General features: G+C 42.9%; 2 protein-coding genes across 2 annotated transcripts; both read left to right on the top strand.

Annotated features, from left to right (window-relative positions):
• Positions 1–79,855: 79,855 nt before the first annotated feature.
• Positions 79,856–83,250, top strand: GPR20 (G protein-coupled receptor 20). The gene has a single exon (XM_070749290.1). The coding sequence runs from the start codon at positions 79,871–79,873 to the stop codon at positions 80,900–80,902; it is 1,032 nt and encodes a 343-aa protein (XP_070605391.1). The 5' UTR covers positions 79,856–79,870; the 3' UTR covers positions 80,903–83,250.
• Positions 83,251–140,109: 56,859 nt separating this feature from the next.
• Positions 140,110–261,586, top strand: SLC45A4 (solute carrier family 45 member 4). The gene is made up of 8 exons (XM_070748366.1): positions 140,110–140,325; positions 221,564–222,343; positions 242,733–242,921; positions 249,119–249,298; positions 252,479–253,554; positions 255,096–255,195; positions 257,848–258,059; positions 259,690–261,586. Exons 2-8 carry the CDS (start codon positions 222,103–222,105, stop codon positions 260,053–260,055), a joined length of 2,364 nt encoding a protein of 787 aa, XP_070604467.1. The 5' UTR covers positions 140,110–140,325; positions 221,564–222,102; the 3' UTR covers positions 260,056–261,586.
• Positions 261,587–278,719: the final 17,133 nt, after the last annotated feature.

Genomic DNA, 278,719 nt, shown 5'->3' with positions numbered 1-278,719 from the left:
AACAATTAACCAGTGAACAGCCTGCCTCCAGAAGTTGTGGATGCTCCAACACTGGAAGTTTGGAAAAAGAGATTGGACAGCCATTTGTCTGAAATGATCTAGTCTAGGGTTTCCTGCCTATGCAAGGGGTGGACTAGAAGACCTCCAAGGTCCCTTCCAACACTGTTATTCTATTCTATTCTAAATCACATCTTAAAATTTACGATGCTTGTGTTTCGAACTGCAGTTTGAGTTTATGAGCATAAAATAAGCATTACATTTACGATAGGGTTTGGGAGGTTTTTTTTTACTGTGTTTATAGCAAAGAATAACGGTATGGGATGTGCAGCCCTTTTTTATATGGCATCTGTATGAATAAGACCCGCTCAAAAAAATGTTATATTTAAAACATTCGACATACACAGAAGGTTTTCAGTGTTCTCCATCCGAAAGCTGGCCTAAAATGGTATAAATACGGGAGAATTTATACATCTTGTTCTCATCCTGACACCCCATCCTGTTTTGAACATTGCCCACTTCGAATTGCTTTCGAAATCCCTAGAAATCTCAAGAAATATAGGTTAATCCTTATCTTATGACCATAATTGGACCCAACGTTTCTGTTGCTAAGGGAGATAGTTGTTAAATCCTCCATTTTATGACCTCTCTTGCTTTCCTGTTGTTAAGCGAATCACTGCAGTTGTTAAGTTAATAACGGTCATAAGTGTGAAAAAGGTCATGTCACTTTTCTTCAGTGCTACTGTAACTTCGAACAGTCACTAAACAGACTCTCGTAAATCAAGGATTGTCTGTATAGGTAGTTCTCGATGTATGACTGGTCATTTAGTCATCAACCCAAAAGATGTACAGTGGTACCTCTACCTACAAACGCCTCTACTTACAAACTTTTCTAGATAAGAACAAGAGTTCAAGATTTTTTTTTGCCTCTTCTCAAGAACCATTTTCCCAAGCCTCCAAAACTGTAACCGGAAAAGGCAGGGAGAGGCCTCCGGGGGGTCTCTCTAGAATCTCCTGGAGGAAACAGGGCTGGAAAAGGTGGGGAGAAGCCTCTGTGGGTTCTCTCTAGGAATCTCCTGGGAGGAAAAAAGGGCTGGAAAAGGTGGGGAGAAGCCTCCGTGGGGCCCTCTCTAGGAATCTCCTGGGAGGAAACAGGGCTGGAAAAGGTGGGGAGAAGCCTCCGTGGGGCCTCTCTAGCAATCTCCTGGGAGGAAATAGGGCTGGAAAAGGTGGGGAGAAGCCTCCGTGGGCCTCTCTAGCAATCTCCTGGGAGGAAACAGGGCCGGAAAAGGTGGGGAGAAACCTCCGTGGGGCCTCTCTAGGAATCTCCTGGGAGAGGAAACAGGGCTGGAAAAGGTGGGGAGAAGCCTCCATGGGGCCTCTCTAGGAATCTCCTGGGAGGAAACAGGGCCGGAAAAGGTGGGGAGAAACCTCCATGGGGCCTCTCTAGCAATCTCCTGGGAGGAAACAGGGCTGGAAAAGGTGGGGAGAAGCCTCCATGGGGCCTCTCTAGCAATCTCCTGGGAGGAAACAGGGCTGGAAAAGGTGGGGAGAAGCCTCCATGGGGCCTCTCTAGCAATCTCCTGGGAGGAAACAGGGCTGGAAAAGGTGGGGAGAAGCCTCCATGGGGCCTCTCTAGCAATCTCCTGGGAGGAAACAGGGCTGGAAAAGGTGGGGAGAAGCCTCCATGGGGCCTCTCTAGCAATCTCCTGGGAGGAAATAGGGCCGGAAAAGGTGGGAGAAGCTGTTGGATTTCTATGTTATTTATGGTTATTAGTGATGTTCCTCACTTCATACAGAAGAGACTCTTCATAGCAGAACCTTGATTCTATGTATATTGCAGTACAGATACAAGGACTCCAATATAAATCTTATGCTTTTATTTCTTCTTTTCTCTTTGAACTGGTTTCATATTTACACAAATAAACAACTTGACAGTATAACTATATTTCTGTATTCATCTGCTCTCTATGATGCCAGTTGGAAGAATTCTATCTTCCAACTGGCAAAAACCGATTTACATACCAATATGCAAATTCACTCTCTCTCAACATTCCATCCCCCTTTTCCATGCTATATGCTGACAGAAGCATCTGTGGGGCCTCTTTAGGAATCTTCTGGGAGGAAACAGGGCCAAAAAAATTGGGGAGAAGCCTCTGTGGGCCCCTTTAGGAATCTCTTGGGAGAAACAAGGCCGGAAAAGTTGGGGAGAAGCCTCTGTGGGCCCTCTCTAGGAATCTTCTGGGAGGAAACAGGGCCAGAAAAGGCAGGAGAAGCCTCTGTGGGGCCTCTCTAGGAATCTGGGAGGAAACAGGGCCTCCACGCTCCCTGTGGTTTCCCCAGTCGCACACATTCTTTGCTTTTACATTGATTCCTATGGGAAAAATTGCTTCTTCTTACAAACTTTTCTACGTAAGAACCTGGTCACGGAACGAATTAAGTTGGTAAGTAGAGGTACCACTGTATTTACGTACATAGTCCAAACTTCTCTTCCTCCTCCTCCTCCTCCCTTTTCCTTCTCTTTCTCCTTCTCCTCCTCCCTTTTCCTCCTCCTTCCTTCTCCTTCTTCTTGTCCTTCTCCTTCCTTTTCCTTCTCTTCCTCCTCCTCACCACTTCTTTCTCCTTCTCCCCTTCTCCTTCTTCTCCTGCTTTCCTAGAAAAAACTTTCTTTGGTAAATATAGCTTCAAGATTCATTGAGGAAAGGGAAAATTACCTAAGCAAATTATATAAATGAACAGGTCCTATCTGACACAGTGCATATCATCAAAATCTTGCACCAAAATTTTACATTAAGCCTTATTGCTTTTTTTTAACTTTTTGCCCAGAATCCAGAAAATCTTATTTTCATTTAAGGTTGTTGTTGTTTCCCCCCCCCCCCCCCCCCAAATTAGGATTCCTTAGCTTTGCTACAATGCAGCTTTCCTGCTACTCGATATACTGTAAATGGAATGCTAATTATTTTTCCACATGAAATTTAACGAAGAGCCGAGGTGTCTGCTAGGTCCTTTTTCATAGCCCGAATATTTCTAGTGTGTTTACAAAAGCATGTTCCATGCAGGAAAAAATGCTTGCAACTATAACTGGAAACGTCTGGGCTGCTATCTTAGCTGACACTGCTGCCTCTTTTGAATTTATAAGGGTATAGGTGTCAAGTCAGAAATCTCATAATTGAGATGGCATTAACTAATATCATTTTTTTATTTATTATTAGAGTTGAAAGGGACCTTACAGGTCATCAAGTTCAACCCCCTGCTTGAGCAGGAAATCCTGCAGCACTCCAGCCAAATGGCAGTCCAATCTCCTCTTGAAAGTGTCCAAAGTTGGGGAGTTCACAACCTCCGGTGGCAGGCCGTTCCACTGGTTGATCGCTCTCACCGTCAGAAATCTTCCTTATCTTTCCTTGGTCAGCTTCCAACCGTTGTTCCTCGTCCGGCCCTCTGGTGCCCTGGAAAATAGTGTGTCCCCCTCCTCTCCGTGGCAACCCCTTAAGTACCCGTATACAGCTATCATGTCCCCCCTGCCCTTCTTTTTACTAGACTATCCATGCCCAGTTCCAGCAACCTTTCCTCGTATGGCCTGGTCTCTAGTCCCTTTATCATTTTAGTTGCTCTTTTCTGCACCCTTTCCAGAGTCTCTATATCTCTTTTGAAGTGTGCTGACCAGAACTGGATGTACTACTCCAGGTGTGGTCTGACCAGGGCACGAATCCCAGTGACCGGTCAGGTCCCACAGAGTTGGCCTTCTCCAGATCCCGTCGACTAAACAATGTCGTCTGGCGGGACCCAGGGGAAGAGCCTTCTCTGTGGCGGCTCCGACCCTCTGGAATCAGCTCCCTCCAGAAATTAGAACTGCCCCTACCCTCCTTGCCTTTCGTAAACTCCTCAAAACCCACCTCTGTCGTCAAGCGTGGGGGAACTGAGACATCTCCCCCTGCCTATGTAGTTTTAGTGCATGATATGACTGTATGTATGTTTTTTATATTGGGGTTCCTTGTTTTTAGATTTTTTAAATGTACAATTGCTATTTTAGATTTTAAATTATTAGATTTGTCAATACATATTGTTCTTTATCACTGTTGTGAGCCGCCCCGAGTCTACGGAGAGGGACGGCATACAAATCTAATAAATAAATAATAAATAAATTGTAGAGTGGTATTATTACCTCTCTGGTCTTGGAGTGTATCCCCCTGTTCATGCAGCTTAGGATTGTGTTGGCTTTTTTAGCCACTGCTGCACATTGCTGGCCCATGTTTAGCTGGTTATCCACCAAGACTCCAAGATCCCTTTCACAGTCATTTATGGTGAGTGTGGTTTCGCTTAATTTGTATGCATGTTTTGGGGGTTTTTTGCCTAGGTGCAGGATTTTACTTTTCTCTACATTGAACTTTATTTTGTTCGTTTCGGCCCACTGTACAAGTCTGTCTAGATCTTTCTGTATCCTGTGCCTATCCTCTGAGTGTTGGCCATTCCTGCCAGCTTGGTGTCATCTGCGAATTTAATTAATTCCCCCTCTATTCCCATTGTGCGGTGCTATTTTTTAAAAAAAAGAATATTTCTGATGGGTGCTCGCCGGACACCCATGCACCTGTGACAGCTTGGTAGGGCGCACTGGTAGCGCTGAAGACAACAAGCAGTGGAAGTGATGTGCCGGTGCCTGGAGGCTGTTGTGGCCTGGATGGGTGTCAACAAACTCAAACTCAACCCAGACAAGACGGAGTGGCTGTGGGTCCTGCCTCCCAAGGACAATTCCATCTGTCCGTCCATTACCCTGGGGGGAGAATCATTGACCCCCTCAGAGAGGGTTCGCAACTTGGGCGTCCTCCTCGATCCACAGCTCACATTAGAGAAACACCTTTCAGCTATGGTGAGGGGGGCATTTGCCCAGGTTCACCTGGTGCACCAGTTGCAGCCCTACCTGGACCGGGAGTCACTGCTCACAGTCACTCATGCCCTCATTACCTCGAGGCTTGACTACTGTAACGCTCTCTACATGGGGCTACCTTTGAAAAGTGTTCGGAAACTTTAGATCGTGCAGAATGCAGCTGCGAGAGCAATCATGGGCTTTCCCAAATATGCCCATGTTTCTCCAACACTCCGCAGTCTGCATTGGTTGCCGATCAGTTTCCGGTCACAATTCAAAGTGTTGGTTATGACCTATAAAGCCCTTCATGGCACCGGGCCAGAATATCTCAGGGACCGCCTTCTGCCGCACGAATCCCAGCGACCAGTTAGGTCCCACAGAGTGGGTCTTCTCCGGGTCCCGTCAACCAAACAATGTCGCTTGGCGGGACCCAGAGGAAGAGCCTTCTCTGTGGCGGCCCAAACCCTCTGGAACCAACTCCCCCCAGAGATTAGAATTGCCCCCACCCTCCTTGCCTTTCGTAAGCTGCTTAAAACCCACCTCTGTCACCAGGCATGGGGGGACTAAGATACACTTTCCCCCTAGACCTTTACAATTTTATGCATGGTATGTTTGTATGTATGTTTGGTCTTTATATAATGGATTTTTAACTGCTTTTTTAGTATTGGATTTTGTTGTACTATTTTACTGCTGTTGTTAGCCGCCCCGAGTCTGCGGAGTGGGGTGGCATACAAATCCAGTAAATAATAATAATAATAATAATAATAATAATAATAATAATAATAATAATAATAATAAAATAATAACAATCCTTTGCTGCACCCCACTAAACTGTACCCAAGTGTTCTGTTTCTTCCAGAGATCCTGCTATTTATCCTTCTTTCCTCGTCCCATCGCATCCTGTTTTCCCGTGCAGGAACGTGTTCTCTTCAACCCTGTTTATTTAACACGAGATGAAACCTGTCTGAACCGAGATTTAGTCCAAGCAAAGCCGGAACGTTTGACAGAGAAGCAAAAACGAGCTGCCTCTCTATCTTTCTTGCGGTTGACGCTGTGTAAACCTTGTCATCCTTTGTACAAATTCCCTTTTCAAAAACAAAATAAACTTTCATTTATCTGAGAGGCGAGAAAAATCACATTTCAGGCCTCACGTTTTTCTGCCCCTCGCCAGAAAATAACCGAGGCGAGACGCTCTTGATACGACCAGCGATTTTTTCCATGTTTATATTTGCCAGAGATTTTCCACTTCAGGTTTTATTTAGGGAAAAAAAATACATCCTTGATGTTCCTGCTTCCCTGCTCCCTGGGTAGCATTTTGAAAGCCTGGAATAAACAGAGGGGGAAACCCGCAAGCCGAGGTGAATTTGCAACCGTGTGCTGGAATTTTGTCAATTTTTAAAAAAATGATACCTGTGGTTTTTGCAAAACGGACAGTGCTTCTGGTTTTCACGTTGCAAAAAGCTTCATGCGCACATTTCTGCAAATTGTGTGATTCGATTTACAGCCGTTCATGTCTGTTTGAAGTTACAACGGCACTAAAAAAAAGTGACAATGTATTTTTCAGAGTACCTAAGAACGCCTCTACTTACAGACTTTTCTGGATAAGAACCGGGTGTTCAAGATTTTTTTGCCTCTTCTCAAGAACCATTTTTCACTTACAAACCTGAGCCTCCGAAACTGTAACCGGAAAAGGCAGGGAGAAGCCTCCGTGGGGCCTCTCTAGGAATCTCCTGGGAGGAAACAGGGCCAGAAAAGGCAGGGAGAAGCCTCCGTGGGGCCTCTCTAGGAATCTTCTGGGAAGAAACAGAGCCGGAAAAGGTGGAAAGAAGCCTCCGTGGAGCCTTTCTAGGAATCTCCTTGGAGGAAACAGGGCCTCCCTGTGATTTCCCCAATCGCACGCATTATTTGCTTTTACATTGATTCCTATGCGAAAAATTGCTTCTTCTTACAAACTTTTCTACTTAAGAACCTGGTCACGGAACGAATTAAGTTTGTAAGTAAAGGTACCACTGTATAAGACGCACCTTAGTTTTGGGGAAGGAAAACAAGGGGGGAAAGTCTGCTTCTTCTTCTTCTTCTTCTTACAAACTTTTCTACTTAAGAACCTGGTCACGGAACGAATTAAGTTCGTAACTAAAGGAACCACTGTATAAGACGCACCTTAGTTTTGGGGAAGGAAAACAAGGGAGGAAAGTCTGCTTCTGCCTCCCAGCAATTTCCCTCCCTGCAAACTGCAAAGATGATATACACTGTTTGCTATGTATTTCTGTGCATGTGTCCCTGACCCATATAAATCGCAAAGAATTGGAGAAATATACGAGAGTCCCCCAGAAAGCAATGCACCACATTTTTTTTCTTCAACAATTATTTATTGAACACAATGAAACTTACACACAAGAAAGAATGATGTTTCTCTCTCCCATTCTATGACCTTCCTCTAGCGAGACACAAGGGCGTGTGTGCCTTGTTGGTACCACTCCTTGTTCTGGTCACGAAGCCATTTCTGCACTGGGCGAATCACTTCTTCGTCATCCTCACAATGTCTTCCGCGACTAACCGTACTTCTGTCGACTGCAGTTTCTCCATAAACTGTACAGAAACGTTTGTGAATGTTCCCAACAGTTTCTTTCTCCACAGTGAGAAATCCATTGACAACACACTGCGTGTAACGTACAACGCTTACAGGCGCCATTTCAAAACACTTTCTGAAGAAATGCAAAATTTACATACGTGCTCCTGACAATTCAAATAATGTATATCTGAAGTTTTGCATTCATACCATTACTGTAGGCTGAGAAAAAAATGTGGTGGATTACTTTCTGGGCGACCTCATAATTTCGGAGAGTCTTCGGAGAGGGGCAGCATACAAATCTAATAAAGTATAACTATATATTATGGCAGTATATTAATGCCCGAAAGTTTTCTTAAATGTGATCATAATTATTTAAATAGATCTACTCCAAACATGACTAACCATGACTGCTACTGTGCCAATGTGGTTTATTCAGTTAAAGTTTTATAAAAACAATATCCCAGGAATTCCCTTTTATGGATTTGCCAACTGGACATTTGACAGGACCCTTCCAGTCCTAGGATTCTAGGTTCCCAGCTGGATCCGACCAAGGGACAAAAGAAGGAAGCAATGATTGCTCTTCATTAGGAGCTGATATCATTCCATATCATATCATTCAAGCTTTGCCTTCAGGGCAATTTTGTTGCTGAAGTCAAAAGTCCAACTTTAAGGGGAGGGATATTGTTGTGGTTAGCTCTGGCCCAGCTCCTGCCCCAAGGACTGTGGATGTGGGGGAAACATCCACATGCTGCAGGCCTGTTTTGCCCCCGGTGGAATCTGATGATGAAGGCTCCTCTGACCAAGAAGACATGAGTGACAGGGAGGAGGAGAGTGTGGCAGACAGCTCAGAAGGAGATCAATTATCTAGCTCCTCCTTGGATTCAGAACAAGAGTTAATGATACAGCCACGCATGCGGAGAGCGATGCATAGGCAACAACAACTGAGAGATTATTATCAAAGAAAATGAGGCCACCTGTGGTTGGGTGGGGCTATGGTCATTAGTGAGGCTGCTATAAAGAGCAGCCTGTGGATTTGGCCATTGTGGAGGATTATCTGATCGTTGTGTTTCGTGACTGCTTTACTGACTTTGACCTTTTGTGTGCTGATTTTTCCCTGCTTTGAAACTAAACCAGAGCAAAGTGTATGTCACTTTGTGAAAGAAGAAGGACTGTGAATTGCCTCACAGCTGCAAGCTAAGTATCACAGAACTGATAAGGGACTTGTACAAATTACCAGTTTGTTTGGAGACCAGTGCTCTTTGCTATACCAAAAGAGGGCTTGGTTTAAGTGAGTTTTCATTATAAAGAACATTGTTTTGAAATTTCAAACGTGTGTGTGTCTGAAATTTGTACCTGTGAATTTTTGGGAGGAGTCTACCAGAGAGCCCGACAGAACAGATATAGCCCCTTTTCCAGTAAAAAAGAAGAAGAAGAAGAAGATTTGAGAGAAATTCCCAAGTTTTCAAACCCAGCTCCCTTTGCCGTCACTCATCTCTATTGGGACCGATTGGGAAACTCCAGGGCAGAACAGAACGGGGAAAATTATAAGGCCTGCTAGATGTACATTATGTCCCGGAGAATTTGTACTCGTATTCCACAGCTAAATACTTAATTTGTTTACCTGGAAGCTGAGTTTAGAATAGAAGAGAATGTGAAAGTTCTTCTCTTCTGCTATACATTTCCACATCTGTTTACAGTTGTGACCTCTTCTTTTTTTTTGAGTTTTTGTGTCTTCTCACAGCCTTTTTCTTCCGCCCTGCCATAAAAGAGCCACAATTCATTTCTTTTTCCTGACAGTCCCAATTAATTTGTCTTCTCCTTCCTTTCCCCGAACCGCAATCAAGATGAATTCTTTTTTGCTTTCTCCTAAACAGCTGTGTGCATGCGATGCTAAACTTGGGAAACACATGCAAACAAACACACGCACACAGTGATAAAACCATATCATTCTCTCACAATTACATCACAGTTTGTGCGATGCTGTTTATTCCTGGCATCTGTTGTTGTTTTCATTAGAATCTATGGTGGGGATAGAATAGAATAGAATAGATCAGAATAGAATAGATCAGAATAGAATAGAATAGATCAGAATAGAATAGATCAGAATAGAATAGAATAGCAAATCTTCCCAATAGCAAATCTTCCCAAGGCATGCCCATGTTACACCAACACTCCGCAGTCTGCATTGGCTGCCGATCAGTTTCCGGTCACAATTCAAAGTGTTATGACCTACAAAGCCCTTCATGGCACCGGACCAGAATATCTCCGGGACCGCCTTCTGCCGCACGAATCCCAGCGACCGGTTAGGTCCCCCAGAGTTGGCCTTCTCCGGGTCCCGTCGACTAAACAATGTCATTTGGCGGGACCCAGGAGAAGAGCCTTCTCTGTGGCGGCCCCGACCCTCTGGAACCAACTCCCCCCAGATATCAGAGTTGCCCCCACCCTCCTTGCCTTTCGCAAGCTCCTTAAAACCCACCTCTGTTGTCAGGCATGGGGGAATTGAACATTTTTACTCCCTTCCCCCTAGGCTTATAGAATTTATACATGGTATGTTTGTTGGTATGATTGGTCTCTTAAATTGGGGTTTTTTAGATTACTTTTTAATATTAGATTCGTTACATTGTTTTTTATTGTTGTTAGCCGCCCCGAGTCTTCGGAGAGGGGCGGCATACAAATCTAAATAAACTAAACTAAACTAAACTAAATCTATGTGCATATATAGAACACCACTGAAACTGAATATGTTGAAAAATCAAGAAGAATCAGAATTTTAGGAGGTTTGGCAGAAGGTATATATCTGGTGGGATACAAAGAAACAGAGATAACCTTATTTTTACACTATTTTAAATATATTTGTACCTAGTAGTTATATTGTATTAGACAGTGCTTATTTACAATATAAAGATAAACTCCTTCTTTCCTCTTCTACCATTTCTTTCTTTTTTTCTTCATAGTTCATTTCAAGTTATAATTTTAAAATTTCTATATATTTTTAAATGTTTTAGATGTGTTTTTACTTATTATCTTACAATTGATATATCTAAGTATTTTATAAACAATGATAAAGCTAGGGTTTTTTTCTTTTTTACTTATTATAAATATAAAGATGACTTCTACTTTGAGAGGAGCGATTGTTGCTCCACTAAAGGTTACATGTAATGTATGTTTTGTCTGTCTTTGCAATTTAATAAAAAATATTTTTTTAAAAAAGAAACTGAATATGTTTTATAAGTTTTTCTTTTTCTTTCTTTCTTTCTTTTTCTTCTTTGTATGTTCTGTTTGTTTAAATTGTTTTTCTTTTCTATCTGTTTTTATATGTAGAAACTTAATGAAGATTTTTAAAAAATAGAATAGAACAGAACAGAATAGAAAAGAATAGAATAGAATAGAAAACAGACTTAGAAGGGACCTTGGAGGTCTTCTAGTCCAATCCCCTGCTCAAGCAGGAGACCCTACACTATTACTGACAGATAGTTATCCAGTCTCTTCTTGAAAACTTCCAGTGTTGGAGCATCCACCACTTCTGGAGGCAGGCTGTTCCACTGGCTAATTGTTCTAATTGTCAGATAATTTCTCCTTAGTTCCAAGTTGCTTCTCTTCCTGTTTAGTTTCCACCCATTACTTCTTGTTCTATCCTCAGGTGCTTTGGAGAATAGGTTGACTCCTTCTTCTTTGTGGCAACCCCTGAGATATTGGAACACTGCTATGATGTCTCCCCTGGTCCTTCTTTTCCTTAAACCAGCCATGCCCAGTTCCTGCAACTGTTCTTCATGTGTCTTCGCCTCCAGTCCCCTAATCATCTTGGTTGCATCTTTGTTGAAATACTGGAATATCACAGTTATTTTCGGCCTCTCTCCGATTCCTTCATACGGGAGGCTGGGATAATTTAATATAACCATCTAAAAGAATCAGATCTGGAAGCACAACGGAATGGTCAAAGATTGATTGTGGAACAGGAAGCAGGATCTGGCCTTTGTTTTCCAGACACCTGCTGGAGTGACGGAGATAAACTGATGCACATATTTTCTTGATGGCTCTGGATTTATCAAGTTCCTCTCTGAAATTTTCAGGCAGGGCAGTGATCAAAGATGCTGGCACCTTCTGAATCCAGGCATAGTGGTTTCCCAATTGACCCAGCCCAACGGCTTACCCAAATCACTCCTGCCAGAAGGCTCCTAACAAATTAACTCTCTCTCTCTCTCTCTCTCTCTCTCTCTCTCTCTCCCTCCCTCCCTCCCTCCCTCCCTCCCTCTCTCTCTCTCTCTCTCTTGGAGAGGACTACAAAACCCGGTCTGTTCTGTGTCTTCCTGACAACCTGTCTAAGCAGGAAACCAGCAAAATCACAAACTCTTGCCTTTCTCCACCCAGTAAAAGATCACAGGCTACGAGAAATAAAACATATCACATGCAGATGCCAAGGAAGACAGAGAAGAATCGGCAGTGACAGAATCAGATGGTTCAAACAATGACTTTTTGCCCCCAAATTCCCTCTCTCTCTCTCTCCTTCTCTCTTTCCCCTTCTCCTTCTCTCTCTCTCTCTCTTCTTTGTGGCAACCCCTGAGATATTGGAAGACTGTTATCATGTCTCCTCTGATCCTTCTTTTCATTAAACTAAACATGCCCAGTTCCTGCAACCGCTCTTCATGTGTCTTAGCTTCCAGTCCCTTAATCATCTTGGTTGCATCTTTGTTGAAATACTGGAGTTCCACAGTTATTTTCAGCCACTCTATGATTCCTTCAAATGGGATAATTTTAATGTAATCATCTAAAAGGTATGCAGAACGAGTAGAAAAACTTTGGTCAGCTATGCAGAACCGGTAAAAAAAAAATGATTTTTTTTTTCTTTCCCTTCTGGGCTCTGTGTATGTTTTTCCTATTGCAGTAAATGAGGTTGAATGTGTATAATTTTAAAAGAGCTGTGCGGGCCTGTGTGTGTGTGTACATACACAGTTTATATAGTAAATGAAGTATATTTTTGTGTCACTGTGTGTAACGTGTATGTACACATATGGCATAGACTCAACAGACTCAAACTCAACCCTGATAAGACGGAGTGGCTGTGGGTTTTGCCTCCCAAGGACAATTCCATCTGTCCGTCCATCACCCAGGGGGTGGAATTATTGACCCCCTCGGAGAGGGTCCGCAACTTGGCCGTCCTCCTCGATCCACAGCTCACATTAGAGAAACATCTTTCAGCTGTGGCGAGGGGGGCGTTTGCCCAGGTTCGCCTGGTGCACCAGTTGCGGCCCTATCTGGACCGGGACTCACTGCTCACAGTCACTCATGCCCTCATCAACTCAAGGCTCGACTACTGTAACACTCTCTACATGGGGCTGCCTTTGAAAAGTGTTCGGAAACTTCAGATCGTGAAGAATGCAGCTGCGAGAGCAGTCATGGGCTTCCCCCAGGTATGCCCATGGTACACCAACACTCCGCAGTCTGCACTGGTTGCCGATCAATTTCCGGTCACAATTCAAAGTGTTGGTTATGACCTATAAAGCCCTTCATGGCATCGGACCAGAATTTATTTATTTATTTATTACTTAGATTTGTATGCCGCCCCTCTCCGAAGACTCGGGGCGGCTCACAACATGTAAAAACAAATCATAAGCAATCAGACAGATTTAAAATATTTAAATATTTAAAAAACCCATATACTAACAGTCATACACACAGACATACCATGCATAAATTAAACGTGCCCAGGGGGAGATGTTTCAGTTCCCCCATGCCTGACGGCAAAGGTGGGTTTTAAGGAGTTTACGGAAGGCAGGAAGAGTAGGGGCAGTTCTAATCTCCGGGGGGAGTTGGTTCCAGAGGGCCGGGGCCGCCACAGAGAAGGCTCTTCCCCTGGGGCCCGCCAACCGACATTGTTTAGTTGACGGGACCCGGAGAAGGCCCACTCTGTGGGACCTAATCGGTCGCTGGGGATTCGTGCGGCAGGAGGCGGTCTCGGAGATATTCTGGTCCAATGCCATGAAGGGCTTTAAAGGTCATAACCAACACTTTGAATTGTGACCGGAAATTGATCGGCAGCCAATGCAGACTGCGGAGTGATGGTGAAACATGGGCATACCTAGGTAGGCCCATGACTGCTCTCGCAGCTGCATTTTGCACGATCTGAAGTTTCCGAACACTTTTCAAAGGTAGCCCCATGTAGAGAGCATTACAGTAGTCGAACCTCGAGGTGATGAGGGCATGAGTGACTGTGAGCAATGAGTCCCGGTCCAGATAGGGCCGCAACTGGTGCACCAGGCGAACCTGGGCAAACGCCCCCCTCGCCACAGCTGAAAGATGTTGTTCTAATGTGTAGAGCTGTGGATCGAGGAGGACGCCCAAGTTGCGGACCCTCTCTGAGGGGGTCAACAATTCCCCCCCCAGGGTGATGGACGGACAGATGGGATTGTCCTTGGGAGGCAGAACCCACAGCCACTCCGTCTTATCCGGGTTGAGCTTGAGTCTGTTGACACCCATCCAGGCCCCAACAGCCTCCAGGCACCGGCACATCACTTCCACCGCTTCGTTGACTGGGCATGGGGTGGAGATGTAAAGCTGGGTATCATCCGCATATTGATGATACCTCACCCCATGTCCTTGGATGATCTCGCCCAGCGGTTTCATGTAGATGTTGAATAGCAGGGGGGAGAGGACCGACCCCTGAGGCACCCCACAAGGGAGAAACCTAGGAGTCGACCTCTGGCCCCCCACTAACACCGACTGCGACCGGCCAGAGAGGTAGGAGGAGAACCACTGAAGAAACAGTGCCTCCCACCCCCAGCTCCTCCAGCCGGTGCAGAAGGATACCATGGTCGATGGTATCGAAAGCCGCTGAGAGGTCAAGGAGCACCAGGACAGAGGATAAACCCCCGTCCCGGGCCCGCCAGAGATCATCCATCAACGCGACCAAAGCGGTTTCCGTGCTGTAACCGGGCCTGAAACCCGACTGCCGGGGACCTAGATAATCAGAATATCTCCGAGACCGCCTTCTGCTGCACAAATCCCAGCGACCGATTAGGTCCCACAGAGTGGGCCTTCTCCGGGTCCCCTCAACTAAACAATGTCGGTTGGCGGGCCCCAGGGGAAGAGCCTTCTCTGTGGCGGCCCCGACTCTCTGGAAACAGCTCCCCCCAGAGATTAGAACTGCCCTACCCTCCTTGCCTTTCGCAAACTCCTCAAAACCCACCTTTGTCGTCAGGCATGGGGGAACTGAGATATCTCCCCCGGGCCTATACAATTTATGTATGGTATGTTTGCATGTATGTCTGCTTAATAATGGTTTTTTTAAAATATATATATATATATATTAAATGGTAAATTATTAGATTTGTCCTGAACTGTTTTATTGTGTTTTGAGCCGCCCCGAGTCTACGGAGAGGGGCGGCATACAAATCAAATAAATAGATAGATAGATAGATAGATAGATAGATAGATAGATAGATAGATAGATAGATAGATAGATAGATAGAATAGACAGATAAGAATTAAATAGTATATTTTGGATGTTCAGTAATAGTAAATAGAGAGGAAAATTGGATCTCTTTGAGGCGAGGAGAGGCCAGGCACCCTAACTCTAACGTCAAGTTGGCCACCTTTAAGCCAGTCACATGACCTTTAAGCCACCTGGTCACATGGCCGGCAAGCCACACCCACAAAATAGGCCACACCCACCATGTGGTAGAACAAATATTTGCAGCCCTTCACTGCCCACGACGCTGAAAAAAGTGACTTATCGCCATTTTTTTCACACTTATTTCCACTTCTGATCAAAATTCAGATGCTGAGCAACTGACATGTACTTATGCCTATTGTAGTGTCCCGGGGTTACGTGATTCCTTTTTGCGGCCTGCTGACAAGCAAAGTCAATGGGGAAGCCAGTTTTACTTAATAACCACTCTGTTACTCTCTTAACAACGTCTATGATTCACTCAGCAACATTGACGAGAAATATCATAAACTGGGGCAAAGTTCTTGCTTAGTGACAGAAATTTGGGGTTCAGTTGCAGCTTTAAATCAAGGGGGGCTTATATTGGTGTAACTTTCTCTGTTAACGTTGCAAGAACTTTGCTTTTTCAACCTTTTTACGTCTTCCTCCTTCCACTTTTGCACCCTTCAAGCTAGGACATTTTTGGAACAAAACATCAAAAGCCAGCATCTTCTAACCAACCCAATTTTTGGCCAGCCGCCTGTTTATTTTCTCCAGGAAAAAAAAAAATATCGCAGGGAAAACAGTGGAGATTTATACACTGCAAATTTTAGAAAGAGGACAAGACGAAGGGGCGGACTTACAAAACAGAAATCGGCCCCCTTAAGCCCAAAATATCTTGGACTTTAAATCAATAAACTGAAAAGTCCCACGGCACAAAAGGAAAGAAAAAAATATCTTTGCTCTAAGGTTGGAAGAGCGATAATTATTTTAGGATAGAATAGAATAGAATTTTATTGGCCAAGTGTGATTGGATGCCCAAGGAATTTGTCTTGGGGCATATGCTTTATTTATTTTATTTTATTTATTTATTTGTCCAATACACAAAACATATTGAAGAGAATAGACATGTAGTTATATATATAAAGAAAAGGATAGAAGAAAAGATATAAAAATAGAGGAGAAGATATATGAAAGGAAGATAAGATATCTGAGATAAAGGAGAGACAATTAGACAGGGGACGAAAGGCACACTGGTGCACTTATGCACGCCCCTTACTGACCTCTTAGGAACCTGGAGAGATCAATCATGGATAGTCTAAGGGGAAAATGTTGGGGGTTAGGGGTTGACACTTCTGAGTCCACGCTTCGACTACTCGATTGTTAAAGTCATATTTTTTACAGTCAAGTTTGGAGCAGTTAATGTCTTATTTTATTTTATTTATTTATTTTGTCCAATACACAATGAGGGTTTTAGTGGGTATATATCTATATCTATATACACATAGTAAAATAGATGAAGGCTATAGAGCAGGGGTCGGGAACCTATGGCTCGCGAGCCAGATATGGCTCTTTTGATGGCCGTATCTGGCTCGCAGAGCGGCTCCTTGCACTGAGCTCCCGCTTGCAGCTGTCCCCCGGCTCCTGCTCGATGCCGCGGTTTTCGGCGCTGTTCTGCTGTGCCCCAAAGAAGGAAGGCAGGAAGAAGGAGAGCTCCATTCTTCGCGCCTTTTTCCCGCCTTCCTTCTTTGGGGCACAGCAGGACAGCGCCGAAAACCGCGGCATCGAGCAGGAGGCGGGGCACAGCTGCGAGCGGGGGCCCAAGACGGAAGTACCGGCAGCGCCCCGCCCAGCTGAAGTTTCACCGGCGTCGGCGGCAAGTGTCCTTTGTGGCCCGGTGGGAGGGGGGGCTGGGAGGGGGGAGTGGCTGCAGCGGCCGCAGGCAGTCGCGGGGAGATGGCGGCGGCGAGAGGAAGCTCCAGGCGGCGGCGAGAGGGAGCGCTCTCTCTCTCTCTCAGCTGACTGCAAGCGGGAGCCCTGACGTGGCGGTCAGTTGAGAGAGAGAGAGAAAGAAAGAAAGAAAGAGAGACATATAAGAGAGGCAGAGAGAGAGAGAGAAAGAGAGACATAGCAAGAGAGGCAGAGAGAGAGAAAAAGAAAGAGAGACATAGCAAGAGAAAAAGAGAGACTTAGCAAGAGAGGCAGAGAGAGAGAGAAAGAAAGAGAGACATAGCAAGAGAGACAGAGAGAGAAAGAGAGACATAGCAAGAGAGGCAGAGAAAGAGAGACAGAGCAAGAAAGAGAGACAGCAAGAGAGGCAGAGAAAGAGAGATAGAGAAAGAGAGAGAGAGAAAGAGAGACATAGCAAGAGAAGCAGAGAGAGAGAAAAAGAAAGAGAGACATAGCAAGAGAAAAAGAGAGACTTAGCAAGAGAGGCAGAGAGAGAGAGACAGAGCAAGAAAGAAAGACAGCAAGAGAGGCAGAGAAAGAGAGATAGAGAAAGAGAGACATAGCAAGAGAGGCAGAGAGAGAGAAAAAGAAAGAGAGACATAGCAAGAGAGGCAGAGAGAGAGAAAAAGAAAGAGAGACATAGCAAGAGAAAGAGAGACTTAGCAAGAGAGGCAGAGAGAGAGAGAAAGAAAGAGAGACAGAGAGAGAGAGAGAAAGAAAGAGAGATAGCAAGAGAGGCAAAGAGAAAGAAAGAGACATATAGCAAGACAGTGAAAGAGAGAGAGAAAAAAGCAAGAAAGAGATAGCAAGGGAGACAGAGAGAGAGAGAGCAAGGGAGAGAGAAAGACAGAGGAAGGGAAGGAGGGAGAGAGAAAGAGAGCAAAAAAGAGAGGAAGAAAGAAAGAAAGAGGGATGGAGAGAGAGAAAGAAGGGAAGGAAGGAAAAGAGAGAAAGAGGGAGAAATAGAGTGAAAGGGAGGAAGAGAGAGGGGTTTTTTGTCCAAACTTTTCTTTAGCGGCCTTTAAGACTTGCGGACTTCAACTCCCAGAGTTCCCCAGGCAGCTTCGCTGGCTGAGGAACTCTAGGAGTTGAAGTCTGCAAGTCTTAAAATCGCCAAGATTGGAGACCTCCTGCTCTATCTACACTGCTCAAAAAAATAAAGGAAACACTTAAACAACACAATATAACTCCAAGTAAATCAAACTTCTGTGAAATCAAACTGTCCACTTAGGAAGCAACGCTGATTGACAACTTGGAGTTTATATTGTGTTGTTTAAGTGTTCCCTTCACTTTTTTTTGAGCAGTGTACTTTGAAATTAACTTGGATACCACGGGCTCGTTCAGACCTGCGTTCACCGATGGGCGTAAAAACTAGATCGAAAAGGATATTGAGATGTGAAGCAATATTGTACGGCTCTCGCGGAATTATATTTCAAAATATGTGGCGTTTACGGCTCTCTTAGCCAAAAAGGTTCCTGACCCCTGCTATAGAGGATATACTCATAGTAAAATATATCTAAGAAATAATAGAAAAGAAGATAAAGTAATAGAACATATCAATGAAAGAAAAGAAGAAGAGATATAGGAATAGAAGAAAGGTATAGGAGATATAGGAGAGCAATAGGACAGGGGATGGAAGGCACTCTAGTGCACTTGTACTCGCCCCTTACTGACCTCTTAGGAATCTGGATAGGTCAACCATAGATAATCTAAGGGTAAAGTGTTGGGGGTTTGGGGATGACACTATGGAGTCCGGTAATGAGTTCCACGCTTCGACAACTCGGTTACTGAAGTCATATTTTTTATAGTCAAGTTTGGAGCGGTTAATATTAAGTTTAAATCTGTTGTGTGCTCTTGTGTTGTTGTGGTTGAAGCTGAAGTAGTCGCCGACAGGCAGGACGTTGCAGCATATGATCTTGTGGGCAATACTTAGATCTTGTTTAAGGCGTCTTAGTTCTAAACTTTCTAGGCCCAGGATTGAAAGTCTAGTCTCGTAGGGTATTCTGTTTCGAGTGGAGGAGTGAAGGGCTCTTCTGGTGAAGTATCTTTGGACATTTTCAAGGGTGCTGATGTCTGAGATGCGATATGGGTTCCAAACGGATGAGCTGTATTTGAGGATGGGTCTGGCAAAAGTTTTGTAAGCCCTGGTAAGTAGTGTGAGATTGCCAGAGCAGAAGCTACGTAGGATTAGGTTTACAACTCTTGAAGCCTTCTTGGCTATGTTGTTGCAGTGGGTGTTGGCACTTAAATCTTTTGTTGTTTAAGTGTTCTTGTGTACATAAATAACTAGAAATTAGAAATTAGTAGTTATAAGAGTTCCATGTAAATATTGTGTAAAGATCAATACATAAATAAACTAGTGATAAGATGGTTGGATAACAATGTATTGAAGTGGTTGTGCTGATGCTACAGAAACTCAAGTGAACAGTTGTTTGAGTGATTTGTTGACATCTTTCATATGTTGTGTTTGCACTGATTGTATTGTTTGTTATTGTTTTAAAAAATTAATAAAAATACGATTAAAACAAAAAAAGTGAGAGCGATCCACCAGTGGAACGGCTTGCCCACAGAGGTGGTGAACGCTCCAACACTGGAGACCTTCAAGACTGCTATTTGACTAGTGTGATGTAAGGTCTCCTGCACCAGGAGAGGGTTGGACTAGATGACCTGCAAGGTCCCTTCCAACTCTAATAATAAAATAAATAAACAAACCCAGGGGTTAATTCAGGAAAACAACATGGTTCCTTCAAACCATGAGGAAGAGAGGGTCGTGTGAATGTAGCCGATTGTAGTATGTGGCTGTTAAAGGCCCCGGGTTGTTTTTTTTTTAAACTATGTTGACAAATCTAATCTGGGTTCTCTTCTCAAGCTTGAACAAACTTGAAAGCAAGAAAAGATCGTATCTTCCCTTCTGCCTTTCCGTTCGGCTGTTTTAACTTCAGATGAAGCAGTTGCTCTTGTAAATATTACATTCCCGCCGGCGGAGAACGATGGGAAACTTTCTATCTTGGGCGATGTAGGAATGTGGCTGGATTTTGCCCTCTGGCTGAGCTGAGGAGAAGTTGGCAGTTAGTATCAAACCTGTCCCAGACCAGACCGGGCGGTGGATTATTTAAGCAAGTGAGGGAAAGGTGGCCTCTCCAGGGAGAAGCAGGCTGGACGTTGGCCATCTGACCTTTTGGACTCTCGGGTTCAAGAGAGTCCAAAAACAATGTTTGGAGACCTGAGAAACGGACCCATCAAAGCTTAGAGCATCCTTTGACTTTTGGCTCAGACCAGCGAAGAGCTGCAAAAACTTTTAATAACACACTGTGGGCGTGGCTTATTTTGTGGGTGTGCCTTGCCGGCCATGTGACCAGGTGGGAGTGGCTTGACGATCATGTGAATCGGGGTGACATAGAAACATAGAAGATTGACGGCAGAAAAAGACCTCATGGTCCATCGAGTCTGCCCTTATACTATTTTCTGTATTTTATCTTACAATGGATATATGTTTATCTCAGGCATGTTTAAATTCAGTTACTGTGGATTTACCAACCACGTCTGCTGGAAGTTTGTTCCAAGCATCTACTACTCTTTCAGTAAAATAATATTTTCTCATGTTGCTTTTGATCTTTTCCCCAACTAACCTCAGATTGTATCCCCTTGTTCTTGTGTTCACTTTCTTATTAAAAATACTCCCCTCTTGAACCTTATTTAACCCTTTAACATGACTTAAAAGTGGCCAACTTAATGTCACTCACGTCAAGGGTTTGTGTTTGTGTTAGGCTGCCTGGCCTCTCCTCGCATCAAAGAGATACGATTTCCCTATCTATTTGCTATTATTACTGAACATCCAAAATATACTATTTAATTCTATGAATATATAGAAACATAGAAACATAGAAGATTGACGGCAGAAAAAGACCACATGGTCCATCTAGTCTGCCCTTATACTATTTTCTGTATTTTATCTTAGGATGGATATATGTTTATCCCAGGCATGTTTAAATTCAGTTACTGTGGATTTACCGACCACGTCTGCTGAAAGTTTGTTCCAAGGATCTACTACTCTTTCAGTGAAATAATATTTCCTGACGTTGCTTTTGATCTTTCCCCCAACTAACTTCAGATTGTGTCCCCTTGTTCTTGTGTTCACTTTCTTATTAAAAACACTTCCCTCCTGGACCTTATTTAACCCTTTAACATGACTTAAAGGTGGCCAACTTGATGTCACTCACGTCAAGGGTTTGTGTTTGTGTTAGGGTGCCTGGCCTCTCCTCGCATCAAAGAGATACAATTTCCCTATCTATTTGCTATTATTACTGAACATCCAAAATATACTATTTAATTCTATGTATATATGCCATATGCGTACATACATATTACATACAGGTGCACAAAAATATACATTATCTACTATATAAACTGAATGTGTATGTACACACACTCACACAGCTCTTCTAAAATTATGCACATTGAACCTCATTTATTGCAAAAGGAAAAACATACCCAGAGCCCAGAAGGGGAAAAAAACAGAAAAAATTCTCAAATTTTCTATAAGTTCTGTGTACCTGACCAAATTTTTTCTACCGATACCCGTAGGAGCCCATCACTGACTCAAACATCTCAGGTGGCTTAATCAAGGATTGTGGTGGCTCATCCTCCTGAGATGTAATAGGTTATTACATCTCAGGAGGATGTACTGGGTTATTACATCTCAGGAGGATGCACTCTACTACACCCTGGTCCAACCACACCTGGAGTACTGTATTCAGTTCTGGTCACCACACTTCAAAAGAGACATTGAAACTCTGGAGAAGATGCAGAAAAGAGCAACCAAGATGATTAAGGGACTGGAAACCAAGACTTACGAAGAGAGACTGCGGGAACTGGGCATGGATAGCCTAGAGAAAAGGAGGGCAGAGCGGACATGATAGCAGTCTACAAGTATATGAGGGGATGTCACAGAGAGGAGGGGATCACTTTATTCTCCAGGGCACCAGAGGGCCGGATGAGGAACAACGGCTGGAAGCTGACCAAGGAGAGAATCAACATGGAGATAAGGAGGAACTTCCTGACGGTCAGAGCGATCAACCAATGGAACAACCTACCAGCGGACGTTGTGAACTCCAACACTCTGGACATTTTTAAGAGAAGATTGAACTGCCACTTGACTGGTGTGCTATAGGGTTCCTGCTTGGGCAGTGGGTTGAACTCGATGGCCTCCATGGTCCCTTTCAAATCTAACAATAAACAAAATAAACAAATAAACAGATAGACAGATAGACAGACAGACAGACAGACAGACAGACAGACAGACAGACAGACAGACAGATAGACAGATAGACAGATACAGTGATCCCCCGTTTATTGCGTCCCCAACCATTGCGAACAGGGTACTTCGCGATTTTTCAACCCGGAAGTCAAAATACCATCTACGCATGCGTGCGTTTTTTCTATGGGCACGCATGCGTAGATGGCAACCAGGAGATCAGCTGCTGGGTGGCTTTCCTGGGTCTTCCCCCTCTTGCTGGCGTCAGCGAGGAGTTTCCCCACCGCCCACGCAAACTCCTTGCTGCCGCCCGCCCTTCGCCCGCCCACGCCGTTCATTCTCGCCGCTTTCGAGCTGAGTCCTGAAGCGAATTCGCTCCCGGACTCAGCTCGAAAGCGCCGAGAGACAGCGCCAAGGAACGGCCTGTCCACGCTGTCTCTCGGCGCTTTCGAGCTGAGTCCGGGAGCGAATTCGCTCCCGGACTCAGCTCGAAAGCGCCGAGAGACAGCGCCCCCCGGACCCCCAACCCGGGTTTGGGGGGCTGCTAGGAAGCCCCCCATGCCGGCGGCAAACAGCCGCGCCGCCCCCAATCTTTGGCTCCTCGCTAGCGCTGTGGGAGTAAAAACACCATCTGCACATGCGCAGATGGTGTTTTTACTTCCGCAGCGCTACTTCGCGAAAACCCGCTCGTTGCGGGGGCTCCTGGAACGGAACCCTTGCAACGAGCGGGGGATCACTGACAGATAGACAGACAGACAGACAGACAGACAGACAGACAAATAAATAAATGTTGTGGCTACCTTGCTCAGAATTTCTAGCTTTCCAAGACTAGGAGCTACCTACTTAGGCAGGAAACCCTACATCACTTCAGACAAATGGTCATCCAACATCTTCTTTAAAACGTCCAGTGTTGGAGCATTCACAACTTCTGGAGGCAAGCTGTTCCATTGATCTCCGTATTTTTCAGAGTATAAGATGCACTGGAGTATAAGACGCACCTTAGTTTTTGGGGAGGAAAATAGGGAAAAGAATCTACTTACCAGGTATTCATCTGGCTAGCATCCTTAGTCTGGTGAGCTTCACCACATTATTTTATCCCCTGGTTGGGGCTTTAAAAAAACTTTATTTGGAGAGAGTAACAATGAAAGAGCTTGCAAGCCAGTAAGAGCTGGGAACATTGTTAGCAGCTGGAAAGAAACATTCGGAGCAAGTAGGGCAATGGAAAAAAAACCCTGCAAAGACTTAGGGCTTGGAAAACATTCTTTGCAGAGAGTAACAATGAAACAGCTTGCAAGCCAGTAAGAGCTGAGAAGATCGTTAGCAGCTAGTTAGGGCTGGGGGTGGGGGAAGCTACATTCAAAGTATAGAGCCGAGGTGGCACAGCAGGTAGAGTGCAGTACTGCTGACCACTAAAGCTGACTGCTAGATCTGTAAGTCAGCGGTTCAAATCTCATCACCGGCTCAAGGTTGACTCAGCCTTCCATCCTTCCGAGGTGGGTAAAATGAGGACCCAGATTGTGGGGGCAATAGCCTAGCTCTGTGAAAAAGTGCTATTGGTAACATGTTGTAAGCCGCCCTGACTCTAAGGAGAAGGGCGGCATAAAAATTGAATGAATGAATGAATGAATGAATGAATGAATGAGTTAATGAGTTAATGAGTTAATTGGTTAATTAGATTTGTATGCCACCCCTCTCCAAAGACTCGGGGCGGCTCACAACAATAATAAAACAGTGTGACAATGTAAACAAATCTAATATTTTAGCATCTAAAAAACCCATCATTTAAAAACCATGCAACACACGCATACCATACATAAAACTATAAAAGCCTGGGGGAGATGTTTCAATTCCCCCATGCCTGGCAATATAGATGGGTCTTAAGTAATTGCGAAAGACAAGGAGGGTGGGGGCAGTTCTGATCTCTGGGGGGAGTTGATTGCAGAGGGCCGGGGCTTCCACAGAGAAGGCTCTTCCCCTGGGGCCCGCCAGATGAAATTGTTTAGTCGACGGGACCCGGAGAAGGCCAACTCTGTGGGACCTTATCGGCGACTGGGATTCATGAGGCAGAAGACGGTTCCGGAGGTATTCTGGTCCGATGCCATGTAGGGCCAAATTATCAACCTCTTTTAGGGAGGAAAAAGTTGTGTCTTATACTCCAAAAACCGGTAACTGTTTTAACTGCTACGGGGGCAGCGCGGAGCAGGATGCGCATGGGTAGGGGGAGAGGGAATGGGTATGGGCGCATCCATGCATGCTAGCACACCCCCAAGCACATCCTTTTGGCACATGAACTAAAAAAGGTTTTCCATGACTGCCATGGGACGTGATGGCAAACCTTTTTGGCACTGAGAGGCCAAACCAGAACATGTGTGCATGGGTGAAGGAGAAACAATGCCGCTTGGCGGGACCCAGGGGAAGAGCCTTCTCTGTGGCGGCCCCGGCCCTCTGGAACCAACTCCCTCCAGAAATTAGAATTGCCCCCACCCCCCTTGCCTTTCCTAAGCTACTTAAAACCCACCTCTGCCGCCAGGCATGGGGGAATTGAGATACTCTTTCCCCCTAGGCCTTTACAATTTTATGCATGGTATGTCTGTATGTATGTTTGGTTTTTTTTTATATTAATGGGTTTTTAATTGTTTTTATTATTGGATTATTATTGTATGCTGTCTTATTGTTGTTGTTAGCCGCTCCGAATCTCCGGAGAGGGGCAGCATACAAATCAAATCAAATCAATCAATCAATCAATCAATCAACAAACAAACAAACAAACAAACAAACAAACAAACAAACAAACAAACAAACTGTTCTCACCCTCCCCAGGCATTGAATTATGGGTGTGGGCACTCACACATGCTCTTTTAGCACTCAAGGGAAAAAAGGTTCGCCACCACTGGCATAGACAATAGTCTTTCTGTTCAGCAGTCCATTACCCTGGGGGGGGATTATTGACCCCCTCGGAGAGGGTCCACAGCTTGGGCGTCCTCCTCGATCCACAGCTAGCATTAGAGCACCATCTTTCAGCTGTGGTGAGGGGGGCGTTCACCCAAGTCCGCCTGGTGCACCAGTTGCGGCCCTATCTGGACCGGGAGTCACTGCTCACAGTCCCTCATGCCCTCATCACCTCGAGGTTCGACTACTGCAATGCTCTCTACATGGGGCTACCTTTGTAAAGTGTTCGGAAACTCCAGATCGTGCAGAATGCAGCCGTGAGAGCTATTGTGGGGCTTCCAAGATCTGCCCACGTTTCATCAACACTCCGCGGCCTGCACTGGTTGCTGATCAGTTTCTGGTCACAATTCAAAGTGCTGGTAGTGACCTATAAAGCCCTACATGGCATCGGACCAGAATACTTCCAGGACCGCCTTCTGCCGCACGAATCCCAGCGGCCAATCAGGTCCCACAGAGTTGGCCTCCTCCAGGTCCTGTCGACTAAACAATGCCGTCTGGTGGGACCCAGGGGAAGGGCCTTCAATGTGGCGGCCCCGGCCCTCTGGAACCAACTCACCCCGGAGATTCAAATTGTTCCTACTCTCCCCGCCTTCCGCAAGATGTTGAAGACCTATCTATGTCACCAGGCATGGGGGGAATAATTATCTCTTCCCCCCACTACCACCTTTTTTCCTGACTGTAATACACGAGAATGGTATGCTTGTGCAGTAATGATAGTTTTTAATATTTATGGGTTTTAAATTTCATTTTTAATTTATATTGGATTTGTACTCTGTATATTGTGTTGTTGTTGTTGTGAGCTGCCCCGAGTCTTCAGAGAGGGGCGGCATACAAATCTAATAAATCTAATATAAATATATATTTATTTTATTTATTTAATTTATTTTGTCCAATGCACAATGAGGGTTTTAGTGGGTATTTATCTATATACACATAGTAAAATACATGATAAAGGTTATAGAGGAGATACTCATAGTAAAATATATCTAAGAAATAATAGAAAAGAAGGTATAGTAATAGAACATATCAATGAAAGAATAGAAGAAGAGATATAGGAATAGAAGAAAGGTATAGGAGATATAGGAGAGCAATAGGACAGGGGATGGAAGGCACTCTAGTGCACTTGTACTCGCCCCTTACTGACCTCTTAGGAATCTGGATAGATCAACCGTAGATAATCTAAGGGTAAAGTGTTGGGGGTTTGGGGATGACACTATGGAGTCCGATAATGAGTTCCACGCTTTGACAATTCGGTTACTGAAGTCATATTTTTTACAGTTAAGTTTGGAGCGGTTAATATTAAGTTTAAATCTGTTGTGTGCTCTTGTGTTGTTGTGGTTGAAGCTGAAGTAGTCGCCGACAAGCAGGACGTTGCAGCATATGATCTTGTGGGCAATACTTAGATCTTGTTTAAGGCGTCTTAGTTCTAAACTTTCTAGGCCCAGGATTGAAAGTCTAGTCTCGTAGGGTATTCTATTTCGAGTGGTGGAGTGAAGGGCTCTTCTGGTGAAGTATCTTTGGACATTTTCAAGGGTGTTAATGTCTGAGATGAGATATGGGTTCCAAACAGATGAGCTGTATTCGAGGATGGGTCTGGCAAAAGTTTTGTAAGCTCTGGTGAGTAATGAGAAATTGCCAGAGCAGAAACTACATAGGATTAGGTTTACAACTCTTGAAGCCTTCTTGGCTATACTGTTGCAGTGGGCTTTGGCACTTAAATCTTTTGTTATTATTGTTATATATATATAATAATTTTAATTGGGTGGGAAAATGCAAAGCAGTCCATAAATTCTCCTGTTTATGGGGCCTTTGAATCGATCCTTCAACCACCCAGCCCTTGGTCTCATTGGGAATCAGAGTTTCATAATTTTTGCATCTAACATCCACCCTTTTCTTCTTGTTCTCAGAAGTTAAATCGTGGTTTAGTATTCTGTCTCAACCTATTTAACGGATTAAAATCATCGGATGACCCCTGTTGAGTTTGATTTGAGAATATCAGCCTTTTGAGCGGAACAAATTGCTCCCAGATCATGTTTAAAAATTTCAGTGAGAAAAGGAGATTTGATTAATGCCTCGTTAAATGCCCAGAATCCCATTTGTAGACATGACCGCGGCAGCTGGTAATATTTAGTTCTGCCAAAATTTGAGCAGATGCCAGTTCTTAAATATCTGGAACGATTCATCCAGAGGAAATGATATTCGCCCTTATCCAGTTTAAGGCAAAGGGGAAGGATGTGTTTTAACTCTTTCCCGCTAAAATTAGCTGAACAAAAACTGGGTGATTTTATTTATTTATTTTAATTTTTTTTAAAATAATCCACCTTTAAAAAAGAGGGCGGGGAAAATATTTACTGACCCCTCGCATCCTGGACATAAACTGTTTTAACTCCTACCCTCAAAACTTCGCTACAAAGCACTGCACACCAAAACAACTAGACACAAAACAGTTTTTCCCCGAATGCCATCACTCTACTAAATAAATAATTCACTGTCAGACTTTTTACTAAATCTGCACTTCTATTTCTACTATTTTTTCTCATCATTCCTATCATCCTTTTCCTCCCAGTTAGGACTGTATGGCTGTAACTTGTTGCTTGTATCCTAAGATTTTTATTAATATTGTTTTTTCATTGCTTATTTGACCCCTATGACAATCATTACGTGTTGTACCACACGATTCTTGACAAATGTATCTTTTCTTTTATGTACACTGAGAGCATATGCACCAAAGACAAATTCCTTGTATGTCCAATCACACTTGGCCAATAAAATTCTATTCTTTTCTATTCTGTTCTGTTCTATTCTATTTATTGTTTTTATAAATAGCTCAAGGCGACCAGCTTACCTAATTCAGGGATGGGCTGCTGTCCGGACGGGGTGGGTGAGGGAACGTAGTAGGGTAGCAAAACTGGAGCTCCACCCCAGAGCATCCAATTTGCACCGAAAGATGTTGAAAGAAAATGCAGGGCGTCCTCTTTGGGCAGCCTCTGCGTTCGTCCCGAAAGCATTTAGAAACCCCAAAGCCGGCAATTCTGCAAAGTGTCTAGGCAAAGTAGAAGGAGATAAGATCTGGAATTAATTCTATGTGATCTGGGTTTTTGCCTCCTCTTCCTTTCTGAATGGCTATACAGTGTTCCCTTGATTTCCGCGGGGGATGCGTTCTGAGACCGCCCGCGAAAGTCGAATTTCCGCGAAGTAGAGATGCGGAAGTAAATACACCATTTTTGGCTATGGACAGTATCGCAAGCCTTCCCTTAACACTTTAAACCCTTAAAATACCATTTCCCATTCCCTTAACAACCATTTACTCGCCATTATTACAGGTACTCACCATTGAATAAGACACTTAGTGATCCTGATATTTATAAACATAATTATTTATTAACAATAATTATTTTTTTTGTTATTTATTTGCAAAAATTATTAGTTTGACGATGACATATGACGTCATTGGGTGGGAAAAACCATGGTATAGGGAAAAAAAACACAAAGTATTTTTTAATTAATTTTTTTTTTTAAACCGTGGTATAGGCTATTCGCGAAGTTCAAACCCGCGAAAATCGAGGGAACACTGTAGTATTCTCTAGAACAGTGTTTCCCAACCTTGGCAACTTGGAGATATCTGAACTTCAACTCCCAGAATTCTGGGAGTTGAAGTCCAGGTATCTTCAAGTTGTCAAGGTTGGGAAACACTGCTCTAGAACAGAGGTCTTCATAGCTGGCTAGAGAATTCTGGGAGTTGAAGTCCAGGTATCTTCAAGTTGTCAAGGTTGGGAAACACTGCTCTAGAACAGAGGTCTTCATAGCTGGCTAGAGAATTCTGGGAGTTGAAGTCCAGGTATCTTCAAGTTGTCAAGGTTGGGAAACACTGCTCTAGAACAGAGGTCTTCATAGCTGGCTAGAGAATTCTGGGAGTTGAAGTCCAGGTATCTTCAAGTTGTCAAGGTTGGGAAACACTGCTCTAGAACAGAGGTCTTCATAGCTGGCTAGAGAATTCTGGGAGTTGAAGTCCAGGTATCTTCAAGTTGTCAAGGTTGGGAAACACTGCTCTAGAACAGAGGTCTTCATAGCTGGCTAGAGAATTCTGGGAGTTGAAGTCCAGGTATCTTCAAGTTGTCAAGGTTGGGAAACACTGCTCTAGAACAGAGGTCTTCATAGCTGGCTAGAGAATTCTGGGAGTTGAAGTCCAGGTATCTTCAAGTTGTCAAGGTTGGGAAACACTGCTCTAGAACAGAGGTCTTCATAGCTGGCTAGAGAATTCTGGGAGTTGAAGTCCAGGTATCTTCAAGTTGTCAAGGTTGGGAAACACTGCTCTAGAACAGAGGTCTTCATAGCTGGCTAGAGAATTCTGGGAGTTGAAGTCCAGGTATCTTCAAGTTGTCAAGGTTGGGAAACACTGCTCTAGAACAGAGGTCTTCATAGCTGGCTAGAGAATTCTGGGAATTGAAATTCACAAGTCTTAAAGTTGCCAAGTTTGGGGACCCCTGCTCTAGAAAAACAAAATGAATGATGCTTGAAACCTAATGTTTTGCCAGAAACCTTGATTTTGTTTGGTAGTCGGCAGGAAGGAGGGTTAAGACTATTATGCGGAATGGAGCCTTATGGGATGTTCACTTAGGCTGTGAAAGTAGCAAGGAACACTTTAGATTGTTGCCTTTGAGTAAGTGATTATTTTGTGAGTGGCCATTTTAATCACAAAGGCCACCTTTAGGACAATGCTCAAAAATGTGGCTTTCATAATTCTAAGTAAGATGTTTCTATCATTTCACTGTTCTATAGTTGCTCACTTTTAGGATGGGGGTGAATTCGATGACCTGCTTGTTTTGAGTCCATTGATATGGGCATTGTTTTGAGGTCCTTGGAAAATCCTTGGTCAAGTCACATGATTGTCAAGCCACTCCCACCTGGTAACATGGCCAGAAAGCCACACCCACAAAATAAGCCACAGCGGGTAGAAAATTTTTTGGTAGCCCTTCACTGCTAATACCCCTTCTTCCTCTTGTTTTCCCTATCACGATAACCTTGTGACTAGAACTCACAGTCTCCTGGCAATTGACCCAAAGTCATCCAGTCAGCTTTTGTGTCTAAGGTTGGACTAGAAGTCACCATCACCTGGTGAGGAATGGGATAACTTGCTGCAGCCAACTCACAACTGCCAAGTGGCCATGGCCAACTGGTCAATTTGCTGTAGGACAATTCAACAATTCAGTGTCTGTTCTGCGGGCTCTCTGATAGGAGCCTCCTAAAAATTCAATGGTACAAATTTCAGACACACACACGTTAGAAAATTCAAAACGATGTTCTTTAACACAAAATTCAAAATAAACTAAGCACTCTTTTTGTATTGCAAAGAGCACTCGTCCCAAAACAACCAGGTAGTCTGTACAATTTCTCTTAAGCAGTCATTGAGTACTTAGCCAGCAGCTGTGAAGAAACTTCACACCCCTTCTTCTTCCAATGAAGTGAGACACACACACACACACGTTGCTCTGCTTTGGTTTCAAAGGCGTGAAAAAGCAACAAAATCCAGAAAACACAGGATTCCTGACGAACTCCGATCAGATATTCTTCCACAACGGCCAAACCCACATGCTGCTATTTATAGCAGCAGCCCTAATTACTGGAGCCCCACCCAAACACAGGTGGCCTCCCTTATTTCCTGTAATATGTCCTTACTTGGTCTCTTCTACGCATAATTCTGTGCTTGCGTGGGTCCTCATCTGTCATCATCTGAATCAATGGAAGATAAGGAAGATTGGCTGCCTTGGCTGTGTGCCAAGCCCTCCTCTGCCGAGTCACTCCCACCTTCTTCTTCGTCCAAGGAAACTAAACTCTGAACTGATTCAGTCAGCAATAACACAGGCCTGTGACATGTTGAATTTTCCCCTGCATCCACCTCCACATTCCCTGGGGCAGGAGCTGGGCCAGAGCCAACCACAACAGTGTCATTGTTTAAAATAATTTTAAAAATATTTGAATTTTAGTTCAGTCTCATTTGATTTTATCCCTTCTTTGGCATCCTTTCATTAATGATTCTATTAGCCTATTTCTTTGTGAGTAGAGTAGAACAGAATAGAACAGAACAGAACAATGGAGTTGGAAGGGACCTTGGAGGTCTTCTAGTCCAACCTCCTGCTTAGGCAGGAAACCCTACAACACTTCAGACAAATGTGTAGGAGCATTCACAACTATTGGAGACAAGTTGTTTCACACATTAATTGTTCTAACTGCCAGGAAATTTCTCCTTAGTTCCAAGTTGCTTCTCTCCTTGTTTAGTTTCCACCCACTGCTTCTTGTTCTACCCTCAGGTGCTTTGGAGAATAGCTTCACTCCCTCTTTTTTATGGCAACCCCTGAAATGTTGGAACATTCTTGTCCCAGAGTAAGTTGTTCCATGGCAAGTTGGCTGTGGAAATTCAAATCAATAAAGGACAAATTTGGCCTCCTTATTTCTTCCCTTCTCTGTGGCGGCCCCGGCCCTCTGGAACCAACTCCCCCCAGAGATTAGAATTGCCCCCACCCTCCTCGCCTTTTGTGAGCTCCTTAAAACCCACCTCTGCCGCCAGGCATGGGGGAACTGAGATATTCTTTCCCCCTAGGCCTTTACAATTTATGCATGGTATGTCTGTATGTATGTTTGGTTTTATAATAAAGGGTTTTTAGTTGTTTTAGTATTGGATTGTTACATGCTGTTTTTATCACTGTTGTCAGCCGCCCTGAGTCCACGGCATACAAATCCAATAAATAAATAAATAAATAAATAAATAAATAGAAATCATTGATTCTTCCTGTGTAATTTCAAAGCCCCAATTTCCCAAAAATCAGTCTGGCACCCTTGTAAAAATCTTGAATTTCCACTGAAGCTTTCACCCTGGGCAGCAAAGGTTCGAGGTAAGAATTGGTCTGTAATCTTGGTGGTTCACTTAGGGCCATCGCCAAGAAGCCGGGGTGGCGCAGCAGGTAGAGTGCTGTACTGCAGGCCACTGAAGCTGACTGTAGATCTGAAGGTCAGCGGTTCAAATCTCATCACAGACTCAAGGTTGACTCAGCCTTCCATCCTTCCGAGGGGGGTCAAATGAGGACCCAGATTGTGGGGGCAATAGGCTGCCTCTGTTAAAAAGTGCTATTGCTAACATGTTGTAAGCTGCCCTTAGTCTAAGGAGAAGGGTGGCATAAAAATCAAATAAACAAACAAATAAACAAACAAGTAAGTAAGTAAGTACGTAAGTACGTAAGTATGTAAGTAAATATATATATCAATAAAATTAACTGCCTTGGAAGTGGCCCTGGGTTGGGCTGAGAGGCAAAAAAGGAGCTGTGATGTTCCTTCAATACACCAGGATGATTCGACACAAAAATATGTAACTCTTCCCTGGTGCAGAGCTGAAGGGATTGGATACTGTAGCCTAGAAGATAATTCTCCGCCTTACAAGGCAAAGGTTGCAGGTTCAAGTCCCAGTGGGTATGGCTAGCTGATGAGGCCAAAATAAGGCCGAAATAGATCTATCCTAGTCTCTCTTAATTTTCAAATTCAGCAAAAAAAACATGTGACATATATATATGTATATATATATATATATATATATATATATATATATATATACAGCGATCCCTCGATTTTCGCGATCTCGATCTTCGCGAAACGCTATATCGCGATTTTTCCACCCGATGACGTCACTCTCTTCCTTCCTTTCTCATCTTTCTTTCTCTCTATCTTTCTCTATCTTGCTTCTTCCTCTCTCACACTCTCTTCCTCCCTCTCTCATCTCTTTCTTTCCTTCTCTCTCTTTCTCTATCTCTCCCCCTCTTGCTGGCGGGCGGCGGGCGGCGGGCGGGCGGGCGAGCGGGGGCATCAGCGAGGAGCCGGGGTTTCCCCTTTGCGTGGGCGGCGGGGAAACCCCGATCTTCATCTGCTCGCTGCTGCTGCCGCCGAGCAGATCAGCTGCTGGGCGGCCACAGCAGCAACGAGCAGACGAAGATCGGGGTTTCCCCGCCGCCCATGCAAACTCCACCATCTGCACATGTGCGGCCATGGAAAAAAGGGTGCACATGCGCAGATGGTGTTTTTACTTCCGCAACCCTACATCGCGAAAAATCGATTATCGCGAGGGGTCTTGGAACGGAACCCTCACGATAATCGAGAGATCACTGTATATATATATGCAGATTGTTCTGAGTTCGGGTTTTGCCCCGTGCAATATTTTGAGTGTCTATGCGACGTTTCGGTGAAATCACATTCACCATCATCAGGCTGAAGTTGTAAGCTTCGTGCTGCTGTAGATATAGTTATGTGTGTGTGTGTGTGAGAGAGAGAGAGAGAGAGAGAGCTATACCAGGACTACCTCTGGTTTTCAAAAATTGGAGTGGATAATCAGCGCACTGAGGTCCTGTGGGCAGAGCTGCTTTGATCCGTTGCCTTTGCGACATCTTTCTACTTTTTTCCCCATCTGTACCCAAATGGGAACGCATTGCTAGCCTCCTCCTGACAAATAATCAATTTAAAAATAGCAAATCTATCTGCTATATATAGCCAAAGGCCAGAACTGTCTCAGCACATCTGCATTTTTCCTGCCTTAACCAGCTAGAGAACTTAACCAAGGGACCTCGTTCTTGGCCCGGGGCCCAAGTGAAAATTCACACCCCAACGGGTGTGTCCAGTGAGACACACCAAGCAGCACTGACTCCACACAACTCTCAATGGTTGTGAGAAACAGAACATCTGGATGGTGGACGTGAGAATCACACTCACCACGTCATAAAAGATTTTTCTTTGAGGGGGTGGGAGAAGGAAGGATTAGCTGTGACAGTTATTGGACCAGTTATTCCAGTAAGTGTCTTTTGCAAGAATCAAACTTTGGAGATTCGTGAGGTTATTTTCATTTGACCGGTTACCGAATGTGCAAAAGAGCCTAACATGCAATAAAGTATTTTTAAAAAAATCTCAATTATATATTTATGCTTGCCACAGTGGAAAATATCTATTTACAGTATTTATTTTGTCGAGTACAAATTGGTAATATACATGAGATTTTTTTATTTATTTGTTTGTTTTGTCAAGTATGTATTGGTGGTATACAAAGATATAACAATATTTATTTATTTATTCATTCATTCATTCGTTCGTTCGTTCGTTCGTTCATTCATTCATTCATTCACTCACTCACTCACTCACTCACTCACTTACTTACTTACTTACTTACTTACTTATTTATTTATTAGATTTTTATGCTGCCCCTCTCCGTAGATTTATAGAAGTGATACTAGTAAAAGAGAAACTCAACTAAACTCAACTGCAGGAAATACGACTTGAGTAACCGAGTAGTTGATGCATGAAACTCACTACCTGTAGTATCATCACTTAACCCCCAAAACTTTACCCTTAGACTATCTACTGTTGACCTCTCCCAATTCCTAAGAGGTCAGTAAGGGGCGTGTACGGAGGTGGGCAGCAGGCAGGATGGGGTGGAACACAGTTCCACCGGCAGAAATGAAGATGTGTGCACAGCTCCAGCTGATCGGCGGCTGTCACTTCCTGGATTACTGGTCTCGGCTCGGCTCTCCTTTTTCCCCCTGCTGCTGCGTCTGTGCTCCTTGCTTTTTTTCTCTTTCCTCCTTCCTGGCCTCGGACAAGCTTCCCTCTCTCCTGCCCAGCTCCCCTCCAGCCTCACACGGCCACCTCCCGAGTGAGGTGCAAGCAGAAGGCGTGGGTGGAAGCGGTGCTGGCAGCATTTATGCTTCTGGCAACACCTGTTCACCTAGCTACCCAGCCTGAGGAAGGGGGACGACCCAGGAAGGAGAGCGCGGGAAACATGAAGCAAATTGTCACCCCAGCGAGCGACACTGGTAAGGTTGTAAGTCGAGGACTTAACAGTTCACTTGAACGATGATGATTGTTCAAGCCACTCCCACCTGGTCACAGGGTCGGCAAGCCACTCCTACCCAGTCACATGACCATCAAAACACACCCACAAAATAAGCTACACCCACAGTGTGGCAGTAAAAGTTATGGCTGCCCATTACTGAGCGTGCATAAGTGCACCAGTGTGCCTTCCCGCCCCTGTCCTAATGTATATAAATATTATATCTTTGTATCCAACCAATACGTACTTGACAAAACAAACCAATAAAATAAAATAAATAAAATTTTTGAGAAGGACAACTTTTTTGTCTCATGGTGGTCCGAAATGAATGCCATATTTATTCTAATGGCAGCCAAATCAAAATAAAATTAACTAGAAATATTTGCATAGATTAAGATCAATATATCCTGTTTCCTCTTAACCGAGTGAAGATTGTTAATGCTTTTCTATGAATTCATGAAGAGGTTTCCCTCCGAGAACCCTTCCAATTCTCTTATTCTGTTTGTTGCCTGGTGAATTGTGTTAGCCTTCTTTATCAGGCTGAAAATACATTGGAAACCCCTGGTACCCAAAGTGATCCTTTTGTGGGCCGGGTTATTTGAAGAACTGTCGGTAGCAGGTGATTTCTGCCCATCCAGACAGATCAGACAGAGGAGGAGGTACCAGGTCCTCTGCCATCTAGACGGACCCCCAAAATGCATCTTTTCAGTCTCAGGTCCACTGCTGAAACAGCTTCCCCCTCCCCCCATTCTACCGGGATTCTGCAAGTCTTTAAAATTTGGCTTTGCTCCCAGACCTGAAGTTTGTTAGGCTCTTGCTATAATAGGGCAGGTAGACTGTATGATGTTTAGTAGGAGGAGGAGGAAGAAGAAGAGGAGGAGGAGGAGGAGGATAGTAGTAGTAGTAGTAGGAGGAGGAGGAGGAGGAGGAGAAGGAGGAGGAGGAGGAGGAGGAGGAGGAAGGGATGATCTCCAGAGAGAATTAATAACTCAGAAGTTCCTGTAATACTCTTAACCTTCACAGATTAAAAAATTTGCAGAAACATACTTACTGAAGAAGGAGGAGGAGAAGCAGAAGAAGGAGAAGGCGAGGAGGAGGAGGAGGAGGAGGAGCAGGAGGAGGAAGAGGAGGAGGAGGAGAAGGGATGATCTCCAGAGGAAATTAATAACTCAGAAGTAACTTTAATACTCTTAACTTTCACAGAAAAAAATGTGCAGAAACATTCACCCAACATACTTACTGTGATTGGGTTTAACCTGTTTTCATTCTTGATACGTTATATAAACCCAAACTATTAGTTGGGGTTGGGGGAGATAATTCCATGTAATCCAAATAAATATATGTGTGAATTAAGTCTCTAGGAAGACTTATTCTGGGCTCCTTTATTATCAAGATTGCTCCGTTAATTATCAAGGTTGAGAAATTGTGGGGGCTGTGGTAACATGTGAATAGAATGGAATAGAATAGAATAGAATTTTATTGGCCAAGTGTGATTGGACACACAAGGAATTTGTCTTGGTGCATATGTTTCTTTCCTCCCTTTCTTTCTTTCTTTCTTTCTTTCTTTCTTTTTTCCTTCCTTCCTTCCTTCTTTCCTTCTTTGCTTCCTCCCTCCCTTCCTTCCTTATTTCTTTCCATTCTTCTTTCTTTGCTTCCTTCCTTCCTCACTCACTCCACCCTCTTCTCTCCTTTCCTCTCTCCCTTTTCCTCTCATTCCTTTCTTTTCTTCATTCCTTCTTACCTCCCTCTCTCCCTCCACTTATTTTTCTCCCTTCCTCACTCCCTTCTCTTTTCCTTTCTTCATTCCTTTTTTCATTCCACCCTCTCTCCTGCCCATTTCCTCCTTCCTTCTTTACTTCCTTCCTTCCTTCCGTCTCCTTTTTCTCCTTGCAGTCTAATTTTATAAGCTTTACTACGTTCCTTCTGAGAAATCCCTTTTTTCCTAATCTAAAAAAAGATCCACTTGCTTTAAATTCTCTCCAGGAAACCAAGACATAAATCCTTTGGATGGCTCAGGGCTGCGCTACTCTGACCCATGCCTCCGCCGGATTTTTTTATTTTTTCTTCTTCTGAGAGAGTTTACAAAACGTCCTGAAAAGCTACACAATGATTTCCTAGTTAAACTCATCCTTGTAAAAACCAGCGGGCCGTAAACCTGCCTGAATTCTCCCCAATGAAGGGCGCAAGAGGCGCAATTGGAAATATCAGGGTGGATATAAATGGGCAATTACAGCCACTGTTTACTGGAGCCACACTCTGGCCGCCCAATCGTTTCCCAGTCGTAAGGACGGTTTTAAAGCCGGGCATGAATCTACTTCCCTTCCTGCCTTTTGCCAAAAAATGTTTTGGATGCTGGAAAAAGAACGCTGACGTCAATCTCAAAGTAAACCCCAAAGCTTCGCTGCTCCAAGATTGATTTAGCCCTCCGGAGTTACGAGAACAGCCGGTTGCATCTTCAACCTGGAAAGAGGCGATCTGCATCGGAGCTTCTTCAGCCCCGGTGGGGGAACAGGCAGGTAAGGATTTGGAGGGTGATGGGGAGACACCATTGGCACCAGAGTAACTGGAGCTCAGTGTAAAAAAGGAGAGAGAGAGAGAGAGAGAGAGAGAGAGAGAGAGAGAGAGAGAGAGAGAGAAAGAGAGAGAGGAGGGAGGGAGAGGGGGAGAGAGAATAAGAGGAAAATAGAGATAGATAGAAAGAGGGGGGAATGGGAGAAAGAAGAGAGAAAGGGAGAAAGGGAGAGAGAAGAAAGAAAGAGAGAGAGAGAATGACAAAGAAAGAATGAAATATGAGAGAGAGAGAGAGAGAGAAAGGAAGGGAGGGAGGGAGGATGAGGGAGGAAGGAAGACAGGAAGAATAACAGGAAAATAGCTAGAAAAGGGAGAAAGAGAGAAGGACGAGAGAAAGTGAGAAAGGGAGAGAAGAAAGCAAGAGAAAGAAAGAGAAAGAAAGAAAGAAAAAGAAAAAGAACGAAAGAAAGAAAAAGTAAGATAGATAGACAGACAAAGTGAGAAAGACAAAAAGAAAGAGAAAGGGAGAGAGAAAAGGAAGGAAGAAGGAAGGGAGGGAAAAAAGAAAAAAGAAAGAAAGCTAGAAAGAAAGAAAAAGGAAGGAAGGAAGGAAGGAAGGAAAGAAAGAAAGAAAAAGAAAGAGAAAGGGGAAAAATCTCTGCAGTCTTTTCATCATGTTAACCATCAGGTCCAGCAAGTTGTAAGAAGGTACCTGAATCTGGGATGTGGTAGGGACTTCAGGACACCTACTGAATGTCTTTTAGATGCAGTGGATGGAAAAGGTTGCAGCAAAAAGCCATAAAGTCTCCATGAAGGGACACCTCGGAAAATGCAAAATGCAGAAATTAGCATCATCCCTGAAGTGCTAGCTGCCCTGCCAGTAAATTTCCTGACAATCGACTTTTGCAGATCCCAAGAAAAGTTGCTTCATTTGCCTTGCATGGCAAAGTCACTCAGATTGGGGAGCAAACCCAAAAATTCACAGGCAGTGGGATCTGGAGATGAGGCTGCTTCTTTTTGTAAGATAAAACTGGAACCTGGGTGATTGTTGAAGGAGAGGAAACAGGATCTTATGGACGAAATGGACTTTATTTCTGGAATGCGGTTACAACTCAATAGAATAGAATAGAATAGAATAGAATTTTATTGGCCAAGTGTGATTGGACACACAAGGAATTAGTCTTGGTGCATATGCTCTCAGTGTACATAAAAGAAAAAGATACATTTGTCAAGAATCATGTGGTACAACACTTAATGATTGTCATAGGGTTCAAATAAGCAATGAAGAAGCAATATTAATAAAAATCTTAGGATATAAGCAACAAGTTACAGTCATACAATCAACATGGGAGGAAATGGGTGAAAGGAATGATGAGAAAAACTATTAGAATAGAAGTGCAGATTTAGTAGAAAGTCTGACAGTGTTGAGGGAATTATTTGTTTAGTAGAGTGATGGCGTTTGGAAAAAAACTGTTCTTGTGTCTAGTTGTCTTGGTGTGCAGTGCTCTGTAGCAACCTTTTGAGGGTAGGAGTTGAAACAATTTGTGTCCAGGATGTGAGGGGTCAGTAAATATTTTACCCGCCCTCTTTTTGACTCGTGCAGTATACAGGTCCTCAATGGAAGGCAGGTTGGCAGCAATTGTTTTTTCTGCAGTTCTGATTCTCCTTTGAGGTCTGTGTCGGTCCTGTTGGGTTGCAGCACCAAACCAGACAGTTATAGAGGTGCAGATGACAGACTCAATGATTCCTCTGTAGAACTGTATTAGCAGCTCGCTGGACAGTTTGAGCTTCCTGAGCTGGCGCAGAAAGAATATTCTTTGTTGTGCTTTTTTGAGTTGAAAATATGCAGGCATGAAGATTGACCATGAAGCGTCTTCATCTCTTCATCTCTGGGTCTTAGGCTATCAAAACAAGGTGATCGAGTAAATCAATAACTAATTCATTTATCTAGGACATTAAACAGTCCAAATGGCAAGTATGAGTAAAACAACAACAGACTAATAATAATAATAATAATAATAATAATAATAATAATAATAACAATAAATAATTTATTAGATTTGTATGCCTCCCCTATCATATAACATACTGTCTAGAAATTATCCGTCAACAATATGTCCAAATAGCACAGGTCTACAAAAAAAATTTTTTTTTGCAATCATCGTAGTTGACCTTGTACTTTTCTGAATCATTTTTTTGTTCTGGTTTGAAAAATGTATATAGTTTTTTTTCTGTAAATGTATCGTTTTCATGGAGCAGCATCATTATTATAAGGTATAGGAAATATACTGGCGACATTAAGAAAACAGTAATCCACATATCAGAAATAACATAATAACAAAAATGCTTCTATGTCAGACACTTTATGTGATAAAGCAAAACTAAGCATATTTTTTTGAATCAGAACATCAAACTCCATAAAACAGACATATTACTTTTGCTGATGATTTTTGTGTGTGTGTTGACCAGTGTTATCAGTCAACAAGTACTGGAAATATTGCGTTGAAAAGGTTTCAATGAAGAGAAATGTTATGGAAGAACAGAGTTGGAGAGGGACCTTGGAGGTCTTCTAGTCCAACCCCTGCTCAGACAGGAAACCCTATACCAATCTCTTCTTAATAACCTCCAGTGATGAAGCATCTACAACTTCTGGAGGCAAATCGTCCCACACTGGTCCATTCCAGAACCGCCTGCTACCGCACGAATCCCAGCGACCGATAAGGTCCCACAGAGTTGGCCTTCTCCGGGTCCCGTCGACTAAACAATGTCGTTTGGCGGGCCCCAGGGGAAGAGCCTTCTCTGTGGTGGCCCCAGCCCTCTGGAATCAACTCCCCCTGGAGATTAGAACTGCCCCCACCCTCCTTGTTTTTCGTAAACTACTCAAGACCCATCTATACCACCAGGCATGGGGGAGTTGAGACACCTTTCCCCCAGGCTCTTTATATTTTATGTTTGGTATATATGTTTTGTTTGGTTTTTAAATATGATAGGGTTTTATATGCTTCTTTTTTAATATTAGATTTGTTTTTTATTATTGTTGTGAGCCACCCCGAGTCTTCGGAGAGGGGCGGCATACAAATCTAATATATTATTATTATTATTATTATTATTCTGTTAGAAAGTTTCTCCTTAATTCTAGGTTGAATCTCTCTTTGATAAGCTTTCATCCGTGACTTCTTGTCCTATCTTCGGGTGCTTTGGAGAATAGCTTGACCCCTTTCTCTCTGTGACAGCTCCTCTAGAATTGGAAGGCTGTTATCATGTCATCTCTAGTCCTTCTCTTGATTAAACTAGACGTATCCAGTCTGGGATACAAATATGGAATATAGATAGGGAGACTTCTAATTAAATGTTGGTTAAAATTTTGTTGTAATTTGGTTCCATCATTCCATATATAAGCATGCCAACCCACCTGGAGGTCATGGCCTTCTAATGACAGTATTCTTTTATTTCTTAAGTTAATCCATTTGTTTATTTGTATATATCTGCTTTTTGATAGAGTTTCCAAACAGGCAGTCCGAGGCCATCTCTGCTCTAATTGTCCTGTAATTTAATTTGATTCTCAGTTTTTAATTTTGCCATCTATATTTAGATACAATTTTATTCAATTCTGTAAAAAAATTCATCTTTAATTTGGTAGGAATCGTTTGAAACAAATATAAGAATTTTGGCAAGATGCTCATTTTAATTGCTGCAATACGTCCTAATAGTAATGGTTGTAACTTCTTCCATTTCTCTAGTTCTGATTTTGTTTGATGTACTAATTTATCATAATTATATTTTTTTGATAGATGAGCATCTGTTTGTTAAGATTATACCCAGATATTTAATCTTTTTGGTTGTTTGCAGTCCTAATGTTTTTTCCAATTCGTCTTTTTGTTTAGTTGTCATATTTTTCACTAGGAGTTTGGTTTTTTGTTTTATTTATTTTATTTATTTATTTTATTTATTTATTTATTTTGTCCAATACACAATGAGGGTTTCGGTGAGTATATATCAATATACACATAGTAAAATACATGATGAAGGTTATAGAGGAGATACTCATAGTAAAATATATCTAAGAAATAATAGAAAAGAAGATATAGGAATAGAACATATCAATGAAAGAATAGAAGAAGAGATATAGGAATAGAGGAAAGGTATAGGAGATATAGGAGAGCAGTAGGACAGGGGACGGAAGGCACTCTAGTGCACTTGTACTCGCCCCTTACTGACCTCTTAGGAATCTGGATAGGTCAACCGTAGATAATCTAAGGGTAAAGTGTTGGGGGTTTGGGGATGACCCTATGGAGTCCGGTAATGAGTTCCACGCTTCGACAACTCGGTTACTGAAGTCATATTTTTTACAGTCAAGTTTGGAGCGGTTAATATTAAGTTTAAATCTGTTGTGTGCTCTTGTGTTGTTGTGGTTGAAGCTGAAGTAGTCGCCGACAGGCAGGACGTTGCAGCATATGATCTTGTGGGCAATACTTAGATCTTAGATCTTAGTTCTAAGGCGTCTTAGTTCTAAGCTTTTTAATCCCACCGACTCTCCATACTCCTCAATGTCTTTAATTAGATTTTGTCCTGATTCAATAGGCTCTTCTAAGAAAAATACTAAGTCATCATGTATTTCTCTTTCCTGACTTTAGTTCCTTTAATCTCCAGATTATTTCAAATTTTGTTAGTAGTGTTTCTAGTGTTAAAATAATAGAACAGAGGTGACATCAGACATCACTGACAGACTCCTTTAAATATCTGGAATATTTATAATAATCATGACGGTCTGGAAGTTATAAATTGTCTCTATATATTTTTTCAAATTTTTCAACACATTTCATTTTTTTTAATCAATCCTATCACATATTGCCAATTTACATTGTTGAACGTTTTCTGCGCATCCAGAGAAACAATCGCACCCTGCCTTTCTGAATACGCATAATAATATTCCAAAATATTTAAAATTATTCTTGTATTATTTTTTATCTGCCACTTTGGTAAGAATCCATTTTGGTCCAAATGAATGATTTTATTTAGTTGTTTTATTTTAGTTATTTCTGCCATAATTGTCATAAAATTTTGTAGTCTGTGTTTAACAACAAAGTTGGCTTATAATTTTGAATTTGGTTTTTCTCAGTACCTACTTTCATAATCAAGGTAGTATACATCTCCCTCCATGTATTTGGTATCTTGGCTCCTATAAGTGCATCATTGTATAATTCTAACAAAGTGTTCTCCAGTCTATTTCCTAATTCTTTGTAGCATTCCCCAGGGAAACCATCGGGGCCTGGTGATTTATTATTGCTTTGTTTTTTAATTGGAGAGAGATTGAGAGATTGAGAGAGAGACAGAGAGAGATTGAGAGAGAGAGAGAGAGAGAGAGAGAGAGAGAGAGAGAGAGAGAGAGAGAGAGAGAGAGAGAGAGAATCTTTCAACCCAAGTAGAAGGTTGTCTGAGCCTTTTCATTTGTCCCAGTCTTGTCTCTGTATTCATTCCAATGTGGAAGAATGCCTGTAGGACCATGTTATCCTCTAAATATGCTTCTATGTCCCCGGTCTTGAAACAGAAGACCGAATAGAAGAATAGAGTTGCAAGGGACTTTGGAGGTCTTCTAGTCCAACCCCCCGCCTCAAGCAGAAGACTCTGTACCATTCTGAACAAAAGGCTGTCCGGTCTCTTTTTGAAAACCTCCAGTGATGAAACACCCACAACTTCTGGAGGCAAGCAGTTCCACTGATTAATGGTTCTCAGGAAATTCCTCCTTAGTTCTAAGTTGCTTCTCTCCTTGTTTAGTTTCCACCCATTGCTTCTTGTTCTACCCTCAAGATGCTTTGAAGAATAGGTTGACTCCCTCTTCTTTGTGGCAACAACTGAGATACTGGAAGACTGCTATCATGTCTCCCCTGGTCCTTCTTTTCATTAAACTAGCCATGCCCAGTTCCTGCAACAGTTCTTCATATGTTTTAGCCTCCAGTCCCCTAATCATCTTTGTCGTTCTTCTCTGTACTTTTTCTTTTTTGTTAAGTGTTTCCTGATCAGTTTAATGCTTAAGACCTTCTACCATTTTTGTAGCCCATCTGTGGATCTGTTCAATTTTATCAATATCTTTTTGTAGGTGAGGTCTCCAGAACTGAACACAGAATTCCAAATGGGGTCTCACCAGCGCTCTATACAGCAGGATCACAATCTCCCTCTTCCTACTTTTTAACAATAGTGATTTTTAACTATAATTTACATGGTTACATATTTTTGCTGATAAGTGAAAAAGAAGGGAGCCTAGTATATATCTATTTCAACCTTGCTATGGTCTCATCAGGCAGCCATAACCTTACCAGGATTTGAACCTGTAGCGTGCTGCATGCAAGGCAGGATATTAGCCTTTATGCTACAGGCTCGCCTCTGAATCAGCTTTTACCAGGGAAGATCCATATGGTTAATTTTCTTCTCAAAATCACCCTGGTATTCCCAATTGCCTGGTATTCCCAAATATAGTTTGGCGAGAGGCAAAAGGAAAGCAAATTTGCTTTCTCCCATGTTTGGGAATATCGGGCAATTGGGAATACCAGGGTGATTTCCCAAAAAATAGCTGGCTCATATTTAACGACTGTCCACTAGAACTTCCAAAATCTCTTTCATAGTTACTACTATTGAGCAGACTACCACCTATTGTATATCTGTGCATTTGTCAAAATTGCGGTACTAAATTTCCACAATATCATTTGGATTATCCATCGGCTATATTTGGGGCTAATGTTACAAAGACTAATATCCAAATGACTGCGAAGGTCTTAATAGATTGTTAAAAATCACTTTAAAGTTAAGACAGTTGAGTACCCGCTGTTTGAAAATATGAAGACCAGTGATGCGAACCTATGACACAGGTGCCACAGGTGGCACACGGAGCCATATCTGCTGGCACATGAGCCATTGGCCTAGCTCAGTTCCAATGTGCATGTGTGTGCCGGCCAGCTGATATTTGGCTCGTACAGAGGCTCTGGGAGGGCATTTTTTGCTTCCAGAGAGCCTCCACAGTGATGGGGGAAGCGTTTTTACCCTCCCCTGGCTCCAGGGAAGCCTTTAGAGCCCGGGGAGGGCAAAACATGAGCCTACTGGTGTTCTATCGGGCTCTCTGGTAGACTCCTCCCAAAAATTCGCAGGTACAAATTTCAGACACACACACGTTTGAAAATTCAAAACAATGTTCTTTATAATGAAAATTCACTTAACCTAAGCCCTCTTTTGGTATAGCCAAGAGCACTCGTCTCCAAACAAACTGGTAATTTGTACAAGTCCCTTATCAGTTCTGTGATACTTAGCTTGCAGCTGTGAGGCAATTCACAGTCCTTCTTTCACTAAGTGAAACACACTTTGCTCTGGTTTAGTTTTAAAGTGGGGAAAAATCAGCACACAAAAGGTCAAAGTCAGTAAAGCAGTCACGAAACACAACGATCAGATAATCCTCCACAATGGCCAAACCCACAGGCTGCTCTTTATAGCAGCCTCCCTAATGACCACAGCCCCACCCAACCACAGGTGGCCTCATTTTCTTTGATAATAATCTCTCAGTTGTTGTTGCCTATGCATCGCTCTCCGCATGCGTGGCTGTATCATTAACTCTTGTTCTGAATCCAAGGAGGAGCTAGATAATTGATCTTCTTCTGAGCTGTCTGCCACACTCTCCTCCTCCCTGTCACTCATGTCTTCTTGGTCAGAGGAGCCTTCATCATCAGATTCCACCGGGGGCAAAACAGGCCTGCAGCATGTGGATGTCTCCCCCACATCCACAGTCCTTGGGGCAGGAGCTGGGCCAGAGCTAAGCACAACAACTGGGCCCACCAGGAGTTGGCCTACATTTCTGGCTTTCAGAGGGCCTCCGGGGGGCGTGGAAGCTGTTTTTGCCCTCCCGAGACGTTGATTTATGGGTGTGGGCACTCAGACATCCACAATAACACATGTCCACCCTCTTTCAGCACCCAAGGAAAAAAAGATTTGCCATCACTGAACTACCCAGTTCCTGCAACCGTTCTTCATATGTTTTAGCCTTCGGTCCCCTAATCCTATTTCTTGCTCTTCTCTGCAGTCTTTCTAGAGTCTCAACATCCGTTTTGCATTGTAGCAAGCAAAACTGAGAGAGAGAGAGAGATTGAGAGAGAGAGAGAGAGATTGAGAGAGAGAGAGAGAGAGAGAGAGAGATTGAGAGAGAGAGAGAGAGATTGAGAGAGAGAGAGAGAGAGAGAGAGATTGAGAGAGAGAGAGAGAGATTGAGAGAGAGAGAGAGAGATTGAGAGAGAGAGAGAGAGAGAGAGAGAGATTGAGAGAGAGAGAGAGAGACCAGCTAAATTTATAATTTATAAACTCATGCCTTTGTAGTCATGACTTCTAAGTTCCATGGACAGGCATGTCTTCTCTTGCGAAGCTCAGAGCAACCGTGGCCATCGGTCACCAAAAAAATGTGATTTCTCAAAAGTCTGGCACAGCCTGCCTTCCAATGGTAGTTCCTTGGTGACCCTCCTTGGCCCGTTCTCTTCTCATTCTGGATGCCGCCAACTGATAGGGTTGTCGTCTCTTCTTGCTCTGCTATCCATCACTCAGCCTGGGAAACCTGTCTTCCCTCCTGGGCAGCGTCTCAACAGCCATCTGGAAAGCGTTGCAGCTGTTGACCGAGGATGGCCGTCCTGCAAAGCAGAAGTTGCAGAGGGCGGTGGAATTTTGTGTATGTGTGTATGTTTGTGAAGGTTGTTGTCTGAATGCCTTGATCTTATCAACTCAGGGATCTACAGGTATCCAAAGGTGCAACTGTCTGTCTGTCTGTCTGTCTGTCTGTCTGTCTGTCTGTCTGTCTGTCTGTCTATCTATCTATCTATCTATCTATCTATCTATCTATCATCTATCTATCTATTTAGTCCAATATACAATAATACAAAATGAAGGTTATAGAGGTTATAGTAGATAAGAAATACGAGATATAGGACAGACTATAGGACAGGGGACGGAAGGCACTCTAGTGCGCTTATATACGCCCCTTACTGACCTCTTAGGAATCTGGAGAGGTCTACCGTGGATAGTCTAAGGGTAAAATGTCGGAGGTTAAGGGATGATACTATAAAGTCCGGTAATGAGTTACACGCTTCGACAACCCGATTACTAAAGTCATATTTTTTACAGTCAAGTTTGGAGCGGTTAATATTAAGCTTGAATCTGTTGTGTGCTCTTGTGTTGTTGTGGTTGAAGCTGAAGTTGAAGACATTGCAGCATATGATCTTGTGGGCAATACTTAGATCATGTTTAAGGCGTCGTAGTTCTAAGCTTTCAAGACCCAGGATTGTAAGTCTAGTTTTGTAGGGTATTCTGTTTCGAATGGGGGAGTGAAGGGCTCTTCTGGTGAAGTATCTTTAAACATTTTCAAGGGTGTTGATGTCTGAGATTTGATATGGGTTCCAAACAAATGAGCTGTATTTGAGGATGGGTCTGGCAAAAGTTTTGTAAGCTCTGGTAAGTAGTGTGAGATTTCCAGAGCAGAAGCTACGTAGGATTAGATTAACAAATCTTGAGGCCTTCTTAGCGATGTTGTTGCAGTGGGCTTTGGCTATCTGGTTTTTCTTTGAAGATGTTTCGCTTCTCATCTAAGGAGCTTCTTCAGTTCTGACTGGATGGTGGGGAATGGAAAGATTGATATCCCTTGCAGACAAATCTGGTCATTTGAATCCTTTCAATGAGTCGTTGAGGCCACTTGGAGGTTTATCTGTGTCCTCAGGATCTCCTGAGTGGTTCTCCCGATTCCTGTAATCTGTAGTTTTACGTCTGGAAATCCATTCCTAATCCCACACCGTTCAAATTCATCCCAAATTGTGTAGCTAAACATCTGTCAAGATTGTCCATCATCTGGGCCCTAGTTGTCCCAAAGGTGCTTTTTCAGGAAGCAACTGGACTTTCTCGTGTTTTAATTTTTTGTTTTGAAGATGTTTCGCTTCTCCTCCAAGAAGCTTCCTCAGCTCTGCCGGGATGCATTTAGACAAAAAAAACAAAATGCACAGATACAGTATATGTGGTTCCTTGCTCAACAGTAGTAACTGTGAGAGGGATCTTGGAGTCCTTGTGGACAACCATTGAAATAGGAGCCAGCCGTGTGTAGCAGCTACCAAAAAAGCCAACACAGTTCTAGGCTGCATTAACAGAGGGATAGAATCAAGTTCACATAAAGGGTTAATACCACTTTATAATGCTTTGGTAAGGCCACACTTGGAATATGGAATCCAGTTTTGGTCGCCACAATGCAAAAAGGATGTTGAGACTCTAGAAAGAGTGCAGAGAAGAGCAACAAAGACGATTAGGGGACTGGAGGCTAAAACATAGGAAGAACTGGGCATGGCCAGTTTAATGAAAAGAAGGACCAGGGGAGACATGATAGCAGTGTTCCAATATTTCAGGAGCTGCCACAAAGAAGAGGGAATCAACCTATTCTCCAAAGCACCAAGAACAAGAAGCAATGGGTGGAAACTAAACAAGGAGAGAAGCAACTTAGAGCTAAGGAAAAATTTCCTGACAGTTAGAACAATTAACCAGTGGAACAACTTGACACCAGAAGTTATGAATGCCGCAACACTGAAAGTTTTAAGCAGATGTTGGATAACCATCTGTCTGAAGTAGTGTAGGGTTTCCTGCCTAATCAGGGGGTTGGTCTAGACTCTAGAAGACCTCCAAGGTCCCTTCCAACTCTCTTGTTATTGTTTTATTGTTGGATGGTGGAGAAGGTTGTCCCAGAAGTTAAGGTGGTGGCCACCTCCCCTATGATTGAAGCCCTGACTCTTTCTAGCTGGATGATGGAAAGCCCACTCCTGTGTACAATCCTCGTACAACAAGGCAGAGCTTCAATCAGGAAGTGTCAACCCTCATTTGGAATCTCAACTGCAATTGACACATCTGAGGTCAATTCCAGGTCTACGTTAGTTTCAGTGATGGGCTCCTACGGGTATGGTCAGGTACACAGAACTGGTAGAAAAAAATTGATCCCCCCCCCCCCCCTTCTGGGTTCTGGATATGTTTTCCCCATCATAGTAAATGAGGTAAAACACGACTTGAGTATTGCCCACAAGATCATATGCTGCAACGTCCTACCGGTCAATGACTAATTCAGCTTCAACCGCAACAACACAAGAGCACGCAACAGATTCAAACTTAATACAAACTGCTCCAAACTTGACTGTAAAAAATATGATTTCAACAATCAAGTTATTGATGCGTGGAACTCATTACCGGACTCAATTGTGTCAACCCCTAACCCCCAACATTTCTCCCTTAGACTCTCCACGATTGACCTCTTCAGGTTCCTAAGAGGCCAGTAAGGGGCGTACATAAGTGCACTGGTGTGCCTTTCGTCCCCTGTCCAATTGTCTTCCTTTCCCTCACTTTTCATATATATTTTCTTCCTTTCATATATCCTCTCCTATAAGTTCACTTTTACCCTTATATATATTACTACATGTCTATTTTTCTTCCTATGTATTTATGTATTGGACAAATGAATAAATAAATAAAAAATATAAATAAATAAATAAATAAATAAATAAATAAATAAAATTTTAGAAGAGCTGTGCGTGTGTGTGTGTACATACACATACAGTTTATATCGTAGATAATGTATATTTTTGTGTGCCTGTGTGTATTATGTATGTACACAGATGGCATATATACATAGAATTTAATAGTATATTTTGGATGTTCAGTAATAGTTAATAAATAGGGAAATTGGAGCTCTTTGAGGCGTGGAGAAGCCAGGCACCCTAACCCTAACCCTTGATGTGAGTGACATCAAGTTGGCCACCTTTAAGCCAGTCACATGACCTTTAAGCCACCCCCGGTCACATGATCATCAAGTCACTCCCACCTGGTCACATGGTCAGCAAGCCACACCCACAAAATAAGCCACGCCCATAGTATGGTAGTAAAAGAAATTGCAGCCCTTCACTGGTTAGTTCTAGCCACAGTTGGAATTAGTTTCCTAAATCATTGTGCCAATACTAAATTCTGCATGAATTGCAGCTTATTCTACACATTTAGGTCACTGTTTCTCATACGGGTGACTTTAAGATCAGAGGTGGGATTCACATCCTTTACCTAACAGTTCCCCAAGCACCAAAAATGCAAGCGAGTGCTTCGGTTCATGTGCTTTGCTCACTCGTGTGGGCTTGCACTCATGTGCGCAGCTTCAAAGCATCTCAAAACAATATTATGATTAAAAAAAATATTTTATTTATTTATTTTGTCCAATACACAATGAGGGTTTTAGTGGGTATGTATCTATACACACATAGTAAAATACATGATGAAGGTTATAGAGGAGATATTCATAGTAAAATATATCTAAGAAATAATAGAAAAGAAGGTATAGTAATAGAACGTATCAATGAAAGAATAGAAGAAGAGATATAGGAATAGAAGAAAGGGATAGGAGATATAGGAGAGCAATAGGACAGGGGACGGAAGGCACTCTAGTGCACTTGTACTCGCCCCTTACTGACCTCTTAGGAATCTGGATAGGTCAACCGTAGATAATCTAAGGGTAAAGTGTTGGGGGTTTGGGGATGACACTACTGAATCAGGTAATGAGTTCCACGCTTTGACAACTTGGTTACTGAAGTCATATTTTTTACAGTCAAGTTTGGAGCGGTTAATATTAAGTTTAAATCTGTTGTGTGCTCTTGTGTTGTTGTGGCTGAAGCTGAAGTAGTCTTTGACAGGCAGGACGTTGCAGCATATGATCTTGTGGGCAATGCTTAGATCTTGTTTAAGGCATCTTATTTCTAAACTTTCTAGGCCCAGGATTGAAAATCTAGGCATTTTAGGGCATTCTGTTTCGAGTGGTGGAGTGAAGTGTTTAAGCATTGAAGATTTAAAATTAACTTTTACCTTGTTATACTAATAGAGTTTGGTTTTTCTTTCTTCTTATTCTTTCCTCTCTTTTTTTTTTGGTCTATAATTTTTTTTTTCTTTTATTTCTTTTAATAAAAGAAAAAGTCTTCTCTTTTTTTGTAAGGGTTTGGGAGAATACATAAGAAGGAGGAGTAGGCACCATAGCATGCCTGAATTAGTAAAAGGATAATTATTAATCCAATAAGGTTTAAAAGACATTAAGGTTGAATTCAATTAGAAGAAATTAGAGATCTAGATGACAAAATTAGAGGTCAAGGTTGGTGGGTTCGATGAATACCAAAAGTAATTAATTGTCAGCTAATATTTTTTGGGGGGGACAATTATAATTGACTTACTAACTCAATACTGTTTTTATTGTATTATGAAGGTATTTTTGAAATGTATTGAAAAAGTTTGTATGGAGAATTTTTTTTAAGAAATACCCAAAACATCCCTAAATAGAATGGCATGATGCTGGGGCCCACTGGTCACTATTGCCAGTTTGTCCAAACCAGAATGGACCAGCTGATACCACCTCTGCTTTAAGAAATGTGGACCTCAGCTCTCAGAATTCCTTAAGGCAAAGCTGTTGTTTTCAAAGTTGACCCCTTTAAGATGCATGGACTTCAACCTTTTGAATCCCCCAGCCATCATGGCTGGCTAGATAATTCTAGGAGTTGAAGTCCATCCATCATAAAGTGGTCAAGTTTGGAAAAACAGGGGTTCGTGGGAGCCTTAGATCTCTTGACACGGTCTCCTTCCGAGAATTTATAGCTGAGAATGTCTCTCGTCCCAGAAAAATCTCCATCGCCTGGATGCCAATAAACACAACTTGTCCTACTTCTGAGAAAGCCAAAGCATGGGATGGACTTAGATCCAAATCAAATTTCCAGCTGTTGGTGCCTGGGAGATCAAAGCGGTTAATGGCCTTGGGAATGGCGCCCCTGAAGTTCTTCAGAAAAGATGTCCACAATGACTCCATGGCACATAACCAGCAGCTGGGTATCTGCAGGGGATAGTCCTAAAATGTCAAGATATTGATAATGTATTTTACTGATAAAGAAATAAAGGGAGATTGGTATAGATCTATTTCGAGCTATTTAGCTCTCATCAGCTAGTCATACCTTTCTGGGATTCGAACTTTTGTCAGGCAGTTGCTTTAACCTCCAAGCCACAAGTTCTCCTCCCTGTATCAGCTGAACTAGGGTATACCAGATGATTTGACCAAAAAACCCACACCCATATCTATATATGTCTCTGTTTCTATCTGTCTGTCTGTCTGTCTGTCTGTCTGTCTGTCTGTCTACCTTACTTTCATCCATCTGTCTGTCTGTCTGTCTGTCTGTCTGTCTGTCTGTCTATCTATCTATCATCTATCTCTGTTTCTATGTATCTATCTCTATCTCTTTATCTATCTCTCTGAAAACATTTTAACACATACAGAATATAGTTGTCGGCTATAAATATATTAACTGCCTTGTAGTGGTCCTGGGTTGGGCCTAGAGGCAAAAAGGAGCTGTGACGTTCCTTAAATATACCAGGGTGATCCGACATAAGAAAATATATATATATATATATATATATATATATATATATATATATATATATATATATATATAAACATGTGACATATATATATATATATATATATCTGTCTGTCTTTCTGTGTCTGTCTGTCTGTCTGTCTATCTCTATTTCTATGTATCTCTCTCTGTCTCTCTCTCTGTCTCTCTCTCTCTCTATCTATATCTCTTTATATATATCTATATATCTATATATATCTACAGTATATCTATCCATCTATATCATTAAGTGTTGTACCACATGATTCTTGACAAATGTATCTTTTTCTTTTATGTATATTGAGAGCATAGGCAACAGAGACAAATTCCTTGTGTGTCCAATCACAGTTGGCCAATAAAATGCTATTCTATTCTATTCTATTCTATATCTATATTATCTCTATATATCTCTGTCTGTCTGTCTGTCTGTCTGTCTGTCTGTCTGTCTGTCTGTCTGTCTGTCTGTCTGTCTGTCTATCGACCCAGCTATGCAGCTATGATCTACAGCTAGGTCCTTTCTCAAATCTTGGGTGAACAGTCAGACCTTTGCTGGGTGTGTGGAAGTAGCCATGCTTCAACAGGGAATGTCGAGTTGATCTCCCCCTAGAAATCCAGCAGCACGTCTGCCTCTCAATTGGTGTCTTGTAAGCAATCTCAAGTAGTTAAGGGCAGAAGTTGTGGAGTGCACTTAACCAGGGCAGTTCTATTTATCAAATGTCTCCGCTTCTGGGACCAACTCTGTCTGTCTTGTTTGGGCCCTGCTGCTAAGGCCAGAGCATTTCTCCATGCGTGATCATTCTCTCACTCGCTACTCTCCAGAAACTCTTTTGAGTTGAGTCCCACATCTGATGTTTCTAGTCCCAGGTAGGTTCCTTAGCCATAATACAGAATGCCATTGTCTTCTTCTACTTCAGTGGTTGTTCAACTTCCCAACCTGTTTCTAACCCTATTTATTTTATTTATTTTTTATTTATTTTGGTTTGACAAATATGTATTGTGATATACAAAGATATAACAAAGTTTATATACATGATACTAAAGTGAAAAAAACATTAGGACAGGGGATGGAAGGCATGCTGGTGCACTTATGCACGCCCCTTACTGACCTCTTAGGAATCGGGAGAGGTCAACAGTGGAGAGTCTAAGGGTAAAGTTTTGAGGGTTAGGTGATGATACTACAGAGTCTGGTAATGAGTTCCATGCATCAACTACTCAGTTATTAAAGTTGTATTTCCTGCAGTCGAGCTTGGAGCAGTTTACTTTAAGCTTGTATCTGTTGGGTGCTCTTGTGTTGCTGTGGTTGAAGCTGAAGTAGTTGTGGACAGAAAGGATGTTGTAGCAGATGATTTTATGGGCTATGCTTAGGTCGTGTTTAAGGCGATGTAGTTCTAAGCTTTCTAAACCTAGGATGGTAAGTCTAGTTGGTTAGGATATTCTGTTGCGAGTGGAGGAGTTGAGGACTCTTATAGTAAAGTATCTCTGGATGTTTTCTAGACCTAGAGAGTTTATGTCTGAAATGTGGTGTGGGTTTCAGACAGATGAACTGTATTTGAGGATTGGTCTGGTAAAAGTTTTGTATGCTCTGGTTAGTAACGTGAGACCCTATTGCACCTGGTGGCCTTCCAACCATGGACTAACTGGTTTTGGCCTTCCTAAACATTGTTTGAGCTCAGCCAAGACCAGGGTTCTTCAAACTTGGCAAGTTTAAGGCACACGGACTTCAACTCCCAGAGTTCCTCAACCAGACATGCTGGGAATTGAAGTCTACAACTCTTAATATTATTTTTTTGTTTTAATAATTTTTTTTAAATGTTTTTGCTCCACCATAAAACCCTACATATATAACAGCACGTGTATCTTCAATGAATAATAATATACTTATAATGTCTCTTTCATTTAAAATAATAAAAAAATTAAATCTCAATTATTCATCCTATCTAAAGAAGAAAAGTTATATCTAATTTTATCTTAAGAAACAATAGTCTAAACAGTTTTCTTCCTTATCCAATTCTAGTACTCTACTTTTCAACTCTTCAATTCCATTTTGAATCTATTTTTAATTTAGTTTTAAAAATATTTTAAGTTAATCCTGCCTCCTTTTCTCTTTCTGTCAACCACGTTCTGCCAATTCTGTTTCTTATTTCTTTATTACTCTTACATTAAATTTACCTTACATTAACTATTTTATTTATTCATTATTTTTACTTTCAACACATTCATAAAATTTCCCCCAGATTTTGTAAAACTCTGAGTCTTTTTCATTGTAAGTCTCCGTGGAGTCCATAATAATAATAATAATAATAATAATAATAATAATAATAATAATAATAATAATAATAAGTAGTAGTAGTAGTAGTAGTAGTAGTAGTAGTAGAAGTAGTAGTAGTAGTACTTAGATTTGTATGCCGCCCCTCTCCAAGGACTCGGAGCGGCTCACAACAAAAACAATAATACAATGTATTAAAAGAAAACTAAATTAAAACCAATTTCCACTAAAAAGGAATCAATTCTACACAATCACACCACTCTCAGATGCTAAGTCAGAAGGTGGGGGAGAGAGTTAGTCCCCCCATGCCTGGCGGCATAAGTGGGTCTTCAACATCTTGTGGAAAGCAAGGAGGGTGGGGGCAATCCGAATCTCTGGGGGGAGTTGATTCCAGAGGGCCGGGGCCACCACAGAGAAGGCTCTTCCCCTAGGTCCTGCCAGACGACATTGTTTTGTCGATGGGACCCGGAGAAGGCCAACTCTGTGGGACCTGATTGGCCGCTGGGATTTGTGCAGCAAAAGGCAGTCCCATAGGTATACTAATCTTCCTTAGTACCTCTTTTTCTGTTGGTATTCTATTCAACTTCCAATTTTGTGCATATACCATCCTAGCAGCATACGTCTCATATGACTCCATGTGCCATCTGTGGCATATGTGCCATTGGTTCATCATCACTGGTATAAGATCTCCTACCATGGGCAGAGAGTTGGATAAGAAAATCTCCGAGGTCCCTTCCAGCCCTGTGATTTATCAATCTGCTGCAGAATAGGCCAAACCATGGTTGGTAAATTAATGGTTAAGTGTGCCAAATAGCCACAGGATCATTAGGGACTGGGGACTAAAACATATGTAGAACGGTTGCAGGAACTGGGCATAGATAGTCTAGGGAAGAGAAGGACCAGGAGTGACATGATAGTAGCCTTCCAAAATTTGAGGGGCTGCCACACAGAGGAGGAGGGGGGTCTAACTATTTATTTATTTATTAGCATTGGAAGGGACCCTGTAGGTCATCTAGCCCAACCCCCTGCTCAAGCGGGAGTCCCAACATTATTTCGGACAAATGGCAGTCCATTACCTGACTCAGTAGTGTCAACCCCTAACCCCCAACATTTAGACTATCCACGATTGACCTCTCCAGTTTCCTTAGAGGTCGGTAAGGGGCGTGCATAAGTGCACCAGTGTGCCTTCCGTCCCCTGTCCAATTTGTCTCCCCTTATCTCATTTATCTTTTCTTCCTTTCAAATATGTTCACCTATACTTTTATATCTTTTCTTCTATTCTTTTCTTTATTTATATTATTACATATCTATTCTCTTCAATGTGTATTATGTATTGGACTAAATAAACAAACAAATAAACAAATAAACAAATAAACAAATACAGTAAACAAATAAACAAATAAACAAACAAACAAACAAACAAATAAACAAAAAATCTCCCTTTGAACATCTCAAGTGTTGGTACCCATACAACCTCCACAGGCAGGCTGTTCCACTGGTTGATCGCTCTCACTGTCAGAAAGTTCCTCCTTATTTCCAGGTTGAATCTCTCCTTGGGCAGCTTCCATCCATTGCTCTTCATCTGGCCTTCTGGTGCTTTGGAAACCAGCTTGAGCCCTTCCTCTCTGTGGTAGCACCTCAGGTATTAGAACCCTGCTACCATGTCTCCCCCTGGTCCTTCTCTTTGCTAGACTATCTATGCCCAGTTCCTACAACCTCTCTTCATATGTTTTAGTTTCCAGTCCCCTTATCATCCTGGTTGCTCTCTTCTGCACTTTCTCCAGAGTTTCAATGTCTGTTTTGTAGTGTGGTGACCAAAACTGGACATCTCAGACATCAACACCCTTGAAAATGTCCAAAGATATTTCACCAGAAGAGCCCTTCACTCCTCCACTCGCAACAGAATATCCTACGAAAATAGACTAATAATCGTGGGCCTAGAAAGCCTAGAACTATGGCGCCTAAAACACGATTTGAGTATTGCCCACAAAATCATATGCTGCAACGTCTTACCAGTCAATGACTACTTCAGCTTCAACCGCAACAACACAAGACCAAGCAACAGATTCAAACTTAATACGAACCGCTCCAAACTTGACAGTAAAAAATATGATTTCAACAATCGAGTTATCGAAGCGTGGAACTCATTACCGGACTCAATTGTGTCAACCCCTAATCCCCAACATTTCTCCCTTAGACTCTCCACGATTGACCTCTCCAGGTTCCTAAGAGGCCAGTAAGGGGCGTACATAACTGCACTGGAGTGCCTTTCATCCCCTGTCCAATTGTCTTTCCTTTCTCTCACTTATCATATATATTTTCTTTCTTTCATATATCCTCTCCTCCAAGTTCACTTTACCCTTATATATATTACTACATGTCTATTTTTCTTCCTATGTATTTGTGTATTGGAGAAATGAATAAATAAATAAATAAATGTGGTCTAACTAAAGCTTTATAGAGTGGTATTAGTACTGCCCTACTCCTTGATTGTATCCCTCTGTTAATGCAACTCAGGGTTGTGTTGGCCTTTTTGGCTGTAGATGCACATTGCTGGCTCATATTTAGTTGGTTGTCCACCCAGGGAAGAACGCTTCACCATCAGTGGTGTAGGGTTTCCTGTTTGGATGGGGTGGGGTTGGACTGGATGACCTCCAAAGTCCGTTCTGACTCTGTTAATTTGTTAAAGTTGCCAAGTTTGAAGAGCCTTGCTATATCTTTGGGACCGCCTTCTGCCGCACGAATCCCAGCGACTGGTTCGGTCCCACAGAGTTGGCCTTCTCCAGGTCCCGTCGACTAAACAATGTCGTCTGGCGGGACCCAGGGGAAGAGCCTTCTCTGTGGCGGCTCCGACCCTCTGGAACCAGCTCCCCCCTGAGATTAGGATTGCCCCCACCCTCCTTACCTTTCGCAAACTCCTTAAAACCCACCTCTGCCATCAGGCATGGGGGAACTGAAACATCTCCCCCTTGCCCATGTTGTTTTGGTGTTAGATTGATTGTGTGCTTGTTTTTAATATTCTGGGGTTGTCTTTTATGAATTTGTTTAGCTTAAAATTGTAATTGGATTGGTGGGTATTGGATTTGTTATTATGTATTGTTTTTACCTTGTTGTGAGCTGCCCCGAGTTTGCGGAGAGGGGCGGCATATAAATCCAATAAATCTAAATCTAATCTAATCTATAGAAGGCGAGTCTAGAAAAATCACAGAGCATTCTCCCAACAGATCCAGAAGATATCCTTCCCTTGGCGTACAGGATGAACTGCTAGAAACCATTATTGCTTTTTTAAAAATTGTTTAGAATTTGTCAGTCTTTTTGCACGTCTTATGTTGTGCTTCGGAATTAATATGTATTTGTTCTTTTTTTCCCCTCTTATCTTTTAAGCACTTTGGGTAAATCTGCTTAAAAAGCGAAGGGACACCCATTTGCAGATAAGACCCTAATTGCAAGCACGTTGCAAGGGCTTTAAATATTCTGCAACTTTTCTATCACTTCATAAATTTTCCAGCCAAGCCAGGGGGCACCGGGCCAACAGTTTGCAGAGACATTTAGACAAGTGAAGAAAGACGAGGAGTTTGGGATCTGATTTATTTTTCATTACTTGGTTCCGTGATTGTGCTCTTCCCAGCAACTATCTTTGCTCTCGGGGCGAGACTTAGGAGAGGGAGAGAAACAGGGCTGATCTCTCTGTCCCACGCCTGCCTGGCTCTCTGCTCTGCGTGTCTTTCGGGGAACGGAGATCCAAAGTTCTCTCAGATCTAAGGAGGGATTTTATCCTTGATTTTAAGCATTTGTTCGTTTTGGGAGACTCCGAATGGTAAGAGCTTTTCGTGTCTTCTGCTGTCCCGTGTCTAGCTTCACTTTACCCTTAGACTATCCACGGTTGACCTCACCAAGTTCCTAAGAGGTCAGTAAGGGGTGTACGTAAGTGCACCAGAGAGCGTACCGTCCCCTGTCCTATTGTCTCTCCTATATTTCACCTATCTTCTCTTTTATACCTATATCTTTTTCTGCTATTCTCTCATAGTTATATTTCACTCCTTTATTTTCTCCTCTATTCCCCCTTTAATACATTCTACCTGATTATATCCTTTATAACTCTCATTGTGTATTATTGTGTATTGGACAAAACAAATAAATAAAATAAATAAATAAAAAGAAGGTGAGGGTAAAGGGGAAGGAAGGGAGGGAGGAAGAAAGGAAGGGAGGGAGGGAGGAAGGAAAGAAGGAAAAGGAGAGGGAGGGAAGCAGGAAGGTAGGTAGACAGGCAGGCTTGCAGGAAGGAAGGCAGGAGGGAGGGAGGGAAAGAGAGAGAGAAAGGATGGAAGGAAGGAAAGAAGGGAAGGAAAGAAGGAAAAAGTGAAAGAGGGAAGCAGGAAGGTTGGCAGGCAGGCTTGCAGGAAGGAAGACAGGAGGGAGGGGAGGGAGGGAAAGAGAGAAAGGAGTGAAGGAAGGAAGGGAAGATGAAAAGGAAAGAAGGAAGGAAGGAGAGAAGAAGGGAGGGAAAGAAAGAAAGAAAGGATGAGGGAGGGGAGCAGGAAGATAGGCAAAAGAGTGAGAGAGACAGGAGAGAGAGAGGAAGGAAGGAAGGAAGGAAGGAAGGAAAAGGAGAGAGGGAAGCAAGAGGGTAGGCTGGCAGGCTTGCAGGAAGGAAGGAGGCAAAAGGGAGGGAAGGAGGGAGGGAAAGGAAGGGAGGGAAAGAGAGAGAGAGAGAAAGGAGGGAAGGAAGGAAAGTTGAAAAGAAAAGAAGGGAGGGAGGAAAGAGGGAGGGTATAGGAAGATATGCAGGCAGGCTTGCAGGAAGGAAGGATGCAAAAGGGAGGGAGGGAAGGGAGAGAGAGAGAGAGAGAGAAAGGAGGGAAATAAGAAAAGGAAAGGAGGGAGGGAGGGAGGAATCTAATTGCATCCACAACCTCTATAAAACATTGCAGCCCAACAGGCTGAATTGCACTGGTTTCTCAGCTAAACCATGAAAGACGTCAAGGATGTATAGTAGATAGAAGACGGGGCAAAACTGGGACTTATTTGCAAAAATTAAGGAGTTCTTTGCTTCCACTCCATCGGCTCCTTCCTGCTTCTCCAACATGGGATCCTCCAGCGAGTTCGAGGTTATGGCTCCCAGAAGTTTCAGTTGGCAGAGGTTGAAACAGGCTGAACCGAGCCCCTCGATAGAACCCGGACAGCTTCCTCTGGGAATGTCACAAACCTGAATTGCAAACCCCTGATGTGGTATTAAAAATAGGTTTTATTGCTCTGAGTTTTAAAAAGAAATGCGAGTTTGGGTGAGTCAGGAGCAAATCTCCCAGCTAAGTTTGAGAGAGGAGCTCATTAAAATATATATATATATTCTTTTGACCCTAATTTTTCTTTGGTGTGCATGTGTGTTTGGGTATGTTTGTGTGAATTGTTTATCCTTTTGTCTGTTGCAGGAAGGAGGGTTTTGTTATTCCAACATGACATTGACTTCACAACTTTTTGTATCCTACGGGCTTATTTTTAATCTATATTTATGTTCTTGAAAAAGTTGCTGCTTGATGTTTCTCCAGAATTCCTTATTGGTGTCCTGCAGTGATCGAAACCCCAAACATCTAAGGAATAATGGCATGGACAAGTCAACATTCTAATTTATTGTGCCTTGGCAAGATTCTAGTCCTCATGAATCTCGGAGATGTGCTCATTGTCTACTGAAGTTGGAAGTATTTGTAATGATAATGGCTGCTGTCCAGGCCTTATATAGAAACGATATCAATCACATTGTACATAGGCTTTCTTTCTTTCTTTCTTTCTTTCTTTCTTTCCTTCCTTCCTTCCTTCCTTCCTTCTTCTTTCTTTCTTTCCTAAGATTTTTATTATTTTATTTTATTTATTTATTTTGTCCAATACACAATGCAAATTGAAGAGAATAGACATGTAGTAACATATATAAAGAAAGGGATAGAAGAAAAGCTATAAAAATAGAGGAGAAGATATATGAAAGGAAGAAAAGATAAATGAGATAAGGAGAGACAATTGGACAGGGGACGGAAGGCACACTGATGCACTTATGCACGCCCCTTACTGACCTCTTAGGAACCTGGATAGGTCAATCGTGGATAGTCTAAGGGAAAACTGTTGGGGGTTAGGGGTTGTTACTACTGAGTGCATTCCTGAAGTTTCCAAATTGCTATAGAGTTAACAATCTAGAGATGTGGTCATTGCAATTTGCTTGTTACTGCAATTTATTTTCAATAATCTCAAGAATCCATCTGCATTGTTATTTCTCATGTATTCCTGAGAATGCTTTTTCTAGAGCTTGAATCATCTCCTTGGATGTCTTTGAATGCTCAACTATAATCATTTGCTTACTGGTTAATATTTATTGTTTCTTCATTGCTTATTTGACCCGTATGACAATCATTGTGTTGTACCACATGATTCTTGACAAATGTATCTTTTTCTTTTATGTATGCTGAGAACATATGAACCAAGACAAATTCCTTGTGTGTCCAATCACACTTGGCCAATAAAGAATTCTATTCTATTCTATTCTATTTCTTTCTTTCTTCATTGCTTAGCAAAAACTTCAGAAGAGAAGGATTTAGGGGTAGTGATTTCTGACAGTCTCAAAATGGGAGAACAGTGCTGTAGGGAAAGCAGGTAGAATGCTTGGCTGCATAGCTAGAGGTATAATAAGCAGGAAGAGGGAGATTGTGATCCCGCTGTATAGAGTGCTGGTGAATACTCGCCATTAACAATAACTCTCTGATATCTACGCTTCAGCCAGCTGCAAATCCATTGAACTATCCAGGGATTAAGTCCAATCTTCACTAATTTATCTATCAACTCTTTATGTGGAACCGTATCAAAGGCTTTAACATATATCCATCCTAAAATAAAATACAGGATATAGGATAAGGGCAGACTCGATGCACCAGGAGGTCTTTTTCTGCCGTCAATCTTCTAAGTCGAACATCAACAGTAGATTAAAACCCCATTATAACCCTAACAAACCCATTATAAAAACCCAGAAAATATATCTAAGAAACATACACACCAGCCAAACATAATTCGGGCACGTCTAATGTTAGGGTTCACGGCCCCCAGTAATTACAGTAATTCATTTAACATGATCAAAACATTTAAATATGTTAAAGGGTTAAGTAAGGTTAATGAGGGAAGTGTTTTTAATAAGAAAGTGAACACAAGAACAAGGGGACACAATCTGAGGCTAGCTGAAGGAAAGATCAGAAGCAATGTGAGAAAATATTATTTGACTGAAAGAGTAGTAGATGCTTGAAACAAACTTCCAGCAGATGTGGTTGGTAAATCCACAGTAACTGAATTTAGACATGCCTGGGATAAACATCCTAAGATAAAATACAGGAAATAGTATAAAGGCAGACTAGATGGACCATGAGGTCTTTTTCTGCCGTCAATCATCTATGGTTCTAACCGTGGCAAGAAAGGTCCTACAGTGAAGCAAAATTCACCGAACAACTGTCTCGCTTAGCAATAAAAATTTGGGGCTGAGTTGGTGGTCATTAAGTCGTGGGCTCCCTCTATTACCACTGTCCCTTATATGCACTTCAAAACTGTTTTTCAAGTTTTTTTTCACCGTCACATCTCTTGCCTTGCAGGCCGGCGACAAATTTTCTTGGCAAGAAGTCCTCGATCGTTCAGGCACCGTGGTTTTGGGGTTCTTCTGCACCGCTACCAGCTCTCCAAAACCTTGTCGGAATTTGCACACGTGCCTTGGGGACCGTCCGTCTTTCCTGGTGTCGTTTCACCCTTATTAGGCGCTTCAACAGTTTTATGTAAGTATCACAGCTGTCGCAGAGCTTAGTTTAACAAGAGGATGTTTACAATCCATGTGTCAACAAAGCGCCTTTGGACCCAAATGGCTTTTATTTCATGGGAGGTGTCAAGAAATGCATTTTTGTGGCTTTTGTTGTTGTTTTGATTTGGTTTTCCTCCAGCTGGGACTTTGGATCTTTTTAAAGGCTCAGCCGAAAGCTGTTTACATGCTGTACATCTAGTTTAATCTTGTTGTGTGTTAAGGAGTGTACAGAGTTAGATTAGATTAGATTTTTTGGATTTATATGCCGCCCCTCTCCGCAAACTCGGGGCGGCTCACAACAGGGGTTTCTCTGAATGGTTTCTCTGAATGGTCAAAGATATACGTACACAACCACTCTGCGGACTGCATTGGTTGCCAACAGAGATAGTGAGTCAAATGTAAGTCTCCCAAAAACTAAGCCAAATTACGAACTGTATGTAGAACAATAGAAAAGAATAGTAGGACAGGGACGGTAGGCACAATGGTACACTTATGCCCGCCCCTTACAGACCTCTTAGAAAGAGGGAGAGGTCAATTGTAGATAATCTAAGGTTAAAGGTTTTGGGGTTAGGAATAGAAACCACATTCCAGGTGTTGATTACTCTATTGCTGAAGTCGTATTTTTTGCAGTTTAGCTTGGAGCGGTTGACATTTAGTTTAAATCTATTACATGCTGATGTGTTGTTGCGGTTGAAGGTGAAGTAGTCACTAACAGGAAGGACATTTTGGTATATGATTTTGTGGACTGTGCTTATAATGTCATAACGGAGGTGTCGAAGTTGTAAATTATCTATCTAATGATTAAGGGATTGGAAACCAAGACTTATGAAGAGAGACTGAGGGAACTGGGCATGGATAGCCTAGAGAAAAGGAGGGCCAGAGCGGACATGATAGCAGTCTACAAGTATACGAGGGGATCTCACAGAGAGGAGGGGGTCACTTTATTCTCCAGGGCACTAGAGGGCCAGACGAGGAACAACGGCTGGAAACTGACCAAGGAGAGATTCAACATGGAGATAAGGAGAAACTTCCTGACGGTCAGAACGATCAACCAATGGAACAACCTACCAGCGGACGTTGTGAACTCCAACACTGGACATTTTTAAGAGAAGATTGAACTGCCACTTGACTGGTGTGCTATAGGGTTCCTGCTTGGGCAGGAGGTTTAACTTGATGGCCTTCGTGGTCCCTTTCAACTCTAACAATCAATCAATCAAAAAATAAAATAAAATAAAATAAAATAAAATAAAATAAAATAAAATAAAATAAAATAAAATAAAATAAAATAAAATAAAATAAAATAAAATAAAATAAAATAAAATAAAATAATAAAATAAAATAAAATAAAATAAAATAAAATAAAATAATAAAATAAAATAAAATAAAATAATAAAATAAAATAAAATAAAATAAAATAAAATAAAATAAAATAAAATAAAATAAATAGAAGAATTGACTTTTTTGGCTGTTGCTCTCTCATTTTTTAACCAGAGAAGAAAGGTTTCCCTTATGCCAAACGTCTCCTCGGAAAATCCATAAATCCAAATATAATCCATTAAACTAATAAATAAAAAGTGTGGCTCCCTAGAGACTGGTGTGCTATAGCAGGGGTCTCCAACCGCCGGTCCGCGGACCGGGACCGGGCCGTTGGGGGTTTTCAGCCGGTCCGCGGCGCCAGGGCCCCCTCGGCCTTTCCGCGCTGCCCACCGCCCGCCCGATTTGCCCCCTCTGCTCCTCTGCCACCTCCTGCCTTTCACCGCAGCTCCTCCCGCACCCGGAACGCACGCCCTGCCCGCCTCACATTTGCCGAGAGGACTTTCGCCCCGGGCTCTCAGCAAGGGGGCTGCATGAGAGGCGGGGCCGGCGGAAGGTGATATTCAATGTCGGGGGCGCACGGGCGGTTTTGCGCGCGCTCCCTATCTCCCTGCTAGCCCACTCGGAATACTGTATTCAAAATAAGAAAAGCCTTCGCCGGCAAAGGCTTTTCTTATTTTGAATACAGTATTCCGAGTGGGCTAGCAGGGAGATAGGGAGCGCGCGCAAAACCGCCCGTGCGCCCCCGACATTGAATATCACCTTCTGCCGGCCCCGCCTCTCATGCAAACCCCCTTGCTGAGAGCCCGGGGCGAAAGTCCTCTCGGCAAATGTGAGGCGGGCAGGGCGTGCGCGCGTCACCGCTGAGAAGAACGGAGAGAGAACGAGAGTGAGTGAAAGCAACAGACAGCAAGATAGAGAGAAAGTGAGAAAGAGAGAGTGAGAGAAAGGGGGGGAGAGAAAGAGATAGCAAGAGAGAGAGAACAAGAGAGAGAAAGAGTGTGAGAAACAAAACAAGAGAGAAAGAGTGAGAGAGAGAGAAAGCAAAAGAGACAGAAAGAAAACAAGAGAGAGAAAGTGAGAAGAAGAGAGAGAAAGAGGGGGAGAGAGAGAGAAAGAGAGAGGGGGGAGAGAGAGAAAGAGAGGGAGAAAGAGAGGGAAAGGGGGGAGAGATAGCAAGAGAGGGAGAGAGAAAGAGAGAGGGAAAGGGGGAGAGAGGGGGGAGAGAAAGAGGAGATAAAGGAAGAGGAGAGAGAGAAAGGAAGAGAAAGAAAGAAAGAGGGATAGAAAGAGAGAGAGAGTGAGAGATGCTCAGTGAGCCTTTCTTTGAAGTTGCCTTTCTTTCTTTCTTTCTTTCTTTCTTTCTCTTTCTTTCTTTCTTTCTTTCTTGCTCTTTTTCTTTCTCTCTTTTACCTTTCCTTCCTCTATTTCTTTTCTTTCTCCTTCCTACCTTCTTCCCTCCCTCCCTCCAGTCCTTCCTCTCTTACTCTCCCCTTTCATAAGTTTCCTTGCTTCCTTCCTCTGTTCCTGTCCCTTCCCTCTTTCCTTCTTTCTTCCTTCCTTCCTTCCTTTCCTCCCTTCCTTTCCTCCCTCCATTTCTTGCTTTCCTTTTCCTTCCTCCCTTCTTTCCTCCCTTTTTCCCTTCTTTCACTCCTTCCTCTCTTACTCTCCCCTTTCACACCTTTCTTTGCTTCTTTGCACCCTTCTTCTGTTCCTGTACCTTCCCTCTTTCCTTCCTTCCTTCCCACCCTCCGTCCATTCATTCACCCATTCCTCTCTTGATCGCCCCTTTTACGGCGCCGCTGACAGCTAGCTCCCCCCCCCCCCCACCGGGCCATGGAAAACTGGTCTAGCTGAAAGCCGGTCCCTGGTGCAAAAAATGTTGGGGACCTCTGTGCTATAGGGTTCCTGCTTGGGCAGGAGGTTGAACTCGATGGCCTTCATGGTCCCTTTCAACTCTATAAATAAATAAATAAATAAATAAATAAATGAGTGGGTGAGTGGGTGGGTGGGTGGGTGGGTGGGTGGGTGGGTGGATGGATGGATGATCAAAGAATTTCAAGTCTGGTGGAGTAAGGTAATTTGTTGTGGTAAGAGGAGTGAAGGACTCTTCTTGTGAAATATTTTTGGACTCTCTTGATTGTGTTGATGTCAGATATGCAATGTGGGTTCCATACAGGTGAGCTATACTGTATTCTAGGACTGGTCTGACCAATGTTTTGTATCCTCTGGTTAGCAGATCAATGTTACCAGAGTAGAAGCTGTGTAGGATTAGGTTAATAAATCTTAAAGCCTTTTTGGCAATGTTGTTACAGTGGGCTCTGGGACTTAGGTCATTGGAAATAAGTGCTCCTAGGTCTTTGACAGAGTAAGTTCAATTCCTCCAAGTTTATATTTAGAATTCTGATTCTTTTTACTAATGTGTAAGACAGAGCATTGAGTGGTAGAAATTTGAAGTTGCAAAGTTTTTGACCACTCTGCTACATGGTCAAGGTCTTTTTGAAAGGTAGCAGTGTTGCTGGTGGTATTAAATAGTTTGACATCATCAGCAAAGAGAAGCACTTGGCTTCAATGTGATTACGGTGGGAGATGAGGAAAACCCATATGTTTACTATGTCTAAAAATGTTGGCAGTGGGCAGCATGAAGCCAAATAAATTAGAGTATAGAATAGAATAGAATAGAATTGTATTGGCCAAGTTGTAATTGGACACACAAGAAATTTGTCTTGGTGCAGATGCTCTCAGCGTACATAAAAGAAAAAGAGACATTTGTCAAGAATTGTGTGGTACAACACTTAATGATTGTCATAGGGGTCAAATAAGCAATGATGAAACTATATTAATAAAAATCTTAGGATACAAGCAACAAGTTACAGTCATACAGTCCTAAATGGGAGGAAAAGGATGATAGGAATAATGAGAAAAAACTAGTAGAAATAGAAGTGCAGACTTAGTAAAAAGTCTGACAGTGTTGAGGGATTGATTGATTGATTGATTGATTGATTGATTGATTGAGTTGAAAGGGACCATGAAGGCCATCTAGTCCAACCCCCTGCCCAAACAGGAACCCTATAGTACACCAGTCAAGTGGCAGTTCAATCTTCTCTTTAAAATGTCCAGAGTGTTGGAGTTCACAACGTCCGCTGGTAGGTTGTTCCATTGGTTGATTGCTCTGACCGTCAGGAAGTTCCTCCTTATCTCCATGTTGAATCTCTCCTTGGTCAGCTTCCAGCCGTTATTCCTCGTCCGGCCCTCTGATGCCCTGAAGAATAAAGTGACCCCCTCCTCTCTGTGACATCCCCTCGTATACTTGTAGACTGCTAACATGTCCGCTCTGCCCTCCTTTCCTCTAGGCTATCCATGCCCAGTTCCCTCAGTCTCTCTTTGTAAGTCTTGGTTTCCAATCCCTTAATCATCTTGGTTGCTCTTTTCTGCCCCTTCTCCAGAGTTTCAATGTCTCTTTTGAAGTGTGGTGACCAGAACTGAATACAGTACTCCAGGTGTGGTCGGACCAGGGCGTAGTAGAGTGGTATTAAGACTTCCCTGGTCTTGGAGTGTATTCCCCTGTTGATGCAGCTTAGGATTGTGTTGGCTTTTTTAGCTGCTGCTGCACATTGTTGGCTCATGTTTAGTTGATTGTCCACCAAGACTCCAAGGTCTCTTTCGCAGTTGCTACTGCTAAGAGGGGTTTCTCCCAGGTTGTATGTGTGTCCAGGGTTTTTTCTGCCTAGGTGAAGGACTTTGCTCTTGTCGATATTAATTTGTTTAGTAGAGTGCTGGCGTTCGGGGGGGGGGGGCTGTGCTTGTGTCTAGTGACATTAAGGTGTAACTTAAATGACACTTTAATGTTGAGAAAAGTAAAGTCCTTAATCTAGGTAAAGAAAAAACCCTAAACATGCATACAGACTGGGAGGAACTCACTTAGCAGTAGTGACTGTGAAAGAGATCTGAGTATTGGTGGATAATCAACTAAATATGAGCCAACAATGTGCAGCAGCAGCTAAAAAGGCCAAAACAATCCTAAGCTGTATCAACAGGGGGATACACTACAAGACTAGGTAGGTATTAATACCACTCTATAATGCCCTGGTCAGACCACACTTGGTGTATTGCATTCAGTTCTGGTCTCCATACTTCAAAAGAGACATAGAAACTCTGGAAAGGGTGCAGAAAAGAGCAACCAAAATGATAAGGGGACTAGAAACCAAAACATATGAAGAGAGATTGCGGGAACTGGTCATGGATAGCCTAGAGAAAAGGAGGGCCAGCGGGGACATGATAGCAGTATACAGGTACTTGAGGGGTTGCCACAGAGAGGAGGGGGTCACACTATTTTCCAGGGCACCAGAGGGCCAGACAAGGAACAAGGGACAAAGATTCAACCTGGAAATAAGGAAGAGCTTTCTGACGGTGAGAGCGATCAACCAGTGCAACGGCCTGCCAGCAGAGGTTGTGATCTCCCCAACTTTGGACATTTTCAAGAGGAGATTGGACTGCCATTTGGCTGGGGTGCTGTAGGATTTCCTGCTTAAGCAGGGGGTTGGACTAGAGGACCTGCAAGGGCCCTTTCAACTGAAATAAATAAATACATACCTGCATACATGTTTATGATTATGATTATGATTGTGATTGTGATTGTGATTGTGATTGTGATTATGATTATGATTATGATTATGATTATGATTATGATTATGATTATGATTATGATTATGATTATGATTATGATTATGATTATGATTATGATTATGATTATGTCAATACAACAGAGCAAACGAGATCACTATGCTGGATTTCATATTTCATCACCAGTCGGGCGCTTCCCAAGCACCTAAGACTGAGTGATGTAGCGGCGAATTATGTTTGCCGATCCCAGTAAAGCAGCCTGTTGCAATTGACAGATGAAGATTTTGTCAATTCCAATGGTTTTCAAATGTCTGCTGAGATCTTTTGGTACTGCGCCCAGCATGCCAAGTACCACTGGGACCACTTTCACTGCCTTATGCCAAAGTCGTTGCAGCTCGATTTTTAGATCTTCGTATTTCACTAATTTCTCTAGCTGCTTCTCCTCAATTCTGCTGTCCCCTGGGATTGCGATGTCGATGATCCATACTTTCTTTTTCTCCACAATCAGGGTATCTGGTGTGTTATGCTTCAGAATTCAGTCAGTCTGAAGCCGGAAGTCCCACAGTAGTTTTGCTTGCTCATTTTCGACCACTTTTTCGGGCTTATAATCCCACCAGTTCTTTGCCACTGGGAAATGGTAGTTCTGACAAAGGTTCCAGTGGATCATCTGTGCCACAGCATCGTGTCTATGCTTGTAGTCAGTCTGTGCGATCTTTTTGCGGCAGCTGAGCATGTGATCGATTGTTTCATCTGTTTCTTTACAGAGTCTGCACTTTGGATCGTCTGTTGATTTTTCAATTCTGGCTTTGACAGCATTTGTTCTAATGGCCTGTTCTTGTGCCACCAGTATTAGTCCTTCTGTCTCCTTTTTGAGTGTTCCACTTGTAAGCCATGACCAGGTCTTTTCTTTATCCACTTTGCCTTCAATCTTCTCCAAAAACTGTCCATGCAATGCTTTGTTCTGCCAATTGTCCATACGACATTGAGTTACATTTTTTCTGTACTGGTCCTTAGTTTTCTTCACCTTGAGAATTAATAATAATAATAATAATAATAATAATAATAATAATAATAATAATAATATTTCCTTGCCGCTCCTCTCCGAGGACTCGGAGAGTCTTACATGCATACATGCATAACACTCCAATTGTGCTAATAAGCTGCTTGAGTGTTATCAGCGAAAACGTGCTACATATTGCAAACAATCGTCCCGGTGGAGAGTTGGGGGGGCAGAAAATGTTTACTTCTTCCCGGGGGGGGCATAATAGAATATAATTGAGAAGCATTGCTCTAAGGATAAGTTGAAACGAAGCTGAATGTGGCTGCTAATGTTTCACTCTTGACACCCATAAAATCTCCAAGAGTTGGAGAAGATTGAACAGTTCCCATCCTCGTGGTGACGTTGGGCTCCTATCTTAAGTAGCTTCTGCCAAGACTGGACTTTTAATTTAAATAAGCATTCATTATCCCTACTTTGAGGGCTGTGAAGTATTTACAAGCACAGGACAAGACGACGTGAACCGTTTAAACCCTCCGAGTCTAACCCTAATAAAATGTATTTATAAGATTTGTAGTGTGTGCACTCTGATAAATACCGGCTCACCCAGCCAAATTGACTTCGTCATCTCAGAGGTTTTTCCCCCTAAAAGCTCTTCCGGTTGTTATGTTGTGAGGGAACGTCACAGGGTGGACAAAGGCAGGAGAAACTACGAAGGCAGATCTCATGGTAATGATGAGGAGTACCGTTTGACAATACAAGACCAGAGTGACCTTGATTCTCCGAGAAAGGAATGTTATTTTGATTACATATATCCCCAGATCCCAGAATGGGGTGGGAATGAGGATTGACTCAGCCTTCCATCCTTCTGAGGTGGGTAAAATGAGGACCCAGATTGTTGGGGGCAAGAGGCTAACCCTGTAAACAGCTTAGAGCGGGCTGTAAAAGCACTATGAAACATTTTTTATTTATTTATTTATTTTGTCCAATACAAATTGAAAGTTAAGGAGAGCTAGAGGTATAACAAGCAGGAAGAGGGAGATTGTGACCCCTTATATAGAGCGCTGGTGAGACCACATTTGGAATACTGTGTTCAGTTCTGGAGACCTCACCTACAAAAAGATATGGCTGAAATTGAACGGGTCCAAAGACGGGCTACAAGAATGGTGGAAGGAAGGTCTTAAGCATAAAACGTATAAGGAAAGACTTCATGAACTCAATCTATATAGTCTGGAGGACAGAAGGAAAAGGGGGGACATGATCAAAACATTTAAATATGTTAAAGGGTTAAATAAGGTTCAGGAGGGAAGTGTTTTTAATAGGAAAGTGAACACAAGAACAAGGGGACACAATCTGAAGTTAGTTGGGGGAAAGATCAAAAGCAACATGAGAAAGTATTACTTTACTGAAAGAGTAGTAGATCCTTGGAACAAACTTCCAGTAGACGTGGTTGGTAAATCCACAGTAACTGAATTTAAACATGCCTGGGATAAACATATATCCATTGTAAGATAGAATACAGGAAATAGTATAAGGGCAGACTAGATGGACCATGAGGTCTTTTTCTGCCGTCAGTCTTCTATGTTTCTATGAGAATAAAAATGTATACAGTGGTACCTCGAGATACGAGTTTAATTCGTTCCGGACCTGGGCTCTTAAGTCGAGCAGCTCTTATCTCGAACGACTTTTCCCCATAGGAATTAATGTAAATAATTTTAATTGGTTCCAGCCCTCAAAAAACTCACAAAGTTAGTCTAAATTATGCAGAAAGACATGTTTTTAATGAAGAAATGTACATGTACATATAAATGAATAATGAAGTTTCTTTCACTTAACTTGTAAACTTTCTTAAACTTTTAAATTTACATATGTTCAACTTCTCTGCCACCCAATCCTGTAGGACAGAGGTCCCCAACCCTTTTTGCACCAGGGACCGGCTTTAAGCGATCAAGAGAGGAATGGGTGAATGAATGGACGGAGGGTGGGAAGGAAGGAAGGAAAGAGGGAAGGGACAGGAACAGAGGAAGGAAGCAAGGAAACTTATGAAAGGGGAGAGTAAGAGAGGAATGAGTGAAGGGAGGGAGGGAGGGAAGAAGGTGGGAAGGAGAAAGAAAAGAAGAAATAGAGGAAGGGAAGGTAAAAGAGAGAAAGAAAAAGAGCAAGAAAGAAAGCAAGAAAGAGAGAAAGAAAGAAAGAAAGAAAGAAAGAAAGAAAGGGGGAAGGGACAGGAACAGAGGAAGGAAGCAAGGAAACTTATGAAAGGGGAGAGTAAGAGAGGAATGAGTGAAAGGAGGGAGGGAGGGAAGAAGGTGGGAAGGAGAAAGAAAAGAAGAAATAGAGGAAGGGAAGGTAAAAGAGAGAAAGAAAAAGAGCAAGAAAGAAAGCTGCAAGCACCCCCCCCCCCCGAGCCCACCAGGCCGGCTGCAACCTTTTAAAACACGCGCGCCGCTTCGCAGCTGTCTCCTGAAGCCGAACGCGGAAGTTAGCGTTTGGCTTCAGGAGACAGCTCCTTGGCGCTTGTATCTCGAATTTGGGCTTGTAAGTAGAACAAAAATATTTCTCCCCTCCCAGCTCTTATCTCGAGTTGCTCTTAAGTAGAGCAGCTCTTATGTCGGGGTTCCACTGTAATAGTAAATATCAGGGAAGGGATAGAAGAAGAGATATGAGAATAGAATACATCAATGAAGAGTAGAGGAAGGATATGTGGATGGGAGAAAAGATATATAAATATAGGAGAGACAATTGGACAGGGGACGGAAGGCGCACTAGTGCACTTATGCTCGCCCCTTATTGACCTCTAAGGAATCTGGAGAAGTCAACCATGGAAAGTCTAAGGGAAAAAGGTTGGGGGTTGACACCACGGAGTCTGGTAATGAGTTCCACGTTTCAACAACTCAATTGCTAAAGTCATATTTTTTACAGTCAAGTTTGGAGCGGTTGATATTAAGTTTGAACCTGTTGCGTCCTCTTGTGTTGTTGTGGTTGAAGCTGAAGTAGTTGTTGACAGGCAGGATGTTGCAGCATATGATCTTGTGGGCAATACTTAGATCATGTTTAAGGCGTCGCAGTTCTAAGCTTTCTAGACCCAGGATTATAAGTCTATTTTCGTAGGGTATTCTGTTTCGAGTGGTGGAGTGAAGGGCTCTTCTGGTGAGGTATCGTTGGACCTTTTCTAGGGTGTTGATGTCCGAAATTCGGTGTGGGTTCCAGACAGGTGAGCTGTATTCGAGGATAGGTCTGGCGAAAGTTTTGTAAGCTCTGGTGAGTAGTGTGAGATTGCCGGAGCAGAAGCTACGTAGGATCATGTTGACAATTTTAGAAGCCTTTTTGGCGATATTGTTGCAGTGGGCTTTGGCACTTAGATCATTTGATATTAGTATTCCAAGGTGTTTTACTGCCTCTGGGGATATATGTAATCAAAATAACATTCCTTTCCTGGAGAATCAAGGTCACTCTGCCCTTGGATAGGTGTGGATGGAAGGCATCTCCGATTGGGATGCGGCATTGATTGAAAAATGTGCTGGGACTTGGACTGACCTTTGGGTGAGGAGAACCAGGAAGATTCGGGTTTTCCCCGATGTGCCAATATGACATCTCTAATAAAATGGAACTTTGAGAAAACTCAATTCGCAGAGTTTTCTTTTACTGGGGGTGTTTCTTGGAAGTCTGACACTCCCGATCTACAAATACTGCAGAAGTTTTGTTTTCATTTCTCCACTGGCGGCCCACTTTAAATAAGTAAATGTTTGCAGAATCAACGTCCTCTTTTAACCTTGCTCAGAAATGCCATTCCAAAGAGGTTTTTTGTAGGCTGCTACTGGGAAAGTTTACAGCTCTTCCAATGAAGTGAGAAACGTCAAGCCAATGGGGAAGTTGTGAGACTGTGCAGTACACATCGAGGGAGATTGAAGGCTTAACACTGAAGTTTACAGAAAACGCATTCGTCCAGATCAATGTTTACCGTATTTTTCGGCATATAAGATGCACTTTTTTCCTCCCTAAAAGAGGCTTTCAAGTGCATCTTGTACTCTGAATGTAGCTTTTTCAAAGCTATTTTCCCCCAGTCCTAACTAGTTGCTAACGATCTTCCCAGCTTTTACCTTGCAAGTTCTTTCGTTGTTACTCTTTGCAAAGAATGTTTTCCAAGCCCTAATTCTTTACAGGGTTTTTTCATTGCTCCAACTTGCTCCAAATGTTTCTTTCCAGCCCTAATCCTAGCGCTAACGATGTTCCCAAGTCTTACTCACTTGCAAGCTCTTTCATTGTTACTCTCTGTCAAGAATGTTTTCCAAACCCTGTCTCTGTAGGGTTTTTTATTGCTCCACCTGCTCCAAATTTTTCTTTCCAGTCCGAACCAGGTGCTAACAATGTTCCCAGCTCTTATCGGCTTGCAAGCTCTTTCATTGTTACTCTTTGCCAAGAATGTTTTCCAAGCCCTAAGTCTTTGCAGGGATTTTTTTTTCATTGCTCTAACTTGCACCAAATGTTTCTTCCCAGCCCTAACCAGGTGCTAACAATTTTCCCAGCTCTTACTGGTTTGCAAGCTCTTTCATTGTTATTCTCTCCGAATAAGGTTTTTTAAAAAGCCCTAACAAGGAACTAAAATAACGTGTTAACGCTGACCAGACTAAGGACGCTACCCAGATGAATATCTGGTACGCAGATTCTTTTCCCTATTTTCCTCCCCCAAAACTAAGGTGTGTCTTATACTCCGGTGCATCTTATATGCCAAAAATTACGGTACATTTTGATTCCCACCACCCATTGGTGCACAAAATGGCAGTGATTAGAACCTTACACCACCAAGTAAAAATGGGAAAGAAAGAAAGAACGAAAACACAAGGAAGAAGAAGAATTGAGTCGGAAGGTATCTTGGAGGTCTTCGAGTCCAGACAAATGGTTGTTCCACATCTTTTTAAAAACATCAAGTGTTGGTGCATTCACAACTATAACCAGAACAGAATATCTCTGGGACCGCCTTCTACCGCACGAATCCCAGAGACCAGTTAGGTCCCACAGAGTGGGCCTTCTCCAGGTCCCATCGACTAAACAATGTCGTCTGGCGAAACCCAGGGGAAGAGCCTTCTCTGTGATGGCCCCGACCCTCTGGAATCAGCTCCCCCTGGAGATTAGGACTGCCCCCACCCTCCATGCCTTTTACAAACTCCTTAAAACCCACCTCTGCCGCCAGGCATGGGGGATTTGAGATATCTCCCTCAGGCCTATATAATTTATGTATGGTATGTTGTGTGTATGTCTTGTTTTTTAATAAGGGGGTTTTAGATATTTTTAAATATTAGATTTGTCATTATACATTGTTCTATTATTGCTGTGAGCCGCCCCGAATCTACGGAGAGGGGCGGCATACAAATCTAATAAATAAAAATAAAAATAAAATAAAAATAATTCTATACTTGTTCAAAAAATAAATAAATAAATAAAGTTGTTCCAGAGATTAATTATTCTGACTGTCAGAAAATGTTGTTGAGAACACAGTGCAGTGAGGGATAGGTTGCCAGAACCTATCCTCTTCACCTTCTTCTTTACATCTCTCTAAATACAGTGGTACCTCTACCTAAGAACGCTTCTACTTATGAACTTTTCTAGATAAGAACCGGATGTCCAAGATTTTTTTGCCTCTTGTCAAGAATCATTTTCCATTACAAACCCGACCCTCCAAAACTGTAATTGGAAAAGGCAGGGAGAAGCCTCCGTGGGGCCTCTCTAGAAATCTCCTGGGAGGAAACAGGGCCAGTAAAGGTGGGGAGAAGCCTCCGTGGGGCCTCTCTAGGAATCTCCTTGGAGGAAACAGGGTCTCCACCCTCCCTGTGGTTTCTCCAATCGCACGCATTATTTGCTTTTAAATTGATTCCTATGGGAAAAATTGCTTCTTCTTACAAACTTTTCTACTTAAGAACCTGGTCACGGAACATAGAAGTCTGACGGCAGAAAAAGACCTGTTCCTGAGGATTGGAGAATGGCCAGTGTTGTGCCTATCCACAAGAAGGGCAGTAGAGAAGAAGCTGGTAACTACAGGCCAGTTATACTATTTTCTGTATTTTATCTTAGGATGGATATATGTTTATCCCAGGCATGTTTAAATTCAGTTACTGTGGATTTATCTACCACGTCTGCTGGAAGTTTGTTCCAAGGATCTACTACTCTTTCAGTAAAATAATATTTTCTCATGTTGCTTTTGATCTTTCCCCCAACTAACTTCAGATTGTGTCCCCTTGTTCTTGTGTTCACTTTCCTATTAAAAACACTTCCCTCCTGGACCTTATTTAACCCTTTAATATATTTAAATGTTTCAATCATGTCCCCCCTTTTCCTTCTGTCCTCCAGACTATACAGATTGAGTTCATGAAGTCTTTCCTGATATGTTTTATGCTTAAGACCTTCCACCATTCTTGTAGCCCGTCTTTGGACCCGTTCAATTTTGTCAATATCTTTTTGTAGGTGAGGTCTCCAGAACTGAACACAGTATTCCAAATGTGGTCTCACCAGCGCTCTATATAAGGGGATCACAATCTCCCTCTTCCTGCTTGTTACACCTCTAGCTATGCAGCCAAGCATCCTACTTGCTTTCCCTACCGCCTGACTGCACTGTTAACGAGTTAAGTTTGTAAGTAGAGGTACCACTCTATCTCTGTCTTCGTTATTTATCTACATTGGTTCCTAGGAGTTCCTTGCTGAGCATTCTGGCATATATCCACTCGCTTTCAAACACAAATTTTCTGGACAAGATATCCCCCTTCAACCTTGATGCTACTGGTTCTTTCTATTCCTCCCGGCTAAAGCAGACCGCAGCTTTACGCATTACCCAAAAGCAGAATACCATATTTGGCTAATCTCTGCCCCAACGAAGCGAAAACTAGCCAAGAGTTTCCTGCAAGGAAAGACAATGTTTAACCCTTCGCTTATAAATAATGTGACAAATTACTTGAGGAACATTTAAACACCAAGCTGTTGTAAATTTAAAGCAGGGTGAACCAGAAGATTCGATTCACCTATTAAGAGTAGGGCAGGACTAAATGAATACTTTTTTTTAGAAAAAAATGATTCGTTTCGAGCCACGAGAGATGTAGAAACCTGAGATTGCAGAGTTACCGGTAAATATTTGTTGCAATTATATTCCTGAAAGTTTTTTTTAAAAAATCTTTAATTTTACCCCTTTTGCTCCGATGATGTGTTTCTACACTGCATTTACACGGTTAAATTAGATTCTTATAACTTTGGATGGGGAGTATTTGTTTGCTTGTGTGTGTTTGTTTGTTTTCACTTGTCAAACAGAAACAAAACCAGGAATAATTTAAAAGTACAATGACAGGGACAAAAGGCACATTAGTGTGCTTATGCGCACTCTGCTGAAATATGTCAGAGGTGGCATTCTGCCTGTTTATACCAGTTCAGACAAACTGGTATCCTGTTTCCCCGAAAATAAGTCATCCCCAAAAATAAGACATAGGAGAGGTTTCGTAGAATTGCGTAATATAAAGTAAGACGTAAAACAAGTTTCGTTTTGCAGTATTCTCGAACAGAACATATATATTTGAAGAAAGTATAATTGTTGTACATGGAAACAATGGTATGGTAGTAGTAAGAAGTTCTTGATTGGATTCACAGTTTGTCTGGTTATGCTGGTTTGTGATGACAACTACTGTACAGCATATAATAAATGATCGGTTTTTTTGTTCAGCAATAAATGTGAATTCTTCTTCATTGAAAAAAAATAAGACATAGCACATCTCTGGGAGCAAAAATTAATATAAGTAGAACGCTTGGCTGCATAGCTAGAGGTATAACAAGCAGGAAGAGGAAATTGTGATCCTGCTGTAGAGAGCGCTGATGAGACCACATTTGGAATACCGTGTCCAGTTCCGGAGACCTCACCTACAAAAAGATATTGATAAAATTGAACGGGTCCAAAGACGGGCTACAAAAATGGTGGAAGGTCTTAAGCATAAAACGTATCAGGAAAGACTTAATGAACTCAATCTGTATAGTCTGGAGGACAGAAGGAAAAGGGGGGACAGGATCGAAACATTTAAATATGTTAAAGAGTTAAATAAGGTTCGGGAGGGAAGCGTTTTGAATAGGAAAGTGAACCCAAGAACAAGGAGGCACAATCTGAAGTTAGTTGGAGGAAAGATCAGAAACAGTGTGGAAAAATATTTTATTTATTTATTTTTTATTTATTATTTAGATTTGTATGCCGCCCCTCTCCGCAGACTTATTTTACTGAAAGAGTGGTAGACTCTTGGAACAAACCTCCATCAGACGTGGTTGGTAAATCCACAGTAACTGAATTTAAACATGCCTGGGATAAACATATATCCATCCTAAGATAAAATACAGGAAATAGTATAAGGGCAGACTAGATGGACCAGGAGGTCTTTTTCTGCCCTCAGTCTTCTATGTTTCTATGTTTCTAACTGCAGCAAGAAATGTCCTACATTTGATGGTGGTGGTGGTGGTGGGATTGTCAGTTGGGTGATGGGCACATGCATTGTGCACTGTTTTATGTTTGTTTATGTAACTTTATGTGCAAAACCAATAAAAAATATATTTTTTTAAAAAATCTTCTATGTTTCTATCACCAAGGTTAAATAACCCATACCGGTAGGAACCCAATACTGATAGCGACCTCCGTGCGTTCGCATTTGTGAACTGGTAAGGAAAATAAGTGAATACTACCTCTGAGTGAGGTCCAAGGAAGTCAATTTATGACCGAAACTATGAAAAGCTCTGGGTGTTATGCAAATCCAGCTGTTTGTCAAATTTGTGTCAAAAGTGATCCGTGAGCCTAGGTAGAAATGGGTTAATGTATTAACCAGGTTAATCGCTAGGCATACAAACAACTATCCTCACCCCTTCTCCATTCACTCGGCTTGGGGTTTTCTCCTCCCCGGTAGCCAAAAATGGTTAGCAAGGCCTTTGTAACAGTTTGAAAAGCTGTGCTTTTTTTACTACAAGTTGACTGCAAGGGAATTGCCTGAATCCATATTAGGCAATACATGACAGCCCATCGGAGATCCAAAAGTTCAGGAAAGATTTCCTTTTTAAAGTGGGCTCGTGTGCAGCTTTTAAAAAAACTTTTTAACAACTGTTGTAAATCACTTGAGCTTTGTTTAAAAAAAGAGTTAAGGTCGGCTCTTCTACTATAAAACATAGACAAGTGCAACTTTAAAACACCGTATTTTTCAGACACACGAAAAACACACCTAGATTTTAGAGGTGGAAAACAAGGAAAAAAGTATTCTGTTGTAGTAATATATTATGTAATAAAATACCAGTGTAGCAGAATACTTTTTACAATCATGTACATTTTTTATAAACTTCAAACTTAACAGCTTTAAGAGTTGTGGACTTCAACTCGCAGAATCCCTCCTCCAGTCATGCTAGATGGGGTAATGAGAAGGCAAAAACAGCCCCATTTTTGCAAAAAAATGGCCATTTTTCACCCATTTTTCCCCAAAATTGGATGGGCAAAGTAATAATAATAATTTAATAATTAATAATAATAATTTATTAGATTTGTATGCCGCCCCTCTCCGAAGACTCGGGGCGGCTCACAACAACGATAAAAACAATATTATACTGGCACAAATCTAATATTAAAAAAAAAAAACTAAAAACCCTATCATAATTAAAAACCAAACAGCACATACATACCAAACATAAATTATAATAAGCCTGGGGGAAAGGTGTCTCAAATCCCCCATGCCTGATGGTATAGGTGGGTCTTAAGTAGTTTACGGAAGACAAGGAGGGTGGGAGCAGTTCTAATCTCCGGGGGGAGTTGATTCCAGAGGGCTGGGGCCGCCACAGAGAAGGCTCTTCCCCTGGGGCCCGCCAGACGACATTGTTTAGTCGACAGGACCCGGAAAAGGCCAACTCTGTGGGAGCTAGTCGGTCGCTGGGATTCGTGCGGTAGCAGGCGGTTCCGATGTTTAGGAAGGTGTTTAGGGAGCCTACAGACAGCTCTTGGGTGTTGGGGGATGGCAAAATGGTCTCATTTTGTGAAAAACGTGCCATTTTTCACCCATTTTTCCCTTTCCCCACTACATTTTGGTGAAGAAATGGGGGGGAACAGCCAATTTTTTGCAAAAACAAGGTCATTTTTGCTATTCCCCAGCACCCAAAAACATTCTACATGTGGGAGGCGAGGGTTTTGGGACAGCAAAAATGGCTGCATTCAGTGTATAAGACACACAAAAATTTCGACCCTTTTTTGGGGGAGGGGTTAGTCCAAAAAATACAGTATACAGTATTGATGGGTTGATTAAGATTTAGAGAAAGTCGTGGACTTAAGACCCCACCTCAGCTATTGTATTGGCAGTTCTATGTTAGCAAAAACTTCACAAGAGAAGGATTTAGGGGTAGTGATTTCTGACAGTCTCAAAATGGGTGAACAGTGCAGTCAGGCAGTAGGAAAAGCAAGTAGGATGCTTGGCTGCATAGCTAGAGGTATAACAAGCAGGAAGAGGGAGATTGTGAACCCGCTGTATAGAGCGCTGGTGAGACCACATTTGGAATATTGCGTTCAGTTCTGGAGACCTCGCCTACAAAAAGATATTGATCAAATTGAATGGGTCCAAAGACGGGCTACAAGAATGGTGGAAGGTCTTAAGCATAAAACATATCAGGAAAGACTTCATGAACTCAATCTGCATAGTCTGGAGGACGGAAGGGAAAGGGGGGACATGATCGAAACATTTAAATATGTTAAAGGGTTAAATAAGCTTCAGGAGGGAAGTGTTTTTAATAGGAAAGTGAACCCACGAACAAGGAGGCAAAATCTGATGTGAGTTGGGGGAAACATCAGAAGCAACATGAGAAAATATTATTTGACTGAAAGAGTAGTAGATGCTTGGAACAAACTTCCAGCAGACGTGGTTGGTAAATCCCTTCCAACTCTGTTGTTGTTGTTGTTGTTGTTGTTAATAATAATAATAATCATCATCATTTAGATTAAATATATCTTTGTTTGTTGTCTTGTAGGTTCCATTAACGGCGCTGACCATGGAGCTTTCCAACAACTCTACGGTGTCCTCCAACAACAGCAATATGTTCAACAAGTTTGTCCACCTGGACGGAGAGCTCTCAGAGAGATTTCACACCTTGTGGATTGTCCTGGTGGTGATCAATACCATCATCTTCCTGATGGGCGTGGTGTTGAACTCTGTAGCTCTCTACGTCTTCTGCTTCCGCACCAAAACAAAAACCACCTCGGTCATCTACACCATCAATCTCATCGTCACCGATCTGCTGGTGGGCTTCTCTTTACCCGTCCGGATCATTGTCCACTATAGTGCCAAGGACTGCCGTAGCTGCGCCCTCATCCACATCTTCACCTACTTCGTCAACATGTATTGTAGCATCCTCTTCTTGACTTGTATCTGCATTGACCGGTATTTGGCTATTGTCCAGGTGGAAGCGTCGCGCAAGTGGAGGAACCCCAACTACGCCAAAGGAATCTGTGCGTTCATCTGGACTTTTGCCACCGTCATCACCTTCTCCATTCTCACCCTGGCCATAAAGTTCTCCCACTGCTGCATTGCACAGATCCTGCCCCTGATGGTCTGCGAGTACTTCTTCCCTCTCATTGTCCTCACCTTCTTCACCACAAGGATCATGTGTGCCCTTTCCAAGCCCACCCTCATGCACCAGAGTCGGGAGAGGAGGATGCGAGCCGTCCAGCTCCTCATCACGGTCCTCGTCATCTTCATGATCTGCTTCACCCCTTTCCATGTGCGCCAGCTGGCCATCGCTATCAACCCCGCCATGTCCTATGACCTCAGCTTGGTGGTTTACCACGTGACGGTCACTTTAAGCAGTCTCAACAGTTGCATGGATCCCATTGTCTACTGCTTTGTCACCAATAACTTCCAGTCGACCGTGAAAAACATCTTCAGGAAGTCGGAGTTCGAGCAAGCCAGCGCGGAGATCATCAGCGTCAACAAAGGATCTGGTTCCAATGCCCTCATGGTCTTTGCAAACGTGATGGGGAACCCCATGGGGTTGCCTTTGCCGAACAGCACCCCAAACTCCTAGACCTGAGTGACCTACCAGGACAGAGAGGATGTCTGCTCTTCCTTTCATCTAAAAACAATTTTTCTTCCCCTAAACGGCATTAGCTGGGTTCCAGAATTTTTCAGAAGCTCTCTGATGACACACTCAAGTTTATTTATGGCAGCTGGTTTTGTCATCTGGGAAATTAACTTGGGTTGCATTTGGATTTTCCAAATTCCTAAGAGTTTCCCCAATTCAGGAATTTGCAGAGAGAGAGGGACATTCCCAACGCCGTATTTTGCTATTGTAGAAAGCATAGAATCACAGAGTTGGATGGGACTTTGAGGTCATCCAATCTCCTGCAGAAGTACCATTTCAGACACGTGAGTGTCCAGTATCCTCTGCTGATGAAGCACCCACAACTTCTGAAAGCCAACTTCTGTTCCATTGTAGGAAAATTTTCCTTGGTTCTAGGTTGCTTCTCTCCATGTTTAGTGTCCATCCACACTGCTGTTCCTTTTGGTGCTTTGGAAAATAGTTTGACCCATATTGAAGCATTGCTATGCTAAAAACTTGTTTACACTAGAATAGACATACTCAATTCCTGCAACCATTCTTGATATGTTTTAGCCTCCAGCTCCATAATCATATAATAACAACAACAGAGTTGGAAGGGACCTTGGAGTTCTTCTTAATGATGTAAGGGCTATAGTCAATGAAAAAAAGGCTGCCTATAGGAGGTATAAAGAGTCTGGAAGTACAGCTGGCAGAGAGATGTATAATATGAGAGAGACAGAAGGAGGCGAAACAGATAACACATGCTGCTAAAGCCTCAAAAGAGGAAGAAATTGCCAAATCTGTAAAGAAGGGGGATAAAACCTTCTTCAGATATATTAGTCATAGGAAGAAGAAAAACTGCAGCCTCACAAAGCTTAGTACTGGGGATAATACATACATTGATGGGAATAAGGAGATCGCTAACCATTTCAATAGCTACTTCTGTTCAGTTTTCTCAGAAGGCAGCTTATAATATAATACTACGGATGGATATAGCATTGCTTCCAGCTGTAGGGATTCAGCTCCAGTGATCTTAGAAGCCGATGTCTTAGCAGAACTTGAACGATTAAAGATAAATAAGGCAATGGGTCCAGATGGCATCCACCCCAGAGTTCTTAAATAACTCAGATTTGTCATTGCTACCCCCCTGACTGATTTGTTTAACCAATCCCTGTTAACAGGAGATGTTCCTGAGGATTGGAGAATGGCCAGTGTTGTGCCTATCCACAAGAAGGGCAGTAGAGAAGAAGCTGGTAACTACAGGCCAGTTAGCTTGACATCAGTTGTCATTAAAATGATGGAGACTCTATTCAAAAAGAGGATAAATCCAACTAAAAAACAATAACTTATTGGACCCAAATCAGCATGGCTTTACTGAAGGCAAATCATGTCAGACTAATCTCATTGATTTCTTTGACTATGTCACAAAGGTGTTGGATGAAGGTGGTGCTGTGGATATTGCCTATCTGGACTTCAGCAAAGCCTTTGATATGGTTCCACATAAAGAGCTGATAAATTAGTGAAGATTGGATTTAATCCCTGGATAGTTCAGTGGATTTGCAGCTGGCTGAAGCGTAGACATCAGAGAGTTATCGTTAATGGCGAGTATTCTGAGCAGAGACAGGTTACAAGCGGTGTGCCACAAGGGTCTGTTCTGGGTCCTATTCTTTTTAATATGTTTGTGAGTGACATAGGGGAAGGTTTGGTAGGGAAGGTTTACCTATTTCCAATCCCTGTTAACAGGAGATGTTCCTGAGGATTGGAGAATGGCCAGTGTTGTGCCTATCCACAAGAAGGGCAATAGAGAAGAAGCTGGTAACTACAGGCCATTTAGCTTGACATCAGTTATAGTTAAAAATTTTCTGCCGTCAATCTTCTATGTTTCTAATCCAACCCCCTGGTTAGGCAGGAAACCCTACACTACTTCTGATAGATGGTTATCCAACATCTTGGTTGCTCTTTTCTGCACTCTTTCCAGAGTCTCAAGATATATATATATATTTAATATTGTGGTGACCAAAAGCGAATGCAGTATTCCACATGTGGTCTTACTAAGGCTTTGTAAAGTGGTACTAATATTTCACGTGCTCTTGTATCTATTTATGATGATCTGCAGGACCAGGGCAGGGAGGAAATGGATTTTATAGTGCCTTTTCTTATACTTTGGACAAAAAAACTATGTAACCATGGTTGCCTTTTGAAATTCAGGATCACCAGCAAACGGGGGGGGGGGGCGTTGTTTGAAAAGACTTAACGCCTGACACCCCCCCCCCCCCCCCGAATGCCAAAACCATGACAGTAATAAAAGAAACATCTACAGTTGTGATACACGATACTTTGTGCTGTGAGATAAATTTATTTCTCAGGAATGTTTTTGATTCTTGCAAAAGGGGAGTCGGGATGATCCGAGCAAAATTAAATCCTGCATGGAATTGAAAGCAAAATCCCAGCGGGCCGTTTCAATGCTTAAAAAAACACAGTGCCAACAAGCGAAGAGTAATTTTCAGTAAATCTGTTTTTAACTTCCCTTCCCTTCACAGGCCTTAGCTGCAATTACCGTTATAGGCCTAATGAAAGAGAGTTTGATCTAGTGGAAGTTATTGTTAGAAAAATAATGAATGGAATGGAACGGAACAGAACAGAACAGACTAGCATAGAATAGAGAATATATTACAAAATAGAATAGAACAGAATAGAATAGAGAATATATGGTGTGATTGAATTGGTTGACTGATTTTAATGTATTGGGTTTTTAGCTGTGGTTTTTTAACTTATTAGATTTGTTTTGTACGCTTCGTTTTACATTGTATCCTGGGAGCCGCCCTGAGATTTCCGAGAAGGGCAGCATACAAATCTAATAAATAAACAAATAAATAAATTACAGAATAGAATAGAATAGAATGGAATGGAACGGAATTCATTCATTCATTCATTCATTCATTCATTTATTTGATTTTTATGACGCCCCTCTCCGTAGACTCGGGTTGTTCACAACAACAATAAAACAATTCAAGACAAATCTAATAATTTAAAAACATTTTTAAAAACCCATTAGGGAGGGGAGGGGAAGGGAAGGGAAGGGGAGGGAAGGGGAGGGGATTAGAAGGGAATGGGGAATAGAGCATGGAAATAGGGTAGGGTAGGGTAGGATAGAACTAGGAGGGACCTTGGGGGGGGTCTTCTAGTCCAACCCCCTGTTCATGCAGGAGACCGTACACCATTTCAAGGAAGTGACTGCCCAATGTCTTCTTAAAAACCTCCAGTGATGAAGCACCCACAAAGTTTGAAAGTGTATGGGCCTTCCACAAGCTGGGATGGTGCAAAAACCAATATTTTTTTTAAAAAAATCAAGACATATTGTGAAAAAGGAGATCAATTAATTCCCAAGAACAAAGAGATTTTTGGGGGGGTTGGGTACACAATAAAGCAAACGGGGTCCATAGGCTTGGTTTTATAGGGGGGCTGGTCCCTTGGTGTGGACTTAGAAGGTGTGGTTTGTGTCTGTGGTGGCTCTTCTTCCTTTTAGATGTGCAGGTTGAGGTGCTCCAATCCTGAGCTTTGATCCTGAAGTGCCTATAAAATCCAGAAAGGAGGATCATCCTTAAATACATAAAGCACATCACGACCATCAAGCAATGCCCACCAAGCCACGCGCACAGAACTGATATTTTAAAAAAAGCACACACATGCACATCGAACGGCAAGGTTTTGGCAATAAACAACCCGAGTGGCGGTTTCCTGGAGTAGTTTCCAAGTCTAAAGCCATTCTCAGCGTTGTATCTGCAGCACGCAACCGCCGACACGCTAAACTTGGAATATATTATATCATGAAAATATGTTCTCATCGTGTGAAAACGATTCCCCAAGCCCTTTTCTTCTTCTTCTTCCCCCTTGAAGCAGAGCTGGGAAATAAGATTTGCATAAATAAGATTCTCCTCAGTTTAGACAAGGGCCTGCAGTTGCTAAAATAAGATTACATCCCCAGGGAGAGAGGAAAAAAGGGATTTTTAAAAAACAGATTTTTCAAAAAAAGACTTGATGGCAATTCCGAAGTGTGGACACACGAAGAACAGAGAGGAAAATAAATATTCTTGTTATTTAACATTGTTGACAAGAGGAGTGATTAAGGGCTGAAAATATTCCTGCAAACTTATAGGCTGCTCTTGCCATTTAAAGATGGCCGAAATGGAAGGTTCCAGAATCTGATGTGTCCAAGCACTTAAAGTCATTTAAATATGTTAAAGGGTTAAATAAGGTTCAGGAGGGAAGTGTTTTTAATAGGAAAGTGAGCACAAGAACAAGGGGGCACAATCTGAAGTTAGTTGGGGGAAAGATCAAAGGCAACATGAGAAAATATTATTTTACTGAAAGAGTAGTAGATCCTTGGAACAAACTTCCAGCAGACGTGGTTGGTAAATCCACAGTAACCGAATTTAAACATGCCTGGGATAAACATAGATCCATTGTAAGATAAAATACAGGAAATAGTATAAGGGCAGACTAGATGGACCATGAGGTCTTTTTCTGCCGTCAGTCTTCCCTGTTTCTATGTTTCTAAGTCCACTTAGATTTTAAGCTTCGGGAGGATATGTGGATAACAGTCCATTGACCTATCTTCTACTATAGAATGTACCGGTACTCCTAAAGTTTATGGACCACAATCGCGCCTAAAATGTCTGTTTCTAAGTGAGACAGTCATTAAGTGAGTTTTGCCCCATTTTATGACTCTTGCCACCGTTGTTAAATGAAACGTGCAGTTTTTAAGTTAGTAACAAGGTTGTTAGGCAGTAATGGGCTGCTGCACCCATGGGGGGAGGAGTGAAAATGCAGTGGGGGTTAATAAGTTTATACACTATTTATTGAATACTTAATAGTTTTTTTATTGTCCTTCCTTCTCTTTTTTTTAAAATAATATTTTTATTAGTTTTTTAAATGTTACGCACACAGACTACACATCATACAACATAAAACTCAAACTCAACCCAGACAAGACGGAGTGGCTGTGGATTTTGCCTCCTAAGGACAATTCCATCTGTCCGTCCATTACCCTGGGGGGGGGAATCACTGACCCCCTAAGAGAGGGTCCGCAACTTGGGCGTCCTCCTCGATCCACAGCTCACATTAGAGAAACATCTTTCAGCTGTGGCGAGGGGGGCGTTTGCCCAGGTTCGCCTGGTGTACCAGTTGTGGCCCTATTTGGACCGGGAGTCACTGCTCACAGTCACTCATGGCCTCATCACCTCGAGGCTCGACTACTGTAATGCTCTCTACATGGGGCTACCTTTGAAGAGTGTTCGGAAACTTCAGATCGTGTAGAATGCAGCTGCGAGAGCTATCATGGGCTTTCCTAAATACGCCCATGTCACACCAACACTCCGCAGTCTGCATTGGTTGCCGATCAGTTTCCGGTCACAATTCAAAGTGTTGGTTATGACCTATAAAGCCCTTCATGGCACCAGACCAGAATATCTACGGGACCGCCTTCTGCCGCACGAATCCCAGCAACCAGTTAGGTCCCACAGAGTTGGCTTTCTCCGGGTCCCATCAACTAAACAATGTTGTTTGGCGGGACCCAGGGGAAGAGCCTTCTCTGTGGCGGCCCCGACCCTTTGGAACCAACGCCCCTCAGATATCAGAGTTGCCCCCACCCTCCTTGCCTTTCGTAAGCTCCTTAAAACCCACCTCTGTTGTCAGGCATTGGGGAATTGAGACTTTCCCTCCCCCTAGGCTTATAAAATTTATGCATGGTATGTTAGTATGTATGATTGGTTTCTAAATTGGGGTTTTAAATTAACTTAAATATTAGATTTGTTTACATTGTATTATTATTGCTGTGAGCCGCCCCGATTCTGCGGAGAGGGGCGGCATACAAATCTGATTAATAAATAAAACAGTGCCCTGTGAGGGTGCACCCACCACCTAACAACATACATATCCCACCACCAATTGGAGGGTCTGTACAAACATCTTTAACAGTCTTCTAAGCTAGGATCTGCATTTTATTTACATATCAAAGAGTGATTCTATTTTATTCTTTATGGCTTTATGGCTTTTAAAAGAAAAAAGGAATGATATAAAGGCCCAAGCAAGTAATATATATAGAATGTTATCACAGGCGGAAGAGGATGTGATAAAAGGATTAACCAGATGGTGGCAAAATGAATTACAAATTGACGAAAGAGAGATGAAGGATATAGTTGAAAATACAGTGATACCTCGTCTTACAAACGCCTCATCATACAAACTTTTTGAGATACAAACCCGGGGTTTAAGATTTTTTTGCCTCTTCTTACAAACTATTTCACCTTACAAACTCACCGCCACTGCTGGGATGCCCCGCCTTCGGACTTTTGTTGCCAGCGAAGCACCCGTTTTTGCGCTGCTGGGATTCCCCTGAGGCTCCTTTCCATGGGAAACCCCACCTCCGGACTTCCATGTTTTTGTGATGCTGCAGGGGAATCACAGCAGGGGAATCACAGCAGCGCAAAAACAGGTGCTTCGCTGGCAACGGAAGTCTTGAGGTGGGGTTTCGAGGACTTTGGTGGTTTTGTGATGCTGCAATTTCACTAATGCTCCCTTTGCTGGGAAACCCCACTTCCGGACTTCCGTTGCCAGGGAAGCGCTCGTTTTTGCGCTGCTGGGATTCCCCTGCAGCATCACAAAAACACAGAAGTCCAGAGGTGGGGTTTCCCATGGAGGGGAGCCTCAGGGGAATCCCAGCAGTGCAAAAACAGGCGCTTCAGCTGGCAAAATGGGTGAGTTTGGGGCTTGCACGCATTAATCGCTTTTCCATTGACTCCTATGGGAAACATTGTTTCATCTTACAAACTTTTCACTTTAAGAACCTCGTCCCGGAACCAATTAAGTTTGTAAGACAAGGTATCACTGTATACAGAAAATAAAGAGTACAAGAGTTAGAGAAATGAGAAGGAAAATTTGACATAAGTGGTACTATACACCAATACAACTTGCATATTTTCAGAAGAAGGGGAAGGGCCCCTGTTGGCATGGAGGCCAAGAGAGAGGAGTTTTTATGCATATGTTCTGGTAGTGTTCAGTAGTACAGAAATTTTGGAAAGAAGTGCAAGATGAAATGAACAGAATGTTAAATATTAACTGGACAATCACAAAAGAAATGGCAGTACTAGTAAAAAAAGGGAGACTTAAGAGAATTTAGAGAAATAAAAGTAGCAGCATTGGAAAGCGCTCAAGCAGTAATTGTATTGGGTTGGAAAGAAGCAGCAAAATGGACAATACAGAATTGGTATCGGTACATGGTGGACCACATTCACTTTGAAATTATGGAGGTAAGGATGAATATGTACAATGAAAATAAGTTGAAGAAACTGATGGAACGATGGGACATGGTAGAATTTGTGATCTATTGTCCTTCCTTCTCTAATACCATACTATGATCCTTAATTACTTTTAAAATAGGAAATAATTAAATAGTATGCTTTTACCCATAAACGCTTTAATCATTTTTAATCATTATCTAGAACTGAACTTTTATAGCAATTCAAGAAAATTGAGCTACTTGCCTAATCTGTTATCCTACTGAAACATGTGGGTTCAGTACAAAACTTTCAAATGTTCCTCTGCTCCTCAACCAATAAGGCTGTCTATCATTTGCCACTTTTTGTGGGTGTTCAAATAATGTGACTTAGTCAATTGAAAAAGAGTCCAGGCACCTATTTGAAAATTTATCTTGGATGATAAGCCACTGCCCACCCAGTCACATGACCTTTAAGCCACCCCTGTCACATGGTTGTCAAGCTACCCCCACCTGGTCACATGGCCAGCAAGCCACTCCTGCCCGGTCATATGACCATCAAGCCACACCCACAAAATAAGCCACGCCCACAGTGCGACAGTAAAAAATTTGGCAGCCTATTACTTAGATGAATCTTATCAAAAGGTAGCCAAAAAGATGATTACATGATCCCTCTGCGACGCGGCATAAATACAGGCCAAGCATCGTAATTTTGATCATGTGACCACGGCGATACTGCAACGGTTGTAAGTATGAAAAAATATCCCAGAATATTTTTTTTCAGGAGGCAACGGGGTTTTCTCGTTTTCCTTTTGAAGACCTTTTGCTACTCATCCAAAAAGCTTCTTCAGCTCTGACATGGGGAACGGAAGGATTGATACTCCTTAGACAGCTGGTCATTTGCATTTTTAACACAACACAACATACGTACACACTTCAAACCCCAGATTCACTTTACCCTTAGATTATCCACGGTTGACCTCTCCAGATTCCTAAGAGGTCAGTAAGGGGCGAGTACAAGTGCACTAGAGTGCCTTCCGTCCCCTGTCCTATTGCTCTCCTATATCTCCTATTCCTTTCTTCTATTCCTATATCTCTTCTTCTGTTCTTTCATTGATATGTTCTATTACTATATCTTCTTTTCTATTATTTCTTAGATATATTTTACTATGAGTATATTCTCTATAACCTTCATCATGTATTTTATTCTGGGTATAACCACTAAAACCCTCATTGTGTATTGGACAAAATCAATCAATCAATAAAATAAATAAACTTCCACTCCGTAAAAGATCTTGGAATACTCATATCAAATGACCTAAGTGCCAAGGCCCATTGCAACATCTCTATCTCTATCTCAATCTCAATCTCTATCTCTATCTCTATCTCTATCTCTATCTCTATCTCCATCTCCATCTCCATCTCCATCTCTATCCCTATCTCTATCTATCTATCTTTCTATCTATCTATCTATCTATCTATCTATCTTTCTATCTTTCTATCTATCTTTCTATCTATCTTTCTATCTATCTTTCTATCTATCTTTCTATCTATCTATCTATCTTTCTATCTATCTATCTTTCTATCTATCTATCTATCTTTCTATCTATCTTTCTATCTATCTATCTTTCTATCTTTCTATCTATCTTTTTATCTATCTATCTATCTATCTATCTATCTTTCTTTCTATCTATCTATCTATCTATCTAATCTATTCTATCTATCTATCTATCTTTCTATCTTTCTATCTATCTATCTATCTATCTATCTATCTATCTTTCTATCTTTCTATCTATCTTTCTATCTATCTTTCTATCTATCTTTCTATCTATCTTTCTATCTATCTATCTATCTATCTTTCTATCTATCTATCTTTCTATCTATCTATCTATCTATCTTTCTATCTATCTTTCTATCTATCTATCTTTCTATCTTTCTATCTATCTTTTTATCTATCTATCTATCTATCTATCTATCTTTCTTTCTATCTATCTATCTATCTAATCTATTCTATCTATCTATCTATCTATCTTTCTATCTTTCTATCTATCTATCTTTCTATCTATCTAATCTATTCTATCTATCTATCTATCTTTCTATCTTTCTATCTATCTATCTATCTATCTATCTATCTATCTATCTATCTATCTATCTATCTATTGGGTTGTCATTATCCTGTGTCATTTAAACTTTGGGCCAGACCTTCTTTCTCAGTCTTGCTAACTTCCAAGGTTCTCACAATTGGGGAAAATTGGAGGAATTTATCCTTGGTAGCAATCTAAGAAACTAAAAATTGTAATTTTGAATGTAGTCACAATTCCAAAGCAAGGTCTTTGAACTGGACAACACCTGACTGGTTTAGAGCAAATATCTGGGATCAGAGAATAAAGGACTGATAGTTTTTGTCCAACCTTTATTTTGTTCTTATAGTATGCTTCATGGGAAGGGTGAGCCATAATCTTTTTTTTCATCATAATCTCATTTTATCTTTGTTCCAGATTCTCAAAATGGCATGCCTAATAAAGTAAAGATTTCTAAACTCAACTTTAATCCTGACCTCATTGTACCATTGATATGCATGCCATCCAAATCTCAAGTCGTGACCCCCTAAATCTAATAATCGTGTATCCCTCAACATCACCCATTATTTTTAACCAAACAAGGAAAGAGGCTGAAAAATACAATTTAAAATCTGGCAGGGCTAAACATCCTTTCTCCCTCTTTAGCATCACACAAAATCTTATATTTAACTTTGGTTGCCAGATAAACTTAAATATCTTTTTCTGCCATTGTTTAAAGGATATTGTTTGGAATAAATAACATTCTTGGGAATCTGTTCATTTTTATTATGGAAATTCTTCCCAATAGAAACAATTGTAATTTATCTCATGTAGAGAGACCTTGTTTTAACTTGCATGTAGTGATGGGCGAACCCAACGCTGTTCGGGTTCGGCGAATTCAGACGAACTTTACACAAAATTCGGTCGAACCCGAACCTGAACTTCGAACGGTCCGTGGCGTCAAAGCTCCGGCCCCCGGAATCCCATCGTGTTTTATTTTTACAGATTTTTTATTTTTTTTATTTTTACAAAAAAGGATGCTGCAGCAGCGCCGCAAGCAAAGGGAAGTCCTTTCACGTAAAAATAAAATTAAAAAAAATTACATAAAAAGACCTCCCATTGCTTGCGGCGCCGCAAGCAAAAGGAGCTAGGGAATCCCACAAAGAGATTCCAGGGGCGGAGCTTTGACGTCATGTATACCGGCAGTTTGCTAAGCACGCCAAGGTGATCACTTCCTGGATTTCGGGGGCAGCACTAGAATAATGGTGTGAGGATGGAATCCAGGAAGTGATCACCTTGGCGTGCTTAGCAAACTGCCGGTGTACGTGATGTCAAAGCTCCGCCCCCAGAATCCCATCGTGTTTTATTTTTACGGATTTTTTATTTTTATTTATTTTTATTTTGACGAAAAAGGATGCCGCAGCGGCGCCGCAAGCAAAGGGAGGTTCTTTCATGTAAAAATAATTTTTTATATTTTTACGTGAAAGGACCTCCCTTTGCTTGTGGAAGGAAAGAAAAAAGAAAAAAAGAAAGAAAGAGTAAAGATGTGCAACCAAGAAATGCAACAAACACAAAAAGAAAAAGGAAGGAAGGAAGATAGGAAGGAAGCTCGAAAGATGGCAGACAGATAAAAAAGAACTTTGAGATGATAGACAGATTGACAAACAGATGATGGATGGATGGATGATAGGGAGAGAAAGAGAGTTAAAAAAAGTAGAGGAGGGAGGGAGGAAAGGAAGGAAGGAAGGAAAGAAAGAAAGAGTAAGGATGAGCAACAAAGAAATTCAACAAACACAAAAAGGGAAAGGAAGAAGGAAGGAAGGAAGTAGAGGAGGGAGGGAGGAAAGGAAAGAAAAAAGAAAGAAAGAAAGAAAGAGTAAAGATGTGCAACCAAGAAATGCAACCAACACAAGAAGGAAAAGGAAGGAAGGAAGATAGGAAAGAAGATAGAAAGATGGCAGACAGATAAAAAAGAACTTTGAGATGATAGACTGACAAACAAGTGATGGATGGATGGATGATAGGGAGAGAAAGAGAGTTAAGAAAAGTAGAGGAGGGAGGGAGGAAAAGAAGGAAGGAAGGAAAGGGAACTAAGAAATACAACAAACAAAAAGAAAAAGAAAAGAAAGAAAGAAAGAAAGAAAGAAAAAGAAAGAAAGACTAAAGCTAAAGAATATATAAATGTGCTGGATCTTCCTTTCAACAGATAATTGCAGTCTTATTGTCTCTCCTTCCTCTTAAAGGTCACATGTGCCCCTTCAGCACTTCAATTCATCCCCCTTGTTCTTAATCTTCAAATCCATAAATCATTCATTCATTTCTTTCTTCTTTCAGCGAAAAGTCCCTTTAAGGTTGCCTGTGTTTCAGGGGACGGAGGAATGTTGATTTCCGCAAATGGTCAGTTTTGCCATTTCTGAGAATTTGGAGGGGTTCACAACCCATTTCTCCCCTGTGGGGGATTGCAGGGCTCTTCTATCATGGTTCCAAGAGTCACCTTGCCACAATTGCCATACACACAATCACACACACCCTGAGTCCTTTCTAATTCAATATTCACAATGCTCAATAAAAAGGCTTCTGGTTATTTTGCAGAATTCATCTTTAAAACGCTTTGCATTATTGTGGCAGCAGGTGTAATCTCCTTTTGAGTGTATTGTTTTGGTTAAGACTTTTAACCCAAATTAAACAAAGTGGTGGTGCAAGGTAAAAGAAAGGAGCGGGAGATAGAGGAGGAGAAAGAGGACAAGGAGAAAGAGGAGGAGGAAGGAGAAGGAAGAGGAGGAGGAGGAAGAGGAGATGGAGGAAGAGAAGAAAGGAGATGGAGAAGGAAGAAGAGGAGAAGGAGATGGAGGAGGAAGAGGAGATGGAGGAAGAGAAGAAAGGAGATGGAGAAGGAAGAAGAGGAGGAGAAGATGGAGGAGGAGGAAGAGGAGGAGGAGGAGGAAGAGGAGGAGGAGGAAGAGGAGATGGAGGAGGAGGAGAAAGGAGATGGAGAAGGAAGAAGAGGAGAAGAAGATGGAGGAGGAGGAAGAGGAGATGGAGGAAGAGAAGGAAGGAGACGGAGAAGGAAGAAGAGAAGAAGATGGAGGAGGAGGAAGAAGAGGGGAGGAGGAAGAGTAGATGGAGGAGGAGGAGAAAGAAGAGGGGAGGCAAAAGAGATAGAGGAAGAGGAGGAGGAGGGGAGAAAAAGAAAGAAGAGATGGGTAGGAGGAGAAAGAGGAGGGGAGGGGCAAGAGATGGAGGAAGAGGAGGAGAATTTGGAGAAGAAAGAAGAGATGGAGGAAAAGAAAGAGGAGGAGGAGGAGGAGGAGGGGGAGGAGGTTCTGTGGGACCTAACCAGTCACTGGGACTCATATGGCAGAAGGCATTCCCACATTTAATCTGGCCTGATACCATGTAGGTCTTTATAGGTCATTACCAACACTTTGAATTGCGCCCGGAAACCAATTGACAGCCAGTGCAGTCCACGGAGTGTTGGAGAAACATGAGCATGCTGAATGTTGAATGTCCCTTTTTTTTCAGGTACGTTACAGTTGGGCTTGGACGCATCATCCAGATTTGGTGTTTTGAAGACCTTCAACGCCTGCAGTGGAGAATTGGTACCCATGTGCTATTCCTTATTTGGCCACACGATGGCGCCCACCTACAGAGAAAGCTTTGCCCTTGAGTCTCCTTCAATTTCTCCTCTGTTCCTCCATCAATTGCTATTTATCGAGATCACTGGTTCACAACCTTCCTAATGCCGCGACCCATTATTTAATTTATTTTTTAAATTTTGTTTATTTATTTTGTGGTTGGTAAATCCACAGTAACTGAATTTAAACATGCCTGGGATAAACATAGATCCATCCTAAAATAAAATACAGGAAATAGTATAAGGGCAGGCTAGAATCACTAAATGCACCATGAGGTCTTTTTCTGCCATCAATCTTCTATGTTTCTATGTTTCCTCATTGTTTATTTGACCCCTATGACAATCGTTAAGTTTTGTACCCCATAATTCTTGACAGCAAAGATGTGATATTTTCTGGAATGAATATTTTAGGGTAATCCTAAAATTAAAACTCACTGTTTACTAAGTCTGCACTAATATTACTACATCCTTCCTATCACCCATTTCCTCCCACTTATGACTGTATGACTGTAACTGATTGCTTGTATCCTTAGGATTTTTATTAATATTGATTGTTTCCTCATTGCTTATTTGAACCCTATGACAATCATTAAGTGTTGTACCTCATGATTCTTGACAAATGTATCTTTTTCTTTTATGTACACTGAGAGCATATGCACCAAAGACAAATTACTTGTGTGTCCAATCAGACTATTCTATTCTATTCTATTCTATTCCATTCCATTCCATTCCATTCTATTCAGAGGGATAAAATCTAGGGTGTTCTGCCAGACTCTCTGGTAGGAGCCTCCCGAAAATTCAAGGGTACAAATTTCAGACACACACATGTTTGAAAATTCAAAACAATGTTCTTTATCACAAAATTCAAAATAAGCTAAGCACTTTTTTGTATTGCAAAGAGCACTCGTCCCAAAACAACTGGGTCTGTACAATTAACCTTAAGCAGTCATTAAGTACTTAGCTAGCAGCTGTGAAGAAACTTCACACCCCTTCTTCTTCCAACGAAGTGAGACACACACACACACACACACACACACACACACACACACTTTGCTCTGCTTTGTTTTCAAAGGTGTGAAAAATCAACAAGCAAAGTCCAGAAACCAGCAACCCAGGATTCCTGACGAACTGGGATCAGATACTCTTTCACAACAGCCAAACCCACACGCTGCTATTTATAGCAGCAGCCCTAATTACCGGAGCCCCACCCAACCACGGGTGGCCTCATTTTCTTTTGTAATAATGCTTCAGTTGTTGTCTCCTATGCATCACTCTACGCATGTGTGGATGTGTCATGAATTCTTGTTCAGAATCCAAGGATGATACAGATGATTGATCTCCTCCTGGGCTGTCTGCCAAACTCCCCTCTTCCCTGTCACTCATGCTGCCTTGGTCAGAGGAGGCTTCATTGGCAGATTACATTGGGAGCAAAACAGTCATGTGGCATGTGGATGTCTCCCCCACATCCACCTGCACATTCCTTGGGGCAGGAGCTGGGCCAGAGCTAACCACAACACTAGGGTAGGGAGGTATGAATACCACTCCATAAAGCCTTAGTTAGACCACACCTAGAGTACTGGATTCCAGGTTTGGTCACCACACTAGGAAAAAACACATTGAAACTCTGGACAAAATGCAGAAGAGAGCAACCAGGATGATAAGAGGATTGGAAACTAAAACATACGAAGAGCGCTTGCAGGAACTGGGCATGGCCAGTCTGGCGAAGAGAAAGATCAGGGGAGACATGACACTTGAGGGGCTGCCACAGAGAGGAGGGGGTCAGGCTGTTTTCCAAAGCACCAGAGGGAGGAGGAGGAAGAGGAGATGGAGGAAGAGAAGAAAGGAGATGGACAAGGAATAATGGATGGAAATTAATCAAGGAGACATTCAACCTGAAAATAACCTGGAGGAACTTTCTGATGGCCTCATCACCTCGAGGTTCGATTACTGCAACGCTCTCTACATGGGGCTACCTTTGAAAAGTGTTCAGAAACTTCAGATCGTGCAGAATGCAGCTGCGAGAGCAATCATGGGCTTTCCTAAATATGCCCATGTTACTCCAACACTCCGCAGTCTGCATTGGTTGCCGATCAGTTTCTGGCCACAATTCAAAGTGTTGGTTATGACCTATAAAGCCCTACATGGCATTGGACCAGAATACCTCCGGAACTGCCTTCTACCGCACAAATCTCAACGGCCAATAAGGTCCCACAGAGTTGGCTTTCTCCGGGTCCCATCGACCAAACAATGTCGTTTGGCGGGCCCCAGGGGAAGAGCCTTCTCTGTGGCGGCCCCGGCCCTCTTGAATCAACTCCCCCCAGAGATTAGAACGACCCCCACCCTCCTTGTCTTTTGCAAATTACTCAAGACCCACCTTTATCGCCAGGCATGGGGGAAGTGAGACACCTCCCCCCAGGCTTTTATATTTTATGTTTGGTATGTATGTGTTGTATGGTTTTAATTCCTGGGGTTTTATATATGTTTTATTTTTAATATTAGATTTGTTTCACTATTATATTGTTTATATTATTGCTGTGAGCTGCCCCGAGTCTTCGGAGAGGGGCGGCATACAAATATTAATAATAATAATAATAATAATAATAATAATAATAATAATAATAATAATAATGGTGACAGTGATCAACCAGTGCAACAACCTGTGGAGGTTGTGAGAGCTCCAACACTTGAGACTTTCAAAGGGAGAATGGACTACCATTTGTCCGAAATAATGTAGGGGCTCCTGCTTGAGCGGAGGGTTGGACTAGATGACCTACAAGGTCCCTTCCAAATCTAATAATAATCTGTAATCTGATTACAATTAGACGTACATCATGGGAAGCTCCCACATGTGAATCATGTGTAGCTGCAGACCAAATGCTAAAAACAATGAAAAGAAGAGTGAAATTCCTCCTGGGTCAACATCATGTGCTTCGGTCATAAAGCTGCAGGTCTTCTGCACCCTTTCTTAAGGACATGATGTTGCAATCAACTCAATGGGCTTCAAAGGTGCTTTTCATGATGTTGCAATTTGCATTCTTTAAGAGAGTCAGCTGAGGCCACGTGGAGGTTTATCAGTGTCTTCAGGATCACCTAAGTCAGAACAGAATAGAACAGAACAGAATGTAGAACAGAGACTAGAATAGTATGTTCGGGCGGTAGGAAAAGCAAGTAATAATAATTATTATTATTATTATTATTATTATTATTATTATTATTATTAATTGGATTTGTATGCCGCCCCTCTCCATAGACTCGGGGCGGCTAACAACAATAATAAACACAACATGTACAATCCAATAATAAAAAAACAACTAAAAACCCCTATTATAAAACCAAACATACACACAAACATACCATGCATAACTTGTAATGGCCTAGGGGGAAGAGCTATCTCAACTCCCCCATGCCTGGCAGTATAAATGAGTCTTGAGTAGTTTATGAAAGACAGGGAGGGTGGGGGCAATTCTAATCTCCGGGGGGAGTTGGTTCCAGAGGGCCGGGGCCACCACAGAGAAGGCTCTTCCCCTGGGGCCCACCAAACGACATTGTTTAGTCGACGGGACCCGGAGAAGGCCAACTCTGTGGGACCTTATCAGTCGCTGGGATTCGTGCGCTAGCAGGCGGTTCCGGAGGTAATCTGGTCCATTGCCATGTAGGGCTTTAAAGGTCATGACCAACACTTTGAATTGTGACCGGAAACTGATCGGCAGCCAATGCAAGCCACAGAGTGTTGAAGAAACGTGGGCGAATCTGGGAAGCCCCACGACGACTCTCGCGGCTGCGTTCTGCATGATCTGAAGTTTCTGAACACTTTTCAAAGGTAGCTCCATGTAGAGAGCGTTGCAGTAATCGAACCTCGAGGTGATGAGGGCATGAGTGACTGTGAGCAATGACTCCCTGTCCAAATAGGGCCGCAACTGGTGCACCAGGCGAACCTGGGCAAACGCCCCCCTCGCCACTGCCGAAAGATGATGTTCCAATGTCGGCTGTGGATCAAGGAGGACGCCCAAGTTGCGAACCCTCTCTGAGGGGGTCAGTAGTTCCCCCCCCCAGGGTAATGGATGGACAGATGGAATTGTCCTTGGGAGGCAAGACCCACAGCCACTCCGTCTTGTCTGGGTTGAGTTTGAGTTTGTTGAAACCCATCCAGGCCCCAACAGCCTCCAGGCACCAGCACATCACTTCCACTGCTTCGCTTGGCTGCATAGCTAGAGGTATAACAAGCAGGAAGAGGGAGATTGTGATCCCGCTATATAGAGCGCTGGTGAGACCCCATTTGGAATACTGTGTTCAGTTCTGGAGACCTCACCTACAAAAAGATATTGACAAAATTGAACGGGTCCAAAGACGGGCTACAAGAATGGTGGAAGGTCTTAAGCATAAAACATATCAGGAAAGAAGGGAGGGAGGGAGGGCACTGGGATGGAATAATGGTTAGAATGCAGTATTGCAACTTAATTCTGCCTATTGCCAGCAGTTCGATCTTGACTGGCTCAAGGTCAACTCAGCCTTCCATCCTTCCGAGGTCAGTAAAAGGAGGACCCAAATTGTTTGGGAGCAAGAGGCTGACTCTGTAAACAGCTTGGAGAGGGTTATAAACAGTGGTGGGTTCCTACAACAGGTATGGTCAAGTATGCAGTATCGGTAGCAAAATTTTGATATTTTGTTTTCCTTTTTTTCCCTTCTGAGCTTTGTGTATGTTTTTCCTATCACAGTAAATGAGGTTGAATGTGTGTAATTTTAGAAGAGCTGTGTGTGTGTGTGTACATACACATACACTTTATATAGTAGATAATCGGGGGGGGGGGGCTACTGTCCGGACAGGGAGGAGTGCAGTGGGGTGGCGAAAATGGAGCTCCACCCCAGAACAAGCAATTTGCCCTGAAAGATGTTGAAGCATAGAAACATAGAAGACTGACGGCAGAAAAAGACCTCATGGTCCATCTAGTCTGCCCTTATACTATTTCCTGTGTTTTGTCTTAGGATGGATATATGTTTATCCCAGGCATGTTTAAATTCAGTTACTGTGGATTTACCAACCACGTCTGCTGGAAGTTTGTTCCAAGCATCTACTACTCTTTCAGTAAAATAATATTTTCTCACGTTGCTTTTGATCTTCCCCCCTACTAACTTCAGATTGTGTCCCCTTGTTCTTGTGTTCACTTTCCTATTAAAAACACCTCCCTCCTGAACCTTACTTAACCCTTTAACATATTTAAATGCTTCGATCATGTCCCCCCTTTTCCTTCTGTCCTCCAGACTATACAGATTGAGTTCATGAAGTCTTTCCTGATACGTTTTATGCTTCAGACCTTCCACCATTCTTGTAGCCCGTCTTTGGACCCGTTCAATTTTGTCAATATCTTTTTGTAGGTGAGGTCTCCAGAACTGGACACAGTATTCCAAATGTGGCCTCACCAGCGCTCTATATAAGGGGATCACAATTTCCCTCTTCCTGCTTGTTATACCTCTAGCTATGCAGCCAAGCATCCTACTTGCTTTTTCTACTGCCCGACCACACTGCTCACCCATTTTGAGACTGTCAGAAATCACTTCCCCTAAGCAAAATGCATAAACCACGGCCACAGTGTGGTAGTAAAAATTTTGGTAGCCCATCACTAGTTATAAAGTACTATGAAGCCGTATATAAGTCTAAGTGCTATTGTTATTTGAAACATCTTTAGTTGGGTAAAGAATGCAATTATTTTATTCTCCCCTAATGCACTTTGGGTGGCTTCTTGGAAATGCAGCAACACAAGCTTCTTAATTGCAAACCTGCCTCCCCCACCATGACCCTCCAGTTTTATTTCCCACTTTGCTTGTGGAGAGCTTATCAACATTCAATGTACTCACACCCATCCATTTAGGGGAGGGGGCGTAGCTCCTAGAGGCTGCTTCAAAGGGATGCATGTCAACATTTGGCTGATTGCTGAGCACTTCCAGCCAATCGATTTCACACTTTCCTTCTCACCCGATTGCATAAATAATCATTCCAAATTAGAGCTTGCGAGTTGGCTTGGAAGGAGAGAAGCCTGCTTGGAAATATCTCAAGAGCTGGTGTAGCAACAGCGACAGTATTGGTAAATGCAGCCATGCAAGCTGTTATGGGTGTACAGTGCTACCTCTACCTAAGAACGCCTCCACGTACAAACTTTTCTAAATAAGAACAAGCTATTCAATATTTTTTTGCCTCTTCTCAAGAACCATTTTCTACTTACAAACCCGAGCCTCCAAAACTGTAACCGGAAAAGGCGGGGAGAAGCCTCCATAGGAATCTCCTGGGAGGAAACAGAGTCGGAAAAGGTGGGGAGAAGCCTCCGTGGGGCCTCTCTAGGAATCTCTGAATCTAAATCTAAATCTAAGTCTCTAAATCTAAATCTAAATCTATAAATCTAAATCTAAATCTAAATCTATAAATCTATAAATCTATAAATGTAAATGTAAATGTAAATGTAAATCTACATCTACATCTCTACGTCTCTACGTCCCTACGTCTCTACATCTCTACATCTCTACATCTCTACATCTCTACATCTCTACATCTCTACATCTTTAAATCTCTAGATCTAAATCTAAACTTAAATCTCTAAATGTAAACCTAAATCTATAAATCTATAAATCTATAAATCTATAAATCTATAAATCTATAAATCTATAAATCTATAAATCTATAAATCTATAAATCTATAAATCTATAAATCTATAAATCTATAAATCTATAAATCTATAAATCTATAAATCTATAAATCTATAAATCTATAAATCTATAAATATATAAATATATAAATATATAAATATATAAATATATAAATATATAAATATATAAATATATAAATATATAAATATATAAATATATAAATATATAAATATATAAATATATAAATCAATCAATAGAAACAGCTCAGCTAACATGCAAACCCCAGGACACAACAACCTGTCTCCAGCCTTTTCAGTCCCAGTATCTGTCTGTCTGTCTGTCTGTCTGTCTGTCTGTCTGTCTGTCTGTCTGTCAATCTCTCTCTCTCTCTCTATCTCTCTCTCTCTCACTCTCTCTCTCTCTATCTATCTATCTATCTATCTCTCTAAGAACCTGATTGATTTGCAATCCATTGCATGGTGTGATGAGGAGCGTTGGACTGGAAAATTAATATATCAAAGACCAAGATTGTTAGTTGTGTATGACAGGAGGAAAATGGAGTGAATGATTGCAAATTATGAATAAATGGGAAAAGCCAAATAGATGCATTTGTCTTCCTTGGTAGTGTGTTGAATAAAGATGGGGAAATTTCAAGGTGTAGTAGTCAGAGAGAAGGGATGGATCGATGTTGAGGGAAAAAACACCTGCAAAATGGTTGTGTATTACAATGTGACTCTGCCCATTTTTTTAATATAGAGCGATTTTATAGATGGATGGATGGATGGATGGATGGATGGATGGATGGATGGATGGGTGGGTGGGTGGGTGGGTGGGTGGGTGGGTGGGTGGATGGGTGGATGGATGGATGGAAGGACAGACCGGAGATTTTTATATAAACAGAGTTGAAATCAGATACGCCAGGACAAAACATGCAATAAGTTGAATGCAGTGGGAAGGAGAGGTTTAAGGGCCTTTAGTAAAATAAGAACAAAATTAAGAGGAGGCTGAATGACTGTGGATTGACTGCTACAATGAGAAATCAATACAAGTAAAATATAGATAGTGCTTTACTTACAACAATAAAACAGCCGAGGTGGTGCATCAGGTAGAGTGCTGTACTGAAGGCCACTGAAGCTGACTGTAGATCTGTAGGTCAGCAGTTCAAATCTCATCACCGGCTCAAAGTTGACTCAGCCTTCCATCCTTCCAGGGTGGGTAAAATGAGGACCCAGATTGTGTGGGGGCAATAAGCGGCCAAAAAAGCCAACGCCATCCTAAGCTACATCAACAGAGGGATACACTCCAAGACCAGGGAAGTATTAATACCACTCTACTACGCCCTGGTCAGACCACATCTGGAGTACTGCATCCAGTTCTGGTCACCACACTTCAAAAGAGACATTGAAACTCTGGAGAAGGTGCAGAAAAGAGCAACCAAAATGATTAGGGGACTTGAAACCAAGACTTACAAAGAGAGATTGCAGGAACTGGGCATGGACAGCCTAGAGAAAAGGAGGGCCAGAGCGGACATGATAGTTGTATACAGGTATATGAGGGGTTGCCACAGAGAGGAGGTGGTCACTCTATTCTCCAGAGCACCAGAGGGCCGGACGAGGAACAATGGCTGGAAGCTGACCAAGGAGAGATTCAACCTAGAAGTAAGGAAGAACTTCCTGACGGTCAGAGCGATCAACCAGTGGAACAACCTGCCTGCAGAGGTTGTGAACTCCCCAACTCTGGACACTTTCAAGAGGAGATTGGACTGCCATTTGGCTGGGGTGCTTTAGGATTCCTTCTCAGGCAGGGGGTTGGACTTGATAACCTGCATGGTCCCTTTCAACTCTAACAATAAATAAATAAATGTTGTAAGCCGCCCAGAGTTTAAGGAGAAGGGCGGCATAAAAATCGAATCAATAAATTTGCTTAGGACAACAGTGCTGACAACGGCGCTGACGTATGATCATTTTTCACACTTATGACCATTGTAGCATCCTTGTGGTTGTGTGGCTTATGGTCATGGCTGGCTCAGGAATTCTGAGAGTTGAAGTCCACAAGCCATAACAAACCCCATCGTTTCCCTTCTCTACACCACCATTTCCCAACCTCAACAACTTTAAAGACACGTGGATTTCTGGGAGTTGAAGTCCACACGTTTTAAAAGAAGAATTCTGGGAATTGAAGTCCGCACATTTTAAATAGGGGAATTCTGGGAGTTGAAATCCGCATGTTTTCAAAGGGTTGAAGTTGAGATACGTTGCTCTCAATGACAGCTTTTGAGATGCACGAACAATCTGAATACACATTCCTGAATCTCAAACAGAATCGAGCCTTGGGAAAAACCTTTTTGGCACATCTCATTTTGACATTTCTTGCTGCCTCGGCAGACTTGGACAAGATGGGTCAGAATTTTCAACACTTGGGTTTGACAGCCGAATAACAGGGAGGTGTGCATTGAAATGATTTTTTTAAAAGGGAAAAAAATGCACTAGAAATATACAACCCGAAGTCTAAAATCATGACAATACATGACAATTAGATTCTAAGGAGGCAAAGACTTCAGATGACAAAAAAAAAGGAATGGTGGCAGGGCTAGATAACAATGTAACACAGATTTGAAAAGGTTAAATAGATTATTATTATTATTATTATTATTATTATTATTATTATTATTATTATGGCTCTCTGGAACCAACTCCCCCCGGAGATCAGAACTGCCCCTACTCTTCCTGCCTTCCGTAAACTCCTTAAAACCCACCTTTGCCGTCAGGCATGGGGGAACTAAACATCTCCCCCTGGGCACATTTAATTTATACATGGTATGCCTGTGTGTGTGTCTGTTAGTGTATGGTTTTTTTAAAAAAATCTTTAAATATTTTAATTAACTGAATTATTTATGATTTGTTTTAAGCTTGTTGTGAGCCGCCCCGAGTCTTCGGAGAGGGGCGGCATACAAATCCAAATAATAAAAAAATAAAAAATATATATTATTATTTAGATTTGTATGCCGCCCCTCTCCACAGACTCGGGGCGGCTCACAACAAGATACAGCAATTCATGACAAATCCAAATATAATTTAAAATATTTAAAAAGAACCCCATTTTACTAACAAACACACACACAAACATACCATGCATAAATTGTACATGCCCGGGGGAGGTGTTTCAGTTTCCCCATGCCTGACGACAAAAGTGGGTTTTAAGGAGTTTACGGAAGACAAGGAAGGTGGGAGCAGTTCTAATCTCTGGGGGGAGTTGGTTCCAGAGAGTCCGGGCCGCCACAGAGAAGGCTCTTCCCCTGGGGCCCGCCAACCAACATTGTTTAGTTGACGGGACCTGGAGAAGGCCCACTCTGTGGGACCTAATCAGTCGCTGGGATTCGTGTTTAAAATTAACTGAATATCGAGAACATTCATCTGTAAAAATCACAAGCTAGTTTTTCAATATCTATTCCTCTATGCCAGTATTTCCCAACCCTGGCCAATTGAAGATATTTGGACTTCAACTCTGAAAGTTAAGATGTTTATTTTATACTTTGTATTTTTAAAAAGAAGAAGAAGGTTGGGAGCCAGGAAATTTAGTACATCTTAGTAGATAAGGAAATTCTAATTGCATAGAGCAGTGTTTCCCAAACTTGTCCACTTGAAGATATCTGGACTTCAACTCCCAGAATTCCCCAGCCAGCATTCGCTGGCTGGGGAATTCTGGGAGTTGAAGTCCAAATATCTTCAAGTGGCCAGAGTTGGGAAACACTGGCATAGAGGAATAGATATTGAAAAACTAGCTTGTGATTTTTACAGATGAATGTTCTCGATATTCAGTTAATTTTAAATATTTTAGAAAGAAACAGAGAATCGCTGAAATGGAAAACGTGCTTTAAGATGCTCCTTTGAATGGTTGATGTAAAAAGGAAATGCTATACAGTGTTCCCTTGCTTTTCGCGGGGGATGTATTCCGAGACCACCCGCAAAAGTCAAATTTCCGCGAAGTAGAGATGCAGAAGTAAATACACTATTTTTGGCTATGAACATTATCACAAGCCTTCCCTTAACACTTTAAACCCCCAAATTGCAATTTTCCATTCCCTTAGCAACCATTCAGATTATTACTCACCATGTTTATTTATTAAAGTTTATTTTAAAAAAATTATTAAAGGCAGACGAAAGTTTGGCAATGACATATGACGTCATCAGGTGGGAAAAACCGTGGTATAGGGAAAAAACCCGCAAAGTATTTTTTAATTAATATTTTTGAAAAACCGTGGTATAGACTTTCCGCAAAGTTCGAACCTGCAAAAATCGAGGGAACACTGTATATTGTTCTTTTAGGCGTTGATGCTGTGTTTTTAATATTATAAGTATGTTTTGCTGTATTTTGGAGAAGAATGTTTTAAAAATTATACACAGAAATATGCGTACAACCTGCATGCATTGAGCTAATTCCCCCCACTCCTCATTTAGGGACGGATAATAAAATAGCTCTCATGTTGTGTCCTCTAGCACATTTTTATAAAATGCATTGCATGGCTTTGTGCTTTATAAAATGATTTTTCATCCGTTTCATGGAGTACCTCCACCCCAGAAATTTCTGAGATGATCTAATGACTTTTTGTTAAAAGATGGTCTTTCCAGATGTTCGAGCTCTAATAGCTTTGGGTAAAATACATTGATAAACGATACTTTCTGGCTGCTGGCAATGGAGATTATTTTCAAGGGTTAGTTCCTACGCATTCAGTGAAGAACAATTTGTGAATATACATGATCAGCCATTCTTGGGTCAGATGCTAATCCCATTTAATGTTATTTTTAAAAAAATTTAAAAAATCATCTGAACTAGTTTAGATAACACTGGGTCTATTGACCCAAAGGTGCTTTTTTTTCCAGGAGGCAACTGGACTTTTTTGTTTTTCATGTGAAGATGTTTCGCTTCTCAGGCAAGAAGTTTCTTCAACTCTGATAGTGGGGAATGGAAAGATTTATATTCCTTGCAGACAGCTAATCAAGAGTCTTCACAGGTCCTGTATCTCAGAGTAACTCCCAAGGAACTGTTCTGGAAGGCATTTGACAGCATGGCTGAAAACACTATGCTGAACAAAGTCGGTCCCAACACACACCCTTGCTTGACGCCATTTGTGATGGAAAAGGCCTCCAAAGCTTCTCCATTGTCCAGCACACGGGCTATCATACCATCATGAAATTGAAGTGTAAATGATTTAGCTTTACTAGATAAATGGTCAAAGCAATGGAAACTGCAGTTTAATGTTTCCAAATGTAAAATAATGCATTTGGGGAAAAGGAATCTTCAATCTGAGTATTTTATTGGCAGTTCTGTGTTAGCAAAAACTTCAGAAGAGAAGGATTTAAGGGTAGTGATTTCTGACAGTCTCAAAATGAATGAGTAGTGTGGTTGAGCGGTAGGAAAAGAAAGTAGGATGCTTGGCTGCATAGCTAGAGGTATAACAAGCAGGAAGAGGGAGATTGTGATCCCGCTATATAAAGCGCTGGTGAGACCACATTTGGAATACTGTGTCCAGTTCTGGAGACCTCACCTACAAAAAGATATTGACAAAATTGAACGGATCCAAAGACGGGCTACAAGAATGGTGGAAGGTCTTAAGCATAAAACGTATCAGGAAAGACTTAACGAACTCAATCTGTATAGTCTGGAGGACAGAAGGAAAAGGGGGGACATGATCGAAACATTTAAATATGTTAAAGGGTTAAATAAGGTTCAGGAGGGAAGTGTTTTTAATAGGAAAGTGAACACAAGAACAAGGGGACACAATCTGAAGTTAGTTGGGGGAAAGATCAAAAGCAACGTGAGAAAATATTATTTCACTGAAAGAGTAGTAGATCCTTGGAACAAACTTCCAACAGACGTGGTTGGTCAATCCACAAGAACTGAATTTAAACATGCCTGGGGTAAACATATATCCATCCTAAGATAAAATACAGGAAATAGTATAAGGGCAGACTAGAGGGACCATGAGGTCTTTTTCTACCGTCAATCTTCTATGTTTCTATGTTTCTATGAAGTAAATTATGCCTGGTCATGTTCAAGCAAGCAAATTTACTGCTGTAAAAAACTCTCAACTGAGAAACCACTTCCTCATAGTTTCAGAAGAGCATACCAAACCCTGGAAGAAAGAAAGAATGAAGTTTGAGTTTGTTTTTAAAAAAACAACAGTATGGCTGTTGCTAATAAATAACAAATCCAGAGAAGCAAAACAGGTTATATCACAGCTAACAGGTTGTGGATGTGAATTTAATTGCAAATCTGACTGCACGATGGTGAGACCACACTTGGAGTACCGTGTACAGTTCTGGTCACCGCACCTCAAGAAGGATATAATGGAACTGGAAAAGGTTCAAAAAAGGACAACAAGAATGATCAAGGAAATGGAGCATCTCCCTTATGAAACCAGGTTGCAACGCCTTGGTCTCTTCAGCCTTGAAAGATGGCGTTGAAGGGGGGACTTGATTGAAGGGTATAAAATCATGCATGGGATAGAAAAGGTGGATAGAGAAAGATTCTTTTCTCTATCACTCAATACTAGGACAAGGGGGCACTCCCTAAAGTTCATAGGTAAGAAAGTGAGGACAAATAAATAGAAATTTCTTTTCACCCACAGGGCCCTTGGTTTATGGAATTCCCTTCCAGAAGAGGTCATGACAGCTGTCAGCCTGGATAGCTTCAAGGCAGGATTAGACAGATTCATGGATGCCAAGTGTATCAGTGGTTATTGAAACGGATGTCCAAGTGCCACCTCTATGTTGGTTCAGGCAGGCAGGATTCCCTTGGGTCCCATTTATTGGGGGTCCGGGGAAAGGGAGGGTCTTGCCTTCTCTTTCTGCTCAAGATCCCCCTGGACAATTGGTGGGCCACTGTGGGAAACAGAATGTTGGAATTCAATGGACTTTGGCCTGATTCAGCATGGCTCTTCTTAGGTTCTTATGTTCTTATGCAAATCAGGGTCCAAACATCCAAATAAAACATTGGGGCAGTGATGGGTTGCTGCCGGTTCGGAGCAGTTTGTCCTAACTGGTGGTGGAAATTTGTCTCTGTTTACCAAACCTGTAGAGATAGCCAGTTGGCCATGCCCCCCAAACTGGTCCTCCAGTCACCACTCCTTGAAAGTGTTGTGAGTGATCCTTTACTGGGTCAGTTAGTCACAGATTCTGAGTAGGATGAACTGGGTCCATCTTGGTACCCTAGGCCAGTGTTCTTGGGATAGAACACTGGCCTAAGGTACCAAGCATTCTTGGAATACTGTGTTCAGTTCTGGAGACCTCACCTACAAAAAGATATTGATAAAATTGAAAGGGTCCAAAGACGGGCTACAAGAATGGTGGAAGGTCTTAAGCATAAAACGTATCAGGAAAGACTTCATGAACTCAATCTGTAGAGTCTGGAGGACAGAAGGAAAAGGGGGGACATGATCGAAACATTTAAATAGGTTCAAGGGTTAAATAAAGTTCAGGAGGGAAGTGTTTTTAATAGGAAAGTGAACACAAGAACAAGGGGGCACAATCTGAGGTTAGTTGGGGAAAAGATTAGAAGTAATGTGAGAAAATATTTGACTGAAAGAGTAGTAGATGCTTGGAACAAACTTCCAGTAGACGTGGTTGGTAAATCAAGAGTAACTGAATTGAAACATGCCTGGGACAAACATATTATCCATCCTAAGATAAAAATACAGGAAATAGTATAAGGGCAGACTAGATGGACCATGAGGTCTTTTTCTGCCGTCAATCTTCTATGTTTCTATGGAACGGCTTAGAGCGTCAAGGAGAAAGACAAGGATGAAGTTCAGCCATACACACTGAAGAGCATACTGTACATTACTATTTGGGTTTGTCTCCATGTAGTGGGTTTTACAGATAGTCCTTGACTTACAACAGTTCATTTAGCAACTATTCGAAGTTACAACAGCATTGAAAAAAGTGACTGGTGACTGTTTTTCACACTTACGACCATTGTGGTCACCTGATCAAAATTGTGACAATTTTTACGCTTATGACCACTGCAAGCACTCAGGGCCACCAGGTCAAAATTTGCCCAAAATTTGATCAAAAGTCCCGGGGTCATTCAATCCCCTTCTGACAAGCCAAGTCAGGGGAGAAGCCAGATTCGCTTAAAGACCATGCCACTAACTGAACAACTGCAGTGGTTCAACTTAAGAGAAAGATTGTAAAATGGCCCAAAACTCATTTATAGCAATACCAATAACACTTAGACTTATACAGTGGTACCTCTACCTAGGAACGCCTCTACTTACAAACTTTTCTAGATAAGAAACGGGTGTTCCAGATTATTTTGGCTCTTCTCAAGAACCATTTTCCACTTACGAACCCGAGCCTCCGAAACTGTAACCGGAAAAGGCAGGGAGAAGCCTCTGTGGGGCCTCTCTAGGAATCTCCTGGGAGGAAACAGGGCCGGAAAAGGCAGGGAGAAGCCTTTGTGGGGCCTCTCTAGGAATCTCCTTGGAGGAAACAGGGTCGGAAAAGGCAGGGAGAAGCCTTTGTGGGGCCTCCATAGGAATCTCTGGGGAGGAAACAGGGTCGGAAAAGGCCGAGAGAAGCCTCTGCGGGGCCTCTCTAGGAATCTTCTGGGAAGAAACAGGGCCTCCACCCTCCCTGTGGTTTCCCCAATCGCACACATTATTTGCTTTTACATTGATTCCTATGGGGAAAATTGTGTCTTCTTACAAACTTTTCTACTTAAGAACCTGGTCACGGAACGAATTCAGTTCGTAAGTAGAGGTACCACTTTATGCCGCTTCCTAGTGCTTTTACAGCCTTCTCTAAGTGGTTTTTGACCTTGTTTGCTGCCTTGAATCACCTCAGTCTTATTAATAAAAACAAATCAGTCAGGTCAAAGAATCAGGAAGGGTCCAAAAAAATAGAAACAATTTAAAGGACTTCCCTGAAGAAGCGGGTACTTGAAGAACCTCTTCAGTGGTTGGTTTGTAAAGCCTTCCTTTAAATTAGCATCTTTCGGTCACCCTTCTGGGTCCTTCCTGATTTCTGCCGCTAATCCAACATGTCATTGATGTCTTTGGGGATTATAATAAAGTATTGTTTGTTCTTCTAATCTCTGGGGTCAAGAAGTTTGTTTCCCTAGTGAGTAAACTCCCATTGCTTCATTATGTAAACATTTCTGAAGATCTCTTCCTTATAATTTATATATTTATTTATTTTGTCCAATACACAATGAGGATTTTAGTGGATATATATCTATATACACATAGTAAAATACATGATGAAGGTTATAGAGGAGATACTCATAGTAAAATATATCTAAGAAAGAAGAGAAGAGAAGATATGGGAATAAAACATATCAATGAAAGAATAGAAGAAGAGATATAGGAATAGAAGAAAGGTATAGGAGATATAGGAGAGCAATAGGACAGGGGACGGAAGGCACTCTAGTGCACTTGTACTCGCCCCTTACTGATCTCTTAGGAATCTGGATAGGTCAACCGTAGATAATCTAAGGGTAAACTGTTGGGGGTTTGGGGATGACACTATGGAGTCTGGTAATGACTTCCACGCTTCGACAACTCGGTTACTGAAGTCATATTTTTTACAGTCAAGTTTGGAGCGGTTAATATTAAGTTTAAATATTAATATTAGAGAGAGAAAGAGAGAGACAGAGAGACAGAAAGAGAGAGGGAGGGAGGGAGAGAGATTGAGAGAGAGAGTCCATCTAATACATAGAGATCGGGGGTGATCAAACCTTAAACCCAACCTAAGCATAGCCCATAAAATCATCTGCTACAATGTCCTTCCTGTCAACTACTACTGCAGCTTCAACAACACATGGGCACACAACAGATACAAACTTAAAGTAAACCTCTCTAAACTCGACTACAGGAAATACGACTTTAGTAACCGAGTAGTTAATGCATGGAACTCACTACCAGACTGTAGTATCATCACCTAACCCCCAAAACTTTAACCTTACACTATCCACTGTTGACCTCTCCCGATTCCAATCTGAGGTTAGTTGGGGGAAAGATCAGAAGTAACGTGAGGAAATATTATTTGACTGAAAGAGTAGTAGATGCTTGGACAAACTTCCAGCAGATGTGGTTGGTAAATCCACAGTCACTGAATTTAAACCTGCCTGGGATAAACCTATATCCATCCTATGATAAAATACAGGAAATAGTATAAGGGCAGACTAGATGGTCCAAGAGGTCTTTTTCTGCCGTCAGTCTTCTGTGTTTCTATGTTTCTATTTTTCAATCAATCAATCAATCAATCAATCAACAAACAAACAAACAAACAAACAAACAAACAAACTTTCCTTGATGCCTGGATTTTTCTTCCTTTTAGAACTTAGCATTGGTTGTGAACCAGGTTTGTCTCTCCTGCCATTTCCGTTCCCTCCAGCGTCCTTATTAAGAGACTGAAGCCCAAACATCAATAAAGCCATTGTTGCAAATAAGGAGACCAACCAACCAACCAGCCCATATCATCAATCAGAATGATTGGCACCCTGGGAGCTGGCGTTTCATCTCATAATCAGCCGAAACATCTTCATCCTTTTATGCTGTCATGGCAACAGTTCCCAGCACTAAGGCAGCACTAATGAGCAAAACGCAGTTTGGATGCTTGGTAGATCCAAAACAAGGTCAGGAATTGTATTTTAAAGGATAAAGATCCTTCCTGGAATCCCTTTACATCTTTTTAACTGTTTGTTTGTTTGTTTAATTATTTATTTATTTATTTGTTTGTTTGTTTGTTTGTTTATTTATTTCTTTATTTGTCAAACAAGTATAGTATTACAGTACATATTAACATAACATAACATAAGTAGAATGTAGTAATAGAAAGGATAATAAGACAGTAGGACAGGTTAAATGTAATCCAATTGCTCACCCAATAACTGGGAAATTGAGTCCAATTATAAAGTCCAGAGAGTCCACACACAATCTTGAACAGCACAAAAACCATGATCTTGACGAAACAATGAATCAGATAAACTGCCATGAGACTAAAACACCAAGCTACACTTTTATCTGTAGCACTAATTACAGCAGCCCCACCCAACCACAGGTGGCCTCATTTTCTCTTGTAATAATCCTTCAGCTGTTGTCTTCTATGCATCACTCTATGCATGCATGGATGTGTCATTAATTCTTGTTCAGAATCCAGGGATGATACAGATGATTAATCTCCTCCTGGGCTGTCTGCCAAACTCCCCTCTTCCCTGTCACTCACGCTTCCTTGGTCAGAGGAGGCTTCGTCGTCAGATTCCATCAGGAGCAAAACAGGCCTGCGGCATGTGGATGTTTCCCCCAGATCAACCTGCACATTCCTTGGGCAGGAGCTGGGCCAGAGCTAACCACAACACCTCTTAGAAAAGGGAAGAGGTCAATTGTAGATAATGTAAGGTTGAAGATTTTGGGGTTGGGGGAAGCAACAACAGAGTCAGGTAATGAGTTCCAAGCGGTGACCACTCTATTGCTGAAATTGTATTTTCTGCAGTCAAGTTTGGAGCAATTTACATTCAGTTTATATCTATTATATGCTCTTGTGTTGTTGTTGTTGTTAAAGGTGAAGTAGTCACTGACAGTGAGTACATTATGATGCATGATTTTATGAACAACAGTTAAATCAGTTCGGAGATGACGTAGTTGTAAATTTTCTAGATTTAGTATATGAAGTCTGGAAGAGTAGGATAATTTGTTACGTGAGGAGGAGTGAAGGACTCTTCTTGTGAAGTATTTCTGGACTCCTTCGATTGTATTAATATCTGATATGCAGTGTGGATTCCACACAGGTGAACTATATTCTAGAATAGGTCTGGCGAATGTTTTGTAAGCTCTGGTTAATAAATCAGTGTTTCTAGAGAAGAAGCTATGTAAGATTAGGTTTACAATTCTTAATGCTTTTTTGGCAATGGGCTCTGGCACCTAGGTCATTTACTTAAGAGTAGGAACCTAATAACCAATGTCAGCTGGATTCACAAAACAACCAGTGATGGGCAGTTGCCCCCACGGTGGGTGAACCCAGTGAGGGTAGTAGGTTTATGCACTATTTATTGAATACTTAATAGTTTTTTTTATTGTCCTTCCTTCTCTAGTACCTTAGTATGATCCTTAATCGCTTTTAAAATAGAAAATAATTAAATAACGTGGTTTTACCCATAAATGCTTTAATCATTCTAATCATTATCAAGAACTGAACTTGTATAGCAATTCAACAAAATTGAGCTGCTTGCCTTATCTGTTATCATACTGAACCTTGTGGGTTCAGTACAAAACCTTAAAAGGTTACTGTGCTCCTCAACCAATAATGCTGCGTATCATTTGTCCTTTTTGTGGCTGTTCAAATAATGTGACTTAATCAACTAAGCACCTATTTGAAACCTTATCTTGGTCAGTGAGCCACTCCCGCTCAATCACATGACCTTTAAGCCACCCGCTGATCACATGATTGTCAAGCCACTCCCACCTGGTCACATGGCCAGCAAGCCACTCCTACCCAGGACCATGGCCATCAAGCCACACCCACACAATAAGCCATGCCCACAGTGTGGTAGTAAATTTTTTTGCAGCCCCTAGTTTTTCTTTTTATTAAATTAGACATACCCAGTTCCTGCAACCATTCTTCGTATGTTTTATCCTCCAGCTCCCTAACCATCTTTATTGCTCTTCTCTGGACTCTTTCCAGAATCCGGTGACCAAAACTGATGTGATATGGCTCTACACTACATCCTTCAACATCTTGAATCTCCAATGACCTACGCTAGGGTCCTCTTTGTGGACTTCAGTTCAGCATTCAATACCATCGTACCGGACATTCTCTTAACCAAACTAAATCAGCTAGCGGTACCTGAACACACTTGTACGTGGATCACAAGCTTCCTAACAGACAGGAAGCAGCAGGTGAAGCTAGGAAAAATCACATCAGATATATGTACAATTAGCACAGGTGCCCCCCAAGGCTGTGTACTCTCACCGCTTCTCTTCTCTCTATACACTAATGACTGCATCTCAAACGATCCATCTGTTAAACTACTGAAGTTTGCAGATGATACAACAGTGATCGGACTCATTTGAGACAATGATGAATCCGCATACAGACGGGAAGTTGAACAACTATCCTTGTGGTGTGACCAGAACAACCTAGAATTGAACATACTCAAAACCGTAGAAATGGTGGTAGATTTTAAGAGAAACCCTTCCACCCTTCCACCTCTCACAGTACTAGACAACACAGTATCAACAGTAGAGACCTTCAAATTTCTAGATTCTATCATATCTCAAGACCTAAAATGGTCACCTAACATCAAAAACATCATCAAAAAAGCACAACAAAGAATGTTCTTTCTGCGCCAGCTCAGGAAGCTCAAACTGCTCAAGGAGCTGCTGATTCAGTTCTACAGAGGAATCATTGAGTCTGTCATCTGCACCTCCATAACTGTCTGGTTTGGTTCTGCAATCCAACAGGATCGACACAGACTTCAGAGGACAATCAGAACTGCAGAAAAAACAATTGCTGCCAACCTGCCTTCCATTGAGGACCTGTATACTGCACGAGTCAAAAAGAGGGCGGGGAAAATATTTACTGACCCCTCATATCCTGGACACAAATTGTTTCAACTCCTACCCTCAAAACTGCACACCAAGACAACTAGACACAAGAACAGTTTTTTCCCCGAACGCCATCACTCTACTAAACAAATAATTCCCTCAACATTGTCAGACTTTCTACTAAATCTGCACTTCTATTCTACTAGTTTTTCTCATCATTCCTATCACCCATTTCCTCCCATGTTGACTGTATGACTGTAACTTGTTGCTTGTATCCTAAGATTTTTATTAATATTGCTTCTTCATTGCTTATTTGACCCCTATGACAATCATTAAGTGTTGTACCACACGATTCTTGACAAATGTCTCTTTTTCTTTTATGTACGCTGAGAGCATATGCACCAAGACAAATTCCTTTTGTGTCCAATCACACTTGGCCAATAAAATTCTATTCTATTCTATTCTATTCTGTATTCCACATTTGGTCTTACTAAGGCTTTGTAAAGTGGTACCAGATCTTCACATCATCTTGAGTCTCTCCCTCTGTTAATAGAAGAATTGCATTGGGGGGTTTTGGCTGCTGTTCTCTCATTTTTTAACCAGAGAAGAAAGGTTTCCCTTATGCCAAACGTCTCCTCGGAAAATCCATAAATCCAAATATAATCCAGTAAACTAATAAATAAAAAGTGTGGCTCCCTAGAGACCTTCACACTGTTATTTTTAATTTGCAGAAATGTTCCAGAGGGTTGTATTGGTTAGGCTCCAAATTGTTTAGTGAAAAAACAAAACAAAACCAACAACATACCCAATACTTCTTATGTTGGAAGAATTTCAAGCTGCAAACTCATTTTTCTTGAAAACAAAACATTAATGCAGCAGGTAGTTCTGAATGTACCGTCACCATTGGGAGTGGATGTTATGTTGTTAAGCAGGGGGTGGACAATTTTTAAAACCTTTTTATGGGCCACAGAGCAAGACAAGTAGTTATCGTTGGAAGTTTGTTAAGAGAATTCTCTAGAATTGGGAGTTGAAGTCCACAAGTGGTTTTTTTTCTTTAGTTTCAAGTTTTATTGGATTTATATGCCGCCCCTCTCCGAAAACTCGGGGCGGCTAACAACAATCATAAACAGTATACAATAATAATCCAATACTAAAAGCGAATTAAAAACCCCTTAATATACAAAACCAAACATACGTACAAACAAACCATGCATACAATTGTAATGGCCTAGGGGGAGAAGAAATCTTATTTCCCCCATGCCTGGCGGCAGAGGTGTGTTTTAAGTAGCTTACGAAAGGCAAGGTGGGGGCAATTCTAATCTCTGGGGGGAGTTGGTTCCAGAGGGCCGGGGCCACCACAGAGAAGGCTCTTCCCCTGGGTCCCGCCAAGCGGCATTGTTTAGTTGACGAGACCCGGAGAAGACCCACTCTGTGGGACCTAACTGGTCGCTGGGATTCGTGCGGCAGAAGGCGGTCCCTGAGGTAATCTGGTCCGGTGCCATGAAGGGCTTTATAGGTCATAACCAACACTTTGAATTGTGACCGGAAACTGATCGGCAACCAATGCAGACTGCGGAGTGTTGGTGTAACATGGGCATATTTGGGGAAGCCCATGATTGCTCTCGCAGCTGCATTCTGCACGATCTGAAGTTTCCGAACACTTTTCAAAGGTAGCCCCATGTAGAGAGCGTAAATTAGATAAATTTTATTATTTTTTTATAATAATAACAGATACACACTGCATAAAACACAGTGCACAGCTTCTGGCCACGATTCTGCGCATGTGCAGGAAATTGAAGGGTGCGCGCTTCCCCCAAAGCATTCTGGTAGGGCCGCGAATGGCTACCATTTACTGCCTGTGATTTTATGCCTGTCACAGAACCTTTCACCTCCTTCCAAGCCCAGGAGCAAAGCGCTCAGTACTGATAACCTGGACTCTTTCTCAACCTTGTCTTGTCTCTTACAAATTTCCCCATAGATGGCTGGGGAAATTTATTGATTTTATTGGTTTATTTGTGTTTGTCAAGTACATATTGGCAGTATAAAAAGATATAATAACATTTATATACATGATACTAGCATGAGAGAAACATTAGGACAGGGGACGGAAGGCACTCTGGTGCACTTATGCCCACCCCTTGCTGACTTCTTAGGAATCGGGACAGGTCAACAGTGAATAGTCGAAGGGTGAAGTTTTGACCGTTTGGTGATGATACTACAGAGTCAGGTAGTGAGTTCCATGCGTCAACTTCTGGATTACTAAAGTCATATTTCCTGCAGTCGAGTTTGGAGCGGTTTACTTTACGTTTGTATCTGTTGTGTGAATTTTTAATATAATTAGGTATTTTTGTTAACCATGTATTTTTTTAATGTTGTGAGCCACCCCGAGTCCTCGGAGAGAGACAGCATAGAAATCCAATAAATAAATAAATTTTATATGAGTACAGTGGTACCTCCACTTACGAACTTAATTCGTTCCGTGACCAGGTTCTTAAGTAGAAAAGTTTGTAAGAAGAAGCAATTTTTCCCATAGGAATCAATGTAAAAGCAAATAATGTGTACCATTGGGGAAACCACAGGGAGGATGGAGGCCCTGTTTCCTCCCAGGAGAATCCTAGAGAGGCCCCACAGAGGCTTCTCCCTGCCTTTTCCAGTTACAGTTTCGGAGGCTCGGGTTTGTAAGTGGAAACTGGTTCTTGAGAAGAGGCAAAACAATCTTGAACACCCGGTTCTTATCTAGAAAAGTTCATAAGTAGAGGTGCTCTTAGGTAGAGGTACCCCTGTATTCCATGGTCTTTTACAGAGAGAGGCTTGTCCATAAAGTGATGATACTACAGAGTCCACACGACTTCCAGCTCCCTTAGTTGACAAACCCTGATGCGTACAAGCTGACTTGGAGCCCTAATGGGACATTTCCAAGGCAAACAATTTCTTTGCAAAGTCCGGAGAGCTTGCATTGAGAGGACGGGATCCAATGCAAATAATCGGCGTGCCATCCCGCGAATGGATTGCCCATTTCTAACCCAACCCAGGCCCTCGGTTGCCATGGTTATCATTTTGTGAGAATGAACTGGCAGGAACACGCTGGGGTTGAATTTTGTATGTGTGTGTGTGTGTGTGTGCTTTAATGGTGTTTTTTGGCTGATAGAAGTTTCCATCTCCCAAAGCCTCACACAGCAGGGTTGACCCTGAGCTCCGCACGATATCACGGAGTCTCGTTCTTTCACAGGCCATTTTTAGAAATGCCTTGGATGTGCGTGGAAGGAATCAAAAAGGCAGAGGGTTTGATCGTGATTTCCCAGCAGTGGTCTTCTTCTCTCCAGCTGAGAGCTGGGGCAAGTCAGGAGGGCAATTTCTCCATTTTTAGTCATTGCACCATAGGGGGAGAAGGAAAATCTTTATTTATACCATGTGTAAGATGCACCTTTTCCCTCCCTAAAAGAGGCTGATAATTAGTGTGTGTCTTATACTCTGAATATAGCTTCAACCGCAACAACACAAGAGCATGCAACAGATTCAAACTTAATATTAACCGCTCCAAACGTGACTGTAAAAAATATGACTTTAACAATCGAGTTGTCGAAGCATGGAACTCATTACCGGACCCAACAGTGTCAACCCCTAACCCCCAACATTTCTCCCTTAGACTATCCACAATTGACCTCTCCAGGTTCCTAAGAGGCCAGTAAGGGGCATACAGAAGTGCACTAATGTGCCTTCCGTCTCCTGTCCAATTGTCTCTCCTATATCTCCTATATCATATATATTTTCTTCCTTTCATATATCTTCTCCTCTATTTTTACATATTATTTTTATATATATATATTACTTCATGTCTATTCTCTTCCATATGTATTGTGTATTGGACAAATGAATAAATAAATAAAATAAATAATATAGCTCCATTTTTCATCCCTAAAAACCTGCTAATGCTGTTCCCAGCTCTTACCTTGCAGGCTCTTTCATTGTTTCTCTCTGTGAAGAATGTTTTCCAAGCCCTAAGTCTTTGCAGGGTTTGTTTCATTACTCTAACTTGCTCTGAGTAAGTTTCTTTCCAGCCCTAACCAGGTGCTAACAATGTTCCCAGCTCTTACCTGCTTGCAAGCTCTTTCATTGTTACTCTCTGCAAAGAAGAATGTTTTCCAAGTCTTTGCAGGGTTTTTTTTCAATGCTCTACTTGCTCAAACTGTTTCTTTCCAGGTGCTAATGATGTTCCCAGCTCTTTCACTGTTACTCTCTAAGAATACAAATTTTTAAGCCATTAATCAGGGGATAAAATAATGTACCGAAGCTGACCAGACTAAGGACGCTAGTTAGATGAACACCGGGTAAGCAGATTCTTACAATATCGCCAAAAAAGCTTCTAGAGTTGTTAACCTGATCCTACGCAGCTTCTGCTCAGGCAATCTCACACTACTCACAAGAGCCTATAAAACTTTTGCCAGACCCATCCTAGACTACTGCTCATCTGTCTGGAACCCATACCACATCTCAGACATCAACACCCTTGAAAATGTCCAAAGATATTTCACCAGAAGAGCCCTTCACTCCTCCACTCGAAACAGAATATCTTACGAAAATAGACTAACAATCCTGGGCCTAGAAAGCCTAGAACTATGGCGCCTAAAACACGATTTGAGTATTGCCCACAAGATCATATGGTGCAACGTCCTACCAGTCAATGACTACTTCAGCTTCAACCGCAACAACACAAGAGCACGCAACAGATTCAAACTTAATACGAACCGCTCCAAATTTGACTGTAAAAAATATGATTTCCACTATCGAGTTATCAAAGCTTGGAACTCATTACCGGACTCAATTGTGTCAACCCCTAACCCCCAACACTTCTCCCTTAGACTCTCCACGATTGACCTCTCCAGATTCCTAAGAGGCCACTAAGGGGCGTACATAAGTGCACTGGTGTGCCTTTCGTCCCCTGTCCAATTGTCTTTCCTTTCTCTCACTTATCATATATATTTTCTTTCATATATCCTCTCTTCTAAGTTCACTTTTACCCTTATATATATTACTACATGTCTATTTTTCTTCCTATGTATTTGTGTATTGGACGAATGAATGAATGAATGAATGAATGAATGAATGAATGAATGAATGAATGAATGAATGAATAAATAAATAAATAAATAAATAAAAATTTCCTCCCCAAATCTAAGGTGTGTCTTATATTCCGATGTGTCTTATTCTCCGAAAAATACGGTAAGTTGTGATTCTGAAATCGCCGCCACTGTCTCTTATAGCCTTGTAGCTTCGTAGCTATGGTCCATTCTTTAAGAAGAACTAGGCATGATAGCAGCATTCCAATATTTTAGGGATTGCTACAAAAAAAGGGAAGGAGTCAACTTATTTTCCAAAGCACCTGAGGGCAGGATAAGAAACAATGGGTGGAAAATAAACTAATTCTGAACAAAGTGTTTGGAAACTGCAAATTGTGCAGAATTGTGCAGCCACGCGAGCAGTCATGGGCCTTTCATGGTATGCCCATGTTTCTCCAGCACTCCACGAACTGCATTGGCTGCCAATTGGTTTCCGGACACAATTCAAAGTGTTAGTTATGACCTATAAAGCCCCACATGGCATCGGACCAGATTACTTCTGGGACCACCTTCTGCTGCATGAGTCCCAGCATCCGGTCAGGTCCCACAGAGTTGGCCTTCTCCGGGTCCCGTCGACTAAACAATGTCGCTTGGCGGGACCCAGGGGAAGAGCCTTCTCTGTGGCAGCCCTGACCCTCTGGAAGTAACTCCCCCCGGAGATTAGGATTGCCCCCACCCTCCTTGTCTTTCGTAAACTTCTTAAAACCCACCTCTGCCACCAGGCATGGGGGAACTGAGACATCTTCCCCGGGCCTATACAGTTTATGCATGGTATGTATGTGTGTATGTTTTATTTTTAATAAGGGGTTTTTAGTGACTTTTAATTATTAGATTTGTTATATATTGTGTTATTATGGTTGTGAGCCGTCCCGAGTCTGCAGAGAGGGGCGGCATACAAACTTAATTATTATTATTATTATTAATAATAATAATAATAATAATAATAATAATAATAATAATAATGCGGATGGAAAGAGCTCAGGACTGGTTTCCTGATGAAAAAAATATTACCCACAGCAGGTTCCCAACACAGCCATCACATTTCCTTTTAGGGACTGGCAAGCACGCCAACGAATGTCTTTTTGCCTTCTTTTTTTTTTGGTTGATTTTGGTCTTTCTTTCTTTCTTCCTTTTTTGTTTTCCTTTTAACAGGAAGAGAAGGTGGCTTTTTGCCCAATTGGCATCAGCCGCAAATAATATTGCTGTTGGCTCGATCAGGCTGGTACTAATGTGAACCAGCAACCGATTATTTTTTAAAAAAAGATGTTGAGACTCTGGAAAATGTGCAGAGAAGAGCAACAATGATGATTAGGGGAACTGGAGGCTAAAACATTATTTGTTTGTTTGTTTGTTTGTTTGTTTGTTTGTTTGTTTGTTTGTTTGTTTGTTTGTTTATTTATTTATTTATTTATTTATTTATTTATTTATTTATTTATTTATTTATTTATTTATTTATTTATTTATTTATTTATTTATTTATTTATTTATTTATTTATTTATTTATTTATTTATTCCAATACACAATAATACACAATGAAGGTTGTAGAGGATATATTAGAGAAGAAATACGAGATATAGGAGAGACTAAGACAGGGGACGGAAGGCACTCTAGTGCGCTTATGTACGCCCCTTACTGGCCTCTTGGGAATCGGGAGAGTTCAATCGTGGATAGTCTAAGGGTAAAATGTTGGGGGTTAGGGGATGATTTTTTTTGGACCGGGAATCACTGCTCACAGTCACTCGCGCCCTCATCACCTTGAGGTTCGACTACTGTAATGCTCTGTACATGGGGCTACCTTTGAAGAGTATTCGGAAACTCCAGATCGTGCAGAATGCAGCTGCGAGAGCAATCATGGGCATCCCCAGGTATGCCCATGTTACACCAACACTCCGCAGTCTGCATTGGTTGCCGATCAGTTTCCGGTCACAATTCAAAGTGTTGGTTATGACGTATAAAGCCCTACATGGCATCGGACCATAATATCTCCGGGACCGCCTTCTGCTGCACGAATCCCAGTGATCGGTTAGGTCCCACAGAGTTGGCCTCCTCCGGGTCCCGTCGATGAAACAATGTCATCTGGCTGGACCCAAGGGAAGAGCTTTCTCTGTGGCGGCCCCAACCCTCTTGAATCAAACACACACACACACACCCTGGAGATCAGGACTGCCCCCACCCTCCTTGCCTTTCGCAAACTCCTAAAAACCCAACTCTGCCGCCAGGCATGGGGGAAATTGATTCCCCCTGGCCTTTCCATTTTATGTATGGTTTGTTTGGGGTGTATGACTGTTTTTATATTAAGGATTTTAACTGTTTTTTAATCATTGGATTTGTACTGTGCTTTGCTGTTGTTCGCTGCTCCGAGTCTTCGGAGAGGGGCGGCATACAAATCTAATAAATAATCATAATAATAAACATAGTACAAGTGCACTAGAGTGCCTTCCGTCCCCTGTCCTATTGCTCTCCTATATCTCCTATACCTTTCCTCTATTCCTATATCTCTTCTTCTATTCTTTCATTGATATCTTCTATTCCCATATCTTCTTTTCTATTATTTCTTAGATATATTTTACTATGAGTATCTCCTCTATAAATGTATTTTACTATGTGTGTATAGATATATACCCACTAAAACTCTCATTGTGTATTGGACAAAATAAATAAAAATAAATAAATAAAGTAGTAATTGAAGTCTGGAGGAGTAAGGTAATTTGTTGCGTGAGGAGGAGTGGAGGACTCTTCTTGTGCAGTATTTCTGGACTCCTTCAATTGTATTAATGTCTGTTATTGTGTGCTTGTGTATTGTTGTAGTTGAAGCTGAAGTAGCCATTGACAGGTAGAGATTTTATGAGTCCCATTGGGATTGCACAGCATAGAAGTCTAATAAATTAAATTATATTTAGATCGGCCTGAAGGCGATGTAGTTCTAAGCTGTCTTATCTCCATCATTATCTGAAATCCTTGAAAACTTCTCTGTTCCTGTTTTTTTCCTGTTTATTTTATTTTATTTTATCTATTATCTGCCTTCTGTCTCTTGGAAGGGCGAAACGATCATACAAATTAAATCAAAATCGTAACACAGTCGTATCTCTCAACACTCTCGGACCGTGGTTAAACAGATTAAAGGTATTCACTGTGGATTTACTTATTCCTCCCCACCAACCCACCCCTCCGCTCAGAATTACAGGGACTCCTGCCAAACCACAAACTTTGATAGTAACAACTGCAAAACTTTGGCTGTGGGCATGAAATGAGTCCTTTGACAGTTGACTAACAGTGTTTGCAAAGCCTGTTTATCCTCTTTTGCTGGGTCTTAAAATAGCTGCTTGTACTTCATTTTTAACAACTTAACGTGGTCCCTTGAGAACAGTTCAGGGATGGAAAAATCAAAATGCTTCCAGAAGAGACTTGGAGCTTGGACCATTGGAATTTATTTATTTATTTTAATTATATTATATTTCTATAACACCGTATTCCTGGGACTCAGGGCAGTTCACAACGAAATAATAAATAACATGTAGAAATCAAAAATTTAAAAACATACTAAAATCCCAATTTCTTTTTAAAAAAATAGCCCAGGGATGGGCTCCTATGGACACAGTCAAGTATGTAGAACAGGTAGAAAAATTTTGGTTAGGTACGTAGAACTGGTAGAAAAAAATTGAATATTTTTTTTTTGCTCCCCTAGGCAAGCCCACAGCGGAAGAAACCAAACCCCACCCCTGGGACCCCTAATACAATCTGCCGAATGACGGAATGGGTGGGCGTGGCTAGATGGTCAGGTGACTGGGTGGGTGTGGCCAACCTGGTGTCACTCGCATCCAGGGGCGCCTTGCAAGCCTCCTCTTGCCCCTCCCCTCCCAGCCACTCCTTGCCTGCCCACCTGGGCTCTTTAGGGCGTTGTTGGAGCTAAGCAGCCCCCATGAGGAACAGTTGGCAAAACAGCTCCGAGTTTAAATTGGATTGGACCCAGAAGGAGGCTCAGCAGAAGCACCTCACTGAGGACTACTAGCATGGGGTGAGGTATCATGCCCTCATCACCTCAAGGTTCGATTGCTGTAATGCTCTCTACATGGGGCTACCTTTGAAAAGTGTTTGGAAATTTCAGATCGTGCAGAATGCAGCTGCGAGAGCAACCATGGGCTTCCCCAGGTGTGCCCATGTTACACCAACACTCCGTAGTCTGCATTGGTTGCCAATCAATTTCTGGTCACAATTCAAAATGTTGGTTATGACCTATAAAGCCCTTCATGGCATCGGACTAGAATATCTCCCGGACCGCCTTCTGCCGCACGAATCCCAGCGACCGATTAGGTCCCACAGAGTTGGCCTTCTCCAAGTCCCGTCGACTAAACAATCTCATTTGGCGGGTCCCAGGGGAAGAGCCTTCTCTGTGGCGGCCCCAACCCTCTGGAAACAGCTCCCCCTGGAGATTAGAACTGCCCCCACCCTCCTCGCCTTTCGTAAACTCCTTAAAACCCACCTCCGTTGTCAGGCATGGGGGAACTGAGATAACTTCCCCAGGCCTATATTGTTTATGTATAGTATGTTGTGTGCATGTTTTTTTAAATTATGGGTTTTTAGTTTTAATTATTAGATTTGTATTCTACATTGTTTTTTCTATTACTGTTGTGAGCCGCCCCGAGTCTACGGAGAGGGGCGGCATACAAATTTAATAAATAAATAAAATAAAATAAATAAATAAAATAAATGGGCTTTCCAAGCAGAGGGAAGATCTACAGGAGTGCAAGGCCAGATACTGGCACCTGGAGACGCAATGGGCTGAGATGGTCAGCCAGTTCCAGGCCATGGTGCAGTCCTACTGGAATGAGGCCCTCCGGCTCTTTGCCACTAGCGGTGCTTCAGTCCAGCCTTCACTCAGAGCCCCTCATCAGGAGGCTGAAATTCTGCCCCCATCTGACCCACACAAAAAGACCCTGAAAGGAGAGACTCTCTGCAGCAACACAAACTTTCATTGCATGTATCTGGTCCAGGGGCTGTAGTTTGAGGAGCCCTGATTTAGTGAGTATAAAAATTGCAAATCATTTCTCTGCAGACCACCAAAATTTTCCTGCAGACCAACAGTGGTCCACGGACCACCAGTTGGTGACCACCGTTCTAGTCCAACCCCCTGCTTAAGCAGGAGACCCTTCACCAAATTAGAAATGGATGGATTTATTTATTTATTTATTTTAAATTTATTTCTTTTGTCAAATACATATTGGTAGTACACAAATATATAACTATGTTTATTTATTTTATTTATTTATTTATTCTTTGTCCAATATACAATACATATGGAATGAAATAGACATTAAGTAGTATATATAGGGATAGCAAGTAAAAAAGAAGAGGAGTGGATGAGAGGGAGAGAATATATAGGATATATGAGAAAAGGAAAGGTAATTGGACAGGGGACGTTAGGCACATCAGTGCACTTATGTATGCCCCTTACTGGCCTCTTAGGAACCTGGAGAGGTCAATCGTGGAGAGTCTAAGGGAGAAATGTTGGGGGTTGGGAGTAGACACTATAGAGACTGGTAATGAGTTCCACGCGTCGACGACTCGATTATTAAAGTCATATTTTTTACAATCAAGTTTGGAGCGGTTAATATTAAGTTTGAATCTGTTGCATGCTCTTGTGTTGTTGCGGTTGAAGGTGAAGTAGTCGTTGACCGGAAGGACATTGCAGCATATGATCTTGTGAGCAATACTTATATATACATGATACTAGTAAGAGAGAAATATTAGAACAGGGGACAGAAGGCACGCTGGTGCACTTATGCACGCCCCTTATTGACCTCTTAGGAATCGGGAGAGGTCAACAGTGGATAGTCTGAGGGTAAAGTTAGGTTAAGTGATGATAGTACAGAGTCCAGTAGTGAGTTCCAGGCATCAACTCCTCGGTTACTAAAGTCGTATTTCCTGCAGTCGAGTTTAGAACGGTTTACTTTAAGTTTGTATCTGTTGTGTGATCGCGTGTTGTTGTGGTTGAAGCTGAAGTAGTCGTTGACAGGAAGAATGTTTTGAGCAGGTGATTTTATGGACTATGCGTCGTGTTTAAGGCGATGTAGTTCTAAGCTTTCTAAACCTAGGATGGTAAGTCTAGTTGCATAGGAAAATCTGTTGCACGTGGAGGAGTGGAGGGCTTTTCTAGTAAAATATCTCTATAGATGCGTGCATCATGACCTATAAAGCCCTTCATGGCATCAGGCCAGAATATCTCTGAGACCGCCTTCTGCCGCACGAATCCCAGCGACCAGTTAGGTCCCACAGAGTTGGCCTTCTCCGGGTCCCGTTGACTAAACAATGTCGTCTGGCGGGACCCAGCGGAAGAGCCTTCTCTGTGGTGGCCCCGACCCTCTGGAACCAGCTCCGCCCGGACATTAAAATGGTGTGATCGTGTGTTGTTGTGGTTGAAGCTGAAGTAGTTGTTGACAGGAAGGACGTTGTAGCAGATGATTTTATGGGCTATGTTTAGGTCGTGTATAAGTTCTAAGCTTTCTAAACCTAGGATTGTAAGTCTAGTTGCATAGGGTATTCTGTTACGAGTGGAGGAGTGGAGAGCTCTTCTAGTAAAATACCTCTGGACATTTTATTTTATTTTCTTTCTTTCTTTCTTTCTTTCTTTCTTTCTTTCTTTCTTTCTTTCTTTGTTTGTTTTGTCCAATACACAATAATACACAATGAGGGTTATAGAGGATATAATCAGGTAGAATGTATTAAAGGGGGTAAAATATAACTATGAGAGAATAGCAGGAAAAGATATAGGTATAGAAGATATAGGAGATATAGGAGAGACAATAGGACAGGGGATGGTAGGCACTCTGGTGCACTTATGTACGCCCCTTACTGACCTCTTAGGAACTTGGAGAGGTCAACCGTGGATAGTCTAACGGTAAAGTGTTGAGGTTTAGGGGATGATACTACAGAGTTCGGTAGTGAATTCCACGCTTCGACAACTCGATTACTAAAGTCGTATTTTTTACAGTCAAGTTTGGAGCGGTTAATATTAAGCTTGTATCTGTTGTGGGCTCTTGTGTTGTTGTGGTTGAAGCTGGAGTAGTCTTTGACAGGCAGGACGTTGCAGTATATGTGGGCAATACTTAGATCATGTTTCAATTTTCTAAAATTATTATTATTATTATTATTATTATTATTATTATTATTATTATTATTTTGAAACCAATGATGTGAAGGGGCCTTTGCATCGGAGGGAACTGCCTCGGTTCCTACCCTGCACTGCCGTTTGCTTGTTCACAGCTTCCTTTCCTTCCGCCCAGAGTGAAAACGGTGCCTTAAGTGATTTATGCTGACCTGTTCAGGATCCCCAGAAGGATGATACAGGAAGTGCCGCGCTTCCTTTCCCTTCACTTTCTATTCAAAAGACCAGGGAGTTCCCAGCTTAATGCGTGATGGATGGCCATTTATCTGACCCTTGGACGCCTGCAATTACAAGAAGGAATTTTTATTGCTTTGGAGTTAACACACGGCTTTTTTAGCCCGTCGCTACGAAAAGGTTGCCTTTTGTATGCAACAGGTCTATTGATTGATTGATTGATTTTTAAAAATTTGTTAAGAAAATTTATAGGGCCGCCCAATGCACTCGTGGTGATGCAGTCCTACAGAGGAATTATTGAGTCTGTTATCTGCACCTCTATAAATAGAATAGAATAAAATATTGGAATAGAATAGAATTAGAATAGAATAAAAGCAGAATAGAATAGAATTAGAAAAGAAGAGAATAAAATCAGAAGAGAAGAGCAGCAGAATATTGGAATAGAATATTGGAATAGAATTAAAATAGAATAAAAGCAGAATAGCATAACAGCATAGCATAGTATTTATTTATTTATTTTATTTATTTATTAGATTTGTATGCCGCCCCTCTCCGAAGTATAGCATAGCATAGCATAGAATTAGAATAGAATAGAATAGAATAATTGAAATGGAATAGAATAGAATAGAATATTGGAATAGAAGAGTATAGAAATAGAATAGGATAGGATAAGATTGGATAGGATAGAACAGAATATTGGAATAGAATAGAATATTGGAATAGAGCAGAGCAGAACAGAACAGAATAGAATAATTGGAATGGAATAAAATAGAAGCAGAATATTGGAATAGAAGTGAATATTGGAATAGAAGATTATAGAAATAGGATAGGATAGGATAGGATAGGATAGAATTTTGGAATAGAATAAAATATTGGAATAGAAGAGTATAGAAATAGGATAGGATAAGATTGGATAGGATAGAACAGAATATTGGAATAGAATAGAATATTGGAATAGAGCAGAGCAGAGCAGAACAGTACAGAACAGAACAGAACAGAATAGAACAGTGATTTTCAACCTTTTTTGAGCCGTGGCACATTTTCTACATTTACGAAACCCTGGGGCACATTGAGCGGGGGGGGGGGGGCAGCTAAAAAAAGTTTGGACAAAAAAATTCTCTCTCTCTCTTCCTCCCCTTCACTCTATTTCTTTCTCCCTCCCTCTTTCTCTCCCTTCCTTCCTCTTTCTTTCTCTCTCTCCATCCCTCTTTCTTTCTGTTCCTTCCACTCTTTTTTGTCTCTTTCTCTCTCTCTCTCCCTCCCTCCCTCCCTCTATGTCTTTCTCTCTCTCTCTCCTTCCCTCCCTCTCTTGCTTTCTTTGTCTCTCTTTCTCTCTCTCTCTTTCTCTTGTTCTCTTCCTCTCTCGTTTGCTTGCTTTCTCTCTCTTGTTCTCTTTCTCTCTCACTCGCTCTTTCCCTCTCTTGCTTTCTTTCTCTCTCTCGCTTTCTTTCTCTCTGAGCTTCGCGGCACACCTGACCATGTCTCGCGGCACACTAGGGTGCCACGGCACACTGGTTGAAAAACACTGGAATAGAAGATTTGGAAGGGAACTTGTGGGTCTTTTAGTCCAACTCCCTGCTCAGGCAGGAAACCCTACATCCCATTTCAGACAAATGGATGTCCAATCTCTTCTCCTTGTTTAGTTTCCACCCATTGCTTCTTGTTCTACCCTCTGGTGCTTGACTCCCTCTTCTTTGTGGCAACCCCTGAGATACTGGAACACTGCTATCAAGTCTCCCCTGGTCCCTCTTTTCATCAAACTAGACAACATAGCCAATTCTTGCAACCGTTCTTCATATGTTTTATGTTTTAGTCTCCAGTGCCCCAAACATCTTCATTGCTCTTCTCTGCATTCGTTGTAGTCTCAGCATCTTTTTTAAAAAAAATATCATGACAAACAAAACGGGATGCAATATTCTAAGTGTGGCCTTATTAATGGCATTATGCAGTAAATATCTCGCTGTGTTGTTTCATTCTAGATGTTTTGCTATGCTTGGAAAAAACAAAAGTGATGATGGTTAACACATTTGGTGGATCCAACCAATTACGTTTCATGTGACAGAGTGAAAGACCCTCCAAACGCCATTCAAAGAGTGAAAGAAAGTCCCATTCACCAGGCTGAAAGGCGGCTCTTGAACACACCCAAGGCTTTTCTAAGCAGCCCAAGATAATTCAAAGAAGCGTCGTGCCTTGGCTCAACAGCTGCGCAGCCTGATGCCAAGGAGAAGCTGCCAGGAGAAATAGTTCCCACACTTTCCCCACAAACTGTTATGAATTATTGTGACTTTTCTTTTTCCTTTTTTTTTGTTTATTGCAGAGAATTTGTCACCAAGCATCAAATTTAACTGAAGAGTCGTTAGTTTAACGTTGGTTTATTCTAGGGAGGGTATAGGTCAGTGATGGTGAACCTATGGCATGGTGCTACATTTTATTTTATTTTATTTTATTTTATTTTATTTTATTTATTTTATTTTATTTTATTTTATTTTATTTTATTTTATTTTATTTTATTTTATTTTATTTTATTTTATTTTATTTTATTTTATTTTATTTTATTTTATTTTATTTTATTTTATTTTATTTTATTTTATTTTATTTTATTTTATTTTATTTTATTTTATTTTATTTTATTTTATTTTATTTTATTTATTTATTTTATTTTATTTATTGTTAGAATTGGAAGGGACCATGCGGGTCATCAAGTCCAACCCCTGCCTAAGCAGGAACCCTATAGCATCCCAGCCAAATGGCAGTCCAATTTCCTCTTAAAAATGTCCAGAGTATTGGAGTTCACAACGTCCGCTGGTAGGTTGTTCCACTGGTTGATCGTTCTGACCGTCAGGAAGTTCTTCCTTATTTCCAGGTTGAATCTCTCCTTGGTCAGCTTCCAGCCGTTGTTCCTCGTCCGGCCCTCCGGTGCCCTGGAGATTAAAGTGATCCCCTCCTCTCTGTGGCAACCCCTCGTATACTTGTAGACTGCAATCATGTCCGCTCTGGCCCTCCTTTTCTCTAGGCTATCCATGCCCAGTTCCCCCAGTCTCTCTTCGTAAGTCTTGGTTTCTAGACCCCTGATCATTTTGGTTAATCTTTTCTGCACCTTCTTCAGAGTTTCAATGTCTTTTTTGAAGTGTGGTGACCAGAACTGAACACAGTACTCCAGGTGTGGTCTGACCAGGGCGTAGTAGAGTGGTATATCCTTAATGTCTGGTTATAGAGGCATAATAACAACAACAATAACAATTTCTATTTAAGAAGAACACGAATGCCTTCCTTTGCATCTTTGGGAATGTATAAAATCATATACTTTAATTATAGTTCATAAAATCATAAACATTAACTATAGTTCATAAAATCATATACCAAAATGTCCTACCTGTTAGTGACTACTTCACCTTCAACCGCAACAACACACAAGCGCGTAATGGATTTAAACTAAATGTCAACCGCTCCAAACTAGACTGCAAAAAATAAAACTTCAGCAATAGAGTGATCAATGCCTGGAATGCACTACCTGACTCTGTGGTTTCTACTCCTAACCCAAACCCTTTAACCTTAGACTATCTACAATTGACCTCTCCCTCTTTCTAAGAGGTCTGTAAGGGGTGTGCATAAGCATACCATTGTGCCCACCATCCCTGTCCTACTGTCCTATTGTCTTTTATCATTATTTTTTATCATTACTTATGTTCTATTTATACAAATTGCCACCTTATAATAGTTTGACAAATATAAATAAATAAAATAAAAATAAATAAAAATAAGTATAATTCTATCATATTCTTGAATGATGGCTTTCCTCACCCAGCTCAAGCCCCAAATATTGTTCCCTCTCTTTTTTCAAGCGTGGCTCTTATTCAAAAGCATGTGGTCAGTCTTGCCAGAGATGTTGACTTCACATTTTTCCATCTTGCTTTTCAAAAGGGCACCTTGGTCTCTGCTTTAGCCCCACTAACTATTAAAGGAATGAAACCCTGAATCTCTTAATTCATTACTTATTAATGCCGGTGGTCTAAAAAGGCAGCTAAAAGTAACTTTTTAAAAAATTGTGCAGGTTTTCTGTTAGCTGTTTATCTCTGGTTGAGAATGTTCTTGCCTTCTTCAAGTGGTTCTTTGGCTCTGGGAATACCGCACGGCTTTTGACGGGGAGCAGCAGAGGAAACAAATGTCATTTAGTATTTCATCATCACCTTGATAAACTGCCAAATCAACCAGAGACGACTGTATTTAGAACTCTGACGGCAGAAAAAGACCCCATGGTCCATCTAGTCTGCCCTTATACTATTTTCTGTATTTTATCTTAGGATGGATATATGTTTATCCCAGGCATGTTTAAATTCAGTTACTGTGGATTTATCTACCACGTCTGCTGGAAGTTTGTTCCAAGGATCCACTACTCTTTCAGTAAAATAATATTTTCTCATGTTGCCTTTGATCTTTCCCCCAACTAACCTCAGATTGTGTCCCCTTGTTCTTGTGTTCACTTTCCTATTAAAAACACTTCCCTCCTGGACCTTATTTAACCCTTTAATATATTTAAATGTTTCGATCATGTCCCCCCTTTTCCTTCTGTCCTCCAGACTATACAGATTGAGTTCATTAAGTCTTTCCTGATACGTTTTATACTTAAGACCTTCCACCATTCTTGTAGCCCGTCTTTGGACCCGTTCAATTTTGTCAATATCTTTTTGTAGGTGAGGTCTCCAGAACTGAACACAGTATTCCAAATGTGGTCTCACCAGCATTCTATATAGCGGGATCATAATCTCCCTCTTCCTGCTTGTTATACCTCTAGCTATGCAGCCAAGCATCCTACTTGCTTTCCCTACCGCCTGACTGCACTGTTCACCCATTTTGAGACTGTCAGAAATCACTATGCCTAAATCCTTTTCTTTTGAAGTATTTGCTAACACAGAACTGCCAATACAATAGTCAGATTGAGGATTCCTTTTCCCCAAGTGCATTATTTTACATTTGGAAACATTAAACTGCAGTTTCCATTGCTTTGACCATTTATCTAGTAAAGCTAAATCATTTACCATATTGCCGACGCCTCCAGGAATATCAACCCTATTGCACACTTTAGAGTCATCGGCAAATAGGCAAACCTTCCCTACCAAACCTTCCCCTATGTCACTCACAAACATATTAAAAAGAATAGGACCCAGAACAGACCCTTGTGGCACACCGCTTGTAACCTGACTCTGCTCAGAATACTCGCCATTCACAACAACCCTCTGGTGTCTATGCTTCAGCCAGCTGCAAATCCATTGAACTATCCAGGGATTAAGTCCAATCTTCACTAATTTATCTATCAGCTCTTTATGTGGAACTGTATCAAAGGCTTTGCTGAAGTCCAGGTAGGCAATATCCACGGCACCACCTTCATCCAACACCTTTGTGACATAGTCAAAGAAATCAATGAGATTAGTCTGACATGATTTGCCTTCAGTAAAGCCATGCTGATTTGGGTCCAATAAGTTATTGTTTTTTAGGTGCTGATTTATCCTCTTTTTGAGTAGAGTCTCCATCATTTTAACGACAACTGATGTCAAGATAACTGGTCTGTAGTTACCAGCTTCTTCTCTACTGCCCTTCTTGTGGATAGGCACAACACTGGCCATTCTCCAATCCTCAGGAACATCTCCTGTTAACAAGGATTGGTTAAACAAATCAATCAGGGGGGTAGCAATGACAGATCTGAGTTCTTTAAGAACTCTGGGGTGGATGCCATCTGGACCCATTGCCTTATTTATCTTTAATCGTTCAAGTTCTTCTAGTTTATAGTTTATATTTAGTTTATTTATATTTATATTTAGTTTATAAGAATTAAAAACCATTTCCTCTGTTCTACAGGTGCTTTTCCCAAGACAAAAAATGCAACTGGGTTTGCTTGTTTTTCCGTATTTTTTAAAAATAAGAATAGAATACAATACAATAGGAATAGAATACAATAGGAATAGAATGGAATGGAATGCACCAAAGACAAATTCCTTGTGTGTCCAATCACACTTGGCCAACAAAGAATTCTATTCTATTCTATTCTATTCTATTCTATTCTATTCTATTCTATTCTGGAGTGGAGTGGAGTGGAATGGAATAGAACAGAACACAGCAGAACAGAAAATATGGAATGGAATAGAATGGAATGGAGTAGAGTAGAATAGAATAGAACAGAACACAGCAGAAAAGAAAATATGGAATGGAATACAAATAGAAATAGAATAGAAATAGAAAAGGATAGAACAGGATAGAATAGAATATGGGAATGGAACGGAATGGAACAGAATAGAATAGAATTCTGGAATGGAATGGAAGGGAATGGAGTAGAGTAGAGTAGAGTAGAGTAGAATAATATAATACGGAATGGAATGGAACACACACATATATACAAAACCAGCACAAGACAAAAGATAACAGAATACCTTCCTCTGCACAGCTCCTGAAGCTCTAGCTCATGTTGTCCTGTTGGAGTGAGGTTTCAACAAACAGAAAAAAACAGAAATTATAAATTCTGTTCCTCTTGCATGAAGCCAGCCTACTAATTTTTTGCTGCGGTCAGCATCCAACCTGCTTCTTGCCAAGCAGGAACTGTCGGGGTTTGTTTCTTGTTTTTAAACCTTTTTAAAATTGAGTTATAGAGTATTACAAAATACAATATGCAAAAGTCAATAGAAAAGCAGCGAGGAGGGGGAGGAGAAAGGGGGGAGGAGAAGTGAGGGAAGATAGGAGGAGAATAAAATGAAAAAAGAAGCATTGACTTCAACCAATATTGTTACATGGCCTATATCAGGGGTGTCAAACTTGATTTTATTGAGGGCCCCAACAGAGTTGTGTTTGACCTCAGGGGTAGGGGGAGTGGCCAATATGGATGTCACTCATGTCGGGGGGGGGGGGGGGGCGCCTGTCTTGGCCCGAGCACTCTGGCAGTAAAAACAACTTTCCGAGCTGTTTTCAGCTGCAATGCCCTCCTGCAACCCTCCATTTTCACTGGCAGAGGCATTAAACATGATCTAAGTATTGCCCACAAGATCATATGCTGCAACGTCCTGCCTGTCAACGACTACTTCAGCTTCAACCACAACAACCTAAGAGCACACAACAGATACAAGCTTAATATTAACGACTGTCAGTGTTCCAAATAGCATCTGAGAAATAAACCAAGTCCCAGTCCAATTCTTTCAATCAGAGCTTGGTTTATTAACAGAACCATGTTAGCTACGCCATTGTCATTCCGATTCTGAGTACTTCCCAGAATCCCACCTAGGTTAAGGTTCATCTTACATCCCCCACGCACAAGTTCATCACGAGAGCCAGTCTGTGTGCAGGGGCTTATCAACTTCCTCTTCTCTTCAGTTGAGGCAGAACAAACAGTGGCCTTGGCTTAGAGAAAGGAATCTTTGGTTGTGTCTAGTAACTTTCCTCTCTGACTACTCACTACCCCTCCCATCCCCCCTTGTGTTGTGTCAAGCTGAACTCTCTAACTCCACATGAAGACTTCGGCCTGACAACGACTTTAGTAACCGAGTTGTCGAAGCGTGGGATTCATTACCGGACTCCGTAGTATCTTCCCCTAATCCCCAACATTTTACCCTTAGACTATCCACGGTTGACCTCTCCAGATTCCTAAGAGGTCAGTAAGGGGCGTGCATAAGTGCACTAGCGTGCCTCCTGTCCCCTGTCCTATTGTCTCTCCTATATCTCCTATATTGTATCTACTATTCTTCTATTCTATTCTTCTTATACTACTCTCATAATATCCTTCTATTCTCTTATTGATATATTCTACTCCTAAATTTCCACTTCTATTCTTTCTCTAATACATTTTACTCGAGTATAACCTCTGTAACCTTCATTGTGTATTATTGTTCATTGGACAAAATAAATAAATACATTGTGGGCCAGTCTTTTGCTGTTCCCAAGGCAATCCTGCAAGCGGGATATAAGTATTCTCCAGGGCATCGGAGGGCCGGACGAGGAACAACGGCTGGAAGCTGACCAAGGAGAGATTCAACCATGGAAATACGGAAGAACTTCCTGATGGTCAGAATGATCTACCAGTAGAACAACCTACCAGCAGACATTGTGAACTCCAATACTCTGGACATTTTAAAGAGGAAATTTGACTGCCATTTGGCTGGGATGCTATAGGGCTCCTGCTTAGGCAGGGGGTTGGACTTGATGACCCGCATGGTCCCTTCCAACTCTAACAATAAGTAAGTAAGTAAGTAAGTAAGTAAGTAAGTAAGTAAGTAAGTAAGTAAGTAAGTAAGTAAGTAAGTAAGTAAGTAAGTAAGTAAACTATAGGCTGGATCTGGTACCCGGGCCTTGAGTTTGACACCCCTGACCTACATGATTTAATTGGAATCAATTAAAATATTAAAGAACATATTCAAGGAATATGCAACTCAATCACAAAGGCCCCAAAGAATATATAAAAGCCTGTCTCCTCTCAACCCCGTTTTGCCAGCTACCCCAGAAACATGTTGCTGTCACCGATGTTTCTGGCTACCAAATAAACAGAAACTTTCCTTTCCTGCAACCGGCCTCCATTTTATTTTATTTTATTTCCAGCATCCTTGTTCCGACTTGGAACCGGATCTGATTTTTCTTCCAACAATGTCAATTCCCAGAATCCCCCAGCCAGTCTTAAAACTGCCAAAATGGAGAAACCCTGCCTTGTCTACATCTAGAATATGTCTCAACCTCATATGTAATTACTGCAATATCATAAATGATGGCTGAAAGAGACAAATTGTATTCAGATGGTGATTTTAGGAAAAATGCATTATCTCTTGTACCTCTTCTCCTCCCTCCTACCCCTGCCAATGTTTTTCACATTTTGCAATTTCAAAATGGGTGGGATTCAATTCACAGAATTCCCTAGCCAGCATTTAAAGTTGTCAAGTTTGAAAAAAAAAAACATCACAATTTAATCTGGAAATGTATTATCCTTTTTCTACCCTTTTCTCCAGAAATCCTGTCACTGGGTCTGTTTATAAGCTATATCCAGTGATGGGCTCCTACAGGTACAGCCAGATACACAGAAACGGTAGGAAAAAAATGAATTTTTTTCTGGGCTCTGGGTATGTTTTTCCTATCGCAGTAAATGAGGTTGAAATGTGTATAATTTTAGAAGAGTTGTGCGTATGTGTACATATTCATACAGTTTATATAGTAGATAATATATATTTTTGTGTGCCTGTGTGTAATATGTATGTACACACATGGCATGTATACATACTGTATAATAGTATATTTTGTGTTCTGTCTGGGTGCCCCCAGACGCCAACACCAACTAAAAAGAGTATCCAGACACAATGGTAAAAAGCAAAGGCAGTTTATATATTTGAAAGCAAACACAGGTAACAAAAACTGTTCTTACAGACAGGAACGTTAGGAAGCTTCACAGAGGTTTCACAACGGCCAGGCAATAAAACAGGATTCTTGCTGGCAAAAACAACACTGGAGGTAATAAAACCCACGCTTCCCCCAAGTCTTCAGCCTTCGAAGCCACAAGCCAGGATCAGAGACGCCAAGAATCGAAGCAAGGTCACAGGACTCCCAATTGATAACTCTCCACAATACAGTAAGGGCGGGCCTGCCTTTTCAACCCTGCTGAGGAGAACCACACCCAAACCCAGCTGTTACCAATTCAGGGATGGAAATACCTTGCTAATTGGCCCCTTCTTTGGGCTGCCCGTCTCTGCCTCATATCTATGATAGCCTGGGCGTCTTCATCTAATGAATCCAGGCTACTCGCTGGGGAGAGCCCCCCCGGGGGTCTCAGGCTGCTCTCCCTCCTCCTCTTCCTCTTCTGCCTGGTCCTCCCCCTCCTGTTCCTCGTCCTCCCCCTCTGAGCATGGATCCAGCAGAGTTCCAGCCGTTCCCTGAGGAGCCTCAGGCTGAAGCACAACAATTTTGGATGTTCAGTAAAATAGTAAATAGATGGGGAAATTGTATCTCTTTGAGGCGAGGAGAGAGGCCAGGCACCCTAACCCTAACCCAAACCCTTGACATGAGTATGTCAAGTTGGCCATCTTTAAGCCAGTCACATGACCCTTAAGCAACCCCATCACATGATTGTCAAGCCACTCCCACCTGGTCACGTGGCAAGCCACACCCACAAAATAAGCCACACCTACTGTACGGTAGTAACATTTTTTTGCAGCCCTTCACTGGCTATGCTGGCTCCACAGGCTGCACAACCTGCAGGCAAATAATTGTGAAATAACACAACTTGTACATAGGTAGCTGTGAGACAAAGTTAAGGTTAAGGTCTTTCTTTTTTTTTATTGGAGGCAATTTTTTTTTTTACCATTTGGTGTTGTTGATTCTGAAAACATGTTCAGGTTTGTTTCTCCAACTTCTAGAATTTCATTTCCTCAATAGAAAAAGGTGCACCATTTTTGGCTCATTGGTTCCACCATAAATTATTCTGACCCTTCAGAATATTTTCATTGTATACAAATTAAAATAAGAGAAGTGCACAAACAGGTACATCCCATTTGTTATATTGTAATATAATGAGCGCTCCTTGGACCAAATTCTGGCATTTTATTCACTCTAGGTGGGATTTTTATGAGAGTAAAATGGATTTCTGCCCACCATTTTAAATCTATCTGGAGGAAAAATAGAACGAAGAAGATAAATCTACAGAGGAAGTATCTCAGCCACATATACTGTATACAAAAACAGGCAAGTGATAACATGTTTTGCTCCCATGTGTCAAATGTGACAACAGTAACATTATGAGGGTGTTTTAAAAAGAATCAGTTTGGTACTGTGGTTATGATGTTGGATTAAAAATTTAAGGAAGAGTTGCAAAATTATTTTGGGCCTGTGAGCGTAGCCTACCTCGCAGGGTCGTTTGTGGCGGGAAACATACAAAGCAGGAGCATTACGTACACTGCACAGTCAAATAAAGGCAGGACATCATTCTAAAAATAATATACAATCGATGAAAAGACTTAATGGAAGGGAGTACTTTTAAGCGGGCAGTTTTAAGTGGAATTCCCTAGAAGTCAGCAGCGCCCAAGGCAGGGAGATTTGAAAGTTCTTGACTTATAACCATTTAGAATAGAATAGAATAGAATAATTTATTGGCCAAGGGTGATTGGACACACAAGGAATTTGTCTTTGGTGCACTGAGCTTTGGTGGTGCAATGGTTAGAATGTAGTACTACAAAATTTTGGCAGATCGAATCTCAGTAGGCTCAAGGTTGTTTGTTTGTTTATTTATTTATTTATTCAATTTTTTTTAATGCCACCCTTCTCCTTAGACTCAGGGCGGCTTACAACATGTTAGCAATAGCACTTTTTTAACAGAGCTAGGCTATTGCCTCCCACAATCTGGGTCCTCATTTTACCGACGTCGGAAGGATGGAAGACTGAGTCAACCTTGAGCCGGTGATGAGATTTGAACTACTGACCTGCAAATCTAGCAGTCAGCTTTAGTGGCCTGCAGTACTGCACTCTACCTGCTGCGTCACCTTGGCTCATACAAGGATGACTCCCATCCTTCCAAGTTCAGTAAAATGAGGACCCAGATTGTTGGGGGCAATAGGTTTATTCTCTGTAAACCACTTAGAGAGGGCTGTGAAGCACTGTGAAGTGGTATATAGAGTCTTCGGAGAGGGGCGGCATACAAATCTAATAAATAATAATAATAATAATAATAATAATAATAATAATAGTAATAATAATAATAATAGTAATAATAATAATAATAATAATAATAATTATTATTATTATTATTATTAAAGTCTAAATTCAATTCAATTCAATTTATTAGATTTGTATGCCGCCCCTCTCCGAAGACTCGGGGCGGCTCACAACAATAATAAAAACAATATTCCAGCGAAAACAAATTTAATATTAAAAAGCACATAAAACCCTATCATATTTAAAAAAGCAAACAACATATACATACCCAAACATAAATATAAAAAAGCCTGGGGGAAAAGGTGTCTCAGCTCCCCCATGCCTGGCGGTATAGATGGGTCTTCAGTAATTTACGAAAGACAAGGAGTGTGGGGGCAGTTCTAATCTCCAGGGGGAGTTGATTCCAGAGGGCCAGGGCTGCCACAGAGAAGGCTCTTCCCCTGGGGCCTGCCAAATGACATTGTTTGGTCAACGGGACCCGGAGAAGGCCAACTCTGTGGGACCTTATCGGTCGCTGGGATTCTTGCAGTAGCAGGTGGTTCCGGAGGTAATCTGGTCCAATGCCGTGCAGGGCTTTAAAGGTCATAACCAACGCTTTGAATTGTGACCAGAAACTGATCGGCAGCCAATGCAGGCCACGGAGTGTTGCAGAAACGTGGGCGAATCTAGGAAGCCCCACGATGGCTTTCGCGGCTGCGTTCTGCACGATCTGAAGTTTCCGAACACTTTTCAAAGGTAGCCCCATGTATGCTATTGCTATATACTCTCAGTGTACATAAAAGAAAAGACACATTTGCAAAGAATCGTGAGGTACAACACTTAATGATTGTCATAAGATACAAATAAGCAATGAGGAAACAAACAATATTAAGCTTAAGGATAAAAGCAACAAGTTACAGTCATACAGTCATAAGTGTGAGGAAACGGGTGTTAGGAAGGATGAGAAAAAACTAGTAATAATAGAAGTGCAGACTTAATAAAATGTTTGACAGTGTTGAGGGAATTATTTGTTTAGCAGAGTGATGGCGTTTGGGAAAAAACTGTTCTTGGGTCCAGTTGTCTTGATTCGCAGTGCTCTGTAGCGACATTTTGAGGGTAGGTGTTGAAACAGTTTGTGTCCAGGATGTGAGGGGTCAGTCAATATTTTCACGGCCCTCTTTTTGACTCATGCAGTATACAGGTCCTCAATGGAAGGCAGGTTGGCAGCAATTGTTTCTTCTTCTTCGAGGCCTCAATTAATCACTCTCACTTAGTGACATAAATTCTGGACTCAATGACGGCCACAGGTCGAGGACTAACCTTCCAATTAGTGATTCACTTAAGGACCGAGGCAAGAAAGAAAATGAGGGTTGAGACCTCAGTTAACAACCACCTCGGTGCGCTGGCCTCTACTGGCCTCTCCAACATCAGTTAACCACAGTCTCGTTTAGTGACCTCAATTATGGGCTCAATGACGGCCATAGGTCGAGGACTGATTAACTGATTAACCTCGGATTTTAACCTCCCCCGCCCTTCACCTTTGGACGGGGAGACACTCAGGTCCTTCCTCCACCGCCTTGATCTCCCAATTGTCTCGCCAGACCGCGCAGACCCGCCCGTCTCATCTCCCCTCACAACGACCCCGCGGGGTAGGCGCCCCGCTCTCCCTCCCCCCCTCCCTTCCTTCCCCCCCTCCCGCGCGCACCTCGTCCACGTCATCGTCACCGCAAAGGTTCGGGCCAATCAGGGCGCAGGAGGAGGAAGAGAAGAGAAGGTGGAAGAGGTGTGTGTGTGGGGGGGGCAGGTTTTATGGGGGGGGGGGGTCCGCCCCTCCCCGCGCCTCCTCATTGGCCCGCCCTGCCCGCCTCCTTTCTCTCTTTGCATATTCATAAGGTGGGCGGTCGCGAGGGGCGGGGCGGAAGCGGAAGCGTTGCGCGGAGACGGTTTCCGAGGAGTCGAGGGTATAAAGCGCCCGCCGCCGCCGCTGCTGCTGCTGGCCCGACGCCTTCTCCTGCCGCCGCCGTTCGCAAGTCGTGGCCGCGCCGGACGGACCCGCCAGCGCCGCCCCCGGAGCAGCCCCGTCCTCAGCGCCCTCCACGCAGCCGGCCCCTGCCCAGCGGGGGGAGCAGCCGGGCCCCGGCGGAGCAGCGCGGTCCGCGAGGAGCAGGTACCGGCCGAGGGCTCCGCTTCCCTTTCTCCCCCCGCCCCCACCTTCCTTCCCACGCGCGGGCGCCGTTGGGCACGCGGGCATCGGGGGTGGCGGGGCGTCCTCACGACCTCTTGGCCCGCGACACGCATCGTCAGTGCACGTCGGAACGCGCGCGCCGTCGAGATCCCTCCCCAAACACCCCTGCTTCTCCTCCTCCTGCTTTCCCGGCTGCGCTAAGACCTCCCCACCCGGAGGGAGGGTGGGATGGGGATGCTGGGGGTGAGTGAGTGGGGGTCCCTTTAGCGCAATTGCGGGGCCACCAGGTTGGGGAGGAAGGAGGCTGCGATGGTGATGGGTGACGGGGATGATGGGGTTTGGGGTGGGGAGGCTTGGGTGGTCCTTTCCTCGCTCTGGATTGGCGAGGGCTCCTCCTCCTTCCTCCATCAAAAGCCTCTTGTCGCCTCCTTCCAGACCGGGCTGGATGTGGATGATGGGGGTTAGAGTCCTCTTTGGCGCACTTGGGGAGATTAGGGGTGGAACATGCCTATGGTGATGGTGGTGGTTGTGTGACCCTTGCTCGCTCTGCATTTGCCAGGTCTCCCTCTCCCTTTCCTTCTTCCATGAAGGCGGGATGTGGATGATGGGGGTTAGGGTCCCATTTAGCGCAGCTGGGGAGGAGGGCGCCAGGCTGGGGGAGGAAAGTGGCTGCAAATAGTGGGGGTGGGGGGTTGTGCGATCCTTCCTCGCTCTGCGTTTGCCAGATCTCCTCCATCAAAGCCCTCTCACCTCCTCCAGATGGGCAGGATGGGGATGATGGGTGTTAAGATCCCATTTGGCACAGCTGGGGAGGAGAGCATCAGGATGGGGGAGGAAAGTGACTACGATGGTGATGGTGGGGGGGGGTTACATGGCCTTTCCTTTTGCTCTGCATTTGCAAGTCTTCTTTCCCATCAAATCCCTCTCCCTTCCTTTCTTCCAGAGCGGGATGGGGATGATGGGAGTTAGGGTCCTATTTGGCACACCTGGGGAGGAGGGCACCACGCTGCGGAAGGAACGTGGCTGCGATGGTGATGGTGGGGGGATTGCGTGACCTTTCCATTTGCTCTGGGTTTGCCATGCTTTCTTCTCCATCAAGCCCCTCTCCTTCCAGACTGGCGGGATGGGGATGATGGGAGTTAGGGTTCCATTTGGCGCACCTGAGTAGGAGGGCACCAAGTTGGGAAGGAATGTGGCTGTGGGGGGCGAAATGATGCTGGAAGCGTCATTCGCCGAGTCTCCTTTCCATCAAATGCCTCTGCTGCCCTCTTTCTAGACATCCCTCCCCCTACAAAAGGGGGGGGGTCTTCCCATGGGCTGGGTTGGAGCAGATAAATGGACCTTGGACACCCCCCCCCCCCCTTTGCACGGTAGTTGTAAGGACGGCTACCACGATTGCTCTCTCCTGCTTTGAGACTGACTCTCCATCAACTCCCTGTTGCAAACTGTTACATAATCTCAGGATAGAGATGCTCGTTCCCGTGTGGATTTGTCCCTTACGACCTACATTGGGGTCAGTTTGCTCGGTGGTGGTGGTGGTGGTGCAAATCGGCCTTCTCTCTGCAGTGATATCCTCTGGATAGGCCTCGCTCGTTCCTCCTTTCGCAAGAGGGGGACGTGGGCGATCTCGTTCTTTCCTGGACCAAATGGTCCTAACAGGTTTAAAAAAAAGAGAGGATTTTTCCAGTTTCTGGGAGAGAAGGGATTGGGTAGCAGGAGGAACATTAGCTCAGGAAAGCGATGGGAAAGAGGAGGCATGTGGCTTTTTTCTCTAAATGCTCGCTTTGGAGAAGATTGCCGTTGCGCGAAGGAGGAGTGATGTGGACCGATGTGCTTTATTATTATGCAACTTAAGGATTAGAACATATCGCGGGCATTTTGGAAAGGGAGGAAGGTGGTTTTTTTAATTTGTTTGTTTTGTCAAGTACGTATTGGTGGTATACAAAGATCAGGGTGTCCAGCAAACCTGGAAAGCAGGGAAATCAGGTAAATAGGCAGTTTGGGAAATATCAGGGAATTGGTGAGAAAAAAACAGAATAAATCAGGGGAAAAAACAAACTGTATTAAAATGTTTAAAAGTCAGGGGAAAATCATGTAAAAAACAACAATGGATTGCGCTGCCTGGCAGAGTCCAGCAAAAATGAGCATAATTGTGGCAACAACTTGCTTCCTCGGCTACCAATATTTCTCCACGGCTTAGCCGTTTGGCATGACGTCATTTACGACCGCGCTTTAACTAGATCGCAAGTTATAGGGAAATGTCAGGGAATTTCAAAATGATTTGCCCCTCGACACCGGGAAAGATATAATATATACATGATGCTAGTAAGAGTGAAACATTAGAAACATAGAAACATAGAAGTCTGATGGCAGAAAAAGACCTCATGGTCCATCTAGTCTGCCCTTATACTATTTTCTGTATTTTATCTTAGGATGGATATATGTTTATCCCAGGCATGTTTAAATTCAGTCACTGTGGATTTATCTACCACGTCTTAGGACAGGGGACGGAAGGCACGCTGGTGCACTTATGCACGCCCCTTACTGACCTCTTAGGAATCGGGAGAGGTCAAGAGTGGATAGTCTAAGGGTAAAGTTTTGGGGGTTTGGTGATGATACTACAGAGTCTGGTAGTGAGTTCCATGCACCAACTACTCGGTTACTTAAATCGTATTTCCTCCAGTTCAGTTTAGAGCAGTTTACTTTGAGTTTGTATCTGTTGTGTGCTCGTGTGTTGTTGTGGTTGAAGCTGAAGTAGTCGTTGACAGGAAGGACGTTGTCGCAGATGATTTTATGGGCTATGCTTAGGTCATGTTTAAGGCGACGCTAGTTCTGAGCTTTCTAAACCTAGGATTGCAAGTCTAGTTGTGTAGGGTATTCTGTTGTGAGTCTTGTGGGAGATGGGTGAAAGAAATTTCTCGCCATTGGACAGGCAGAAAGGAAGAAACGTTTGTTTTGGGGATTGGGGAAGAGCAGTTGGAGGTCAAACAGAGTGGGGCCTCTTGGGGAAAAACACGCAGAGGTTGTGGGAAGGGGGAGTGGGCTTTCCGACCGAGACCCCCTCCCCTTGTGTGAAGCGATGCCTTGGGAATGTTGAATGAGGCTTTTCTGGCAAAGAAGGGGAAACTCCCCGACATGGAGGAAGGCTACTGAATTGGGGTGGGATTTGGAGGGGCGAGAAGAACAACAACATGAGAAAATATTATTTTATTGAAAGAGTAGTAGATCCTTGGAACAAACTTTTAGCAGACGTGGTTGGTAAATCCACAGTGACTGAATTTAAACATGCCTGAGATAAACATATATCCATCCTAAGATAAAATACAGAAAAGAGTATAAGGGCAGACTAGATGGACCATGAGGTTTTTTTCTGCCGTCAGACTTCTATGTTTCTATGTTTCTAAGAAGCGCGGGGAGGATTTTGTACCTGCTTGGTTAGAGAAAAAAATAAAAGAGCCTCAGAAATGAGCAACTGCTGATTGCAAAATGTCCAGAAACTGGTTAATGGCACCAGGAGGAGGAGGCGGCAGACGAACTGGTGCTGCGATGGTGCAGGAGGAAGAGATTTTGGGGGTTATGCAACAAAAGCAGAGAAGCGGAAGGGTTGTCCGAAGGCTTTTGCAGATGCCAGGTAGAAGAGATGAGGGGGGGGGGGTCCTTGGATGGCAGAGATTTCATGCTGGGGGTGCTTTGAATTAGTCGTGGAAGCCTCGGGGAGTTGGGAGGTTCCTGCTAAGGGAGAAATGAACCTCCGGATACCTGCATGGGGATTTATGATGAGGGTTTAACTGGCTCCCCGAGAGAGGCTCCAAAGAGGAGGGAGCCCATCCAGGCAAGGTGAATGAAGAGGCAGCTGTCTGACATTTGGATAGCAAAAGCCCCTTTGAATCACTCTTTATTTTAGCCTAGGCAAGAAGGGGGAAGGAGTGAGGAAGAGAGAATAAAAGAGAGAGAGGGAGAGAGAGGGAGACAAAGGAGAAAGAAAGAGAAAGGGAGTGAGAGGGGGAAAGGATGGAGAGAGAAAGGGGGATAGAGAGAGAAAAGGGGAGAGGGGAAAGAAAAAGAAAGGGAGAGGGAGAGAGAGGAAGAGAATGGAAAGAGTAAGGAAGAGAGAGAGAAAAGGGAGAGAGAGAAGAGAAAGGGAGGGAAAGAGAGAGGGAGAGGAAAAGGAAGAGAAGAGGGAGAAAGGAAGAGGAAGAAAATGGAGAAAGAAAGGAACAGAGAGAGGGAGAAAAAGAGAGAGAGAAAGGTAGAGAGGAAGGGAAAGAAGAGAGGAGAGAAAGAGGAAGAGAAAGGAGAGAGGAAGAGAGGGAAAGAGAGATGGAGGGAGTGGAAAAGGAAGAGAAGAGTGAAAAAGGAAGAGGAAGAAAATGGAGAAAGAAAAGAACAGAGAGAGGGAGAGAAAGAGAGAGAGAAAGGTAGAGAGGAAGGGAAAGGGAGAGGAGAGAAAGAGAGGAAGAGAAAGGAGAGAGGGAAAGAGGGAAAGAGAGAGATGGAGGGAGTGGAAAAGGGAGAGAAGAGAGAAAGGAAGAGGAAGAAAATGGAGAAAGAAAGGAACAGAGAGAGAAAGGGAGAGGGGGAAAGGAAGAGAGAGGAAGAGAAAGAGAAAGGAGAGCGAGAGGAAGAGACAGTGAGAAAAGGAGAGAGAGAGGGAAGAAAGAAAGAGAGAAAGGAATAAAGGAAGGAGAGAGAGAGAGGAGGGAGGGAGAGAGAGAAAGATCCTGGAAAGAAACAGAAAAGCATTTTTTTTGCATTTCCTTTGCATGCTTGTGAACTCTTCAGAACGTGGTTTTGGGGTTGGAGAGAAAGAGAAAATGAATATATATATACAGTATATATGTTTCCTATGGTGCAGAGAGCAAGAACCTTTACCCAACGGAAGTATTGGGGCTTAGGAAGAACAGAGAGAAGGAAAGTACCAAAACTAAAAGTTAAACAAAGTCAGAGGTAAATCAGGAACCCTGGGTGACTCTGCAGTTTAGCAAGAAAATACTCTTTTTTCCCCCATCCAACAAAGCAGCCGAAAACAAAATCTGGGCCGTGCGTAAACCTGAACAGATTCCATAGAAAAATAAATTATGGAGATCAAGATACACATAGAATAGAATAGAATACAATTCTTTATTGGCCAAGTGTGATGATTGGACAGACAAGGAATTTGTCTTTGGTGCAGATGATCTCATTGTACCTAAAATAAAAGATACATTTGTCAGTCACGAGGTACAATGCTTAATGATTTTCATGGGGTACCAATAAGCAATTGGGAAACAATCAATATTGATATAAATCGTAAGGATACAAGCAAGAAGTTACAGCCGTACAGTCATTTGTGGGAGAGCAGAGGTGATGGGAACAATGGGAAGACTAATAGTAGTGCAGCCTTAGTGAATACAGTAGTTTGACAGTGTTGAAGGAAATATTTGTTTAGCAGAGTGACGGCATTTGCTGAAAAACTGTTCTTGTGTCTAGTTGTCTTGGTGTGAAACAATTTATGTCTAGGATGCGATAGGTCAGTAAATATTTTCAAATATAGCACATCTCTAATGATTTGTTGAAGATTTGGGTGAAGGTGGGGGCCAATTGGTCAGCACAGACTTTTAAGCAAGAAGGAGTTATCTTTATTTTATTTTTTTATTTTTTTTATTTTGTCATTTTGTCCAATATACAGTGAGGGTTTTAGTGGGTATATATATATATACACACAAACATAGTAAAATACATGATGAAGGTTATAGAGGAGATACTCATAGTAAAATATATCTAAGAAAGAATAGAAAAGAAGATATAGGAATAGAACATATCAATGAAAGAATAGAAGAAGAGATATAGGAATAGAAGAAAGGTATAGGAGATATAGGAGAGCAATAGGACAGGGGACGGAAGGCACTCTAGTGCACTTGTACTCGCCCCTTACTGACCTCTTAGGAATCTGGATAGGTCAACCGTAGATAATCTAAGGGTAAAGTGTTGGGGATTTGAGGATGACACTATGGAGTCCAGTAATGAGTTCCACGCTTCGACAACTCGGTTACTGAAGTCATATTTTTTACAGTCAAGTTTGGAGCGGTTAATATTAAGTCTGCGGAGAGGGGCGGCATACAAATCTAAATAAATAAATAAATAAATAAATAAGTTTAAATCTGTTGCATGCTCTTGTGTTGTTGTGGTTGCAGCTGAGTAGTCGCCGACAGGCAGGACGTTGCAGCATATGATCTTGTGGGCAATACTTAGATCTTGTTTAAGGCGTCTTAGTTCTAGGCTTTCTAGGCCCAGGATTGAAAGTCTAGTGTTGTCTGGGCCTGGTGCTTTTCCCGGCTTTTCTCTGAGAAATAGGTCTTGCGCTTCCTTTTCTGTGATTCCCGGAGGTGGTGGTGGTGGTTGTTGTTATTTATTTATTTATTTATTTATTTATTTATTATTATTATTTTATTATTTTGTATTATTATTAGTAGTAATAGTATTTATTAGATTTGTATGCCGCCCTTTTCCACAGATTCGGGGTGGCTGTGAACCCAATGGGATGGGGTCAGTTGTAGGAGGTTTGGCTTTTGTTGGTGTGTCTTGGATGGAGGTTGTGGAGATAGGTGGCTGTAGTTTCCTTACAAACCTGCAGTAAAACACATTGAGGTTTGATCATCTGATTGTAAGAATGTTGCATGGGACCCAGGGGAAGAGCCTTCTCTGTGGCGGCCCCGGCCCTCTGGAACCAACTCCCTCCAGAGATTAGAATAGCCCCCACCCTTCTTGCCTTTCGTAAGCTTCTTAAAACCCAACTCTGTCGTCAGGCATGGGGGAACTGAGATATTCTTTCCCCCTAGGCTTCCACAATTTATGTATGGTACGTTTTGTATGTATGATTGGTTTTAAAATAAGGGTTTTTTAGCTGCTTTAGTATTGGATTGTTGCATGTTGTTTTTACCACTGTTGTTAGCCACCCCGAGTCTGCGGAGAGGGGCGGCATACAAATCCAATAAAATGAAATGAAATGAAATGCAAGTAAGAGAAAACTGCCAGAAGACATTTTTTCCCAGGGCTGTGGTACTCCAAGTGTGGTCTCACCATCGATTTGCCGAAGCTTGTTGGGGGGAACTTCAATGCTTCTGGACCACATTGAGTTTCTGAGTTTTGGAAAGGTTGAGAAAAGTCAGTCCGATCCTTCATCTTTCCAACTAAAAAAAAAAGAAATATTTAAAAGTTCCTTGCCGAGCCCTCCTGGCAGAAGAGACGGCGCTTAGAAACATAGAAGATTGACGGCAGAAAAAGACCTCATGGTCCATCTAGTCTGCCCTTATACTATTTCCTGTATTTTATCTTACAATGGATATATGTTTATCCCAGGCATGTTTAAATTCAGTTACTGTGGATTTACCAACCACGTCTGCTGGAAGTTTGTTCCAAGGATCTACTACTCTTTCAGTAAAATAATATTTTCTCACGTTGCTTTTGATCTTTCCCACAACTAACTTCAGATTGTGTCCCCTTGTTCTTGTGTCCACTTTCCTATTAAAAACACTTCCCTCCTGGACCTTATTTAACCCTTTAACATATTTAAATGTTTCGATCCTGTCCCCCCTTTTCCTTCTGTCCTCCAGACTATACAGATTGAGTTCATGAAGTCTTTCCTGATACGTTTGATGCTTAAGACCTTCCACCATCCTTGTAGCCCGTCTTTGGACCCGTTCAATTTTGTCAATATCTTTTTGTAGGTGAGGTCTCCAGAACTGAACACAGTATTCCAAATGTGGTCTCACCAGCGCTCTATACAGTAGGATCACAATCTCCCTCTTGCTGCTTGTTATACCTCTAGCTATGCAGCCAAGCATCCTAGAAACATAGAAACATAGAAGTCTGACGGCAGAAAAAGACCTCATGGTCTATCTAGTCTGCCCTTATACTATTTTCTGTATTTTATCTTAGGATGGATATATGTTTATCCCAGGCATGTTTAAATTCAGTTACTGTGGATTTATCTACCACATCTGCTGGAAGTTTGTTCCAAGGATCTACTACTCTTTCAGTAAAATAATATTTTCTCATGTTGCTTTTGATCTTTCCCCCAACTAACTTCAGATTGTGTCCCCTTGTTCTTGTGTTCACTTTCCTATTAAAAACACTTCCCTCCTGGACCTTATTTAACCTTTTAATATATTTAAATGTTTCGATCATGTCCCCCCTTTTCCTTCTGTCCTCCAGACTATACAGATTGAGTTCATTAAGTCTTTCCTGATACGTTTTATGCTTAAGACCTTCTTGTAGCCCGTCTTTGGACCCGTTCAATTTTGTCAATATCTTTTTGTAGGTGAGGTCTCCAGAACTGAACACAGTATTCCAAATGTGGTCTCACCAGCATTCTATATAGTGGGATCATAATCTCCCTCTTCCTGCTTGTTATACCTCTAGCTATGCAGCCAAGCATCCTACTTGCTTTCCCTACCGCCTGACTGCACTGTTCACCCATTTTGAGACTGTCAGAAATCACTACCCCTAAATCCTTTTCTTTTGAAGTATTTGCCAACACTGAACTGCCAATACAATACTCAGATTGAGGATTCCTTTTCCCCAAGTGCATTATTTTACATTTGGAAACATTAAACTGCAGTTTCCATTGCTTTGACCATTTATCTAGTAAAGCTAAATCATTTACCATATTACAGACGCCTCCAGGAATATCAACCCTATTGCACACTTTAGAGTCATCAGCAAATAGGCAAACCTTCCCTACCAAACCTTCCCCTATGTCACTCACAAACATATTAAAAAGAATAGGACCCAGAACAGACCCTTGTGGCACACCGCTTGTAACCTGACTCTGCTCAGAATAGTCGCCATTAACAATAACTCTCTGATATCTACGCTTCAGCCAGCTGCAAATCCATTGAACTATCCAGGGATTAAGTCCAATCTTCACTAATTTATCTATCAGCTCTTTATGTGGAACCGTATCAAAGGCTTTGCTGAAGTCCAGGTAGGCAATATCCACGGCATCACCTTCATCCAACACCTTTGTGACATAGTCAAAGAAATCAATGAGATTAGTCTGACATGATTTGCCTTCATCCTACTTTCTTTTCCTACCACCCGACCACTCTGCTCACCCATTTTGAGGCATCATTTGAGGTCGCAGGTCCTTGATAAGGGCAAAGGGCTCCCAAGCCAGTTGATTCGGAAAAGTCCACGGTGGAATTTCTTTTATGGCTCAGGAATAATTACATATCCCTGATAAACCCTGGCAATCAATCCACTTAGTTATGCTGACCGTAATGTAAAGTCACTTGCGGTGATTAAGGGGGAAAAATGCTTCGCTTTGCATATTTGTGGTCGAACTCCCCGAGCAGGGTGAAATTTTGCACCCTCTTGCCTCAGAGTAGGAAGTAGGCGCGCAATCGCCTTTGAGATTCAGGCAGAGCAAACTGCTGACCTGCAAATGTGGGTTTTTTTGTTTAGAGACATAGAAACATAGAAGACGGACGGCAGAAAAAGACCTCATGGTCCATCTAGTCTGCCCTTATACTATTTCCTGTATGTTATCTTAGGATGGATCTATGTTCATCCCAGGCATGTTTAAATTCAGTCTCTGTGGATTTACCAACCACGTCTGCTGGAAGTTTGTTCCAAGGATCTACTACTCTTTCAGTGAAATAATATTTTCTCACGTTGCTTTTGATCTTTCCCCCAACTAACTTCAGATTGTGTCCCTTTGTTCTTGTGTTCACTTTCCTATTAAAAACACTTCCCTCCTGAACCTTATTTAACCCTTTAATATATTTAAATGTTTCGATCATGTTCCCCCTTTTCCTTCTGTCCTCCAGACTATACAGATTGAGTTCATGAAGTCTTTCCTGATACGTTTTATGCTTAAGACCTTCCACCATTTTTGTAGCCCGTCTTTGGACCCGTTCAATTTTGTCAAATTTAAAGTTTTTTAAAAATTTTCTCCTCCTTAAAAACACATACGCAACAACCCATATGCCTTCAATAACCAAGCATATGTTTATAATGCCTCTTACAGAAAAATAATAAAATATCCTAAATCGCATTTCCAATTATTCAGTCTGTCCAAAATAAAAAATAAAAATATAACAGCAGTCACTGATTTTAATTTAATAAACGACAGACTGAGCAGTTTTTCTCACTTTTCCATTCTGATCGTCAGGTTCTTTAATCTTAATTTCTATTTCCAATCTATTCTAATTCGATTTTCGGTATATGTTACATATTTCTCTAATGCTGCCTCCTTTTCTGTTTTTGTCACCCAAGTTATCCCAATCATATATCTCATTTCCTTTTATAATAATAATAATAATAATAATAATAATTTTGTCAAATAATAATAATAATAATAATAATTATTATTTTTTATTAGATTTGTATGCCGCCTCTCTCCAAGGACTCGGAGCAGCTCACAACAAACAATACAATATACAAATCCAATATTAAAAACAATATTTAAAACCCTTATTAAGTACAATCATGCAATCCAAACAAATCATACATAAAGCGGAACAACCAAGGGGGTATATCAATTTCCTCATGCCTGGCGACATAGGTGGGTTTTCAGGAGTTTACGAAAGGCAAAGAGGGTGGGGCAGTCCTAATCTCCGGGGGGAGTTGATTCCAGAGGGTCGGGGCCACCACAGAGAAGGCCAGACAACCTTGTTTTGTCGACGGAACCTGGAAAAGGCCAACTCTGTAGAACCTTTATCTCTCTTGTATTAAATTTACTTTAAGTATTTTGGCTATTTTCTTTTTTCAATCCGTTCATAAATTTCCCCCCAGACTTTATAAAACTCTGAGTCTTCTTTATCTTTAATTTTCATTGTGAGTCTATTCATTTTTGAACAGTCCATTATCTTCTTTAAAACTTCTCTTTCTGTTGACATTCTATTCAACTTCCAATTTTGTGTAATTTATTGGATTTATATACCATCCTTCTCCGAGGACTTTGGGCGGCTATGTTCACTATGTGAACAATTAAATATATTTTTTCTTTATTGTATTTTTCTGGCAATATGCCTAATAGAAATACTTCAGGTTTTAAATCAATACTTTGTTTTAAGATCTTTTCAATCCATGTTTGAACCTCTGTCCAATATTTTTTTGGCTTCCATTCAAATCTACCACGTGTAGTAAAAAGAGCCAGTTATGCAATTTACATTTCCAACACTTCATCGATTTATCCTTAAACCTTTTTGCTATTCTCTCAGGAGAGTTATGCCATCTATAAAACACCTTCTACATATATATGTTGTTGCTGTTGTCATTTTATAATTTCTTTGCCATAGTTGCTGCCACATATTCACATCTAGTGTGTCATATATGTCTCATCCATTTTATCATCGTTTTGAAGAGCCATAATCGTGTGACATTCGGGTGGTTTTTAGGTCTCAAATATGTTTGCGAGTTTTTCCAAAAAAGAAAAAAAAGGGGGGGGGACCTCTGGGAGGCTTACAATAGTAAGAACAATTTAAAAGCAGTGTAAATGAAGTATTATAATATCAACGACAATAAAAATATAATAATAGCCGATAAAACCATATCATTCATGGAAAAGCCATGTCTTAACGGTTTTCTGGAAGGCAGGTAGGGTGGGAAAAATACGGATCTCCGGAGGCAGTCGGTTCCAGAGCATCGGAGCCACCACAGATAAGTCCCTCCCCCACAGTCCCGCCAACTGACATTGCATTAAAAAAGAACTGGAGTTTTTTGAAATCGACCTTCCATTTTACCGTGGATATTCGTCATTTGGTTCTTAAGCCAGAAGGCATATTTCTTTGTTATTTCTTTGTTTATAATCCAACTTTTATTGTTTTTACAAATAACTCAAGGCTCTGAACATGTCCAACACACCATCCTCCTCCTGTTTTTATCACAACAGCCCTGTGAGGTAGGCTGGGCTGAGAGAGAAAGAAAGAGAGAGGGATTGTCCCAAGGTCACCCAATTGCCTTTCATTATTATTATTATTGTTATTGTTGTTGTTGTTGTTGTTGTTGTTGTTGTTATTATTTATTGGATTTGTATGCCACCCCTCTCTGGAGACTCGGAGTGGCTATTTCGGCCTTGTTCTGGCCTCATCAGCTAGCCATCCCCTTACTGGGATTTGATCCTGGGGCTTCTGCCTTGTAAGGCAGAGAATTAACCTCTAGACCACCAGATCTGATCCCTTCAGCTTTGTACCAGGGAGAGGCTATATGTTTTTTCCTGTTGGATCACTCTGGTATATTGAAGGAACGTCACAGCTCCTTTTTGCCTCTAGGGCCATTTCAAGGCAGTTAATTTATTCATAGCCAACAAACTATGTTCTGTATGTATCACATATTTTTGCTGAATATTTAAAATATCCTAGTCTCCCTTAATTTTAAATATTAAATGTATATTTGTATGTTTGTATGTTTGTATGTATATATGTGTCTGTGTGTGTATGTAGATTGTTGTGAGTTCTGGTTTTTCCCCATGTAGTATTTTGAGTGTCTTTGCCACTTTTCGGCGAAATCACATTTGCCATCATCAGATTGAAGTTATTGGCTTCGTGCCGCTTTGAATATGGTTTGTTTGCAACTGTCATTTGTTCCTTATAAATAGCGGTGGGGGTGGATATGTGTGTGTTTGCGTGTAACATATATTTGCTGATAATAAAATTTATGTATATACACTGCTCAAAAAAATAAAGGGAACACTCAAAGAACACATCCTAGATCTGAATGAATGAAATATCCTCATTTAATACTTTGTTCTGTACAAAGTTGAATGTACTATTTGTATTGTATGCCGTATTAGATTTGTATGCCGCGCCTCTCCGAAGACTCGGGGCGGCTAACAACAATATAAAAAGACAATGTAAACAAATCTAATATTAAAAATAATCTAAAAACCCCCAATTTAAATAACCACTCATACATACAAGCATACCATGTATAAATTCTATAAGCCTAGGGGGAAGGGAAATTTCAATGACGACAGAGGTGGGTTTTAAGGAGCTTGTGAAAGGAGGGTGGGGGCAACTCTGATATCTGGGGGGAGCTGGTTCCAGAGGATCGGGGCCGCCACAGAGAAGGCTCTTCTCCTGGGTCCCGCCAAACGACATTGCTTATGTGCACAATTATCAATCAGTGTTGCTTCCTAAACTGGACAGTTTGATTTCACAGAAGTTTGATTTACTTGGAATTATATTGTGTTGTTTAAGCTTTCCCTTTATTTTTTTGAGAAATATATATTCTCTCTCTCTCTCTCTCTCTCTCTCTCTCTCTCTCTCTCTCTCTCTCTCTCTCTCTATCTTTCTCTCTCTCTCTCTCTCAGTGCTTCCCTGCATTTAAATGAATTTAAATGGGTTTTTTTGCAATTGGCCACTTCAGAATGAATTTTCCTTTAAGAATAGGATTTTAAAAGGGAAATCTGATTTTGAGGGTGCATTGAGTCCTTTGCAACAAAGATGAAAGTATCCTTTGTTTTTTGTTTTTTTACGTTCTCCGAAATTGATGCTATTTTGCTGGGGAAGGCTGCCAAAAAATTGACAATTGCTGTGATTGAAATAAAAAGCACTTATCAGGATAACGTTACCTGACTCTTGTCTTGAAAATCAACGGGGGGAAGTTATCCCTAGTGCGTTTTTTAATCCAATGCACGCCTTAAAATATATATTTATATTATATATATTTATTGGATTTGTACGCCGCCCCTCTCCGCAGACTTGGGGCAGCTAACAACAATGATAAAAAAACAGCATGTAACAATCCAATTAATAAAACAACCAAAAACCCTTATAGTAAAACCAAACATACACACAAGCATACCATGCATAACTTGTAATGGCCTAGGGGAAAGAATATCTTAACTCCCCCATGCTTGGCGATAAAGGTGGGTCTTGAGTAATTTGCAAAAGACAAGGAGGGTGGGGGCCGTTCTAATCTCTGGGGGGAATTGATTCCAGAGGGCTGGGGCCACCACAGAGAAGGCTCTTCCCCTGGGGCTCGCCAAACGACATTGTTTGGTTGACGGGACCCGGAGAAGGCCAACTCTGTGGGACCTTATCGGCCGCTGGGATTCGTGCGGTAGAAGGCGGTTCCGGATGTATTCTGGCCCAATGCCATGTAGGGCTTTAAAGGTCATGACCAACACTTTGAAATCAAAATCTTTTGTCAAAATCTTTTGTTTTGATCGTCATTTTGTGTGTGCCTGTTGGCTTGTTTGCAAAGGGTGAACAGGTGAGTTCTTTACAATGCAGCGAAACCTGAGAAAAAGTGCTTTATTAGGCAATAGTTATTCCATGCACATGTAGCACCGAAAGTGTGTTTTTGTGGTTGTCCACATACAGGTAATTATTGCCTAATGGGTTCCGGTTGTGCATTTGTTTAGTGAGCAATCCAAGTTACACCAGCCTTGAAAAACAGTGACTTTTACAATACAAAGCACCTGAAGGTAGAACAAGAAGCAGTGGGTGGAAACGAATTATGGAGAGAAGCAACATAGAACTAAGGAGAAATTTCCTGACAGTTTGAACAATTAGCCAGTGGAACAACTTGCCTCTAGAAATTGTGGACGCTCCAACACTGGAGGTTTTAAAGAAGATGTTGTATAAACATTTCTCTGAAGTGGTGTAGGGTTTCCTGCCTAAGCAGAGGGTTGGACTAGAAGACCTCCAAGGTCCCTTCCAACTCTATTATTCTATAATACGATGCTATAATACTTCTGTACTTATGACCGTTTTTCACACTTACAATCCCTTGCAGCATGCCCGTGATCACGTGATCAAAATTCAGACGTTTTAGAAACTGGTTCATATTTACGACAGTTGCAGTGTGTGCATTTGTGTGTGTGTGTGAGACGTGATCCCCTTTTGTGACCTTCTGACAAACCAAGTCCCAGAGAGTGGGTCTTCTCCGGGTCCCGTCAACTAAACAATGCCGCTTGGCGGGACCCAGGGGAAGAGCCTTCTCTGTGGCGGCCCTGGCCCTCTGGAACCAACTCCCCCCAGAGATTAGAATTGCCCCCACTCTCCTTGCCTTTCGTAAGCTACTTAAAACCCACCTCTGCTGCCAGGCATGGGGGAACTGAGATACTCTTTCCCCCTAGGCCTTTACAATTTTATGCATGGTATGTCTGTTTGGTTTTTATTATAATGGGTTTTTAATCGTTTTTAGTATTGGATTATTATTATATGCTGTCTTATTATTGCTGTTAGCCACCCCGAGTCTCCGGAGAGGGGCGGCATACAAATCCAAGAAAGAAAGAAAGAAAGAAAGAAAGGAGGGAAGGAAGGAAAGGAAGGAAGGAAAGGAAGGAAGAAAGGAAGGAAGGGAAGGAAAGGAAGGAAGGAAAGGGAAGGAAGGAAGGAAAGAAAGAAAGAAAGAAAAGTGGGGAAGCCAGGTTCACTTAAGCCAGGGGTGGGCAGCACGCAGGACGAGGTGGAACGCAGTTCCACCGGCGGAAATGAAGATGCGTGCGCAGCTCCAGCTGATCGGCGGCTGTAACTTCCTGGATTACTGGTCTCGGCTCCACTCTCCTTTTTTTTGCCCTGCTGCTGCGTCTGCGCTCCTTGCTTTTTCTTCTTTCCTCCTTCCTGGCCTTGGACAAGCTTCCCTCTCTCCTGCCCGGCTCCCCTCCAGCCTCAAACGGCCACGCGACACCTGAGATGCAACCAGAAGGTGTCGGCGGAAGCAGCGCTGGCAACATTTATGTTTCTGGCAGCACCCGTTCGCCTAGCTACCCAGCCTGATTCAGCGGGGATGACCCAGGAAGGAGAGCACGGGAAATTATTATTATCATTATTATTATTATTAATTAGATTTGTATGCCGCCCCTCTCCGAAGACTCGGGGAGGCTCACAACAGTAATAAAAACAATATAGTAGTGGAACAAATCCAATATTAAAAAACATATAAAACCCTATCATTATTTAAAAAACCAAACAGCACATTCATACCAAACATAAAACAAAGTATAAAAAAGCCTGGGGGAAAGGTGTCTCAACTCCCCCATGCCTGGCGGTATAAGTGAGTCTTGAGTAGTTTACGAAAGACAAGGAGGGTAGGGGCAGTTCTAATCTCCGGGGGGAGTTGGTTCCAGAGGGCTGGGGCCGCCACAGAGAAGGCTCTTCACCTGGGGCCCGCCGAACAACATTGTTTAGTCGACGGGAGATGCGAAACAAATTGTCACCCCAGCGAGCGACACTGGTAAGGCTGTAAGTCGAGGACTTAACAGTTCACTCGAACAATGATGGTCGTTCAAGCCACTCCTTCCTGATCACATGGCCGGCAAGCCACTCCTACCCAGTCACATGACCATTAAGTCACACCCACAAAATAAGCCACATCCACAGTGTGGCAGTAAACATTTTGGCTGCTCCTTACTGACTTAAACTCCATGTTGCTCACGTAACAACTGAGTAATAACGGAGTTATCCTATGGAGGTCTTCTATCTAGACCATTCCTGCTCAAACTGGAGACCTTATACCATTTCCAGACAAGTGGCTGCTCAGTCTCTTGAAAATCTCCAGTGTTGGAGCCCCTACAACTTATGAATGCAAAATGTTCCATTGATTAATAGTTTATCCTGGCAGGAAATTTCTCCTTAGGGCTAAGTTGCTTCTCTCCTTGATTAGTTTCCACCCGTTGCTTCTTGTTCTACCCCCAGGTGCATTGGAGAATAAATTGACTCCTTCTTTGTGGCGACCTCTGAGATACTGAAACACTGCTATCATGTCTCCCCTGGTCCTTCTTTTCATTAAACTTCTTTTCATCATTCCTATCATCCTTTTCCTCCCACTTAGGACTGTATGACTGTAACTTGTTGCTTGTATCCTAAGATTTTTATTAATATTGATTGTTTCTTCATTGCTTATTTGACCCCTATGACAATCATTACGTGTTGTACCACATGATTCTTGACAAATGTATCTTTTTCTTTTATGTACGCTGAGAGCATATTCCTTGTGTGTCCAATCACACTTGGCCAATAAAATTTTATTCTATTCTATTCTATTTTTTCATGTCTCCCCTGGTCCTTCTTTTCATTAAACTAGACATACCCAGTTCCTGCAACCGTTCTTCATATGTTTTAGCCTCCAGTCCCCTCATCATCTTTGTTGCTCTTCTTTGCACTCTTTCTAGAGCCTCAACATCCTTTTTGCATCATGGCGACCAAAACTGGATGCAGGATTCCAAGTGTGGCCTTACCAAAGCCTTATAAAGTGGTATTAACATTGGTGGTCTTGATTCTGCCCCTCTGTTTATGCAGCTTAGAACTGTGTTGGCTTTTTTTGCAGCTGCTGCACTCGATTGGCTCATATTTTAGTGATTGTCCACTAGGACTTCCAAAATCCCTTTCACAATTACTACAATTGAGCAGGATATCACCTATTGTATATCTGTGCATTTTCCAAAATTGCAGTACGTACTAAAGTTCCACAATATCGTTCAGAATTATCCATCAGCTACATTTTACAAATGATTAAGACCTTCACAGTCATTTAGACATTAGCCTTTGTAACATAAGGCTAATACCTTACAAACTGCGAAGGTCTTAATAATTTGTTAAAAATTACTTTCAAATTATCAAATTTTTTGATGCTGGATGTTACTTTCTCAAGACGAGGAAGAAATGACATAGCTCCAACTGTGACAGAACCTTGTCACAGATCAAAAGCAACATGAGAAAATATTATTTTACTGAAAGAGTAGTAGATCCTTGGAACAAACTTCCAGCAGACGTGGTTGGTAAATCCACAGTAACTGAATTTAAACATGCCTGGGATAAACATATATCCACCCTAAGATAAAATACAGGAAATAGTATAAGGGCAGACGAGATGGACCATGAGGTCTTTTTCTGCCATCAGTCTTCTATGTTTATATGTTTCTATTAAAACATCTCCAAGGTTCTGTCACAGTTGGAGCTATGTCATTTTTTCCTCATCTTCAGAAATTAATATCTAGCGTCAAGAAATCCACATTTAAAATAAATAGAAAACTCAATTTGTTTTTACATTGTGTTGTTATTGCTGTGAGCGGCCCCGAGTCTGCGGAGAGGGGCGGCATACAAATCTGATTAAACTTAAATTTAAACTCAATGTTTAGACATTGATTTTTTAAATCATTTCTGGATCACCCACAATTTAAAGTTGTAATTTAAGCATGCCCTGATGTGATCATATAAAAGAATGGGAAAATGAGGGGTTTTTTTGTTGGGGTGCGTGTGTGGTGAATTGTAGAGACTTGGTTATTGACAGACAACTTCATTGTGCTAAATATCAGAGAGAGAGAAATCAGTCACAAGTTGCAATTTTCTTCGCAGTGAGACAATTTCTTAACTTCATGAAATAGTCATGGATCATAAAAACATTTAAAGGATGATGCACATTTAAAAAAATCAAAGGCGCTTTCAATATTATAGAAAACGTTTGCATCAGAAACAACAGACTGTCTTGATTGTTGCAAAATATATAAAATGGCAGAGCGCGAGAGACTAATTCACTTTATTTTTTTTGTTAGAAGTGAGATTCACAAAAGCAAACCACTGGAAAACTACAGTACATGTTTCTTTGGATCCAAGGTGTTTTTTTTTAAAAAAAACGGGGAAATAAAATTGGCTGAAAACTTAACACCTCACTAAAGAGTCTTGGGAGGAAAAGTCCTTTAATTAGCTGTTTGATAGGGTTTTTAAAAAAATAAATAAAGAGCAGATGTTAAGAAAACAGCATATTTTCTAATTACTTCCATCTGTACAAGCATCTTTTCCTGTAGAAGTTTTTATTATGGTTATTTAAAGTGTTTTATCTCCCCTATTAAGATTACTAAATAACAGAATAGAGTTGGATGGGGCCTTGGATGGTTGTCCAATCTCTTCTTAAAAACTTCCAGTGTTGTAGAAGCAATAACTTCTAGAGGCAAGCAGTTCCACTGGTTATCTGTTCACACTGTTGTCATATTCCTGCTTGGTTCCCGGTGCATCCTGCAGGCGGGTGGGCGCATGTCGGTACAAGATTCAGCTTCTGCGCATGCGCCAGAGGCCAAATCTTGCATGAGTACACTCGCACGAGCAAGATTTTGGCAATTTTTGCCAATATTTTTGCTTCCGCGCATGCTCAGAAGCCAAATCTTGCACACATCCACATGTGAAATTTGGCTTCCAGTGCACGAGCTGACTCTCGTACCGATTCGCTCGCCCGCACAGCTCCATTTTTGCTACCAGAATACCCTATTGGACTCTACCGGCTGCAACCCATTTCTGCACCCCACTTCCGCTCACCCATTTTTGTCTTCCGGGTTACTGCAGGCCTCCAAGGCCCAAAATGGAGGCTAAGATGTATGCAAACCTCCACTGCAGTTTAATATTTCCAAATGTAAAATAATGCACTTGGGGGAAAAGGAATCCTCAATCTGAGTATTGTATTGGCAGTTCTGTGTTAGCAAAAACTTCAGAAGAGAAGGATTTAGGGGTAGTGATTTCTGACAGTCTCAAAATGGGTGAGCAGTGCAGTCAGGTGGTAGAGAAAGTTAGTAGGATGCTTGGCTGCATAGCTAGAGGTATAACAAACAGGAAGAGGGAGATTGTGATCCCGCTATATAGAGCGCTGGTGAGACCACATTTGGAACGCTGTGTTCAGTTCTGGAGACCTCACCTACAAAAAGATATTGACAAAATTGAACGGGTCCAAAGACGGGCTACAAGAATGGTGGAAGGTCTTAAGCATAAAACGTATCAGGAAAGACTTCATGAACTCAATCTGTCTAGTCTGGAGGACAGAAGGAAAAGGGGGGGGGACATGATCGAAACATTTAAGTATGTTAAAGGGTTAAATAAGGTCCAGGAGGGCAGTGTTTTTAATAGGGAAGTGAACACAAGAACAAGGGGGCACAATCTGAGGTTAGTTGGGGGAAAGATCAGAAGCAACATGAGAAAATATTATTTTACTGAAAGAGTAGTAGATCATTGGAACAAACATCCAGCAAACATGGTTGGTAAATCCACAGTAACTGAATTTAAACATGCCTGGGGTAAACATAGATCCATCCTAAAGTACAATACAGGAAATAGTATAAGGGCAGACTAGATGGACCATGAGGTCTTTTTCTGCCGTCAGTCTTCTATGTTTCTATGTTTCTAAGTGTAGTACAAGCAGCCACCGCACATGTGCACACATGTTCTCTGTATGTGCCCCACGCATGAGCAGCAGAGACCCAAAGACACGATGGCTGGCACGAGTCGTGTGCACATGCGCGGTGGAGCTAGGCTGGGGCAACGGCTGGCGTGCCCGCAGAGAGGGATCTGCCTGCCACTTGTGGCCCATGTGCCATAGGTTCCCCATCACGGGTATAAAATGAACTTAGAAGGCACCTTGGAGACCATCTAATCCGGCGATGGTGAATATTTTTTCCTTGGGTTCCCCAAAGAGCGTGGGCACAAGCTATCGCACATGCGGGGGTGCCCACACCCATAATTCAATGCCTGGGGAGGGTGAAAATAGCTTTTCAAAATAACAAAACAAACAAACAAATAAATAAATGTAGGGGTGGTCAGTCTTGTGACTAACTTTGAACAGTCATTAAATCAATGGTTATAGGTCAAGGACCACCTATAACAGTACAGTGGTACCTCTACCTACAAACGTCTCTACTTACGAACTTTTCTAGATAAGAACCAGGTGTTCAAGATTTTTTTTGCCTGTTCTCAAGAACCATTTTCCACTTACAAACTCGAACCTCCGAAACTGTAACCTTGGAGGAAACAGGGACGGAAAAGGTGGGGAGATGCCTCCATGGGGCCTCTCTAGAAATCTCCTGGGAGGAAACAGGGATGGAAAAGGCAGAGAGAAGCCTCCATGGGGCCTCTCTAGGAATCTCCTGGAAGGAAACAGGTGAAGAGAAGGCTGGAAAAGGCGAAGAGAAGGTTCTGTGGGGCCTCTCTAAGAATCTCCTGGGAGGAAACAGGGCCGGATAAGTTGGGGAGAAGCCTCTGTGGTGCCTCTCTAGAAATCTCCTGGGAGGAAACAGGACCGGAAAAGGCAGGGAGAAGCCTCCATGGGGCCTCTCTAGAAATCTCCTGGGAGGAAACAGGGCCGGAAAAGTTGGGGAGAAGCCTCCATAGTGCCTCTCTAGGAATCTCCTGGGAGGAAACAGGGCCGGAAAAGGCAGGGAGAAGCTTCCATGGGGCCTCACTAGAAATCTCCTGGGAGGAAAAAGGGCCAGAAAAAGGCGGGGAGAAGCCTCCGTGGGGCCTCTCTATAAATCTCCTGGGAGGAAACAGGGCCGGAAAAGGCGGGGAGAAGCCTCCATGGGGCTTCTAGGAATCTCCTGGGAGGAAACAGGGCCGGAAAAGGCGGGGAGAAGCCTCTGTGGGGCCTGTCTAGGAATCTCCTGGGAGGAAACAGGGCCTCCACGCTCCCCATGGTTTCCCCAGTCGCATGCATTTTTTGCTTTTACATTGATTTCTAGGGGAAAAATTGCTTCTTCTTACAAACTTTTCTACTTAAGAACCTGATCACGGAACGAATTAAGTCCGTAAGTAGAGGTACCGCTGTATTTTGCAAACCAGAGCTTCTCTTCCCCTCCCTGTTATGCTAAAGGGAATTGAAGCCGTGTCTGTTTACATTTCTTTCTCCTAAAACGCCAGTTGACAAACACGTGGTTGAAAACGGGTGCCGTTCTCGTCAGCTGCCATGCCAAGTCATGCTCAAGACCAGAAAGCAAATTACAGTAATCTGTGTGAGGGTTGACAGGACACAAGCCTCGGTCTTCAGCACCTCGGGGTGCAGCCTGCCAACCCACCTAAGAGGGCTGCAAAATGCAGGAAAATCCAGACTGGGCGCTTGGAGAACTCTAGGGCAGCCCTGGGCAATGGCGTTGACTTTATGACCCGTGGACTTCAACTCCCAGCATCCCTGAGCCAGCCATGCTACAAGATGAGTGGATTTCAACTTGAGCTATTGTGGGTTTACCTAGATATACCCATATGGTCAAAACAGGAAGTGCCATATCTAAAATCTGGTGAAATATCCAAAGATACTTCACCAGAAGGAGCCCTTCACTCCTCCACTCGAAACAGAATATAGACTAACTATCCTGGGTCTAGAAAGCTTAGAACTACGGCGCCTAAAACACGATTTAAGTATTGCCCACAAGATCATATACTGCAACGTCCTATCTGTCAACGACTACTTCAGCTTCAACCGCAACAACACAAGAGCACGCAACCAGATTCAAACTTAATATTAGCCGCTCCAAACTTGACTGTAAAAAATATGACTTTAGCAATCGAGTTGTCGAAGCGTGGAACTCATTACCGGACTCAGTAGTGTCAACCCCTAACCCCCAACATTTCTCCCTTAGACTCTCCACGATTGACCTCTCCAGATTCCTAAGAGGTCAGTAAGGGGCATGCATAAGTGCACTAGTGTGCCTTTCGTCCCCTGTCCAATTGTCTCTCCTATATTTTTATTTATTTTTTATTTATTCATTTGTCCAATACACAAATACATAGGAAGAAAGATAGACATGTGATAATATAAAAGAGGGTGAAAGTGAACTTAGAGGGGAGGATATATGAAAGGAAGAGAATATATAAGATAGGTAAAAGAAAGGAAAGACAATTGGACAGGGGACGAAAGGCACTCCAGTGCACTTATGTACACCCCTTACTGGCCTCTTAGGAATCTGGAGAGGTCAATCGTGGAGAGTCTAAGGGAGAAGTGTTGGGGGTTAGGGGTTGACACAATTGAGTCCGGTAATGAGTTCCACGCTTCGATAACTCAATTGTTGAAATATTTTTTACAGTCAAGTTTGGTGCAGCTTGTATTAAGTTTGAATCTGTTGCGTGCTCTTGTGTTATTGCGGTTGAAACTGAAGTAGTCATTGACTGGTAGGACGTTGCAGCATATGATCTTGTGGGTAATACTCAAATCGTGTTTTAGGCGCCGTAGTTCTAGGCTTTCAAGGCCCAGGATTGTTAGACTATTTTCGTAGGATATTCTGTTTCGAGTGGAGGAGTGAAGGGCTCTTCTGGTGAAATATCTTTGGACATTTTCAAGGGTGCTGATGTCTGAGATGTGGTATGGGTTCCAGACAGATGAGCAGTAGTCTAGGATGGGTCTGGCAAAAGTTTTGTAGGCTCTTGTGAGTAGAGTGAGATTGCCTGAGCAGAAGCTGCATATCTCATATCTCATATACCTTTTCTTCCTTTCATATATCTTCTCCATTTTTATATATTTTCTTCTATCCTTTTCTTTTTATACTGTATATTACTACATGTCTATTCTCTTCAATATGTATTGTGTATTGGACTAACTAACTAACTAACTAACTAACTAACTAACTAACTAACTAACCAAATAAATAAATAAATAAATAAATAAATAAATAAATAAATAAATATAATTCTGCTCTTGTCAACAGTGGCGTCCCTCAAGGCAGTGTTTTAGGACCAACTCTCTTCATACTTTACATAAACTATCTTTGTGACCATATCACAAACAACTGTGTTCTCTTTGCTGATGGTGTTAAACTATTTAATACCACAGTCAATGCTGCTACCCTTCAAAAGGGACCTTGACCATGTAGCTGAACAGTCTAACAACTGGCAACTTCAAATCTCAAGCAACAACTGCTCTGTCTTACATATTGGTAAAAAGAATCAGAATACTAAATACATACTTGGAAGAACTCAACTTGTAGATGACCCTCACTCAGTCAAAGACCTTGGAGTACTCATTTCCAATGACCTAAGTGCTAGAGCCCACTGTAACAACATTGCCAAAAAAAGCATTAAGAGTTGTAAATCTAATCTTATGTAGCATCTTCTCTAGAAACACTGAACTGCTAACCAGAGCTTACAAAACATTCATCAGACCAATTCTAGAATACAACTCGCCTGTATGGAACCCACATTGCATAACAGACATTAATACAATTGAGAGAGTCCAGAAAATCGCGGGAGTCCTTCACTCCTCTCGAAACAAATTAACTTACTCCTCCGGACTTCAAACACCACATTTAGGCAACTTAAAACTATGTCGCCTCCGAACTGATTTAACTGTTGTACATAAAATCATATACAGTGTTCCCTCAATTTTTGCGGGTTCGAACTTCGCGTAAAGTCTATACCACGGTTTTTCAAAAATATTAATTAAAAAATACTTTGCGGGTTTTTTCCCTATACAGTGATCCCTCGAGTTTCGCGATCTCGATCTTCGTGAAACGCTATATCGTGATTTTTCCACAGATGACGTCACTCTCTTCCTTCCTTTCTCATCTTTCTTTCTCTCTCTCTTTCTCTATCTTGCTTCTTCCTCTCTCACACTCTCTTCCTCCCTCTCTCATCTCTTTCTTTCCTTCTCTCTCTTTCTCTATCTCTCCCCCTCTTGCTGGCGGGCGGCGGGCGGCAGGCGGGCGAGCGGGGGCATCAGCGAGGAGCCGGGGTTTCCCCTTTGCGTGGGCACGCAAAGGGGAAACCCCGATTCGGCTCCTCGCTGCTGCTGCGCTACCGAGCAGATCAGCTGCTGGGCGGCCGAAGGAACCTTCCCTGGGTCTTCCCGGCCGCCCACGCAAAGGGGAAACCCCGGCTCCTCGCTGATGCCCGCCGCTCGCCCGCCCGCCAGCAAGAGGGGGAAGACCCAGGGAAGGTTCCTTCGGCCGCCCAGCAGCTGATCTGCTCGGTAGCGCAGCAGCAGCGAGGAGCCGAATTGGGTTTCCCCTTTGCGTGGGCGGCGGGGAACGCAAACTCCACCATCTACGCATGCGCGGCCATAGGAAAAAAGGGCGCGCATGCGCAGATGGTGTTTTTACTTCCGCAACCCTACATCGCGAAAAATCGATTATCGCGAGGGGTCTTGGAACGGAACCCTCGCGATAATAGAGGGATCACTGTACCACAGTTTTCCCCACCCGATGATGTCATATGTCATTGCCAAACTTTTGTCTGCCTTTAATAAATATTTTTTTAATAAACTGTAATAAATAAACATGGTGAGTAATAATCTGAATGGTTGTTAAGGGAATGGAAAATTGCAATTTAGGGGTTTAAAGTGTTACGGGAAGGCTTGTGATACTGTTCATAGCCAAAAATAGTGTATTTACTTCCGCATCTCTACTTCGCGGAAATTCGACTTTCGCGGGCGGTCTTGGAACGCATCCCCTGCGAAAATCGAGGGAACACTGTACCATAATGTTCTTCCTGTTATTGACTACTTCACCTTCAACAACAACACAAGAGCACATAATAGATACAAACTAAATGTAAATGACTCCAAACTAGACTGCGGAAAATACGACTTCAGCAATAGAGTGGTCAACTAATTAAAGCTCTGAGAAGTAAGCAAATGAAGACCCCTTTTATCAGGGTGTTGTCCATGTCTTGAGCTCACATTTCAGTATTTGTGTTTGGCTGTTCTGCCTGCCCCAGTTGTGAGGTTGGAGAAGCACCTGAGCTCAGCACCTGCTCCTCTCCGCAAAGGACATCCGATTTACTCTCGGGCATTTGAGTGAAACCCTGGAGCGGAGCGAAGCGTCCTTGTTGACAATATTTGCAATGCCCAGCTGCCCCGTCCGTCTCACTGTGGGTCATTTTCTTACAATTTGCTGCTGACTTTGCTGCTATCTTTGCACCTTGCAATTCTTTTAATTTATTTATTATTTATTTATTTTATTTATTTATTTATTTTACTTACTTACTTACTTACTTACTTACTTACTTACTTACTTACTTACTTACTTACTTACTTATTGGATTTGTATGCCGCCCCTCTCCGTAGACTCGGGGCGGCTAACAACAATGATAACAACAGCATGTAACAATCCAATCCAATACTAAAATAACTAAAAAAAACCTTATTATAAAAAACCAAACATACATACAGACATACCATGCGTAAATTGTAAAGGCCTAGGGGGAAAGAATATCTCAGTACCCCCATGCCTGACGGCAGAGGTGGGTTTTAAGGAGTTTACGAAAGGCGAGGAGGATAGGGGCAATTCTAATCTCTGGGGGGAGTTGGTTCCAAAGGGCCGGGGCCGCCACAGAGAAGGCTCTTCCCCTGGGTCCCGCCAAACGACATTGTTTAGTTGACGGGACCTGGAGAAGGCCCACTCTGTGTGACCTAACTGGTCGCTGGGGTTTTTTGCAGCAGAAGGCGGTCCCTGAGGTGTTTTCCTCCAAATAATTTACTATAGAAACATAAAAGAAACATAGAAAATTGACGGCAGAAAAAGACCTCATGGTCCATCTAGTCTGCCCTTATGCTACAGTATTTCCTATATTTTATCTTAGGGTGGATATATGTTTATCCCAGGCATGTTTAAATTCTGTGGATTTACCACCCACGCCTACTGAAAGTTTGTTCCAAGCATCTACTACTCTTTTGATAAAATATTTTCCCACGTTGCTTCTGATCTTTCCCCCAACCAACCTCAGATAGTTCCCCCTTGTTCTTATGTTCACTTTCCTATTAAAAACACTTCCCTCCTGAACCTTATTTAACCCTTTAACATATTTAAATGTTTCGATCATGTCCCCCCTTTCCCTTCTGTCCTCCAGACTATACAGATTGAGTTCATGAAGTCTTTCCTGATAAAGTTTTATGCTTAAAACCTTCCACCATTTTTGTAGCCCGTCTTTGGACCCGTTCAATTTGATCAATATCCTTTTGTAGGTGAGGTCTCCAGAGCTGGACACAGTATTCCAAATGGGGTCTCACCAGCGCTCTATATAAGGGGATCACAATCTCCCTCTTCCTGCTTGTTATACCTCTAGCTATGCAGCCAAGCATTCTACTTGCTTTCCCTACCGGAAATAGACGTCCTGCATTCGATGCCAGAACTATCTTTGCAATTGAAAAAGTCATCGTAGGCTTTAAATTTTTTTTTTAAAAAAAGAGGCAATGGAGGCCAATGTGGGGGTTTTTCCTTCCTGCCTTTTGGGCGCTCGTGTCAGTATAAATTCAGAGTCATCCTTTTGGACTGGAGTTCCTGCAGCTTTGCAAGCCATTTCTCTTCCTTTCTTTACTTTGTATGTCTGACCGTATAAGTTCATGGGCCGGCATGCCATCTTATAGGGATTTTCACCAGAAAACTAAAGCCATAATTTCTATTTTTTAAAGAAAATAATTTTAATTGAGCGATTTTAAAAAAACAAGAAACAAAGAAAAAAAACAGAAAAGGGAAAGGAAAAAACACATGCAGAATATACATACATATATTGTACAAAATATAATTTCTGATGGCTTCTCTCTTTAAAAAACGAAAGGTGAATTAGGTCCTGGGTCCCCAACTGTGGCAACTTTAAAACTTGTGGACTTCAAGTCCCAGAATTCCTCAGCCAGCACAAGACACACACACACACACACACACACACACAACAACAATAATAATAATAATAATAATAATAATAATAATAATAATAATTATTTATTAGATTTGTATGCCGCCCCTCTCCAAAGACTCGTGGCGGATAAAATATTCAGAAATTGTGGGCGGTCCATCGCTGGGGGCTTTCAATTTCTTCCTTAGCTCCGGTTTACATTTCTTTACATACAAAAAGTGATTGGAATTTATTTTTCACATTGTCGTCATAAATTCTACTTAAGATATAATTTTTCACCTTATTCCATCGTGCCATCAGCTTCTCCAATTTATTTTCATCAAAGTTATTTAATCTTATTTCCATAATTTTGAAGTGGATATGGTCCACCATGTACCAGTACCAATTCTGGATTGTCCATTTATTGCTGTCCTTCCACCCTAATACCACTACTGCTTGTGCACTTTGCAAAGCTGCTGTTTTGATTTCTTTAAATTCTCGTAATTCCCCATATTTAACTAGTATTGCTAATTCTTTCGTGATTATACAATTAATGTTTAGCATATTATTAATTTCATTCTGTACTTCCTTGCAAAATTTTTGAACTTCAATGCATTCCTTGACAGCTACTTATCTGGAATGATATAGGTCCGTGATGGCGAATCTATGGCATGTGTGCCCACAGATGCCATGTGAAGCCATATCAGAAAGCATGAAAGACTTTCCCCGTATCAATTCCACTGCACGTGCCTGCATTGGTCAGCTGATTTTCGGTCTTGAGAAAGGCCATTTGGTCCTCTGGACCCTTCTGGGAAGCTTCCCTGAACCCCCAAGGCAAAATAAAAAAAGCCTCCAACGTATAAACTGGAAGTTAAGAAAAACGCACTTCTGATGTGCTGTTGTGCTGTTTTTTGCAATCCGGAGGGTTCAGGAAAGCTTCCTGAAGCTCCGGAGTGCAAAAAACAGCACAAGGGGCCAAACGGAAGCATGTTTTATTTATTTGTTTGTTTGTTTGTTTGTTTACTTACTTACTTACTTACTTACTTACTTACTTACTTACTTACTTACTTACTTACTTATTTATTTATTTACTTATTGGATTTGTATGCCGCCCCTCTCCGGAGACTCGGGGCGGCTAACAGTAACAATAAAGCAGTGTACAATAGTAGTCTGATGTTAGAAACAATTAAAAAACCCATTAGTATAAAAAACCAAGCATACATACATACCATGCATAGAATTGCAAAAGGCCTAGGGGGGAAGAGGGTCTCAATTCCCCCATGCCTGACGGCAGAGGTGGGTTTTAAGCAGCTTACAAAAGGCAAGGATGGTGGGGGCAATTCTAATCCTTGGGGGGAGTTGGTTCCAGAGGGCCGGGGCCGCCACAGAGAAGGCTCTTCCCCTGGGTCCCGCCAAGCGACATTGTTTAGTTGACGGGACCTGGAGAAGATCCACTCTGTGGGACCTAACTGGCCGCTGGGATTCGTGCAGCAGAAGGCGGTCCCTGAGATAATCTGGTCCGGTGCCATGAAGGGCTTTATAGGTCATAACCAACACTTTGAATTATGACTGGAAACTGATCGGAAACCAATGCAGACTGCGGAGTGTTGGTGTAACATGGGCATATTTGGGAAAGCCCATGACTGCTCTCGCAGCTGCATTCTGCACGATCTGAAGTTTCCGAACATTTTTCAAAGGTAGCCCCATGTAGAGAGTGTTTTCCCGAATGTCCGCTTTGGTCTTTGTATTTATGACCGTTGCCCTGTCCCTTTTGCGACCTTCTGACGGGTGAAGTCAATGGCTGAAGCCAGGTTCACTTAATGGCTGTGTTAACTCGCTTAACAGCTGCAGGGATTCCCTTCACCAAAATTCGTAAAATGGAGCAATACTCTCCTAATAACTGTCTCGGTTAGTAACAGGACTTTTGGCCTCAAATTGTGGTCATACATCCAGGAATACCTGCATTATCTTTCATCTGCAGGTTTTCAAATGCAAGCTTTCGCCTACCTGTGCATCTGGTTTTTCCTGCCTGGGTGCAGAACCTGATATATTTTGCTGCTGAACAACACTTTATTGGACTGGGTCCAATTTGAAAGTCAATCCTGATCCTTTGTACTGAAGGCTGAAGGTGAGATCGTGCTGGAACTTGGACCTGTCGAGAAGTAGGACTCTTTTTTCACAATTAAGCCCAAAATTCCCGTTGCTTTAAGCCAGGCCGTCCTTAAGTGGGATTTGCCCCAGGTTTGCGACCTTTCTTGCCACCGTCGTTAAGGGAATCACTGAAGTTAGGACAGCGGTCGGCAAACCAGGGCTCACGAGCCACATGCGGCTCTTCGGCCCCTCGAGTGTGGCTCTTCCGCAGAAGCCGAGTTTCCGGCACTGCGCATGTGTCGCCATTTTGCTTTCGGTGGGTTGTTTTGTTTTGTTTAATTTTTTCGGGGGATTTTGCACTCCGGCCACGCATTGCGGGAGGAAGCGAATTGGCAGCGAGGTAAGTTGGAACGAGGTAAGCCACCCCGAGTCTACGGAGAGGGGCGGCATACAAATCCAATTAATAATAATAATAATAATAATAATAATAATAATAATAATAATAATAGGAGAAGCAGCTAGAGAAATTAGTAAAATACAAAGATCTAAAAATCGAGCTGCAACGACTCTGGCATAAGCCAGCGAAAGTGGTCCCAGTGGTACTTGGCACGCTGGGCGCATTGCCAAAGAACCTCAGCGGACATTTGAAAACCATCGGAATTGACAAAATCTCCATCTGTCAATTGCAAAAGGCCGCTTTACTGGGATCGGCAAACATAATTCGCCGCTACATCACGCAGTCTTAGGTGCTTGGGAAGCGCCCGACTGGTGATGAAATACGAAATCAGGCATAGTGATCTCGTTTGCTGTGTTGTACTGACATAATAATAATAATAATAATAATAATAATAATAATAATAATAATAATAATAAACGGCAAGGCAATGGCTGGATCCTTAGGGCATGAGAGAAGCCGCCAGAAGCTGCCTGACTTCTGCGGCTCCTCTCTTCCAGAACGAAGGTTTTCGCTTCTTCGCGGCTTTCCAGATTGTTTCTCATTGGAGAGAGTGAGAGAAGGGGAGGGAGAGGGAGAAAGAGATGGGAGAGTGGGAGAGAGATGGATGGAGAGAGAGAGAGAGAGAGATGGGGAGAGGGAGAAAGGGATGGAGAGAGAGGGAAAAGAGAGAGATAAAGATACCTGTTTCCTGTAGAAAAAAAAACAGCGACAAAACCTGGGTACAGTAGTGGGTTGTTACTTTTTTTTTAAAGGAATTTTATTTCTAATATATGCATTTAAAAAGACATTTTCTCAATCACAGCATCTTTACATTCATCATCAAAACAGGCAAAAAAGGTAAACGAAAGAAAAAAACATGGACAAGACAAAAACAAACTCTACATAATCCACCCCCGCTGTCTGATTGACAACTTAGTTTAAAGTCATCTATTATACGGTGAATACTACCAGCGGATATTATTCGGTCATAAGTGTATAACCAAATTTCAAGTATTTTATATTTCTTCAATCCTTTTTTCCCTATCTACTCTCACATATGGTCGGTTATTACCAAATTCTTACATAAATCTAATATTTTTGGGTTGGGTTGCTACCATTACGATAGGGGACGGCGCACCGGTAGCAGCTGCCAGATTGCGCAATTTGCGCACGAACGCTATCGGCACCAGTCCTATGGAGGCTGCCATCTTTTTTCTTAATTTTTTCGTATTTTATCTTCAGGTGCAGAAGCAAAATTTTTCGAGGGGACGCACCGTGTGTGAGATTTTGGTGATTTTTGCTTCAGCGCATGCACGGAAGCAAAAAACCACCGAAATCTCGTGCACACGCACGTTCCCCTCGCGAGAACTAGGCACGTTTTTTCTTCCTGCACATGCGCAGAAGCAAGAGCATGCCGGAACGCGCACGCAAGAGAACCGATGCTGCACGCACAACGCACCAGTCGGGGTGGTAATGGGAATCCGCCGCTGCTTGGGTGGTTGTGGCTACAGGATCATGTGACTGGGAGTGAGTGACATCGAGTTGGCCACGCCCAGCTAGGTTTTGTACCTCCGGGTGTTTTGTTTTCTCTGGGAAACGGGTCCAAATGGCTCCTCAAGTGTTTTGAGTTTGCCGACACCCTGATGTTAGGAACGTGGTTGTTAAGCAAATTTGGCTTCTTCGTTGAACTGGCTTGTCAGAAGGTGGCAAAAGGCGATCACGTGATTCCCCGGGACTACAACTGTAATAAGTACAATGCCAGTTGCCAAGCCTCTGGATTTTAATCACACGACCTGCAGTGTTTGTAAATGTGAAAAAACAGTTGCGAGTTGCTATTTTTCCGGTCTAACTGTAACTTTGAATAGGGACTGAACGAATGGTTGCAAGTTATTATTATTGTTATTTATTATTTATTGGATTTGTATGTCGCCCCTCTCCGCAGACTCGGAGCGGCTAACAACAATGATAAAAACAGCATGTAGAAATCCAATTAATAAAACAACTAAAAACCCTTATAATAAAACCAAACATACACACAAACATACCATGCATAACTTGTAATGGCCTAGGGGGAAGGAATATCTTAACTCCTCCATGCCTGGTGGCATAAATGAGTCTTGAGTAGTTTACGAAAGACAGGGAGGGTGGGGGCTGTTCTAATCTCCGGGGGGAGTTGATTCCAGAGGGCCGGGGTCGCCACAGAGAAGGCTCTTCCCCTGGGGCCCGCCAAACGACATTGTTTAGTCGACGGGACCCGGAGAAGGCCAACTCTGTGGGACCTTATCGGTCGCTGGGATTCGTGCGGTAGCAGGTGGTTCCGGAAATAATCTGGTCCCATGCCATGTAGGGCTTTAAAGGTCATGAGCAACACTTTGAATTGTGACCGGAAACTGATCGGCATCCAATGCAAGCCACAAAATGTTGAAGAAACGTGGGCGAATCTTGGAAGCCCCACGACGGCTCTCGCAGCTGCGTTCTGCACGATCTGAAGTTTCCAAACACTTTTCAAAAGTAGCCCCATGTAGAGAGCGTTGCAGTAATCGAACCTCGAGGTGATGAGGGCATTTGTGACTGTGAGCAATGACTCCCTGTCCAAATAGGGCCGCAACTGGTGCACCAGGCGAACCTAGGCAAACGCCCTCCTCGCCACAGCCGAAAGATGATGTTCCAATGTCAGCTGTGGATCGAGGAAGATGCCCAAGTTGCGAACCCTCTCTGAGGGGGTCAATAGTTCCCCCCCCCCGGGTAATGGATGGACAGATGGAATTGTCCTTGGGAGGCAAGACCCACAGCCACTCTGTCTTGTCTGGGTTGAGTTTGAGTTTGTTGACACCCATCCAGGCCCCAACAGCCTCCAGGTACCGGCACATCACTTCCACTGCTTCGTTGACTGGACATGCAAATCGATGGATGCCCGCAGCCTAAATTCCGTTCTGTTTTCTTCAGCCACTTAATCGGAGGGGCCTCCTAGCAAAGGTCTGCCTGGCAGGACCTCAACCCTGGAGACCAGCCTATCCATCTATTTCACATCCCACGCCAGCCGGGGTCCTAGTGGCAAACAACAACTTAAAAGAAATATGTAAAGGAAGAAGCGGAAATCTGTTAAGCTGGAAACAAAGTCGATCACCGCTGCAGTCCTCGATTTGCGACAGTTCATTTTGGGACTGTTCCCAGTGGCAGCGTCACCGAAAAAAGGGACTGTACACCCTTTTTATTGTTTTTACTTTTAAGTACTGTAACGCAAGTATAACGTAATGAAAGGAAAGGATTGAACATGCTGCAGGCTCACCTCTGTTCTGGAATCTAATTAAGTGATAGAATCCAAGGCAAGCTTTTATCATGAGCTAAATAGAATATAGAACAAAATGAGAATAGAGTAGGAATAGGAATAGAATGAATATAGAATAGAATAGAATGAAAATAGAATAAAATAGAATGAATATAGAATAGAATGTGAGACCACATTTGGAATACTGTGTTCAGTTCTGGAGACCTCACCTACAAAAAGATATTGATAAAATTGAACGGGTCCAAAGACGGGCTACAAGAATGGTGGAAGGTCCTAAGCATAAAACGTATCAGGAAAGACTTAATGAACTCAATCTGTGGAGGACAGAAGGAAAAGGGGGGACATGATCGAAACATTTAAATATGTCAAAGGGTTAAATAAGGTTCAGGAGGGAAATGTTTTTAATAGGAAAGTGAACACAAGAACAAGGGGACACAATCTGAAGTTAGTTGGAGGAAAGATCAAAAGCAAGATGAGAAAATATTTTACTGAAAGAGTAGTAGATCCTTGGAACAAACTTCCAGCAGATGTGGTAGATAAATCCACAGTAACTGAATTTAAACATGCCTGGGATAAACATATATCCATCCTAAGATAAAATACTGAAAATAGTATAAGGGCAGACTAGATGGACCATGAGGTCTTTTTCTGCCATCAGACTTCTATGTTTTTATGTTTCTAGAATGTGGAATAGAATATAGAATAGAATATAGAATGAGAATGAAATAGAAATAGAATAAAAATAGAAACAGAATGAATTTAAAATAGAATAGAATGGATATAGAATAGAATAGAATGTAGAATAGAAAATAGAACAGAACAGAATTAGAATAGAATAGAATTAGAAAAGAATTAGAAAAGAATTAGAATACTTTATTGGCCAAGTATGATTGGACACACAAGGAATTTGTCTTTGGTGCATATGCTCTCAGTGTACATAAAAGAAAAGATAACATTCATCAGGAGTCATAAGGTACAACACTTAATGATAGTCCGGGTACAAATAAGCAATCAAATCATATTAGGAAACGGTGAATATAAATTGTGAGCATACAAACAACAAAGTTGCAGTCATACAATCATAAGCGGGAGGAGATGGGTGATGGGAACGATGAGAAGATTAATAGTAGTGCAGACTTAGTCAATACTTTGACAGTGCCAACACTTTGACGGTGTCGAAGGAATTATTTATTTAGTAGAGTGGTGGCGTTTGGAGAGAAACAGTCTAGTGTGTTTTGTAACCTGGCAGTTTTAAGTCGTGTGGACTTGCAACTCCTAGAATTCCTGAGCCAGCATTCATTCCCTCTCTCAGAATTCTGGAAGTGGAAGTCCACAAGTTTTTAAAGTTGCCAAGTTTGAAATCCACTGTCCTGGATGTGTGCCAACCCACACTCAGTAAAAGACCTTGGAATACTAATATTGAATGACCTAAGTGCTAAAGCCCACGGCAACAATATCGCCAAAAAAGCTTCTAGAGTTGTTAACCTGATGCTACGCAGCTTCTGCTCTGGCAATCTCACACTATGCACAAAAGCCTACAAAACTTTTGCCAGACCCATCCTAGACTACTTCTCATCTGTCTGGAACCCATACCACATCTCAGACATCAACACCCTTGAAAATGTCCAAAGATATTTCACCAGAAGAGCCCTTCCCTCCTCCACTCGAAACAGAATATCCTACGAAAACAGACTAACAATCCTGGGCCTAGAAAGCCTAGAACTACGGCGCCTAAAACACGATTTGAGTATTGCCCACAAGATCATATGCTGCAACGTCCTACCAGTCAATGACTACTTCAGCTTCAACTGCAACAACACAAGACCACGCAACAGATTCAAACTTAATACGAACCACTCCAAACTTGACTGTAAAAAATATGATTTCAACAATCGAGTTATCAAAGCGTGGAACTCATTACCGGACTCAATAGTGTCAATCCCTAACCCCCAACATTTCTCCCTTAGACTCTCCACGATTGACCTCTCCAGGTTCCTAAGAGGCCAGTAAGGGGCGTACATAAGTGCACTGGTGTGCCTTTCGTCCCCTGTCCAATTGTCTTTCCTTTCTTTCACCTATCTTATATATTCTCTTCCTTTCATATATCCTCTCCTCTAAGTTCACTTTACCCTTAAATATATTACTAATGTCTATTTTTCTTCCTATGTATTTGTGTATTGGACAAATGAATAAATAAATAAAATAAATATATGGAGGGGCTGTTTTTACTAAAATGGGAAAGCAAAGAAGTTGATTTCTGGTAGAATTCCACAAGTCCAGTAGATGTTGATATAAAAGCTTACCCCCAAAAAACAGCCCCTTGATTCTCTGCTTTGCCTTTTAACCACTAATGCTTATAAATATTTTAGTATTGACAGTCTTCTTGGCACCGTTCGGGATACAACAAGGTGTAGTCCTGCCAAGATTCCAGCAGGTTAACTTGTTCCATTCCATTTCTGTTTTTCTGGAGGGTTTTCTAAGATTCTCCTCTTTTGTGTATTTTATGTTTGAGGCCAGGGATTCTTTTAAAGGTTGCGTGCCAGTAAAACTCTCCATGAGTCTTGTGCAGGATTGTGGCAGGACGCAGGGCAATAAATAAATAGCACATAAATCTTAGATCCTCTTCTGCTGGGGCCATTGATGCTTAATGTTGCTAAAGTGGCATTTTTTTTCAAACTTGGCCACTTTAAGTCGAATGATTTCAAGAGCGAGAATTCTCCAGCCAGCATGCTTTAAGATGCATGGGCTTCAAATCCCAGAAGTCTAGCAGGGGAATTCTGGGAATTGAAATCGACCCATCTTAGACATGCTAGCTGGGTAAATTTGGAATATAAAGTCCACATGACTTAATGAATGCTGGCTTTGGAATTCTGGGAGTTGAAGTCCACTCTTCTTAAAACATTCTGGCTGAGGAATGGAAGTCCATATATCTTAAAAGATGCTGGATGGGGAATTCCAGAAGTTTACATATCTTAAAATTTGGTGGCTTGGGAATTCCGGGAGTGGAAGTCCACATATCTTAAAACATTCTAGCTGGGGAATTCTGGGAGTTGAAATCCAGTTATATTAAACTAGGGGTCCCCAAACTTTTTACACAGGGGGCCAGTTCACTGTCCCTCGGACTGTTGGAGGGCCGGACTATAAAAAAAAAGCTATGAACAAATCCCTATGCACACTGTTTTAAAGTAAAAAACAAAATGGGAACGTACTATTTAGAGGGGGGAGAAGATCTGAAATTCATATATGTTTATGTTTTGTTTTTAATTTTCTTTTGTTGACATCTGAAACAAGGTTTTCTTGGCTTATAGAAAAATGTATAAAGAAAGAAGGAAGCACTTTGGCATAATGGTTAATAAGTTAGAAATATAATTGGTGTTGCACTTTTTGAAGGAATATTAAGGAGGGAATTTAATTAAAAGAAAATGAATGTAACTGGATGACAAAATTAGAAACAAAACCTTTTGCAACTTTTTTGATGATTGATATTAGTTACTAACAAAATACCACATTTTATTCATGGAAAATTAGATGGTACACTGTGTTGTTTGAATGTATGTTAAGAGAAAAATAAAATAAAATTCACCCCCTCCAAAAACAGTCCTTCCTTCCTCTGTCCCTCCATTTCATTCTTCCTTCCTTCCTTTCTTCCTTGTTCCCTCCATTTCTCCTTCTTTCCTTCCTTCCCTCCTTCATTCCTCTCCACTTCTCCTTCCCTCCCTCTCTTTCCCTTTTCTTTCTTTCTCTCTTTCTTTTCCCTGTGCTCTTGTCACTCACTGGCGGGCCAGATAAATGGCCTCAGTAGGCCGCATGTGGCCCACGGGCCGTATTTTGGGGACCACTGTATTAAACCATTCTGGCTAGAGAATTCTGGGTGTTGAAGTACACTCTTTGAAGCAGTCTGGCTGGGGCATTCTGGGAGTGGGAGTCCACCCTTCTCCAAGCGGCCACGGTTGGAAAACACTTCCCCCAAAAGACCTTCCATCTCTGTTACAGCTCGGTGCAGCCCGCCCCAGCCGAGAGATTCTGGAAACCACAAACTCCCGCCGATTAGTGAGTGCCAATCCAGATTTTTTTGCAACTGCAAAAAGCTGCTAACCTTCCGCTTCTAGTCCCTAAGGTTTCACTCACTATCGTTTCGAAACCCACAGCCCTCCTGCAGCTCGGGATCTTCTGCTTTGAGAAGAGGATCTGTGCCAAGCTGTTTTGAAAGACAGGCCCGGCATGGCTGTCCGCCTCGGGTTACATTTCCTGGTTTGAGTTGCACAGTTTAAATCCAGGGCGGTTATGTCACAGTCAGAAAGCTTGCTTGCTTTTTAATTAGCAGGCGGTAATAGCCTTACCTGGAGGCTTACCAACCAGTGTCCCGTTCTGTTTCCCCCCCCCCTCCTGGCGGCTTAAGAGCCAAAAGAGGTACTAGGTTATTTCAAAGGCAAATTTATTTTATTTTATTTTATTTATTTATTTTGTCAAACAATTATAGAGTGGTAATTTGTACAAATAAAACATTAGATAAGTAATGATAAAAAGTTACAAAAGAAGACAATAGGACAGGGACGGTAGGCACAATGGTGCGCTTATGCACGCCCCTTAGACCTCTTAGAAAGGGGGAGAGGTCAATTGTAGATAGTCTAAGGTTAAAGGTTTTGGGGTTAGGAGTAGAAACCACAGAATCCGGTGGTCGATTACTCTGTTGCTGAAGTCGTATTTTTGGCAGTCAAGTTTGGAGCGGTTGACATTTAGTTTAAATCGATTTCGTGCTCGTGTGTTGTTGCGGTTGAAGGTGAAGTAGTCGTTAACAGGTGGGACATTTTGGTATATGATTTTATGGACTATAATTAAGTCGGAATGGAGACGACAATTTTTAAACCAAGAATTTCAAGTCTGGCGGAGTAAGGTATTTTGTTGTGAGAAGAGGAGTGAAGGATTCTTCTTGTGAAATATTTCTGGACTCTCTCAACTGTGTTGATGTCAGATATGCGATGTGGGTTCCACACAGGCGAGTCATATTCTAGGATTGGTCTGACAAATGTTTTGTAAGCACTTCAGTCTTCCCAGCTGAAGCTTTGCCGCTGCCTCTTGCAATTTTGTCTTCTCAAGCTTCTCGGTTTTGTTTTTCCCCCTTTTAGCCCTCTGATGCAAGCACAAGCAATTTGCACACCAAACCCATTATCCCTTGGCAGTGAGAAATAGGGGAAGGGCGAAAGGAGTGACGGGCGGAGGGGTATCTTTCGTTTTAAAAAGCCCAAGAGAATTCTGGATTTATTTTATTTTTTTTAATTGGTTTTGGTTTTGATTCATTGGTTTTGCCTTTGGTTTTAGTTTGCCTCGCCTCTTTCTGGAAGAAGGGAGTGTGTTATTCCAACCAGCCAACTTTGTCATTAATTCTATTTTTTTTATTTTATTTAATTATTTATTTATTTAATTATTTATTTTATTATTATTATTTATTAGATTTGTATGCCGCACCACTCCGCAGACTCGGGACGCCTCACAACAGTGATAAAACAATATACTGTACAATGACAAATCTAATATTAAAAGTCTAAAATAACAAATCTAACATTAAAAGCCTAAAAGCCCCATTATTTAAAAATCATACACACAAACTTTATTTATTTGTTTGTTTTGTTTGTTTGGATTTGTATGCCGCCCCTCTCCGAGGACTCGGGGCAGCTCATAGCATATACCAAAAAACAACAATAATATAAATCCAATTAATTTATTTCTTTTATTTATTTGTTTTCTCAAGTACATATTGGTGGTATACAAAGATATAATAATATTTATACACATGATACTAATAAGAGAGAACCATTAGGACAGGAGACGGAAGGCACACTGGTGCACTTATGCACACCCCTTACTGACCTCTTAGGAATCAGGAGAGGTCAACAGTGGATAATCTTAAGGTTAAAGTTTTGAGGTTTAGGTGATGAAACTACAGAGTCTGGTAGTGAGGTCCATGCATCAACTACTCGGTTACTAAAGTCGTATTTCCTGCAGTCGAGTTTCCTGCAGTCGAGTTTACTTTACGTTTGTATCTGTTGTGTGCTTGTGTGTTGTTGTGGTTGAAGCTGAAGTAGTTGACAGGAAGGACGTTGCAGCAGATGATTTTATGGGCTATGCTTAGGTCGTGTTTAAGGCAACGTAGTTCTAAGCTTTCTAAATCGAGGATTGTCAATGTAGGTGCATAGGGGATTCTGTTGCAAGTGGAACAGTGGAAGGCTCTTCTGGTAAAGTATCTCTGGACATTTTTTTAGAGTGTTTATGTCCGAAATGCGGTGTGGGTTCCAAACAAGTGAGCTGTATTCAAGGATTGGTCTGGTGAAAGTTTTGTATGCTCTGGTTAGTAGTGTGAGATTACCGGAGCAGAAGCTACGCAGGATTAGGTTAACAACTCTTGAAGCCTTTTTGGCAATGTTCATTCCTGAAAAGAAATGATCTACTTGGTTTTCTTGCAGTCGGTCCCTTCCAATTCTGTTATTAAATGATGTCAGGGGTGGACAACCCGACTTAGCTTTTGCTTAAAGAAGACCGGTTGGTAGTAACAGAGATAACAGAGGGGAACAGAGTAACAGAGGGGAACTGAGATATTCTTTCCCCCTAGGCCTTTACAATTTATGCATGCTATGTTTGTTTGTAGGGATGTTTGGTTTTACAATAAGGGTTTTTTAGTTGTTTTAGTATTGGATTTATATGATGTTTTTTTATTACTGTTGTTAGCCGCCCCGAGTCTACGGAGAGGGGCGGCATACAAATCCAATAACTAACTAACTAACTAACAAACTAACAAACTAACTAACTGATCTCTTCAGGGCCTTCTTTCCATCAGCGGAGGATCTGCTTGGCAAAACATCATCTTTGTTGGCCGCCTTTGGGACGTGGAGAAATGTGATTTTTTTTTCCCCTTAAGGCCTTGGCTAAATTTCAGAGAAGCTTCCAAGAGTTTTCAGTATGTTTACCAGTGAAGAGACAGCTGTGTGTCTCCAGTGTTGGTCCCCACAGTGACTCAGCAGTGGAGAAATTGTGACGTTTCACCTGATCTGTAGACATAGAAACATAGAAATATAGAAGACTGACAGCAGAAAAAGACCTCATGGTCCATCTAGTCTGCCCTTATACTATTTCCTGTATTTTTATCTTAGGATGGATATACGTTTGTCCCAGGCATGTTTAAATTCAGTTACTGTGGATTTACCAACCACGTCTGCTGGAAGTTTGTTCCAAGGATCTACTACTCTTTCAGTAAAATAATATTTTCTCATGTTGCTTTCCGTAGACTCGGGGCGGCTCACAACACAATAAAAACAGTTTATAACACATCTAATAATTTACAATATAAAATATTAAGAAAACCCATTATTAAACAGACATACACAAGCATACCATACATAAATTGTATAGGCCCGGGGGAGATATCTCAGTTCCCCCATGCCTGACGACAAAGGTGGGTTTTAAGGAGTTTGCGAAAGGCGAGGAAGGTAGGGGCAGTTCTAATCTGGGGGGAGCTGGTTCCAGAGAGTCGGGGCTACCACAGAGAAGGCTCTTCCCCTGGCCCCCGCCAAACGACATTGTTTAGTTGACGGGACCCGGAGAAGGCCCACTCTGTGGGACCTAACTGGTCGCTGGGATTCGTGCGGCAGAAGGCGGTCCCGGACATAATCTGGTCCGGTGCCATGTAGGGCTTTATAGGTCATAACCAACACTTTGAATTGTGACCGGAAACTGATCGGCAACCAATGCAGACTGCGGAGTGTTGGTGTTACATTTGGCATTTTTAAAAGTAGTAGTGTAAAGTTTCATGCCTAAGCAGGGGGTTGGACTAGAAGACCTCCAAGGTCCCTTCCAATTCTGTTATTACTATTATTACGTTAAGTCCTTTAAAGCCGTTTTCCCATCCTAACCCCCTCGCCCACCCTCCGAGCTAATGTTTATCCTGGGAAAAAAATGCTACACTCCAGTTTAAATCAGAAAGGTTTATTAATTCCCTTTGAATGAGCCATTGTTCCCCTAGTAAATGAAGAATTATTTACATGAGCAGACGTATTGTGCGTTGGACTTTTCAATCTTTTCATTCAGTTTCCTTTTTTTTTTTTTTTTTTTGGTCAAAAGATCAATTGTGGGTTGTTGGGGGGTTTTTTTGTTTTTGTTTTGAGCCGGCCTTTTGCCCATATAAGTTATTTTTTTTTAATTGTGTGGCTTATTGGCAAGAATAAAACAATGGTTTAAAAAGGGGGGTCTTTCATAACCGGTCTCGTGAGACAGGTAAATCCCCGCATGACAAATGCAACCGAGCCCAAATTTTGCATTGTTAAGCGAGACGGTGGTGAAATGAGCCTCCGTCGCATTTTGGGACCTTTCTTGCTCCGGTTGTTAAGTGAATCACTGCGGTTGTTAAGTCAGTAAGATGGTTGTTAAGGGAACCGGGCTTCTCCTTTGACTTTGCTTGTCCAAAGGAGATCCCATTTACAGTGATGCCTCTACTTATGAACTTAATTCATTCTGTGACCAGGTTCTTAAGTAGAAAAGTTTGTAAGAAGAAGAAATTTTTCCCATAGGAATCAATGTAAAAGCAAATAATGCGTGAGATTGGGGAAACCACAGGGAGGGTGGAGACCCTGTTTCCTCCCAGGAGATTCCTGGAGAGGCCCCACGGAGGCTTCTCTCTGCCTTTTCTGGCCCTGTTTCCTCCCAGGAGATTCCTAGAGAGGCCCCATGGAGGCATCTCCCTGTCTTTTCTGGCCCTGTTTCCTCCCAGGAGATTCCTAGAGAGGCCCCACGGAGGCTTTTCCCTGCCTTTTCTGGCCCTGTTTCCTCCCAGGAGATTCATGGAGAGGTCCCACGGAGGCTTTTCCCTGCCTTTTCCGGCCCTGTTTCCTCCCAGGAGATTCCTAGAGAGGCCCCACAGAGGTTTTTCCCCACCTTTTCTGGCCCTGTTTCCTCCCAGGGGATTCCTAGAGAGGCCTCATGGAGGCTTCTCCCCACCTATTCCGGCCCTGTTTCCTCCCAGGAGATTCCTAGAGTGGCCCCACGGAAGCTTCTCCCTGCCTTTTCCGGCCCTGTTTCCTCCCAAGAGATTCCTAGAGAGGCCCCACAGAGGCTTCTCCCCACCTTTTCCTGCCCTGATTCCTCCCAAGAGATTCCTAGAGAAGCCCCGCGGAAGCTTCTCCCCACCTTTTCCGGCCCTGTTTCCTCCCAGGAGATTCCTAGAGAGGCCCCACGGAGGCTTCTCTCTGCCTCTTCCAGTTACAGTTTCAGAGGTTCGGGTTTGTAAGTGGAAAATGGTTTTTGAGAAGAGGCAAAAAAATCGTGAACACCCGGTTCTAATCTAGAAAGGTTTGTAAGTAGAGGCGTTCTTAGGTAGAGGTACCACTGTACAGTGATCCCTCGATTAGCGCGGGGGTTACGTTCCAAGACCTCCCGCGCTAATCGATTTCCGCGTTATAGTGGTGCGGAAGTAAAAAACACCATCTGCGCATGCGCGCCATTTTTTTCATGGCCGCACATGCGCAGAAGGTGGAACGACGCAAGTTCGGAGGCTGGCAATGCAATGGTGATTTTTCCGGGCTCCTCGCCGCTACCCCCCGCCCGCCCGATTCGCCCCGCTCACCGGCTTTCTTGGGGCAGCGCTGGCGGCAATGGCAATGGCAACCTTCCCTCCTTCCCACCCTCCCTCCTTCCTTCCTCTCACCGGCTTTCTTGGGGCAGCGCTGGCGGCAATGGCAACCCTCCCTCCTTCCCTCCCTCCCTCCCTCTTTCCTTCCTTCCTTCCTCTCACCGGCTTTCTTGGGGCAGCGCTGGCGGCAATGGCAACCCTCCCTCCTTCCCTTCTCTCCCTCCCTCCTTCCCTCCCTCCCTCCTTCCCTTCTCTCCCTCCCTTCTCTCCCTCCTTTCTCAAAAAGCACTTAAATGACTACTGTACTGTGTAATGACAGAATAAAAACCCCCAGCCCTCACCTGTGTTTGAATTTCATTCACTCAGTCATTCATTCATTCATTCTTCTGTACAGTATGTACAGTACAGTACTGTATGCCACTCAGTCCCAACACTTTTAACCCATAAATTACCATTTCCCATCCCCTTAATTACCATTACTGTACACATTGAATAAGACTCTTAAGTTATGAACAATAACATATTTATTTACATTTTTTGGGGTGGGGTGGGGGTTAGCATAACTGGGATAACTAGGGATCTTCTTCTATCACCATTTCTACAATGGACGCTGCAGGTGATGGTGTGACAGACCTCTTGGTTTTTGTGACAAACATGGTCATGGGCAGTTGTTGGCGCCGTTTCTTTTTCTGGCCTAACATGGATCTGTATGGTGCAAAGATGTTGTCAAGGGAGGCGTTAAACTGTATAGAGCGAGTCATGTTGGGATCCCAAAGTTCCGCCATGCGTTGCAGATGTGCAGCAGTTCTGTTCATTTCTGCAAGCCGCTCAAGCGTTAGGCCAATATCTTCTTCTTCCTCAGCTTCTTCAGCTCCCTCTTCCTCCTCTTCTTCACTCGCTGACCTGGTCAGCTCCTCCAGATCTTTGTCTGTCAGCGGTAGGCCATGCTCATCAAGCAAACCATTGACTTCCTCTGGTGTCATGTCAACGAAGCCTTCTCCACCCAGTGCCTGTGCCAGCTTCACAGAGGTCTGGACTGCAGCATCTTGGATTTCTTCGGGAGCAAATCCCTTGTAATCATGCACCACTTCTGGCCACAATTTCCTCCAGCAGGCATTCATTGTCTGTGTCTTCATATCTGTCAAGGCATTCTGAATGTTCTTCAGACAAGATGCAATTGTGTACTGACGCCAGTAGGCCTTCAATGTGAAGTTTTCATCAGCATCCATTGCTTCCACGATGCTTCCAAGAGAATTGCGCGTGTACAGTGCCTTAAATGCACGGATAATACCTTGATCCATCGGCTGGATAAGCGATGTGGTGTTTGGTGGCAAGAATTCGACTTGCACTCCATCATGTTCATGGTCCAGGTGATCATGGCCTCCAGCATTGTCCATTAGGAGAAGCACTTTGAAATCGAGTCCTTTGCGAGCCAAATACACCTCCACCTGTGGGATGAAGCACTGATGAAACCAGTCCCGCGTGAGGGGTTTTGTAATCCATGCTTTAGGATTATGCATCCAGTACACTGGCAATGAATTCTTGTTTCTGTTCTTGAGGGCTCTTGGATTTCGTGACTTATAGATTAGCCCTGGCTTCATCAAAAAGCCTGCTGCATTCCCACACATGATCAAAGTCACTCGATCTTTCATGGCCTTAAAGCCAGGGGCTTTGGCTTCATCTTGCATCAAGAAAGTCCTTGAAGGCATCCTCTTCCAGAACAGGCCTGTTTCGTCCATGTTGAACACCTGTTCTGGAAGGTAGCCCCCTTCTGCAATTAGGTCTTTAAACGTGCCCTGGACAAAGTTTTCTGCTGCACCTGTATCTGCTGAGGCAGCTTCTCCGTGCAATGACACACTCTTCAGGCCATAGCGCCGTTGAAATTTCTCAAACCACCCTTTGCTTGCTGTGAATGTGGCTGGGGCTGAAGAAGCAGAAGAATGACAGGAAAGGGAGAGAGAAGTGACTTGAATGAAAGCATACAGAGTAAATGCCCACCTCCTTCCCTCCCTCCTTCCCTCCTTCCTTCCTTCCTTCCCTCCCTCCTTCCCTCCTTCCTTCCCTCCCTCCTTCCCTCCTTCCTTCCTTCCCTCCCTCCTTCCCTCCCTCCCTCCTTCCCTCCCTCCTTCCTTCCCTCCTTCCCTGCTCCTTCCTTAAAAAACACTTAAATACAGTATGTAATGACAGAATAAAAAACCCCAGCCCTTACCTGCGTTTCCCTCATCTGCATCGCCTCCTTCTGTGTCTTCAAGACGGTTGTACAGTTGCTGTGCCTTGGTTCTTATGGTGTTGGTATCCAAAGCAATGCTCTTTTTGCGGCAGTCTTGTACCCACAGGGACAAAGCAGCTTCCATCTTCATAAGGCGCTTGTTTCTAGGCGTCACCATTCTTTTTGCAGCCTTGTTGAATGCCATCAGAGAACTTTGCCTTATCTTTTTCTCGTCGTTCCGAATGGTTCGCACACTCGATTCGTTGATCCCATACTGCCGACCAACATCTGCATAAGAGCGTCCCTCTTTCAGCATGTCCAAAATGTCAATTTTCTCTTTAATTGTGAGTATCCTCCTGCTCTTTTTAGCGTCGCCGCCTCCACTCCGTGTGCAACGTTTAGGAGGCATCTTCCAACAAGTCTGAACAAGTTCCAACAGTTGCAAAGCTTTTTTTTTGCGTTTGCAACGATTGGTCGAGATTTTGGCCAATCAGCAATCAGTATGACGTCATCGGGCGGGAAAAACCGTGGTGTAGAGAAAAAACCGCGGACTTATTTTTTAATTAATATTTTTTGAAAAACCGCGTTGCAGCGTTTCGCGCTAATCGAGACCGTGCTAATCGAGGGATCACTGTATTTCATTTTGGAAATTTTGTATTGACCCATAGCAACATAAGGTGGCTTACACGGATATAGCAAGAGCAGTAGCTCTTAGACTTATACAACACTTCACAGTGCTTTACAGCCCACTCCAAGCTGTTTACAGTGCCAGCCTCTTGCCCCCAACACTCTGGGTCCTCATTTGACCCACCTGGGAAGGATGGGAGGCTGAGTCAACCTTCAGCCTGGTGAGATTCGAACTGCCAAATTGCAGGCAGCCGGCAGTCTGCAGTACTGCACTCTAACCACTGCCCCAACAACAGCTCTCTTATAGAAACCATATAAAAGAAATAAAGAATTAAATAATAATAATTAAATAATTAAATTAGTAAAAGTCCACCCACCCCAATATGATGCTCAGATACCGTAACCGTCATATACGAGGGCCGCCCAGAAGGTAATGAACCACATTTTTTTTCTTCAACAATTATTTATTGAACACAATGAAACTTAGACACAAGAAAGAATGATGCTTCTTCTACACTCCCTATTTTTCCATGTAATCTCCGTCCCGTTCTATGGCCTTCCTGGTACCACTCCTTGTTCTGATCACGAAGCCATTTCTGCACTGTGCAAATCACCGAACCATCTTCTAATGGCCTCACCTTCTGTGCCCAGCGACTAACCGTATTTCTGTCGACTGCAGATTCTCCAGACACTATACACAAACATTTGTGAATGTTCCCAACAGTTTCTTTTTCCACAGTGAGAAATTCAATGTCGACACGCTGCTTGTAACGTACATCACTTACAGACGCCATTTCGAAACACTGCTGCAGCGACGCTGTCTGTCTGAAGAAACACAAAATTTACACACGCACTCCTGACAATTCAAATAATGTATATCTAGAAACATAGAAACATAGAAGATTGATGGCAGAAAAAGACCTCCTGGTCCATTAAGTCTGCCCTTATACTATTTTTTGTATTTTATCTTAGGATGGATATATGTTTATCCCAGGCATGTTTAAATTCAGTTACTGTGGATTTATCTACCACGTCTGCTGGAAGTTTGTTCCAAGGATCTACTACTCTTTCAGTAAAATAATATTTTCTCATGTTGCTTTTGATCTTTCCCCCAACTAACCTCAGATTGTGTCCCCTTGTTCTTGTGTTCACTTTCCTATTAAAAACACTTCCCTCCTGAACCTTATTTAACCCTTTAACATATTTAACTGTTTCGATCATGTCCCCCCTTTTCCTTTTGCCTCCAGAAAGAAAAGGGAGGACATGAAATCTAAACTTTCGCATTCGTACCATTAATGTAGACAGAGAAAAAAAAATATGGTGCATCTTCTAATGGCCCAGCGTCTAACCGTACTTCTGTCGACTGCAGATTCTCCATAAACTGTACACAAACGTTTGTGAATGTTCCCAACAGTTTCTTTTTCCGCAGTGAGCAATTCAATGACGACATGCTGCTTGTAACGTACATCACTTATAGACACCATTTCAAAACACGGCTGCAGCTACGCTATCTGTCTGAAGAAACGCAAAATTTACACCCGCACTCCTGACAATTCAAATAATGTACTGTATATCTAAACTTTCGCATTCGTACCATTTCTATAGGTTAAGAAATAAAGTGTGGTGCATTGCTTTTTGGGCGACCTTTGTATACAAGCCAATTGCCACAACAGCTATAAATGTGTAAAACAGTTGGTTGGTTGGTTGTGACATTGGTTGCCAATCAGTTTCCGGTCACTATTCAAAGTGTTGGTTATGACCTATAAAGCCCTTCATGGCATCGGACCAGGATATCTGCAAGACCGCCTTCTGCCGCACAAATCCCAGCGACCAGTCAGGTCCCACAGAGTGGGTCTTCTCCGGGTCCTGTCAACTAAATCCAACTAAATGGTGGGCATTGGATTTGTCACTATGTACTGGGTTTTTTGTGGGTTTTTTGCTATTGTTGTGAGCCGCCCCGAGTCTGCGGAGAGGGGTGGCATATAAATCTAATAAATCTAATCTAAATCTAATCTAAACAATGTTGCTTGGCAGGACCCAGGGGAAGAGCCTTCTCTGTGGCGGCCCCAGCCCTCTGGAACCAACTCCCCCCAGAGATTAGAATTGCCCCCACTCTCCTTGCCTTTCGTAAGCTACTTAAAACCCACCTCTACTGCCAGGCATGGGGGAACTGAGATACTCTTTCCCCCTAGGCCTTTACAATTTTATGCATGGTATGTCTGTATGTTTGGTTTTTATAATAATGGGTTTTAACGGTTTTTAGTATTGGATTATTGTTATATGCTGTTTTATTACTGTTGTTAGCCGCCCCGAGTCTGCGGAGAGGGGCGGCAAATAAATAAAATAAATAAATAAGAAATAAATAAATAAATAAATAAAATAAAATAAATTTATATGTCGCTCAATTCCAATAGGATTCTGGGCAGCTCACAGTGTCATAAGTCACATTTTTTTGCCAATGCCATTCTAACTTTATACAATCAGTAAATGGATGCTTATAAGCCAAGGAGCATCTGTGTAGCCTTTATCCCAGGTGCCTGGACATGAGCCAACTGCTCTGTAGGTGAGAGAGAGAAAGAGAAAGACCCAGGTTGAAAGGAAGACTTTGGACTTGGCACTTGGAGATAACTGAAATCAGAATATTGTGACTGTGTTGAAATAAATTCCATACTTAAAGGGAATTAGCGCATAAGCAGTGCAGCCGGATCTGTAATCTCAGCATACTGTGCTTATTCATGTTTATTTTGCAATATTGGGCTGACGTGAAAAAGTGGAATAAGGACGGCAAATTAAACCAACCTTATGCTAAGTCACTATCCATGCATTCCACCGGCATTTTATTTTGCCACCTGGGGAAAATGTTGACTGTGCCCACAGGAGTTTGTCGAAACTAGCAGAACCTTCCCTGTTTAATTTAATTTAATTTATCTTATTTGAGTTCTGTGCCGCCTGATCCCATGGGATTCAAGGCAGCTTACAACAATAAATACCGTGTTTTTCGGAGTATAAGACGCACCTTAGTTTTTGGGGAGGGAAATAGGGAAAAGAATCTGCTTACCAGATATTCCTCTGGCTAGCGTCCTTAGTCTGGTCAGTTTCAGCACATTACAGTGGTACCTCTACTTAGGAACGTTTCTACTTAAGAATCTTTCTAGATAAGAACCAGGTGTCCAAGATTTTTTCACCTCTTCTTAAGAACCATTTTCTACTTAAGAACCCGAGCTCAGAAAAATTTCCCAGGAAATTTGAGAGCGGCATTAAGGCCCGGTCAGTTTCCTGCCATTCCCCCTTTAATCCCAACCATCTCGGGCTTTTCTGGGCTGCCAGAGGAGCCTTTCGGTGGCACTTAAGGAGGCTTTGGCAGCCCAGAGCAAACGAAGCATTTTCCTTTCTCTGGGCGCTTGGAGAGGGAATAAACCTCTGCCAGCGTCCAGAGAAAAGAAACTCTCCCTTCGCTCTGGGCAGCGACTGTCCTCCTCCTCTTCTTCCTCCTCCTCCTCCCACCCAAATTCCAAGCTTTTATTTCTTTCCTAATGGGTTTGCACGCATTATGTGCTTTTACATTGATTCCTATGGGAAAAATTGCTTCTAATTGCAAACTTTTCTACGTAAGAACCTGGTCAAGGAACGAATTAAGTTCTTAAGTAGAGGTGCCACTGTATTTTATTCCCTGGTTAGGTCTTTAAAAAAACCCTTATTCAGAGAGAGTAACAATGAAAGAGCTTGCAAGCGGGTAAGAGCTGGGAACATTGTTAGCACCTGGTTAGGGCTGGAAAAAAAAGCTACATTCAGAGTATAAGACAGACTAAAATTATCAGCCCCTTTTAGGGAGGAAAAAAGTGTGTCTTATACTCCAAAAAATATGGTAATACAATACAGTGATACAAAAAGACAAGTATAAATAATAACAGTAAAAACCCCATTATAAAACCCTAGCGAACTATCCAATCATCTCACATACACAATAGGGAAGAGCAACAAAGATGATTAGGGCCTGAAGCTTTGATTATTATTATTATTATTATTATTATTATTATTATTATTAATTGGATTTGTATGCCACCCCTCTCCGGAGACTCGGGGCGGCTAACAGCAATAATAAGACAGCGTACAATAATAATCCAATATTAAAAATGATTAAAAACCCATTAATATAAAAACCAAACATACATACAAACATACCATGCATAAAATTGTAAAGGCCTAGGGGGAAAGAGTATCTCAATTCCCCCATGCCTGGCGGCAGAGGTGGGTTTTAAGCAGCTTACGAAAAGCAAGGAGGGTGGTGGCAATTCTAATTTCTGGGGGGAGTTGGTTCAAGAGGGCCGGGGCCGCCACAGAGAAGGCTCTTCCCATGGGTCCCGCCAAGCGGCATTGTTTAGTTGACGGGACCTGGAGAAGACCCACTCTGTGGGACCTAACTGGTCGCTGAGATTCGTGCAGCAGAAGGCGGTCCCTGAGATAATCTGGTCCGATGCCATGAAGGGCTTTATAGGTCATAACCAACACTTTGAATTGTGACCGGAAACTGATCAGCAACCAATGCAGGTTGCGGAGTGTTGGAGTAACATGGGCATACCTAGGGAAGCCCATGATTGCTCTCGCAGCTGCATTCTGCACGATCTGAAGTTTCCAAACACTCTTCAAAGGTAGCCCCATGTAGAGAGCATTACAGTACAGTATTATCTTGCATGCATGCACGTCCCAGTGAAATTTTGCTACGGCGCATGCACAGAAGCAAAAAAAAAAAATCGCTGAAATCTCATGCGCGCCCACATCCCCTTTCCAGACGTGAGATTTTGCGCAAAAGCAAAAATACACTGGGACACACACGCAGGCAAGATAATTGAATCCCAGCACCCGGTGAGGTCCCACAGAGTCGGCCTCCTCCGGGTTCCGTCAACCAGACAGTGTCGTTTGGCGGGGCCCAGAGGAAGAGCCTTCTCTGTGGCGGCCCCGGCCCTCTGGAATCAACTCCCCCCGGAGATCCACACTGCCCCCACCCTCCTGGCCTTTCGCAAGAGTCTCAAGAGATTCTTATGTCGCCAAGCATGGGGCAACTAGACCTGTCTGTGAGATGTAATGTGTGGCTGTGAATGAGTTGGCTGACTGATTTTAATACATATGGGGGTTTTAGTAGTAATTTTAATTATTAGATTTGTTGTTATGCTGTTTTTTGTATTCTGTGAGTTGCCCCGAGTCTTCAGAGAAGGACGGCATACAAATCTAATTAATAATAATAATAATAATAATAATAATAATAATAATAATAATAATAATAATAATAATATCTACGGGCGCAACGCACCAGTAGCAACAGTAATAGCAGTAACTCAATCTGTATAGTCCGGAGGACAGAAGGGAAAGAGGGGACATGATCGAAACATTTAAATATGTTAAAGGGTTAAATAAGGTTCAAGAGGGAAGTGTTTTTAATAGGAAAGTGAACACAAGAACAAGGGGACACAATCTGAGGTTAGTTAGGGGAAAGATCAAAAGCAACATGAGAAAATATTATTTTACTGAAAGAGTAGTAGATGCTTGGAACAAACTTCCAGCAGACGTGATTGGTAAATGCACAGTAACTGAATGTAAACATGCCTGGGATAAACATATATCCATCCTAAGATAAAATATAGGAAATAGTATAAGGGCAGACTAGATGGACCATGAGGTCTTTTTCTGCCGTCAATCTTCTATGTTTCTATGTTTCTAAATCAATCAATCAATCAATTATAAAACATGCTTTAGATCAGGAGTTCCCAGTCCCAGAATTGCAGACTCGGTACTGGCCCACAACCGGTGGTCATTTGCCTTCTTTTAGCGTGTCGTTGAGGCCACTTGGCTTATCTGTAGTAGTGGTGGAAATGGGTTTATTTCACCCCAACTTGCACTTCTCAGGTGACTCCGAGGATGCAGATAAACCTCCAAGTGGCCTCAACGACTCTCTAAAAGGATGCAAATGACCAGCTTGGTCTGCAGGGAGAATCAATCCTTCCACTCCTTGCCACCCAGTCAGAGCCGAAGAAGCTTCTTAAGAGGAGAAGCGAAACGTCTTCAAAGAAAAACAAGGAAGTCCAGCTGCCTCTCGAAAAGGCCATTCCGCTGACCTTTTCGCCCCAACATGATGTCCTGTACCCGACATGCATTCTTGGGTACATTCAGATGGCTTAAGAGCTCGGTGTTTACTCTTAGCGGCTTATATTTTTAGCCATTTTAATCTCCTGACGTCGACATGATCCCGAATGTTGACGAGAGCTAGATCGGGTTTGCTCCAAAAAACAGGCTTGGCAGTGATTTATGCAGCTGTAAGCAAAGCGAGCGAGCCTCCAGCCCACCGCTAATGTCGGAGAGGGTGCCAGGGGAAAAGGAGGCGAGAGGCACCTGTCCAACTCCATTCATTTTAGCTCAGGGCCACTTTAACCTTTGCCACGAAGGAAGCAAACAAAAGGTTTTGCCGTTTGCAAAAGGAGGCACCGCTCCAATTTTGCAATGGGAACTTTTTCAGCTATTAAAAAATATATATACTGTATATGTAAAATAAATCCGGGCTCTCTGCTGAAGCTACCAAGGATTTTATGCTGCTTTCATTCTGTGAGACTAAGTAGAACAGGAATGGATGCAGGAACTGGGCATGGCTAGTTTAAGGAAAAGAAGGACCAGGGGAGACATGATAGCAGCCTTCCGATATCTCAGGGGTTGCCACAAAGAAGAGGGAGTCAACATATTCTCCAAAGCACCTTGAGGGTAGAACAAGAAGCAATGGGTGGAAACTAAACAAGGAGAGAAGCAACTTAGAATGCTGGCTGGGGAATTCTGGGAGTTGAAGTCCAGATATCTTCAAATTGCCAAGGTTGGGAAACACTGGACTAGAAGACCTCCATGATCCCTTCCAGTTCTGTCTTCAGGGTGCATGTTTCCAAAGGATCTTTCAGGAAATATCCCTTTTCTTGCGTCATTTAAGGAATGAAATTAGTCTGTTTTTGTTCTCCATGCTGAACGCTTTTAGAAAGTCTGAAGTGTGCATCTCGATTATTGGCAGAAAAAACGCCACGTCCTTCCTTGTGACAAGTGAGAGTTGTGAAGAGACACACAACATGGCCAGGGGGAAAGATAGGCTTGTCATCGGCGCCTTATGAAATGTGAACAAAAATAGAGCGAGAAAGAACAACATTGCCCTGACAAAAGCTGCCCTACAAACTGCTACACCCAGGGACCAGGATCCCTATTACATAGAAACATAGAAGACTGACGGCAGAAAAAGACCTCATGGTCCATCTAGTCTGCCCTTATACTATTTCCTGTATTTTATCTTGCAATGGATATATGTTTATCCCAGGCATGTTTAAATTCAGTTACTGTGGATTTACCAATCACGTCTGCTGGAAGTTTGTTCCAAGCATCTACTACTCTTTCAATAAAATAATATTTTCTCACGTTGCTTCTGATCTTTCCCCCAACTAACCTCAGATTGTGCCCCCTTGTTCTTGGGTTCACTTTCCTATTAAAAACACTTCCCTCCTGAACCTTGTTTAACCCTTTAACATATTTAAATGTTTCGATCGTGTCCCCCCTTTTCCTTCTGTCCTCCAGACTAGACAGATTGAGTCCATGAAGTCTTTCCTGATACGTTTTATGTTTAAGACCTACCACCATTTTTGTACCCCATCTTTGGACCCGTTCAATTTTATCAATACCTTTTTGTAGGTGAGGTCTCCAGAACTGGACACAGTACAGTATTCCAAATGTGGTCTCACCAGTGTTATATACAGCAGGATCACAATCTTCCTCTTCCTGCTTGTTATACCTCTAGCTATGCAGCCAGGCATTCCATTTGATTTGATTTATATGTTGCTCATCTCCGAGGACTCGGGGCGCCTTACAACATATCGTGAAACACAATGTACGGTGCAAATATCTAAAATCCAATTAATTCAATTCAATTCAATTTATTAGATTTGTATGCTGCCCCTCTCCAAAGACTCGGGGCGGCTCACAACAATAATAAAAACAATATAACAGTGAACAAATCTAATATTAAAAGAAAAGATATATAAAACCCCAACAATTAAAACCATACAACACATACATACCAAACATAAAATATAAAAGCCTGGGGGAGGTGTCTCAGTTCCCCCATGCCTGGCGATATAGGTGGGTCTTGAGTAATTTGCAAAAGACAAGGAGGGTGGGGGCTGTTCTAATCTCTGGGGGGAGTTGATTCCAGAGGGCCGGGGCCGCCACAGAGAAGGCTCTTCCCCTGGGGCCCGCCAAACGACATTGTTTAGTCAACGGGACCCGGAGAAGGCCAACTCTGTGGGACCTTATCGGTCGCTGGGATTCGTGCGGTAGCAGGCGGTTCCGGAGGTACTCTGGTCCATTGCCATGTAGGGCTTTAAAGGTCATAACCAACCAATTAATTTATCTAATTAAATTTAAAAACCCTAATAGCATTTAAAAATCACTCGTTCCCATTCAACAGCAGACATAGCTGCCCTCGTCGGCCAGGGGGCTAGCTTCTAACGGCCCCAAGCCTGGCGACACAAATGAGTCTTTAGACTCTTACGGAAGGCGAGGAGGGTGGGAGAAGTACGAATCTCTGGGGGGAGCTCATGCTATAGAGCCGGGGCCCCCACAGAGAAGGCTCTTCCCCGAGGCCCCGCCAAGCGACATTGTCTAGTTGATGGGACCTGGAGAAGGCCAACTCTATGGGACCTAACCGGTCACTTGGACTCATGCGACAGAAGGCGGTCCCGCAATCTGGTCCGATGCCATGTAGAGCTTTATAGGTCATAACCAACACTCTGAATAATGCTTTAATTAAGACTTTTTCTTAAACATTCTGCTATTTTTTCCCCCCAATCTTGTCTTGCTGTCTTAGGCTCTTTAGCCTGCGCAATTAAAATATTCTGAATTCTCAAACAGGCTGATTAGAATAGAATAGAATAGAATAGAATTTTTATCGGCCAAGTGTGATTGGACACACAAGGAATTTGTCTTGGTGCATATGCTCTCAGCGTACATAAAATAAAATATACATTTGTCAAGAATCATGTGGTACAACACTTAATGATTGTCATAGGGGTCAAATAAGCAATGAAGAAGCAATATTAATAAAAATCTTAGGATATACGCAACAAGTTACAGTCATACAGTCAACATGGGAGGAAATGGGTGAAAGGAATGATGAGAAAAACTAGTAGAATAGAAGTGCAGATTTAGTAGAAAGTCTGACAGTGTTGAGGGAATTATTTGTTTAGTAGAGTGATGGCGTTCGGAAAAAAACTGTCCTTGTGTCTAGTTGTCTTGGTGTGCAGTGCTCTGTAGCGACGTTTTGAGGGTAGGAGTTGAAACAATTTGTGTCCAGGATGTGATGGGTCAGTAAATATTTTACCCGCCCTCTTTTTGACTCGTGCAGTCTACAGGTCCTCAATGGAAGGCAGGTTGGCAGCAATTGTTTTTTCTGCAATTCTGATTGTCCTCTGAAGTCTGTGTCGGTCCTGTTGGGTTGCAGCCCCAAACCAGACAGTGATAGAGGTGCAGATGACAGACTCAATGATTCCTCTGTAGAACTGTATCAGCAGCTCCTTGGGCAGTTTGAGCTTCCTGAGCTGGCGCAGAAAGAACATTCTTTGTTGTGCTTTTTTGAGGATGTTTTTGATGTTAGGTGACCATTTTAGGTCTTGAGATATGATAGAACCTAGAAATTTGAAGGTCTCTACTGTTGATACTGTGTTGTCTAGTATTGTGAGAGGTGGAAGGGTGGAAGGGTTTCTCTTAAAGTCTACCACCATTTCTACGGTTTTGAGTGTGTTCAATTCTAGATTGTTCTGGTCTCACCACAAGGATAGTTGTCCAACTTCCCGTCTGTATGCAGATTCATCATTGTCTCGAATGAGTCCGATCACTGCTGGATCATCTGCAAACTTCAGTAGTTTAACAGATGGATCGTTTGAGATGCAGTCATTAGTGTATAGAGAGGGAAAGGAAACCCCTTCAACTGCTGATCTGACATTTCTTGTGGTTTTTAACTTGACGGCTTGAATTTTAAGGATGCAGGATATGTCCTGATAAGAGTAACCTCGCCCACAAGAAGTCTTTCTCACTTCATTCTCTGCAGCGGTTGCAAAAAAACCCCAACCCCCAAGTCCCAACCCACCCCCCACCCCCAAACGTGACTTTAATAGTCTTTAAGCTCTGGAAAATAAGACTCACTGGTGCATATTATTTTTCCCCAGAAGCTAAAGTTCGCCTAATAGTTGTTTATGGAGATACTCAGTCATGCAAGTCATAGTTATCCCAAAGGTGCTTTTTCCAAACAAAAACAAAGCAAAACCCCCAATTAGACTTGTTCCACATAAATGACACCATTGGTTTATTTTTATTTTCTGTTTATTAAATTTGTAAGACGCCCATCTCTCTACGAAGCGACTCTGGATAGCTTAGAAAAGGGGCGAAAGATCAGAAGCAACATGAGAAAATATTATTTTACTGAAAGAGTAGTAGATGCTTGGAACAAACTTCCAGCAGACGTGGTTGGTAAATCCACAGTCACTGAATTTAAACATGCCTGGGATAGACATAGATCCATCCTAAGATAAAATACAGGAAATAGTATAAGGTCCTAGATGAACCATGAGGTCTTTCTCTGCCGTCAGTCTTCTATGTTTCTATGTTTCTAAAAAAAGTGACTTACGACCGTTTTTCACACTTTGTTAAGCATCCCCACGATCAAAATTCAAAATATTCAGCAATTGGTTAAATAAGGTTCAGGAAGGAAGTGTTTTTCATAGGAAAGTGAACCCAAGAACAAGGGGGCACAATCTGAGGTTAGTTGGGGGAACGATCAGAAGCAACGTGAGAAAATATTATTTGACTGAAAGAGTAGTAGATGCTTGGAACAAACTCCCAGGACACGTGATTGGCAAATGTACAGTCACTGAATTTAAACATGCCTGGGATAAACATATATCCATCCTAAGGTAAAATACAGGAAATAGTATAAGGGCAGACTAGATGGATCAGGAGGTCTTTTCCTGCCGTCAATCTTCTATGTTTCTATGACTCCCGCTTGAGCAGGAGGGTTGAACTAGATGACCTACAAGGTCCCTTCCAACTCTAGCAGTAATCTTATCAGTCAACCTGTTTTGTGTTATCCTAGCTCTAGCTATCTGCACTTTGCAAACAATAGGCGCATCTATGCCAGTTGAAGTCGGACCACCAAAAACAAACCCTCTCCCATCAATGTTTTCTAAGACAGGAATGCATCCTGCCGCGCCCCCCCCCCCCCCATGATGCCAGTTGGTTTCCGAGCTGCCCTTTCTCATGCCCCCGATATCTTCCCACTTTGGGGGGGGGGGCTGCCCCCTCTGCCAGTTAGAGGGAGAGCTTACGGACTGGATGCGACAGGAAGCCCAAAAGGGAAATGACTCAGGAGGGGTTTTATAGGAAGAAGCGCCCGGGTTGTGGATTAATAACTGTCTCGGTGCCAAAGGCAGTACACATTAGCGGTGAGAAATGGAGAAGCCACCGGAGAATGACTGAAGTTTTGGGAGAACTCCAAAGCCCATGGTTCTTAACCTGGAGAGCGCTAATTTGAATGGAATGGGAATGGAAAATAGAATTGGAACTAGAATTGGAAAGACTATTCTAAACTAGAATGGAATAGAATAAGTAGAATAGAATAATCAAGACTAGAATAGTAAAGAATAGAATAGAATATTGGAATGCAGAATAGAACAGAACAGAATAATAAAGACTAGAATAGAATAGAAAAGACTAGAATAATAAAGAATGGAATGGAATAGAATATTGGATTGCAGAAGAGAATAGAATAGAATAATAAAGACTAGAATAGAATAGAAAAGACTAGAATAATAAAGAATGGAATGGGATAGAATATTAGATTGCAGACTAGAATAGAATAGAATAATAAAAGACTAGAATAGAAAAGACTAGAATAACAAAGAATGGAATAGAATAGAATATTGGAATGCAGAATAGAATAGAATAATATAGAATAGAATAGAAAAGACTAGAATAATAAAGATTGGAATAGAATATTGGATTGCAGAATAGAATAGAATAATAAAGACTACAATAGAATAGAAAAGGCTGGAATAATAAAGAATGGAGTGGAATAGAATATTGGATTGCAGAATAGAATAGAATAGAATAATAAAAGAATAGAATAGAAAAGAATAGAATAGAATAGAATAATAAAGAATGGAATGGAATAGAATATTGGAATGCAGAATAGAATAGAGCAGAGCAGAGTAGAGCAATGCAGAACAAAAATGCAGAGCAGAAATGCAGAACAATGCAGAGCAGAAATTTAAGATTTTTATTCATATTGATTGGTTCCTCATTGCTTGTTTGACCCCATGACAATTATTAAGTGTTGTATCTCATGATTGTTGACAAATGTATCTTTTCTTTTATGTATGCCGAGAGCATCTGCACCAAAGACAAATTCCTTGTGTGTCCGATCACACTTGGCTAATAAAGAATTCTAATCTAATCTAAATGCAGAAATGCAATGCGGAACTAGGACAGAACAGAAATGCGGAACTAGGACAGAGATGAAATGCAGAATTAAAATAGAATAGGACAGGATGGAACCTTGGAGATATTCTAGTCAGACCCCTTTTGAAGCAGGAGAACTTGAACTGAATTGGAAAGAATAGAATAGAATAGAATAGAATAATAAAGAATAAAATAATAGAATAGAATAGTAAAGAACAGAAGAGAAAAAGAATGGAATGGAATGGAATATTGGAATGCAGAATGGAATAGGAATAGAATAGAATAATAAAGAATAGAATAATAAAAAACTAGAATAGAAAAGAATAGAATAATAAATAGAATAGAATAATAAAGAATGGAATAGAATATTGGAATGCAGAATAGAATAGAACTAGAACAGAATAGAAATGCAGAATTAGAGTAGGACAGGACCCTAGAGCAGTGTTTTTCAACCAGTGTGCCGCGGCACACTAGTGTGCCGTGAGACATGGTCAGGTGTGCTGCGAAGCTCAGAGAGAGAAAGAAAGCAAGAGAGAGAAAGAGTGAGAGAGAGAAAGAGAACAAGAGAAAGAAAGCAAGAGAGAGAGAAAGAAAGCAAGAGAGAAAGAGAAAGAGAGGGAGGGAAGGAGAGAGAGAGAAAGACATAGAGGGAGGTAGGGAGGGAGAGAGAAAGAGAGCAAAAGAGAGAGGAAAGACGGAAGAGAAAGAAAGAGGGATGGAGAGAGAAAGAAGGAAGGGAGAGAAAGAGGGAGGGAGAGAGAAATAGAGTGAAAGGGAGGAAGAGAGAGAGAGAATTTTTTTGTCCAAACTTTTTTTAGCCTCTCCCCTCCCCCCGATCAATGTGCCCCAGGGTTTCGTAAATGTAAAAAATGTGCCGCGGCTCAAAAAAGGTTGAAAATCACTGCCCTAGAGGTCTTCTAGTCCATCCCCCTTTTGAAGCAGGAGAACTTATTTCAGACAAGTGACTGTCCAGTCTCCTATTAAAAACCCTCCACTGTTGGAGCATTCACAGCTTCAGGAGGCAAACTGTGATTAACTATCTTCACCGTTAGGAAGTTTCTCCTTGATTCCAGGTTGCTCCTTTCCTTGGTTAGCGATGGGTGGACTTCAGTTGTCCTCAGGAACACTAACAGGGCAAGCCACGTGTGGACAATCGGTGGCCTGATTCGAGCCTGCCGCTCTCCTTGTTTTGGACTACACTCCCTCTTAGCACTGATGGTATTACCTAGTCGGGTAATGAGAGGTCCACAAGAAAGCAATCCAACCATCAATTCTGAACTATGAATATTCTGCTTTGTCGGTTGTCTACAGAAGGATTGTCATTTTCCTTTCCCCTATTTAATTGACCTTAATAGTAGCAAAGGGAACAGAATTTCCCAACCGCTGTTAATTCCTTTATCAATCGCCTAATGTTCAGGTCAGAGTCCTCAATTAATAGTTTTGAAAGAGTTTATCTCTTCAGAGAGATAGCAACGCAGCATTGCACCCATAGGACAGCGAGTCAAAAGTGGCTACGGTCGTTTGCTACTGCACCTGTCTTGTGCACCTGTCACCTGTTGGCTTGCTTAACTCAGTGTTTCCCAACCTTGGCAACCTGAAGATATTTGGACTTCAATTCCCAGAATTCCCCAGCCAGCGAATGCTGGCTGGGGAATTCTGGGAGTTGAAGTCCAGATATCTTCAGGTTGCCAAGGTTGGGAAACACTGGCTTAACTAGATGAAAGAAACATAGAAACATAGAAGTCTGACAGCAGAAAAAGACCTCAGGGTCCATCTAGTCTGCCCTTATACTGTTTTCTGTATTTTATCTTAGGATGGATCTATGTTTATCCCAGGCATGTTGACATTCAGTTCCTGTGGATTTACCAACCACGTCTGCTGGAAGTTTGTTCCAAGGATCTACTACTCTTTCAGTAAAATAATATTTTCTCATGTTGCCTTGATCTTTCCCCCAACTAACTTCAGATTGTGTCCCCTTGTTCTTGTGTTCCTATTAAAAACACTTCCCTCCTGGACCTTATTCAACCCTTTAACATATTTAAATGTTTCAATCATGTCCCCCCTTTTCCTTCTGTCCTCCAGACTCTACAGATTGAGTTCATGAAGTCTTTCCTGATACGTTTTATGCTTAAGACCTTCCACCATTCTTGTAGCCCGTCTTTGGACCCGTTCAATTTTGTCAATATCTTTTTGTAGGTGACGTCTCCAGAACTGAGCACAGTATTCCAAATGGGGTCTCACCAGCACTCTATATAGCGGGACATAATCTCCCTCTTCCTGCTTGTTATACCTCTAGCTATGCAGCCAAGCATCCTACTTGCTTTTCCTACCGCCTGATTGCACTGTTCACCCATTTTGAGACTGTCAGAAATCACTACCCCTCAATCCTTCTCTTCTGAAGTTTTTGCTAACAAAGAACAGTTTAAATTCAGTTCCTTGGGATTTACCAACCACGTCTGCTGGAAGTTTGTTCCAAGACATTTCTGCAAGAGACGTACACTATCTTAATTGGTCCAAAGTCACTCAGTTGGGCCTCTGTCCTTAAGGTGAGACTAGAACTCTCCTTCTCCTGGTGATTGGCTACCAAAGTCAACTACCTGGCTGGGGAATCCTGGGGACTGAAGTCCACATCTTTACATCTTTACCTTAATGAACTTTACATTACACACATTTTCACCTTTCATGCAATCCCAACAAACGTCACATACTAAAACGTTGGAAGCCCGTGTTCAGGCTTCTCCTGCCTTTAGCATAAAATGCAGGCAAGTACTCAACTTTTATTTTTTATTTTAATTAAATTTTATTAGAAAATAATACGTTTATATACAAATATGAGTAACACACAATATGCATTCAACTTTAAAAGCAAGAGAGTTGGGGGAAAGATTAGAAGTAATGTGAGAAAATATTATTTTACTGGAAGAGTAGTAGATGCTTGGAACAAACTTCCAGCAGACGCGGTTGGTAAATCCACAATAATTGAATTTAAACATGCCTGGGATAAACATATATCCATCCTAAGATAAAATACAGGAAATAGTATAAGGGCAGACTAGATGGACCAGGAGGTCTTGATTCCTCTGTAGAATATAAAAATTATATTCCTCTGTGCCGACATCACGGAATCCAAACCAGCTTCAAAGGGTTTGTTGCCTTCAAAAGGAAACCCGTCGATTCCCAAAATGCTGGCTCCGTGGCTCCGATGAAGGATGTGCCATTTAGCCAGCACTAGCAGCTTATCCGGCTTGCATTCCTCTGCATTGCAGCTGGGAGTCACGTGGCTTAGCAATGGGTTTCCTTTGCATTTTAAACCAGGCAATAGAGGAAGTTGTTAATTCGGGCAACAGGCAGCTCCCTCCCTTGCTTTTGCCTTCACAAGTGTCAATTAGGCTGCTAAGAATTATATATATATAGAATTTATTTATTTTTATTTATTTATTTGTTTTGTCCAATACACAATAATACACAATGAAGGTTATAACGGATATATAGGAATAGAATGTATCAAAGGGAGTATAGAAGAGAATATACAGGAATAAAATATAATGAGAGAATAGCAGAAAAGATAGAAAGGATAGAAGAGATAGAAGAGAAGATATAGGAAATATAGGAGAGATTATAGGACAGGGGACGGTAGGCACTCTGGTGCACTTATGTACAGTGTTCCCTCTATTTTTGCGGGGGATGCGTTCCGAGACCGCCCGCGAAAGTCGAATTTCTGCGAAGTAGAGATGCGGAAGTAAATACACTATTTCTGGCTATGAACAGTATCCCAAGCCTTCCCTTAACATTTTAAGCCCCTAAATTGCAATTTCCCATTCCCTTAGCAACCATTTAGATTATTACTCACCATGTTTATTTATTAAAGTTTATTTTAAAAAATATTTATTAAAGGCAGACGAAAGTTTGACTATGACATATGATGTCATCTGGCGGGAAAAACCGTGGTATAGGGAAAAAACCCGCAAAGTATTTTTTAATTAATATATTTGAAAAACCGTGGTATAGACTTTTCGCGAAGTTCGAACCCGCGAAAATCGAGGGAACACTGTATTCCCCTTAGCTTTGCTGCTGAATTACGGTACCTTAAATGGCACCAGGCGCATAAATAGGTGATGTGAACTAAAATAAACAAACAATTTTATTTATTTTTTTGTTTGTTTGTTTTGTCAAGCATGTACTGTATTGGTGGTATACAAACATATAACAATGCAGAATGCAGCTGCAAGAGCAATCATGGGCTTCCCCAGGGATGCCCATGTTACACCAACACTCCGCAGTCTGCATTGGTTGCCGATCAGTTTCTGGTCACAATTCAAAGTGTTGGTTATGACCTATAAAGCCCTTCATGTCACCGGACCAGAATATCTCCGGGACCGCCTTCTGCCGCACGAATCCCAGTGACCGGTTAGGTCCCACAGAGTTGGCCTTCTCCGGGTCCCGTCGACTAAACAATGTCGTCTGGCGGGACCCAGGGGAAGAGCCTTCTCTGTGGTCGCCCCGGCCCTCTGGAACCAGCTCCCCCCCCCCCCCCGGGAGATTAGAACTGCCTCCACCCTCCTTGCCTTTCGTAAACTTCTTAAAACCATCCTCTGCCATCAGGCATGGGAGAATTGAGACATCTCCCCCGGGCCTATACAGTTTATACATGGTATGTTTGTGTGTATGTTTGCTCTTAATAATGGGGTTTTTAATGTTTTTTAAATTATTAGATTTGTTTTACATTGTCTTTATTATTGCTGTGAGCTGCCCCAAGTCTACGGAGAGGGGCGGCATACTAATCTAATAAATAATCATAATCATAATCATAATAATGTGTTGGTGGTATAGAGAGATATAATAATATTTATATACATGATACCAGTAAGAGAAAAACATTAGGGCAGGGGACGAAAGGCACGCTGGTGCACTTATGCACGCCCCTTACTGACCTCGTAGGAATCAGGAGAGGTCAAAAGTGGATCGTCTAAGGGTGGTTTTGGGGGTTAGGTGATGATACTACAGAGTCTGGTAGTGAGTTCCATGCATCACGGTTACTAAAGTCGTATCTCCTACAGTTGGTGCGGTTTACTTTGAGTTTGTATCTGTTGTGTGCTCATGTGTTGTTGTGGTTGAAGCTGAAGTAGTCGTTGACAGGAAGGACGTTGCAGCAGATGATTTTATGGGCTATGCCAGGGGTCGACAAAGTTGTTCAGAATCTAGGAGCCAGCCAAAAAATTTAGGAGCCAGAATTTTTTTTAAGCAAACTTGGTTTTTAATTTAACAAAAAAAACATTACAAACGTTATAAACAACATTTTACTTTTAAAGATAATAAATATTATATTTTGATATTTTAGATTTTAGGCAACATTCTAGTGTTTTTCACTTTGCGTTTTGTGGCCATGAACATGCCTTGTGATTTTAGAGCTGAAGTACCAGTGGTCCACAGCCTTGGCAGGATCAAACGCCTTCACAGATGGCCCATTCATGGTGATCATAAACAAGTCACTTAAACTTTCTTCTTGCATCCTTGATCTGAATTTATTTTTGACCATGTTCATCAAACTAAATCCTCTTTCACAACATGAGGTTGAGACAGGGAGCACCGCTACAATCGACAACAGGTTTCCCAGAACTGGAAATCTCTCGGTGTTGGAGAGTGCCAAATCCAGAAGCTCACACAGTTTCTTTCCTTTTCCAAGGACCTTAAACTCATACCACTCATTGAGGAGTGAGTGAATGCATTGGTCATCACTTTCAGGTGGAGATAGCTGTTTACGAAAATGATGAGCCAATGCAGTAATCTCAACCACACCGTAGTCCGGTGTGGTTGAGATTACTGGCCCGAAGGGAAGGAGCGGTTCGGGTTCCCCGCGCGGCGGAAGGAGAGGCGCCAGAAGACTGACGGGTTTCCCGGCAGGCCAGTCCGGCCGGCCACCCATGCGAGCGCTTTTCGGCGACTGTTCCGGCCCGGGAGGTCCCACAGGACGCACGCCTTCGCCGGGGTTCAGTTGCATCAGGGGGGGAGGCTTGGGCAGCGAGAAGGGCAACGGCTGAGGGGAGGCCGCGGCAGCTGCCGAGTCTCCACCTGACATCGCTTTCACCCCCTCCCCCCCGGCGCAGGCCTGGCTCCGCCGAGCCGGCTCTGCTGTACTCCCGTCGGGATCCGAGGGGAGACCGTTAGTCAGAAACCGAAACAGAGAAGAAGGAAAGGGAGACCGGGCCGGGGACGCGGGTGAGGGGGGGAGGGGGGAGGAGGGGTTACTGGTCGGAAGTCACCGCGCACGCGGCCGGAGGAGGAATGAACAAAACCTCACGCCGGGAGGGGAGGGGCTTCCGCTTCTCTCCGAAGGCGGGTGAGCGGCCAAGATCGGAGCGTCTGTGTGCGGTGGGGGGGGAGTGAAGGGGTTCGAGTAGGAGGCGGAATGGAGGCAAGGGGGGGAGGGAGAGACGCACGCAAGCGCAGGGGACGCTGGGAAAGCAGCTCGCTCCGAGGTTGATGGGCGGAGCTACGGAAGCCAAGATGTACCATTTCTGGGCGTAAACACAAGGCGGGAAAAATATACTGTATACATACAGTACAGCAGGCAACATTTTCTAGGCGCCAGACAACATTTTCTAGGCGCCACTGGCGACCAGGCGCCTGGGTTTGTCGATACCTGGGCTATGCTTAGGTCGTGTTTCAGGCGACGTAGTTCTGAGCTTTCTAAACCTAGGATTGTAAGTCTAGTTGTGTAGAGTATTCTATTGCGAGTGGAGGAGCAGAGGGCTCTTCTAATAAAGTATCTGTGGACATTTTCTAGAGTGTTTATGTCCAAAATGCGGTGTGGGTTTCAGACAGATGAGCTCTACTGAAGGATTGGTCTGGTGAAAGTTTTGTAAACTCTGGTTAGTAGTATGAGATTCCCGGAGCAGAAGCTACGTAGGGTTAGATTAACAACTCTTGAAGCCTTTTTGGCGATGTTGTTGCATTGGGCTTTGTTTTGAGACCTTGCTTTTCAAGAATCATAATTGTTCAGACCCAGAGGCTTACTCGCTTAGAGTATATAAGTGCTATTGCTAATTTTAAGAGGGGATCTTGTATTATTTTTTATTCAATCCAGATTATTAATTTCTATTGGATGCTCCTATACATAGACAAATTTTACAGGCAAATATCTTTGGCCAAATTCAAATTTTATGATAAAGGGCAGCTTCAATATGGCAGATTTTGGAGGATGCTATTGGACTTCTCCGTACTGAAGGAGCGGGTCCAGCAGTCACATGGGTTGCTCATGTCCAATCCGGTGGAACTGAGCCTAGTATTAAAAAAGCTTGCCGGATCCGCCCCTTCCCCAGAATTCGCTCAGTTCGCATATCCTGCGGTTGTATTGTGATAGCTCGTTCAACATACTAACACCTTCCCTTCGATCCTTTTCTTCAAAAGTAGTAAGATTTGTTTTATCATTATTATTTACTTGCACTAATAGCGCCAGCCGTTTGCGGCTCGGCTTTTTTCCTTTGGAGAAGTTGCGGTTTCGTTTTTCCCCCGGCGGTTTTGCCGGTTACGATTCCTGCGGCCGCTTGTGGATTCTTCTAATCCTTTGGCCTGGAGGTCCCGGTGCAAGTATTAATCTATTGAATTATTGATTATTTATTGTATACAAAATATTTAAGGGCTTAAGAAATACCTCCTGCGGAGTGAGACGCCTTCTAGTCTCCTGGACTTAGTCGATCGCTTCCCCTTTAAGTAATTACGGAGCGATTTTTTTCGGCGCGAAGGCCTTCGCGCCCTTTTTAATTCTAGGCCTCTCGTGTTGGCCTCCTGCCAGCCGCGTAGGCCTCAGTCCACCGCGTGGATCCCGGAGCGGGCCTTGGGGGTCCCAGGCTAAATTCTCCACCGGCTAAGCCTCCAACCAGAGTGCCTTGGTTTACTTAATTATAAAGTTTAGGGAGGCTGGCCCCGCTGGGTTTGGGGGCACGAACTCTGGGTTTGCCCAGATTGTCCTCAAGTTTCAGCAGCTTCGAGGCCTCGAAGCAGGATCCATTCCTCTTGGGAAGTCCTTGAAATTCTTCTCCTTATTATTCAGTTATTGGCTCAGCCTTGTCTTCTGTTAATTGTCAGACTATGGCTACTTTTCCCAAGAGAGGCACAACTAAAGGTCCCAGAGAGGCCAGGCCTACAGGCGATGAGATTACTAGTATCCCCCAGGCCTCTTCCTCCTCTTCTCCAGGGGCCCGCCCCTCGACCAAGGTCACCAGGGCCGAGAAGAGAAGGGACCTAGCCCTACAAAAAATCCATGACAAATCAGCAAAACGTTTGAAAGTGCAGGCCCAAGTAATCAGTAGTCAAGACCCCCCAGAGGCTTCTAGTCTACCTCCTTCTGGGGTCCCTGTGTTATCTCTGGATGAGCCAAACCTAGACAGACCCCAACCTAACCTATGGGGCATAGGTCCAGAGGAACCAGATATTATTGAAGATTCCCCCCAGCCAGGATCTTCCCAGGCCTTTAGGGATTCTTCTGCCATTTCTGCTGATATTTCCAGTTTACCTCCTGAGTTCCAGTCTATATTTGCTGTGCTGTCCAAAGCCATTGATGCCAAACTCTCCACCATCAATGAGCTTCCCTTACCTCTTCCTCCTTCTCGTTCCTCCCGCCCCTTGGGTTCTTCCCCAGCGGTCAGAGCTCCTATTCAGGATGATTCAGATTCCTCCCAGGATGAATATGAGGATATAGAGGATGATGAGGATCCTTTTCAAGGCTTATCAGATGATGAGGAATCCCAAATAAAGGTTCCTCCTCCAATTACTATTTTTCCTTCTCAATTATTCAAATCTCTCCTCCTCAAAGCTAGAATTTCTACGGGATTAGCGGCCCAGGAGAAACAAGCCTCCACTTCCACTGATCCCCCCGAGGAGAATTTACCTTACTTCACAGAGGAACAGGAGGATAACGAGGTAATTCCTATGCCTAAATTGTTTAAAGATGCTTTACTCAAACAGTGGGAATTTCCAGCATCTGGCCTTAATCCCTCCACCAAGGATAGAAAGTTGTACAAACTTTCCTCTTCCTATGAAGAGCTTCTATCCTTTCCCAAACCGGATGAACCTGTCAAGATTCTTCACTCGGCAGCGGCTGTGCCAGGCGAGGCGGAGGAAGTCCTCCGCCCAGAGGACAAGCGCATTGAGCAAATGCTCAAAAGAGGATTCACCGCTGATTCCTGGGCCATTAAAAGTTCTGCAGCGGCTTCCTTTTTCTCCAGAGCCATGCTGCTGTGGCTTCGCCAACTTCAACAGCATATTCCTCCCGATGACTTGAGAGGTCAACAAGACTTCAACAAGGTCTTTGCAGCTGCCCAGTACGTGGCTGATGCCACCTTGCAATCTACTAGATTTTCTGCTAAGTCTATTGCAGCTTCTACAACGGCAAGAAGACTCCTATGGATTCGCCCTTGGCAAGCGGGAGTTCGCCAAAAGTGGCAGTTATCCCAGGGTCCCTTAAAGCGCGACCTTCTCTTCGGTGATCTTCTGGATCCACTCCTCACGGAGACCACGGACAAGAAGAAAGTTTTGGGTCCAACCACAAAAAAGGCTACCAAAACGCAGTCCTTTCGTCGCCCAGGGCGCCAGCAAGATCAAGCGGCTTCCTATCAGAGATCTCCAGGTCAGTATTCCCCCCGCTTTCGTTCCCAAGGTAGGAACTCCAGGGGTAGAGGGTTTCGCTTCCAAAGGGGAGCTTCCTCTAACAGGGCTTCAAAAAAACCTAGATGGTAATCTTACCTCCATTCCCATAGGGGGTCGCCTAGCTCATTTCGCCTCTAATTGGCGTCTCACCTCCAAGGACCCTTGGGTCATTGACACTGTTCAAACAGGCCTTCTTTTAGAATTTATTTCTCCTCCCCCTAAACGTTTTATTTCCTGCCCTTCTCCCAGGTCATCCTCAGATTGTAACCGTATGGAGGAGGCCATTTCTCATCTATTGTCCATCAGAGCCATTCAACCGGTCCCTTCCGGTCAGAAGGGCCTAGGTTTTTACTCCATCCTATTTATGGTTCCAAAGTCCTCCGGAGGTTGGAGAGCTATTTTGGATTTAAAGAAACTAAACCTATTCATCAAATATAGGAAGTTTAAGATGCACTCCTTGTCTTCTATTTTGGCCGCCATTCACTCGGGAGATTTCATGGTCTCCTTAGACCTCACTGAGGCCTACCTTCACATTCCTATAGCCAAATGCCACAGAAAATTTTTACGTTTTTCCTTTCAAGGCAGGCATTTCCAGTATAGGGCGATGCCATTTGGCCTTTCCTCGGCCCCTCGGGTCTTTACAAAGCTCTTGGGGTCCCTGGCGGCCTATATCCGGGCGTCTCCCATCCACATTTTATGTTATCTTGATGATATTTTGATTCATGGGAACTCCCTAGAGAGAGTGAAAACAGACCTTTCGGTCACCATGTCAGTCCTTCAGGACCATGGATTTTCCATCAACTTTGATAAAAGTCACCTCCAACCTTCCACATCCATTTCTCACCTGGGATCCATTATTGATTCAGAATCCTCCCAGGTTTTTCTCTCTCCCGAGAGAAAACTCAGTATAGTGGAGTTAATTTCTAACTTTTTATCTAATTCTTCAGTATCCATAGTTGCTCTATCTTCCCTTTTGGGGAAGATGGTGTCATGCATAGGCATCATTCCCTGGGCTCGCCTTCATGCTAGGGAACTCCAGTGGCTCCTGTTACCTTTTCAGAGATCGGGGCACAGCAACTCAAATCGACGCATTGTCATCCCACTGAGTGTTCGCAGATCCTTCAAGTGGTGGAAGTCTCCGGCCATGGACAGAGGATCCCCGTTCAGGTGCCCGGATCAATTTGTCATCACCACAGATGCCAGTCTATCGGGATGGGGCGCCCACGCCCAGGGGATGATAGCCCAGGGCACGTGGTCCCCGGAGGAAGCTTCCAGGCCAATCAATTGGCTAGAGTTAAGAGCCGTTTCCCTGGCTCTGAAGCATTTCTCTCCTCGCATTCCCAACCGGCACGTTCTCATTCTCACCGACAACATTGCCACAAAAAGCCATATCTGCAGACAGGGGGGCACGAGATCCAAGGCTCTCATGAGGGAGGCCCTCAAGTTGGGCCTTTGGGCGGAAAAACATCTCCAGTCGCTCCTAGCCGATCACATCTCGGGGAGTCTCAACGTCCAGGCGGATTGGCTATCCCGAGCAACGATAGACCCAGGAGAGTGGAACCTCCATCAAGACCTGTTCCATCAAATCACCCTCAGATTCGGCCTACCAATCCTGGATCTCTTCGCGACCAATGCGAACGCCCAACTCCCTCGCTTCTATTCCAGATTTCCATCCCCGGGAGCGGAAGCAATCAATGCCCTCCGGAGTCCATGGCCTCCAGGCCTACTCTACGCATTTCCTCCAATTCCAATCCTCCCGGACGTGATTCACAAGGTCCTCACCGAGAGGGCCCGAGTAATCGTAATCGCCCCTCATTGGCCCCGCCGGCCCTGGTTCGCGGATCTCCAACAGCTGTCCGTCCAGGACCCTTGGCGACTTCCCGTTTCGGGGGATATGCTGCGGCAGGGGGCCTCTTTCCATCCAGACCCGGAGTGGTTCCACCTCACCGCCTGGCTGTTATCAGGAGAGATTTAGAACTGCGTGGTCATGACCCCGATTCAGTGGAGGTCATTTTAAAGGCCAGAAGGGGTTCCACCAATCGAATCTACGACCACACGTGGTCCAAGTTTCACCAGTGGTGTCTACAGGAAGGTCTCTCCCCTCTGTGCATCCCCATACACAGAATTATTTCCTTCCTTATGCAAGGCTTCCATAAAGGACTTTCCACCAGCACCCTCCGGCGTCATCTGGCAGCCATTTCATCTGTCCTAGGGGGTCCCCGCAGACAGCCTCTCCGATCCTTCCCTGAAGTTCAGGAATTCCTCAAGGGCATAGCCAACCTCAGACCTTCCAAGGTCCACAGGTATCCATCCTGGGATTTGCCACGGGTTCTCCATTCCCTCACGCAGGCACCATACGAACCCCTAAAATCGGCGTCCCTCAGGTACCTATCCTTTAAGGTAGCATTCCTGGTGGCTATTACCTCTGCCCGACGCATTTCGGAGCTGGCTGCCCTCTCAATCAGGCAGGACCTTTGTCAATTCCATCAGGACAAGGTAGTCTTGCGACTGGACCCCACCTTCTTACCCAAGGTCAGTTCCATGTTCCACAGATCTCAGGATATTGTCCTACCTTCCTTCTGCCTCCAACGAGACCATCCCTTGGCAATTAGATGGCACACCCTGGATCTCACCAGAGCGCTGAGAATATATATCCAACGCACAGGACCCTTTCGGAGGTCAGAAGCACTTTTTGTAGCCTATCATCCCAGAGTCATGGGGGCCAAAGTGTCTTCAACAGTAATAGGCCGTTGGATCAGAGGGACTATATCTAAGGCCTATGAGTCGGCCTCCCTCTCAGTTCCAAGGAACATCACAGCGCATTCCACCAGGAGCGCAGCCACCTCGGCCGCTTGGGCGACTCAAGCCCCGTTGGAGGAGGTCTGCAAAGCAGCCACTTGGGCCTCGCCAAATTCCTTCATCAGGCACTACAAAATTGATTCTTACGCTTCAGCGGACGCTGCCTTCGGCAGAAGGGTACTCCAATCCGTTATCTCACACGATAGCAAGCTAATCCCACCCTAGGGACCATCTATTGGGTATGTCCCATGTGACTGCTGGACCCGCTCCTTCAGTACGGAGAATAGGCGTTGATTGCTTACCTGAACGCCTCTTCTCGTACGGTGAGCGGGTACAGCAGTCACTTCCCGCCCTTGTATGTGTCTTCTTTACCTTTCTATATCTTTCTTCCTCTAACAATGAGAGTTGAACACTACAGAGCTTCACAACTGAGCCTAGTCTATGGATTCGCGAATTCTGGGGAAGGGGCGGATCCGGCAAGCTTTTTTAATACTAGGCTCAGTTCCACCGGATTGGACATGAGCAACCCATGTGACTGCTGTACCCGCTCACCGTACGAGAAGAGGCGTTCAGGTAAGCAATCAACGCCTATTTTATTTTATCATCATTTTGGGGGGGACAAGAACTTTTTCAAATATTGGTGGCCTCTGGGCTTCCCCCGGAGACTTTTTACTTAACTCCTTTGAAATCTTGCCAGAATTTAGTTCGGTTAAGCAGAAATCTTCATTTCAAGCCTTGAGAGCTTCCAAGCTCATTTTGTTAATAATAGGTGTTTTAAGTTTAGCTCTAGAGTTACATAAGAAATCGATGTTGGAGGGAAAAACAATCCAAAATTGAAGTGGGCAATAGGTGAAGCAGTAGGTAGTCCTCAACTTTTTTTAAAATTGTAATTAAATTTTATTAGAAAAATATGCCCATGTTACACCAACACTCCGCAGTCTGCTTTGGTTGCCGATAAGTTTCCGATCACAATTCAAAGTGTTGGTTATGACCTATAAAGCCCTTCATGGCACCGGACCAGATTATCTCAGGGACCGCCTTCTGCCGCACGAATCCCAGCGGCCAGTTAGGTCCCACAGAGTGGGTCTTCTCCGGGTCCCGTCAACTAAACAATGCCACTTGGTGGGACCCAGGGGAAGAGCCTTCTCTGTGGCGGCCCCGGCCCTCTGGAACCAACTCCCCCCAGAGATTAGAATTGCCCTCACCCTCCTTGCCTTTCGTAAGCTACTTAAAACCCACCTCTGCTGCCAGGCATGGGGGAATTAAGACTTTTTCTTCCCCTAGGCCGTCACAACTGTATATATGGTATGCTTGTATGTATGTTTGGTTTTTATATATTAAGGGGTTTTAATTTGCTTTTAGTATTGGATTTTATTGTACATTGTTTATGGTTGTTGTTAGCCGCCCCGAGTTTTTGGAGACGGGCGGCATATAAATCCAATAAAACTAAACTAAACTATCTATATTGATACTATAAACCTCCTTTCCTTTCCTCTCCTCTCCTCCCTCTTCTTTTCTCTTCCCTCCTCCTCTCTTCTCCTCCCTCCCCTTTCCTTTCTTTTCCTCTCCTCTCGTTTTCTTCTTCTTCATTCTGTTTTCTCTTCTCATTTAATTCTTTCTATGTAGGTCAAGTTTATTTTAACCACAGTCCACAAGCATTTTAAGTAGCTTCCTTTCATACTGTATGATTACCATTGTATTTTTCCTCTTGGCATTATAGTTGTTTGGGTTTGGCTTTTAAAGCTGTTCTTTTTAAACGGGGGGAAAAAACTTATTTTCAAAGTAGGGTCCTTTGGGAACAAAGGAGGAAGAACAATCCTCTGAGCCAGCATCTGGTTTGGCGTTTGGGGGAATTGTTGATGTCAACGCTTCTGGCTAGCATCTACCTCCGAAGATTAAAGTGAGAGTAAATTGTCTCCTAGCAAAAGTTTTTGCAAGAGAGATGGACTATTTTTATCTATCTATCTATCTATCTATCTATCTATCTATCTATCTATCTATCTATCTATCTATCTATCTATCTATCTATCTAGGCCTGCCTGCCTATCTATCTTTCTATCTATCATCCATCCATCCATCCATCTATCTTGTCTGTCTGTCTGTCTGTCTATCTATCTACGCCTGCCTGCCTGCCTGCCTGCCTGCCTGCCTATCTATCTATCTATCTATCTATCTATCTATCTATCTATCTATCCATCCATCCATCCATCCATCCATCCATCCATGTATCTATCTATCTATCTATCTATCTATCTATCTATCTATCTATCTACCTACCTACCTACCTACCTACCTACTTATCTGTCTGTCTGTCTATCTATCTATCTATCTATCTATCTATCTATCTATCTATCTATCTATCTATCTATCTATCTTACTTATGCAATTTTTGCCTGGATATCTGCATTCATGCATTCATTCATTCATTCTATCCACCCATCCACCCATCTATCTATCTTATTTATTTCTCCAATTCTTGCCTGGATGTTTTTCCTTCATGCATTCAGCTATGAAAGCTATAACCACAGGGTTTTGGGTCACACTGCCCTGCAGTTTGAATGCAGAAACCATTAGTTGTGGAGTTTTATGATCCTTGGACTGCTACAGCTTGTAAAGTTCTGGGCAACCCTTTTGATGTAAAACTGTAGGACAGGAGTGTCAGTTTGTGGGAATTGCACTATCTCCCCACTGTGAGTTGGCCCAAAACTTGGTCCAGTTTCTGAATGTAGCCTCTTCCAAGCTTGGTCTTGGCTGGAGAGCCTTTTTCCTAGTTTTCTCCTAGTCTTTCCTCACTATGTTGTTAGCTAGGCATAACAAAAAACCCAAAAAACCTCTGGACATTTTATGGGTTAGAAGTGCAGTTTGTTGCAACTTCAAATGGTCACTAAATGAATGCTTATAAGTCTTATTATGGGACTGGAGGCTAAAACATATGAAGAACGGTTGCAGGAACTGAGCATGTCTAGTTTAACGAAAAGAAGGACCAGGGGAGACATGATAGCAGTCTTCCAATATCTCAGGGGTTGCCACAAAGAAGGAGGAGTCAACCTATTCTCCAAAGCACCTTGTTTTGTCACGTATGTGTTGGTGGTATAAAGAGATATAATAATATTTATATGCATGATACTAGTAAGAGAGAAAAATTAGGACAGGGGACGGAAGGCACGCTGGTGCACTTATGCACGCCCCTTACTGACCTCTTATGAATCGGGAGAGGTCAACAGTGGATCGTCTAACGTTAAAGTTTTGGAGGGTTAGGCGATGATACTACAGAGTCAGGTAGTGAGTTCCATGCATCAACTACTCGGTTACTTAAATCGTATTTCCTGCAGTTGAGTTTAGAGCAGTTTACTTTGAGTTTGTATCTGTTGTGTGCTCGTGTGTTGTTGTGGTTGAAGCTGAAGTTGTCATTGACAGGAAGGACGTTGTAGCAGATGATTTTATGGGCTGTGTTTAGGTCATGTTTAAGGCGACGCTAGTTCTGAGCTTTCTAAACCTAGGATTGTAAGTCTAGTTGTGTAGGGTATTCTGTGGCGAGTGGAGGAGTGGAGGGCTCTTCTAGTAAAGTATCTCTGGACATTTTTTTTAGAGTGTTTATGTCCGAAATGTGGTGCAGGTTCCAGACAGATGAGCTGTATTCAGGAATTGCAGATGGCTTTGTATTTGGCTGTGTCCCTGGCAGGCTGGTGGGGGCAGGAGCGATTATCCCTGAAGGCCCAGACTTGTCCAAAGTTACGACATCTTCCAAGACAACACCCATTGCAATCAACAATCTTAATTGGGCTTTGTGCAACGGCAGCCAGATGTAATATACCCGCTGACAAGGCGATTAGTAAATCCACCCTCTCTGATTGATTATGTGCTGCCAACGGGTAGACCACACGGGTAGAATTTCCAAGCCCAGGATTACATAATTAAGAATGAAATAAAGTATACTTTGCACATTTAAAGAGATAGCCCTAAATAATTATTGGATAACATTTTTGGGGATTCGTAAGGTTGAGAGCTGCTTGCAAAATACCTAGGTCTACGGAAATTGTGCTTTGTTTTTTTTAAATGTGGCATCATCACTGCTTGTTACAACAATAGATTTTAAAAGCTTAGAACCTAAGAACCTAAGAAGAGCCATGCCAAAGCCCATCGGAACTGCCTGCTACCGCACGAATCCCAGCGACCGATAAGGTCCCACAGAGTTGGCATCCATGAATCTGTCTAATCCTGCCTTGAAGCTATAAAGGCTGACAGCTGTCATGACCTCTTCTGGAAGTGAATTCCATAAACCAAGGACCCTCTGGGTGAAGAAATATTTCCCTTTATTTGTCCTCACTTTCTTACCTGTGAGCTTTAGGGAGTGCACTCTAGTCCTAGTATTGTGTGATAGAGAAAAGAATTTTTCTCTCTCCACCTTTTCTATCCCATGCATGATTTTATACCCCTCGATTAAGTCCCCCCTTATACACCGTCTTTCAAGGCTGAAGAGACCAAGGCGTTGCAACCTGGTTTCATAGGGGAGGTGCTCCATTTCCTTCATCATTCTTGTTGCCCTTTTTTGCACCTTTTCGAGCTCCATTATATCCTTCTTGAGGTGCGGTGACCAGAACTGTACACGGTACGGCAAATGTGGTCTCACCGTCGATTTGTACAGAGGCAATACAACACTTGCCGACCTATTTTCGATTCCCATCGTAATCATGCCAAGCATGGAATTTGCTTTTTTTTACAGCTGCTGCGCACTGGCTTGAAATCTATTGTTACATATTTTATTCTAGTTACTGCATTTTCTTTAGTGATAATGAATTATATTCCCAACCAGCTTTAAAAAAAAAAAAAAGTGAATCACAATCTCTGGATTTAAATTGCTATTCTATGCTTATCCCTGTGAGAAGATCTTTAATGCTTTAATGCAAAAGGATATTTTTTAAAAAATGATTCATATTCCCTTGTTTGTTTCCTCCTCAGCTCATTGATTTGCTGGCTTTGCATATCAATTGTGTGCTATTAATAGCATTTTCTTAGTCATATGTTCTTTCTGAGCCTGGCTTGATCTAGAAAGGAGGTATTGATCTAATTCGGTCTTTTTGCTAGTCTCGTGCCCTCTACATGGGTTAAAATGGCAATTTCCAGGATTATTATTATTATTATTATTATTATTATTATTATTTGGATTTGTATGCCGCCCCTCTCCGTAGACTCGGGGCAGCTAACAACAGTAATAAAAACAGCATATAACAATCCAATATTAAAACAGTTTAAAACCCTTATTATAAAACCAAACATACATACAGACATACCATGCATAAAATTGTAAAAGCCTAGGGGGAAAAGTATCTCAGTTCCCCCATGCCTGGCGGCAGAGGTGGGTTTTAAGCAGCTTACGAAAGGCAAGGAGGGTGGGGGCAATTCTAATCTCCGGGCGGGAGCTGGTTCCAGAGGGCTGGGGCCGCCACAGAGAAGGCTCTTCCCCTGGGTCCCGCCAAGCGACATTGTTTAGTTGACGGGACCCGGAGGAGGCCCACTCTGTGGGACCTACCTGGTCGCTGGGATTCGTGCAGCAGAAGGCGGTCCAGGATTCTCTGTCGAAATGCCCAGGAGGAGTTACAGAATCCTGACACAGTATTTGTCGCTGAGGGTTGAACTTGGTTGTTTTCTTGCAGACATCTCATCACCCAACTGGGTAACATCATCGATACTAGAAAGGGAGGGGGTTTGTCTAGTGGGAGGAGGAGGAGGAAGGAAAAGAGGAGGGAGATTGTGGGCTTCTTGGTTCTCTCTGAGCCGGGTTGTTATCTTGCAGACATCTCATCATCCAACTGGGTAGCATCAACAGTGCTAAAAAGGGAGTGGGATTTGTGGAGAAGAGGAAGAGGAGGGGGGAGGAATCTGAACTTGAAGATGTTTAATTACCCAACTACGTAGCTTCATCAATGCTAGAAGCAGGAGGAGAGGGGAAGGATGACTGGATTCCTTGGTACTCATTGGAAATCTCACTGAGGTTTGCTTGAAGATGTTTCATTACCAAACTAGCTGGTGGTAATAATAATAATAATAATAATAATAATAATAATAATAATAATAATAATAATAATAATAATAATAGACTGACCGAATTCTGAAGCATAACACACCAGACATCCTGATTGTGGAGAAAAAGAAAGTATGGATCATCGACATCGCAATCCCAGTGGACAACAGAATTGTCAATTGCAAAAGGCCACTTTACTGGGATCGGCAAACATAATTTGCCGCTACTTCATGCAGTCCTAGGTGCTTGGGAAGCGCCCGACTGGGGATGAAATACGAAATCTAGCATAGTGATCTCGTTTGCTGTGTTGTATTGACATAATAATAATAATAATAATAATAATAATAATAATAATAATAATAATGTCTTAAGCATAAAACGTATCAGGAAAGACTTAATGAACTCAATCTGTATAGTCTGGAGGACAGAAGGAAAAGGGGGGACATGATCGAAACATTTAAATATGTTCAAGGTTAAATAAGGTCCAGGAGGGAAGTGTTTTTAATAGGAAAGTGAACACAAGAACAAGGGGACACAATCTGAAGTTAGTTGGGGGAAAGATCAAAAGCAACATGAGAAAATATTATTTCACTGAAAGAGTAGTAGATCCCTGGAACAAACTTCCAGCAGACGTGGTTAGTAAATCCACAGTAAGTGAATTTAAACATGCATCAGATAAACATATATCCATCCTAAGATAAAATACAGGAAATAGTATAAGGGCAGACTAGATGGACCATGAGGTCTTTTTCTGCCGTCAGTCTTCTATGTTTCTATGTTTCCAATAATAATAATAATAATTTATTAGATTTGTATGCTGCCACTCACCAAAGACTCAGTGCGGCTCGCAACAATAACAAACAGTCTACAAATCCAATATTTAAAAAACAATTTAAAACCCTTATAGTAAAATTAATCACACAATCCATTCAAACCAAGATAGCTGGGGGATATGTCAGTTTCCCCAGGCCTGGCTACAAAGATGAGTTTTCAATAATTTACAAAAGGCAAGGAGGGTGGGGGCAGTTCTAATCTCCAGGGGGAGTTGATTCCAGAGGGCTGGGGCCGCCACAGAGAAGGCTCTTCCCCTGGGGCCCGCCAGACGATGTTGTTTCGTCGACGGGACCCAGAGGAGGCCAATTCTGTGGGATCTAATTGGTCGCTGGGATTCGTGCGGCAGAAGGCGGTCCCGGAGATATTCTAGTCCGATGCCATGTAGGGCTTTATAGGTCATAACCAACACTTTGAATTGTGAAACTGATCGGCAGCCAGTGCAGGCCGCGGAGTGTTGATGAGACGTGGGCAAATCTAGGTAGCCCCACGATGGCTACCGCGGCCACGTTCTGCACGATTTGGAGTAGCATCAGTGCTAGTAGGATGTGGAGTTTGCAGAGAGAGGAGGAGAAGGTGGAAGCGGGGGACTATGGAGTCCTTGATACTGTGAGATTGGTTGTGTTCTCGAAGATGCTTTCATTACCCAACTAGATAACTTCATCAAGCTACAAAGGAGTGGGGTTTGTGGAGATGGGAAGGAGGATTGTGGAGTCCCTGGTCCTTCCTGGTTTTTCTTGCAAACGTTTCATTACCAAACTAGATAACATCATCAGTGTTAACAGAACGTGGAATTTGCAGAAAGGGGGAGAAGGGGGATAACTACGGAGTCCTTGATGCTGTGAGCTCTGTTGTTTTCTTGAACAAGAGGAGGCGTCTGGAGTCCTTGTGGCTCACTGAACTTGGTTGTTTTCTTGCAGATGTCTCATTTCCGAACTAGGTAACATCATCAAAGTTCTCTCCATCTCAAACCTATAAAGCCCTCTGTTATTTGATTTGAATCTGATTCGGTCTGGGGGGGGGGGCTGCGCACACACGCACAAACACACACACACTTTTAGAATATATATTTGGACATAACTTCGAGGACTGCCTACAAACATTCAGGACAAGAGGACTCGTCCCCCGTTCCTTAGTAATGAACTTTAGAAAATCTTTGAAGGAGCAAAAACATTTCCTCTTTTTGTACATCCGATAAAGATCCTTTCTATGGAGAAATAAGTCCCACCACTGGTCTTCCTGTCACAAGCTTTGGGGTATTTTAATTTTTTTAAAAAAGAGAACATTCACAACACTGGTAGGTCTTCTCTTTCTTTCTTTCTTTCTTTCTTTCTTTCTTTCTTTCCTTCTTTCTTTCTGTCCTCGCTCGCTCACTCTCCTTCCCTCCCTTTCCCTCTTTCTTTCTTTCTTTCTTTCTATCTTTCTCTCTCTCTCCTTCCCTCCCTCCCACTCTTTCTTTATTTCTCCTTCCTGCCCTTCTTTCCTCCCTTCCATCCTCCTTCCTCTTCCTTTCTTTCTATCTTTCTTTCCCTCTCTCCTTCCCTCCCTCCCCCTCTTTCTTTCTTTCTTTCTATCTTTCTATCTTTCTCTCTCCCTCCTTCCCTCCCTCCCACTCTTTCTTTATTTCTCCTTCCTTCCCTTCTTTCCTCCCTTCCATCCTCCTTCCTCTTCCTTTCTTTCTATCTTTCTTTCCCTCTCTCCTTCCCTCCCTCCCCCTCTTTCTTTCTTTCTATCTTTCTCTCTCCCTCCTTCCCTCCCTCCCACTCTTTCTTTATTTCCCCTTCCTTCCCTTCTTTCCTCCCTCCCTTCCATCCTCCTTCCTTCCTTCCTCTTCCTTTCTTTCTATCTTTCTTTCCCTCTCTCCTTCCCTCCCTTCCCCTCTTTCTCTCTATCTTTTTCTTTCTTTCTCCTTCCCTCCCTCCTTTCCTCCCATCCTCATTCCTTCCCCTTTCTTTCTTTCTTTCTTTCTTTCTTCTCTCTCTCCCTCCTCTCTCCCTCCTTTCTCTCTCTCTCTCTTTCTTTCTTCCTTCCTTCTCCAAATCATTTTAAAAGAGGATCACACATTTTTTAAGAAACAAAGTACTGTACTGTAGTTTCCTTCTCCACCCCCACCCCACTTCCATGTTTTATTTGTTTCATTTAAAATATTCAACTTCCATCAAACGGTGTGTGTGATCCTGGGTCCAGTTATTTTTAAACAACCACAGCCCACATACAGTATTTGTTGTAGTCTTCACCACCATCATATTAATAACATCATAACAATAATACTCAACATCATCTCCTTTAGCAACTCTCCACGTTCGCAATTCCTCTTTTTGTATCTCCTCTTTTTTAACTTCTCTTTCTATTGCCTAGTTTTCTTGATTGCTTGAGAATAATAATAATAATCCTCATCATAGTTTAAAAATCAGATAGCTGCTTCAAAGGGTGGTCTGTTTTTAGCCAGGAGAGCTTAAAGAGAGTGAAGGGAGGGCTTGTTTTTATGGAATGAAAGGCAGGGTGGCTCTCTTACATGCCAGTTAATTATTATTATTATTATTATTATTATTATTTATTATTATTAATATTTATTAGATTTGTATGCCGCCCCTCTCCGTAGACTCGGGGCGCTTACAGCAATAATAAAAACAATGTATAACAAATCTAATAATTAAAAATATCTAAAAAACCCTTATTTAAAAAGCAAGACATACACACAAACATACCACGCATAAACTATATAGGCCTGGGGGAGATGTCTCAATTCCCCCATACCTGATGGCAGAGATGGGTTTTAAGGAGTTTACGAAAGGTAAGGAGGGTGGGGGCAATCCTAATCTCCGGGGGGAGTTGGTTCCAGGGGGTCGGGGCCGCCACAGAGAAGGCTCTTCCCCTGGGTCCCACCAGACGACAGGACCCGGAGAAGACCCACTCTGTGGGAACCAATCGGTCACTGGGATTCGTGCGGCAGAAGGCGGTCCCGGAGATATTCTGGTCCGATGCCATGAAGGGCTTTATAGGTCATAACCAACACTTTGAATTGTGACCGGAAACTGATCGGCAACCAATGCAGACTGCGGAGTGTTGGTGTAACATGGGCATACCTTGGGAAGCCCATGATTGCTCTGACAGCTGCATTCTGCATGATCTGAAGTTTCCGAACACTTCTCAAAGGTAGCCCCATGTAGAGAGCGTTACAGTAGTCGAGCCTCGAGGTGATGAGGGCATGAGTGACTGTGAGCAGTGACTCCCGGTCCAGATAGGGCCGCAACTGGTGCACCAGATGAACCTGGGCAAACGCCCCCCTCGCCACAGCCGAAAGATGGTTCTCTAATGTGAGCTGTGGATCGATGAGGACGCCCAAGTTGTGGACCCTCTCTGAGGGGGTCAGTAATTCTCCCCCCCCCCCAGGGTAATGGACGGACAGATGGAATTGTCCTCGGGAGGCAAAACCCACAGTATTATCAGGGTTGAGTTTGAGTCTGTTGACACCCATCCAGACCCTAACAGCCTTCAGGGCAAACCTGGGCAAACTCCCCCCTCGCCACAGCTGAAAGATGTTTCTCTAATGTGAGCTGTGGATCGAGGGGGATGCCCAAGTTGTGGACCCTCTCTGAGGGGGTTAATAGTTCTCCCCCCAGGGTAATGGACGGACAGATGGAATTGTCCTTCTTGGGAGGCAAGACCCACAGCCGCTCCGTCTTGTCTGGGTTGAGTTTGAGTTTGTTGACACCCATCCAGACCCCAACAGCCTCCAGGCACCGGCATATCACTTCCACTGCTTCGTTGACTGGACATGGGGTGGAGATGTACAGCTGGGTATCATCCGTGACTTGATTTTTTTTCTCTCTCTTTTTTTGCTTCCAGATTTATCAGCCGCTCGATGGGGATTCGCATCGCCTCTTCACTTTTGTGTAGCCAACAGAACGACTTCAGCACCTCCTCAGTTCTCATTATGAAACTGGTATTAACTGAATGGCAATTATGGATTTTTAACTCTAGATCCCAGTAAGCCAAAAATTTAAAAAAAAAAAATCAACACAACAACAACAAACCAACGGAATCCCGCCAAGCCATATGTTGAGAAAAAAAATCTTTTCTTTCTACCAAATAAGTTTGGATGTTCCTCTCCGAGTATCGGAAAAGCCTTTGTGAAGAGTCGATGCCAAAAAGAAACCCACTTGTTTTGCTCCCGAAGGAAATTACAAATATTTTTTCTGCTTGTGTTGCAACGCCATGAGGAACGACGGAAGGCACCCTAATTTATCGCAAGAGATGACAGAGATATTTATATAGATATTTTAAAAAGGGGGAGGGCCGGGGGAGAGAAAAAAAGGAGGGGGAAAAAGTTAAACCTATATAAATAGATAACAGATAGATAGATAGATAAATTATATGTATTTTTTATGGTGGTAACAATGGCTCCCCAGAATGCTGACTCAGAATCTATGCAAGTCCAAGCGCTTCCGGGCACCCGGCTCCAGAAACCCGAAAAGGAGCGCGAGAGCAAAGAAGAGACGATTAGCGAAGGATCCATAGACCGTATCCCGGTACGGCTATGGGTGATGCACGGCGCCGTCATGTTTGGCAGGGAATTTTGTTACGCGATGGAGACAGCTTTGGTGACACCGGTATTGTTACAAATTGGTAAGTCAAAATTGGCGCCATGCCTCTTTAGGAGACGGGGGCCCTGAGCTGGGTTTGCTTTCTTGCCGACGTCTCGTTACCCGACTCGGGAACATCATCAGGACTGGAACGGAGCGGGGTTTGCTCTCTTTTTGTACACTAGCAGAAGTTCTGGGCACTCTTGTCAACTTTTCCCAATGGAACACTGCATTCCGATTTGGGCGCCGTGATCAGAGGTAGGCAAAGTTGATTCTAATATGACTTGTGGACTTCAAATCCCAGAATTCCTGAGCCAATCACAGTAGCTCAGGAATCCTGGGAGTTGAAGTCCACATATCATAGAAGAGACAACTTTGCCTAGCCCTGGCTACGATGGTGTCCTAGTGGACAGGCATTTAAATACGAGCCAGCAGCTGCCAAAAAAGCCAACACAGTTCCAGGCTTCATTAAAAGAGGGATAGAGTCAAGATCACGTGAAGTGTTAATACCACTTTATAAGGCCTTGGTAAGGCCACACGTGGAATCCTGCATTCAGTTTTGGTCGCTACAATGCAAAAAAGATGTTGAGACTCTGGAAAGTGTGCAGAGAAGAGCAACAAAGATGATTAGGGGACTAGAAGCTACAACATATGAAGAACGGTTGCAGAAACTAGGTTTGTCTAGTAGAATAGAATAGAATAGAATAGAATTTTATTGGCCAAGTGTAGTAGATCCTTGGAACAAACTTCCATCAGACGTGGTTGGTAAATCCAAAGTAACTGAATTTAAACATGCCTGGGATAAACATAGATCCATCCTAAGACAAAATACAGGAAATAATATAAGGGCAGACTAGATGGACCAGGAGGTCTTTTTCTGCCGTCAATCTTCTATGTTTCTAAAAAAAAAGTGACTTACGACCGTTTTTCACACTTTGTTAAGCATCCCCACGATCAAAATTCAAAACTTTCGGCAATTGGTTAAATAAGGTTCAGGAGGGAAGTGTTTTTCATAGGAAAGTGAACCCAAGAACAAGGGGGCAAAATCTGAGGTTAGTTGGGGGAAAGGTCAGAAGCAATGTGAGAAAATATTATTTTGCTGAAAGAGTAGTAGATGCTTGGAACAAACTTCCAGCAGACATGGTTGGTAAATCCACAGTAGCTGAATTTAAACATGTCTGAGATAAACATAGATCCCTCCTAAGATATAAAATACAGGAAATAGTATAAGGGCAGACTAGATGGACCATGAGGTCTTTTTCTGCCGTCAATCTTCTATGTTTCTATGACAATGTAGGCCACGTGGAAAGTTCGGGCGTGTTTTCGCTTAGTCATGTCAAGCACCAAGAGGGTAAACAGCGGGAGGCGAAGTTTGCAAAACGTTAGCGAATAAATAAGGAGCTTACCTTGCGAAACACTAAGCCTGCAAAGGCTCCTCGGTGATGTAACTCGGCTTGGAAAATCTCCCAAGATGTTCCCTTGAAGCTGATGAATGCCGTCGTGCCGCAACATGCCTATAAATGTGGGGGTAGAAGGGGGGGCTGCTTTGCTGCAAAGGAATTTTCCTGCAACCAAAAAAAGTTGGGTGCAGACATCCAAATGGAAGTCAATTATTAAGCTGCCAGGTTCATGAGACTTGTCCTCATTGAAGCAAGACAGTTTCTAATTTTGAGATCTAACCCAGGAGAAATTAACCTAGAACAAAAGACAAATTTCCTAACACAGTGTTTCCCAACCTTGGCAACTTGAAGATATTTGGATTTCAACTCCCAGAATTCCCCAAATATCCAAATGTCTTCAAGTTGCCAAGGTTGGGAAACACTGTCCTAACAGTTAGAAAAAAAATACCGTATTTTTCGGAGCATAAGACGCACCGTAATTTTTTGGGAGGAAAATAGGGGGGCAAATCTGCCTACCATGTATTCATCTGGCTAGCATCCTTAGTCTGCTCAGCTTCAACACATTATTTTATCTCCTGATTGGGGCTGAAAAAAATCTTCGAAGGGAGCAGCAATGAAAACAAGCCTGCAAAGACTTAGGGCTGGGAAAAAACTTTTTCAGAGTAGCAATGAAAAAAAGCCTGCAATGGGTAAGAGATGGGAAGATTGTTAGCACCTTGTTAGGGCTGGGGAAAAAGGCTTAGACAAAGCTACAGAGTATGATGCACCCAAATTTTCAGCCACTTAGGGGTAATCAGTGGAACGACTTGCTCCAGAAGTTGTGGGTGTTCCAACATCTCTCTCCCCCCCCCCCTCTTTGTGGCAGCCCCTCAAATACTGGAAGATGGCTATCACATCACCCTGAGTCCTTCTTTACACTAGACTAACCAGACCCAAATCCTGCAATCAATAATAATAATAATAATCCACTGGAACTTGTGCCAGAACTACCATTTACCAGTGGCAAAGAACTGGTGGGATCATAAGCCCGAAAAAGTGTTCGAAAAGATTGTGTTGGAGATTATTAGCGGCTTCCTCCCAAGTTTTGGCAGCTTCACATGATTCCTCAAGAAATTTGAATTAGAATTAACATATTTTTTCAAAGTCTAAGACACACCGGAGTATAAAACGCACCTTAGTTTTTGGGAAGGAAAATGGGGGAGGGGGGAAATCTACCTGCCAGGTATTCACCTGGCTAGCCTCCTTAGTCTGGTCAACTTCAACACATTATTTTATCCCCTGGTCAGGGCTGAAAAAACCTTTTTCGGAGGGATTAGCAATGAAAACAACTCTGCTTAGACTTAGGGCTGGGGGGAAAAAAACTTCAGAGTAGCAGTGAAAAATCCCACTAGCCAGAAAGATATAAATATAAAGGCATATAAATCCAATAAGTAAATAAGATTGTTAGTGCCATGTTAGGGCTGAAAAAACCTTTTTCAGAGGGAGCATCAATGAAAACAAGCCTGCAGGCTAGGAATAGACAGGGCTGGAGGGGGGGAAATGCTTCAAAAAAGCTACATTCGGAATATAAGATGCACCCCAATTTTCAGCCTCTTTTAGCAGGGAAAAAGATGATGATGATGATGATTATTATTATTATTATTATTATTATTATTATTATTAATCTCCGTAGACTCGGGGCGGCTCACAACAATATACTCTGAAAAATACGGCAGTTCGTTAACATTAACTCTTAGCAAGTTGTTGCAATCGAATCATGTTGTGCCTCCACCATGGGTCAATTTTTGAATAATAAGGAACCTGGAAAACTGCAAGGCAGCAATTTTCAAACTGCAAGTCTTTCCCATCCCTACTCGAAGAGTCCGAGGATAAAATCTGGCTCCTGTGCAGCAAAGAAGTAGTTATTCTGCTAAGATGCAGCTTTTTCCTTGTGCTGGAAAACTTTTTTTTGAACAAAATATTCTGTAAACACTCTTGGGGGGGAGTGGGGAAAGAATCTGTTGGCTCGGCCTTTTGCGGTGGGAAATTGGTTCATCAGATCCACTGGGTTGAATCAGCCTGTTTCTGTTTGTGTTTTCATCTTTTTTTATTGCTTGCAGTTTATTTCCCCCCAAAGGCGGAAGGAATAAGCTCTCTGCTTCTGCAATTGCAGTTTTGTCTGCAGACTCAACGTACGACTTACAAGGCAGCCCAAAAATTTCCATTGCTAAGCAAGAGGTCACTCGGGGAGTTTTGCCTGGTTGTGCAACCTTTCTTGTTAAGTCTTCATGCAACCTAATAACCATAATTAGCTTTTTTGGCTGCTGTTGCACACTGCTAGGTGCTTTTTGGAAAGCCATTGGATTTGCTTTTTGCATTTTGGAAATCCATCAGATTTCCATCCATCAGATTTCCATTCTGAATTTTGGAAATCCATCAGATTTCCATTCTGAATATTATAACAAGCAGGAAGAGGGAGATTGTGATCCCCTTATATAGAGCACTGGTGAGACCACATTTGGAGTACTGTGTTCAGTTCTGGAGACCTCACCTACAAAAAGATATTGACAAAATTGAACGGGTCCAAAGACGGGCTACAAGAATGGTGGAAGGTCTTAAGCATAAAACGTATCAGGAAAGACTTCATGAACTCAATCTGTATAGTCTGGAGGACAGAAGGAAAAGGGGGGACATGATCGAAACATTTAAATATGTCAAAGGGTTAAATAAGGTCCAGGAGGGAAGTGTTTTTAATAGGAAAGTGAACACAAGAACAAGGGGACACAATCTGAAGTTAGTTGGGGGAAAGATCAAAAGCAACATGAGAAAATATTATTTCACTGAAAGAGTAGTAGATGCTTGGAACAAACTTCCAGCAGACGTGGTTGGTAAATCCACAGTAACTGAATTTAAACATGCCTGGGATAAACATATATCCATTGTAAGATAAAATACAGGAAATAGTATAAGGGCAGACTAGATGGACCATGAGGTCTTTTTCTGCCGTCAGTCTTCTATGTTTCTATGAATTTTGGAAATCCATCAGATTCCCATTCAAGGTGTGGGCACCAAAAGTCCAGGTGCTGGCAAAAGAGGCACAGACTCAACCCTGATGCAACTGAAGCTGTTACATAATCCAGCCTGGCCTCTCTCACTCTTAACCTGCAAAGCAGATTAAAGGTCTCAATTAGCTCATCGGCTGGTTTTATGTGGGCATTTAAATGCATGGCATATGCAGGTGACGGTTGAGCTAATTGCAAAGAAAACACATGATCCAGGTTGTTTAGAAAGAGGCACGGTGGAATTCTTGCCGGCCTTTATTTATTTAAGCCTTAAGTCACGAAAGCAGAGCTGGCCAACTGGTTCTGCCTTGACCAGTTTTTCCAAAGGTAGTTCAGCTCAGGAACACCCCCGCCAAGCGGTTACAGGGGAACATCCTGATGTTATATTATAACAACAACAGAGTTGGAAGGGACCTTGGAGGTCTTCTAGTCCAACCCATTTCTTTCCCATCTGTTTGCCAGGAATTGAGAGGGCCGGATGCCATGATCTTAGTTTTGTTAATATTGAGTTTCAAGCCAACTTAATAATAATAATAATAATAGTAATAATAGTAATAATAATAGTAATAATAATAATAACAACAACAACCGCCTTCTGCCGCACGAATCCCAGTGACCGGTTAGGTCCCACAGAGTTGGCCTTCTCCGGGTCCCATCGACGAAACAATGTCGTCTAGCAGGCTAAGGGGAAGAGCCTTCTCTGTGGTGACCCTGACCCTCTGGAATCAACTCCCCCCCCCCCGGAGATCAGGACTGCCTCCACCTTCCTTACCTTTTGCAAACTCCTTAAAACCCACCTCTGCCGTCAGGCATGGGGAAATTGATTCCCCCGGGATGTTCCGTTATATGTATGGTTCGTCTGGGATGTATGACTGTTTTTATACTGTTTTTTTTTTTTTCCAAATCATTGGATTTGTACTGTGTTTTGTTGTTGTGAGCCGCTCCAAGTCTTCGGAAAGGGGTGGCATACAAATCTAAATAATAATAATAATAATAATAATAATAATAATAATAATAATAATAATAATAATGATAATAATCTGATAATAAAACAACAACAGCAGCATCAGCAATGCAGCAACAACAACAAGAGTTGGAAGGGACCTTGGAGGTCTTCGAGTCCAGCCCCTGCTTAGGCAGGAAACCCTATACTACTTCAAACAAATGGTTATACTGTACCAGTGCTTCCCAACCTTGGCAACTTGAAGATTATCTGGACTTCAACTCCCAGAATTCCCCAGCCAGCATTTGCAGGCTGGGTAATTCTGGGAGTTGAAGTCCAAATATCTTCAGGTTGCCAAGGTTGGGAAACACTGGATTATACAACATTTTAAAAACTTACATTATTGGAGCATTCACAACCAAAACTGAACGCAGGATTCCAAGTGTGGCCTTACCAAGGCCTTATAAAGTGGTATTAACCCTTCACGTTCTTTTTCATTCTCCTTCACCTGCATCAAGAGGCTGTTTAGTTCCTCTTCACTTTCTGCCATTAAGAGTGGTAGCATCTGCATATCTGAGGTGGTTGATATTTCTCCTGGAAATCTTAATTTTATTTCCAAATAAAATTCTCCTCATTAAGCGCTAGGAACACAAAAGCCCTTTTCAGAGCCTTAAGCCCGGAACGCCTTCTGCTCCTGAATTAGAAACATAGAAGATTGATGGCAAAAAAAGACCTCATGGTCCATCTAGTCTGCCCTTATCCTATTTCTTGTATTTGATCTTAGGGTGGATATATGTTTATCCCAGGCATGTTTAAATTCAGCGACTGTGGATTTGCCGAACTTGTCTGCTGGAAATTTGTTCCAAGCATCTACTACTCTTTCAGTAAAATAATATTTTCTCACATTACTTCTAATCTTTCCCCCAACTAACCTCAGATTGTGCCCCCTTGTTCTTGTGTTCACTTTCCTATTAAAAACACTTCCCTCCTGAACCTTATTTAACCCTTTAACATATTTAAATGTTTCGATCATGTCCCCCCTTTCCCTTCTGTCCTCCAGACTATACAGATGGAGTTCATTAAGTCTTTCCTGATACGTTTTATGCTTAAGACCCTCCACCCATCTTTGGACCCGTTCAATTTTATCAATTTTACCTTAAGCCCGGATCGCCTTCTGCTCGTGAATTAACTTCAGTTAACCATCAATGTGTGTGTGTGTGTCAGATGCACACTTACACGCAGATCTCCTTTTGTGGGAGTGTAAAATATATCTTCAAATATATCTTCGCGCACGAGTGGAAAGCAGTTGCACTCGCGGGCAAAGCTCCACCAACGTGTGCGGAGGGCGCTAGCGTGTGAAGCGCCATTCGCACAAATGGAGTTTTGCGAGCGAGTGCAAACACCTTCCACTCACGCGAGTGGAACTTCACACCTATGGGCTTACCCACTTCTCTGGTGGCCCAGTTTCAAACAGGCCGCAGCCCGGTAGTGGGTTTTGGCCCCGAAGCTGTGGCCCCCTTGATTAAAAAAACCCCCTCAAAATGCTAAGTATATACAGTGGTACCTCATACGAACCCCTCGTTATACGACCTTTTCGAGATATGAACCCGGAGTTCGGAATTTTTTTTGCCTCTTCTTATGAACTTTTTTCACCTTACGAACCCCCCGCCGTCACTGGGATGTCCCGCCGCCGGACTTCCGTTGCCAGCAGAGTGCCCGTTTTTGCGATCCTGGGATTCCCCTGAGGCTCCCCTCCATGGGAAACCCCACCTCCGGATTTCCGCATTTTTGCGATGCTGTAGGGAAATCCCAGGAGGGGAATCCCAGGATCGCAAAAACAGGTACTCCGCTGGCAACGGAAGTCTGGAGGTGGGGTTTCCCAGCGAGGGAAGCCTCAGCGAAATCGCACCATCGCAAAAACACGGAAGTCCTCAAAACCCCACCTCCAGACTTCTGTTGCCAGCGGAGCGCCCGTTTTTGCGCTGCTGGGATTCCCCTGCTGGGATTCCCCTGCAGAATTGCAAAAACACGGAAGTCCGGAGGTGGAGTTTCCCATGGAGGGGAGCCTCAGGGAAATCCCACCAGTGCAAAAACGGGCACTTTGGCTTGAAAAAGGGGTGAGTTTTGGGCTTGCACGCTTTAATCGGTTTTCCATCAATTCCTATGGGAAATATTGTTTCGTCTTACGAACCTTTCACCTTACTAACCTCCTCCCGGAACCAATTAAGTTCGTAAGACGAGGTATCACTGTATTTAGCAAACCACAACCCCAACTCTGTGTGAGAATAAATTCCAATTGGGCTACTTAAAATTGCAGGCCTGCCTCCTTGTTTTTCACACTATTCCAGGCCTTTTGTGATTCCGGTGCCGCGCAAAAGTTGGCAGGCCCCGGATGGCTGCAAATCTCTTTTTGTCACTTTTTGTGGCTGCTGTATTTCTTGTCCCCTTGATGTGGAAAAGACGTTTTTGAGTGCTTTGAGGCGGGCGACGTCTGTGTCTTTGTCACTACTAGCAACTTGGGCACTCCATCCTACGTCCTTTGCCATTCTTCCCGCAGAAAAGCGGCTTTAATGTTCTGTGCCTGCTCCAAAGACGCTTTCTTCTGTTTTCGGTTCAGCTCCTCCTTCGATACGATGCTCGGGTCTTTCTTTGCCGCTCCCTGGCATCCCGTAAAGTCTTAATTTCAAGAATTTATCCCCGGCCCCTTGGATGACCTTATTTTAACTCTCAACAGCCCACAGACCCGCTGTTATATAATAAAACGGATTAATCAGTTCGCATTCGATATTGGATTTTTGGTTGTCAGCTGACATCCCCTGAATGACAGATTGAGTGCAGGCCACGGCTGACTTAAATAATGCTAGATATGTCAAGGGTAGGCGGTGATGTAATGCTTAAGAAGAAAAAAAATACACAGAATTAATGCACTTCCTTATTTGGGAGAGGGTTAGGGAGGGTCTGGCTAACGGCCAGGAGTGAGTCACTATTGCAGCTCTTTGCAAAAAGCTCTTTGTTAATCTTTCTCTGCTCACCTAGAACCGGTTCAAGGTTGCATGCATAACTTTGATTTCACAGGTCCAAAACCTAACCCACAAATAGAGTCCTTGGCTTACAGCCAAAATTTGTGGTTACTAAGTGAGACAATTGTTAAACGAACGGCGCCCTGTTTTTACGATCTTCCCTGCCACAGTTATTACCAATTTTGGAGTATAAGACGTGCCTTTTTCCTCCCTAAAAGAGGCTGATAATTTGGGTGCGTCTTATACTCTAAACGTAGCTTTTTTTCAGCTCTAACTAGCTGCTAACGATCTTCCCAGCTCTTACCTTGCATGTTCTTGCATTGTTACACTCTGCAAAGAATGTTTTCCAAGCCCTAAGTCTTTGCAGGTTTTTTTTCCATTGTTCCAACTTGCTCCGAGTAAGTTTCTTTCCAGTTCTAACCAGGTACTAACAATGTTCCCAGCTCTTACTGGCTTTCAAACTCTTTCATTGTTACTCTCTGCAAATAATGTTTTCCAAGCCCTAAGTCTTTGCAGGGTTTTTCCCATCGCTCTACTTGCTCCGAATGTTTCTTTGCAGTGCAAATGATGTTCCCAGCTCTTACTGGCTTGCAAGCTCTTTCACTGATACTCTCTCTGAATAGAGTTTTTTTTAAAGCCCTTAATCAGGAGATAAAATAATGTGCTGAAGCTGACCAGACTAAGGACGCCAGCCAGATGGAACATCTGGTAAGCAGATTCTTTTCCCTGTTTTCCTCCCCAAAACTAAGATGCGTCTTATACTCTGAAAATATGTTAAGGAAAATGCTGCAGTTATTAAGTTAGTAACACAATTGTTTGGTGAATCTGAAGCTTCCCCGATTGGACTTGGCTTGTTAGAAGGTCGCAATGACCCCGCAACGACACTCCAACCGTCATAAATGTAAGTCAGTTGCCAAGCATTTGAATTTTGACCAGCATGGGATGTTGCAACGGTTGTAAATGTGAAAAGCGGTCATACTGCAGGTCACTTTTTTTTCAGCGCCGTTGTAACTGGCTGCTGAATGAACTATTGTAAGATGATGATTTTGCACGTTTAAAAGCAGTTATAGCTCTTTTTCATGATTTAAGCCAGGGGGGCTCCATCCTTGGCAACTTGAAGACTTGTGGACTCCCAGAGTTCAAAGAGCAAAGCTGGCTAAGGAATTCTGGGAGTTGGAGTCCACAAGTCTTAAAAGATGCCAAGGTTGGAGACGTAGAACTACGTCGCTTTAAACACGACCTAAGCATATCCCATAAAAATCATCTGCTACAATATCCTTCCTGTCAATGACTACTTCAGCTTCAACCACAACAACATACGAGCACACAACAGATCCAAACTTAAAATAAACCGCTCCAAACTCGACTGCAGGAAACACGACTTTAGTAACCAAGTAGTTGATGCATGGAACTCACTAACTGACTCTGTCATCATCTAACTCCCAAAACTTTACCCGTAGACTCTCCACTGTTGACCTCTCCCGATTCCTAAGAGGTCAGTAAGGGGCGTGCATAAGTGCACCAGCGTGCCTTCCGTCCCCTTTCTAATGTCTCTCTCTTACTAGTATCATGTATATAAATTTTATTATATTTCTGTATACCACCAATACGTACTTGACAGAACAAACAAACAAATAAGTAAATAACAACAAATGCTTAATCTGGCAAAAAATAAACAAAAAACCCTGCTTTGCTATAACTGTAAATCTAGCTTGCTTTAAGGGGGGGGGGGGATCTGCAAAAGTTCTGAAAATAATTTACTCAAAACTGAATTGATCCAAAACGGTGGTTTGTGAGGTCCAGTTCCCCCCCCCCAAAAAACCCGCTCTATGTGCTATTTTTTTACATCCTACTAATAGTATCTCACACTATAAATGTTTCACAATTAAATGGACAAACCCATTATTTTCTGTATCTGGCAGGATTACGTGCAGTTTGGCATTTTCACTGAGGCCAAGTTAGGAAATATACACGGTGATTCACACACCCCTGTGACTTAAAAAAAACCCTTTCGGTCTGATGTTGGGATCCAAAGGCAGACCGTGCTTGACTTAGATCCACTCGCTTAACGACCGTCCGAAGTTGCAACGGCACTGATCAAATTCGGGCACTTGTCACTTGTAAAATGGGGCAAAACTCACTTAACAAATTTCTCACTTAGCAACATAAATGTTTAGCTCAACTGTGGTCATAAGGCGAGGACTACCTGGGATTTGGAACAGGACCAGACATAAAATGGGGGCTGTAAAAGCGCTATGGAGAGGTATATAAGTTTAAATTCTATTGCTATTGCTATCAGTTCGGCGGTTTGAATTCCTAGCGCCGTGCAATGGGATGAGCTCCTATTATTTGTCCCAGCTTCTGCCTAGAGCTCAAAACCATGTAAAAATGCAGGTAGAAAAATAGGGAGCACCTTTGGTGCGAAGGTAAACAGCGTTCTGTGGGCCCTTGGCATTTAATCATGCCGGCCACATGACGACAGAGACCTGTTCGGCTTCGAAAGAAAGAATGAGAAGTTGGGAATGACAAGCAGGTATATGCGAGGGGAACCTTTTACCTTTTTAATCCAAAACGTTACTGAAAAACTCCCAAAGAAATTTTTTAAAACTGTATCTTAATTAGAGAAACTTCAGCTCTTCCCAAAATTATAATCGCTTTACCTGCTTTAAATTAAAACAAAGGAAAGAATTAAAAAAAAATTAAATTTTTTTTAAAAAACCTGTGTCCATAATTAGAGCAACTTCAGCACTTCCCAAAACTATAATCGCTGGCACTTACCTATTTTAAATTAAAACAAAGGAATGAATTTTTAAAAATGTAAAATAAAATTTAAAAAACGGTGTCCATAATTAGAGTAACTTCATCACTTCCCAACATTATAATCGTTTGGCAGCAACCTATTTTGAATTAAAACAAAAGAATGAATGAAAAGGCTGTCAGTCTCCAGAGAATTGTGAACGTCTTAAGATACGTAAACTTGGCAAGCAAGGAGTCCCGTTTCTGCCCTTCTCAAAGCTGAATTTACTGCACAAAAAGCTGGACATGAATAGCACAATTCTTTGCTCTTTTTCAGACAGGAAGGCTGGGGAATCCCAAGTGTGGATTCTAAAATTGGCATATCGTCATTAAAAGAGAGAGAGAGAGAGAAAAGAAAAAAAGAAAGGGGGGAGAGAAAGAATGAATGAAAGAAAGAAAGAAAGAAAGAGAGGGGGAGAGAAAGAAAGAGGAGTGAAAGAAAGAGAAAGAAAGAAAGAGAGAGAGGGGGAGAGAAAGAAAGAGAGAGGGGGAGAGAGAAAGAAAGAAAGAAAAAAGAGAGGGGGGAGAGAAAGAAAGAGAAAGAAAGAAAGGGGGGAGAGAAAGAAAGAAAGAAAAGGAGATAAAGAAAGAGAAGGAGAGAAAGAAAAGAAAGAGAGAGAAATAAAGAGGGGGGGAGAGAAAGAGGAAAGAAAGAAAGAGAGGGGGAAGAGAAAGAAAGAAAGAAAAAGAAGGAGAGAAAGAAAGAGAAGGAGAGAATGAAAGGAAAGAAAGGAACAAAGAAGAGAAAGAAAGAGGGGGGGAGAGAGAGAGAAAGAAAGAAAGGGGATACATAAAGCGAAAGGACAATGCGAATATTGGTGCAAATGTATATGAATTTAGAGTATACAGTTATAAATCAAAATACACGCTTACATATATAAGAGGAAATAAAGCTAAAGAGAGAGAAAGATAAGGAAGGAAAAAGGGGAAGGAAAGAAAAGAGGAAAACTTAAAAATAAAAGAAAAAAGAAGAGATAAATTCATATCTATAAATTTATCAGATGTCGTAAATAGTGTCAACTTATCGGTTGACCCGATTACATTGCAGCTTTTAAGTTCTTTACTATCAGTATAGATGAAAGTTTTGAGTTTCTAAAATTGAGTTTTTTAAATTTTGACGTTTTGAATTTGTTCATCCTTTTATCAATGGTTCATAATGTTATTTTATAAGTTCGTGGGATAGTTGTTTGGGTGAAGGGTAAGAGAATCATGATGGAGTTGTATGTTTTTTCTCCAGACAAATGTAAGTCGAGGGTTACAAGTAGTCCTCTACTTACACCAGTTCACTTAGTGACTGTTCAAAGTTACAACGGCGCTAAAAAAAGTCAGTTACGACCATTTTTCACACTTATGACTGTTGCAGCATCCCACAGGGTAACGGAGTCCATTGGAATTGGGCAACATATAATTTTTACTAAGCAAAAAAAGTTTTGCTAAATAAATGATCAAAATTCAGACGTTTGGAAAACCAATTTGCATTTATGACGGTTATGATGGTTGCGGTGTCGCGGGGGTTCCTTTTGCGACCTGCTGACAAGCAAATGGGGAAACCACGTTCACTCAACAAACATGTTATTCACTTAACAACTGGAGCAAAACTCGCTTAACGACGGTCGGGTTTATCGGTGGAGATTTGGCTGCTCAGTTGTGGATGTAAATCAAGGGCTGCCTGTATTAGATTTATGGCCAGCATGGAGTAACCCCCCACTCCTAAAATACCACAACTTGTGTGAGTGCCGTGTGACCCAGTCCTATCAGCTTCCTGTGAACCGCAAGCTCTTTGGGTCACACAATTGTTGACTAGTCATCAAACCTCGTTATCTTTCTTTCTGTTTTTATTTTCAGTCTCGGGTGGGAGAACAAATTAAAAAAAACTTATTTACTGTATAATGTCCTGTTTGTTTGTAGCCGGCTTGGGAAATGCCATTCTGCCCAGGTCCCAGCGGCAGCGAGCAGCTTACAAACAAATGAAATTGTTTTGCATTGATTTGTGTGCGACCCGAAAGCTTTGTGCAAAAATACCCCCTGGCCTTTTGTTGTTTTTCGTTCCTTTAAATTTAACAATCAGGTCGGCTTACCGAGAGTGGTTTGAGATTGTCCTGTGATTTCCATCCCACCCCAGATTATTTACTAGCACAAAATTGAACGGGTCCAAAGACGGGCTACAAGAATGGTGGAAGGTCTTAAGCATCAAACGTATCAGGAAAGACTTCATGAACTCAATCTGTATAGTCTGGAGGACAGAAGGGAAAGGGGGGATATGATCGAAACATTTAAATATGTTAAAGAGTTAAATAAGGTTCAGGAGGGAAGTGTTTTCAATAGGAAAGTGAACACAAGAACAAGGGGACACAATCTGAAGTTAGTTGGGGGAAAGATCAAAAGCAACGTGAGAAAATATTATTTGACTGAAAGAGTAGTAGATCCTTGGAACAAACTTCCAGCAGACGTGGTTGGTAAATCCACAGTAACTGAATTTAAACATGCCTGGGAGAAACATATATCCATTGTAAGATAAAATACAGGAAATAGTATAAGGCCAGACTAGATGGACCATGAGGTCTTTTTCTGCCGCCAGTCTTCTATGTTTCTATGTTTCCTTTTATCCGCTCCGTCCTTTTCACGCACCCCCAAGAGGTCAAGAGAGAGAGAGGGTTGAAAGGGAGAAACTGGCTCGGTCAGTGGGAGATAATAAATCAGTGTCAATCTATTCTCCCAAAGCACTTGAAGGCAGGATGAGAAGCAATGGATGGAAACTAATCAAGGAGAGAAGCAACCGAGGACTCAGGCGAAATTTCCTGACAGTGAGGACAATTAATCTATGGAAGGAGTTGCTTTTAGGAGTTGTGGATGCTCCATCACTGCAGGTTTTTAAGAAGAGATCAATCGATCAACCAATCAATCAGAATAGAGCTGGAGGGGACCTTGGAGGTCTTCTAGTCCAACCCCCTTCTCAAGCAAGAGATCCTATACCATTCCGATCAATTGATCTTAGAAACATAGAAACATAGAAGTCTGATGGTAGAAAAAGACCTCATGGTCCATCTAGTCTGCCCTTATACTATTTTCTGCATTTTATCTCAGGATGGATATATGTTTATCCCAGGCATGTTTAAATTCAGTTACTGTGGATTTATCTACCACGTCTGCTGGAAGTTTGTCCCAAGGATCTACCACTCTTTCAGTAAAATAATATTTTCTCATGTTGCTTTTGATCTTTCCCCCAACTAACTTCAGATTGTGTCCCCTTGTTCTTGTATTCACTTTCCTATTGAAAACACTTCCCTCCTGGACCTTATTTAACCCTTTAACATATTTAAATGTTTCAATCAAGTCCCCCCTTTTCCTTCTGTCCTCCAGACTATACAGATTGAGTTCATGAAGTCTTTCCTGATATGTTTTATGCTTAAGACCTTCCACCATTCTTGTAGCCCGTCTTTGGACCCGTTCAATTTTGTCAATATCTTTTTGTAGGTGAGGTCTCCAGAACTGAACACAGTATTCCAAATGTGGTCTCACCAGCACTCTATATAGCAGGATCATAATCTCCCTCTTCCTGCTTGTTATACCTCTAGCTATGCAGCCAAGCATCCTACTTGCTTTCCCTACCGCCTGACTGCACTGTCAGAAATCACTACCCCTAAATCCTTCTCTTCTGAAGTTTTTGCTAACACAGAACTGCCAATACAATACTCAGATTGAGGATTCCCCAAGTGCATTATTTTACATTTGGAAACATTAAACTGCAGTTTCCACTGCTTTGAACACTTATTTATTTATTTATTTATTTATTTATTCATTCATTCATTCATTCATTCATTCATTTATTTATTTATTTATTGTTAGAGTTGTAAGGGACCATGCGGGTCATCAAGTCCAACCCCCTGCCTAAGCAGGAACCCTATAGCATCTCAGCCAAATGGCAGTCCAATTTCCTCTTAAAAATGTCCAGAGTATTGGAGTTCACAACGTCCGCTGGTAGGTTTTTCCACTGGTTAACCGTCAGGAAGTTCTTCCTTATTTCCAGGTTGAATCTCTCCTTGGTCAGCTTCCAGACGTTGTTCCTTGTCCGGCCCTCCGGTGCCCTGGAGAATAAAGTGATCCCCTCCTCTCCATCCATGGCTCTTTGTCTCGCCCTCGGGGGCTTTGGAGAATACATTTAGACCCCTCTTCTTTTTATGGCGACTCCTCAGGTATTGAGAACCCTACTATTGTGTCACCCCTAGTCCTTCTTTTCATGAAAACCACTCCCAGGCTTCTCCCAATGTAGTTTCACAACACAACCTAAGGGCTCAAGTAGTGAGGTGAGGATCCCTTTGTGAACTCTCCAATAACAGGGTGTTGGCCCCTTTTGGCCTTTGCCCATAGTTGAGCAAGACTCAACGATCACATAGTTGAAAAAGCTCCTCCTTTATGCCTTATCTGTGCAAACCTAAGTTAGAGGTCAAGAAATGCCCAGGTACAGTATATGTGGTGCATTGCTCAACAGTACTAACTGTGAGAGGGATCTTGGAGTCCTAGTGGACAACCACTTAAATATGAGCCAGCCGAGTGCAGCAGCTGCTAGAAAAGTCAACACAGTTTTTTATTGTTTATTTTATTTATTTATTGTTAGAGTTGGAAGGGACCATGCGGGTCATCAAGTCCAACCCCCTGCCTAAGCAAGAACCCTATAGCATCCCAGCCAAATGGCAGTCCAATCTCCTCTTGAAAATGTCCAGAGTATTGGAGTTCACAACGTCCACTGGTAGGTTGTTCCACTGGTTGATCGTTCTGACCGTCAGGAAGTTCTTCCTTATTTCCAGGTTGAATCTCTCCTTGGTCAGCTTCCAGCCATTGTTCCTCGTCCGGCCCTCCGGTGCCCTGGAGAATAAAGTGATCCCCTCCTCTCTGTGGCAACCCCTCGTATACCTGTAGACTGCTATCATGTCCGCTCTGGCCCTCCTTTTCTCTAGTCTACCCATGCCCAGTTCCCGCAGTCTCTCTTCCTAAGTCTTGGTTTCTAGACCCCTGATCATTTTGGTTGCTCTTTTCTGCACCTTCTCCAGAGTTTCAAAGTTCTAGGCTGCATTAACAGAGGGATAGAATCAAGATCATATGAAGCGTTAATACCACTTCATAAGGCCATACTTGGAATTCTGCATTCAGTTTTGGTCTCCATGATGCAAGAAGGATGTTGAGGCTCTAGAAAAATTGCAGAGAAGACCACAATTGAGGTTGCCATTTCTGTTAAGTAAAAGCAGTTGTTAGGTTGAGCTGGCCATCACTGATACAGGTTATCCTGCTTGAACAGAAGACCTCCAAGGTCCCTTCCAGCTTATTCTCTTGTAAACCAAGCCATGAAATCAACAACCATTCATTTAGTGACTATTCAAAGTTACAACGGGTCTGAAAGAAAGCGAATTACAACGGTTTTTCACAGTTTTGACCCTTTACCACTCATTTATTACGGTATTTTATTTTATTTATTTATTTATTCATTTGTCCAATACACAAATACATAGGAAGAAAATAGACATGAAGTAATATATATAAGGATAAAAGTGAAAATAGAGGAGGAGAAATATGAAAGGAAGAAAATATATATGATATATGAGATAAAGGAAAGACAATTGGACAGGGGACGAAAGGCACACTAGTGCACTTATGTACGCCCCTTAATCAGCCCGAGGTTTGACTACTGCAACGCTCTCTTCATGGGGCTACCTTTGAAGAGTGTTCGGAAACATCAGATCGTGCAGAATGCGGCCTCGTGAGCAATAATGGGCCTTCCTAGATACACCCATGTCTTGTCAACACTCGGCGGCTTGCATTGGTTGCCGATTAGTTTCCGGACACAATGCAAAGTTTTGGTAATGACCTATAAAGCCCTACATGGCATCGGACCAAAATACCTACAGGACTGTCTTCTGCTGCACGAATCCCAGCGGCCGATTAGGTCCCACAGAGTTGGCCTTCTCCAGGTCCCGTTGACTTAGCAATGTCGTCTGGCGGGACCTAGGGGAAGAGCCTTCTCTGTGGCGGCCCCGGCCCTCTGGAATCAACTCCCCATGGAGATTCGAACTGCCTCCACCCTCCTTGCCTTCCACAAGATGTTGAAGACTCATTTATGTCACCAGGCATGGGGGGGCTAATTATTATTATTATTATTATTTATTAGATTTGTATGCCGCCCCTCTCTGTAGACTCGGGGCGGCTCACAACAGTGATAAAAACAATACATAATGGCAAATCTAATAATTAAAAAGTCTTCTGACTTGTAGCATTTGAGAGTGGTGTGATTGGGTAGCATTGACTGGTTTTTTAGTAATAATGGGTTTTAACTTGTTTTCTTAATATTAGATTTGTATTGTATTGTTATTGTTGTTGTGAGCCACCCCGAGTCCTCGGAGAGGGGCGGCATACAGATCTAATAAATTATTATTATTATTATTATTATTATTATTATTATTATTATTATTATTAATTATTTGAAGCATCCCCAGGATCACATGAATAAAATCGGGATGCTGGGCAAATAATTAAATGAATGAATGGATGGTGGTTGTAGTCTCCCAGCGTCAGGAAATTATCTCCTTTTGCAACCTTCTGACAGGCCACGTCAAATATATGGGGGAAGCCCGATTCCCTTAATCAGGTTACTAATAGTAGCGATTCTCTTAACAACAGTGGCAAGGAAGCTTGTAAAATGAGGCAGAACTCAACCTAACAACTGCCTTACTTAACAGAAATGGCAACCTCAATTGTGGTCATAAGCTGAGGACTACCTGTATAGAGAGACCTTACCCTCCTGGCCACAACCCGACAATGGGTGATTTGCTGGAAAACAGAAGTTGTTACTTCTAAGTTGTTCCTGTCAAAGCTCTATTAATATTCTTTTCATCTTTCCTGCTTCCTTCTTATGTCTATTCCTTTGTTGTTTGTATCTTACAAACAACATATTATTTATTATGGTTTATATTAGTTGTTTTATTTTGTATCCCAGTATGCTTTATGTTGACTGCTTAGTTAGTATCCTAGGACTATGACGGTTATGATTTATGATTAATGTATTTTACGATGACCTGTGATCATGATTTATTACTTGTTCCTCGTATTCATACTGAGAGCTTCTGCACCAGAGACAAATTATCCAATAATGCAATAAAGAATTATATTCTATCCTATTCTGCATTATATATTTTAATATTCTATTTTGCATTCTATTCTTTTCTGTTCTATTTTTTATTATTCTATTTTGCATTCTATCCTATCCTATTCTATCCTGCATTCTATTCTATATTTTATTATTCTATTCTGCATCTGTTCTGCATTCTATTATATTCTGTCCTATTGTATTCATTTTCAAAACTGACTCGGGGTGTCTGATGGCTCATTGGGACTTCTCAAACAAGGTGGCCTGTTGTTGGTTTGTGTTGTGACTTTTAAAAAAGCTTTAGAATGGTTACTCTGCAGCTGGCCCCATCTAGTGGCTACATGTTAGCATTGCTGTCTAAAATTTACATGTACTGTACAGTGGAACCCCGACATAAGAGCTGCTCTACTTAAGAGCAACTCGAGATAAGAGCTGGGAGGGGAGAGATATTTTTGTTCTACTTACAAGCCCAAATTCGAGATACAAGCGCCAAGGAGCTGTCTCCTGAAGCCAAACGCTAACTTGCGCGTTCGGCTTCAGGAGACAGCTGCGAAGCGGCGCACGTGTTTTAAAAGGTTGCAGCCGGCCTGGGGGGCTCGGGGGGGTGCTTGCAGCTTTCTTTCTTGCTCTTTTTCTTTCTCTCTTTTACCTTCCCTTCCTTTATTTCTTCTTTTCTTTCTCCTTCCCACCTTCTTCCCTCCCTCCCTCCCTTCACTCATTCCTCTCTTACTCTCCCCTTTCATAAGTTTCCTTGCTTCCTTCCTCTGTTCCTGTCCCTTCCCCCTTTCTTTCTTTCTTTCTTTCTTTCTTTCTTTCTTGCTCTTTTTCTTTCTCTCTTTTACCTTCCCTTCCTCTATTTCTTCTTTTCTTTCTCCTTCCCACCTTCTTCCCTCCCTCCCTCCCTTCACTCATTCCTCTCTTACTCTCCCCTTTCATAAGTTTCCTTGCTTCCTTCCTCTGTTCCTGTCCCTTCCCTCTTTCCTTCCTTCCTTCCCACCCTCCGTCCATTCATTCACCCATTCCTCTCTTGATCGCTTAAAGCCGGTCCCTGGTGCAAAAAGGGTTGGGGACCTCTGTCCTACAGGATTGGGTGGCAGAGAAGTTGAACATATGTAAATTTAAAAGTTTAAGAAAGTTTACAAGTTAAGTGAAAGAAACTTCATTATTCATTTATATGTACATGTACATTTCTTCATTAAAAACATGTCTTTCTGCATAATTTAGACTAACTTTGTGAGTTTTTTGAGGGCTGGAACCAATTAAAATTATTTACATTAATTCCTATGGGGAAAAGTCGTTCGAGATAAGAGCTGCTCGACTTAAGAGCCCAGGTCCGGAACGAATTAAACTCGTATCTCGAGGTACCACTGTATATAGAAACAGAAACATAGAAGATTGACAGCAGAAAAAGACCTCATTGTCCATCGAGTCTGCCCTTATACTATTTCCTGTATTTTATCTTAGGATGGATATATGTTTATCCCAGGCATGTTTAAATTCAGTTACTGTGGATTTACCAACCACGTCTGCTGGAAGTTTGTTCCAAGGATCTACTACTCTTTCAGTAAAATAATATTTTCTCATGTTGCTTTTGATCTTTCCCCCAACTAACTTCAGATTGTGCCCCCTTGTTCTTGTGTTCACTTTCCTATTAAAAACACTTCCCTCCTGAACTTTATTTAACCCTTTAACATATTTAAATGTTTCGATCATGTCCCCCCTTTTCCTTCTGTCCTCCAGACTATACAGATTGAGTTCATGAAGTCTTTCCTGATACGTTTTATGCTTAAGACCTTCCACCACTTTTGTAGCCCATCATTGGACCTGTTCAATTTTATCAATATATTTTTGTAGGTGAGGTCTCCAGTACTCATTGCCCCAAAACACACCAAAGCGGGGGATGGACGGACGTATATGGCCAGAGTTTACTGGTCAGGAGTTGTTTTTTTGGTGTGCTACATTATGGCTTCACACCCCAAAAGCATCCCTTTCCTTTGTGTACACAGCCACGGTCTCCTGGCTCCTTCTCTTCCAATTGTTCCTCCCGCCAGTCCTCCCCGCGAACTAACTCACATTCCTGGTTTCTCTTTTTTTCAGGTCTTCCTGAACAGTACTACAGCCTCACCTGGTTCCTTAGTCCAATCCTGGGCCTGATCTTTACCCCTTTAATTGGTTCGGCCAGTGACCGCTGCACCCTCAGCTGGGGCCGCCGACGGCCGTTTATCCTCGCCCTTTGCATCGGGGTCCTCATTGGCGTCGCCCTTTTCTTAAACGGATCCGTTATTGGTAAGTCTTGCCCTATTGGCTTCGGAGTAAGCCCCTTTTAGGGCAGTGAGACCCTCCCTCGATGGCTGGGAAGGAAGGGGACTTAAATCTCCCCAAAAAAGAGGGGTGAAATGGGTTGTGTTAGTACATAATATGTAACCTACTTGGATGTTGCCATACAGTAAACTAACAATGTTAGTCTGTAAAATATAAAGACTGTATCTTTAAGAAAATATTACTGGTTGGTCTTAAGAGACACCAACACCACTCTCTTTGTGGGAAGTTACTTTGCTAGAGATATCTTTGCTTGTGAGCTTTATTATTATTATTATTATTATTATTATTATTATTATTATTATTATTATTATTATGTCAGTACAACACAGCAAACAAGATCACTATGCTGGATTTCGTATTTCATCACCAGTCGGGCGCTTCCCAAGCACCTAGGACTGCGTGATGTAGCGGCGAATTATGTTTGCCGATCCCAGTAAAGCGGCCTTTTGCAATTGACAGATGGAGATTTTGTCAATTCCAATGGTTTTCAAATATCCACTGAGATCCTTTGGCACTGCGCCCAGCGTTCCAAGTACCACTGGGACCACTTTCACTGGCTTATGCCAGAGTCGTTGCAGCTCGATTTTTAGATCTTCGTATTTCACTAATTTCTCTAGCTGCTTCTCCTCAATTCTGCTGTCCCCTGGGATTGCGTTGTCGATGATCCATACTTTCTTTTTCTCCACAATCACAATGTCTGGTGTGTTATGCTTCAGAATTCGGTCAGTCTGAAGTCGGAAACATACACATTATTATTATTATTATTATTATTATTATTATTATTATTATTAATTAGATTTGTATGCCGCCCTCTCCTAAGACTCACAACAACAACAAATACAGTAACAATAATACAATATATATTTTACATTATTTTATATTATTCTTCCTCTCTGTGGTTTGTAAACTATTGTAAACTATTAGAGTTATTATTGTGTTTCTGTATATTTGTAAATAATAATATTGTTGTATATACATTGATGCTAAGTCTGAGTCATTGTCTGGCTCACCCACATTACCTAAGCAACTCTGCTTAATGTGTGTTGAGGTTTTGCAGCCGGTATGGCTGGGATCGGGGCTCCGGTAGAGGAAATGGTGATCCACAGGCATCTCCGTGTCCCCCATGCGCGCAAATCTTGCAGGAGGATGCTCTCGCGAGTGAGATTTTGCCAATTTTCAGCGTTTTTCTGCACATGCGCGGAAGCAAAGAAGTCGCCCAAAATCGCATGAGCATCCTCGCGTGACATTTCGCTTGCTTCTGCAGAAGCCTAATCTCACGCTGACGGGCGCATACGCAACAGTACTAGAGAGTGTATATCAGTAGCGGCCGGTAAGTGGAACCCCCGCCTGGAAATGCTCCCGGTTCGCTCAATGCCTATTGATTGTTACAGAGCCAGTCGTGAAGGGAGTCTGAGGCTCCACCCACCTGCCCAAATGCTGCTATTTGGGTTCTTTTACCCTCTGGGCATGCGCAGAACGCTTTGCACAAGTGCGGAAGGTAAAATAATGCAAATGGCGGCGTCTGGATGGGTGGGTGGAGCCTCGCGCTCCCTTCGCAACCGGCTCTCCAAACAAACCAGGAGCGTTTCACCCCTGCCCCCCAAAAATGTGCTGGGTGGATTTGGAACTGGCTTAGGGGGGAGTCCTTAACTTAGAACCATGGGGATGCTCAATGGTCATAAAGTTGGGAAATGGCCGTAAGTCATTTCTTTCACTGCCATTGTAACTGCCAACATTCACTAAATGAACTGTTGTAAGTCGAGAACTACATGTATTAATTTATACTTTAATAATTGCATGTACCTGTAGAAATCTGTTTTATATAAATTGGTAAAATACAGTGGTACCTCGTGATACGAACCCCTCATGATACAAACATTTTGAGATACGAACCCGGGGTTCTGAAATTTTTTGCCTCTTCTTACGAACTTTTTTCGACTTACGAACCCACCACAGATCGCAAAATGGCGCTCCGCTGGGCGCCGCCGCCCAGCTGTCACCTTTTAAAACAGCCGGGGGGCGTCTCGGCGTTCTCCCGAACCCGAACTTTTGCTGAACTTTTTGGGTTTGTGTTCGGGAGGCCGCCGAAAAGTGCCGCCGCCCGCCTGTCACCTTCGGAAACAGCCGGGGGGCTTCTCAGCGTTCTCCCGAACGCCGAACCTGGAAGTTTGGCAAAAGTTTGGGTTTGGGTTCCGGAGGCCGCCAAGAAGCGCCCGGCTGTTTCAGAAGGTTACAGCCGGGCAGCAGCGCCCGGCGGAGCGCCATTTTTACAGGCGGCGGCGTTTTCGGCCGATCTGGAGGCTGAAACGGAGGTGGGGAATCCCAATAGGGAATTCCATGGGCAGAGCTTTGACATCACAAAGACGTCCTTCCTGGTCGGCCGAAACGTGCGCAGAAGCTGAATCTCACGCGTCCTGAATTTTACTACCACATTACCGTGTGGTCCCATACTGGGTGCAGCCCACCACTGCTACTTTTGCAGATTCACTACTTCACGGGTTTTCAAAGGGGGCTTAAATCCATTAAATCCATTGAAAATTTTAAATCCATTAAAAAATCATAAAATTCTTCTACAGTACTACTGTACATATTAAAGAAAGTGGTAGGATATTATTTATTTATTTATTTATTTTGTCCAATACACAATGAGTTGTTTTAGTGGGTATACACATAGTAAAATACATGATGAAGGTTATAGAGGAGATACTCATAGTAAAATGTATCTAAGAAAGAATAGAAAAGAAGGTATAGTAATAGAACATATCAATGAAAGAATAGAAGAAGAGATATAGGAATAGGAGAAAGGTATTGTTGTGAGCCGCCCCGAGTCTTCGGAGAGGGGCGGCATACAAATCTAATAAATTGAATTGAATTGAATTGAATAGGAGATATAGAAGAGCAATAGGACAGGGGACTATTGTAGTTCCAGCTGAGAAACATTATAGAATGGCTGTTTAATGCAAAGGGTGGGTTTTAAAAGTCCAAATATTCGTTAAATACATAAAAATCATGGAAATTCATTTTTTGCGGGTGGTCTTAGAACGCATCCCCCGCGAAAAACGAGGGATCACTGTAGCTCCGTAGCTGCCCACGATGTGCCAACCATGATTACGGAGGCCCTGTTTTCCTGCCAGTGTTTACCTCAAGGACAAACGCACTATGTTCGCAAGCACACCTTCCCATCAATATAATTGTGTTGTAACACAATATATCGGCAGAAGCCGGCTATGAATGAGGCAGCTCCGGGCATGGGAACCCTCCGGGAACCTTTTCACAGGGAAACGGTTCCTGTTGTTTTCTGATTTCCCTTTAATGCATATCTGGCAAAGACATCCTGTTTCCAGCGTTATTTGAAAAAGAGAGAGACAACCTTCCCCCCACCAAAAAAAGGGGGGGGAAACCAAATCATTTTGTGGTTGTTGTGTTGTTGTTGTTTTTCCCCCTTTCCCTGTTCTCCAAGCGTGGAAAAAGGACAAAAAAAGATTATAATTGTTTATCAGGCGTTTAAACGGAGGATAGGTTGTTTTTTTTCCTTTATCCCTCTCGACAAGGAAAAAAAAACACTGAGGAAACAATTGAAGCTGGGAATTTACTATCTTTGGGAACTTTGCCTGGGAATTGGTTCCACGGCAATATTTCATTCGGAGTGAGGTGACTCGCACCCCTTAGAAACATATTGGCGGCAGAAAAAGACCTCCTGGTCCATCTAGTCTGCCCTTGTACTATTTCCTGTATTTTATTTTAGGACGGATCTGTATTTATCCCAGGCATGTTTAAATTCAGTTCCTGTGGATTTACTAACTATGTCTGCTGGAAGTTTGTTCCAAGCATCTACTACTCTTTCAGTAAAGTATTATTTTCTCATGTTGCTTCTGATCTTTCCCCCAACTAACCTCAGATTGTGCCCCCTGGTTCTTGTCTTCACTTTCCTATTAAAAAACACTTCCCTCCTGAACCTTATTTAATCATTTCACATATTTAAATGTTTTGATCATTTATTTATTTATTTATTTCTTAAATTTGTATGCCGCCACCTCTCCGCAGACTCGGGGCGGCTCACAACAGTAACCGAAAACAATGTATAATACAAATTCAATAATTAGAAAGCTAAAAACCGATAATTTAAAAAAAACATGCACACAACATATCATACATAAACAGTATAGGCCTGGGGAAGATATTTCAGTTCCCCCATGCCTGACGGCAGAGGTGGGTTTTAAGGAGTTTGCGGAAGGCCAGGAGGGCGGGGGCAGTTCTAATCTCAGGGGGGAGCTGGTTCCAGAGGGTCGGGGCTGCCACAGAGAAGGCTCTTCCCCTGGGACCCGCCAAACGACATTGTTTAGTCGACGGGACCCAGAGAAGGCCAACTCTGTGGGACCTAATCGGTCGCTGGGATTCGTGCGGCAGAAGGCGGTCCCGGAGATATTCTGGTCCGATGCCATGAAGGGCTTTATAGGTCAAGACCAACACTTTGAATTGTGACCGGAAATTGATCAGCAACCAATGCAGACATGTCCCCCCCTTTCCCTTCTGTCCTCCAGACTATACAGAAGTCTTTCCTGATACGTTTTATGCTTAAGACGTTCCACCATTCTTGAAACCCGTCTTTGGACCCATTCAATTTTATCAATATCAATATAACCCGTTCAATACCCCTTCGGTGTCACCTTGGTGGGTTTGTGTCAGGTTGGAGCCAGGGGCGTGTTCCTACTGGTCCAGGCACTCAGGTAGCGCCCCGCTAATGACACAATTTAGGCGTGCAATCCCCGGTGCTCTCTTTCCCGGTTCATGCGCGCTGCCATTATTATTATTATTTTTTTAAATGGTGCATTTTCCTGGTTTGGATGGCTTCTCACCTGTGTTTCGGCTTGAAATGTCCTCCTGCACATGCACAGAAGTAGAATTGCGTGGCAGGATGTGCATAATGTTGCTATGCGCACCGGTAGCCGAAAGGCAAGTAGAACCCACCCCCTGGTTGGAGCTCCTAATTTCTCGTTTTTTCTCAAAGCCTTTTAAAAAGGGAAACGCATTGGGTACATGCAAAGGTTGCATTCCCAAGACCAACTGCAGGTGGACCCTTGACTTACAGCCGCAATTGAGCATGGCTGCCTGAGGAATTCTGGGAGTTGAAGTCCACTGGGAATTCCTCAGACAGCCATGTGGGGTTCAACTTGTGGAATTCCTCAGACACCCATATGGACTTTAGCTCCCAGGATTCCTTGGAGGAGCCATGCTACCCAAAAAGAAAATCCTTCCTTTTCTGAGTCTTTTAAAACCTGCTTTTATTATCTGGGCTTATATCAATAAAGAGTTTGATTTATTCATAAAAATAAAAGAGTTTTGAGTCAGGGGTTTCGCTCCAAGGGCTGTGCACAGAACACTTGAGGTTCGACTACTGTAATGCTCTCTACATGGGGCTACCTTTGAAAAGTGTTCGGAAACTTTAGATCATGCAGCATGCCGCTGCGAGAGCAATCATGGGCTTCCCTAGGTATGCCCATGTTACACCAACACTCCGCAGTCTGCATTGGTTGCCGATCAATTTACGGTCACAATCCAAAGTGTTGGTTATGACCTTTAAAGCCCTTCATGGCATCGGACCAGAATATCTCCGAGACCGCCTTCTGCCGCACAAATCCCAGCGACCGATTAGGTCCCACAGAGTGGGCCTTCTCCGGGTCCCGTCAACTAAACAATGTCGGTTGGCGGGCCCCAGGGGAAGAGCCTTCTCTGTGGTTGCCCCAACTCTCTGGAACCAGCTCCCCCCAGAGATTAGAACTGCCCCTACCTTCCTCGCCTTTCGCAAACTCCTTAAAACCCACCTTTGTCGTCAGGCATGGGGGAACTGAGATATCTCCCCCGGGCCTATACAATTTATGTATGGTATGCTTGTGTGTATGTCTGTTTAATAATGGGTTTTCTTAATATTTTATATTGTAAATTATTAGATTTGTTATAAACTGTTTTTATTGTGTTGTGAGCCGCCCCGAGTCTACGGAAAGGGGCAGCGTACAAATCTAATAAATAAATAAATAAACAAACAAACAAACAAACAAACAAACTTCCTTTCTTCCTTCCGCCTTTTCCCCCTTCAAATCGTTTCCCGATCCTGGAATTTCTCTCGCACAAACCGTCCCCTTCTTCTTTTTCTTGTTCTCCAGGCCTTGCGATCGGAGATGTCCCAGACAAGCAACCCATCGGCATTGTCCTCACCGTGGTCGGCGTGGTGGTGCTGGACTTCTGCGCTGACGCGACCGAGGGGCCCATCCGCGCCTATTTGCTGGACGTGGTGGACAGCGAAGAGCAGGATATGGCCCTGAATATCCATGCTTTTTCAGCCGGTACGATGTTTACGTTATTCCCCCCTGCTAACCTTGCAGTTTTATAGGCTCAGAAAAAACGTGGTTAATGGCTTTGTTGTGAAAGCTTTTGGGGGGGGGGAGAAATAACATGGTTCCCTCTGCAATCATTCCAAGCCAAAGACAGGAAGCATAACTGCATTTTTTTTCTCCTTTCTTTTTGGTTTAATATAATATACACTGCTCAAAAAAAAACACAGTGGTCCCTCAATTTTCGTCGGTTCGAACTTTGCGAAACGGCTATACCACGGTTTTTCAAAAATATTAATTAAAAAATACTTTGCTGGTTTTTTTTCCTATACCATGGTTTTTCCCGCCCGATGACGTCATATGTCATCGCCAAACTTTCGTCCGCCTTTAATAAAAATTTTTTTTAATAAACTTTAATAAATAAACATGGTGAGTAATAATCTAAATGGTTGCTAAGGGAATGAGAAATTGCAGTTTAGGGGTTTAAAGGGTTAAGGGTTAAGGCTTGTGATACTGTTCATAGCCAAAAATAGTGTATTTACTTCCGCATGTCTACTTCGCGGAAATTCGACTTTCGCGGGCGGTCTCGGAACGCATCCCCCACGAAAATCGAGGGAACACTGTAAAGGGAACACTTAAACAACACAATATAACTCCAAGTAAATCAAACTTCTGTGAAATCAAACTGTCCACTTAGGAAGCAATACTGATTGACAATCAATTCCACATTATTATTATTATTATTATTATTATTATTATTATTATTATTATTATTAATTAAATTTGTATGCTGCCCCTCTCCGTAGACTCGGGGCGGCTCACAGCAGTAATAGAAAACAATGTACAATACAAATCTAATATTTAAAAAACTAAAAACCCATAATTTAAAAAACATACACACAACATCCCCTACATAAACTATATAGGCCTGGGGAAGATGTCTCAGTTCCCCCATGCCTGACGGCAGAGGTGGGTTTTAAGGAGCTTACGAAAGGCAAGGAGGGTGGGGGCAATCCTAATCTCTGGGGGAGCTGGTTCCAGAGGGTCGGGGCCACCACAGAGAAGGCTCTTCCCCTGGGTCCCGCCAGACGACATTGTTTAGTCGACGGAACCCGGAGAAGGCCAAACTCTGTGGGACCTAACTGGTCACTGGGATTCATGTGACAGAAGGCGATCCTGGAGATATTCTGGTCCGATGCCATGTTGTAAACATTCATCTTTGTATAGAACAAAGTATTCAATGATAATATTTCATTCCTTCAGATCTAGGATGTGTTCTTTGAGCATTCGCTGGCTGGGGAATTCTGGGAGTTGTAGTCCAGATATCTTCAATTTGCCAAGGTTAGGAAACACTGCTCTAATCTAAGGAGTTGTGTTGCTCCTAAACCCAGCCTCTGGATGTTCATCGGGGGGGTTTTGTAGGACAGTGGTAGAATGTACAGTGGTACCTCTACTTACAAACTTAATTCGTTCTTAAGTAGAAAAGTTGGTAAGAAGAAGCCTTCGGAGTCTTCGGAGAGGGGGGGCATACAAATCTAATACAGTGATCCCCCGGTTATTGCGTCCCCGACCATTGCAAACAGGGTAATTCGCGATTTTTCAACCCGGAAGTCAAAACACCATCTGCGCATGCGTGCCCTTTTTTCTATGGGCACGCATGCGTAGATGGTGCCCGGCAGATCAGCTGCTGGGCGGCTTCCCTGGGTCTTCCCCCTCTTGCTGGCGGGAGGGCGAGCAGCGGGCATCAGCAAGGAGTTTCCCCACCGCCCACGCAAACTCCTCGCTGCCGCCCGCCCTTCGCCCGCCCACACCGTTCATTCTCGCCGCTTTGGAGCTGAGTCCTGAAGCGAATTCGCTTCAGGACTCAGCTCGAAAGCGGCCAGAGCGAGCGCGGACAAGCCGTTCGCTGGCGCTAGCTCTCGCCTGCCTGCCCGCTAGCGAGGAGCCGCCTGCCTGCCCGCTAGCGAGGAGCCGAAGATTGGGGGCAGCGCGGCTGTTTTAAAACGTCGCCACCGGCATGGGGGGCTTGCCAGCACCCCCCGGGCCCCCAACCTGGGTTTGGGGGGCTGCTAGGAAGCCCCCCATGCCGGCGGGGACGTTTTAAAACACCCGCGCGACTTTCCAATGAATCCCGAAGACAAACGCGTTGTCTTCGGGACTCATTGGAAAGTCGCGCGGGTGTTTTAAAACGTCCCCGCCGACATGGGGGGCTCGCTAGCACCCCCCTGAACCCCCAACCCGGGTTAGGGGGGTGCTAGCGAGCCCCCCATGTCGGCGGGGACGTTTTAAAACACCCGCGCCGCCCCCAATCTTCGGCTCCTCGCTAGCGCTGCGGAAGTAAAAACACCATCTGCACATGCGCAGATGGTGTTTTTACTTCCGCAGCGCTACTTCGCGAAAACCCGCTCATTGCGGGGGGTCCTGGAACGGAACCCTCGCAACGAGCGGGGGATCACTGTAAATTGAATTGAATTGAATTGAATTTTCCCCATAGGAATCAATGTAAAAGCAAATAACGTGTGCAATTGGGGAAACCACAGGGAGGGTGGAGGTCCTGTTTCCTCCCAGGAGATTCCTAGAGAGGCCCCGGGGAGGCTTCTCCCCACCTTTTCCGGCCCTGTTTCCTCCCAGGAGATTCCTAGAAAGGCCCCACGGTGGCTTCTCCCTGCCTTTTCCGGTTATAGTTTCGGAGGCTCAGGTTTGAGAAGAGGCAAAAAAATCTTGAACACCCGGTTCTTATCTAGAAAAGTTTGTAAGTAGAGGCGTTCTTAGGTAGAGGTACCACTGTATTCAAGTGCAGCCTAGTGTTGGGGAGATGAGTTGGTGCTCCGTGTAGGCAGTCAGGTTCCTGCCAGTTCTGGACCTTTACTTATTTATCATTTATTTTTATTTTATTTATTTATTTATTTATTTATTTTATTTATTGGATTTGTATGCCGCCCCTCTCCGCAGCGCATTTCAACCCTGACCTACAAATAATTCTGCTTATAATGTTCAGATCCAAAACACTGGAACACAAAGAAAGTCCAGGTGAAAATCCTTTGATGTTCCTCAAGGAACTTTTCCCCCCCCTTCTTTCCCCCCACAATCCTCCACTCTTTGAGTGGGAGGAGCTTATTTCCACCTGTGCCGGTTCTTCCCATCTTTCATAGAGCGGCCATTTTGTACCCTTGTCCTTCTCTTCCTCCGTAGGCCTGGGAGGAGCCATTGGCTACATGCTGGGCGGCCTCGACTGGATGAGCACCATCTTGGGCAGCTTCTTCATATCCCAGGAGCAAGTCCTCTTCTGCTTTGCCGCCCTTATCTTCTCCGTTTCCGTTGTCCTCCACCTATGTAGCATCGAAGAAGAGCAATACAACCCGCAGCAGGACCGGATCGACGACGAAGCCGAAACCCTCTCCAGCGTGAAGCTAAGCGGCAGCCTCCCTCCCCTCAACCGGCTCAACGTCATCAACGAGGAGGAGCCGTACGGGAACTCCCTCTTCCCGGACGAGGTCCAGTCCGAACAGGACCTCAACATGGAGTTCCTGGAGGTGGACATTGTCCGAAGCAAGAGCGATTCAGTCCTGCACATGCCGGATGCCACCCTCGACATGGAGTCGGAGCTGCTCTTCCTTCACGAGATTGAGCCTTCCATCTTCCAGGATTCGTCCTACCCGGCGACGCCGCACAGCACCAGCCAAGAACTCATGAAATCCAAATTCAACCGCTTGTCCGCTTTCCTCAGGGAGAATGAGAAGGAGGAGGAGATGTTACTTGAGAATCACTTGAACGAGGCCAAAGTCCCCAATGGGAATGGCTCCCTACCAAAAGATCTCCTGAACGGGCACGTCAGGGTGGGCATGAAGCAGTCATGCACCTCAAGCTCCATGCGCCGGCGGCGACACATGTTCTACCGCCAGCCTTCGAACACCTTCTCCTACTACGGGAAGATTGGGTCCCACCACTACCGTTTCCGGCGCGCCAACGCCGTGGTCTTGATCAAGTCCTCTCGGAGCATGAACAACATCTACGACATGCAGAAGAAGCAACGGCAGAGATACCGGCACCGGAATCCGAGCGGGGCGACCAACTCCAGCGGAGACACGGAGAGCGAGGAAGGCGAAACGGAGACCACCGTGAGGCTCTTGTGGTTGTCCATGCTGAAGATGCCCAAAGAGCTGATGCGCCTTTGCGTCTGTCACCTTTTGACCTGGTTTTCCATCATCGCCGAAGCCGTCTTCTACACCGACTTCATGGGCCAGGTCATCTTCCATGGTGATCCCAAGGTGAGAACAGCAGCGGTGTCTCCAGGAGCTGATGAGCAGAAAAGGAATGTTTGCACAACCACAAACAACACACACACACACACTTAGAGAAAGAAAGAGGAGGATCCCATTAACAGAGTCTTCTATGCTCATTCATGTTGGGTACCTCCCTACAAGGAGAATGAGACCCGGTGGGATTCTTATAACAGTAACACAACATTGTACATAGGTTAGTCAGTCTTGTGTACCATTCTATTGTCTAGTTTTTCGTGATGAGTGGAGAGTAACATCCAAGACCGTGATGGCAAACCTCTGACATGCAGGCCACAGGTGGCACGAGGAGCCATATTGGAGGGTACACGATACTTTTCCATGTTCCAGGTCCAGCGTGCCAGCTGATTTTCGGTCTCGGGAAAGGCCGTTTCATCCTCCGGGCACTTCAGAGAAGCTTCCCTGAAGCCCCGGAGACAAAAGAAAAAATAAAAATCCCCCAACAGATAAACCGGAAGTTCAGAAAAATAAACTTCCGGTTTGTCCGTTTGGGTATTTTTTTCACCTATCAGTAGTGGTGGGTTCATACTGGTGTGGTCCAGAATGCTGCATTGTATGCCGCCCCGAGTCTGCGGAGAGGGGCGGCATACAAGTCCAATAAATAATAATAATAATAATAATTAGTACCCTGTTTTCCCCAAAATAAGTCACCCCCGAAAGTAAGACATAGGAGAGGTTTCGTTTCACAGCATTCCCGAATGTAACATATATAACATATACTTGAAGAAAGTATAATTGTTGGTACGGTGGTAATAAGAAATTCTTGATAGGATTCACAGTTTGTCTAGTTAGGCTGGTTTGTGATGACAACTGCTGTACAGTATATAATAAATGTTCGGGTTTTTTGTTCAGCAGTAAATGTGAATTCTCAATTGAAAAAAAATAAGACATCCCCTGAAAATAAGACGTAGCACCTCTTTGGGAGGAAAAATTAATATAAGATGCTGTCTTATTTTCGGGGAAACAGGGTAGGAACCCACTGGTGCAATTTTCAGGGGGGGGGGCGTTTTCTGGCATCTCTTGAAAAGCTTCTCAGCTGTGCTTCGGATGAAGATGGGGGCGGGCCGGAGGGCTTCTTCCGACATGGAGAGGCCGGGAAAAAAATCTCCGAAAATTGCATCAGTGGGTTCCTATGGGTGCGGCACTCTGGGCCCCCACTGCCTACCAGGCTTCAGAAAGGCCTGTGCGTATGCGCGGGAGGGGCGGTGTGGGGAGGGGCGCATGTGGGCACATGAGCGCATGGTAGCACACTCACACACACACTTTTGGGACATGAACCAAAAAAGTTTCCCTTCTAGCATTGATATTACCTAGTTGGGTAATATAACGGTAAAAAAAAAATTAAATAACCCACCAAGCTCAGAGAAAACTAAGCACCCCACAGCTAAGAAATACTTTTTGTATTTGTGATACAAATATTAATTTAAAGAAAAGGGAGCTGGTGAGTTGGTGGGGACGACGCTCCTTCGTTTCTTGCAAGCCTTTGACCAAAGTCTCTTCTTTCCTGGCAGGCCCCTTCGAATTCTACCGAACTGCAGGACTACAGCGCCGGCGTCCAGATGGGCTGCTGGGGGTTGGTCATCTATGCTGCTACAGCTGCTGTGTGTTCAGGTGAGACCCTCTGGGCTACCATCCGGGATTACGATGGATTGCAGTTTTTAATTAATCTGTATTGTTCCATTGTTGTTGTGAGCCGCCCCGAGTCTTCGGAGAGGGGCGGCATACAAGTCTAATAAATTATTATTAAATGAAATTATTATTATTAAAATTGGGTGAGAAGCTGCATAATTGAGAAGAGGAAGCAGGAGAGTAACTAGAGAATCCTCCTGATGGTCTCCGTTTAGTCGTGTCAGAATCTTAGCGATTCCGTGGTCTAACTCGCCGCGCCTTCCGGTCTTGCGCTATTTTTTTGAGTCGTTCTGTGCCTGGGGTGGCGAGCCTATGGCACGTGTGCCAGAGGTGGCATGCAGTGCCCTCTCTGATGGTGGAGCCGCCGCCCCAGCTCAGCTCCACCCCGCTTGCATGCGCGCCTCCTGCCAGCCAGCTGATTTTCAAGTCTGCTGCGCATGCGTGAGGGGTGGGGCGCATGCCGGAGACATGTGTGCATTTGGGGGGAGGGAGATGGTGTGTGCATACGTAGGGTCGCTTTTGCGGGGTTGTGCACAAGCAGAGGTTCCTCTTCACCGGAATGCTCGAAATGACTGGTGCGGGCACATCAGCATGGCATTTGGCTTCTGCGCATACACCGGGGGGTAAATCTTGTGTGAGGAGGCACGAGCGAGCGAGATTTGCACAGAAAGCAAAAAATCAGTGAAAATCACCAAAATCTCACTTGTACGCGCATCCTCATGCAAGATTTAGCTTCCGGTGCATGCGCAAAAGCCAAATTTCATGCCAATGTGCCCACCCGCCAGTCAGCTGGAGCTACACGCACAGCTACATTTTCACTACTGGGACTCCGTATTGGGGTGAACCAGCTGCAACCCGCTACTGGTCATGCATGCAAGGGGAGAGTGCACATGTGATGCAATGGGGGTGCGCATGCATGGCAGTCGGCATGTGGGGCATTGGACTTTCGGCACACAGCAACAAAAAGTTTAGCCATCGCTGTTCATACTCTGGTGTCACCTTTGATGGTGATCTTTGATGGTGTTGAAGGATAACATCTCCACGTTGGGATGGGAAAGACAACGAATGTTCCTGAGAAGACCTTAAATTAGTTCGGGACATTTAGCATGGAAGACATGTTCCCTTCCTCAAAGCTAAAGCTCCTTCCTTAATCATTTGTTTCCAAATTGATGCTCTCAAGTTGGGTTGGTTGAGAATTGTAATCCCTATAGTTCTGGGCATGAAGATGGAGGAAAGATCCATGACCCAAAATTTCATCCTGTGGACCACATATGGGTCCGAGAAGCCAGAAGTCTCCAAACTTGGCAACAATTAAGAATTGTGGACTTCAGCACTTCAAAACTTGTGGACTTCAAGTCTCAGAATTCCTGAGGAACTCTGAGACTTGAAGTCCACAAGTTTTGAAGCTGACATGTTTGAAGACTTCCCGCTTTAGTTTTTGCCTGAGGAATTACACTCTCAAATTTCAAGCCATAGAATGGGAAAAGGAATAAAAAACACAATGAGCCTGTTGTGGCCGGTCCAAGTCCTGCTCAGCTGATCACGGATTTCAAAGATTGAGAGAAGGGTGCGTTTTGGTATTCTAGACAAGTGTTCTTGGCACCCAAGTCTGAGAGTGGAGATGATGAGGAGTTAGAGACTAAAAGCCAACCAGAGAGTGTGGTACCCCAAGTGGTGTTATTCAGTGATTCAAGAGATGATGACGAACCACTTATAGACGCAAGAGCATGCAGAACTATGACCAGACAGGATTATTTGAGAAGAGGTTTTAGCGTGAATAGCTCTATAGAATACTTGGCTATGCCTTGTGACTATATAAGAGCTCTCACGAGAAAAAGTCCCTTTCGCTTTTAACTATTTCATGCTATGAACAGTTTTTACCAATATATTTTTCCATTTTATAGCTTTCTGGCTGGTGTCTGTGTGTGTGAACTCATTTTCTGGGGTTTCCTGGCTTAGACAGGGCAGAGCTAATCATGTAACTCTTAAGTTAGTTAAGAGAATGTGAGATTAATCAACTATTTTGTCATCTGCTACTTGGTGTGGCATTTCACACTTTTGAGAAGGTGGTTCCTGCCAACAGTTTTGAGGTGAACACAACTCTTAATCTTGGGAGGATTATCTCTCCTTGCTCTAAACCAGAGGGGTCCACAAACTTGGCCACTTTAAGACTTGTGGACCTCAACTCCCCAAATTCCCCAGGCAGCAGAGCTGGCTGTGGAATTTTGAGAGTTGAGGTCCACAGAACTTAAGTTGCCAACTTGGGATATCTTTTCTCTAAACCAATGAGCAACTTTTAAGATGTACGGCTTCAGCTCCCAGCCTTCCCCAGCCAGCCAACGTTGGTTGGAGAATTTATGCACATCTACCCTTTCTTCTCAGGAGGCATCGGTGGAAGAGGTTGACGTGAAAGAGCTTTGCAGAGTAGTAAAAACAGGTTTGGCTTGCCCACATGTGTAGGAGTTCAGAATGTTTTGTAAAATGTATTATTGTTATTTTAGATTCTAACTATTAGATTTGTCATTATATATTGTTTTTATCATTGCTGTAAGCCGCCCCGAGTCTACGGAGAGGGGCGGCATACAAGTCTAATAACTAATAATAATAATAATAACTGTGACTTTTGTTTCCCAGCTTTACTCCAGAAATACTTGGACAATTATGACCTGAGCATACGAGTGATCTACATATTAGGCACCCTTGGGTTCTCCATCGGCACGGCGGTGATGGCGATCTTTCCCAACGTCTACGTCGCCATGATCATGATCAGCACCATGGGAATCGTCTCGATGAGCATCTCCTATTGCCCGTATGCGCTCCTGGGACAGTACCACGACATCAAGCAGGTATTTGGCCTTCCGACTGGAATTCTGGGAGTTGAAGTCCACAAAGTCTTAAGGTTGCACCTCCTTTGGGATTGGAGGACACCAGTCAGATCAGTGATGAGAACGTCTTGATATTCCAGGATTTGACAGCAGTGCTTCTGAGTTAAATTAATGATTTAATTCAATTTAATTTAATTGACTTATATGCCGCCCAATCCCAATGGGACTCAATAGAGCTTCTTTTACCTTCAGAGGTTGGAGGGTGAACTGTGGACATTTCATAGAGTTATGGGGATTCCCCACTTATCCAACCATATAGTCTCTGGACAGGGACGGCATACAAATCCAATAAATAGATAGATGGATGGATGGATGGACGGACGGACGCAGACCATTAGGGAAGGGAAACTGGTCCCTTATCTTGGCATGAGATGGTTACGGAGACCTCCTACAAAATTTCTCCTGTGGCTGTCCTCTCTGGACTCATCCAATCCACCCAATCCAATATTAAGTCAATCCATTTTTTAATTTCTGTGATGCCACTAAATCGGGGATGCCCAACGTTAGCAACCTTCAAACTTGTGGACTTCAACTCCCAGAATTCTGGGAGTTGCATTCCACGGGTGTTAAATTTGCCAAGGTTATACACACCTGCACTAATCACCAAATGGCCTGGGGTCTCCTAGAGCATCCGCCTACCAAAACATTCATGGTTTTAAGACTCAGTCTTAAACTCAGTCTTAAAATTGTTGGGTCCATAGAGATTTTCAGTCATCCAGGTCATGGTTGTCCCAAAGGTGCCTTTTCAAAAGGCAACTAGATTTTGTTTTTCTTGAGGAAGTTTCACTTCCCAGGCAAGAAGCTTCATCAGTTCTTGGATGAAGCTTTTTGGATGAGAAGCAAAACGTCTTCAAGGAAAAACAAAGTCATCCTTGACCCAGTCAGGATCGAACTTCTGGCAGTGAGCAGAGTCAGCCTGCAATATTGAATTCTAATCACTGTACAATGGCCCTTCCTTTCTTCCCTCTCTCCTTCCTTCCTTCCTCCTCCCTCCCTCCCTCCCATTCTTTCAGATGTTATTTTTTCCTTCCTTCCTTCCTCCTTCCTTCCTCCCTCCTTCCTTCCTTCCTTCCTTCCTTCCTTCCACCTTCCTTCCTTCCTTCCTTCCCACTAAGACTTAGACTTATATACCACTTCACAGTGCTTTTACAGTCCTCTCTAAGTGGTATACAGAGTAGATAAGATTAGATTAGATTTAGTGGATTTATATGCCGCCCCTCTCCACAGACTCGGAGCGGCTCACAACAATGGTGAAGAACAATGCATAGTAACAAATCTAATATTTAAAAATCTAGGTTACAGTTTTAGATTAAAAGTCCAAAAAAGAAAGCCCAATATATAAAAAACAACACACAGTCGAATCATACACAAAAACTACATGGGCAAGGGGTACACAAACAATCTGGGTCCCAATTTTATCAACCTCAGAAGGCTGGAAGGCCTAGACAACTTTGAACCTGTCAGAATCAAACTATCGAACTGCTGGCAGCTGGCTTAGTCAGCCCGCAGTGCTACATTCTCACCACTGCGCCACCAGTGCAAAACTCCTTCACCTTGACTTGTGTTTTGTTTTTCTTTCTCTTTTTCGCAGTACATCCACCACAGCCCTGGCAACTCCAAGCGAGGTTTCGGCATCGATTGCGCCATCTTGTCATGCCAAGTCTACATCTCCCAGATCCTGGTCGCTTCCGCCCTGGGAGGAGTGGTGGACGCGGTGGGCACCGTCCGGGTCATTCCGGTTGTGGCGTCTGTGGGCTCTTTCCTGGCCTTCCTGACGGCCGCCTTCTTGGTGATTTACCCAGAGGTTGGGGAGAGTTCGAAGGAGGAGCAGAAGGAGTTGGCCCCACCTGCCGCAGCCGAGAGCACCGGCGAGCAGGAGGAGAAACCGATGGTGATCAAACTCGCTTGCGGAAAAGATCCAGCTGCGCCGGAGGTGGAAAGTGAGTCGGCCGTTTGAAGGCGCCCCGGCCCCCTCAACGCACATTCCAAGCAATCCAGATGCAAAACCCAGAGCATCCTTCGAAAGCAACATTTTGAATTTTTAGCCGTCAGCCCCCAGCTGTTTTCATTTGCAGCTGGGGATTTTAGGGAGGGTGGAAGGTGAAAAAAAATATGATTTCGCGCAATTGTGGGAACCCGGAGAATTTTTACGTTGACGGTTTTCTCTACCATCCAGAAAAAAATTCCTTTCTTAGAGGTGTTTTTAACGAAGAGAAACGTTTTTGGGATTTTCGAAACGGTTTTTATCAATAAGCAGGAAAATGTCTTTCCGTTTTTGGTTTTTTAAAGTCACAGCGTTCTCTTTTCTCTCCCTCCACCGCCGCCAATTATATATTTGGACATTTCATGATTTTTATTTTTTATTTTTTTGGACAATTGGAAAGTTTGGGGTTTAACTTAAGCCGTTCTTGCTTCTGTTTTTTTCCCCCCAGGAAAAAGAAAGCTTTTGCTGTTATTTCGTCCAGGCCGCTTAAGACAATCAATTGCATTTGGTTGAAATTTGTGCAAATTTGTAAGAATCGATGCAATATTAAAATCGACAGCTTTCCTTGGCGGGGTGTTCATTTTTCCCCCCCGCTTCTGTCTTGAACTTTGGCTTGGAACTCATTCTTTTGGGCGTTGTTGCTATTTTTTGGCCCCAATTTTATGTGAAATGATCGCAGCAGAGTTAACGGTTTTGAGAACGTTTGTCCGTTTATTTTTTAAAAATAATAAAAAATAATAAAACTCAGGCTTGACACGGGGTAATTTTCACTTTGGACCCCAGGGCAAATCTGGATCCATAGAAAGCTGTTTTGGTGTGAGAATTTTAGCCAATTGGGATGGTGAAAGAAAAGAACCAGGCAGGAAAAAAAGTCAATGACTATTGATACCAACAAACTTGGTCAAGTTGAATTTTTTCAATTTTTCCCCCCAGCTTAGTGGTGTTGAAAAGCCATTCATCTCTTTTGCGACACAGCTGCTTGTGGGGTATTTCCATCGTCAGTCTCCAAGTCGATTGTGTGGGTTCCCGTGGGTTTTATTTGGGGGGGGATTGGGGAGAGAGGGAAGGGTCATTGATTGCACTTTTTTTCTGAAACTTCCAGGCTGGAAACGGTGGCAAACAGGTGGTCTCCCAAAAACCAAAGGCCTACCTCTGAGATTTGGAGAGTAGCGGATATATGTCTTGCCTACGTGTTCAATTGTTTGTTTGTTTTTCTGTTGTGTTTTATTTTTTTAAAGTTTTTGGGCCTTCAAGAACCGCAACTTTTCCCCCGCCCCAAAACACTGCGAAGTCTACAAGAAATTCCTTCCTCGGTCAAAAATTCCTACCCGCCTTTCTCGTTCCTTTGGATCGGACAGTGATTTGACTCTGGTTCGCATACAATCCATCGCTTAAGCCCCCATCCGCCCACCTTCTCCAATGGTGCCCTTTGAAAGCGCTTAAATTCTGCAGCTTGGGAATTCGACAAGTCCAGCATTTAAGAACTAAGAAACAAAAAAATAAAGGTATCATTCAAGACAAATTCCAAGGGAGCCCTTAGAAGGCCAGACTCGGATTCCAAACCATGTCAAAGTTAACCCCTTCCGGGTTTTTTTGCTCCTCTAGAAAGTTCTTCTCCCGTAGACGGGTTTCCGGTGCAGATTTTTAGGTGGAGTGTTGCAAATTTGGGAGACCCTCTCTGTAAAACGCATCTCAGTGAGGCTAATGGTTGAGAAGCCAGTATTTATCTTTCTATATATATATATCTAATTCAGAGAAGCCGTTTTTAATCTCTTACTTGAATCGTCGATCCGTTTCGAAAGAAGACGTCAAGTTTTACAGAACTAGCGGTTCGTCCTTCAGCCGGGGTTTTGGAAAACTCGGAGGAGGGAGTCAACCAAAGATGGGCGGATACCGTGGATCCCACCGTAAACGTTTCCCCGTCTTCGACTTGGTCAACCACGGCCTGAGGACAGAGCTAGTTTTACTGCGTCTTCGGTCTTCAGCCAGTCCCATCCTGTGCTTTTCAGTGGTCATTTTACCTCTCCTCTTTATAGGGAATTTCATAGAAGCTCGTTTTCTACGGGAGTTTCATAGAACTATTTTTTAAAGGACCGAAAGAATATTTCGTCTGTCCTCCTTCATCACCCACCCCTACCCCTCCCACCCCTCCAAAGTATGTCATTTCAAACATTTGCTTTTTTTAAGAAATATATATTATTTATTTAAAGAGGGAGACCTGGAGGCTGTCAAAATTGGGAACTAGATTTTACAACTTGAGTTTTTAGCTAAGTGTGTTCTCCTCCTTGGACACTCAGAGACTTTGCTACGCCTAACACACGCAACTCCACTACTCCCACCATCCAGCAGTGTTTTAATTTAACACGAGAGAGGGGTTTCTCCCCACCCCACCTACCCCGCTTCGAAATAGTTGCTCGGTGCAATTCTTTTTCAATCTGCAATTTTTAACTATGGCTTTGGCCTTTTTGCCCGGGCCCTGCTGAGTAGGAGTCTCAGTGATTCGTGTGAAATGATTTTCTCTTCTCGGAGTTAAAAAAAAAGCGAAAGAAGGCAGAATTTTTAAAAAATCCTCCCTTCAGTGGAATTTTGCTCTTTTGAGTTGTTCAATTCCCTCCCCGGAAAGTTGGTTCTCATTCCATCCCATCGATAATCAAAATAAATAGATCTGAACATTCTTGCTTTGTAGGAGAAACTTGAAGCATCCAAGATGGCGGCCACGATTGATGCCACGCCCCCTTTCCCCCGCACATGCACTGTACCTCTTAAAAGGGGGAGGGGCTTAGATCCCATAACGGCCATCTTGGCTTTTTTTGTTTTGTTTCGTTTTCACTCCCAGCCTTCATCTGCAGGGGATTCAAAATCAAACAAACAACGATGGTGTGATTTGCCCCCAGAGATAACTAACTTTAGGCAGGGAGGGGGGGCTCCAAACTTGGCCACTTTAAGACCTGTGGACATGCTGGCTGGGAATTCTGGGAGTTAAAGTCCACAAGTCCTAAAGTGGTGAAGGTTTGGAGAACCTCCCTCGTGTAGGCCGTGGGGAAATCAAAACACCAGCGAGTATGCTTGGTCCTTCCTGGCTAATTGAGAAGGTCTCGCCAAGTACTGAGTTCCTACCGTTATGGGCCACTCTGTAGTGTGGTAGCGAAAAATGGAGATGCGCATGTGCAGGAAGTGAAGTCTCAGGAAGTTCTTGTGTGTGCGATTTCGCCGATTTTTGGTGATTTCTTTGCTTCCAGGCCTATGCGGAAGGAAAAAGCCTGCCACAAATTGGCAGAATCGTGCACACGAGAACGTCCTCACATGAGATTTTGCTTCTGGTGCATTCGCAGAAGACAAATCTCATGTGGACGCACCCACACAGGCAGCGGTGGGCTACGAGCCGGAACACTAAATTGCGCTCGCCGCCACAGCTCGTAAATGCTCGCGGGGCCAGCACGATTTTGCTTCTACCCCTGTAGAGGTAGCAAAATTGCAGGTAAAACCTCGTCGAAACACAGGCACTACCTGCAGGTCCATGCGCGATTTCCACAGGTGCAGAAGCAAAATCGCGCTGGCCCCACAAGCACTTACAAGCCGCAGCGGCGAGTGCAATTTGGCATTCCGGTTCGTAGCCCACCATTGCATGCAGGTCACCAGGAGTGCCGGTGAAGAGGAACCCCTGCCTGGTCTCGCCCATCATTCGATCATATCTTTCTTAGCACCAGGATGGGAAAAAAGGAAGGCCTCTTAGATGTTGGGCTAGGAAGACGAGTTTGCGTCTTGGGTCTCTGTCCTTCTGAGCCGTTCGGTAAACAACACCGCCAAACCCAAGCTAGTTTTCTCCCCAGTTCTGGTGAGGAAGAACCTGTTGGCTTGAAAGTCCAATCTTCTGAGGATTCCTCATGTTTAGAGTTCCTGGCAGAATCACATCCCCATGATCTCTGGAGGTTTTATCTTAAGAACATCAAAAGTGTTTTCAAATCAACTGCCCTGATGTCCGAAAAGAGACGTGGGCACAATCATTAAATTGATATTAAAGTAAATGGAATTCAGACCCAAGCTTTAGAGTCATAGGTTTCTCACAGGACATTAATCACGTGTCATTAAAACCCAGGACACGATTTGGGTCTTTCTCATTCAATCCGAGATCCCCAAGCTATGTTGGGTTAAACCGAAGCATAATTTGAGAGTTTTTAGAATAGCGAAAAGCAAAGTGGTATATTTTGGTTTGGGCCTTGCGATGAAAACAAAATTCACTATAGCCTTGTAACGCTTATACAGTATTTTCATTGAAAAAATCCTCATCCATTCAATTAAAACCCATATTTTTCCTCAAATGTGATGCATCTTATCTTGCCTGTCAAATTCCGTTGGTTTTCTGGAATCCCGCTTAGCTGTTTAGGAATTACAGAAATTTACTTTCTATTGGACATGACAAGTTTTCATCATTGTAGCATGAGTTTAGGAGATTGGAAAAAAAGCAATAACCATTTTTCAATTTTTGGAAATGAGCTCTTATTTGCTTACGAAGACTTTTTATCCAACCAGCTGTTAAAATAGTCTATAATGTTTCAAGTACCTCATTCAGACCCTGTTGGAGGTTAGTCAACAAAGGGACCTTCACTCCAAAAGACAATGGAGGTTGGGAATAAATTTGATTTTTTTTTTCAGGTCCTCTGCTGGACTGTTTAATTTAGATTATTCCTTGACAGTGGAGATCATCTGGACAACATCCCCAGTCCATCCTGGTGGTCTTCCTCCATATTAAAACTCCTGGAGGGGGAACTGCAAACTAGGCTGGTTCTTCAAGGAGACTTTTCAGGTCTACGCAGAACACGAGGAAGAGGATGGAGCTATTTTGCCACTGCACATTATTTAAAAGAAAAACTCATAACTGGCAGATGCTCCTGGGTAGAAGCTTCTAGGGACGACTTTCTAGATCAGGCGTCTCCAACCTTGGCAACTTTTAAGACTTGTAGACTTCAACTCCCAGAGTTCCAAAGCTGGCTGAGGAATTGAGGAGTTGAAGTCCACAAGTCTTAAAAGTTGCCAAGGTTGGAGACCCTTCGTTCTCGTTCCAGTTTGATTGCAGCTCAGTTCGGAAGTTCATTGGTTAATTCACCTTCAATCCCTTTTTGTTTGTTTAAATCACTTGAACCCATGCTCCTTCCGTTGTGTACAATTTTTCCATGTTGTGCTAACAAGCGGCGGGCCATGTTCCATTTAGTTAGTGGTTAATTCATAAATAAATATATGTTTCCATGTTGCTCTCCCAACTTCATCAGTAAAGTACCTCTTACTAGAATGTTATTGACGGTTGGGTGGAGATTATCGGAGAATTTGCAATCAGGAAAAAGGTTCTGGGGTTATAAAGAGTTTCTCCTTCTTTAGCACTTTCCCAGACAGTTGAATTCCATCAGATGGTTGTCTATTTTGCCTCCTGTGAAGGGAACAAATTTAGGATACGTTTGGCTCCTGGTATTGCAGCTGCCTTCAGTGAGAGGATCACCAAATTTTCCCTGGAATAATTCCTCGGTCACCATGGAATCGCCAAACGGAGCATCTTCCTAAGTTGCTGAAAAACACAGCTTTGGAAGCCCTTCTGTAGCTGCAACCTCTGTTTGCTCCAAACATCACGAAGGGATCCGGCGGGGGTTGCTACTTACCGTTGCTACCAGTGCAATGAGTGTGCAGTTCCGGGCGATCGGCGGGCACGTGAATCCGGCGGATGTGTGCATGCGCCCGAGTGAGATTTGGCCTCTGCGCATGCACAGGAAGTGAAATCTCACGAGAGGATACATGGCCGTGCGAGATTTGGACAATTTTTTTTGCTTAGCGCATGCGCAGCAGCAAAAAATCGCCAGAAATTGCCGAAATCTCTCTCACGCGCATGGCCTCTCGTGAGGTTTTCCTTCCTGCGCATGCACAGTAGCCAAACCTCACATAGATGCGCCCGCTGATCAGCCAGAGCTGTGTGCGCAGCTCCATTTTTGCTACCGGTACGCAGTGTGGTGTGTACCAGCTAGCAACCCATTACTGGAAGGGATGAAGCAAATTCTCAAGAGCGGAGATCTCGCTTCTTCAGAACCGGGAAAGGAGCTGAGATGTCCAGTTTTTCCAGAAGTTCAGGTGTCACCCCTTAATAGAGGTAGCCCTGTCGAGCTGTGGGGTCAGTTCCTCCTGCCTTCCCAGTCTCCAGCATCACGGGGTGATAATGAAGTACCTTTTCCAATGTTCTCGTCTTTTGTTCTTCTTTAAATATCTGGTGCACTTCCTTGGTAGTTAAATAGCCAGCTGAATTCCTTCCTTCCTTCCTCTTTCTTTCCTTCTTCCTTCCTTCCTTCCTTCTTCCTTCCTTCCCTCCTTCCTTCCTCCCTTCCTTCTTCCTTCCTTCCTTCCCCTTTCTTTCCTTTTATTTTGAGAGAAAAAAAACAATGCCTCATCTACTGAAAAGCTGCATATAGGCATCTCATAATGAAAAATAAATAAATATAAGTATATATATATATAGATATCTATAATTAGTTCCATTGTGAACTGGCCATAAGAAAATGTTTTTTATCAACTTATTAAGTTGGAGCACTATACTGGCTCTTGCTGAGTTTAGCAATGTTTTTATAAGTGTGTGTTAAACACATAGCGTTTCACGTGGACTGGGAAAAGGGATCAGCGAGACGACGTCGGCTGAGTGCGAGTGGCATTAACGCCTGGGATAATATGATTTCAGCACATCATTTCTTTGTTTTTGGTGTTTTTGGATTTGTTTTTTTCCCCCCTGGACTTAATTGCATGAGAAACAGATTAACTGTTCGGCACTTTTGATCTGTTGGTATATTTTGTTTTCCCACCATGTATCGTTAGAAGTGGCTGAATGTAAAAAGAAATAATTCAAAATTCAAAAGTTCACAGTTACATGTGCTCAATCTACAGTTCAATCTTAATAAACATTTCAGTAAGAAAGGTTGGTTTGTGTCTTATGTCTGTGGGGATTTAATTTAATTTTAATTTATTGGATTTGTTGGGTTTTTTAAATATTTTTTTTAATTGATTTTAAAATATAGACTATAAAACACACACACAACATACAAGTGCTCAGTGATTGGTGTCCACCACCAGACAAACATTCACACCCCTCCACCAAAATGGGGGCGTTTCTTATATATACCATTTTAACTCAAGAGCAATATATCTATTTACATATTTTATTTATTTATTAAATTTGTATGCCGCCCCTCTCCGCAGACTCGGGGCGGCTCACAACAGCAACAGAAAACAATATATAATACAAATTCAATAATTAGAAAGCTAAAAACCCATAGTTTAAAAAACATGCACACAACATACATACACAAACAGTGATTCCAATTTATTCCTTGTAGCTTGGTCTCGGATTCTACTAACCATTTATCGTCTTATCTTGTCCCATCAGTTGTCGCAAATCAGTTTCATTAACTGAGTTCATTCTTTTGTCCATAATCTCAAATTGAATACGATCCACCATGTACCGGTACCAATTTTGCATTGTCCATTTTGTCGCACCCTTCCAACCCAAGACTATATATACTGAGCGCTTTCTATCGCGGCTTGTTTTATTTCTCTAACTTCTCCCATCTCATCACTTTTGACTAATACTGCCATTTCCTTTATAATTGTCCATCGTATAGGTAACATCCTATTAATATCCTCTTGCGCTTCTTTGCAAAAATTCTGCACTACCAGGCATTCCCAAAGCATATGCACAAACAGTCCTTTATCTTGACACCCATGCCAACAAGTATTTTTGATATTCTGCTGGAAATATGCAAGTTGAACAGATGTGTGATACCAAATTTATTGGATTTGTGAGCCACCCAACTCCTTTCGGACTCTGGGCAGCATACAACCAATAAAAATGATATAAAAACAATATAAAACTCCATTAATAATGTTCTGTTGGGCTCTCTGGTAGAATCCTCCCAAAAATGCACAGATACAGTTTCAGACACACACACATTTGAAAATTCAAAACAATGTTCTTTATAATGAAAATTCCCTTAACCTAAGCCCTCTTTTGGTATAGCAAAGAGCACTGGTCTCCAAACAAACTGGTAATTTGTACAAGTCCCTTATCAGTTCTGTGATACTTAGCTTGCAGCTGTGAGGCAATTCACAGTCCTTCTTTCACAAAGTGAAACACACTTTGCTCTGGTTTAGTTTCAAAGCGGGGGAAAATCAGCACACAAAAGGTCAGAGTCAGTAAAGCAGTCACGAAACACAACAATCAGATAATCCTCCACAATGGCCAAACCCACAGGCTGCTATTTATAGCAGCCTCACTAAGTACCACAGCCCCACCCAACCACAGGTGGCCTCATTTTCTTTGATAATAATCTCTCAGTTGTTGTTGCGTATGCATCGCTCCCCACATGCGTGACTGTATCATTAACTCTTGTTCTGAATCCAAGGAGGAGCTAGATAATTGATCTCCTTCTGAGCTGTCTGCCACACTCTCCTCCTCCCTGTCACTCATGTCTTCTTGGTCAGAGGAGCCTTCATCAGCAGATTCCACCAGGGGCAAAACAGGCCCCAGTCCTTGGGGCAGGAGCTGGGCCAGAGCTAACCACAACAAATAAAAACATTCATACTTCTGGGCAGGAGCTGGATGCTATTGCTCAACAACCCCAGGCCTGCTGGGCAGAGCCAGGAGGGTGGGGGTGGTGCAGATCTGCAGAGGTGCTTCGTTCCAGAGGGCCAGAGTCACCACAGAGAAGGCCCTCCCCCACAGCCCCGCCAAGCAGCACTATTTGGCTGACAGGACCCAAAGAAGGCCCCCCCTCTAACCCTATGATGGTGAACCTATGGCGCGCATGCCACAGGTGGTATGTGGAGCCATATCTCAGGGCACGGGAGGCATTGTCCTGTGTCAGTTCCAGTGTGCTGGTCACCTGATTTTCGGCCTCCAGAAGGGCCGGGGGAGGCCCTTTTCACCCTCCTCAGTCTTCAGGAAAGCCCCTGGAACCTGTTGATGGCAAAAAAAAACCGGAGCTGACAGAACTACTGGAACAAACTTCTGGTAGGCCGGTTGGGCCATTTTTCTCTTTCCACGGGCTTCAGGAAAGACTCCTGAATGTTTCTGAACTTCTGGTAGGCTACTTGGGTCCGTTTTCCACCATCCACAGGCTCCAGAGGCTTTCCTGAAGCCTGGGGAGGGGGGAAAATGGCCCAATGGGCCTACCGTAAGTCCAAAGGCTTCAGTGAGGCCTACGTACAGGGCAGCAGGGGGGGTTGTGCATGCATACATGGGAGAGCATTGCATTATGGGTGTGGGCCCCCACAAGTGCTATCACACACATGTGCTCCCTTTTGGCACCCGAGCAAAAAAGGTTCGCCATCACTGCTCTAACCAGTCTCAGAAGTGTGTGGCAGAAGACCCTCCCATAAACAATCTGGCCCTAAGCCATGTAGGGCTTTATAGGTGATAACCAACACCTTAAATTGTGTCCGGAGACTGACTGGCAACCAGTGCAGCTCACAGAGAGTTGGTATTATATAGGTGTACCGAGGCATGCTCTTTAAGGGTAGACCCATGAAGAGCGCATTGCAGTAGTCGAGACACAGGATGAGGGAGAGAATCGTTCTGGAGTGTGTTCTGTATCACACAGCAACTGACCAGTAGTTAACCTCAAATTAAGGCTCAGACGCAAGGTTTCCAATAAGGTTTGTTGAGAAGCACAAATTAGAACCAAGGAATGTCTTTTGACTGCCAAAGTTCAAACGGGAAGCAGAGTTGATAAGATGAGATTCCCAAACAAATGGTTTCAAAACCAAGAATTGTTCACCCGATTTTTAAACCATATAATTGTCCAGAACTGCGGCAATAAGCAAAAACTCTTCATGTGCTCTCTTCAAACGTTGGTTTTCTGCAAAGGGAAAGAGAACCTCCCCACTCCTCCCCCTTATATACACCCTGGGAGTACAGACTGCGCACAGCTCTGCTCAAGACCTCGTGAGCCTGCGTAACTGCTCTTGCCTCTCCTGCATCCTTCTCACTCTTGCATTCAGGATAGGATCCCTCACCTCCTCTTCCTCATCAGACCCAGGCAAAGCCCCAGTTAGGGATTGCAAAGCTCCAGTAGCCTCTGCAGGCTCCTCACCCCCAATCTCTCCCTCCTCCTCACTGTCCAACTCTGCCAGCCACACAGGCCAACCATGCCCAGACAGACCCGGTTCATCTGGCTCGAAGTCTGCTATCAGAGGACCTGGCAGCAATACAACCACAACAGAGAGTTCTGACCCAGTTCTCCAAACACGACAAACCCTCCTAAGGTGAACTCAAAAAATTCCTTTATTAGCAGTGCCGGAATCCCTAGCAAAAACTTCCAGTTGGCCAGAAGATGAATAATTGTCTGCCACATCTATTCATCTCCGCCCTCTGCCTTTTACCCCCAGAGCTTGAGTGGCGCTTCACTAGCAGCAGTGGCTCTTCTGTCCCAAGGACCAGCCCATAGGTTTCCACTGCTCTCCTCTCCTCTGCCTTCTATGCATCCAGGCGTCAGGCACTGGACCCAGCTGTTCCTCCTCTTTGTCGTCAGCCACCTCCAGACCTGGGGGCTATTGACTCTCCCTCTGAGGGCTGATGGCCCAGGCTCTGCCCACCCCACCCACCCCACCCTCTCTCTGCCAGCTCCATTCCCTCTTCCCCTCGGTGCTCTCAGGCTGCCTTGATGCTGACTCTGAGTCCCACACCTCTTCCTCATCCTCTGATTAAGAACATAAGAGCCCTGCTGAATTGGGCCAAAGCCCATCGAGTCCAGCATTCTGTGTCACACAGTGGCCCACCAATTGTCCATGGGGATCTTGAGCAGAAAGAGAAGGCAAGACCCTCCCTTTCCCCTGACCTCCAACAAATGGTACTCAAGGGACTCCTGCCTGTCTCAACCAACATAGAGGCAGCACATGGACATCCGTTTCAATAACCACCGATACACTTGGCATCCATGAATCTGTCTAATCCTGCCTTGGAGCTCTCCAGGCTGACAGCTGTCACGACCTCTTCTGGAAGTCAATGTTCCTCCCCCTTTTCACAAACCTCACTCACCTATGGCACTGATGACGCTGCCTACTTTAGTAATGAAATATCTTCACAAAAACTACTAAACTCACCTAGTTATGTATGTATGCATGCATGCATGTATGTTTGTATGTGTGTGTTTATTTGTTTGTTTGTTTATTCATTCGACTTCTATGCCGCCCAATCCCAAAGGACTCAGGGCTGCTTACAACAGTATAAAAATACAATTTACAATAAAAAGAAGTCAAATATAAATTAAGACAATAACCCCAGTTAAAACCCATGACTCAAAAATACAATCAACACATACATACCATTCAATATGATTTGGCCATGAAAGCTGTACCATTCAAGTCTAGCATTCTATGTCACACAGTGGCCCACCCATTGTACATGGGGATCTTGAGTAGAAAGAGAAGGCAACCCCCCCTTTCCCTTTACCCCCAACAAATGGGACCCTAAGGGAACCCTGCCTGCCTCAACCAACATAGAGGCAGCACTTGGACATCTGTTAGATATACTTGGCATCCCTGAATCTGTCTAATCCTGCGCTGAAGCTATCCAGGCTGTCAGCTGTCATGACCCCTTCTGGAAGTGAATTCCATAAACCAAGGACCCTCCGGGTGAAGAAATATTTTCCTTTATTTGTCCTCACTTTCCTACCTAGGAGCTTTGGTGAGTGCCCCCTTGTCCTAGTATTGTGTGATAGAGAAAAGAATTTTTCTCTATCCACCTTTTCTATCCCATGCATGATTTTATACACTTCGATCAAGTCAACCCTTATACTATTTCCTGTATTTTATCTTAGGATGGATCTATGTTTATCCCATGCATGTTTAAATTCAGTTACTGTGGATTTACCAACCACGTCTGCTGGAAGTTTGTTCCAAGCAGCTACTACTCTTTCAGTAAAATATTTTTTCACGTTGCTTCTGATCTTTCCCCCAACTAACCTCAGATTGTGCCCCCTTGTTCTTGTGGTCACTTTCCTATTAAAAACATTTTCCTCCTGAATCTTATTTAACCCTTTAACATATTTAAATGTTTTGATCATGTCCCCCCTTTCCCTTCTGTCCTCCAGACTATACAGATTGAGTTCATTAAGTCTTTCCTGATAAGCTTTATGCTTAAGACCTTCCACCATTTTTGTAGCCCGTCTTTGGACCCGTTCAATTTTATCCATATCTTTTTGTAGGTGAGGTCTCCAGAACTGGACACAGTATTATTCCAAATAAAGTTTCACCAGCGCTCTATACATCAGGATCGCAATCTCCCTCTTCCTGCTTGTTATACCACTACCTATGCAGCCAAGCATTCCACTCGCTTTCCCTACTGCCTGACCGCACTGCTCACCCGTTTGAGACTGTCAGAAATCACTACCCCCAAATCCTTCTCTTCCGAAGTTTTTGCTAACACAGAACTGCCAGTACAATACTCAACATCTTTTTTGTAGTGTGGTGACCAAAACTGGATGCACTACTCCAGGTGTGTTCTTACTAAGGCTTTTATAGAGTGATATTTGTTGTGGTTAGCTCTGGCCGAGCTCCTGCCCCAAGGACTGGGGAGACATCCACATGCTGCAGACCTGTTTTGCCCCCCCCCATGGAATATGCTGATGAAGGCTCCTCTGACCAAGAAGACATGAGTGACAGGGAGGAGGAGAGTGTGGCAGACAGCTCAGAAGGTGATCAAGTATCTAGCTCCTCCTTGGATTCAGAACAAGAGTTAATGATACAGCCACGCATGGGGAGAGCGATGCATAGGCAGCAACAACTGAGAGATTATTATCAAAGAAAATGAGGCCACCTGTGGTTGGGTGGGGCTGTGGTGATTAGTGAGGCTGCTATAAAGAGCAGCCTGTGGGTTTGGCCATTGTGGAGGATTATCTGATCGTTGTGTTTCGTGACTGCTTTACTGACTTTGACCTTTTGTGTGCTGATTTTTCCCCGCTTTGAAACTAAACCAGAGTAAAGTGTGTTTCGCTTTGTGAAAGAAGAAGGACTGTGAATTGCCTCACAGCTGCAAGCTGAGTATCACAGAACTGATAAGGGACTTGTACAAATTACCAGTTTGTTTGGAGACGAGGGCTCTTTGCTATACCGAAAGAGAGCTTGTTTTAAGTGAATTTTCATTATAAAGAACATTGTTTTGAATTTCCAAACGTGTGCGTGTCTGAAATTTGTACCTGTGAATTTTTGGGAGGATTCTACCAGAGAGCCCGACAGAACAGATATTAGTACCCCCATTGGTCTTGATTGAATCCCTTAGCTAATGCGATTTAGGATTGTGTTGGCTTTTGGGGCTACCACCAAACACTGTGTTTTTCCCTTTCCAATTAGAAAAATGGGGAGGGCTTCCCTCCCCTCTTTGGACCAAGAGCCCTGAGCATTAAAGAGGTAGTTTGTATCTTCCAAATAATCCACTTTGGATGAGAGCTTTTCCCATTCCACGTACCCACTCTGTAGGAAGTCGGCCTCCCGCCTGTGCGTCCTGAGAGCGGATTCAGGGCTCGGATTCCAAGCTTCTCTATTCATCGGGTCGTTTTTATTCATGCAGCTTTATCAAAACGAGAACAAATTGCAGAGAACAAAGAAATAAAGACCAGACAAAAGAGCTTCCAGGGTGACGCGGCTGTTCCTTTTCCTGAAGCCCAAAGGGTATTTCCTCAAGGAAGCGAATGGAAACATAGAAGCATAGAAGATTGACGGCAGAAAAAGACCTCATGGTCCATCTAGTCTGAATGGAGAGCTTTGCACAGGGATTAGGTGTGCAAAAAGCCTGCCCTGGTGTGTGGCTGTTTTGTACAATCGCAGGGGAAACAGCTCTTGATCAGTGATGGGCTTATTTTTTTTATTTTTTATTTATTTATTTTATTCATTTGTCCAATACACAAGTACATAGGAAGAAAAATAGACATGTGGTAATATAAAAGAGGGTGAAAGTGAACTTAGAGGGGAGGATATATGAAAGGAAGAGAATATATAAGATAGGTGAAAGAAAGGAGAGACAATTGGACAGGGGACGAAAGGCACACCAGTGCACTTATGTACGCCCCTTACTGGCCTCCCTCCATCCAACCAATCAGAATAGAGCTGGAAGGGACCTTGGAGGTCTTCTAGTCCAACCCCCTGCTCAAGCGGCACCTAATCTTTCCATTTCAGACAAGTTGATGTCTAGCCATCCTGAGTCTTCGGAGAGGGGCGGCAGACAAATCTAATAAAATCAAATCTAATAAATATTTCTGGGACCGCCTTCTGCCGCACAAATCCCAGCGACCAGTTAGGTCCCACAGAGTTGGCCTTCTCCAGGTCCTGTCGACGAAACAATGTCGTCTGGTGGAACCCAAGGGAAGAGCCTTCTCTGTGGCGGCCCCGGCCCTCTGGAAGCAGCTCCCCCCAGAGATTAGGATCACCCTCACCCTCCTTGCCTTTCGTAAACTCCTTAAAACCCACCTCTGCCATCAGGCATGGGGGAATTGAGACATCTTCCCCAGGCCTATATAATTTATGTATGGTATGTTTGTGTGTATGTCTTGTTTTTAAATAAGGGTTTTTTAGATATTTTTAAATATTAGATTTGTTATTGTACATTGTTTTTATTATTGCTGTGAGCCGCCACGAGTCTACAGAGAGGGGTGGCATACAAATCTAATTAATAATAATAATAACAATAACAATAATAATAATACATTAAATTAAATTAAATTAATTAAAAAATTAAATTAAATTAAATTTAATTATTAAATTAAATTAGTCTCTTTTTGATAGCCTCCAGTGTCGGAGCTTAGTCGACGGGACCTGGAGAAGGCCAACTCTGCGGGACCTAACCGGTCACTGGGATTTGTGCGGCAGAAGGCGGTCTCAGAGATATTCTGGTCCGATGCTGTTCTGTCTGGGTGCCCCCAGACTTCAACACCAACTGGAAAAAGCAGCCAGACACGCTGGTAAAAGCAAAAGCACTTTATAGTTTGAAAAATAAACACAGAGAAAAACCTGTTCTTCCCAACAGGCAGGCTATGAGACTTCACAGCAGAGTCCTGATGGCCAGACAATACAGCAGACTTCTTGCTGGCACACCCACCACTGTAGAGAATAAGACCCCCACCTTTTCCCCCCAAGGTTTCAGTATTCAAAGTCACAAACCAGAATTCCAAGACGCCAAAGATCACAGCCAGGTCCCAGGACTCCCAAAAATAATACTCCACAAGCCAGGAAGGGTGGGTCTGCCTTTTCAGCCTTTCCAGAGAGCACCACACCCAAACCCAGCTGTTGCCTCTTTAGTGCTGAAAGTACCTGGCTAATTGTCCCCTTCGTTGTGTTGCTCTTCTCTGCCGGAGATCTATGATTGCTTGTGCATTTTCATCTAAGGAATCCAGGCTGCTTGCTGGGGAGAGCTCCCCCGAGGGGGACTCTGGCTGTCCTCCCTCTCCCTTAGCCTGAGATTCCTCCTCCCCGTCTGCCTGAACCTCCTGTTCCTCATCCTCCCCCTCTGAGCAGGAAGCCGGCAGAGGATCAGCCGTTCCCTGAGGGGCCTCAGACGGAATCACAACAGATGCCATGTAGGGCTTTATAGGTCATAACCAACACTATTAAGGGACTAGAGGCTAAAACATATGAAGAACGGTTGCAGGAAATGGGCATGGCTAGTTTAATGAAAAGAAGGACCAGGGGAGACATGACAACAGTGTTACAACATCTCAGGTGTTGCCACAAAGAAGAGGGAGTCAAACTATTCTCCAAAGCACCTGAGGGTAGAACATGAAGCAATGGGTGGAAACTAAACAAGGAGAGAAGCAACTTAGAACTAAGGAGAAATTTCCTGACAGAACAATTAATCAGTGGAACTAATTGATTCCAGAAGGTGAATGTTCCAACACTGGAAGTTTTTAAGATGTCTAATACACAATAATATACAATGAAGGTAATTTTTTATTTTATTTTTATTTTTGTCCAATACACAATACATATTGAAGAGAATAGACATGAATATTATATATAAAGAAAATATATAAAAATAGAGAAGATATATGAAAAGAAGAAAAGTTATGATATATGACATAAGGAGAGACAATTGGACAGAGGACGAAAGGCACACTAGTGCACTTATGTACGCCCCTTACTGACCTCTTAGGAACCTGGAGAGGTCAATCGTGGATAGTCCAAGGGAGAAATGTTGGGGGTTAGGGGTTGACACTACTGAGTCCAGTAATGAGTTCCACGCTTCGACAACTCGATTGCTAAAGTCATATTTTTTAACAGTTAAGCTTGGAGCGATTAATATTAAGTTTGAATCTGTTGTGTGGTCTTGTGTTGTTGCGGTTGAAGCTGAAGTAGTCATTGACAGGCAGAACGTTGCAGCATATGATCTTGTGGGCAATACTTAGATCGTGTTTTAGTAATAGAGGACACCTTTGAGGAAACAGAATTAGAGAAAGAATAGAAGAGAGAATATAGGATAAAATAAATCAATGAGAGAACAGAAGAAAGATATAGGGGTAGAAGAGAAGATATATGGGATATAGGATATAGGAGAGACAATAGGACAGGGGACGGGAGGCACGTTAGTGCACTTATGCATACCCCTTACTGACCTCTTAGGAATCTGGAGAGGTCAACCATGGACAGTCTAAGGGAAAAATGTTGGGGGTTAGGGGATGATACTACAGAGTCTGGCTTCCTAGATTCGCCCACGTTTCTGCAACACTCTGCGGCCTGCACTGGCTGCCGATCGGTTTCCGGTCACAATGCAAAGTGTTGGTAATGACCTTTAAAGCCCTACATGGCATTGGGCCAGAATGCAGAACATCCGGAACCGCCTTCTACCGCACGGATCCCAGCGGCCGATAGGTCCCACAGAGTTGGCCTTTTCCGGGTCCCGTCGACCAAACAATGTCCTTTGGCGGGCCTCAGGGGAAGAGCCTTCTCTGTGGCGGCCCCGGCCCTCTGGAACCAACTCCCCCTGGAGATTAGAACGGCCCCCACCCTTCTTGTCTTTTGCAAATTACTTAAGACCCACCTTTGTTGCCAGGCATGGGGGAGTTAAGTTATCCTTTCCCCCTAGGCTATTACAAGTTATGCATGGTATGTTTGTGTGTATGTTTGGTTTTTTATAATAAGGGTTTTTTAGTTGTTTTTATTAATTGGATTGTTCATGTTGTTTTACCACTGTTGATAGCCGCTCCGAGTCTGCGGAGAGGGGCGGCATACAAATCCAATAAATAATAATAATAATAATAATAATAATAATAATAATAATAATAATAATAATAATAATAGTTATGTCACCCCTAGTCCTCTTTTTCACTAAACTACACATAACCTCAACAGACAGCTAGAAAGTTAGAGACCCCACCACCTAAAAAAAAAAATTGGCAAAAGGGATCCATTCAAATAAGCCCGGAGAAGATCAGCATTTCCAGCTCCTTTCCACCCGGCTAAAACATCATTCTTCTCTTTCTTTAAAATGTCATTTTTTCCGTTCCTGCAAACGGGCTTGTTAGACGGGGAGGTGAGCCCATCTCCAGCCGCAGAGGTCAGCAGCCAGACTTGGCCCTGTGACCGAACGTTCAGCAAAATCAACAAGGCCTTTGCCGTCGCTTATAAATTCTCGGAAACCCGTCTCTGCAATGGCCAGACTCCAGACACAGAAGAACTTGGGAAAAGGCTGCGCGATGGTACGCGGCAAGGGAAAAGCCTGCGGTGGGAAAGAGCTCCTTGTGCCAAAATCTCAGATGGCCAGAGGACCTGTATGTGTTAGGGGTGCCCTTCGACGGGGGTTCTGTTGCTGAGCGAGCAATTTTGAATCCCATTTTCCTCATTCCCAATCATCGCAGATGATATCTTTAGCCTAAGTCTTAGGCAAAGGATGCCTTCTAAGGATGCCCTAAAATTTATCTTATCTTTCTGTCTGTCTGTCTATCATTTACTATCTATCTATCTATCTATCTATCTATCTATCTATCTATCTATCTATCTATCTATCTATCTATCTATCTATCTATCTAATCTATCTATCTATCTATCTATCTAATCTAATCTATCTATCTAATCTATCTATCTATCTATCTATCTAATCTATCTATCTAATCTATCTATCTAATCTATCTAATCTAATCTATCTATCTAATCTATCTATCTATCTATCTATCTATCTAATCTAATCTAATCTAATCTATCTAATCTATCTATCTATCTAATCTATCTATCTAATCTAATCTATCTATCCATCTATCTAATCTAATCTATCTATCTATCTATCTATCTATCTATCTATCTATCTATCTATCTATCTATCTAATCTATCTATCTATCTAATCTATCTATCTATCTAATGTAATCTATCTATCTATCTAATCTAATCTATCTAATCTATCTATCTATCTATCTATCTATCTATCTAATATAATCTATCTATCTATCTAATCTAATCTAATCTATCTATCTAATCTAATCTATCTATCTATCTAATCTATCTATCTATCTATCTATCTATCTATCTATCTATCTATCCATCTACAATAATCCCTCGCTACTTCACGGGTTTTCAAAGGGAACTTAAATCCATTAAATCCATTGAAAATTTTAAATCCATTAAAAATTCATAAAA

The sequence above is a fragment of the Erythrolamprus reginae genome, chromosome 3 (genome assembly GCF_031021105.1).
Source record: "Erythrolamprus reginae isolate rEryReg1 chromosome 3, rEryReg1.hap1, whole genome shotgun sequence".
NCBI lineage: Eukaryota > Metazoa > Chordata > Lepidosauria > Squamata > Dipsadidae > Erythrolamprus > Erythrolamprus reginae.
The sequence above is the reverse complement of the archived record's forward strand: the minus strand, read 5'-3'. Positions and strand labels throughout refer to the sequence as shown.

Excerpts from the sequence above, each read along its gene's own strand:
- GPR20 (XM_070749290.1), top strand. The coding sequence starts at position 79,871 with ATGGAGCTTTCCAACAACTCTACGGTGTCCTCCAACAACAGCAATATG.
- SLC45A4 (XM_070748366.1), top strand. The coding sequence starts at position 222,103 with ATGGTGGTAACAATGGCTCCCCAGAATGCTGACTCAGAATCTATGCAA. Across the intron at positions 255,196-257,847 it reads TACAGCTGCTGTGTGTTCAG|CTTTACTCCAGAAATACTTG; the intron begins GTGAGACCCTCT and ends TTTGTTTCCCAG. Across the intron at positions 258,060-259,689 it reads AGTACCACGACATCAAGCAG|TACATCCACCACAGCCCTGG; the intron begins GTATTTGGCCTT and ends TCTTTTTCGCAG.